The sequence below is a fragment of the Heterocephalus glaber genome, unplaced genomic scaffold (assembly GCF_053883595.1).
Source record: "Heterocephalus glaber isolate CG9 unplaced genomic scaffold, H.glaber_assembly_v1.0 deba00001457, whole genome shotgun sequence".
NCBI classification, from domain to species: domain Eukaryota; kingdom Metazoa; phylum Chordata; class Mammalia; order Rodentia; family Bathyergidae; genus Heterocephalus; species Heterocephalus glaber.
Window position 1 is genome coordinate 46,407,750 of NW_028258305.1, and position 284,171 is coordinate 46,691,920.

Consider the following 284,171-nt stretch of genomic DNA (forward strand, 5'->3'; position numbering starts at 1 on the left):
AGAAATGATTTCTTCTGAACATGGTGATATTCATGATTGAAATAGTGTTGCTAATGATAACAATGTGTAGAATTATTACATGGAAAGTACTAATAATGCAAATCATATGGCCCTTAGTTACAGTTCCTCTGTGGATTATTTTTTCCTGGGCACATTTGATTTCTCAGGGATTAGTCTACTAAAACTCAGATTTGTACTACCATAGACAGGACTCAGGATTATTAAAATAAATTTAGAAAATTAACCAAATTTTCACATATACCAGTTTTGCCATATAATATAACAATGTAATGTAGGTGGTATTAAACCAAATAACTATTTTTAAATGTTTTTAGCATCTGATGTATGTTTGCTTAGATCTAGCTATGAGACATATGTTAAACATAAAATTATATGAGTTCTTGACAAATCAAAAGCATAACTTTTTTTTTTTGGTACCAGAGATCAAACTCAGGACCTTGAGCTTGTGAGACAGGCGACAGAACCACTGAGCTAACTCCCCAGCCCAAAGGCATAACTTTTAATACATGGTGTCAAAATTTGATGCTCATTTTGGAATCTTTAAGTATTCCATAACTTTCTGGTTATACCTTCAATAAAAGGCTAGAATGATTTTTTTCTTATTTAAAAAAATTTTAAACAATTATCATCATATCTTATCCTGTTTGTATATCTGATAATTACTGGAAATAGACTTCATTTGTAAAGATACCTTATGACATACTATAGGTCATCTCCATTGGTTTTAAGGAGCAATAAAATCAGATTTTAAAATGGCAAACAAGAAGAGCAATGTCCTTCTTTCATATAATTGTATTTTTAGAACCACAACCCAAAGTTGATGGATATAGGACAAAAAAATGAAATTGGAATAAGGGAACATTTATTTTTTGGTACTGGGGAGTGAACTCAGCACCTTGCACTTGCCAGGCAGGCGGCAGAACCACTGAGCTAAACCCCCAGCCCAAGGTAACATTTTTGACCAAAGACTTAGCATCAAACACATCATAAATGTGCCATAAAAACTATATATTCAATACATGCTATATCAGACGGTTTTTCTACCTTCTGCTGCAGTCCCCAAATCTCATTAGTTTGCAACAACAAAGCCTGGTTTCCTGCCCCATTACATGTCCTTCAGTGATTGGCTGCACCTCTACTCCACATCTTCATTATAGGACCCAGGAAAAAGGAACAACCCTGTCTGGAACAGAAAGAAAGAAAGGATGCTGATTTTGGGACTGCAAGAAGCATGGCATTATCTCACAATAGTAGAAGCCCACAGTGGACTGTCTGTTAACATTTCATTGTCCAAACAGGCCTTATTGCCAAACTTGATGTCAGTGCCATAAGAAAGATAACCTCTCATTGGAAAGGGCAGAAAGTCATTGGTAATAACTTTACTGTTAAAGAGACTCCCTGAAAACATGTCCACTCAAAGACTACATCCCTCAATTATCTCCTTCACAGGATAGTGATGACTCATCTTGGCAAATCAACCTACTCACCAAACAATTGCTGACTCATCATTCCATCACAAACACAGAATATAAGTAAACCAAAACTGAAGGACGTTCATAGCAGGACAATTTATGTTTACAAATAAGAAACAAAATAACCCCTCAGATACAGAAGAAAATCATAAATAGAAAAGCATTCATAAAAAATTTCAAAAAGAGACACTTATAGAACTAATATACAAATATAAGCACTGCTTCTACTAAAGAAAATCCTTACAGATAAACAAATATAAACCATTAGGTCATCTGATCAAGTGGAGAAAGGGGAGACAGCATAAAATACAAAACTTGTAAATAATAATGGAATAACCACAAACTACAGAGGAAATTTAAGGATTCATAAGTGATTACTCTATCCAGCTCTAAGCAAACAAATCTGAGAACCTGAATTAAAACAGTGATCTTTAGGAAAACAAGTTATTGATAGTTTCAATACTACTTAAATTTTCCAAAGCATAGAAAATTTAAAAAGAAAAACATCTAAATTCTTTTAATGAATCTAACATAATTCTAGTAACAAAAACCCCGGAAGAAAGTCACCAATTAATCTGGCTTCAGAACATCAGTATAAAAATCATTTTCAAAATGGAGTGTAATTTTATGACTTTTTATGTCTTTGAGGAGACCTCCATCATAATATCCTTCACTTCCATCTGGGTTCTAGAAGAAAGTGAGAAATGAAACTAGGGATAAAGCACACAGACACCAAAATGTCATCTTCATTTCTGATCACGAGTCTACTAGGGTACAAAGCTAGTGCGACAGTCCAAAGGGCCTACAACGTGAACTGCAGGATTAGACAGACTTACCCACAATGGCACAAGAAGTGCTCTGCTCAGGAAAAGACTTGTCCAGGTTACCCTTACATCATAGAAAGACAAAGACTTCCCACTTCCTATCGGAAGCTGGCTCCAACAGGAAGAAAACAGATGACTTAAGCATTCATAGTTTATTCCGCCAAACTTTATATATCAGGCAACTTTCCACTATTTTCCCTGGGTCAGAGTGAGGAAGGGATTGAGAGAGTCCAGGAATGTTACAGCAATTAAGGTTCTTCGCCACACAAAGAAACACTGGAAGTGGAAAATGCATTCTAGTTTGTTGGAATTCACTTGGTTTAATTATTGATCTATGGTATATAATCCTGAAAAGATAAATCCATTAGGATAATTTTGCTTCTACCCCCAGGAGGCTATTATACCAATAACTGCTTTTGGGATGTCCTTTGGTGACCAATGATGGGTCAATGATTGTCACACCCAATGGGTAAGACCATTCCTGGTAAACACAACAGGAAACCTCAAAGAAGAACAAAGACAAGATACCATGTCCCATACTCCTTGGTTTCAGGAAGTTCAATTATATCTGTACCACCTGTTTCAAGAACTGCGACCACACTCTATCTGCCCCTCAAATTCCTCAAGACAGCAACTCCTCCCTGGATCAACCCCTGGCAACCCTCTCCCCTTTAAAGCCTTTGTTCTCCCCTTGCTGAGGGCTGACTCTCCTTTTGGACTCAGCCCACTTGCACCCAACTGAAATAAACAGCCTTGTTGCTCACACAAAGCCTTCCCAGGTGGTCTCTGCTTTTTGCAGCTTCAATACAGATATTGCCCCCAGAAAGCTACAGACTGACTCAAGTGCATTATTTAATAAATCCAAGGTCATGCATTGCTCATGGCTGAAATTTTCTTCTCCATTGCTACAGTTTGGATATGGTTTGTGCCTCCAAGGTTTCATGTGCCAGAGCCTTGATCTTCAACGTGGTGATGTTAAGTTATGGAACCTTTAAGAGGTAGGAGCTAGGGCAAAGTTATTAGATCATGGGATCACTTCCCTTGGAGGAGATTCATGTAGCTCTCAAAATACCCAGGTTAGTTGGCAAGAAACTGGGTTGTCATAAAGCAAGGTCATCCCCATTCATCTGTCCTTTATACCTGCAGCCATTTCCTTATCTCCTCCTCTACCATGTTGTGATGTAGCAGGGGGAAACAGGGCTTCACCAGAGGCTGAACAGCTGAGACTCAACTCATGAACAGACAGCCTCCAAAACTGTTTGCTAAATAACCTCTTTTGTTTATAAATTACCTAACCACGAGAATTTGTTATAGCAATAGAAGATGGCCTTATACATCCATTCTGTTTTAAATCTTGTCCTTACTATACTATCTAAATCCCAGTACCCATCAGAGATTCTGCAGTGAGCTTAAATGACAGCATCAAGATACTCCAATAGTAAAGCATAAAAATATGTTGTTTCCCAGATGGTCCAGATTAGAATTAGAAGGAGACAGGCAAATCCATTTTTGAGAAATTGAATATACACTGGCTATTAGAAGATATTAAAGAGCTATTGCAAATTTTGTGAGACTTGTAAATGGCATTATTTTAAAGCCTTTATCTGTTAGAGATTCATACTAAAGAATTTAAAATAATAGGTAATTTGTCTGCAATTTGTTTTTAAATTTTCCAACAAACAAACCAAGATCATCATATGAATGCAGTGGAGATGTATAGTGCTGTACTATAGACACATGCAAAGTTTTTCAAGAACCCAGAAGCCTAAGTCAGCTTGGAACACCAAGGAGAGTAATATTTGAGTGACTTTCAGGGAAGAGGATAATATTTCAAGCAGATCAAGCAGAGGGATTTGAAAAAATACACCAAAGTAGGTGTGAAGAACTCAGAGCAATTCTGCAGTAGAAACTGCACATGACCCTAGGAAAACATTTGAGGTGAACATAACCTTTGTCTTGATTGTACAGAGTTGAAATTAGTCAATCCTTCTTCACTGGTCACGGCCTTTCAGGAAATTTTATATAGTTTGTTGAATTAACCCCCTCATGCATAACACAGTTTTGTCACTTCTTTATGTGAAAATTATTTTTCACAGCAGAGCTCTGGAATTCCCTTCAGTTCAGGCCTTCCTCACCCAATTTATACTTCAATGAACTCCTCCCATCTCTTTAGAGCACACTATCTGTGCTCATAAATAGTACCAGAATAGCTTTATGTGGTACAATCTCATTTCCCTGGCTAGACAGAGTTATCCCAAACCAGGCCTAGCACAATGCTCGAGATACTATAGGACTCATCATGCAGGGCACTCTTTAAACACAGGCAGCAGGCCAGATGTAGGCTATTGTTATGGCTTGTGCTATATCTGGATCTCCCTCCAAAGCCTCATGCACTCATAGGTGGGGCTTTTGGGAGGTGGCTGGATCATGGGTTTGCAATACTGGAATAAATGATGTATGATAAATAAATTTGTTTAGCATAGATCTGAGTATGGATAATGTGAAGACACACCCTGGGTGTTGGTAGAACCACCCAAAAGGTTTGTAGCCCGGATAAGATAAAAGGGAGAAGGTGGCTTGCTGCTTGCTATCTTCATGCCTACCCTGCCGTGGACTGTCTCTCCCCTGCAATGTACCTCTACTGTGCTGCCCTGCCTTGGAGTCAGCTGACTATAGACTGAAATCTCTACAAACCATGAGCGAAAATACATCTTTTCTTCTTTAACTTTGGGTGCTGGGTATTTGACTCAGCAATGAGAGAAGTAACTAAGATAGCTTCCAAAAGGATTACACATCTAAATGAGAGTTGATGTGCCAATTTCACCACCTGGAGGAAATTTTTAAAGAGAGAATAGAAAATAAAAGAAAGAGATGTTCTCTGTTCTTCCCCAAATGTTTTTAAAAATGGATGACTCCAGAACTAAAAGTTGTAATGCTTTAAAATACTGGAACTCAGCCTGGTGTTGTGGTGTACACCTATATTTCCAGCTACTTGGGAGGCTAAGGCAAGAGGATCAGAAGTTTGAGGTCAGCCCGGATAACTCAGCAAGACCCTGTCTCAAGGGAAAATTTCAAGAGATCTGGGGATATAACTCAGTGGTAGTGCCTCACACAGGAGAGGGCCCAGGTTCAATCCCCAGTGGGGGGGGGGGGATAGAATTCAGCATTTCTTTTGAACTTTGGTTTCTGTCTTCAGTTTCAATTCAGAATTCTATAAATAACCATGAATGAAAACAGGATATAAGAATGGAATTGGAACCCACTTTCTGGTCCCCCTTCTGTCTCTCTTAGCAGCTTTCTTTCAATAAATTTTTCATACTCTTAAAAAAAAGAATGGAATTGAACTTTTGTGCTAAGTATATGACTACATTTCTATGATTAAGAGCTAAGAGAGGCTGTGAAAATACAGGCAAACAAAGACTTTTAAAGGCATTTAAGAAGCAAAAAGCAAAAGAAAGCAAAAGTGTAACAGAAAGTATAAAGCTATTTTGGCAACAGCTAGTACTCTCAAGGTTGAAATCTACTTGGAAAGTATTCAATCATTTTCAAAATAGATATATTGTGCACTTTCAATTAGTTAGTATGTTAGTTTTTTAAGCTGCTATAACAAATCATCACAAATTTAGTGGCTTAAAATAATACCACTGTTCTATCTTACTGTTTTGGCTGCTAGAACTTCAAAATCAGTTTCAATGGGCTACAATCAAGGTGTTGGCAGTCTTGTGATCTTTCTGGAAACTCTTGAGGAGAGTTCATCTGTCTTACTTTTCCCAGCAATGAACTATTTATGTTCCCTGGCTGGTGGTCCCTTGTTCCACCTTCAAGCCACAGCCCATGATCTTCCAATCCTGTTCTCTGACCATCAACCCTGCTTCCACCATTCTTCTCTGGCCTGCTTCTGCCCTGTGTGTTCTGTGAGTCTGACCTTTCTCCCTCTCATGTAGACGCTTGTGATTACATTGGTCCCATCTGAATAGTCCAAGATAATATCACCATCTCTAGATCCTGAACACATGTGGATCACATGTGCAATATCCTTATTGTCACATAATGTAGCATGTGGCAGGTTCCAGAAGTTGGGACAGGTACATCTTTGGAGAACCATCATTTAATCAACCACATCTGGACAGATGGATAGTATAGAAAGATATTTTGATCTATGAACAATGCTATTCTTATTTTACTGGAGAATATAAAGTCTCCATTAAAAATAAAAAGGAATGATTTGTAAAAGTCCTGTAGCAGCATTATTAGCTCACAAAATCTTGTAGAATGGAGCAATTAGTTTCCGAGGAATCCTATAAAATGGGAACATATTGTACTCTAAGGAGGTATTCATCTGTAGCTAGTCCCAATCTCTACTTTGTTTTTAATTTGCAGAGATAGTTCAGCTACATCTCCCATATTTTTCTTATCCTCACTCTACCCTGCCTTGCCACTAAAAGCTTCTTAATGGTGTGGTTTCACTGAGGGGACTAATGGATCATAGCATGCATTAAAAAATTTGGACTTGTTTATGGTGAATCATCTTGAGAGCCTTAAAAATATTTAGTTTCTGGTATATATGCACAACATATATATGCATAAATACACAATCATAAATATGTAGTATAGTTTTTGATGACAAAGACATGTAAAGGTTGATGTTTGCCAGATTTTCTTTTATTCATTTTTTTGTAAGCCAAATGCTTCAATGAAGGCTGTGCAATGCACCAACAGATGTTTAGAAAGCACCTTCCAGTCTCACATATCAAGTCTGCTGGCTTTTAGCCCATGTATCTGTCTGGATTGGTGCATTATTTAATGCAAGGAAGAACAACTTAACTGTAATGTGGAAGTTATATATGGTGTTGTCAATTTTCAGCTCTTTTTTGGTTTTGAGACAAATCTCTCTGTGCAATTCAGGCTCACCTTGAACTCACTATGTAGCCCAGGACTGCCTTGAACTTACAGCAATACTCCTGCTCAGCCTCCTAAGTGCTGGGATGACAGGCATGCAACACCATGCCTGGCAGTTTTAAGGCATCTTCTGTTTCTCTATAGATTTTGAAATATTAAAATAGTACAATTCTGTACATTAAAAAAGAAGACATATTGATTTTAAATTTTTGCTTAAGATAAAAATTATGTGAATTTGTTTTCTTGACCTAAAATGTTTTTTAAAATAATTAATGTGGATTTCAGGGAACTTCAATGACAATTTTGTGGAGCCTACATTAAAGAAGCATATATTTAAATGTATTTAGAATTATCTCTATAATATACATTGAACAGAAATCTTAGTTGTTACACATAAAAATTCTTAATTGTTTTATCTCTATTTATTTATTTTGGTACTGAGAATTGAACTCAGGACCTTGCACTTGCCAGGTAGGTGTGGCGCCACTAAGCTAAATCCCCTGCCCTCTTTGATCTCTTTTTAATTCTTTCCCTTTTGTTCCTTTTTCATATGCTCACCAGTCTGCATATCCTAATTTAAGGGATGTCTACCTCAACAGTTTCTACTTTCCCCATAATGGAATAATAAGGAAGAGGAAAACACCTTTTATTAATAAGCACAGGTCCTTCTAATGGTTTCATAACATCCACCAGAATTACACTTTTTTTAATCACAAAGTCTCAGGTATTATCTATTTCTGTGTCTCATTCTCATTTCTATTATAAGACCTTCAGTCTTTTTTTAAAGTATCCCCACTACTCCTTCACCTCCACTAAAGGGATTCCCAACAACTATGGCAGTTCCTGTTATTTTCAATGGCCCTACATAATTGACCTTGGCCATATCACACATGTAACCTTTTTCCTCTCTTCCTCTTCAATGATGCTGCTTATGAAATTCCAGAAAGTTCCGTGCAATTTGCTACAGTTTGCTTCCTGTAAGTGCTACACATGGCTGACAGTCCTCTGAAATCCTTTCATGTCCAGGGACACTGCTGGGTTTCTCCACTCTAGGACTGGTCATTCCCCTCCCCTTCTGCTGTGTTCCTGTTGAAACCTGTCGCCTGTCACAGTGGGTCCTAAGGAGCACTGCCTTGGGGTCTCCAAATAGCTCATAGTTAGACTCCTCCTGGTTTCCTGACCCTTAGAAACTGTGTGAGGTGATAAATGTCTACTGTCTTAGGTTGCTAAGTTTTTGGTAACTTCCTAGGCAATAGAAAATGAATTAATTTCTCGCTATCACTAACTTTGCCTTTTAGTTCCCCTTACACTGACATTACATATTTATATATTTTATTTTTTTAGTGTATGTCTGTGAGAGCAATGACTTTTTTCTTTGGATTGTCTTTGTATCCCCAGCCTGGAAGAATGTTTGGAATGTAATGGGTAGTCAATAAAAAATAAGCAATGAGAGTCAAATATTTTTATGTAAAAGATAAGTGTGTCATTTAAAACCAGTATACATGGAGAACTATTCCGCCATAAAGAACAATAAAATCATGTAGTATCCATGAAAATGGGTGGAACTGGAGATCATAGTGTTTTGTGAAGTAAGGCAGCCTCCAAAAGGCAAAATATTCCATTTTTTGTTATATGTTGAAACTACAAAAAGAAAAGGATGACAGGAAAGTAGGAGGAAATGTAGTAGAGAAGAGGAAGGAATAAGGGAGAGGAGGGAGGAAAGGATAGGGGACGACGGGGTGGAACTTATCATGGTATATCACAGGCAAAGTAAACTCGCCCTTATGAGTGATTGTTGTGCACTAAGAAAAACCAGCACACAATGGCCTAATGTGGCAGCCATTTGTGCTTCTGACGGGCACTTTTGTGGGACATTCGCCTCACTCACCATGGTCTCCCTACCCTCTTGACAGAGTGGCCCTAGGACCATTAACACTTGTCATTGGTAATTGAACACCTGCTCGATGCTAGACCCAGCTGAGCCAGAAAGAAGTTTTCTGGATATTTGGAATTAAAATTAAAAGAGTGAGAAAAAGGAGTCACTGTGTGACTGTCCTTCTATGTCAACCGAGACAGGCTATGTGTCAACACATAGCAGCAAACAAAGTTGCTAACAAAGCTCACTTCTTTCAAGGTATGTGTTCAGCGCAGGGTGGTGAGGAGACGCTAAGCAGCAGCAGCGACACAAGGACGCAGGCTATTGCCACAGACACCATCTTGAATGTCATCATCACCCTGCCAAAGGAAAATGTGAAGTTTCAACAGCTCAGCTTCAAAATGACCCACCATTTTCCCACATGATTCACTGGCCAGAACTTCTTGATACCCCTTCACTTCTCTCTGTCTCCCAGCCACCCAACCATAAGGCCAGTCCAATCCTACCATGGATCTAGAAGGAAGAAAGTAGAAACTATCTGTCATGTAGCCTATGGATCAAATAATGATGAAACAGAGACCCAGGGAGAAGAGAAGGCAAGGGATGGGAGAGAATTTGGCTTCAATTCCAGAGTGTTTTTCAGATCCTGGTTCCATTTGGTACTGAGATCTGGGTACACTCCTGCTTTGGACTGGGAGAGCAAAAGCTCTGAGGGGAGTCACTTAGGCATAGATTTAAACACAGGGAGCACAAAGAGTTTTCCAGGGTCTCACAATCTCGTGCTGAAAACAGAAACATAAATATTCTAATAGAAGAATGCAAATGGTGATACAGGAGTATAAAGAAAGAAGCCGCACTGTGTGCACCTTGGGGCATTAAGGAAAGCATTTGAACCTTGCATCATGTGTTGAAGTTAATGAAAGGGAGAGCGCACAGCAACCTGGATGGAGGGAAAAGTATATGCAAAAGCAATGAATTTATTAGAAAGAGTATAAGCATTCCAGAAATAACAAAGAAGGACATAAAGAACCATTCAGGGGCTGCTTGAAATAGTTTCTCAGTTAGACAGACAGTTGTAGAGCCTGGCTCCGCCAAGTGACCTTAACCAAGTTACTTAATTTGTGACTCACTTTACACTGTGGTTAAATGGACACATACAGTGTGACCATAAGGTCTGGACAGATACTTATTGTTTTTAAAGACTGAACCTCTGGTTTATTCTCTCTGGCACAGGCTTGTTACTGGACAGAGGGTTCCATGTTCCTTGTTGTCTTGAACAAGGAATTGAACAAGACACAGAGAAAAGGCCATGGAAGTGTACATTTACTGAAGGCAGAAAAGCTGTGCACTCTACAGGGTGGGAGTGGGCTGGTGAACAGGCTCACAGCATCCCCAGAATAAGGGAAAGGGGTTTTTGGTATCCAAAATTCCTGGATTGGCTTCTCCTCCATGCAGACAAGGCACTGGAACAGTTGTCCTATCAAAAACTCACTTAGATGGGTGCCAGACTTAAACTGCACCCATGGAAAGACTCACTTGACTTCCCACCAAATATAAATGAAGAATTGAAAAGAGCACTTTTCTGATTGGTCCTGCAAACAGCACCAAATTCAAATGAAGGATTAAAAATACTGTTTTCTGATTACTTCCATGTACATTACAGTCCTCAGGAGCCTTGGAGTCACTTTTAGTCCTGTGTTCTGCATGTCCTCTGAGTTTTTATGACCTTTGACACATTTCACCCAGTCGCTTGCCCTGTTTGCCACAGCCTTAATCTCCTATCTCAGGACTAAGGAAATCTGAGACACAAATCACTTGAAGCAATACACCACAGACGCCTACGCAAGGCTTGAAAGAAATGCTACATTAGTGAACTATGTTCATGGGAATTTTCCAAATGTTAATAAGGAGGAACAACACCTTAAACATACCATGCAATGTCATTGTGGTGTAATCAGTTGTTTAATGTATTTGCCTCTGTTTCCAGACTCTATGGTGACCTGTTGATCCTGACCTCATTTTCTATGAGGATTAAAAGTAAGTCCTGAAAAGCTCTTAACACAGAGTGGCTTTTTCTAAACTCATTAAACGTTACCTATAGTATTTAGGAGGTAGAACTGATCAAAGAGATGAAGCAATCCGGAGGTACTGGTCAACTTCGGACCACTGGCTGGGCGGTTGTGCCTGTCACGGAATCATCGAATACAAAAGGGGCAAAGCTTCTTTTCTATGTGTGGGGACAATCACTGATGATTTGTTGGTCTATTTGGCTGCTCCTCTCCCTGGCCATAACACTGTCATATTCACTACAGTGCAAGTTTGGTCAGATAAACGCTTACTAGCCACTGTGTCAGAGGTTAATCACCGAGTTTGGCCGTGGTGAGTTCAAAGCATCTCCGGAACCGATGGTCTTGGCCTCATCCTCAAGCGCAGGATACCTGAGGCTGTCAACTGAGAGTCAACTTTCCCATGCGTGTGAGGAAGGGAATGGATGCAGCGCGCGGCGGAGGCAGGGAAAACCCGGCAGAGGAGGGGAAGGTAGGAGTACAACGAAGATGACAGACAAGAAGAGGAGGATAAAATTCAAAGAAAGTGAAGGGAAAACCCCTGTCCCCTCCAGGCGTTCTCTGGGGACCCGGGTCGCTGGCCTCAGGTGGGATCACCAATCTCCCACCATCAGACCCCGCGCTCGCTCGCTTCCGGAAGTGGCGCGGCGCGATGTCGTCATGGGGCGGGACTTCCGGCCGTCGGATCACGACTTCCGGTTTGCGGGGCGCTCGGCGGCTCGGGACGGCGGGAGTCGACCTCCGTGCGGGCGAACAGGTGAGGGGCTGCGCCGTCGGGGTGACTGCCGAGGAAGGACGGGGTCAGCTCGCAGGGCCCGCGTCTTCACGGCCCCTCGCGGATACCAGCCCCTTCCAGACGGCCCGCAGTGCTGAAGTAACGGTGCCTCCTCGGCTCGGCTCGGCGCCGCTGGTCTCGGGAACTGCAGGTGCTGCCGGCCGCATCTGGGCCCCGACCAGGCGCCCGCGGCAGTGTCCCCGGAAGTCTGGGCGCGGCCGGACGCGGCGTTCGGAGTTCCGTGGATTCGTTTCCTCCTGCAAGTCCCGCAGTTACTGGACTCCTGCTTGTGACTCTGGCCAAACACCGGGAGAGTTTATATTCCGCCGTGCGAGGTCTCACCCTTTGAGTTCCTTTTTGGTTTTTTTCTGAGGCAGGGTCTTGGTATGCAAGTTCACGCTGACCTTGAACTTTGTGTAGCCCAGGCTGGCTCGAACTCGCAGCGATCCTCCTGCCTCAGCCTCCCAAGTGCAGGGATCACAGGCATCCGCCACCATATCTGCACCCTTTTAGTTTTGAGAACACAACTCTTGGGAAAAGAGTTGTAACAAAAGAGACCCAGAAAATTTAGGAGAATCTCCAATCTTTATTCACAAAGGTTTGTTTAAAAGGAAAACACAAAACAAGTACAAGTGTCTGATGTCACTATTGTTGGGTGTTTTCTCATTTTTCCACCTCACCTGAAAGGCCTCAAGGCCTTCTGTGTCCAGTTCTCCTGGCCAAGGCAACAAGCAGAAATGGTTCTAAAATTTCACATTTTAACATTTTGTATTTTTGCCTTCAGACTGAGTAGTTTTATTTTTTTCTGGTTAAAAGATTGATCTCCTTTCAGCTGTTTTCACTTGGAGTGTTGCTACAATATATTTAGGATTAAGTAATTCAGAGTCTTTAAGTGCACTTCAGGCAAAAGGAAATCAACATACTCTTTTTAAAGAGTGTTTAATACACAATAGACAACTTTGTGTAACTTGTGAAATGCTTGGCTTTGATGTCCTGAGGCTAAAAGCTGCGTCCTGGCACATTAAATACTTTTTTTTTTTTTGGTTTGGAAGTGCATTAAAATGTGATGCAATAATTGATTCCTTAAAGGCAGCAAAGGAGTTAAGGGTAAAGTTGTATTTTTCAAGTAAATTAATTTAGCAAGTTCATCATGATTGTAATGTGTGCTCTATTTTTTCTATTTCCTCAGCAGTAGTGATGAACTTTATATTCATCATGTATGTGAGCTTGATTTTCTCACCCAGTTCCACAGGCTGAGAAGAATCTCATGGGTTAGTTTGCATTCATAAAGCAGCATTAGGTGAAATGTAAAACTTGTAAAGAATTCTAAAAGTTAGGAAATTGTTGGTCTGTCAATTTACGCAGTAGAAGCTTAGAAGATTGTACATAATCTCAGTGTAACATACATCACACATGTACTTGGAATTTCTCCAACGTTATGCAATTTTTAAAGTTCAATTCTAATAAAATTTCTAAGTACTGTAATAGGTGAAGGGGAAATAATGGAATAGGAATCTGAAGACTATAGAATTGGGTTTTTTTCCATTTAAAGTCTATGACTTTGAACAAAGAGTGTAGAAAAACTTTGATCTTCAGTTTCATACTCTGTTCATTGTACTGCCTGCTTTCCTTGTTAAGGTCGGATGAGAATGTACTTTGCAAATGAAAAAAATGATCAAAAGAAGGTTTTGTTGCCAATGGTGACATCATCAAGGTACAGAAAACAGTTGTTTCCTCTGACATGTTGCTCTGGAGTAAGATGGGGTGGGTACAGATCATGGAGACTGGGAAAGACTGTTTAGGCGTCTACTGTACATGCTCACTTGCAGCTGCCTGTTTTGAAATTCACATGGTGCTGTATGGTATGATGACACATTTTTCCTCTTAGCACTTATACAAGTTGCAGTTAAATAAATGCATGTATAATTAGAGTTTTTGTTCATAAAAAAACTTTATTTTTGAAATTACTGTAGATTTATAGAAAGTTGAAAAAAAACCTACATGAAAGTCTCAGAGCACCTTTCAGCCAGCTTCCCCCAGTAGTAACGTCTTGACTAACTAGTACAGTATTAAAACCAGGGAAATACACTTATACAATCCAGAGATTATTGCGGTTTCAGTTTTACAAGCAGTCACCTGTGCGTGTACACAGGTTTGTGCAGCTCTGTCATATGCATAGCTTCTAGTACTCCAGTGTAGTCAAGATCCAGACGGTCCCATCGCCGTAAGACTTTATCGTGCTGCTTCTTTAGTGTCACGACTGTCTTGTCCCACCCCAGTGTCTGACTCGGGAAACATCCATCTGTCTGTCGCTATCATTCTGTCATTTCAAGAAAACTATGTGAGCCTAGGAAGGGCAGCTAAGCAACTTAGACAATGTCTGCAAAAATGGGCTCAGGTTACAGCTCAATACAAAGGCCCTAGGTTCCATCCTTAGTGTTGAAAAAAAAAAGCTGTATAAATAGAATCAAACAGTATGTAACTTTTTACATATTTTTTCCTTTTGTCACTCAATTCCTTTGAGATCCATCCAAGTTGTGTGTACTAGTCATCGATCATTTGTTCCTTTTTTCATTGCTGAGTGGTATTCCATAGAATGGGTACCCTGTGCTTGTTGAACCACTCAATGAAAGAGTTAAGTTGTGTTTGATTTGGGGCTATGTTGAATAGAGCTGCCATGAACCTTCCTATGAAAGTTTTTGAGTGAACCAAGATTTTATTTCTGTAGATTAAATTTGTTATATAGTGTGTGTTTACTCAATTGACAGGACTTTTTGTTTGTTTGTTTTTTGAGACAAGGTCTTGCTATGTAGTCCAGGCTGCCCTTGAACTCATGGCAATCCTACCTCAGCCTGCTGAGTGCCAGAATTTTACACATGTCAGCATGCCCAGCTGACAGGACCTCTTTTTTTTTATTGGTACATTTAATTTTTATTTTATTGGTACAGTATAATTACATTCATCATTGGAAATTTGCACCTTTACATAATCTCTCTTGGTTCTTATTTTTCCCCTTCCCCTGCCCTCCCTTCAACCCCTCCATCCCTCCCTATCTACAAAGACTTTGTTTCCATTTTTTCATTTTCTCATATTCCATTCCCTTTTTTCCTTTCCCCTACCCCTCCCACTTCCCCTTCCCCTTTGCCCCTTCTCTTCCTATTTTACATTATCTATTATACCTTTTAGTCCTTATTTACACTTTCAGTTTCTCACACTAGAGAAACTTTGGTATTTACACGTGTGTCCTATTTATTTCACTTAAGAGTATGGCCTCAATGTGCATCCATTTAGCTATAAATGCTTCTCATTTTGGGTGGCTGAGTAGTACTCCATTTTACCCAAAAAACCACATTTTCAGTCTCCAGTTGATGGGCATTTGGGCTGCTTCCAGGTTGTAGCTATTACAAACTGTGCTGCTGTGAACATGGGTGCACATATATCACTGCATTATGTTTATTTTAATTCTTTGGGGAAGATACCTAGCAAGGGAATAGCTGGGTCAAATGGGACTTCCAGTCCTAGTTCTTTGAGTTATCTCCACACTGATTTCCACAGTGGTTGCACCAGTCTACACTCCCACCAGCAGTGGAGCAGGGTTCCTCTTTCCCCACAGCCCCAGCTAGCATTTGTTATTGGTAGATTTCATGATAGCAGCCATTCTTTCTGGAGTGAAGTGGAATCTCAGCGTTGTTTTCATTTGCATCTCTCGAATGACCAGTGATGTTGAACATTTTTTCATGTATTTATTTGCTGTTTCTACTTCTTTGTGTGAGAAATGTCTGTTCATTTCAGATGCCCATTTTTGGATTGGGTCTTTAAATTTGGGAGGTCTGATTTTTTTAAGTTCTTTATGGATTCTAGATAGTAGACCTTTGTCTGAGGAAGAGCAGGTGAAGATTTTTTCCCACATTGTGGGTTGTCTCTTCACACTGCTGGTGGTTTCTCTTGCTGTGCAGAAGCTTTTTAATAAGAAGACATCCCACTTGTTGATTGTTTTTGCTAGTTCACAGGCAACTTGTCTTCAAGAGTTCTACCTAAACTCTCTTCCAGCCAATTCAGCATTTCTATTTTAATATTTAGATCTTTAATCCATTTCGATTTTAGTTTAGTGCATGGCAAGAGATGACAGGACTTCAGTTTGTTGATATGGTGAATTATATTGATTGGTTTCTATTGCTGAAAATACCTAGAATACATTTCACTTAATTGTGGCATATGATTCTTTTTATACATTGCTGGATTCTGTTTAGAAGTATTTTGCTAAGGTATAGATAGCTATGAGAAGTGTATAGTTTTTTTCACTGTCTGTCTGATTTTGGTATCAACAGTATTCTACAGGGTCGTTAGTGATAATCCCTACTTCATTTTTGATATTAGTAATTTGTGTCTGCTCTCATCTTTTTGGGGGGGCATGGTAGTCAGGTTTATTGATACAAAGAGCCAGGTTTTTGTTTCATTGATTTTTCTCTATTTTTCTATTTTCAGTTTCACTGGCTTTTACTCTTATTTTCTTTCTTCTGCTTGCTTTATTTCGCGCTTTTTTTTTTTCTAATTCTGTGTTATCAGTCAACCTTTCCTCATTTCTAACATAAGCAGCTAGTGGTGTAATTTCCTTCTTCACATTGCATTAGTTGCACCCCATACATTTTGGTATCTTTTATTTTCATTTTCATTCACATAAGTTCCATGCACTTCTCAAATTTACTTCGAAACTTCCTTTTTGGCCCAGAAAATGTGTAGGAATGTGTTCTTTGGTTTCCAAGAATTTGGAAATTATTTTTCTGTTACTGGTTTCTTGTTTCGTTCCACAATTATCAGAACACATTGAGTTGTACGCTTTTAATTCTTAATTCATTTGTTTTTTGATTGAGGGTGTGATGTAGGTTAACAAGTATTCCATGGAAGCTTAAAATGCATCTGTGTTCTGCTTTAGTTGGACACAGTGTTCTTTACATGTCAATTATACCCTGCTAGCTGACAATACTGTTCTATTCTTTCATAATTTGTTGGTTATGCGTCTAGTAGTTCTTTTTGTTGCCAAGAGTTCCAGCTGTAATTATTCATTTTTGTTTGACCTTTTAGTTCTTTTGGTTTTAGTTTCATGTATTTTGAGTCTCTGTTATTTGATGCATATACATTTAGTGTATTTTCTTAGTAACTAATCCTTTTGTTGCTATAAAGTATCCCTCTTTGTTCAGTAATTATCTTTATTCTGTTCACTTTATCTGATAGTAACATAGCCATCCTTACTTTTAAAAAATAGTGTTATTGGGCTGGGGATTTAGCTCAGTGGTTCCATCGCCTGCCTCGCAAGCACAAGGTCCCAAGTTCAATCCCCGGTACCAAGAAAAAAAACATAAATAGTGTTATCAGGCCAGGAATTTAGCACAGTGGTTCCAGCGCCTGCCTCGCAAGCGCAGGGTCCCGAGTTTGATCCCCGGTACCCCTCCCCGGGGGTACAAATAGTGTTAGCATGACATTTCCATCCCTGTATTTTAGCCAACCAATATCATCATGTTTGAAGTGAATTTTTTGTAGATAGTATGTAGTTTAATCTTTCATATTTGATCTATTCTGCCAATCTTTTTTGACCAGTATATTTAGATCACTTCTGTTTAATATTGATAAATTAGGGTTTATATTCACCGTTTTATTCTATTTCCTCCATTTTTGTTTCTCTTTTCTTGCCTTCCTGTAGGTTATATGAATATTTTTTACCAAATTTGAAAATTTTGCAGCCATTATTTCTTTAAATATCCTTTTAAGTCCATTACCTTTTCTTCTTCCTTGGGAAGTCTGATTGGATGTGTGTTAGATCATTTGTTATCTTCCAAGTCCCTCACATGCTATTTTCTAGTCTGTTTTCCAGTGTGCAAATTGAGTAAAACTCTTTTGATATGCCTTCAAGTTCACTTATCCTACCTTGTCATTTCCACTCTACTGTTGAGCCCAACCAGCAAAGGGCTCAAAATAAAAACTTTATTTTAATTATTTTACTAATAAAATGTTTTATTTAACTTATTATTTTTTCAGTCTGACTCTTGCCCTCATTTCTTGGTTAGATTTTTCTGACAGGTTTCAAATTCTAGTACAGCCTTGTGTTTTTCTGGGGTTTTTCCCAGTCTTGTTAAAAGAACTACTGTAATCACATCCTTTCCCCTTTTAAAAACTGTCATATAGGGCTGGGGATTTAGCTCAGTGGTGCTACCGCCTACCTTGCAAGCACAAGGTCCTGAGTTCGATCCCCGGTACCAAAAAAACCCCCAAACCATCATATATCCTATACCTTTAACATTTTCCTAAACTCCAGCCATAGCCTCTATATACAAGTATATCCAGCAAATTAGTCTCCTCTCTGACTAAAAGTTTCGTTACAGTTTCCATGTTAATATTCTTTGGCTCTTCTAGAAAGCCCTTATGTGTTGTGGCCATCTGATAGTCTCCTGTGAAGTGCCTGTTCAGATATTTTGCCTATTTTTCTATTGGGTTCTTCCTCACTGATTTGCAGAAGTACTTTGTATATTCTAGAAATGTGCCTGTTGGATACAATCTATATATAGATAGACATTATATATAATATATAAAGACAGATATTATATAGCTATATCTTAGATTATATGGAAAAATTAGAGTGAGAAGGTAAGTCCCAGAGTGGAAGAACTGCTCCCCACACACAAATGTATTCTGGATATGAGCCTGCTGGGAAATAGACATGTGTATTCGTGTGTGTGTGTGTGTGTGTGTGTGTGTGTGTGTGTGTGTATTTGGATTTGTTTCTGGATTATCTGTTCTTTTCTGTTATTTTGTCTGTTTGTCTTTGTGCTTATTAATTTGTATAATTTGAGTAAGTCTGTATAGAAAATAAAATCCTCCAGCTTTGTGGTGTTTCTTCAGCATTGTCTTGGCTAAGTTTTGACTCTGCACTTCCATATACACTTTTAAATTAGCTTTCAGATTTCCATGAATAAAGGGGAAAACTTGTCAAATTTGATTGAAATTTCACAGAATTTAGAATAAATTTGTAGTTTATATTGGTGTTTCAGTTCATGAATATAGTTTGTCCTCTCATTACTTAATTTCTTCCAGTAATATCTAGCAAACTACATGGCTTTCTGTGTAGAAGTCTGACAAATCATTTGTTAGATCTGTGTCTAAGTTTTTTATTTTTTTACTTTTGGAGCTGTAATAAGTTATCTTTATAAAATTTTCATTTTCCTATTGCTTGTTGCTAGTATATAGAAATATATTTGATTTTTAAATATATTAACCATTTAGCTAGTGACCATTTTGCATTCCCACTTATTAATTCAAATAGTATATATGTGGGTTCTTTTGGATTTTCTATCTGTGTCTTCATGTTGTTTGTGAATAATGACACTTTCTTCATAGCCAGTCCACATACATTTATTTCTTTTTTGTATCTTGTGGTACTGGGTTAGTACTTCATGGGGAGTGTAAGTAAATACAGGGGCTCATAGCAGATGCCTATATCTTGACCCCCAGACTCAGACAGGCTTTCCTCATTTTACCCTTAAACTTTTTGCTGTAGATATATGTATAGATAGAGATGATAAGAAAAGTGTATACCATACATTTCATGAAAGATACCAGTTTCTTCTTTTGAGTTTTTTCATGAATGTCAGACTTTATACATTTTCTAAATTAATTGAAGTGATTATATGAATTTTTACTTTTATTCTGTTAATGCGGTCAATTAAATTGATTCAGTTTTTAATATTTAAATAACCTTTTATTTCTGACATACACAATTTGATTGTTGTGTACTTTTATATATTACTAGATTTGATCTGCTAATATTCTAACTAGAGTTTTTGAATCTCTGTTCATGTTATACTTGTCAGGGGTTAATAAAAAGGTTCACTGGTTTCATAAAATGAGTTGGGAAACAGTCCGTCCCTCTTTTTCCCTTCACTGGACAACGCTGTGTATGACTTGTATTGTTTCTTAAATGTTGAGTCTTTCATCTGGATAAATTCCAAGTTTTAATAGATACAGGTCTTCTAAGAATCTTACCATTTTTGTAACTTTTTCTTAGAACTTTCCCATGTCAAATGTATTGGCATAAGGTTGTTCATACTGTTCTTTTATTGTCTCTTGTGCCTGTAGAATCTGGAGAGATACCATTTTTTTCACTTTTTACTTTGGTTATTCAGATCTTCTCTTTTTTCTTGATGAACCTTTACAGGGAGCTACTTATTTGTAGTTCTTTCTATAAAGCAAACTTTGGAGTTTGTTCATCCTCTCTAATATAAACTTGCCCCATCTGATAAATTTTTTATTCTTTTTTCTATTTTCTTAACTCAGATGTTTAGTTCCTTGATTTTCATCTTTTTTTCTAATATATACATCACAAGACCAAATTTTCCTGCCTTCATTCTCTTATTTCCATATTTTATGATATACCATATTTTTTATTCTCTATTGTTTGCTTTTATATTTTCTACTTCCTCTTTTATAAACTTGTTACAGATTCTTACACAGATTTTTCAGTGGCTACTCATTTTGTTTCCCCCAATACTGGGGACTGCAACCAGGGTCTTCACACTGAGCTAAATCCCAAACCCTTTTAAAATTTTTATTTATTTATTTATTTATTTTGTGTGTGTGTGTGGTGGTACCGGGAATCGAACTTGGGACCTTGCACTTTTGAGGCAGGCAGCGACACCACTGAGATAAATCCCTGGCCCTTTAAATTTTTATTTTGAGACAGGGTCTCACTGTGTTGCCTATGCTGGGCTTGAACATGCGATGTTCCTGCCTAAACCTCCTTGATTGCTGGCTTTACAGCTGAGCATATTAAAAATAGTTTCTCTGGCTTTTCTGATTGTTCTTAGTGGAAGATTATTTGAAAGCAAGCTAATCTCTTAAAACATATTCAAACTTAATTTTAATATATGTTTTAAACTAAGAAAAATCCTCTAATTCAAAGTAACTTCCAGAATACCTGCTACTTATGTGCTAAACATTTAATATATGTAGATAACTAGCATGTTCAAAAAAAAGCTTGAAATAGAGTTTCTGTTGGCTTTTTTGGTATATATACATATTTGTGTTTTGATATGTTACAGATATTGTATCTCTGCCACAAGCCATTACAATTTAATCTGTACTTGTTGGATTGCCAGATATTTGATAAAAAGCTGTGATACCTGTGCCCAGGAATAACAGTAATTAATTGCCTTTCAAGGCTCAGAACCATAAAAAGAGTTGCTCTACTGTGTCATGATATGACAGATAACACAATCCACAAAGTTATTTACTTTATACATGTGATAATACGGACTATTATTAGGTATTGTTCATCTTCATTTTTGAAAGAAAAGTATCTTACCACTTATTCAAGTTTAATGTAATTTAATTGAAGTCTTGACATTGCAAAACAAGCTTTTAAAACTTTTATCATCAACTGTTCCTACATGGATAAAGCAGAATTCTTACTGAGTAGATGCAATAAAATACAGACATTGTTTGGATGCTGAAACTGAATGAGATATAGTTATAACTCCACTTCAGATATTTTTATTCATTAGTTCATCCTTATTCTCATTGGCTGACTGTATTATAAAGACTTTATAATACATACAAATTTATATTATAAACATAAATAACAAATATAGATTTGAATCTCTAAGATGTATTCTGATGAAATGCTGGCTTACTCCCTTAAATATTGTTGAGATTTGATGGCTTTAACTGGAAAATATTACCTAAAATTAGAAAAGTAAATGAATTTGAATGAACACCTGTATTTAGGAAAACAGTCTTGCCTGAATTGCACAAATGAATGTACACTTGCTGTTTATCTGGCCTAGATCTTGACACATAAAACTCATTTCATTCAGTGTCACTTATAGCCTGAGGCCAAAGGTGGAGCTGTCACTCTTCAAATATATAATTGCGCCACACTGTCCTTTGTGCTGTGATACTGAACACTCGCTTGCAGTGCTGATTTGCCTTGGATTCTGAGGTAACGAAGGTTAGATTCTCACACTGAGTGTTTTCCTTCACTTCCTTTATTTGGATATGTGGGGTCAGAAACATGCTTAGAGGAGAATGAAAGCTGCTTTAGGAATAACCATATGTTTCTCAGTGTATTTTATTTGAGATGTTTTAGAACTGTGTTTACTTTTCAGTTTTTATAGACTGTGCTTGAGTTCCATATCTACTTGAATTTGCATTCATTTTTGTGGCTAATCAAAACTCCCAAGATGACATTTACTTGAAGTTCAGTATTTGTGAGTTGAGTGTATTTAATAACTTTGAATTCTTCTCTGTTGGAAGTGTTGAGCATGCCCAGCATCTTCAAAGTAAGCATTCTAAGTCTATTATATATACAACTTTGTCTGATACTGTTTCTAACATACTATAAATGTCTGAAGACCTTTATAAATATACTGTGTGATAGTTTTGGAGACCAGAGGCTTTAGTGAGATTTATTAGTGGACTAAAAATCCATCAAGTGGTGATAACTTATTAGTCAATATATTTTTGAGTCACGAGTGGTTGGTACTTTTTAAGTGAGAATTTTTCATTTAGGATTAAGCGTGGAGGTTAAAATATATTTCTTTTTCCTCCCTAATTACATTAAAATGACAGTAAAAGTAATAAAGGCATAAACACAGAGAAGCAACAGAAAATGAGACTAGAGAAATGATATCTTAGAAATGTTAGAAATCAAATGGATAAACTACAACTTAGAGCACCAATCTTGGTAGAACATAATATTTTATCATAATATTAACTACAATTTAATTATTCCTTAATATGGAGTCATGTAATTTTTAGTATGAATATGTTTTATCATAATTTATTCAACTATTTCTCCATTAATGATGATTTAGGTTCTTTAGTTTTTCAAGTGTTATAAATAGCATTCCGTGTATTAGTCTTACAAAACTATATTGGATTTTTAATCAGTTCCTCAAAAACTAATCAGATCAAAGTGTATGCCTTTTATGGATATTGACCCATGCTGCAGGATTGCTTCCCAAAGGCTGTCATCACTGTCAGCATCGAGGTGAGGAGTTTCCCATTTCACTGCATCCTAACCACCATTGCATTTACCTTAAGATGTTCACTCTGGGGGAAAAACAGGTGGTGCTTGCTTTAAATTTCTTGACAGCATGATATGAGTAACAGGTTTTACCAGGAGTAAATGAGCTGGCTTCCTTTACTACTGCTGACTTAAGATGAAGACAGATGCCGGAGATTTAGCTCAGTGGTTCCTGCACCTGCCGTATAAGCACAAGGGCCTGAGTTTGATCCTTGGTACCAAGAAAAAAAATAATAATACAAAATGAAAAAAAAAAGATAAAGACAGGTGCTTTATCTTCACTTGATATGCTCAAGGAAGGATTTATGAAGCAAGTAGAATTTAGCTGGGTCTAAAGTTGGAAAGATTTGTAGAAAAAATTTTGCATAGACACGAGGGTATGTCATTCTGGATCAAATCAGAAGATGAAAACCATACAATAATTTAAGTGATTCATATAAAGTGTAATTAAGGTATAATAGGAAAAAAGCTATAAAGTTACTATATAAGGAAAGCTCTAAAATGTACCCTAGGGCTGAGGGAAAGTACCTAGTGAAGGATAAAATTGAAATGAGAGCTCAACTTCTTTGAAGGCGCGATTGCAGCCCAGTACATGGCAGAAATAGGTGCTGAGGTACTTAAGATAAAACTGATGCACAATCACTGTGGCCAGACTGGTAAGAGTGTGCAGAGGGACTCAGGTTGCTGCTTCAGGTCCTAGCCTGGTGTGTCTGTTAGGCTGCCTTGGGATGCAGGTGAGCTGAAGCTGGTAGTTGAGTACAAAGGGAGCTGGAGTGCCACACTCAGTACTGCTGGAACAGCAAGTTAGAGAGGAGCCTCCCCATGCAGGCAACCTAGAACCTTAGGAAGGGCAGTTCAGGCTGCTGAGTGGGACAGAGGTCAGGTGCCCAGCTAGCAAGGCTTCTGGCGTGTGGATGAGAGCTGAGGGGAGAGAATGGGGAGAAACCACCTGGTTTGGGACTTTGGGCTATCGTGCTCTGCAGCCTGAGTAGAGAGCTGAAGAAAGAAAGCACGCAGATAGATGGCTGTGCCTTGGAGGGACCTAGGACCAGAGCAGTGCCCTTGGCATTATTGGCATTTCGTGGCAGATACTTATTTGTTGTTGGGGGGATGTTCTGTGTACGGTAGGATGTTTAGCAACATCCTTTATCGCTAATCATTCTGTGCCAGTACTTCTTCCAGTTGTAATAATGAGAGATACCTGCAGGTATTACTAGTATAGTCTGGCAGCAAAATCACCTCTACTTTACAAACTGCTAGGGTAGAGAAATTTCACAGCCTAAACATCAGAGGGGAAAAAAGTACAGGCTCTGCAGAAACCTTCAGAGAAAGCTCTTTCCTGCTGTAGCGTCTTCCTAGCCTACTCTAGTAATACCGTGTCTGCTGACAAAAAAAAGAAATAAAAGTTTTAAAGCCCCATATTCAGGTTCTAAAACAATCAAGGCAGTGAGAGAAAAATTTGATGCAGAGAGGTAATCGATTGATAACTGACAAAATGAGAAAGCACTGTGGGAGTGCCTGAGGAAATATAAGCCAAGTTACAAGTAAGAGCATGAGGGCACTAAGGAGATGTAAGAAAGAGGGCCAGGTTGGTGTAAAGTGATTTAGGAGGATATGTAAGAGTTTTGATTCAGGTTGGAGGGCTTTGAACGTATAGATGATAGTTGAACAGAAACTTAGACTGTTGAAGGCTTTAGACCTAATGCTACTGATAGACATAAGGACAGACTCAGACAAAGGATGTATGTAAGTAATTTGGGTATAGATTTTTGCATATCTATTATTCATTCAATTGTTCATGTTGTTATCTCCTGTTTAGTTTTTCTTTCCACCTACCCATTCCAAAATTTATTAATGTAGTATTTTAATATATAAAAAATGCTTATAGAATTTGGGGCTAGAGAGGATTAATAGAAATGAGAAATCATAAAGGAGTTTCTTTCTCTGTCTCTGTCTCTGTCTCTCCTGGGGACAATGAAAGGACAAGCCAAAACTTTACACTTTTCCACCAGCTTTCACCAGGTAAAGGTAAGGAGGAGACCTGGTCTCAGTGGTGAAGCACAGAGCTTTGAGAGAATTCTACCAAAGGGAAATGAAGGTTTTTCATGGTTATTACGGTGTATGTATAGATGTCCCCGAAGAGTCTCATGCACTCACAAGTGAGGGAAGGTGATTTAGATTATGGGGATATTATAGCTGATTTTCTATTAGGTGGTGGGTCTGATTGGATGAGGCAGGTCACTAGGGTGTGATCTAGGAGGGTATATCTCCCTGGCTCTTCCCTTCATTCACCCTGCTTCCTGGCCACCATGAGATGAGCAGCTTTCCTTTGCTCTTCCACCATGCTGCCAACCACACAAGTTCTGAAACTCACAAAACATAAGCTAAAATAAACCTATCCCCCTTAAAGTTGCTTTTGTGGGTATTTTGTCCCAGCATCAAGAAAATGACTAAGGTAGATTTGGGTGTCAGAGAAACAGGGTCATTGCTGTGACTGTTACCTAACCATGTGGTTCAAAGCATTTGGAACCAGTTCACAGGGAGTTAGGAAAGGTTTTGTGACACCAGCTAGGGAAGCTGTAGAATGCTATAAGCTGAGCTTGATGGAAGATTCTAGTTAGAGCTCAGAAGACCAGAATGTCAATAGAAATGCAGATGGTAAAAGCCAGGTTCAGGAGGGGTCAATTGCAAACAAGGACTCCAGTGGCAGTTGGACTCCAGGCCATGTCTTATGCTCTGGCAGAAAATTTGTCTGCATTTTGCTTGTGTCCTGAGACTTTATGGGAGCCTAAGGGTGGTGGGTGGTGGGCTAATTAATCTGTCAGGCAATCAAAAAATCAAATCAAAGCAGCCCATTATTCAGGCTGTGGCATGGGTATTGTTGGGCCAGGTTTATGCTGAAAATCAAGAGTAGATGACAAAGCTGAATGATTTAAAAGTTTTAAGTTTGGCCAGAAAGGAAGCCCTGGTAAAGTTGGGGCCTGCAAAATTGGAGCCAGAGGAGAGTTTAGTTGCTGAAAAAGGTAGCATTAAAAATAGGCCAAGTACTTTGGATCGGGACCATAGGAAATATTGCTTCAGGACATAAGAACCAGCAAGGTTCTACCCTTTGCAGGCTCAAAATTGTAAAAATAAGACTTTGCTTTAAGAAAACCCCTAGGGCACCCTGCTGGAGTAGGGTTGCCTAGGGAATTGTTTTTCAGGATTCAGTTCATAGTGCTCAGCCATCCAGGCACTCAGAAACCTCTGCAGCCACCATTCAAAGGGGCCTGGCTACTGCTTGAGCTGGTGGCAGATTTTGGCATTATTCACATAGTGCTGGTTTTATAGGCATACAGAATGCAGGAGTTGTGGGGTCAGAGAGACTTCCACTCAGATTTCAGAAGGCCTGGGTGGCCAGGCAGTGTGCCTCTGAGAAGGCTATGCATGAAGCTGTGAGAATGAAGCCAAAAGTGCAGTGGAGACCCAGGAAGTTGGAGAAGCCAGGAACATGGGAAGTTCAGGTAGTGAGAGGAGCTGCTTCAAAAGAGAAGCCCTATGGAGTGCAACCCACAATGTTGTAAGGGCAGAGCTGCCTGAGCCATTTGGAGCTCACGTCTCAGCACAACTTGGCCCAGGCACTGGACATGGAGTTACAGGATATGATGTTTGCCCTGGTGGATTTCAGTCTTGCTTTGGTCCCATTTCCTTACATCCCCCTATTTCTCCATTTTGGAATGGAAATGTTTACCCTTTGCTATTGTATGTTGGGAATGTTTAACTTTCTTTTTGATTGTTATAGAGGCTAAAGCTGAGAGTTTGCTTTGAGTCTCAGAGGAGACTTCAGACTTGGACTTTTCAGCAGTGCTGAAGCTTTTAAGACTTTGGCTACTTTTAGACATGGACTAAACGTGTTTTGTGTAAAGAGATGCATATGGGCCTTTGTGGGGGCCACGTCCCCCAAAAGCCTTGTGTGGGAAGGTGATTGGATTATGGGGGCATCATAGCTGGCTGTATATCAGGAGGGGGCTCTGTTTGGATCAGGCACATCACCAGATGTATGACCTGGAAGGGTTCATCTCCCTCCTCGTTCCTCCCTTGGCTCTCTGCTTCCTGGCCACCATGAGGTGAGCAGCTTTCCTCTGCCCAGGCCCTTCCAACATGCACTGATTGTGCAAGGACTAAAAAGCCAAAATAGACCTGTCCTCCTTTAAGCTGCAGGTACTTTATCCCAGCAATGAGGTAAATGGCTAAGACAATGATCATTGTCAATTTAGCCTGGAGAAGGGAGCTATGGGAAAAAGGCTAATACGATTTTGATTCAAACTCCTCTATGTTCTTTTATTTTCCAGAGCTGTGGCTCTGTTTCTAAGTAATACCCTTGTGATTTGTTTTGTCTTTCAATCCTATAATCCAGAACAGTTGAATAGTCTTATATCTTCTATATGTCCTGTGACATTTCCTTTTAGGAATTTTGAAATTTACCTTTTTTATTCTTCAATATTGTTTTTGATTCAAGGTTTTACATTTAATGACTCTTCATGTTGCTTTTCTCCCTTTAGAAATGGACTCAAAAATTGAGGAAGAAATTATTGTTCATGAGGAATTCTTGCAGTGTGGTGGAGTTGAAACACAGGTTGTAAAGTGTGGCCCCTGGACTGACCTTGTTAATGATCAAAATGTCAACAGGCCTAAGATGCTTATTTTCATCATTACTGGTAAGTATAAAAGTCTAGATGAGGAGACTATACAGACACTCTTTAACTGTTTCTGATTTTAAGATTATTCAACCCAAGGCTAGGGATTTAGCTCAGTGGTTCTACCACCTGCCCTGCAAGCTCAAGGCCCCGAGTTCAATCCCCAGTACCAAAAAATAAATAAATAAATAAATAAGATTGCTCAACCCATTGATAACAAGCACCTTTAAAACTTTTGTGCTTTTTGGTTTCCTTCTGTGATATATTATGTGATATATTATGTGATTATATTGTATGGGGTATCACAATTGGAATATAACCTATATAGTTTTATAATTTGCTTTCTAAATTTTTCTTTATATTTAAAACTGTATCGATATTTTTAACAATTTTTTAAAATGGTTTTCCGCCCCATTTTAAGATGATTATGTGATTATTATAGAATGTTAATTCTGGAAATTGCAGCTGAGTCACTTGTGGCTTTCATTAGATCATTGTCAGTAAAATGACAGAGGTAAATGTTTGACTGCATGTATTTGAAGTCCCTCTTACATTGTGAATTTGAATGTACATGTTTATAATCTTTTTAAGGCTCTTATTCGATGAACTCCCAGTTGAAACCTCTGCTGATTTTTCAGTTGTGTTATCAGTGGTTTTCTTTATTGGTTTGTAGTCATTGCGTTCTGTGTATCACACATGACAGGAATCTTTTCCAGTGTCTTTTGATTTTATTTACAGCATTCAGTTGCATAGAATGTTTCATTGTTTTGAAGCAGATGACACTTACTAGTCTCTTCCTTCAGAACTTCTGGGTTTTATGACATTCTTAGAAAAACCTTCCCTACTCTAAGATGATAAAATAATTCTGCCATGTCTTGTGTTTTTTCAGTTTTATTAGCAATCTTTATGTCTGATGAATCTAGAGTTCAAGGGTAGAAATTAAAACATCTAGCTTTTTCCCCCTTTCTTTAGATGGCTGACTAATTGGTCCATATCATTTACTAGCTAATTGGTCTTTCCTTACTGGTTTGCATGCCAGCTTTATCACAGCATAGATTGTCCTATGACTTGGAGTCTGTTTCTGTCTTCTCTGCCTCATCATATGCTTTTCACAGCTGTGGCTTTATGGTACCTTTATGTCTTTTAGAAGTCCTTGGTCTCTTTTATTCTTCCCCAAAGTACGTTTTGGCTTCTCTTCTTTCTTCATCAAAGTCTTATTTTTGTTTTGTATTGGTTTGTTTTTTGTTTTGGAGAGGATCTTCTTGGCTTCATTAGAAGAAAAAAATATATATGGTCTTTAAAATCAGCTTCTCTGGTTGCAGCAAATATCCTCAGAGGCAAAGACTTCCAGCACAGTGTATTCCTCTGGTATTTAGTCCATATTTCTAAATGAAATATTGGTATTGCTGGTCTTCATATTTCTAGATACTATGTGTTGACTTCCATGAAAGATGAGAGTTAGCTTTTGTACCCTTTGCCTTTCCCCATTTCCCTGCACACAGTCATGTACTTCTCCTTTCCAGACTTTCTTGGGGTTATTTTCCAGTTTTAGGTTAAATTGGTGTTCAGTATGTTCATTATTATGAATTTGTATTATAGCTAAGCCTTTAGAATATTATAATTGCATTTCTTTCTTTATAGGTGTTTGTTTACTTTCCCTGGGTTAGTGATGTTCTCTCCCTTTCCCTCTCACTGTCACTCTCTCCTTAGTTTTCTATACTTTAATCACCTATTTATCCTAAAACTATTCTCTAGAGCTGAAAAGAAATCCTCTCAGTGTATTGAGTAATCAGTCAGTTTCTTTATTCTTGGGAACTTGAAACGTTCCTTGTTTTATAGTCTTGTGCTTGTAGTGCTTCTACATTTTCAGATCCCATTTTGTTTCCCGTGTTCTTTTATGCTTGCTCTTCTATTTTCCTTGCTACCCTTGTCCTTTCCTTGGATTTCTGAGAGCTGTAGGCTGGTGCTCTTCATTGATGTGTGGGATTCAGAATTGTATTTTGTTGGGAGATCTAGTCTGTTTAAACTGTGAGGAAAATTAGGATGACAGTATGTGTGTGTAACTTTTTAAAATCTTTTTACATTTACCAGTTTATTGTGAAGGTTTATTGTTGCAGATTATAGAAACAAAGAGATGCATAGGGTGTGGGAGAATGACCTGGAGCTTTTGTGTACTCTCCTGTGTGCCACCCTCCAGGAACCTCCACCTGTTTGTCTTAGTTACTTTCTTGTTGCTGAGACACAAATGCCCAATACTCACAACTCTAAGAAGGAAAGGTTTATTTTGGCTCACAGTTTGTAGAAGTTCCCATCCATAGTCAGCTGGCTCCAGAGCAGGGCAGCAAGGCAAAACAAAGGAGGCTTGCTGAAGCAGAGAGAGGTCAGGGAGGAGGGAGGAAGGTAGACCCTTCCAGGCCACGTGCCCACCTGGTCCAGTGACTGGACCAGGCTTCTCTCCCAACATCACATGTCGGTATCACCTCATCGGTGGACTAACGCACTCAGAAGTATAACACCCTGTGATCTCCTCCCGAAAGCTCCACCTATGAGTACACGAGGCTTTAGAGGGACACCTGGATATAAGCTATAAGTATAGAACCTATGTAGACACAAGCTTCATCTCTCTGGAAGCTCTGAACACTGCACTTTGGTCTTTCTATGGAGCCTTCGTTGCAAATGCATGATTGCTGAATGACTGCATGGGAAAACCCAGCAAGGCCTGTTCAGATTCTTCTTGGCCTTTCTGTGTAGCGTTCCTTACTCCAGAGTGTGGGACAAGAATCCCCTGGAGTGAGCAGGGGTGTATGACCTACTGTCAGGGAAGGTAGGTTAGAGAGTATCTTTATGGACAGCTTTATGGACAGCTCCAAGACAGGCGAGGGAAGATAGAATTTCTATGACCCACCTTGAGGAGGAAGAGAAATTCTAGTTTCATAGATCCCTTACATCAAAGGAATATACCACCCAAAAGATACTGTCACATTTTTAGACTCCTATTTAGCCAATAATTAGTCCATCCATCATACTGAATGAATATGCAGATGGCAGTATTTCAAGGATTGTCAGAACATTGTGGACATCATGTTATATCCAACCCTGGTAGACTGACATAACATTTCATTTTAAATCATTTTGCTTTTGCAGCCAGCAAAATTCTTCACAATTAGTGATGATATTTAGGAGTGATTTATCTGAATCGGCAGACTGAATAACTTTTAATTTAGTTTCATCTTTTCTGATGAACTTAGGTCTAGAATTTCTGTTAAGTAACATTGTCCTTGGACTTTAAGTAGTGAAATGAGCAAAAGGAGGCAATTTGAGAACTTGTTATAGAACACCCTGAATCATTCTAATGAGGATGGTAGAATCATGTCTTGTGCTGTTGGGTACAGTGATTGGAGATCTGGCAGACAAATCTTTGTGGGTGACAACTTCCTGTGTAGCTGCTTTGTTATATTAATCGAATACATGGCACTTTTGTCCCCTATAAAATGAACTGAAAAGCGTAAGTCTACATTCAGTGTTAAATAGAGTTTATTAACTGTCCATGTCTAGAGAGGATCAAGATAACCTCTTTTACTTTGTGTGGGCATTTTACTAGTGTATGTTTATAGCACATTTATAAACCTTTGATAAAAGGTTTACATTTCTCAATTGGAATGTTTCCCAGCATCCCAAGACCTAAGCTAGATGGAGATACCTTTAGTTGTGTAACAAACACCCATAAATTTTCTTTGTAGTTAATCAGGAAGTTTAGTTTATGGTTTATAAGGTATAACATAAGCCATAACATTCAAATGGTTGGGAGGATGATAATATGAAGTCAGAGAGGCTGATGAAGTTTTGTTTTGTTTTGTTTTGTTTTGTATGTGGAACCCGAAGGAAGAGCGAGAAAGAGCCCACCATAATTTGGCATACCCACACGTGGGCCTGTAGTTTTCATTGCATTCCCCAAGCCGCCAAAGGAATAGGTGCTGTATGTTCCTCACTTGTAAAAGGGGACAATGGGACTGGACTGAAGGTTCTAGCCCTTGTGATCTCACATTCACTTAGACTCATTTCCAACTGTAGTGTTGCTTATTCCCTGTTCTGTGTATACATATATATTATAATTGACGAAATTTGTCTTATGATATACAATATGATGTTTTGATATATGTATACATTATGGCACAATGGAATCAAGCTAACTACTATATTCATTACCTCACATGCCTAGATTTTAATGTTGTTCTTACCAAATACTTGAGGAAAACAACTTAAAGGAGGAAAGGTTTATTTTGGCTCACAGTTTCAGAGGTTTCAGTCCATTGAAAGGTAGAAACATCATGGCAGCAGAGTTTGCAGAGCAAGACTGCTCACCTCCTAGCAGCCAGAAAGCAGAGAGATCGGGAAAGAGACAGAGAGGGAGGACCAGGGAAAATATACTAGGCCTACAGTCATATCCCCTCAGCTCATTGCAGTCAGTGAGGGCCTGCTGCCTATTTCCTTCTCCCAAAAAAGCCATGGAATTATGATCCATCAGTGGATTAGTCCACTGCTGAAGTTAGACCCCTCATGTTCCATCCTTTCAGGAGCCCATTAGCTCACAACCAAGACTTCAACACAGTGAGCCTCTGGGGAAACATTTTAGATAAAAACCATAACAGAAATACAGCATATTACTCTTAACTGCTGATACCAGAATGTCCAACAGATTTCTTGAATTTATTCATCCTTAATGAAATTTTGTAATTTTGACCCAACAACTTCTCTCTCTCTCTCTCTCTCCCTCCCCCCTCCCTCCCTCTCTCCCTCCCTCCCTCCCCCCTCCCTCCCCTCCCTCCCTCTCCCTCTCCCTCTCTCTCTCTCCTCTCCCTGCTCTGATAACCACCATTCTATTCTCTGCTTTTGTTTACCTTTTTATTATCCCACATATAAGTGAGATCATGCAGTATTTGTCTTCATGTGCCTGGCTTTTGTCCTCCAGGTTCACCCGAGTTGTCAAAAATGATCCGATGTCTTCTGTTTTGGAAGACTGAATAGTATTCCATTGTGTATATATGTCTTTATCCATTCAAGACTTGATAGACCCCTATGTTGTTTCTATGTCTTGACTATTGTGAATAGCCCTGCAGTGAGTACAGATGTCTCTGTAATACTGATTTTGTTTCCTTCACATATACATCCAGAAATTGGAGGCTAGACTGTCTAGTTTTTTAAGGGACCACCATACTGTTACTCATAATGTTCATGCTAAGTAGCATCCCCACCAGCAGTGTGCACGTTCTCTTTTTCCACATCCTCACCAACACTCATTTTTCATCTTTTTGATAATACCCTTCTTACAAGAGCTTGAGTTGCAGCTGCCTACTAAAAGCAGGGGCGGACCGGGGATTTAGCTCAGTGGTTCTGGTGCCTGCCTTGCAAGCGCAAGGTCCCGAGTTCTATCCCCGGTACCAAAAAAAAAAAAAGTAACAATAAGCATAGATATATACCATCTTAAAAGCAGGGGCCTAGGGCCGGGGATTTAGCTCAGTGGTTTCGCCGACTGCTGCGCAAGCGCAAGGACCCAAGTTTGATCCCCGGCACAAATAAATAAATAGATAGATAGATAGATAGATAGATAGATAGATAGATATAAATAAATAGATAGATAAATAAAAGCAGGGGCCTGGAATTAAACATTGTACCATACCCAGCACTCCTTCTGTCCCTGACCCATTAGTACCTGTCTAGCCTCTCTAGGTATTTTAGAGAAAATATTTTTAACTTTTTAGTCAACTGAATAATTAGTTGAATGAAAAATAAGCCATAACAAGTTAGAGATTAACCATTGACCAGTTTCCCCAGAGTATCACTTAGGCAGCACATTTGTTTACACGCTGACTATCCTGAGAGTTGCTCACGCAGGTGTCATTTCAACCAGTCAGTTCTTGTATTGAATAAATTTGATAAAGCTGTCATTTTAATATTTCCTGCTATATTATCTCATAAAAATTAATGAAAAAATATACAAATCTTTGTCATCCTGTATTTAAATAATTGGACTGGTAAGTGGTTAGAAAATGCTACAAGCATCACAAAATCCAGGAAGAAAGCAAATTTTCAATTAATTCTCTTACATACCTCTATGAATCTTTGTTCTTTTTTTGTTTTCTTTATTTTCACTTTTCTTTTTTGGTGCTGGGAATCAAACCCAGGGCCTCGCGCTTGCCAGGCAGGCGCTGTACCACTGAGCTATATCCCTGGCCCGATGAATCTTTGTTCTTGTATTTATTGGCTGCATACTCTGCATTTCATTACGAGAGTGCATTTTCATGTGACAGTGGTACTAATCAGCTTTCTGTCACTGTGACCAAATACCTGAGCTAATCAACCTAAAAGGAGGAAATGTTTATTTTGGTTAATAGTTCCAGAAGTTTCGTTCCTGGTAGGTTGGCTGTGTTGCTTTTAGGTCAGTCTTCACACTTTCTAAAGCTGTTCTGGAAGTCCTCTATGGAATGTCTTTAGTTATACCACGTGGCTGCCTTGATGTCTCAAATCAATCAAAACATTTAGTTTCCATGGTCATTTTGACTTTGGGGAAGAGCCGGAAGTTGCATGGTGCCTTATCAGTGAATAATGTTTTATTACCTTATCTTTCAACTGAATGGTACTGTATGTTTTAATCACGCCTCATAAAGACATGAAAGAAATGCTTCAGCAGAAACCATGGGCTACGTGTTTAAAGCTAGGAGGAGTATTCTGAGAGGGATTCATGGCAACATGTCTTTTACTGTAGTAAGTTTTTAAAATACTAAGCATATATTTTGATCACACCTTGCACATGGGTTTATTCTTCGGTTAATCTAAGATCTTTCTTCCTTTTCTTAGGTAACCCAGGTTTTTCTGTCTTTTATGTGCCATTTGCAAAGGCTTTGTACTCTTTGATGCACAGACGCTTTCCAGTTTGGGTTATCGCTCATGCTGGTCATGTCTTGGCTCCCAAAGACAAGAAGATTCTCACAACATCAGAGGGTATGTCCTTGTTAACATCTACTTTCCTTCACAGTAAATGGGTATTCTTGTTTCTAGAATGTCTACTAAGGTTAAGAGTTTTGCCGATGAAAACCTCTGATGGTGGCATTGGGCCCAGGATGCCACATTTTGGTAATCTGAGGAGTTTTAGAGATATTTGGTAATTTTAGGATTTGTAGAGGTATTTTAACTCTCTGGGTAACTTTGAGCAGATCAGTCTGTGTATTACTTGCCTTCTTTATTTACCAATTAGTAATCAACAATATATTTATTGATCACATATTTCCAAGGTGGTACTAGGAGGAAAAGTAGAGAGAAAAGTATAAGGCACGGTCTTTAAAGAAGTATACTGCCAGAGGCCGAGGATTTAGCTCAGTGGCACTGTGCCTCCCTCACAAGCACAAGGTTATGAGTTGGATCCCCGGTACAAAAAAAAGAAAGAAGCATACTGCCTTGTGTTTAGAGAATGATTACATGGCAAACTCTGGCCCATTGATCATGTAGCTACCTAGAGAGTAAACAGCGTAAACCCACAGTGTGGGCTGGAAGAGACTTTGTGCAGTAGTGCTGTGTCTTTGTCAGTTGGGCTGCTGAAGCGGGGTACCAGGGACTGGGGAGCTTATAAACAGCACAGATTCATTTTCCAGTTTCTGGGGGTGGAGAACAAGATCAAAGCACGGGGCAGTTCAGTTTCAGATGAGGACCTATTCCTGATTCATGACCCACAGATCACCTTTGCCTGTGTCCTCTCACAGTGGAGAGAGGAGGCAGACTCTCTTGGGACTCTTAAGGGCATTAGTCCTATTTATGAGGGCTCCACCCGCATGATCTTATCTCATTGTAATACTCCAGCTTCTTATTCCATCATGTTTGTGTGTAAGATTTTCAACATACGAATTTAGGGATATGGGATGCAAGCATTAGTAATGGTGGGTTTTGACAGTTGAATAGGATTTGGATTTGGAGGGGGTGGGTACAGAGGTTAACAGGCAGAAGGAAGTGAGAGTTAGTAGGTACATTGCTTCTGTGCAGGGCTGATTTGGGTGGCCTCTTGAAATCTGGGCAGAGAGCTAGGACTACATGGTAAACTACTGGAAAACTTTGAAGTGAAAGACGTATTACTATAGAGGTGCAAACTACTTGCTTTCAACTTAAAAGAATTCCAACATATTTACCCCTAAAATAAAAGTGAGAGGAAAAAGAGAAATATAACTTAAGTTCTCTGAGGACATCACATTCAAGGGCCTTGTGCCCTACTGGGTTCCTCGTGGTTACCCGAGGTGAGAGCAGTGCCTGTGGCCTCATTGCTTGCTTGGCTCCGCTTCTCCTAAGTCTCTTGTGTGGTATGGGTTTTGTTTTGTCTTACTGAGCTCCTGTTATAAGACGCGTTACTGTAAAGTTACATTTCCCATCTGTATTCTTTGTGATTATATATTCATGATTCCTTTAGACGTTGGTATACAAGTTTGAAAACACAAAGCCTGTACTGTATGAGTGATCTAAGTTAGTGATGGCAAACCTTTAGAGACTGAGTGCCCAAACTGCAACCCAAACCCACTTACCTGTTGCAGAGTGCCAGCATTGCAATTAAACCTGAATACTGAAGTTTTAGTTTAGAAAAAACAACTCATACATTAACATCTTTTGTCTTAAAAAGAAAAACACAACAGAGCTTGCAATCATACAAACAGCTTTTTACTGAAAGGTAAAAATTTGCATTTGGCGTGCTTTTGCACAGTTAATGCAATCTTTGCTGTTGTCTGCATGGTGATAATTTGTCAAACCTTGGCTCATACTTTGTTAGAGCAATACATGCAGCACTCAGGTCATCTGTTAGTCTGTTTCGTGTATGAGATTTGATAGAATTCAAAGCTGAAAACAGCTGCTCACAAGCATACAGTGATCCAAACAAAGTAAGAAGAGAAATCCCAAGTGCTTTCATTGACTTGAAATTATTTGGCAGAGAATTACACACTGTAAGGGTTTCATTTTCAGAACTACCCATTGTGCTGTCCTTTGTCATCCCTTTACACTGTCTTTTCTCTGTCTTCTCAAATGTTTCACGGAGGTCATAAAGTTTATCTTTCTTTTTTTTTGGTGCTGGAGATCAAACTCGGGTCCTTGCACTTGCACAGCAGGCGGCGAAACCACTAAGGTAAATCCCCGGCCCCAAGTTTATCTTTATAGATTGAGTTTTCTGGAAAGTCCAATAGCTCCGTATCCAAATTTCCAAAATCAATCCAGTGTAAACAGGAAAGATCAAGTTCTTCAAATTTGGCTTTGTCTGGAAAAGAAAGCTGAGGATTATCTCCATCTTACAGAACTGTAAAAACTATTACTAAAATTCTCCTTTGCAGCACCCACAATGCTCGAAAATTCCTTGTAGATTTCCTGATGCCCTGTAGGATTGTCTGTAAATGTTGTAGAATTTTCTAAGTGCATTTTTAGATTTGGAAAGTATTTCAGCTTCCCACTTTCAAGGTCTCTTTCAAAAACCTGCAGTTTTCTCTCAAATGTTTTGACATCACAAAACATCCTTTCTGCTCTTCTCCCCAAACATTGTAGATTTTTGTTCAGTATTTTGAAGTGTAGTGTAAAATCTGTAAAAAACATGAGGTTGTTAAGCCAGGCCATATCAGTGAGCTGTGGATACTCTTGCCCTTTTTCATTCATAAACAGCTTAATTTTATCCAAGCAGGCTACAAATTTCTCCAGGACCTGTCCTCTGCTCAGCCACCAGACATTATTGTGTATAAGTAAAGCATTATACCGTACCTAAACCTCATCAATAAGTGTTTGAAATTGTTGAAAGTTAAGAACCTGAGCCATGATGTAATTCACCGTTTTTGTGACATCTTTGAGGATATCACCTAATTTTTTGCTGCTTGCCTTGGCACAAAGAGCTTCTTGATGTATACTACAATAATACTGATTGGGCCAGGGATTTAGTTCAGTGGTTTCGCCGCCTGCTATGCAAGCGCAAGGACCCGAGTTCAGTCCCCGGTACCAAAAAATAAAAAAATAAAAAAAATTAATACTGAATGACTAGATGTTTTGCTTCTTTAACAAAGAACCGTATGAAACCCAATGTTGCCCCCACCATACAAGGTAGCAAAAAAGCCCCCCTAACAGTGCTGTCAATGTCTGTCCCTTGTGTTCTTCCAGGCAAAGACACCAGTTTCAGCAGCTCCTCTCTCATGATGTCATCAACAGCATAACGCAAAATCACTGCTAGCCTTGCATGATTATTTCTATCTGTGCTTTCTCCTAAGCACATGGAGCAACAGGCTGCCTTCTGTAAGTCAGTGGTGAGCTGCTCACTAGCATCACTTGCCACACATAGGACTCAGTCTTTAACAGTATTTCTGCTAAGAGGCATCTCAGAGATGTGTTGCATAATTTTATCTTTGAGAAATCATGAAAAAGGGAATTAGTCCCAGACAACATGGTCATTTTGATAAAGTCCCCATTGAGAGGGGCTTACCATGTTTTGCCATGCACAGAGAAATTTGAAAGCTGGCAGCTGGCAGGTGACTGTTTTGGAAAGATAGTTGGAACGCTTTTATGCCTGGAGGCAAAGTGCCATCTGACACTTGATGTGGGACACACAAAACTTTCACTGTACAGAATACATAACTCTTTCCCATCGCGTTCAAACACTCCAGTTGACTGGCTGAGCCTGTTGGAATGATCTTCCACTGTTTTCAGGGTTTTTTTGTTTTGTTTTGTTTTTTCCTTTAGTCATTTTTTGGTGTTCAAGACTTGTCGTCCAGAAAAACTTAAAATTTTTAAGAAACAAAGCACCCAATAGAAATCTATCCCTATACCAAAAGTAACTAGCACTATTAGTTAACACCAAAGAATTGGATATTCCCTAAATCAACGGCCTACAGTGCTGGTTCTCAGCCAGGGTTCCTCTTGGATTTGCTGACCACCAGTGCGATTGGCCTGCTCTGCAAAAGGCGTCTGAGTGTGCTTCCTGCATTGTGAGTGCTGCTGCTAAACTGACAGCCGTCCAAGCAAATACATGTGTCCCTGCTCCTGCTTCCATACATTCCTCTCAGATGGCTGAATATGGTGCTGCAGGTCCAGACATGCCAGGGGTCAGCACATTAACAGAATCTTGGTCTCCTGATTAGAATATATCTTTGCTAAATCTTGGATAGTAGATTTCGATTTTTCATAAGAAAACTCAGGTGAAATCTTGTGTAAATAAAAATGAGTGTCTTAAAACTCATAGCCAGTCCAAGCAAATATACATGCAGTAATACCTCTGTTCACAAATGCTTCTGTTCACAGACAGGTTCACAAACAGAAGCGTTTGGCAAAATTTTGCTTCCATTCTCAAACTCCACATTGGGTGTGCTTCTAAATCCCTGCACAAAAACAAACATGGCCATTGTCCTCAGAATCAAGGAACAAATTAAGTTTGTGAACCGAGGTGCCTGTGTATCCTTGGCAGTGCAGTGACTGGCCACGCACAGGCTCAGTTCAGTCAGCTAAGGAGTCACAGCTCACAGATCAGATGTCATCACCACCACACCTACTCTTTTCCCAGCCTGCCCATGTCCCCTAGGGGCGCTGTTATCTGATGCCCCGCTGCTGGGGGAATGCAGGGGTGACTTGGCTTGCAGGCAGACAGAGAGGGCTCTGCACGGCACTGTGACACACGTGTTGTGGGTTCACCACCACTGATCTAAGTGATATTTGAGGGTAGCTTTGTTTATGTTTATTTTTAACTGTACTCTGCCTTCAACTGCTGACCATCATATTTTTTGTTTCTGCTTTAAAATTGAATTTATTGAGAGCAAATATGAACACATATTGAACACTTAATATCCTCTAAAGATCAGTCTATGAATCTATTACGAATATGGGTAAGTGTTGCAGATCACATAAATAGGACTTAGCTTTTATCTAATTTTTTAATTGGTGCATATCAGTAATACAGTGGACCCTTACTCGAAAGGGCTGGTTGTAACTCGAGTTGATTGTAAGTCAAGACTATTTTTCCCATAATAAATAATGGAAATACCCACCATGCATCCCGAACCTCCCAAAGCACCTATTAACTAACCTTTTCATAATAAAAAAGGATTGTATAACATGCATAATTTACTAGAAACACCAATAATTTTCCTAATGTATTCACCAAAAAGTTATAAAATGTGCCTAGTTTACCAGAAACAACAATTTAATTCTGTACTCACCATTCAAGTTGACGTCTTTGGCTTACAGGAGGGGAGGATGAATGGAAGGTGGTTATTGTTAGGAAGAAGAGTCCCCTTCCACAGGAACATCAGGAATCCAGCTCTCTGGGGTCCTTTCTCTCCTTGGGCGAGTCTGTAGCCCACTAGGACCTGCTTCTGGCTCACTAGGTCTCAACCTTTTCAGAACTAAAAACCTATCTAAGGTTGTCTGTTTCTGTCTTTTGTTTAACACTCTTCTGTAGTATGATGTGACATTGTCATTAAGCAAATGAATGCAACGGTTGGCTTTTTCTCTGACTGCCTGGGTCTTTACAAATGTTTGTAGCTCTGTCCATTTTTTCAGGATTTCCTTTATTGCAGAAGAAGAACTTTGCTGCACTGATTGTTGATACTCCCCCTCCTTTACAGAAAGCTCCTTAGCTGCCATTCTCTGCTGCTCAGCCAAAAGTTGCTGAAGTTCCTCGTAGGCAGTTCCTCTGAGTGTTCCTCCACCAGTTCCTCAACATCACCACTGTCTACCTGCAAGCCTATGGGCTCTGCTATATGACAGTGTCATCAACCACAGGGTCAACTGAAGGCTCAAGTTCCTCTACACAGCCTTCAAATCCTCTCACCTGTATAACTTTAGGCCACACTTTCTTCTAGGCAGGTCTCAGTGCTCTTAGAGGGACACTGGCCCAGGATTTCTCAGTTAACCCCATTCAGGAAAGGATGTTGTAATGTTCCTTCCAGAACTCTTCAAGGGCTAAGTCTGTAGCTGAGACCATCTGGAAGCAAAAGCAACCAGCATTTAGGTTGTAACTCAAGACTTCGCTCGTAAGTTAAAACTAAAATTCCAGTTGTAACTCAAGTTGTTCATATGTTAGCCCGGTTGTAACTCAAGAGTCCACTGTAGAGAATAATGAAATCTATTTTGGTGTATTAGTAGATACATGTAACATACTTGGTTATCTTCATCCCTGTTACCCCTCTCTCTTCACCATCTCTAAAAATCTACCTTCTAAGCTGGGTCTGGCAATGCAGGCCTGTAATTGCAGTACTCCAGGAGGCTGAGGGCAGGAGGATACAAGTTCAAGCCCAACCTTGGCAACTTCAACTTAGTGAGACCCTGTCTCAAAAATTAAAAAATTTAAAAAGGGCTGGGGATATAGCTCAGTGTGAAAGCCCGGGTTTCAATACCCAGTGCTATAGTAAATAAGTGTGTGAATTAATGAATGAATGAAGTAAAATTCTACTTTCTACTTTTCTATCCTTTCTCTTTATTTATTTGCTTGCTTGCTTACAGATGACAAAACATGCAATATTTAACTTTCTGAGTCTGGCCAATTTCACTTTACATGATGTATTCTAGTTCTGTCTATTTTATTGCAAGTGACATCGTGTCCTTCCTCTTTATGGCTCAGTAGTATCTCACATTTCTTTATCCATCCTGTTGATAGCGTCTAGGCTATAAACATGAGTATGCATGTATCACTGTAATATGCTGTCTTTAATTCTTTTGAGAATATCAAGGAGCAGTGTAGCTGGCATTTTAACACATTCCCACCGGCTTGAACCACTGGTGGGTACATGCATGACTGTCCCATCAGGCAGCTTCTACCACTGATGGTACAAACAGATCTAATCACTTTTGTCAGTCTTTTTACTAATAAAATTAATAAAAGTCACCCAATGAGACTGTCATGTGTGTACCTCCAGTGGTCCAAGCTGGCCCAGCAGCAAGACATATGAATTACAGCCCCATTGTGAACAGATTAAAACCCTGTATTTTATAGCCAATCTTATAGTTCTCGTGACTATAGTGTGCAGTTTATTTTCAAAGTAGATTAGCTTTTTGATTGTATTTTTTTTACATTAAAAAGTTCTATGTTCTTCATATTAAAAAGTTAGACAATGCAGAAAATTGAGTAAGAGTAAAAATCAGAGTTCTATAATTTGAAGGTTGAAAAAGAATACTATTAAAACTTTTACCCTCAAATCAAATAAACATTACCACCTTGACACTAAGAGATAAGATTTCCCAATGTTTTTAACACTTCATACCATGGCTCAGAGGTCTTGTACAGCCTGAAATACGTATTTAATAACTAGCTAGTGTTTTTCCCCTGTGACAATGTTATGATGAAGTGTATATCTTAAACACTTAGTAAAATAATTAATTTTTATTCTAAGGTTATTTTTCCCAACATTTATTTGCTTCTTAATATCTGTTAAGAAATTTTAGTTGGCATATATTATGTACTAAGAAAACATTCAGCATAGAGCAGTTTAAAAAATGAGTAGTGGGCTTCCAGTTTCATCTCTGACATATAGAACTTGAAATTTTGTCACTTCCATCCTTATAAGAAAAAGAGCCAAACTGAAAAATCAAAGATTTTTCTTAGGTCTGTCAGATCATTGAGATCACAGGACAAACTACCAACTGAAATAAGGAGAGTCGGGAATATATAGTAAGGATCAGCTTACCTGAAGCAGAAGATAAAAAAACATAAGCTGATAAAAAACAAAATGAAAATTTTGATTAATTACTTGATACAGATTCTCACTGTCTGTTTTGAAAGTGAGAAACTCCTATAGGGCTAGTCTTAGAGAACCTTCCGCATTTTCCTGTATTCCACCAGATACCCTATTAGGTTCTTTTGTGAATATGAACATTCCCCAAGGATTTTGGTCAGGAGGAAAGGAGAAGTCATTTTTGTTGGGAAAAATGCAAGACTGTGTGGGTTGTGAAATTTCCATGAATTTGCAAAGAATGACAGAGATGAAAGTCAGAGAAGTGGTCCCTAAATCTACAGTTATTCAACAGAGAAGAGTATTTAGTAAAATTAGATGACACCTTTCAAGTGGGCTAAGTCCAAATCATATAGGGGAGAGAAAAGTGGCCCTGCTTGAAGTGGTCATTGGGGAAATAGTGACCTTACCAGAAAGTAGGTTTATGTGTGACCTTAAGCAACTCTTCTAACCATTCTGTTTCAGGTTTACTTGTTGTATATATTTGTCTAGTAAAACTTATAAGATTGTCATATTAAATATTGAAATACTTGCAAAATATTTAGCATGTAGAAATGGCTACAAAAAATAATTTCCTAGCATGGAATTAAAAGTACAATGGATTCTCAAAAAACAAAACAAAACAAAGAAGTCAATGACTTTCCTACTTAGCGGCATTGAAAAATTAGAACTTAAAATTAAAGCACTTTACATTAGAACCAGAGTGTATTTTGAAAGGTGAATGAATATTGATTACCTAACTCTAAAAGATTTTAGGAGTAGTGAAATGAAATGAATATATAAATTTCAGTCATGATTAAAAATATCTATTTCAACAACCATCATACTGAAAATGAATAAAATGTGTAGCAGATACTATTCTTTGAAATATATTTAAAGATACATCTTTACTGTTCTAAGTTATTTCTTCAAGTAGGAAAGTTGCAGGTTTAAGTCCATAGTATTTCCTTTATTAGGAAATTTGTATGACTGTTTAGAATGTGCTTTTGCAATCTAATGTTGTGTTTGGAAAATGGAGGTGTCAAAAGAATTCTTCCAGGTTATGGATGTAGTTCAATAGTAGAGCTCCTGCCTAGCGTGTATGAGGCCCTGACTTTGATCCCAGCACAAAAAGAATACTTCCTAGAAAAGTCTCCTTTAATATGTTAACCTTCCCAAAGCTGCCAGCTATCCTGGCCTGTTGTCTGAACTCTGGCAAAAAAAGAAATAACCCAAGGACAGAAGGGCTGGGGAGTCATGGGATATTGCATGGTACCCAGGGAAGTTTTTCGTTCTTCCTGGGCCATGTTCAGACCCTTCAGTGGTGAGTGCCTAGCATGTTTTATTCCTACATCCTTACCTTGAGGAGAAGGCTCCATTATGTATTGAATTACTTAATTAGATCAACATCCAGCTGTGACAGTAGCGATTTGAAATCATGCTAAAGATAGAAGCAAACATTTGAACAGAATCCGAATACCAACTTTGAATGTCAGAAACAGACTTGAAGCCTTCCATCAGAGATTCTTATTAGCAACCGAGTTGCTGATTCAGTAGGTCTAGAACAGGACCTGGGAATGTGTATGTCTGATGATTTCCCAGAGAGTATTCATTTTCAGAACCATTGCCCTAGACCTTCTTCATGAATAAAACCAGTAGAAAGTATCTGTTGTGTCTGAGGTTTAGGAAATGCCTTTAGTTCTTTTAAATTGATACCTTATTATTTATAATGTTGAGTATGCTCTTTGCTGTCTGGGCCACTTAGGTTCATAATATTGAGTTAATAACTTAGTAGTTAGAAGCTAAGCTCTTTCTACCTAATGAGTACAGTGCCATCTAGAGGTATTGGCCCAGAGGCCACCACAGGACCAGCGGAAGCTGTGGTATGTGGAGGGGTAAATTTCAACTTGTCATCAGCAAGGATTTATTGACAAACAGCTAGATTGTTATGTGTGGCACTGCAGGGGAATAAACAGAAATTGTAGTCTCCATCTTTTAAAATAGTAATTTTCCATTTGTATTCTCAGCAGCCCAAAAGTTCTGGGTAGGCTAGGTGGGGCCATGGAGTTTACCAGTCTCCATTCATGGAGAACAGTTCCGCCTTCATCTGCTTTCCATGTTGGAGGTTACATTTGCAAGTGTATGCTGAAGTAAATTGCTCAGCACAGGCAGGACAGATACATTATTCATCATCCAAGATTACTGTCAAGATATGGTGTGAAAAATACATAATTATTGAGACAAAGCTAAAACAAGACCTCAAATGTTAGCAGTGTGTTTTGCTCCATGCTGACACATTAAAATTATGAACAGTTGGAAATGATATTCTAGTTGTATCACAACCACAATTCAATATAAATTGAATGCAATTGAGAGAACAGATGTTCACCTGTGTCAGAAGAGGAACATTTAGTTTAAAAAGTGAAAAGAAAATTTGAGAAATTAGTATAAACTGTTTTGGCTTTGAATTACTAGAATCAGCTTAGTCGATGACAGATTCATTATCAGTTATTTCAAGTCATTTGTTCAAAAAGCTAGAAATTGTACTTGTTTGGTGGCAACATAAAATAAGACTTCAAAAATTACACAGTCTTACAGTTAATCATGCATCTGAGTCATGCTTCATCGAAAGAAACAAACCATTCCCACTGCAGCCCCCAGAGAGAGAGAGAGAGAGAGAGAGAGAGAGAGAAGAAATCGTGACAGTGTCGCTGTTGCCAGGACCGGGAGGAGCAGAGGAGCTCAGGAAAGACGCAGTGACTGGGTGAGCCCGAGGCGGGGACACTCAGGTGGCCGGTCTCCGACCACAGTCATTAGGGGTAAATCTAGTCTGTGGGTCAAGAGAAGAGTAGGGCCAGAGCCAGGGCTTGGGAGCCAGGCATCTTTCAGCATCCCAGGCAGGCGGAGTGTCAATATGGTAGCTCCTGCCTGACTGCAGCGCTTGGAAGTCTTCTCACTGTTCCCAGGAGTCCAGACTGCTGGGGGATGTTTCATGTTCTGTTTGATTAGTCACAGCCTTCCTTTTCACCTTTTGTGGCCCCTCTTTATAGCCACAAAGAGCCACAGAATTCGTGGCTTCTTCCAAAATAGCACCACACGTTTGTGCCTCGTGTGTTGGTTATTTGCTGAGTCTCTAGCATGTTGTTCTTACTGAATTTCTCCTGTTTGCCCTGTCTCTGCTGAAGTCCTCAGAAGATAAATCATTGATGTTAGTCAACTGGAAAGCATAGTTTGAGGACCTTGGATTTTACCATCTGTTTGGAGAATACTAATTTAAAATTCTTGTATAAGACGTGTTTGGGGTTGATAGTAAGATAGTAGCTTTGAATAGATTGCCTATCTGCTGTCTCAATGTGTTGCATACTTCAGAGCGTGCAGAGTTGCCTCAGTGTTTAGATACAGGAATCTTACAGAATACTGAGGGAGCTCAGAACAGATGAGCCCAAACTGTAACAGTGCACTTTCACCCCAGCTTCATAAACCCCCAGGGAGCAGTTGTGAAAGGAAAGCCTTTCAGACCCTTGAAGTGAGTGAGCACGAAGAACTCCTGACTGCCGTTCCCACCCAGCCACTTCACTCTTGTTCAGCATGAACCCAGATGCCCCCCGGGCTTCTGTACCCTTAGGGTAACACTGAGCTGCTCTTCCCTGTGATACGTGCAAGAGGGCTAGGGATGGCGCGTCAGAGCATGCTCAGTTTCTAGGAGTATTTATTTGGAGAACATTTTAAAATCATAGAAACATTTAAGGCTTATACAAACAGTTGTACAACACAAAATTGACAGTTAACCCTGCCGTAATTACTCAATATGTTTGTCAATAAAATGAATGAAATAATACATAAAAAGTTACATCTGTTTTTATCCTGTCTCCAGTTCTGTGTGAATTTAGAGTAAATGTTTCATGGCTCTTTTTGTATTGATATATGAATATTACTTTATGTGTTTTAAAAGATTTACCTGAGTAGTCAGATGTGGTGGTGCATTCCTGTAATCTTAGCACTCAGGAGGCTAAGGCAGGTATTGCTACAAGTTCGAGACCAGCCTGGGCTACATAGTGAGTCCCTGTTGGGGGAGGGGGTTGCCTGAGTAAAGTGTACTCCTGCTGATCAGAGTATTCTTTTAAATATAAAGTTCTGTTTAGCCTTTTCTTATACATGTAATTTTTTTATTAAAACTGTCATTAAGAAGGCTGGGAGCCAGGTGTGGTGGTACACACCAGTAATCCTAGCACTCTGAAAGGCAGAGACAGGAAAATTGCATGTTCAAGTCCAGCCTGGGCAACTTAGTAAGACTCTATCTCAAAATTTAAAAATAAATAAAGGGCTGGGGATGTAGCCCAGTGCAAAGACCCTAGGTTCAACCCCTAGTACCACAAATGAACAGCCAGGGCAGGAGGTGAAGAAGGAAGAAGGAAAACTGAGGATATATCTCAGTGGTAATGTGCACAGAGTCCTGAGTTCAATCCCCAGCACCAACCAAGAAAATTTTGTTCTTATCATACCCCAGGGCATCATGGCAAATTTTTTGAAAGATGCACTATGGAGGGTGTATAAGCCCATGTTTATTTTTTAGGAGTATTTCTGTTGATGAATCATTAATTTTAATTTTATGAGTTTTATTATATCAAACAATGTATACTTAACAGGAAAAGAAAATATTAATAAAATAAAATATTAAATTTTAATATGTAGTGAGTGTGTACAACAAACATAAACATTTTCAACATTAGCTGTTTACCTGCTTACAAGATCTAACAACAGCAGAAATGAATTTCTGTGTCAAGTACAGTGCAAATTCAAACAAAACTCTACCTCAGAAATAATCTTTGCTTCAGTTATGACACAGCACGTGCGTACACGAGTCGCACTGACACTGACAGCGCGTGGCGTGTGCGCTGCTTTCCCGTCTTCCCTGGCGGGACGCCCTTGACGTCTCGCTGCTCTTCCTGTTTCCTTAGGGGCCCTGGCCGTGTTCGCCTGTCTGTGCACCGGTCTCTCCAGAATTCTTTGCGGAGTTCTCTGGGCAGATACATACTGTTCTTCCTCTCTTGTAATTGATCATTTATCGATTCCAGACCCAATCCTTTGGGAAATTTCTCCGTGATAATTTGTGCTTGTTATTTTCTTTGTAATCTATGCAGCTATTTATGCCTGACGTTTAGGATCAAGTAAAACACAACCATTGCCTAACTCTTTGTGTTTCAAGCAACATCATAGTTACCGCATAACTTGCCAACAGCATCTACTCCGCCTTCTGTTTTGTTGTAGAATGTGACCATTTCTGACCTCATTTGTCTTGAGGATTCACTATCAATCTTTGTTTGGTTGGTTGGTTGGATGACTGATTTTTTTGAGACAGGGTCTCAGTATGTAGTCCAGGCTGGCCTTGAACTCACAGGATCCTCCTGCCTCAGCCTCAGCAGCTGTGGTTATAGGCCTGTGCCATCCATCCCCTGACTTCGCTATCAGTCTTATCATGATATCATGTTGCCAGTATCAATATCACTTGTTTTTCTTTGCCAGATAGGAGGCCCATGTTATGTACAATCCAAAGACTGTACTATACATTTCTCTACTGTGGACTTGAAACATTTTTTCAGGAATCTCCGCTTTGTTCTTGTGATCAGTTTCTGCGCTGGTCAACTGGTGTTCTTTTAGCAAATATAATATCAATGGGTAACCAGTAAACTGATTGTCGAATGTGACGTTTGGGCTACTTTTTGAAGTAGGTGCAACAGGGCTGTTCACAGCATCATACGGCTTATTACTGCACCAGTACAGACCTGGTGGCTGAGTTCCAGGATAAACCTCTAAATTCAAGGTGTAAAATGTCTTCGCATCTACCAGGGTGTATTTTTTATACCATATTTGGAAGGTTCATTTGACATATATTGCCAAAAAGTCCAACAACCATGAAATGATGCAAATTGTTCCATTGTCATGCATTCGGATGGTGCGTAAATTGCTTGACAGTTCGGGACAAAGAAAAAGATGAGCAAATAACAGCCAAACTGTCAGATTTTTTTCTTTCTTGGAGGGTCTTTCTGTCATCAAAATGTAGACGATTTTGAAAGAAACCAAATCTCGAGTGTCATTATTGTTCTAAAAATCTCAATGCTACATCTCTCACTTCTCCACACATAAATCCTTTAGATTCTGACGATTAGAATGATAAAGTCCTGCTATGAAAGCTTTTAGTTCAGATAGGGATGTGTCATGATAAATATATTTGAGTATTACTATTGGTGCATATAGAATGTTTTACTTGTATTTCATTATTAGTGTATTTCACAACATCTTGTAGCATATCGTCCATTAGAAACAACTGCCAACATTGCATTGCAGTGCTGGCATTCCGACCAATAGGTTTCACCCTGGCAAGAACCTAATAGCATTTTCCAACCTAGTTCTAATGTTGGATTGTTCAGGTGTACATGACCGATTTGTAGCATTTTGACCATTCAAATACTTTACATTACTGTTTTCTTCCTCATCTGAATCAAACTCTTCATCTTGTACTTGTCTGTCTGTCATATCTTGCTAACTTCTTTGGCTTACAGGATCCAAGTCATCCTTGGTAGCCAGGTCACCTGATGACTCATTTTCAACCTTCTCCCGAAGTTAGAAAAGCAGATTTCATCCAACATTATACTGAATTGGGCTGATTGTACAAGAAAAATCAAAAGAAACTGGTTAATAAATTATAAATGCACAAAAATGTAACACACCACATAACGTGAGTAAAAATCACCTGTCTGCACTTTGACACACATCGCACACCTTGCTGTTCGTCATATCAGGTGGATAAACACGGAGATTGCTTCTTGTATTCCCTTAGCACAGCTATTAGGACGCACATCTGACTACCATTCTACTAAAGTCCATATTTTCATTAGAAAAGTGTGGTGGGGTTGTCTTTCACCCCCATAACACTCCAGGGTAAGGCACAGCTTTGGAGTAATGGTAAGGAGAAGATGGGAAAATTCAGCAGTTGAGAAAATCTGATGTGAAATGTGAGGCATTTGCAGACTCAGTTCTAGCAGAAGTTTCCATTAGCACTAATCTCTGTTCTTACCAGGCCTGTGGTTGTAGAGTACTTGTAAATACCATTCATGTGAAAATATATAGTTGAAATCATGCATTTTTATTCAGTGTGTAACTAGACATGTGTGTATAATTATGTGATAAATTATATATACAGTAAATTACAATAAATTTAGACTTATCCTCACATTAAAATATGTAGTTAAATTACACACTTATAGTAATGTGCATGTAGTAAAGAGTATTTTCTAGTTATTTATCTTGGGTAACTTGAAGAAAAGTACAGTACTAGGGCCGGGGATTTAGCTCACTGGTTTCACTGTCTGCTGCACAAGCGCAAGGACCTGAGTTCGATCCCAGATACCAAAAAAAAGAAAAGAAAAGAAAAGTACAGTACTTTTTATGAGTCTGAAGGAGTATTTCCGTTCTGTCATGATCCAGTAGAACCCTCTTTTCTCACACAAATGCTTGGGATTTTGACTTCAGGGTTTTGTTCACTGTGGTTTTATATTTCCTCTTAGTAGACTGTAATCTCCTTTAAAACAAAGGTAGTTTATAATTAGATTTGGAAGAATCCAGAAAACAGTTCCTGGGTGACAGAAAGGAACGATATTTCAGATTGAGACTGTGCTAATTACAAGAGACACTTTACAACACTTCCACTAGGCTTTAAGTCTTAGTTCTTTTTTTTTTTCTTAAATTCTTTTATTGGTACATTTTAGGTATACAATACATTTACATTTGTCATTGGATGCTTGTACCTGTACATGATGCATCTTGATTCTTATATTTTCCCCATTCCCTGCCCTCCCTTCACTTCCACCCTTACCTCTTTACAAAGACTTTGTTTCCATTTTTTCCTTTTCTCATATTTTTTCCTTTCCCCTACCCCTCCCACTTCCCCTACCCCTTTAGACCCTTTCTTCCTGTTTCACATTATCTATTATACCTTTTAGTCCTTATTTACACTTTCACTTTCTCACAGCAGAGAAACTATTCAGTATTTACACGTGTGTCCTGTTTATTTCACTTAAGAGTATGTCCTCAATGTGCCTCCATTTAGGTATAAATGTCTTTAGTTTGTCATTCTTTATGGCTGAGTAGTATTCCATTTTATTACAAAAACCACATTTTCTTTATCCAATCTCCAGTGGATGGGTACTTGGGCTGTTTTCAAGCTTTGGCCATTGCAGACTGTGCCGCTGTAAACATAGGTGTGCATATATTGCTGTGGTATGATTGTTTTAATTCTTTTGGGAAGATACCCAGCAGAAGAATAGCTGGGTGAAATGGGACCTCTTGTCCTAGTTTTTTGAGGTATCCATACTGATTTCCACAGTGGTTGCACCAGTCTGCACTCCCAACAACAATGGAGAAGGGTTCCTTTTTCCCCACACCCCCGCCAACATTTGTTATTGGTTGATTTCTTGATAGCAGCCATTCTTTCTGGGGTGAGGTGGCATCTCAGCGTTGCTTTCATCTGCATCTCTCGAATGACCAGTGATGTTGCACATTTTTTCATATATTTATTTGCTGCTTTTACTTCTTTGTCTGGGAAATGTCTGTTCATTTCAGATGCCCATTTTTGAATTGGATCTTTAAATTTGGGAGGTCTGATTTTTTTAAGTTCTTTATATATTCTAGATAGCAGTCCTTTGTCTGAGGAACAGCTGGTAAAAATATTTTCCCACATTGTAGGTTGTCTCTTAGCTCTGTTGTTAGTTTCTCTTGCACTGCAAAAGCTTTTTAATAAGATGAGATCCCACTTGTTGATTCTTTGTGCTAGTTCCGGTGCTACTGAGGATTTATTCATAAAGTCTTTTCCTATGCCATTGTCTTCCAAGAGTTCTACCTAACTTATCTTCCAGCAAGTTTAGTGTTTCTGTTTTAATATTTAGATCTTTAATCTATTTTGATCTTAGTTTAGGGCATGGTGATAGGTATGGTTCTAGTTTTAATCTTTGCCAGGTTGTAATCCAGTTTTTCCAACACCATTTAGTAAAGAGGCTATCTTTCCTCCAGTGAGGATGGTTGGCTCCTTTGTCAAAGATGAGGTGGCTGAGTATGTCTGGAGTTTTTTCTGCATCTTTGAATCTATTCCACTGATCCTCAGGTCTGTTTCTTTTCCAGTACCATGCTGTTTTTATCACAGTGGCTTTGTGGTATAGTTTCAAGTTGGGGATTGTGATACCCCCTGCCATGTCTCTCTTGCCTAGAATTGCTTTGCTAGTCTAGGTCTCTTCTGGTTCCAAATGAATTTTTGGATTGTTTTCTCTAGCTCTATGAAATATATTGTTGGGATTTCAGTCGGCATTGCATTAAATCTATATAGCAGTTGTGGAAGTATAGCCATTTTTACTATATTGTTTCTTCTTACCCAGGAACAAGGGATGTCTTTCCATTTTCTTATATCCTCTAGGATCTTTTTTTTTCAGAGTGCTGTTGTTTTCAGTGTAGAAGCCTTTTGCTTCCTTCATTAGATCTATTCCTAGATATTTCATTTTTTTGGATGCTATTGTAAAAGGAATTTTTTCCCTAATTTCTCTCTCAGTGAGTCAGTTATTTGTGTATAAGAAGGCTATTGATTTTTGAGTGTTGACCTTGTATCCAGCTACTCTACTGAATTTGTCAATTAAGTCTAGAAGTCTTTTGGGTCTTCTATGTAGAGTATCATATCGTCAGCAAATAATGACAGTTTAACTTCTTCCTTTCCTATCTTTATTCCTTTTATTTCTTTCTCTTGTCTAATTGCTGTGGCTAATATTTCCAGAACAGTATTGAACAGGAGTGGTGATAGTGGACATCCTTGTCTTGTTCCTGATTTTAGCATGAAAGTTTTCTGTTTTTGACCATTTAGTATGATGTTGGCTGTTGGTTTTTCATAGATAGCCTTAATCAGGTTGAGATAAAGACCTTCTATTCCAATTTTCTGTAGGGTTTTTATCATGAATGGGTGCTGGATTTTGTTGAATGCTTTTTCTGTATCTATTGAGATGATCATATGGTTTTTGTCCTTGGCTCTGTTAATATAGTATATTATATTTATTGATTTACATATTTACATATGTTGAACCATCTTTGCATCCCTGGGATAAATCCCACTTCATCAGGATGTATGATCTTCTTGATGACCCTCTGTATTCTGTTTGCCAGTATCTTATTGAGAATTTTTGCATCTATGTTCATTAGGGAGATTGGCCTGTAGTTCTCTTTTTTTGGTTGGGTCTTTCCCCGGTTTTGGTACCAAAGTAACACTTGCTTCCAGGAATGAATTTGGAAGTATTGCTTTCCTTTCAATTTCACTGATGAGTTTAAAGACTAATGGCAATAGTTCTTCTCTAAATGTTTTGTAGAATTCAGCAGGGAAGCCCTCAGGACCTGGGCTTTTCTTTGTTGGTAAATTTTTAATTACATTTTCAATTTCACTCATTGTAATTGGGGTGTTTATAATTTTTATATCTTGTTCATTTAACTTTGGCAATTCATATGTATCTGGGAATCTGTCCATTTTTTTCTGTGTTTTCCAGTTTATTATAGTACAGGTTCTCGAAGTAGGTATAGAGGACCCTCTGGATTTCTGCTGGATCTATTGTGACTTCATCTCTTTTGTTCTTAATTGAATGGATTTTAGCCTTTTTTTTCCTTTTTTTGATAAGGTTGGTTGAAGGTTTATCTATTTGATTTATTCTTTCGAAAAACCAACTCTTTGATTCACTGATTTTTTTTTTTTTGTATCATTCTCTTAGTCTCCATTGCATTGATTTCCGCTCTGATCTTTCTAATTTCCTATCTTGTACGAGTTTTGGGTTTGTCATGCTCTTCTTTTTCTAGGAGCTTGAGGTTCTGCATTAGTTTGTTTATTTGAGCTTTCTCTGTTTTCCTAATACGGGCCTTCACTGCTATGAATTTCCCGCATAGAACTGCTTTCATTGTGTCCCATATGTTCCTGTATATTGTACTGGCATTATCATTTACTTGTAGAAACTGTCTAATTTCTACTTTAATTTCCTCTGTGACCCATTGGTTGTTCGGGAGGGTGTTACTCAATTTCCATGTGTTTGTGGGGTTTTGTGGTTTCTTATGCTATTGATCTCCAGTTTTATTGCACTATGGTCTGATAATATACAGGGGATAACTTCAATTCCTTTGCATTTTCTTAGACCATGTCCTGTGAGCTAGCATGTGGTGTATTTTGGAGAATGACCCATATGCAGTCATAGAGAATGTATATTCCGATTTTGTGAGGTGGAACTGTCCATTTGTTCAAAAGCTTGGTTCAGTTCTAGAATTTTGTTGTTAATTTTTTGTCTAGATGATCTGTCTATTTGTGACAGTGAGGTATTGAGGTTCCCCACTACAGTTGTATTAGTGCTTATTTGGTTTTTCATGTCCATTAATATTTGTTTTGTATAGTTGAGGGCATTCATATTTGGTGCATATATATTTATGATTGTCATCTCTTCCTCTTGGATTGTTTCCTTTACAAGGACCTTCTTCATCTCTCTTAATTTGTTATGGTTTGAAATCTACTTTGTCTGCAAATAAGATTGCTACCCTTGCTTTTTTTCCAGGTTCCTGTCGCCTGGAGAACTGTTTTCCATCCTTTTACTTTCAGTCTGTGAATTCCTTTTTGAATTAGGTGTGCTTCTTGTATACAGCATATTGTTGGGTTTTGCTTCTTAATTGATTCTGCCAGTCTGTTTCTTTTGATAGGTGAATTGAGGCCGTTAACATTTATGGTTATAATTGATAAATATTGACTCATCCTTGTCATGATGTTTTACTATTATGGGCTCTTTTATGTATTTTTCCCAATTTCCCTTTAGTTTCTTGCCTTGCCTGGTGGCTTTGCTCTGTTGGGCCTCTTGGAGTTGTGGCCTTTATTGTCTTTTTCTAGGATATTGCTTAGAATTGTTTGGAGTGCTGGTTTGGTGTTCATGAAATTTCTCAGGTGTTCTTTGTCATGGAAGTATCTAATTTCCCCATCAATCTACAGCAGTCTAGGTTGGAAGTTATTTTCTTTTAGGGCTTGAAATACTTCACTCCAGGCTCTCCTTGTCTTGAGGATTTGTGTTGAGAAGTCTGCTGTGATTCTGATGGGTTTTCCTTTGTATGTGATTTGTTTCTTTTCTCTGTTTGTAGGATTTTGTTCTGTTGGGCTTCTGGGATCTTGACTATTATATGTCTAGTTGTAGTTTTTTTTTATCATGGCTAGTTGGAGTTCTATATGCCTCACTTATCTGTACATCAAATTCTTTACCTCTGTTTGAGAAGTTTTCTAGTATTACTTCTGTGAACAGTTTTTTTGTTAATGTCGTTTGTACTTTCTCCTGCTTTTTCGTGGACTCCTATCAGTCTTCTGTTATTTTTCTTTGCATCATCTAGCAGCTGCTGGATTGATTTCTTGTGATCCCTTACTATTTTTAAGAAGTTTCTCTTTTCATGGTCACTAACTGCAATCCTATCTTCTATATCTGATATTCTAAATACACATTTGATCAGTCTGTTGTGAATACTTTCAGTGGAGTTTTTAATCTCCTGAATATCTGTTTGAATCTGTTTCATGGATTCCGTTTCTTTCCTTTGTTGGGCATTCATGATTTCCATTTCTTTCCTATGCTGGGCATTCATGGCTTCCAGCATCGTCCTGAGCTCATCTATTTTATCTGTTTCTGTTCTAGAGTCTCTAATCATATCTTTCATTCTGTTCACTATCTGTGTAGTTATCTGGGAAATTATTTCTGTTTTCAATTTTTCTGGAGCCTCATTCATCTGTTTTGTTACTTCCTGTGCTATCAGTTCAGGTTGTCCAGGTGGTTGATTATTATATTTTTCCACCTTGTTTCTCCCAGAATTTGCCCTTGGTGAGCTGTAAGTCTGGGTTTCTGTCTTGCTAAGGTGTCTTCTCATTTTTAATTTTGTTGTTGGTGCTGTTTTTTGCTTTACTTCCTCAGCTGATACTTCAGTATTTTTTACTGTGAGTATCTTTATTACTTTGGTTTAGAGCCCCTATGGAGTAATTGCTTCTTAGAGGTATCTTCCAGGTATAGGTGGACTTTTTAGGTTTTGAGTCTTTAATGACTCTTAGGCAAACTCGTTTTTCAGTATACCAGGGAGGACAACTGATTAGATCAATTATGGCACCTTAGCCCGGTTGACACAATCAGCATCAACAATAGCATCAAACACAGTTGAGAAAATGACAATTTGTGGTAGCAGCTAATCTGTCACCTTTGACCATGTGAGCTAGATCAAAATCTAGGGTCAGCCCAAAATATGTTTGTAGTAAATAAACCCTTCAATATGGCAAATTTACCCTTTGGGATAAGGATTTAGAAGGGGTTGGGGAGGAAGGGATAGAGAGATAGGAGAGGGAAAGGTTAGAGGTGAGCCTAGAAGACACAGGAAGACCACAGAAATTGTGGGGATCTGTTGAATACAGGAGGAAAAGACCAAGTGAAAGAACAGAGACAAGTACAGAACAAACTGAGCAATAGGGAAGCTAGAAATTGTCCTATAATAGTGACATTCGAGAGTGCAGAGAGAAACAATTCAAAATGGGACAGGAACAGGAACAAAGAGGGTGAGTAATACAGAGCCAGAAGGGAGAGAGAGGGAAAAAAAGAAAAGAAAAAAAGGTCTCCCTCAGGATATGTCTCTGCTATTCTGTTAGGCAATGTGGGCAGCAGTGTGCAGGTCTAAGTCAATTAGTCTCAGCAAGCCAGCTGTAGTCTACTGAGATTCATGCTGATTTCTGGCTCCAAGGGCCAAGTTGAGGTCCCTGACCTCCTGCAGGATTAAACTCTGCAAGGTTCTACTGCAGGTTCCAGCTGTCCTCCCCGCTAAGCAAGCCCAGGTTTCCATGGGCGGTACTGATCCCACCAACTTACCAATCATGGTGGTCCAAAGTGCCTTTATTGAAGATATTTTCTTCACTTTCCCAGTGGGCTTCAGTTTTCATTGAGGAGCGTCAGAGAGGCCATCTCTGTAGTTCACTTCTGCTCCATCTTCTGGGGCTCATAACCATGGCTTTATGGCCCTCACCGCGGCACCTCTGCTGTGTAGATTCAGGTGCCACCCGGCCCGTGCAACAGGTTCCAGGTCTGGCGGGGCCACTGCTCAAGTCTAAGTTCTTTAAACAGAGATCATTGAAAGTAATAAAGCAGTGTAACAGACTTAGTTGTGTGTTAATATAAATTAGCCTAAACCAGTGGTTCTCGGTGTGTCGTCCTAGGGTCTGCAGACTTAGAGATGCGAATTCCTGAGTCAGAAACTCAGGAGGTAGGTCCAGCACTTGAACAGGGCTTCCAAGAGATTCTATTCACACTTACTTCTGAGAACCACCAGCCTAAGCTAAAAGTGGTTTGTGGAATAGTTGAAAAGTCATGGGCTGAAGGACAGACAGACCTGGATTTGAATCTTACCTCTCTCATTTAAAAGGCCTATGAGGGGCTGGGGATTTAGCTTAGTGGTGCTGCTGCCTGCCTTGTAAGCACAAGGTCCCGAGTTTGATCCCCGGTACCCCCCAAAAAAAGAATTATTTGGGGCTGGGAATTTAGCTCAGTGGTTTCACCGCCTGCTGCACAAGTGCAAGAACCCAAGTTTGATCCCCGGTACCAATAAAAATAAAAATAAAAGACCTATGACTGCCAGTCTGTTAAATGTAAGTGTTGAGATTTTCACCTATAAAATGAAAATGACACTTTCCTGCATTGCTGTGAGGACTGACTGATATACTTTGAGTGCCTAGTACTCTAGTTAGTACACTGTAGGAAGTATGGTTACTACTGTCAGTATTTTTCCAGTATACTTATTACTTTTATTTAAGGAATGAAAGCATGCTTTTATTTTTGCTTTCAGATCCAAATGCTCAAGAAATTAAGGACATCTATGGACTGCGTGGTCAAATAGAACACAAAATAGCTTTTCTGAGAAGTCAGGTGCCAAAGGATGTGAAGCTTATCCTCATTGGCCATTCAGTAGGCAGCTACATGGTCCTTCAGATCTTGAAGCACGCCCCCGAGCTCCCAGTAAGTATGCCTGAGGAGGCAACTGTGGGTGCCTGATTATGCACGCGCACGAACACTCCTGGACTTTCCTCTGCTCTTTTGTCTCTTGTTTAACAGTTAAATAGAACAGAGTTCCCAGTGATGAATGTAAATGTGTTGTATACCTAAAATGTACCAATCAAGAATCTAAGAGGAAAAAAAGATAAATAGAACAGAGAAAGGGAGAGTTGGTGGCTGCCTTTATCCTTATCTATTTTAATGTGGCCTCTGTCAGTATATGTTCGTGGAATTCCCATAATGTTTCAAAGAGTAGAAGAGGAAGACAGAAATTTCTGAAATGAATGCCTTTGAATCTAGGATTATCTGTAGTTCTACTGTTACAATTTAACTTGCTGTCTTTCATAAGGCAATATTTAAGAGCAGTTACCAGCTAAGACATGGATAAGAATCTTATCTTTATTGGGAGAGCATTTTGAAAATATGCCTCCTCTCTGAAGCAAAAAAAAAATATCATCAACATTGTTAATAGGCCAGCGTTATAGAACACTAAATCTTCAGTCTTGAGTCTGGCTCCTTATGTATTCTTGACTTGCCAGCCTTTTTGAGACACATTTGTTCATTCACATATACTTCTCTTTTTTTGGTACCAGGGATCGAATTTGGGACCTTGCGCTTATGAGGCAGGCAGCAGAACCACTGAGCTAAATCCCCAACCCCATATATACTTCTTAAGTGCTACTATGTGCTAGATATTAAGTGAGGCACTAAAGTAATAAAGATATATTTGAAGTGAGCTGCAAGAGACTTAAAAAGTTACACCTTAACCAGCAGTATACCATTGAAATGACCCACTGTATGGATGTGATTGACAAGATAATTTATTCATTCAACAAATGCGTATTAAGGACTACCATGTTTCAGGCACTGAACTGTTTTGAGGACATCCAGTGAATAAGATGGTCTTTAAGGTGGAATGTGATGAAAAAGAAAGACTGACCAGTAGTCGTGACAGCTGTCACCTGTGTAAGGACTGGGCATGTGGAAGTACGAAGGGGTGCTGTTTAGCCTAGTAATCCAGAGGCAGGAGAGGAAGAGACCCTTTGCATTGCCTCTGTGCTGGGATCTTGAGTTTTTCATTCCGCATGATACAGCATTTCCCCAGTAGGGTCTTGGAGCTCCTTGGGCATTTGCTTCTTTTCCTGCCAGCTTGACTCAGCACTCACCACAGCCCTCAGAAAAAACAGCTGTGGTCTTCTAGGCTAGGGATCTTAATTCCAAATGGAGGCTTTTAATTTTCTCTTGTTGGATATTAGAAAATGCATTTTTCACTTCTAAGTGAATTCAATAAACTCAAGATTGTGTTCCAGTTTGTATTATTGCTTCTACTCTGTTGGGCTTTTTTTTTTCCTTAGATAAGATAATTAAAAACAGAGTAGGCTTTGTTTTTGCTTTGGGCCTTTTATGTGGCTTCCGATATCCACTGTGCCCGTGAAATCTCTAGTACTGTGTTATATGATTACCACCTTCCAGTTTGCAGCCCTGCCTTTTAGTAGTTCCAAGTGCACAGTTCCTATGAGCCTTGGCTGTAGAGCCAGGACACCTAGATTCAAATACTCTGGTGACCTTGGACAAGTTAGTGAGTATCTCAGTTTCCTCATATGTAAAATGGCAATAATAATATGTTTAACATGTTTTTGTGAGGAATTTTATCAGGTATTAAGAATGGTACCAAATAAAGGTTCCAAGTACTGTATTATCTATTATTGTTGTTATGGAAATGACACTAGAATCATTGGCTTAGTCATTAGATTAACTACCTTAGTGGTTATGTACTGCTGTGTATCAAGTTGCCCCATAGCTTAGTAGAATAAACTGATATATATGTATGAAATGTGATCAAAATATGCAGTGAATGCTTAAATTTTAATTTATTATAGTAAAAGACACATTTGCCACTAATTTCCCTCAAAATACTCCCCCTCTGTTATGGCTTATATCTAGATGTCCTCCCAAAGCCTCATGCACTCATAGGTGAGGCTTTTTGGAGGTAGTTGGATCTAGAGTGTGTGGTACTGGGATTGGGGCACGTGATAACTAAATTGGTTTGACGTAGTTCTCAGTGTGACTAATAGAAGCCCCACCATGGGTGTGGGTGACACCAATCACTAGGGTTGTAGCCTGAATGGAATATAAAGGGACAGAAAGAAGGCAGGCTGCTGCTTGCTGTCTCCTGCCTCCTGCCTGCTCTGCCATGGACTGTTTCTCCTCTCTGGTGCCGCTCTGCTCTGCCTCCCTGCTTTAGAACCAGCCAACAATGGACTGGAACCCCTGCAAACTCTGAGCCAAGATAAACCTTTCCTCCTTCGGCTGGCAATACTTGTGGCTGTCAAGTATTTTGTTTCAGCAACAAGAAAACTAAGACACCCTTGTTTCAAACACACTTAAGCCATCATTCTGGCAACTTTTTAAAGCAATTCTGGAAGTCCTCTTTTGTGTCTTAACAAAGCATGATCAAAAACCTGGTGAACACTGCTTCTTAGTGCCACCCAATAGAAAGGCAAGCTCCAAAAAACATAGCGGTGCGTCCTCATCCACCTGACTCTCCAAATGTGGTACAGTGAGACTCCTGGCTCCTCCGTAAAGTCAGAAGGACCAAGAAAGGTAAACACTTTGAATTGAGTCAGGACATTGTGACAGATGCAACAGTGCAACTGAAGACGCAAAAGAGGACTTCCAGAACTGTTTCAGAAAGTGGCAAGGATGATTGGATAATTGTGTTCAAAGTAATGGGGAATACTTTGAAAGGAATTAATGACAATGTGTCTTTTACTGTAAAAATGTAAAAAGAAAAAGATTTAAACATTCACCATATTTTTTGAACACACCTCGTATTCTCTCAGTTTCTAGTGAGAAATTTAGCCACAGCTTAGCCGAGTCTTCTGCTGAAAGGTTTCTCACAGAATTATAATCAGCTTGCCTTTGGGTTTTGGTCTTACATGAAGACGTGAACTGAAATGGTCTGCGTCCAGGTTCACTCACCTGGGTGTTGGCAGGATTCAGTTCCTGAGAGTTGTTGGGTCTTCATTCATTCTTGACATTTGGGTGGACATCACACTGCTTCACATGGCAGCCTCTTGCTGGCTTCATCAGAGCAAACTGGCAAAGAGCCAGGGAGAGAGTCCACTGGCAAGGTGGAAGTTGCAGGCTATAACCTAGTTACAGATGTGACAGCACAGCATTTTTGCTGTTTGTTCTTGTTAGGATCAAGTCACTAGGTCTAGCCCGCATTGAAGGGCGGCAGTCACACAAAGGCGTGAATGCTAGGAGGTAGGAGCACTGGGCACCGTGTCAAAAGCTGTCTGTCCCTCCGCTCCAGAGCTGGGATTTCATCAGCATGAGGTACAGTCAACATGTGGATAGGAAAATGTATGTAAAATATTGAATTCATTTCCTGGAATAGACATGACTTCATCCTGTCAAAAAAATTTTAGTAAATTGATATCAAATAACAAGTTTTTGTTACTAGTTATTATTTTGCTTAAGTCATTTAAACATTAAAAGGGAACCTTGGATATATGAAGTAATAATAGCATTACTCTTCACTAAACATAAGGGAAAAATATTCCTGAGGTTATCACGTCTTAACTTAGTCACAGGTCTGCCCTTTTAGTTTTTGTTTGTTTACTTGAGGTCTATTCTGCATCCAGTACATGGTTTCTCTTACATATATTTGAAAACAGTTGTGTACCGCATTTGCTTTGAACCATTCTCTCTCTTTTGGTCTTCCATTGACAATGTCTGTTGAGAGAGAAGTACAGCACATCTTAAGGTTAATGAACCTTCTAACAGCTTCTTAAGCTTCATTTGTCATTACTGCATTGCTTTCAGGTGTTCCTGCCCTTGCAGGAATCACGGTGGAAGGGACTAGGAGTACAGCTCAGTGGTAGAGCATGTGCAAAGCATGTGTAAAGCTCTGAGTTCAATCCCCAGCACCAAAAAAAGGAAAGAAATGGGGGAGGGAAAAAGGAAAGAAAGGAGGGAGCTATGAAAGAAGAGAAGCAGAGGCTGGCCAAGCTGCAGGTGCAACACGGGGATCCTAATGATGTAGCACAACAGGAAGCAAAGCACAAGGAAGCAGAAATGAGAAACAGTATCTTAGCGCAAGTTCTGGATCAATCAGCCCCAGCCGGGTTAAGTAACTTAGCACTTGTAAAGCCTGAAAAAACGAAAGCAGTAGAGAATTACCTTATACAGATGGCAAAGTATGGACAGCTAAGTGGGAAGGTCTCAGAACAAGGTTTAATCGAAATCCTTGAAAAAGGAAGCCAACAAATAGAAAAGAAAACAAGAGTTAAGTTCAACAGAAGAAAAGTAATGGACTGATGAAGATGACGATTACTGAACTAAAAATGTTTAGAGACTGACACTTAATGGAACAGTTTTAGGGCAGAAGTTAAAATCTGTTTAAATGTTTACTTTGTTTTGTCTATATGCCTTTAAAAAAATAAACTTGTTATGCAAAAAAAGAAAGAAGAGAAGCAAGGATGGGAAGAAGGGCAAAGAATAGCAATGAAAAAGATGGAACACGAACTTAGTTTGTGGAGCTGCAACTCCTACGGTGACTACAGCTTTCAGAGAGACATGTAAAACTGTTTTATCTTCATAAAGAGAGTTTGCTGGAAAATAATACGTGCAGTAAATTGTCCATAAATGGTACCCTTTTGGGGGACAGCAAGAGGATAGGGCAACTGTATGTTTTTTTATTATTCAAAGCTTTTTCTGGTTTCAATTAACTATACTGTTGAATTCCCCCCTCCTCCCGACCCCACTAAACACCTGGGCCTGTTCACATTAGTGGTGTGATCCCTGCTGAAGTGTTGAAATTTCAATGTCTCTGGGCTACTCTAAGACAACACAAGCCTGCATGTCTGAAGTTAGCAGGACACGCTCCATTTGAGATGCATTTGACAATCAAGCAAATTTGTGTAAGCCAGAGTGTTGCAATTCCTAATTATTTTGCCAAAAATAAGTTAACTGTTATGTTTTATAACATATGAAGTGTGATAATAAGAAACTTGTGTTTCCATCTATTCTGTTATTTTTACCAGAATTTTTGACTCCCATAAGGTTTTGAGACATATTTGTAGGTCAGTAGCAGGATTATTTGGTTTTATTTTGCTTCAGTTCTGTGTAATATTTTTGTGACTAATTACAGGCAGTTTTGGTCTTAATGTATTTTAAAAGACTTATTACATATGTCAGCTATGTTATCTGACCAACATTTGATATACTGTAAAAATGCCTCTTCAAAAACTTGCTATTTAATTTTTTGTTTTTAAGAAAGTTTGATACATAGAAGTATAGAAATTCTTCAGATATTTTGCCACTGGTGTCCAGAATAGAGACTTTAAGAAGCCAGAAGTTAATTGGAAGATTGCTGAGTAGTAGTTGTCATAACCTGCAGTAATCGCTCTTGTTTTTAGACTCAGAGGGTCTTAGACTTGAGATTTCCAGCCCCATCTTTCATTTTCAGGTGAGAAGTGAGAGGAAGGGCCTTGCCAGGAGGCGCTCTCGGCACCGTCTGAGCCCTGGTGTGAGCTGCTGCTACGGTTTGGAGAAGTGTTTTCCAGAGAGCCCTGTGCTGAGGCTTGGCCACAGCTCATTGAGTTTCCAGAGGCTGAAGAACCTGAAGGAGGAGGGCCCTGGTGGGAAGAAATCAGGTCACTGCCTGTGTGCCCTCAGTGGGCCTCTCCTCTCTGTCTTTGCAACAGCTGTCAAGTGAACAGGCCGCTCTGGGCTGTGCTTCCAGTGTGACATCTTGTGCTACCACAAGCCCAAAACACCAGAGCCAGTTGGTCACGGGCCAAAACCTCCAAAACTGTGAGCCGAATAAGCCTTTCCTCTTTAGAAGGTGATCATCTCAGATATTTTGTCACAGTGACAGAAAACTGACAAACACAGGTACACTTAATATTGGCTGTGGGTATGAGAAGAGAGTAAGAAGGGCCCTGAGGGCTTTTTCAGCCTTTGGGTGGTAGCGAACCCTGCCTGTTCGATGGCATGGCCCGGGAGTGCACAGTTAGGTTAATGTGACACCTTGTGTGGCACATCAAGGAGTAGGAAGCCCTGTGAACACTGTAACAGTTTGGAGGGGGCAAACAGATGACATAGAAGCAAAAGAGTAGTAGTCACATCTTGTCTTACTTATTTTTCTTGTTGCTGAGACAAAATATTGGACACCCACAAGTTAGAGGAGGTTTCAGTGCATAGTCAACTGACTCCAGGGCAGGTTGGCAAACAGAGGGGAATAAACAGGTCATGGCCAGGCGGGCAGGAGGTAGCAAGCAGCAGCAGTTTGCCTTCCCTCTCTCCCTCTATATTCCATCAGGCTATAAGCCTGTGTTGATTGGTGCCACTCACACCTAAGGTGGGACTTCCATTATCCACACCCAAAACTATGCTGAATCCATTTAGTAATCGCACACCCTAGATCCAGCCTCCTCCCAGAAGCCCGACCCATGAGCACCTGAGGCACTGGGGGACATCTAGATACAAGATACAATGTATCTCTCTGTGTGGAGCCTGCTTCTGTCAACAGCAGAGCTCTGTATGTTAACAGTGTGCCGTCTGATTATGCAATCTGATTGTACCTAATTAAGGTTGTGGTACTGAGTTCTGGGGCAGACTTAAGGTAATATGGAGGGAAGGAGGGAGGGAGGGAGACTGGGAGATCATTCGTATGTCATAGTAACACATTGAGGAGCAAAACAGTCCAGCTGAGGCCTGTTTGAGTTCCTGACCCATAGGAATTGTGAGAAAGAGTAGCCACTGTGCTTTAAACCATAAGCTTTGAATGGTATGTTATACAGCATTATAGAAGGGAAACAAGGCAGGAGAGTTGAGTGTAGTAAAGGCCAAACAGGATGAGAACATCTGACAGCTGCTATTAGTAACTGTAGGATCGTTGATGTGCTTGAAGAAAACACTCTAGTGAAGTAGTGGAAGAAAGTTGCAGGAGGTTAGGTGATGAATACATAGTGATCACGGAGTTTGGCCATAAAGGGGAGAGGACAAGGTAAGGTAAGGTCAGGGATGTGGGAAAAAATTTAACATGTACTGAGGGAGCAGCGATAGATGTTGAAAGTGAAAGAGAAATAGGACCATTTCTTGTATCAGGTTTCCTTCTATTTATCTGTTAAACCTTGCTTTATACTTGAAAACTAAGAAATTGAATTTTCCTTAATCTTTGTGTTCTTGTAAAAGTGTTTTTCTCTAGTGGGGGTTAGTGTATATGACTTACACTTGGTTCTCTTTCAGGTTAGAAGCCCAATCAACTTAAATTGTCATTACTAATAATTTTACGTAACATACATTTGAAATTTTAAAAGTATATTCACATGCAGTAAGGTCATTTAACAGTCTTAATGTTTCTCCTCTGATAATGAGACTGAAATGCCAAGGGTTCTGTGTCCAGCCTGTATGTCAGCTGTGAGGAAGTGGCGGAACTAGGGCTCTGCTGCTCTCTGACTTTCCCATTATTCGCTTTCCAGTTGAGATGATTAGAAAGGTTATGATTATAGATGCCTACAGTAAGTTATTTTCACAAGCCTCTAAAACTTACTTCGCCTTAATTTTAAAATTCTGTTGTTACTTCTTTCATACTTGAGTTCTTCAAACACACAAGGAAGGCTTTAGTGGAGGGCAGGTAAGTGCACTGCGGGGAGCGTGAGACTCAGGAGAAATGAGAGCACACATCAAGTGTGACGGCAGGGAGATAAAGGGGTGAGAGCAGAAACTGAACTGGAAGACAGTGGCTCCCACCCTAGAATTGAGCTGGGGCCGGGGGACAGTAACGTGTGCAGTGTAGTTCACTGTCATCAGTCACTTGTTTACTTGTGACCGTAATGAAGCCTGATGTGTGAAGACCCCAGGGACCAGGGAGTCAGCAACCAACTGCTCTGCTGTGTAAAACTCTTCCTTTCAGGAAGTGATATACCCGCTCTGAGGAAAGGTGTATCGAATGTGGTGAAGTACTTAGATCCCAGTGACTTACAAATATGTTTAGGAATATATGCACGTTTACCTGTGCACACATGTTGTCTAAAGTACCTTGCTGGAAACTAGACACATGGGAAGTTTCAACTTTTCAACTTTAGCCATTTTTCTAGTTATCTGCAATTTTTGAGAATCTTGAAATTGCTTTCAAAGTGGAAAAATTATGTGGGTTTTTCATCTTTTCATAGCTCAAAAACTATTTAATATATTTTGCTCAAACTTTGCAAAAAAAAAAATCACCTTTGGGCTGAAACGAAGCATGGAAAATTTCACCACAACGGGCTAATTTTTTTGGAGAGCTGCAAGAAAGTGAAAACAAGGTTTTATAATAGAACATTTTTCATGCATGTGAATACTTAGTACTTGAGAATTTCTGAATGCCTTTGAGATTTAAATATTAAGCTATTTAAATATTTGTGTATCCATGATATATACTTTTGGATGTAGAAAATGTCTCCTGTCTCCTCAACTCTTGGAAGTTGGTAAGATGCGGTTACAGGGAAAGGTAGGGGAACTGAAGCGAAGTGGCTACAGGCCAGAGAAGCCTCACACTTACTGCCTAACACATTTTATCATTACCTGTTCCTGGCCCAGCCGTAGTGAGTAGGATATAGTAGATGCCACTAGACACTGATTCCGATATCTAGACAGCAGTTACCGAAGCAGTGTGAACATGGCCTGGGATCTTTATTAGGAATGCACGTTTTGGGTCTCATGCTGAGATGCTGAATGGGAAGCTATGGAGTGCGGGGCAATCAGTGTTATAACCAATGCTGATGATTCTGTGCATGTTCAGGCTCGAGAATCATCCACCTAAGCTTTTTGAAAGATTAAACCATAGAATGAATGGAAACGCTTTGGACAATTAAACGTGTCCTTGGTCTTTCTGTGATGTACCAACTCTGTCTTCTCATATCCCTTGAAAGCAGGAGGAATACTAATCAAATTCTTTACAGGCTGTTTTCTATATTAATGTACTGTCTTTCCACTTAGGACCTTGTCCACATGCACAAGACTCCCTGCTTGTTCTGAGTAATAGCACTACCAATGTGTGTTTTCTCATTTCCTTGAGTTATCAGGGTCAAGCCTGGCATGGAATGGGACTAGGTAGTATTTCGTTTTCATCTCTTGGAAGTCCTAAAGTCCAAGATTTATTTATTCATTATTTATTTGTGGTGCTACGGGATGAACCCAGGGCTTCACACATGTTAGGCAATCACTGTACCCCTGAGCTATATTCCCAGCATCTTGAATCGAAGACTTAAGCAGCAGGATACCAGTTTTATCAGTGGAAGCTGATTTAAGCTCTGCTGTTTTGTGTGCAAGTTCTGTCTTAGGTTTTACAGTAGTCTTCCACATTCATGCAAACTCCAATGTCTGTGGCATTGTAACAGACTTGGCGACTGTTATTCTGGTGATGGAAGTCACCTATCTGTTCTGTGTAGGCCTTTAGCTAATGACTCATGCCTGGCTTGGTATAAGGATGAGAAATGTGGGCATAGCCCCATGCAGTGGTGGTGAACATGTTAGAGCTTTCAGTGCTACAGCCCACTGTGGCACACATGCCATAGGGTCACCACCCTTGGCCTGGGAAATTTAGGGAAGTTAAAGCACCAACCCATCTGAGTGAAGCATACAGCTATATAAACTATCATGAAAGGGAAGGGAAAAGATGTCTTTTTAAAATTGATAATGTAAAGTTTTATTGTGAAAATCTTCAAAAAGAAATAAAACAATTGTATAATCTCCAAATGCTCATTATCCAGAGTCATATAGCCACTAATATTTTGTTATCTTTATCCCATTTTTCTCTTAACTACTTTCAGGTAGATTATAGCCCTCTTGATATTTCATCCTGAAATACTTCATTGTATGTCTTGGTCAAAGGATATTTTCTTATATCACTACCTTATTATCACACCTGCCAGAGTGAATGGCCATTCTTTATCATCAGTTACAATTCATACTCAGGTTTTCTTTGTTCCCAAAATATCTTTTTATAGTTGGTTTGCAAGATCCTTCTTTAAAGGTTTCTTTCTGATACAAGTTAAAGTATTTGTGAACTCCAGAAAGGTAGAAAATAAAAGTAAAAAAACCAAAGGTACCATTGAAGTGTCGAGAGAGACTGTATACGCAAATTGCTTTTATAATGCAGCAAGTGGCTTCTTAAAACAGAATATGAAATTGGCTTATAGAAAAGTATAGATAAATTTTGGTACAGTTTGTTTTAGAGATACTTGGTGTAAGCGTCCATTGTTTTAAAGGGATCATTTTAAAGCTAACTTCCTTGAGTTGCTATGCTTAGATGTGGAGAGCAGTGTTAGCCATAGAGGCTCCATGTTAAATCTTACCCTCCATTGTATAGAGCAAGGAGACTATGTTACGAGGAAACGCGTCCTTGCCAAATTAGATGTTTACTTTCAGAAATTGTCCTGGAACATGATGAACGTTTTGTAAACCCGAGAAACAAGAAAGCCCATGAGGGTGGGGAATTTCCAAAGAACTAGAGAACAAGGAAGCAGGTGTCTTTGGATAAGGGTCATGATTAATAACCAAACTCACCTGTGATAAAAAGGGGAGGAGAATAAAAAAGCGCAGCGGCAGTCTCTCTGAGAGGCTCCCGACTCTTATCACTGCGTCTTTCTTTTTCTTCATCCTCACTCCCCCATTCAGGTGCTGTTCGACAAGTGACAGCTGGCTCCATCACTTAGACTTGAGAAAATAATGTAGCATCCCCTCTCAATTTCTTCAGTGAAAAAAGAAAGAAAAGAAAATTTTTATTAAGACATGTTTGCAGTATATAATGTTTATATTCTTTATGGGAAATATTAGCTGCTATAATCAAAAAGCAAAAAAATTATTATAAAATATACAGCTTCTGGACCACAATATGGAATTCGTTTGTTCTTTATTTGAAATAAGGGGGTTCAAAAAGACATTCACAATTTAGATTAGATCTAATAGACCATATTTGAAAAAATACAGGATGGCAAAATGCCAACCAGGACATCCATCATCATCTTCACCATTACGTTTAGTGGATAAACATTTCATTGAAATTGCGCCACCTACAGGAAAAAAGGAAAGGCCAACGCGACAGACTAGATAGTACTGTCCAGATTGTAACGTTGTATTGTGCATTGAATATTGTAGGATACACCATACACAGAAAAATTATTGCATAAATTTGATAAAATTGTTTTCATATTGCCTTTTACCTTAGAGACATTAACAAGAAATATGTATAACTTTGGTTATTTTGTATTTAAGTAATTGGACTGCTAAGTGGTTAATTCCTTCTTCACCTCCCCTTTCCCATGTCTTGATGTCCTTACTATCTGAGAAACATTTGAGTTATATTTACAGTTTTATTTATTAGGGTTATTTAGGGTATATAATCCCTTCTGGATACTTAAAGATCAAATTCATTTACCGTAATGGTGGTTAATCCTTCCAACACCACTTTGCGGGTGCTGTTAGAATTTTACTTTGTACATGAGGAAACTGAGACTTAGAAAGGAGGTGCGTAATTTGTTCCACTTTAGACACCTAGTAAGTGACATTGCTAGGATTTGAAACCACATCTTAACCCCAAGGTCCACGTTGTCATCGGGCTAAAAGGTTATCCTTTTACTATAAGGAATTTGTGAGATCCATAAGACAAGCATTAGGTTCTTAGATAAAGAGGCAAAGAACATGACAGATAATTCACTAAGGAAACTAGCTAATAAGATGTTCCAAAAATTATATACCTGGCATGGTGTATGACACAGCGATGATAAATTAGTACACAGTAGTACATAATGATGTCTGTTTACTGAGTATGTAGTGCTTACTAATGTGTATTTGACGAGTGAACCTCAACAGGTATCAAAATTAACTACCATTGCAGAGTTTAAAAGAACAGGTTGTGTGGGAGGGGGTTGCACTGTGGTAATATGGCTCTTCCTTAGCCGGCGGTGGCCAGCGCGGGGACAGAGCAGCCCTGCTCTCAGGTGGCCGGTGTCTAGGCTGCAGGGGCTCCTCGGGTCGTGGCTAGGAGGCGGTGGCGGATGCTGGAGGGACGTCCTCCCAGCTGCTGGGGGGCCGCTGCATCGAGATGAACGCCTCCGCTTTGGTCGGGGTCCGGCAGCCGCCCTACCGCCGTGTTCTGCCGCGCGGGCGGGCCCTACGTGTGGAGCTGCCTTCTCAGCAGCGACGTCTTCGACATCTTCGGAATATAGCTGCTCGGAACATTGTTAATAGAAATGGACATCAGCTCCTTGATACCTACACTTCACACTTCACTTGTGTAATGCTGAAAAGATATATAAAGAATTTTATAGAAGTGAAGTGGTTAAGAATTCTTTGAATCTAACGTGGCGGAGTCTTGATTTTGAAATAATGCCAGATCGACTTGATACATCTGTGTCTTGCTTTGTAGTGAAGATATGGGGTGGAAAGGAGGACATCTACCAGCTGCTGATTGAATGGAAAGTCTGTTTGGATGGGCTGAAATACTTGGGTCAGCAGATTCATGCCCGCAACCAAAATGAAATAATTTTTGGGCTTAATGATGGCTACTATGGTGCTCCATTTGAACACAAGGGTTATTCAAATGCTCAGAAGAAGATTCTTCAGGTGGATCAGAACTGTGTTCATAATTCTTATGATGTCTTCTCTTTGCTACAGCTTCATAGAGCCCAGTGTGCAATTAAACAGACTCAGGTAACTGTTCAGAAGATTGGAAAAGAAATTGAAGAAAAACTAAGACTCAAGTCTACAAGCAGTGAGCTGAAAAAAGAAAGTGAATGCCTACAATTAAAAATTTTGGTGCTTCGAAATGAACTGGAAAGACAGAAGAAAGCTTTGGGACGGGAGGTGGCATTACTGCATAAGCAATAAATTGCATTACAGGATAAAGGAAGCACATTTTCAACTGAGCACCTCAAGCTTCAGCTCCAGAAGGAAGCCCTAAATGAGTTGAGGAAGGAGTGTACTGCAAAAAGAGAACTCTTTCTGAAGACTAATGCCCAGTTGACAGTTCGTTGCAGGCAGTTACTCTCTGAGCTTTCCTACATTTACCCTGTTGATTTGAATGAGCATAAGGATTACTTTGTATGCAGTGTCAAACTGCCTAATTCTGAGGACTTCCAAGCAAAAGATGATGGAAGCATTCCTGTTGCCCTTGGTTACACTGCACATTTGGTCTCCATGATTTCCTTTTTCCTATAATTGCCCCTCAGATATCCTATAATTCATAAGGGGTCTAGATCAATAATCAAAGGTAATATCCATGACAAGCTTACTGAAAAGGAAAGAGTTCCCACTATATCCAAAAGGAGGAGAGAAGTTGCAGTTTGATTATGGTGTCTACCTTCTAAACAAAAATATAGCTCAGCTAAGATATCAACATGGACTAGGGACTCCAGACTTGAGGCAAACCCTTCCTAACCTGAAAAACTTCATGGAGCATGGACTAATGGTCAGGTGTGACAGACATCACACTTCCAGTGCAATCCCTGTTCCAAAGAGACAAAGCTCCATGTTTGGGGGTGCAGATGTAGGCTTCTCTGGGTGGATCCCATCACCAGACAAAGGACATCGAAAACAAGCCAGCTCAGAGAATGAGAGACTCCAGTATAAAACCCTTCCTCCCAGTTACAACTCCACATTAGTGCAGCCAGTGACCACCATCCCTTTTGTGGGAGAATCCAAGAGAAAGACAGCATTTCTGTCCTCCTCCTTGGACACCTCCTTGGACCTCTCCAAAGAAAACCAGAAAAAAAAAAGTGGATTTCAATGATAGCTTGAACAGCAGACATGTGAATGTAAACACTAGCCAAGAACCAGGAGAAGCCCTCTCTGGGCACCTGGCCACAGTCAGTGGCACTCTGCTGCCCGGTTAGCAGGCTGGCTCTGCCAGTGTCCAGCTCCCAGGTGAGTTACACCCAGCCTCAGGAGCGAAGCTCTTCTGTACTGTGGAGCAAGCAGAAGAAATCATCGGGCTGGAAGCCACAGGCCTTACCACAGGCAACCAGCTAGAAGCATTTAACTGCATTGCAGTGGACAGTGCCATAGCAGTGGAGTATGATGAACAAGTTCTGGGAGAATTTAAAGAGTTCTCCCAGAGGATCTATGCACTGAATGAAAATGTGTCCAGCTTCCACCAACCACGCAGGAGTTCTGATAAGTGAAGGGAGCAGACAGACAGGAAGACCAGGGCAGGATCACTGCCCAAAAGGAGAATAAAGCTGCACTTACTCTTTTTAATAATTATGACACAACATGAATATTAATGGAGGATATTCCTCAGAAAAACAGACTTTGGGACTAGAGGAGGGACTCGGGATCATTGTGATTCCGTGGGCCAGACAAAGATTGTGCTTTCAGGGTTTGCTTTTCAGGCCTGATCATTGTTTTAAGGCAAAAGTCACTCTCTAGTTGAAAGAGCTTATAGCTCCAGTCACCTTATAGGCATTTGTCTGCTTTTCATTTACACTTATATGTTATGCTCAGAGGGAAGATGATAATATATAAGTAATATAATGAACTCACCTTTAGTTTCTCATAAGCATTTGCCTTCATCATAGTTTATAAAACTTTGAGAAAATGGAATATTCAGAAATAGCTTTCCACCGTTTACTGAAGGGTCTGTGGCCATCTCTAAGGTTGATGAACAGACCATCATCCTTTCCTTATCCCTAAGTCTCTGTGCCCCTGCCCTGGCCCCCAGGAACTGCAGTGAATGAACCTGTAGCCCTCACTGTCTCCCATGTTCATAGTGGATGGACCATGCATCCTGATGACCAAGGACATCACATTCACTGGCCTAAAACCCTAGTCATGATGTTCCAGCTCTTCTGATCAGCTGTGACCTTTCACCTCTTCTGCCATACCCTTGATGTGGCCCTCAGAGTAGATGAAAACTTGGCTGTAGTGGATCCAGGAAACCCTCAAGGACCTAAGGTTCCTGCAGTCAGATGACATGCAGTTCCCTTTGAGAGCCAGAGTTTTTATCTGGGTAGGTGCTGTGGTCAAAAGCTAGGCATGCTTCTGGCAATACACTCACCAGACAAAAATTCCTACGTATAAATCCCATATTAATTTATTAAATTGCAGTCAAAGGAAGGCATTGAATATGACAATATTTAGAGTTGGGCAGTCCAATGTGCAAACTGCAAAGCAGTTGAGACAGTTGGGTTAAGAGACTAGATGGGGCATTGAATATTATTTGTATGTGTGCAATTTCATAAATATTAAATGATGTTTTTGAAGTCCAAAAAAAAAGAACAGGTTGTGTAGTGTATGTGTGCCCTGCATACACTGTGAGAAGTCTGAGCAGGGAGAGGAGAGCAGAAATAGAGTTCTGTGGAACTGCCTTTTGGGCTATTTTTTATTACAGCTGGAAACTTTTAGCTCTGTTTGTAGAGATGAGAAATAAGAATGTGATCTTTAAGGAAGAGAAAGGCTCTCCATTATGGTTTTCCTGTTGTGTGAAGTTGTTTTACACTCACTTCTTGCTTGTATGGAAAATCTGTGAACAATATGCAGTGTTGACCTCAAAAAATTCCCTGAAGTGGAAAAAGCCTAGCAGGCACTGAATGAAAGATGCTTCCCAAGAATGAAATGTGGTCGCTTTGAGATCTCACATTCCAGGCCAGCTCAGACTGTTTGTATTTGGTTGGGAAGAAGCAAGATTGTCAGGTACCAGGGAGGTATATTGATGAGAGAGTAAGACCCTAAAGCCAGCAGATTCATTGAAAGCCTGTGGCCCCTTCTCGTTAATGGGGCAAACTCTCAAGTTTTGTCCCTCGAGTCCAACAAGATTTCCAAAAACTTCTTCAGCTTCTTGGCCTCTTAGCTTCTCACAATTCAGAAGATAACTGAAGAAAGCTATTTCAGCACTCTTTGTGTTTCCTTTTCCCCTAGGATTTTGGCCCTATGAATTCCCTCTGCCTTTGGTGCTTTCAAGGGACTTTAAGCAACATTTTCCCAGTTTCTTAGTTGCTCTTGGCAGGGAGATTTCTTTGCAGCCAAGTAGTCCATTACCCCCATCCCTGCTGTGCACCATTTTACCACCTATTGCCTGTTTCAAGTTCTGCCAGGCCTGCTGTTGAGAAGCATATCGTTTGGTGTTTTGTTGTTGTTGTTGTTTGGGGTTGGGGGGGTTGCATAACAAAAGACAATTTATTTGGGGGGAAAGGATGGAAAGAAAAAGGACAGGCAGCTACCGTGAGGCAGTAGGGAGCTTGTTTCAGAGCAGGTGTTTTTAACTCTAGGATTTTAACTTTATCCCCAGTATTACACCTTACAATGATAGATGTTGGACTCCTTGTCCTTTTAATCTGGAAACCGGCATACTTCCATAGTGAGAACGCCTCTCTTCTCATTCCTCATGTGTGAAGCTTTCAGAAGTGATTCTCTGCATTGTTTCTGTTACCCATCTTTTGTCTTTCAGGTCTGTGCAGTGGGAAACATGAGGTACTTCCCCGGTATTATCTTCTAACTCACCTCATTAAACTCTTGATGTTAGCATTCATGCACATAGTTTCTAAGGAATTTCTTCTTCTTTGTTTCCTCTTTGTACTTTTATTTCATGGATCTCTTTCTCAGAGGAGCAGACTTTTAGCATTTTGCCTTGTGTTGTCTTCATTCCGAATTTCTCTTTCCACATTTTGTTTATGTTGCTCTGTCATAATTGAAACTTTGCTAGGCTATGTGATATCTCTTTATTATCTATGTACATTTAAGAATGAGCCATTAAAAATGCTAAGAGGTTTGATTTGTGAGTGGGTTTTGTCAGCTGGTCAGTTTTACTGAGGCTGACTGGGCAGGCACCCTGACATTTTGTGTTGGTATTACCAAGTTTCACTATCTGTATGTATGTTTTCTACAACTATTAAGTTTCTCCAAAACAAAAGTTGTCTTAGCCAGGTGTGATGGCACTCGCCTCTGGAGGCTGAGGCAGAGGGCCACAAGCTGGGACCCAGCCTGGGCTGGGCGGCCTAACTTGAGCAAGACCCTGAATCGAAGTACTAAATAAAAGTAAAAGGGCTGGTGACACAACCCAGAGTCCAGTCCCAAGTGGTAGGGGAGCCTCCAAAGCTCTTATCTTGAAACGAACACCCCAGGGGGTGGGTGTAGCATGGGAAAGACTCAGTAGGTGGTGTTTTGGCTTCCACTTTTACTTGCTTCTTGTAAAGCCTCTGCCCTACCTCTTCCTGTGCCCAGTAGACCCAGGTCTGGAACCTCTCCTTCAGTTTCTACATGGGGCAAACTTCCAGGCTGTGCGGGCTGTGGGAGAGTGGCCTGGGCGCTGGGTGAGGGCGTTGGGTGAGGGCCGGCCCTGGGGACTGGCGGCTGGACTGTCACTCGGTTAGTTTACCCGTGCTGGGACCACTACAGGGTGCCTGCCTGCGAGGACCTGGTGCATGTGGGAACCAAACAGGACAGCGCAGCCATCCTTTGGAGAGTTTACAGCCTGGGGGAGAGATGGAAATAAACGTAAAAATGAGGAAACCAACCTCCTCAGGGGTGGTAGTCTGGTGGCACACACCTGTAATCTCAGCACTTGGAGGCCGAGACAGGAAGATTGCCGAAAGTTTAAGCTCAGCCTGTGCTACATAGTGAGTCTGAGGCCAACCTGAACTACACAGTGAGAGCCTGTCTCAAAAAAGGTGATGATACCTTGATAAAAGAATGGCACAAGATAGATAAACTGGGGTGAAGTGCCTTGCCTGGGGGATAGAGGGCAGTGGTGCACTGCCAGTGATTTTTTTCAACATCTTACTTGGAAGTCATTTCAAACTCAGAGTTGCAAGAGTAAGAATAGAGCAAAGAACACAGTATATAACTTGCCCAGACATACTTCACCTCACTTGCCTTATTTTTTTATTAAGTTTATTGGTACATTTTAGGTATACAGTACAGTTACATTCATCATCGGAGATAGGCACCTTTACAGAATCTCTCTTGGTTCTTATTTTTTCCCCTTCCCCTGCCCTCCCTTCACCCCCTCCACCCTTCCCTATTTACAGCGACTTTGTTTCCATTTTTTCCTTTTCTCATATTTTTCCTTTCCCTTCTTTCCTTTCCCCTGCCCCTCCCACTTCCCCTACCCTACTACTCAGCCATAAAAAATGAGAAGTTAGAGACATTTGTAGCTAAATGAATGCACATCGAGGCCATACTCTTACGTGAAATAAATAGGACACATGTGTAAATACGAATAGTTTCTCTAGTGTGAGAAACTGAAAGTGTAAATAAGGATTAAAAGGTATAGTAGAAAGGGCCAAGGATTTAGCTCAGTGGTTTCGCCGCCTGCTATGCAAGCGTAAGGACCTGAGTTCGATCCCTGGTACCAAAAAAAAAAAGTTATAATAGATAATGTGAAATAGGAAGAGAAGGTCACTTGCCGTATTTGTTCTTCTCATTCTCACTCTCTCTCCCTCCTTTCTTCTCCCCCTCTTCACACTTTCTTTCTCTGTGTGTGTGTCTGTGTCCTGAACTGTTGGAGGCTGTGTTGAGTATATTTTTTTATCAAATACATCCTTAAATGTGTCATTTTTAAGAATAAGGATATTCAAAAAAATAATAAAAAAAGGATAAGGATATTCTCTTTCTTGACCATGGTATGCTTTCAGTGCTGGTAAATCTAGTGTTCATGTAATACTTTAGTCTGCTTTCCATTCTCCAATTTTTTTATTTGACCCATTGATGGCCTTTTTGATATTTCTGGAATCAGGTATTGCATTTAGTTCTCATTTCTGTTTATTCTTATCTTAACAGCACTCTATTTTTTTTTCATAAAACTGGCATTTTAAAGAATACAGTTACTGTTTAAAAAGAAGAAAGAGAAAACCTTAATCTTGTGTTTGTCTTACGTTTTCTTGCAATTGCATTGAAGTTGTGATTCTGGGCTGTAGAAGCCCATAGGTGGTGCTCTGGTCTCCATAAGGCCACACATCTGTGTGCACGTAATGTTGGGCAGCTCCCCGCTGATGACTCAGTCAAGGTGTTATCCAGTACTTCTCCACCACATACTTGTACTGTTTTCCTAACAATTAATAAGCAGTCTGTGAGGAGATACTTTTACAATTATGCCAGTGTCCTGCTCTTCACTCAAATGTTCCCCTAGGTTTAACATCCATTGTTTATCCTTGCCTAATCTTTACCGTGACAGCTGTAAAATGGACTTCCAGCTCTAGCACTCCCCCGTTTATATCAGTCAGCCTTCAGTCTTCTGTAAACAAGAGCCCTACTTTAGCATTTAGGTATGGGGTGGGGAGTAGTTAGTATCCTAGGGCCAGCTGAAGTAAGTGTATCTAGAAGAGAGTGATCCACTCTGTGGGGTACACTGTATAACTCTCCTTAGATGAGGCCAGAAAACTGACCATTGGATTTAGCAATGTGGATATCTTTGCTGAATTTGAGCAGTTTCAGTGGAATGAGAGAGATGAAAGATTTTCAGCCAGAAGTACCTCAGTGTACAGCCTCCACCTTGAAAGTTTCTGTGAATGAATTTTCCTTCTCTTTGTACCCCCTCTGGGATGTAAATCAAATACCCTGATGGTGTGGAAGGTGGAGAACCCTCTGGAGGCCCTGAGAACTCAGCTGCCATTCAGCTTGATCCTCTCTCTTCCCTCTTCTGAAAACCTACCATCAGTATTGTCTCTCTTCTGCTATCCACACTGTCTTTTATTTTTTCTTTTACATTTTAAAAAATTATTTTCATTTTACTTCAATTTTGAGAGAAAGCAGATAAATGAAAAGGTTCAGTCTGCTTTGTTAAGCACGAGTGCTAGTCTCTGAACAGTAGCAGTTACACTCTATAACTGGAATTCATTTAAAGGCTGTGGATAATTAGGCCTGGAAGCTTTCACTGCGTTATGTGAGATTTTTTTTGTGGCCTCTTTGCCCTTCCCACATCCTCCCTCTCCATTCTGTTGTCCAGCAGGAACATTTAAACACACTCTTCCACACCAAGCCAAGTAGTGAGACCTGTCATTAATCAAGCATTTTGCATTTACTTCATACATTGTAAAATCCAGATAGCTATCTAGAGATGTGTTGTTACTGAAACTTACCCTGTTAGTACTGATATTTTTATTTCTATGGAGGATATTCCAGTCACCTTTCTTTAGACAATTGTGCAGGATCTGACTCTCCATAGAAAAGGTATATAGTAACTAAGTCAGTCTAGTCCAAGTTTGATCTCACATTATAGACAGTTGGCAAAGAAGAATTTCTGAGTGTTTTCATAGTGGAAATGACATTTTTTAAAGATAAGAAAACAGAATTGGAGCTTTCATTAGTTTACACAATGCTCAGAAATCGTAGTCAAAGAGAAGTAATAGCCAGTGGCACGGAGAGTGTTAGCTCCTCACACTATTGCCTTGCCCTGGTGGAGAACCACACCAACCCAATGGATTCCTGAGAGCTTCACCTTTGAGGGCCAAAGGACATGGCTTAGAATGAGTAAGACAAGCTTGAAACATGTTCTCAAATTGCTGGATTTCTGCATTATCTGGAAGTGAGACTTCATGGCCACAATGAGGCCATAGGTTGAAGAATGTCAGCAGCCATTAGAAGGTAGAAAAGGAAAGAAATGGATTCTTTCCTGGACCTTCCTGGCAGAGCACAGCCCTGCTGATATCTTGACTTCAGCCCAGTGGATACTGACTTGGCTTCCAAAACTGTGGAGTAAGTTTCTTGAACTTGAAGCCTCCTAGGTTGTGCCTTGGAAATTAGTATGTTGGCCTTGACACTTGATGACTGTTTCAGTTTTAAGACCCAGGTATCTGTCTTCCTCAGCTGAGGAAAACTTCCATGCAGTAATTCTCATCTTCTTCTTTCTAGAACTCATTTAATGGGACGGTATTTTTCTCAGATGAGGTCTTTAATTTTCTTTCCATTTGCTCATCTCTGCTTTCTGTGCTTCAGTGGGGTTTCTCCCACTAAGTCTCTTAAACTTTTCGGTTATTTTTTTTAAATGAATAACTTTTTAATTTTTAAAGAATACCGTCTTGTGTTCTTTTTTTTTTTTTTTTTTTTTTTTTGCTTTACAATTTTGTAGAAGCTCAGAAAAAACAAATTCAGTGTGCAAACCACAAAATGCCAAACATGCCCGTTCTGAACAAGTGACTATTGCTTATGTACCAATTATAACATTAGTCTCCATCCATCTCGCCCTTCCTTTAGATGCAGTTTATTAAGATACTCAGGCATGGAACTGTCCCCACTCCTGACAGCACCTACTCTAGAGCAAACCTCCACTTCCTACTCAAACCTTCCTCTAACCCAAATCCAAATTAAGTGTTGTTTTTATATCCCACTCTTCATTAATATATTTTCCTATCTCTTAAGAAAATTACAATTTCTTCTAAGCCTTCATCATCTTTTCCTCTGAGTTCCTTTTATGTTTGTTTTGCTCTCTGCAGGCCTTACTCTAATGCCTGTCCCCTGTTGTTTCCTTTTTACGTGGCAGTGTGAAGTTTTTTACTTGGGGCTGGACAAGTCAGCTCTTCTGCTAAGGACCCCAAATGTGAGGCTTGTCAAAAGAAGATGATTACAGAGATGCTCAGCTGTGGAAGAGACAAAGTTCCATGTATAGTAACAGGGTGAATTCTTACATGCTGAAGTATTGCTGATGACCCCAAGGCACTCATAAAAAGGATGCAATCCAACTATGAGGATTGTTAATCTCTGAAATAATGGTGTCTGCTTTAGTAAGATTTGGTTTTTTTGGCAAACATACATATTAATTTGAGAGCCAAAGAAACATACTGTTTCCCCCCCTGAAATCAACCAACAAATGACAGTTTTTCAGATATACTAAGAGTATGCTCTGTACGGAGCCTTACAGGAGCATTTGTCCTCATAAGACTGAAGGAGTTTGTATTGCAGTCAGTTGTTACAGGTGACTCCTAGCTTCATTGAAAACGGAGGTTGTTTGTTTCATGGTCTTGCACTGGTGTGATATTTCAGAGGAGAAAAATAAGACATCTGTCCACCATAATAAAATCTAACGCCACATATTTTACAGTGATCTGTAGGAAGACTCACAAGGTATATTTCTTAACAGTGTTCATCTTTCGGACAGTAATAGTATTGTCAGTTCAAACTGTAGACCAAAGAACTTTTGTGTAAAAGTTACACGATGTTGAAAATAAAGGAAATACCTTTTACCTTTAAAAAGACAGGTGAGGCTTAACTGAGAATATCAGAATTACTTCAAAATCAATTTACATTGATTTAATGGTGTCAAATGTGCTTAATAACAATGCAAACTTTTGCTGTATGCATTTGACAAACCAATTAATTGGAAATATTAGCTGTATTTACTGAACCGCTACTAGGACTTTGGGGTTGAATTAATTTTTTAGTTGACTAGAAGTTAAAACTAGTAACAGTAGATAATTTCCAGCTCCATGATATACCCTCTACTGATAGCAGGGACATTTTGATTGAGAAACTAGTGGCCTGTCTTACCTGAAGACCAGATACTCTTCAGAGCTGGTAGCGGCGCCGAGACTGAGGAATGCTGCCGGGTCCTGTCCGAGAGGCGAGTGCTCTCTGGGCTCTGTGTTGGCTGAGACCTCAGGAGGGGAGTGAGGCAGTGTAAGCCAGCTTGTTACGGAGCTAGGAGGTGTGGCACCACCAGGAAGGGTGCTGGCTGTATGAAGGCAGGGAATCAGTCTGGGAATCAGTGGGAGGAGGAACGCGCCTTTCCAGACCTTTGAGGAGGAAATAATCAGACCGTACGTCTTTGATGCACCTTTATTTTTTCCTGAAACAAACAGGACAAATCATTACCTGTTTTGCAATCAAAGCTGTGACGTAACGGGGATTTGTGCATTTCCTTCAGTCACTTCGAGGGCCTCACCTTTGCCCAGGAGTTGACTGCTTGTGTTCCTGAGTTCAGCCTCTCTCTCATGGGGTCTTAGTTGCCCTGATTTGCCTTTTGGATTTGGATTTACTTCTTGCCAGGTAAGATGGAACTAAAAAACCCACACTGTGTGCCTTCCAGCTGGCTTCTGAGAAGCCAGCAGTGTGCTGAGACGGCTTCTGTGGCAGAAGAGTCCTGTGTATGGCTGTGTACTGAGCACTGCCTCTGGCCCTGGGCCGGGCTCATCACTCTCCCTTAGTCTGAAACCCTGTGAAAGACACTTCCACCTCCTCTTAGTGTAGCATAAAAATGGTATTTTGATTATAGAACTAAAATGTTCACGGTGTCTTTCAGCATTAAGTTAAATGGAAACTTTTGAGTGTGTGATTTCTCCAAATAACCCTGGGCTGTCTCATCAGCACTTTGTTCATGAAGGTATTCAGTGACTGTTTATTTAATATTTTTCTTTCTGAGGCCTTTCACCAGAGTGTTAGGCCATGACAAAAAAAGAGATTTCTAGTGCCCGTTTTCTTTGTTTCTGTTGTGCTCATTGTTTCCAGTAGCCTGGGACCTGTCATGCATTATTTTACATATAGCTCCCTCTCATTCCAAGTTCTCCACAAGCCAAGTGTCTCCAGCGGTCAGCACACACCTGGCGTGTTCCAGGTACTTAGTGTGTAGTAAGCGAATGAGCAAGCCAGTGAGCAAGCAGTAGCCCCAGTGCACAACTCTTCCTCCCAGCCACTTTGAGCCTGAGGTCTCCAGCACTAGGGCTTCTAGTTTAGAACAACCCCAGCACTGCTGGAGAACCCCTGGGGGCTTTTGGCTTCCTGGCCCATACGCAGTACTCCAGCTTCGAGTTCAGGGAACTGCCAGCAGCAGCTTTGTCTGCTAAACCTCCTTTCGTGTTGTTTAGCTTTGCCCCCAGGAGCCCTGCAAAAGGCTTGGTGGCTTGATGTGCTAAAGGCCGTGGTAGTCAGCTGAGAATTTTGTAATTGTAAACACGAGAGTGGATTTGATATTGTCACCATTCACTGAATTCCGAGGATATCTGAAGAATAATGTTAATTGAGTGTAACAGGTGTTTGGTGGGTGATTATTACACTGCAGAGCAGTGTGTAAAGAAAAATCTGCAATTATTATTTTCTGAATGAATTCTTAGAGAGTCTGAACCAGAATGACTAAAAAGAAAGTGGATCCGAAGAGGATTCAAGCTGAGGAGAAAAGCATTTGGCATTCAAAAAGAAAAAGAAAAAAAGAAATGAGAAGTATATAAAATGAACAGTGAAACTCAGTTTCAAATATTTGTGCAATCCTAGCTTATATAAAGATCTCTGTCTCCAAAAAATAGTGTGTGTGTATGTATATATATATATGCATATCTGCAAATATGCAAGCATTCCTTATAATTATCATCCCTAACATGTAGATTAAATAAATAAAAAAGGGGCTAGGGATTTAGCTCAGTGGTTCCTCCGCCTGCCTCACAAGAGCAAGGACCTGAGTGCGATCCCCAGTACCAAAAGTAATAAATAAATAAATAAATAAATGAAATAACTTTTTTACATTCAAGTAAAGTGTAGAAAAATCTCTACCCAGAGATCTAAGAATAATTCACATGAAAGGAAAATGGTAAACGTGGTCAGTTTCTTGAATACCATCCTAACTATATTGAAATGACATCATTTTGTTTTAGTAATCAGTAATGGTACTGACTGTAGGGAAATTGTGTCCCCAAACTAATGATTACAAAGATTTTTGTATTGTGCATTTAATGGTTAATGAAATGGCTCTGAGTCACTCTGCTTGTGTTCATATCTCATCTTTATCACATAGCCTGATCAGTTTGCTCATCTGTGAAAAAGAAATATAGGATTGTTGTATGTTAAATGAGATAGTGGGTATAAATTAGAGTGATGTAGTGTCTAGAAAATAGTAATAATTTCTACTGTTCTAAATACTTCTCTGGAACATATTCCTATACATAATGAAATTTTAAAGACAGAATATAGTATCTCAAAGAGCAAACATTGATGATTAAAATACAATAGCATTTGCAATTTAACTGCATACTTAACTACATACACTGAGTAGTGGTTCCAGTCACATGCTAAGGAAAGGAAAACATGACCTTATGGGGAGAAGAGATATCTAAACTGAGATTATTTCTAAATCTACACTTTTACTACTAAGAGCTTTACCTTTGAAGGCTACTGGTTTATATTGCATGTTTGCTAAGATGTGCCTTAACACTGTTGACAGTCAAATGCAATGAAGTACTGTGTGTTCCATTGTCTTGTTTCCAGCATGTAGAGTGGAGAAGCATTCCACCATGACTGTAACAGATGGGCTAACCTAATAAACAAATATCATAGATAGTGGTGAGGCTGTTCTTTTGGATATTATTTGTCATGGTTTCACCTAGTCGTAACATATAAGCATCATTGTTGGTCTCAGAAAAATGGACACATGTGTAATAAGCTATCTAAATGGTGGCATCAATGAACTTTTTAGACTTACTTCTTTTTGTTTTTCTTTTTAATCCTATTTAATGAAACACTGCCCACAAACCATACCCAAGCATTGTACTCTTTACCTTATCAGCAGACCTGAGATTGTTTCTTAACTTTCTTTCTGAAAATGATTAATAATAATAATAAATTCAAGAAAAATTAATGCCACAATACTGTCACTAATCCCCACAAGTGTATCCAATAGAAAAAGTCCCAGTGTGCATATTCACTTTCTTGTACTGTTCAAGAAAACATGACTGTTCTTTATTATTGTATTAGTTAGGGTTCTCTACAGTGACAGAATCAATAGAAAATATTTGTGTAATTATGCAAGGGGACTTACTAGGCTTGCAGGATAGAGGCAGGAGAGGCCACAGTGACTGTTTGTACCCCAGAGACCCAAAAAATCTAGCAGCTGCCCAGTCCAAGAAGCGGGAAGCCACAGAGCAGGCAGGGCCAAGATAGCAGTGCCAGTCCAAGGCCAGAGGCCTAGAAGCTCACTAGAAGGTTGCTGGTGCAGGTCTGCTTTGGAAGGCTGAAGAAACCGGAAACCTGTGTCCAAGGCAACTGCAAGACTAGAGCTCTTCAATAAAGAACACGCTTCCTTCTGTTTCCCCTTTGTTATTCTGTCCAGGCTACGAGCCTATTGATTGATGCCATCTACATCTGGAATGGGTCTTCCCCCACCTCAGTTTGCTGTCCTACATGTCAGTAATCCAGAGACTTGCCCAGACCTGTATTTTACTAATCTACGTGTTTCTTAGTCCATTCAAGTTGACATTTATTAGTCACTTTCCCATTCCTGAAACAAAACACCTGATACCTACCATTTAAAGGAGGAGAAGTTTATTTGGGCTCATAGTTTTCAGTGGGTTTAGTCCATGGTTGGCTAAGCTCTAAGGCACGATGGAAGAGCCACATAGTGGAAAGTTGCTTACCACATGGCTGCAGGAAGCAGTGAGAGAAGGGATGAGCTGGAAACAAAAATATACCCTTCCAAGTCATGCCGTCAGTGACTCTTTCTGACCAGACCCCAAATGAAAGACTTTTGGGGAACATTTTGGATCTAAACCGTTACATTCTGCCTCTGACTCCCAAAAGACTCATGTCCATCTCATTATGCAAAATGCGTTTAGTCCATCTCTAAGTGGTGCTCAAATCTTAATAGTTCCAGCGTTGCTGAAAAGTCCAAGTCCAGAGTCTCCTCTGAGACTCAAGGCATGTTCTTAGCTGTGAGCCCCTGTAAAAATTGAAAACACAGTTAAATACTTCCAACATGCAGTGGCACAGGGGAATATTCCTTTTCCAAATGGGAGAAATGGGAATAGAAAGAAATAGTGTCAAAGCAAGACCAAATGCAGAGGGCAAATATTAAATCCTGAAGCTCCCGGGGTGTGTTCAGCACCCAGGGCAGACTGTGGTACAATGTGAACTCTAAAGGAGTTGGGCAGCCCCACCCCTGTGACACTGCTGGTCGCCATCCACATGGCATCTCTCTTTTGGGCTGGCTCTATTCACTGCCTGCAGCTTTCCTCAGCAGATTTTCCACGTTCCTGGCATCTGCACCTTCATGGAGTCTCCCTGGCACCTTCACCTTCACTCTCACACCTTCACATGCTGCCCTCTCAGGCTCCTTGTCTGGCTTCCCAGGCTTCCCTTTGAAATCTGGGTGGCAGTCTCCATGGCCAAATAACTCTGCATTCTGCATGCCTGTAAAACCAGCACCACATGGTGTCAACGTTTGCTGCCAGCTCAAGCAGTATCTTGGCCCCCATGGACCATGGCTGCAGTAACCTCTGAATACCTGAGTGGCTGAGCACAGTAGAATGAATCCTGGAAAACCAATTAGGTGGCCCTTCTCAAGCAGGGCACACCGGGTATTTTCTCAAACGAAAGGTTTATTATACTTTTGCACCTTTCACCTGTGATGAGTGAAGCCTTATTGATGCTTGGGAGGACTTCAAGCCATTTTTCCTATCATCCTGATGCAAAGTACTTGGTTTCTTTTTAATGCTAAGTTTTTCAGCAGCTGAGCTTTCCTTAACCTCAACTTTACAAGTGGTTCCTTTCTGGCCACCAGCAAAATTTTCAGATTACTCAGCTCTGATTTTTGGTCCTGATTCTCACTGTAAATGGCTAAAGGAAGCCAGCAGTACCTCTGCCACAGCCTAAATGTTGACCTGACCTGAAGTTTCTTTGCCACGTAAATTACCCCACTGTCCTTAATCTTAGTATCCTGCAAAATCTCAGGACATGGGCAAAATGAAGACAAATTTTCGGCCAGTGTAACACTCATGGCCTCTAGTCCAGCTGCCGATGGGTCCTTGTTCCTAACTGAAACCTCCAGAGCCTAACCTTCACTGTCTGCATTCCAGGCAGATGCTCTACCACTGAGCTACATTCCCAGCCCCTTGTCTGCATTCCTATCAGTATTCTGGTCTTCTGACCTCCAACCAGAATCACCCACCAAGCTTGGCTGACAGCATTCTAAGTCTTCCCTGGCCGGCATCTCCTGACCACTTCTACAAGCCAATTCCAAAGGCTGCTAAACCAGTCAGATACAGTCACAGCAGTGACCCCACTCTCAGTATCAGTTTTCTGTATTAGTCACTATCACATTGCTGGGACAAAGTACTGATATCCACAACTTAAAAGAGGAGAGGTTTATTTGGGCTCACAGCATCCAGTGGGTATAGTTCATGGTTGCCGGGCTCCGAGACATGGTGGGAGGGCCTGTGGAAGATAACTGCTCACCTCATGAACGCAAGGTGGCACAGAAGAAGGGAAGAGCCAAGGAGGAGACACCCGCCCTTCTGTGTCCTGCCTGTAGCAGCCCAACCCACTGACCGGGCCCACTTCTGCATGTGAGACTTCAGAGCACACTTTAGATCTAAACTGTAAAACATACCATCATTAAGGAATTGGCCATCCTAGAAGTTCTTTCTTTAATGAGACAGTAACATAAGATGTTTTATATACACAGATTTGGAAACCTTCCCTGCACAGCTGTATTATTAAATTCAGTATACTTCACTGGCCTGGGTGTCGTGTTGTTTGGTTTGGTTTGGTTTTGGGGTTTTTTGTTTTGTTTTGCTAGTAGGTTTATGTATGAAGAATGAAAATTCTTATTAAGGTGACTTATCTAACCAAATTTGGACTATAAATTTCATGGAAATCAACATTATGATACTTAGAAAAAGTATAAGTTTCATCTAACAGATAACATACCTGTTGTTCTCTAATGGCAAAAGAGGAAAACCAGTTCTCACCAAGTATTGTGATAAACAGTCTTTGATCTTGTTATATTTTTGCAAGGCAGTGAGGCATTCTTATTTATAACTTCCTTCTTATTTTGGTCCATTCCCATGATTTCAGAGTGCACTTGAATTCTCAATTTGTTATTGATATAGATCAACCAAATATTACCCTGTGGTTGCTCATGTATGTTTAGTTTTCTTGTGTGCAATTTTGTTTAACATGGGTCACGGTAAAGGATCATTTATGAAAGTAATGGATTGTTTCCTGTTTCTACCAGCTGATTTGATCAGTCTAAAGTTCCTTATGTACTGTGGGTTATGTAAGTAATATGGACTCTGTGTACATTTTTTAGTTTGACAGTAACTGAATTAACCATTTATAGTCTCTAAATCTTTGAGAATTTTAATAAACATAGGAACTTGCTCATTTTGAAGAGGGTACATTTGAAAATCACTTGAGTAATTCCTGTACTGTATAAAAGTAAATGATCAGACTTCTCTGAAACAGATCATTTTCATTTATTGATTGCACTGTAGATTTGCCAGTGGGGGGGATAAGAACATTTACTTCTGGCTTTGTCACTTAAAATGTTTGTAGTATGTTTTAGCATATTTCTCTGTGTTCATAAACAGTGTACAATAGGATAGAATTTAGTTTTACTTTCCTAATAAAGAATTTGATTGTGTCTAAGAGTTCTAGTTTTGAATATTTTCTTGTGTATAAATGCAAACTGTTTTCTCTACATTCTAGGCAGCACTCAACATTCACCTTTTTGTTAAAAGCCATTCTAACAGGTGTGAAGTGATAGCTCATTGTGGTTTAATTTGTATTTCACTTATTAAGAATGCTGAGCATCTTATATACCTGTTGCCATTCATATGCCTATTTTGATCAATGACTATTCTTGTCCTTTGCCCATATTTTAGCCACCTTATTTGTTTTCTTGCTATTGAGTTGTTTGAATTCCTTATATATTTTGGATATTAACCCCTTACCAGTGTATGGTTTGCAGACATTTTCTCACATTCAGTAGGTTGTCTCTTCACACTGTTGTTACTTCCTTGGCTGTGCAGTCCTATTTGTCTATTTTGCTTTTGTTGCCTGTACTTTGGAATATATCAATTTCATGGAACTTTTCCGCTATCTTTTCTTGTAAGAGTTTAGGCTTTAAGTCCTACATTTGTGTCTTTAATCCATTTTATTTTTGTATATAAGGTAAAGCTTTAATTTTATTCTCCTACGTGTGGGTGTCCAGTTGTCCCAGTAGCACTGACTGAGGAGACTGCCCTTTACCCGTCGTGTGTTTGTGACACCCTTGACTATAACTATGTAGAAGATTTTCTACTTGGTTCTGTTGGTCTGTTTCTATGCTGGTGTCATGCTGTAATGATTATTGCAGCATCGTGGCGTTACTTTAGCTCTATTTTTTGTACTGCCAGGGATTGAACCCAGGACCTTGAGCACACTGGGCAAGCACTTTACCAGTGAGCTAAACCCCAGCTGTGGAGCATACTTTTGAGGTTGGGTAATATACCTCCAGCTTTGTTCTTTTTGTTCAAGATTGTTTGGGCTATGGGGCTGGGGATTTAGCTCAGTGGTTTCGCCCCTGCTGCGCAACCGCAAGGACCCGAGTTCGATCCCCGGTACCAAAAAAAAAAAAGATTGTTTTGGCTATTCGGTGTCTTTTGTGGTTCTATATGCATTGTATGGTTATTTTCTCTATCTGGGGAAAATGTCACTAGAATTTTTATAGGGTTTGTGTTGAATCTATAGATTGCTTTAGGAAGTATGACTATATTAATACTGTTCTTCCAATTCATGAACATCAACCATCTTTCCTCTTAATTGTGTCCTCTTTACTTTCTTTTCATGAATTTTATTTTTGTTCTTGATTTTGTTTTGTTTTGTTTTTTGTTTGAGAAAGGATCTCACTATGTAATTCAGGCTGGCCTTGAACTCACCTTGTAACCCAGGCTGGCTTCAAACTTGTGGTGAGCCTCCTGCCTCAGCCTCCCAAGTGCTGGTATTACAGGCGTGCTCCCAGTTAGCTTCATTGGTAATTTCTACCAAATATTCAGACAATAAATAATTCCGTTATCTTACTAAATCTAGGTCATTAGAAAGGCCATGCTTTCTAACTGGGTTTTTTTTTAACTTGCAAAATCTTTATATTCAAACCTAGAAAAACTAATACAGGTAAAGAAAGTATAAACTAGGTTTACTCATCAACATACAGAAATCTTACATAAAATATTAGGAAATCAAATGTAGTAACATCAGAAGATATGTGCTATAACCAAAGTATGTTTATCTCAAGAATGGAAGGTTAGTTTCACATAGAAAATCAATATGATAGTTTACCAAATTAATAAAGTAGGAAACCACATAATCATCCCTATATACGTAGAAAAGGCATTTGATAAAATGCCAGTGTCCATTTATGATTTCAGAAAACAATTACCAAACTGGGAATAGAGGAGTTTTTTCTCCTAATCTGATAAGATCCACCTCTAGAGAACCTTCACACATTTTATTTTACTAACTGATACAAGCAATGACAGTAAAAATTTTTCCTTTGAGGTTGGAAGCAAGAATTACTCCTTTTCAGCATCTTAAGAATTAGGCCAATTCATTAAGAAAATGAAATAAAAGATACAAGTATTTTTAAAGGAAGAAACAACACTGTTGTTATTTGTGGATGATATGAATGTGTACTTAAAAAATCCAGTGGCATCTACAGACATGTAATTAGAACTAGTAAGAGATTTACTGAGTGTACTGGGCACAAATTCACCATGCAAATATCATTTGTATATATCAGCAACGACCATTTAGAAATTAAGTTTTTAAAGTAGCCTTTACAATAATGTAAAAAATTGTAAATACCTAATAATCCAACTAAAGTAATGCAGGATGACTATAAAAATTATAAAATGTTTAGAGACATTAAAGATTTATAGTAAAGGGAGAACTACCCCATGATCCTAGACTAGAGAACTCAGTTTTGTAAGGATATTACTAATAAAGATATGCCATGTACAGGAACCTACTAACCTCAGTGAATGTAAACATTACATGCTGTAACATGAGCTAAGATTAATAATATCAATTAAAATGAAAATCAGGAAGTGCAAGGACCCGAGTTTGATCCCCGGTACCAAAAAAATGAAAATCAGGATAGGGGAATTAGAGAATAAGAAGGGAAAGAGGGTTAAAAAAAGAAACTCTCTGCAGTATGTACATGTATCCACTCCCCAAGATGATTGCAAACTGCATATACTGAAAACATGTACTAATAAAATTGTTTAAAATAAAAATAAAGATATTACTAAATTTAGTACAGTCTCTCAGAATTTCATCAAGATTTTTATGGAACTTGGATAGCCAATTCCAAACTGTTTACACAAATGCAGAGAGCCAAAAATAATCCAAGGTATTCTTGAAGAGCAAGAAGATGAGTTTAACTTACCCTACCAAACATCAAAATATATTATAAAGCTTTAGTAAATAAGATGTCATATCTTGGTATGGAGTAAGCCAGTGGGACAGAGTAGAAAGCCTTAACACTTCCTCAGGATTTACAACAGACAAAGTTTCACTTAAACGCAAAGGGCAGCCTTTGCATTTAGTTGTACTTGGGCCAATTGGATTTCTATATGGAAAAAAATTAAATTAGACCCATATTTTACACCATATATGGAAATCCATTTCAGGTAGATGATGGACCTAAATGTGAAAGAAGAAACTGCCTTAGTTACTTTTCTTGTTGCTGAGACAAAATATCCAACACCCAAAGTTAAAGGAGGAAAAGTTTATTTGGCTCACAGTTTCTAGAGGTTTCAGTCCATAGTCAGCTACAGGGTGGCATGGCTGACAGGCACTGCAGAGGAGAAACAGTCCATGGCAAAGCAGGATAGGCAAAATGGTAGCCAGCAAGTGACAAGTGATAAGCCACAGTCACAGCTCTTCCTGTCCCTTATATGTTTCCCAGGCTGCTGCCCTTAGGGTAGATAGCACTCGCACCCTGAGTCCCAGCATCGCACTGTGAATCAATGCCAGCATCATGTCTTTGATCCCAGCACCACAAACCCCAGATCCAGCCACCTCCAAAAATCACCACCTGTGACCACATGAGGCTTTAGGAGGACACCTACATACAAGCCATAGCAAAAACCATCCACCTTTTGAGATATTACTAAAGAATATTGACTGCCCAGGAGCCTGCAGCAACTGTGATCGGGCTGATCTGTCTGATCTGTCTGGCTTCCACATCACGTCTCGTTCCTACAGCTCTAAGGACTGACAAACTAGGACCCAGCCAAAGCTGAGAAATCAGCTTCTTCATCATTGTCTTTTTTGCCACCTTACTGCTACCAACAAACCTGCTCCTCAGTGTAGAGGGAGAACTCTTTCTTATGGGCTGGTGAGGTAGCTCTTTAGCCCTTCACCTGGGAGGCTTCGGCAGGGCAGGAGAAGCCCTTCCTTTCTCAGTACCAGCTGCTGCCTTGCATGACTCCACCTCTGCTTGAAATCTGTTTAGTCGTGTTAAGTCCAGCAGAACATGTGTAGCACTTTGAAGAATCAAAAGACTCATAATATCAGAATGACCTAAAAAGTAGAATTTGAAGTAGAACATTAATGATTGTGGTGCCACTCGAACTACAGAAAGATTTTTCATTATTTCTACCTTTTAGACTGTTGAAGCATGCTATTTGGCATCAGATCCCTAAATCCTACTGTTAACATTAGATAGTGAAATAAAAACTTACTTTCTCTGTGAACTCCAGATACCCACTAAGGTGACTGCACTTTCAGAAACAAATGAAGTATAATGCTTTATAAATGCTATATGACTTCCTCTTGGTCCATACCTTCTTCAGTGTCTGGTATTGTTAGACTTCCTCACTTTTACCCACCTAAAGGGCATGTGCTACATCTCTAAAAGTCATAACAATCACATTGGAATTTGAGCCATGAATACCAGTCCTTTAACAACCACAACAAAAATGTTTGGACAAAAGCTAAGAGGAAGTAGTGGCATACGCCCTGTACATTGACAGTAGAAAGGTATCTGTTCAGAGGTCTGGGGACATTGAAAAGCTATTAGGTTCATGCCCACGCTTCCTGCATCCAAAGATAACTGTAGTTATGATGATTGTGCCATGTACTCTGCTTGCCCTCTATATCATAGTGCCTACTGCTGGATTAGGAATGTTGTATTCCTTTGTATGCTAAGAGAAGAAAAAGATGACCAAACATCAGGATAGTGCTGGCATTCCAGAGCTGATCTCAATCCTTTTGTCTAAATGAACTGAGTTGGCGTTCACACTGAAAGAGGCATCCAGAGAAGGTGACTCCTTTGTTGATTTTTCTTGTCCAGACTCCACAGAGACCTGCATCTTCCTGTGGATCTTGGTATGTGATCTTTGCATAAGCCCATGGCAGTGCAGGTACCTGGCTCTGGCCTGAAGATTCTGGAACATATCACCCCTGACACTCTGGAGCCCGTGATAGCTGCATCACAAGTACCCATGAATGCAGCATACATTCTTCAGTAAGCATCGTCTAATCCATCCTGCACCACCTCCTCCCTTTGTTCTTGAGAAGAGGCCAGAGCAGAATCTCACATTCATATCCTGGCTGAAACTCGGCATTCATTTGAAAATCACAGAAGAAGCATTTGCAATGTATTATTACCAATCCAATATTATTAAGTTATTTGAAAAAGCTTTTGCTCCCTCCTCCCAAAGAAGGTTTTCTATTCACGATCAAGGTAATACATGCATGTATTAGAAAATATATTGTGTGACAGAAGAGGAGCTCCAGTGGAGGTCAGTTACTATGACCAAAAAAGAAATGGCTAAACTATTTCAGTTATTATTGAGAGAGAAGGAAGTCTAAAGGAAATGACTGAGCACTTGGCTGAGGTATATGGTGAAGGAAAACAAGAAGATATGACTGGAAAGAAAAAGTCCCCCACAGTTTTCACTCTCAGAGGAGTATTATAGGTGACAACTGGTCAACTTTGAAATACAGATAGTGCCATCAGACAGGTTATTATGAAACAGGTCTATCCATATAGTGGACAGAAAAGAGATAAAACCCACCTTTACTCTCAGGCCTGCCAGGAAAAGTGCATTTCATACATTCAGAAAGAGTAGTATAAGTGCACAAAAGAAAGGATAAAGCAAATCACTGATATCTGATGTCAAAAGAACAGACGTGCAGCTGAAGCTGAACCCAGCCAGAGGCTTAAACTTACATTGTAGAAAAGATAAGAGGTAGCATTATGTGATTTATAAAAAGACTTTTTCAGTGAAAAAATAACATCTTCATGATTTGGGGTTAAAGAAGAATTTCTTAGGACACAAAGAAACAATAACCATAAAAGACTGAAACCAGTTTAAAAATGGGCAAAGAATTTAAATAGTCATTTCTTCAAAGAAGACATAGAAATGGCCTACAGGTGTATGAAAAGATGCTCAACACCACTAATCATCAGGGACATACAAATCTAAACCACAATAATATGTCACCTAACTCACATCAGGGTGATTGTTTTAAAAAGCAAAAGGTGAATAAGTGTTGGAAGGATGTGGAGAAATTGAAATCTTTGTATATCTTGTACATCTGCTGTGGTGGAGGGTTAAATTGGTACAACTACTTGGGAAAACTGCTTGGAATTATCTAAGCTGAGCATTCTGAATACCACAGGACCCAATATTCTGCTTTGAGGTGATACACCCAGCAGAAGTAGATGTGCACACTCACCAGGAGACACATACGGAAATGCTAACAGGCCTTCTGGTTTCCAGTTCCACAGGTGAAGGAGCTTGGATGTTGCCACTTCATCCTCACAAGTAAAAAGCCAGGCTGGGAAAAAGAAATGGCAACTTTTCCTGGGTCAGTTAGAGATGAGAGGACTCAAGGCAAACCACTGTCCCCAGAGATTAGAGAGGTGGACAAGGAAATACAGGGCATCATGCCTACCAGAGGAAAAATTCTTGAGAAATCAGTGCCACGGCAGGAAAAGCTGAACTGAACTTGACAAATTGCTAGTGGCCAACTCTGAAAGTTAAGAATTCAAGAAGACTCAGCCATATAGGGGTTCCACAATTTGTGAGATTACCTTCAGACGCTCTCTTAGTTACTTTCTCATTGCTGGGACAAAATATCCAACCCACAAGTTAAAGGAGAAGAGATTTCTTTTAGCTCACAGTTTATAGAGGTTTCAATCCATAGTCTGGTTGCAAGGCAGGATGGCATGGCAGGCAGAAAGTAAAGTAGATTTCCTTCTTTCCCTTTTTATTCCATCCAGGCCACAAGCCCATTGGTTGGTGCTACCCACGTCTAGATTGGGTCTTCCCTTTTCAGTAAGTCCATCATCCACACCCAAACTGTGTTAAACCAATCAGTGGTCCAATCTAGAACTCTAATAAGAAATCTAATCACTATTTAGCACACCTAGGTGTTTGTTTTATAATTGTTATTTAATACATTTCTATTTTCTGTACTTTATGAGGTGTGATCAAAATATACAGTGAATATTTAAACTTTTTAAATATATTACACTAAAAGACACATTGCCATTAATCCCCTGTAAAATACTGCCCTTTGCCTCAAACACGCTTATCCTATCATTCTTGCCACTTTCTGAAGCAGTTTTGGAAGTTCTTTTCTAATATACAGTGAATGCCACTGCTGAGTGCTTCAACCGAAAGCCAAGGTCATAAAAACATGACAGTGTTTCCTCATCCATCTTGTTCACCAGGTCTGACGCCATGCAACTTCTGGCTCTTCCTCAAAGTCATAATGACCATGAAAGGGAAGCATTTTGAGTCATAGCAGCACAACTAAAGACACGAAAGAGGACTCCAGAGCTGCTTCAAAAAGTGGCAAAGATGATGAGATAAGAAGTGTGTTCAAAAAAGCAAATACACACACACACACACACACACACATATATATTTGGGGGGGGGGTGGTACTGGGGATCCAACTCATGACCTTGTGCTTTTGAGGCAGGTGGTGGCACCACTGAGCTAAATCCCCAGCCCTTCAAAAAAGTATATTAAAAGAGATTAACAACAAGGTGTTTTTTACTGTAATAAAAAAATTTTAAAATAAATATTCACTGTATTTTTTAATCATACTTCCTACCATATGTGTTATACTTAACAATTTAAGATACGGTTTTAGAAAAAAGTTCTGCGGTCTTGTAATAATTTGATCTGTTGCATTTATATTACTCTCTTAAAAGGGATTGTGTTTAGCTATTTTGACTTTTCTGATCCCCTTAGAAATTATTTATATATGTATGTATATATATATATTAATTTCAGAAAATAATTAGTAAATAATGGTAGACATAAAATAGCTTTTTACATGCTCTTCTTTCTTCTGCAGAGTTATTAAAATGTATTTCTTATTATTCTGATGGATCAAGGTGAGATGATATTCTTGTCCTTAAACATTTTCCCATATTAGTAGAGATACCCAGCCGCCCTGGTACCTGCCTTGTACTTTATTAAGGTTCAATCCATTATTATATATTATATATTTGTTTCTGTTAAAGATTATGCTTGGCTGATAACGTGAAGGAATGGAAGAGCTTTTCTAAAGAACACTCTCCAAGTATAATCAATAAAATTGCTGCGTAGAAATAGACTTTTATATGACTGTTTTCTTCAGATATCATCATTGGTCAATCAGGTTGACAGAACCGCTAAAATGGTATATTAGTTCCTAATTTCAGCAGTCCTTCAAGGGAATTATGAATTGCTAACACAGTCTAGGAGTTATCTAGAAATGTCATTCCTCCCCACCCTGAAAATTAACCCTAGTGTTTCAAGGGGTGTCATTATATCCCTCTATACATGGTTGGTAATTCTTCTCAGTCTGAGTAGGTCTCTAGACATATTCTGAAACCTAGTCATTTGTCACTACTGTATAGAAAAATAATAAAGCAATAGGCTATCCCTGAAGAAAAGTTCTCATCAGAATTTCTTCCTTTATTGTAGGTCATTCACACTTTTCTGTTGTTCCCGACAATTGAGCGAATGGCTGAGTCACCCACTGGCAGGATTGCCACTCCACTTTTGTGCTGGTTTCGATACGCTCTCTATGTTACTGACTACTTACTGCTTACACCGTGTCCTGACATTGTCAAGTCCTGGTTAATCAACATTGTCCTTCGAGTGATAAATCTTAAGACTGAGTTAACACTGATGAATGTGATACAGCCGTTCTGCCTCGGTAGGTACATTTTTAAAGGTATATATTTATTATATAAGGAAGTATAAATCTTAGACAATCAATGAATAGCAAAAAAGCAATTATATCAATTATTTGTTGAGTTTTTCTCCTCTCACAAGTTCAAAACTAGAAATAAATAAAATGAGTACTAGAAGAGGTGAGATGAGTTCTTAAAAGTAGGTAGAAAGCTGCCATGGAACTTTACATTTGCCACTGCTTCTGATTCTTCCCTGGCTACAGCTCGGTGAGGGGCCAATCTGCACGCAGGGTCAGGCATATGCAGGGCCCGGCACACGCAGGGCCCGGCACACGGGGCCCGGCACACACAGGGCCCTTGGAGGAGTCCAGGGGAGCCCTGTTCAGGGAGTGGCAAAACAAGCTGAGGAAACCAGGCCCATGTTCTAGTAGAGCTGTAACTTATTCCAGAAGTTATGTTTTTATCTTCTCCCTCTAAGTGCTTTTAGGGAAGTTTTAGTTATAAAAGGAATAAATAATCATCATGGTAATGTCTTTTAATACTGGGAAGTTTGCCAATTATATTTCCTGAATGTGACAGGGAGTGTTTTTGCTACTTGCCTCCAAAAGTTTAAAATATAATCTGTATTTTTATTTTTAATTACTTTTATTGGTACATTTTTGATATACATAATGATCATATTCATCATAGGGAATTTGTACCTATACATAGTATATGTTGATTCTTCTTTTTTTCCCCATTCCTCACCCCCCCCTTCAACCCTGATTCCCCTCCCATTTACAAAAGCTTTGTTTCCATGTTTTCTTTCTATTCTCTTCTTTTTTTCTTTTCCCTTCCTTCCCTTCCCCCTTCCCCTTCTCTTGTTCCCATTTGAACATGTTCTTCCTACTTCCTAATGTCTCTCATCCGTTTTGGTCCTTATTTACCCTTTGGGTTTCTCACACCAGAGAAACAATTTAAATGTGTATCTGATTTATTTCACTTTATGTTCTCAGGGTCCATCCATTTACCTAAAAATCTCTCGTTTATCCTTCTTTGTGGGAGTATAGTACTCCATTGTATATAAAGACCACATTTTCTTTATCCACTCATCTGCTTATGGGCATTTGGGCTGTTTCAAGAGTTAGCTATTACAAATATGCTGCTATAAACATGAGTGTGCATATATTGCTGTGGTTTCAAGGAAGTACTAAGAAGGGGAATTGCTGAGTAATTTGAGGAATCTCCACACTGATTTCCAGAGTGGTTGCACCAGTCTACACTCCCACCAACAGTGGAGAAGGGTTCCTTTTCCCCCATAGCTCCTCCAGCAATTGTTATTGGTTGTTTTCTTGAAAATAGCCATTCTTTCTGGAATGAGATGGAATCTGTGTTGTTTTAATTTGCATTTCTTGAGTGACCAGTGATGTTGAGCATTTTTTATATATTTATTTGCCATTTATACTTCTTCATCTGAGAAATGTCTATTCATTTCAGATGCCTATTTTTGGATTGGGTCTTTAAATTTGGGGGGCCTGATTTTTTTGAATTCTTTGTATATTCTAGACATTAGTCCTTTGAGGAATAGCTGGTAAAAAAATTTTCTCATTCTGTGGGCTGTCTCTTCACTCTGTTGGTGGTTTCTTTTGCTGTGCAAAAGCTTTTTAATTTGATGTGATCCCAGTTGTTGATTCTTTGTAATATTTCCTGTGTGATCAGGGTTTTGTTCATAAAGTCTTTGACTACACCTATGTCTTCAAGAGTTTTACCTATTCTCTCTTCCAGCAGATTGTTTCTATTTTAATATTTAGATCTTCGATCCATTTCAGTTTTAGTTTAGTGAGACATATGGGTCTAGGTTTAATCTTTGACATGTAGAAAACCAGTTTTCCCAGCATCATTTATTAAAGAGGCTGTCTTCCAGTGAAGGTGTTCGGGCCCTTTCTCAAAGATAAGTTGAATATGTTTGGAGTTGTTTCTGCATCTTCTATTCTGTCCCATTGTTCCTTGGGTCTGTTTCTTTTTATTGGCCAATACCATGCTATTTTTGTCACGATAGCTTTGTAGTGTATGTAATTTCAAATCCCAGATTGTGGTGCCTCCTGACTTGCCTTTGTTGCCCAGAATTGCTTTTGCTATTCTAAACGTCTCCTGGTTCCAAATAAATTTTAGGATACTTTTCTGTAGTTGTGTGAGGTATGCTATTGGTATTTTGATTGGGATTGCATTAAATCTGTATAACAGTTTTGGAAGTATGGCTATTTTCACTGTATTGGTTCTGCCTGCCCAAGAGCAAGGGATATCTTTCCGTTTTCTCATAATGTATTTGATCTCCTTTTTCAGAATAATGTAGTTTTCAGTATAAAGGTCTTTTGTTTCCTTTGTTAGGTTGATTCCTAAGTATTTCATTTAGTTGATTCTATTGTGAAAAGTGTTGTTTTCCTAATTTCTCTCTCGGTGAGTTTGTTATTTGTATACAGGAATGCTATTGATTTTTGAGTGTTGATTTTATATCCTACTACACCACTGAATTTGGTTATTAATTCTAGGAGTCTTTTGGTGGAGTTTTTCCACAAATAATGATAATTTGACTTCCTTTTTTATCCTTATTCCATTTCTTTCTCTTTTCGAATTGCTCTGGCTGTTTCCAGAGCTATATTGAATAGGAATGTAAATAGTGGGCATCTTTGTCTTGTTTCTAGTATTAGAGTGAAAGCTTTCTATTTTTGACCATTTACTATGATGTTAACTGTAGGTTTTCTCATAGATGACTTTTATCAGATTGAGATAAAGACCTTCTCTTCCAGTTTTCTTTAGAATTTTTACCATGAATGGTGTTGGACTTTGTCAAATGCTCTTTCTGCATCTGTTAAGATGATCATATGGTTTTTGTCCTTGGTTCTGTTAATGTGGTGTATTACATTTAGTGATTTGCATATGTTGAACCATCCCTTAATTCCTGGGATGAATCCTACTTGGTTATGGTGTATAATCTTCTTGATGATTTGCTGCATTCTATTTACCAGTATCTTACTGAGGATTTTTTTTTTTTTTTTGTACCAGGGATTGAACTTGGGACCTTGTGCTTGCAAGGAAAGCAGTGGCACCACTGAGCTAAATCCCCAGCCCACTCTAACTGAGGATTTTTGCATCTGTGTTCATTAGGCAGATTGTCTTGTAGTTTCTTTTTTGGTTGGTTCATTTCTTTGGTTTTGGTATCAGGGTAATGCTTGCTTCCAGGAATGAATTTGGGAGTATTATTTCCTTTTCAATTTCATTAAAGAGTTTGAGGAGTAGTAGTAGTATTAGATCTTCTCTAAATTTCTGTAGAATTATTCAGCAGTAAATTTATTGGGACTTGAGCTTTTCTTTGTTGTTAGTTTTTTGATTACTTCTTCAGTTTCATTGACTGATATTGGGTTATTTAGAATTTTTACATCTTCTTGATTCAGCTTTTGTCATATATATCTAGGAATCTGTCCATTTTGTCTGTGTTTTCCATCTTATTAGAGTAGAGGTTCTTGAACTAGGTATTGATGATCTGTGTTTCTACAAGATCTGTTAATATTTCATCCTTTTCATTCCTAATTGCTTGGATTTGAGTCTTTTCTCAATAAATTTGGCTAAGGGATTATCAATTTTATTTAATCTTTCAAAGAACCAACTCTTCAATTCATTGATTCTTTGTGTTGTTTTCTTAGACTAAATTGCATTAATTTTTGCTGTGATCTTAATTTCCTCCCTCAAAGGTGCTTTGAGTTTAACTTGCTCTTCTTTTTCAAGAAGCTTGAGGTTCAAAATTAGGTTCAGCTCACTCTATTTTTCTGATGTGGAAATTCACTGCTATAAATTTCCTTCATACAACTGCTTTTATTGCATTACATAAGTTCCATTGTGTTGTCTTGGCATTATCATTTAGTTGTAGAAACTGTATAATTTCATCTGTGACCCATTGGTTGTTCAGGAGGGTGTTATTTAATTTCCATGTATCCATGCAGTTTTTGTGGTTTCTTTTTTTGTTTTTTTTTGTTTTTGTGGTTTCTTTTGCCGTTGATTTCCAATTTCATTCACTATGATTTGATAATATGCATAGGATAATTTCACTTCCTTTGCATTTACTTAAGCATATTGTATGAGCTAGTATGTGGTCTGTTTTGAAGAAAGTTCCATGTGCAGCTGAGAAGAATGTGTATTCTCTTCCTGTGAGGTGGAAGACTGGTTTACTTCATCTCTATTTCTTTTTCTTTCTTTTTTTTTTTGGTACTGGGAATCAAACTCAGGACCTCTCACTTGCCAGGCAAGCGTAGTGTCAATAAGCTAAATCCCCAGCCCAGCTCTGATATTTTTTATTGATTTTTTTTTTTTTTTTTTTGTCTAGCTGACCTGACAGTGGGGTATTGAGGTCCTCCATTGCAATTGTTTTAGTGCTTATCTCATTTTTCATATCCATTAATATTTGTCTTATATAGTTGAATACATTAGTATTTGGTGCATATATATTTATGATTGTTATTTTTTCCTCTTGAATTGTTTCCTTGACACATATTTAGTGACCTTCTTTGTCTCCTCTGATCAGTCTTGGCTTGAAATCCACTTTGCTTGCAAATATAATAGTTACCCTAGCTTTTTTCCAGGTTCCAGTCGCATGGAGTATTGTTTTCCATCCTTTGACTTTTAGTCTGTAAATTTATTTTTGAGTTGAATGTGTTTCTTGTAGGCAGCATATTGTTGGATCTTGTTTCCTGATTCATTCTGCCAGTCTGTTTCTTTTGATTGGTGAATTGAGACCATTAACATTGATGGTTATAATTGATATGTATTGACTTATGCTTGTCATATTATTTTCCTACTGTTGGTTCCCTTTCTTTCCCCTCTGTTTAATTGCTTGCCTTGCCTGGTTGATTCATTCTATTGGGATTCATGAAATTGTCTTCATTGCCTTTTTCTAAATATCCTTCAGAACTTTTTGGAGTGCTTGTTTGGTAGTCATGAATTTCTTCAGGTGTTGTTTATTATAGAGGTATCTTATTATGTCTATCAGTTTTGAAAGATAATTTTGCAGGATTCACCAATGTGGATTGGAGGTTGTTTTCTTTTAGGGCTTAAAACACTTCATGCCAAGCTCTCCTAGGCTTAATGATTTGTGTTGAGCAGTCTGCTGTCATTCTGATGAGTTTTCCTTTATAGGTGAATTGTTTCTTTTCTCTAACAGCTTTTAATACTCTTTTCTTGTGTTGAATTTCTGGAATCTTCACTGTTATTTGCCTTGATGTAGTTCACTTATCTGTATGTCAAATTATTTTTCCATGCTTGGGAAGTTTCCTGGTATTACTTCTGTGAACAGGTTTTTTATGTCCTTTGTGCTATCTTCTGATTTTTCATTGATTCCAGCTAATCTTGTGTTATTCTTCTTTTTATCATCTACCAGCTGCTGGATTTATTTTTCATGATCTCTTGCTGTTATTAAGAAATCTTTTATTTGATGACCCCTAATGGTGATCCTGTCTTCTAGATGTGATATTCTATTTTCACATTGATTAATCCTGCTGTGAATACTTTCCATAAAATTTTTAACCGCCTAGATTTCTGTGTGAATCTGTTTTATGGAATCCAGTTCTTTCCTGTGTTGAGTTTCATGGTTTCCATCACTTTCCTAAGTTTCTCTTTATATATATATATATATATCTACTCTAGATTCACTAACCATGTCCTTCATTATGGTCATCACTTCTTTAGTTATCAAATTATTTAGAATTTGTTTTATTCTAGAGATTCACTCATCTGTTTTGTTATTTCCACTGCTACCATTTCAGAAAGTTCAGCTGGGTGACTTTTGATTTCTTCCACCTCCATGCCCCCTGGATTTGCCTTGGGCAAGCTGGAGGCCTGGAATTGGTTCTTGCTTTCATGTATTCTCATTTTCTTTTTTCTTTTATATTTGTTTTCTGCATTGATGCTTATAAATTGCTTATAGTAGATACCTTTATTACTAGTATCAAGACCTCTTTAGGAAATGACTACTTTTCAGAAATGTTTTGTAGATGTAGTTGGCTTTTGGTTTTTGATTCTATCCCAAGATCCTGCCTCTTCATTTTATTAGGGAAAAGAGTTTGCTGCCTGTTTGGCCTAGCTCCCAGTTCTTTGGTACTTGGACTATGGTATTGTTTATGACCCCCAGAGAATTTTGGTATTGGCACACAAGAAAGCACATCTGATCACAGCAACTATTTCACCTTGCCTAAAGTAGTACAGTCAGTAATGATGGTAACATCAAACACAGTCTAGAAAATGACAAACTGTGGTAACTGTTAATTTGCCACCTTTAATGATAGGTACAAGATTTTATAGCTATAACAAAATTAAAACATCAGAAAATTATATACAATAAATATCCCCTCGATAGAGTGATTTTACTCTCAGGGGAAAAAATTTAAAAGGGATAAGAGGAAAAAATAGAGAAATAAAGGAAGAGAAAGATCAGAAGCAAGGCTAAAGGGCATAGGATGATTACCCAAACTTTGGAAAACTGGTGAAGAAGACAGGAGGGAAAGAAAGAAGGAAAAAATAAGAACTAAACAAAACAAAAAAACTAAAAGCACAGTTTAGTGAATATATAATACATATGACATATAGTCAAATGATAATTTCACACAGCCATATTAGTTATATCATATGCAAAACCTGTAAGCCAGACTGAACTTTCTTCATCTTTGTTCCCAACAACCAACTTGCAAACTTGGAAAACAGCCCTCTGATTTCTAACATCCTTTTCTTCTCTGGTCTTCCAATCCCTTGCCTGTAGGTCCAGCCTCCTGATATCCCCAGTCACGTTTGCTTCAGTAGTCTCTGTTTTGCCAAATACCTGCCCAGTCTGTGTAACTCTGTGTAAAGAGAGAGAGGACCTGTCTGTCTTCTTTGGATTCTTGAGTCATTCTCTACTTGGATACTTAACTCAGTCTGCCAGTAGTGATCCTTAACCAAGCATCTCAAACCTCTGGCTCTTCCCACCTCCCCTCTGGATCTGCAGTCCCACCTAGCCTCCTCTGCAGCAACTGTCACAGAAGCAGCCTTTGCCCAGGTGCTCTGGCCATCCTTCAGGTGACTCCTCCTACCTTGCTTCCAAGTGGAAGAAGGTCCCTGTTGAGAGAGCAGTGCTGGTGGAGGAAGAGCTACCCTTTGCAGGGATTAGTGTGCTCTTCTGAGCCATGACCTTTACCTTCCCAGCTTGACTCGAAGGAGGCCTTGCGGTGTTTGGATATTATGTAATGTCTGTGCTTCAGTAGAAATCTTACAGAAACAAATGGAGGAAGTTCTCTAGTCCAAGAAGTGGATAATAAATCCTGCCCTATCTGGATAGAAACTGTTTCTCTGTATCCTTAGTTTATACACACATTTTTTTGTTGTTGTTGTTGCTGTAAGCTCTGAAAAATTCAAGGAATCAAAGCAGTCAAGTATTTCAAATGTTGCTGCGCCTGGTAGAAACGGTGTATCCCTGCCTGTAGGCCAGAGTTTGGTAGCATCAGTATTCTCCTCCACTGTGAAGGAGTAAGATACCATTTCCTGCTGAGCACTCAGAGAGGAGCAGCCCCACTCAATTAGCATATGTTATAAACATCACTGCAGTGTTTTTTAGTGTAATTTGTATAATTAGATTGTTCTAAGTATTATTTTTTTAAAATATACATGGATTTTCCCCCTAATTTTAATTCTGGAATGTTTGCTACTATATATTTTCTTTACAGTAGATGTTCTTCCATTTCATGAGAAAAAAACTTTCCACTGAGACAGCTAAATTGGATTTTCTGATCAAAGCTAAAAGAAAATATATTTTAGCTCAACAATATCATAGGTCAAGTAATTAACTTTTTAAAATATTCTAAGTTCTTTTCATTAGGCTAAATTGATGTTTTAGTTTCTTTCTGTTACATAACTACAAAAACACAACACAGAGACATAGGGAATTCCTGGCAGCTTACATTACTTTGTTGAATACATTCCTGTAAGAGAAAGTTTCATAGTCTTTCCTTAAACAATATGGAAATAGCTTTTTATACATCTACAGTGATATAAAATGCACTGAACCATTTAATGTGCTCACAATACAAGCTTCAATAAGGAATCACAAATTCCTCTTCATTTATTTTTAACTCAACCCCAGAATAATTTTTTGGAGAGAAGAAACCAGATTCTCGAGTTACCTATTCTCCCCTTTATATGAGAAGCTTGAAAAAATCCATTTATAAAACCCAGCTGCAGCTCTTAATGATCAAAGTTCAGCCAAAAGTTTAAGAATAGAGGAAAAAATTTTTGTGGTCAGTATTTTTATGGTAAGGGATTAGGTATGGTACTAGGATAACTACTTTTTGGTTTAGAATTGAAAGGTCCTATGAATATCTATTTTTTTCTAAGGAAGTGTAAACTAGTACCACCACTATAGAAATCAGTATGGAGAGTCCTCAGAATACTAGAAATTCTCCTCAACCTAGCTCTTCCCTTTCTCAGTATCTCTCTGAAAGAGTTAAAGACGTATTACAGTGATACCTGCATACCTATGTTTATAGCAGCACCACTACAAAGGCTAAGTCTTGGAAGTAGCCTGCATCTCCATCAACAGATAAATGGATAAAAATATATATATTTATACACAATAGAGGAGTACTCTGCTATAAAGAAGGATAAATTTGAGTCATTTGTAGGAAAATGGATGTACCTTGAGACCATAATGTTAAGTGAAATAAATCAGACTCATGGCTTAAATACTTCATGGTTTCTCTTTTATGAGAAATCCAAAATATAAATAGCAAAAAAAGATAATAGGGAGATAATGTTTTGCAAAAGGAAAAGGAGCTCAAAAGATGGAGAGAGGGGTGGGGAAGGGCATATAAAAAGAATTGAGATGTGTTATGTACTTACACAAACTCCCTGCAGTGAATGCGATCATTATGTATTATAAACTTGCACTCATAAAATTTGTAATAATTTTATAACGAAAGCTATTCATGGATCTTCTTTAATCCTTGATAGTTAGTTGTATGTAGTTTTACTTGCATCCTGGATGCAATAGCTAGTGCTCGTGTAGCCCTGTGTCTGGCTGGTCTCAGTTAATTCATCCCACTTTTTGTCAGCACCTGCCATCTTGGCTTAACAGTGTCATTGTGCCTCATCCCCTTCCGTCCTCCATGTGATGTCAGCTCCTGGACTGCTTTAAATGAGGTGGCATGCTTTTCCTCCCCACCCCTCCGGAAACGTTAGCCAAGCATCCCCCTTCCTCAGTTCCTTCTCATTTATTTCATTTAGCAACCCTTTCTTATAAACACATGCTATGAACCGAGCAGTCACTAGAGAGAACAGTGAATGAAATATAGCTCCTTCCCTTTATTTGTAGTGCACTAGGAGAGAGAGATGTGAAGACTTTCAATATACCACAGTAAGGACTGTCATAACAGTGGACACCGGGCACTATGGCACTTAGGAGGAGAGATCAGTTCTAACTAGGGAAGTAATGGAGGAGAAGGTAAATGAGCTTGGACCTGAAGATGACTTGGGGATTTTCCAGACTGACAAAATGGCATTGAGATAGGCAACAGGCTTGAGCAGAAGGCAGTCTCCGTTGTAGATGATGTACACTTGGAGAACTCAGTGGTAACATTTGAACTGTAAGATTAATTCTCTCACAGTTAGTCCTCCCTCATTCAGCCATTTCAAACCTTTTAGCCCTTCTGTAAGTTGAAGTTCCACAGTAACATTTGAACATTGAGCTGATTTCAGTGATGGTGGTAGCAAGAGTATTAGGCTGTTGGTTGAGTTCTTTTTTTTCCCCCACTACATTTTATTTGTAATGAAGCAAAAGTAAACAATTAGCATTCTTCTAAATCATTTCTCTTTGCTTCATGTTTTTGTTTCCATTACTCCTGGTACTAGACATTTCCTTGACTTTGGTGCTTAAAACTCTGAATTCTGCTTGGTTTCCAGGAATGCTCTTGACAGTCATTGCCAAGAGAAATGTGTTTTCCACTTAGGAAATTACACTTCTATTTGGTATTATTATTTCTTACCACTGTATTGCGTTTTGAGCATTTCTGAGGAATGACACTGATGGCTTCCTCAGAATAATTACTAGAAAAGAATCTGTATTCTAGTTTAAAAATAAAGTATACTTAGATGGGAAATTATCAGGAAAAAATAGGTAAGAGTAGGAAGGTGGAATGGGGTACATTCCCTGATGAATGTTTTATTCTTAGAAATATAAGACTCCTTAAAAACTATTTGAATTTTTAAATGTTTTCTAATTTAAGAATCACAGAAAAATGCTTAAAGCATAGATGTGTAGATCCATGAATTGTCACAGTGCAGATTTCCATTAGCCACCCACACAGGAGTCACCATAGAAGCCGCCTTCAGACCCCTGCCAGTGCCTCCTGTGCCGTCCCTCATGTACCTCGGTGTTGACACCTAGCCATGTTACTTAGTGTTGTCTGGTTTTGAATTTTACACCACTGGAGTTATCTAGTGTAGTTCATTGGATTTGCAGTGTTCTTCCATGCTGCTGCATGCCGCTTTAATTCTGTTCATCACTGTAACTCTGTACCAGTGGCAGTGACATTTGTGCCCCAACGGACTGTGTCATGGAAGCCCTAAAGGGTTCACCATCGCTGTGCTCCACTTTGTCACTAGATGAACATACTTCTGTATATTCATTCTACTCTTGATGGTATTTGACTTGTTTCCAACTTGGAACTATTAAAATTAATACTGTCAAAGCTCAATGGTAGAGTGCTTGCCTGGTATGCCTGAGGCCCTGGATTTGGTCTGTAGTACCACCTGATGATGATGATCATGATCATGATCATGATCATGATCGTCTGTAGTACCACCTGATGATGATGATGATGATCATCATCATCATCATCATCATCATCACCATCATCATCATCAGGTGGTACTACAGACCGATGATGATGACGACGATGATGACGATGATAAAAATTTTAAAAAACAAAAGATCCTGTTGAGAACATTTTTGTGTTTGCCTGTCAGTAAACTGATGTGTGAATTTCTGCTGGGATTTTATCTAAAAGAGGAAGTGTGAGGTTCCTGTGTTCAACCTCACAAAATAGTTCCAAATTGTTTCCAAAGTGATTATACCAATTTGCACTCCCACCATCAGTGTATGAGGTTATGTCACTCCACTTTCCCAGCACTTGGGATTCTCTGTTTGTAGTACCGGTCGGTGAAGCTATAGCCTCCATGCTGAACGATGCCCACAGCTCTTCTTTTATTTTCATTCTGAGCCAGGGTCTTGCTCAGTCATTAAATTGCCCAGGCTGGCCTCAGACTTGTGCCCTTTCTGCCTCAGCTTCAGGCATGTGCCACCAGGCCGGGCTTCTTGTTTTGTTTTTCAGTTTTGTTCAGTCTGGTATTTACATAGTGGTAGTGTGTGTGTGTGTGTGTGTGCGTGTGTGCGTGTGTGTGTGTGTGTGTTAAATATATTTTAGTGTATTAAGATCATTTGTTCTTAAATTTTACATTTTATTTTTTTACTTTGATAATGCTTTTCCTCTATAAAGGGAAAAAGCACATAAATAATTGACCATTTCTGTTCTTGTGTTCTTTTTTTTTTGGTACCGGGGATCGAACTCAGATCCTTGCGCTTGTGAGGAATAATTGACTATTTCTTATGGCTGTCAATCTATCTGTGATCCCATTTGGCACTCTAGCACATATCATATTGGGAAAGTTTCAGACACTTAAATTTACATGTTCATGATAATAAATGAGGTTGAGTACCTTTTCATAAGGATTTGACTAACTTCTGAAATTCCTGCTCAAGTCTATTATCTATTTTAAGGTTTGGCTATGTGACTTTTTCTTACTGATTTGTAGAAGTTTTAAAATATTCTCTGGATACCACTCTCTGTCCTATGCATTGCACATGTCTTCTTCCACATGGTGGACTGTCTCTACTCTCTCCATGCAGTCCAAGTGGCCACCTTCTGTCCTGCTGCAGCAGGTCCTGATGGGAAGCCATCCACTCCTCACCTCTCCAGTGCAGTATGGCTGTTACTGAATTTCCTGAATCTTGTAGCTCTTATGTTTTCGGGGGGGTGCCGGTAGGATACGGAAGTCCAGGTGGTCAAAAACAAAACAAAAGCCTATCCAAGTAGGAAAACATGGTGTTTCCCTGACAAATATCTTAAATGAACCCTTTTCAAATCAGTAGGACAGATTTTCTTCATGAGTTTACAGCTAACAAATACAGGTAAAGGATATCAGGTGTTGCTTTTAGAGTACATTGCTTCATGTAATGCAAGTAAATCAGACATTTCCCCTGATAAGAGAGTCTAAATCAGAAATGTAGGCCAGGTGAAGAGGAAGACTCATGGGAAATGAATAATGCAATGAACAGGAAAAAACAGGATGAGGGAACCACCTTATCTGAAAACAGAAGCCCTCTAATTTCAGGAATCTTACACAGTGTCTGTAACACAAGGAACAGAATACTATGAAAAAGGAAAGGGAGTAAGAATGTGTTTCCTGAAACTCAAATTTTGACAGCCAAAATAAAAACGTCATAGAAGGCTAAAAGGCAGTTGAAGCAGTCTGCTAGAAAGTATACAAGTAGAAAAAGAAAAGGACTATAGAAAAAATATGACTTAAAGGATCAGTCCAAGAGGTCTAATTTCTAGCAGAAAGAAAAGTTAGAAAACAGAAGAAATTATCAAAGACATAATAAAAGAAAAACATCCAAAAATGAAGTTGATGAGTTCAGGCAGTGAAAGAGCCTCCTGGGTGTACTGCCCAATCAATTACAAAAAAATTATTCTAGGTCACATCCTTATAGAACATGAGACTTCTGGAGTGAAAGTGAAGGTACTAAGAGTTGCTGGGTTTGAGGGTAAGCGGACGGGGTAGGATAGGATAGGGTTGAAAGTAGTTACATGCCAAAAAACTAGGACTGGAGTCACTAACTTTAGATACTGGCAGATACTCCATTTGGAGGGTTGGCCATTTTCAGCTTAAAATTCTGTATACTTCCTAAGTGGAATCCATGTGAAAAAAGAAAAACTAGATGTGTAAATATGCATAATATCTAACTTCCACATACCTTTTTATTAGTTACTGGAAAATGTGCTTCAGTAAAAGGAATAAACTGAGAAAGAGAGTCATGGCTAGAATCCATAAAACAGGAAATGCAGTCCAGAGAAGTGGCAAAGGGAAGTCCAAGGATGACAGCTATTCAGCGGCCTGGAGAGCAACCATTCCAAGACTGGACCGGGAGAGTGGAAGACTCCGCCGGTGGAGGGAAGGAAGGGACGAGTTGTTGGGTGTGTTTGGATATATGGGGATAAAGTGATAGAATAAGGAAAATCTGATGGACCGCTGCAGAGAGCAGCGAATTGTTATTGTACAAGACAAGAAACACTGTCAGCCACTTGGAAAGGAAAGGAATGGGAGAAGAGAAGACAGGACCAGCAAATGAGCTGGGATCCCACCCACCAGAGTTCATCGCTGCTGCTATTTTATTGTTCGTCTTTTCATGTCTATCTGTACCACATACTCACCTGTTTTTATAACAGTGGGCCATGCTGCATTGTTTTGTAGGTACTATTATTCTTATATATGTAATGGGCATTTTATAGTCTCAGTAGGTTATATGTTGAGTTCATTGAATGGATAGGCCATAATTTATTAGCCCAATCCCTGTTGCTGTAATCATAATTGCTGTGGTGATAATAAATGCCTTGGGTTCTATTATAGTGAAACAAAAATAGCTCTCACTGTGGACCAACAATGTAGAAGCTTCTGCTTCACATTCTTAATGTACAGGTGTGACCAAATGTCCTGTCTTGATTTAGGAGATTAAGCCAAGAAAGTAGCACATATAGAAGAATATTTACTCCTTGTCTACATTTATGCTAGTATCAGAAATGAATGATAAAAATCTCACCTCTTGTGTAATAGCTATAGTTAAGCTATTTGAATGGAAGAGGCTGCTTGTTATGATGTACGTAGTATAAAATACACTAAAAACCACTGGGCTGTGAGTTCTGTGCAGGTAGGGATCATCGCTTTTGTTCACTTTGTGCCTGGGTCATAGTAAGCGCTCCTCTATGAACAAAGAAACCAGTTAAACTAGTAAAGGCATTTTTTTAGACTTATGAAATTGAAGAAATTAGTAAAAAGTATTGCTAAAAAAAAGGTAGAGACACTTTACTTTGTAAAGGGCTAAATTAATCACAAATACCTGCCTTCATTTCATTCTAGTATCTGGTAAGAGATATCACAGGGAGCATTTAGGGTCATGAGAGGATGAGAGCCCCTTAGCTGACAGGAAGCCCCGGTGAAATGGCAGGAAAGACTGGCAGGGCTGGGCAGCTGGTGAGCAGTCAGAGCTCCGGTCCTCACTGCCTCACGCAGCGCCACCAGTCACATGCTGCAGTTGGGACTCACTCGCGCTTCCATCAAAAGTCAGTCCCTCGGTCACAGTGACTGCACAGTGATAGCACGTGTGGCTAGTGGCAACTGTGTGGGGCGGGGCAGGCGCCGAAGCTCCTGGGCACCAATCACACTGGTTTGGAAGATGGCACCTGTCTCCCCCGAGGAGCCCTGAGCCCTTGAGGCTCACGCTCCAGCCTGAGAAGGAAGGGCGAGATTGAGAAGGCGTCCGCGAACACGGGAGCGCCCACTGCTCACTGGCTCTCGGCCCTTCTCACCTCCCACATGGTGGTGCCGCTGGCTCCCCTCAGAGCTTTCCCTGCGTTCATGTAAAAGTGAATGAACAGCCGAGGCGCAGCAGATACGTAGGGAAAGCCTCCACGGTGAAGGGGTTTGAGAGAAGTACAGAAGCAACGAGCTCAGAGTAAATGGAGGCAGTCAGAGAAGAGAACCTCTGCACTGCGTACTGCCCTCCCAGATCAGAAAGCGTGCTGGTAAATCCAAGAGCAGTGTGCTGCGGAAGAGGCGTGTTCAGAGGCCGGAACAGCCCCAGGCAAGTTACACATGTGACCAAAATGAAGACTTTACTAGAAGGGGTGAGAGGCAAAGCTGAGGTGACCAGAGAAGAAGTAAGACAGTGCCTCTGAAAAGGTAAATTTTAGAACAAGAAAGGTAAAACCAAGTAACTGAGAACAATGAAAACCAAGAAGAAGCTGTTTTCAACACGACCGGAAGAGCTCCCAGAACTAAAGAATACAATAAACTGGACAAGACCCACATCAAGGCGCTTCATCAGAAGATATCTAAATCATCAGAAATGGCAGATGTGTAAAGTTTCCAGAGTTGCATACACACACGTGCCCTACAAAGAGGGAAACTCAAGTCGAAACAGAGCTTCTTATCATTAAAGCAGATACTGTATTTCACGTCAGGAGAGCACTGTCTTCTACATTCTTAGGGAAAATGATTTTCAAATTGCAGTTCTCTGGCCAGCCAAATATTGGTCATGTCTAAAGGTTAAAAGAAATCTTTCTCGTACATGCAAAGACTCCAGAAAATCTTGCTCTAGTGCAGTTTTCCTTAATCATCAAGACCGGTGCCCAAAGCCTCACAGGGCACCATGTGCCAGCCACTGCAAAGGACTCACCGACCAGCCTCTCCTTCACCCTGTTTCCCTTCCCGCTTCATCCTCCATGCCACAAGGCTTTTCCTGAGTCCTCAGACAGCAGGTGCCTGCCCTGTGTTCTCCGCTGCACTGCTTCTGACCCGGGTGTCTGCATGGCCCCTCCCCTCCCTTTATCAGAGAAGTCTTTCCGTGCATTTACATGAAATCGGCCACCACTGCACTGCGCCATCTACCTGCTTAGCTTAGCTTTCTTCACAGCACTCTCTTACCATAAATTCCATCATAGCAGGTAGTTTTTCTATCCTGTCCATTGCCATATCTCCAGTGCCTTGAGCAATGTCTGGCGTAATAGTAGCTGCTCAGTAATCTTAATTTTGAATGAATAAATGTGAAAGAGCTAATTAGTTTGACTTAAAAAGCAGAGGGGGTCTGGGGATTTAGCTCAGTGGTTCCGCTGCCTGCCTCGCAAGTGCAAGGTCCTGAGTTCAATCCCCGGTACCAAAAAAACCCAACAAAACAAACACTAGTAGGGCCGGGGATTTAACTCACTGGTTCCAGCACCTGCCTCGCAAGCGCGAAGTCCAGAGTTCGATCCCTGGTACCAAAAAAAGCAGTGGGAACGACCCAAAAAGCCAACCAAGAGAAACTAAATTGCCTGTAGTCTAGGACAGAGCAGAAGGTCTCAGGATCCTAGAAAGGAGATTGCCAAGAAAAAAAATAGCTCAGAAGAGTACCTGATGTGGATGTGTGATGGAGAAGCCAGCGAGATAGAAGGTTCCTTCAGGACATGCTCTTGTCCCACAGAGTGTGCGTATGAACATGGCTCTCCAGGGTCCTGTGTCAGACAGCACTGGCACAGAGGAAAGGGAAGTATGTGAGCACCAACATGAATGTGACGTTCATGTCTGTTCAGTATTCTGAATGGTTGCCTTCTTTGTTTTTTAAATATAGCTAATGCTGCCTACCTTGGGGCCCAAGAAATGATGACCATTGTGAAGAGAGATGATGACATTATAAAGGAACATTTATCTAAGGTAATCTCTAGGGCTGCAAGCAGTGAAGGAGGTGGACAGAAATTGGTTAAAGCCTGTAAGATCTCATGGGTTTATAGATTTACCGTCTAGTTCCACTTCAAATTAATGTTACCCTCGAAAGTTGCATAGAGTAAGAAAAGCTGATTACATTGTTAGGTGTATTTTGCTGTTTCATTGAATTTATTTTTTAGAATTAATACTTTTCTATTTTGACAGTATATTGTACTGAGAAGTCTCAATAATATGTACAGAGCAAAGGAGTTATATTGAACCATAAATAAAACAGTCAAAAGTAACTAACATTACATATGACCCGATGACTCATGGGCCTCTTACTTGCTGTCAGTTGGAGCAGGACTGTTTTGCTGACACAGAGTAGTTTTCTGAAATATTCAGCATTTGAGTTACGCCTATAAATACTTAATACACCTAAGTGTGATAAAATAATCCCTGCCTGGCAGCCTTCTCTTACAGGGCGCAAAGAGCCCACAGTCTGCAGGTGCGCTCTTAGTTTACCTGCTGAGTTAGAATCTCTTCGTCACTTCCAGTCACTGGACTCCGACTTACCTGCACTGCTACTTTACATTTCTATGACCTCTCAATATAATTTCTTAAAGCAAGAAATGTATAACTTCTTTTAAAAATATTTTCAGAATACAGTATTGAAAACATTCCCTCAGAGAGGACTTTGGAAATGCCCGTCTGTGTTTGTCTTCTGGCCACAGTAGTCATTGTGTTTCTTAAACGGCAGTTGTCTGTAGATAGGAGATCTGAGCCAGAAGGAAGCCCTCCCTTGCTGGAGAAGGCTGGGGCCTCCAGAGAACTCTTTCCCAAGGACTCTCAACTACTTCCAGACACTGGGGGGTGTGAAAATACAATTTTCTTTTTCAGTAAAATTATGTGAGTCTGCCTCAGAATGCCTTTAAGTTCTCCAGCTTGGAAGTTCATAAAAACAATTCCACTCCCAGTTAATAATAAGACTGGAAGATGGTCGCTTCCAGAATTCACACTTGCTGAGTGACCAGACCCGTCAAGCGTTAGAGCCCCTCTTAGCGCCTGGGGAAGCCAGTGCAGTAAAATGCTCGTCACTTCTGGATTCTGTTTGTATGTTGTACTCAACAAGAGGTCAAAGCACTCCTGTGCTAAGTTAGATCCATATGCAAGTGTAATCATCGCCTGTGAAGGTCTGTTCCTAGTAACTCTGTCAGGTCTGTAAGTTTACTGAAACTTTTATGGGCAAAATACAAGGTATAATGGTAGATGGCAGGCATTTCAAGGTTAATATTAACACACAGTCCCAGGAATAAACTTTTCCAATTCTGGGAATAGTTTTGTTCCTAAGAGCATTAAATGTACTTAGAGAATTTGGAGAAACAAACCACTGTTGAATTTAATGGTACACAGCTACCTTGCAGTGCATTGATTATGCTTTCTACCAGCCAGATTGGATCGCTCCACTCAAATAATACAATTCCAGTTTCTCAGTGAAACAAGATACAGAGAGAAAGGAAGTTTATTGCAACTTTTTGTTTCCATAATAAAAAAAGGAAACATGCTGTAATTTAATATTGATAAAAGTTGAATCAACATAATATGTCCCAGTCAGCTTAAGAAAATAAGGAAAGTTAGCAAGGCACGTAGCTCAAGGAAGAGTGTGGGCATTGCCTGCTGCCTTCAAAAATCCCTGATAATTAGTCAAGCTTGAAAAACAGTTCCTGAGATTAGAAATGTTCCTATTTTAGATATTCTGGTCATAGCTACTCTATGACGTTTCCCACCAAACAAAGCCATTCAGAAACATCATACCTACCCAGGGCTATCCAGAATGAGGAATTTTGGAAACACGCATTCTTACAAATGTCATTACACCTGTCTCAGTTACTCAACATAAAACAGTTATGAAAATGTATGTTTGTCTCATCTAGCCAGGAACCCACAGGAAAGTTAGTCTAAAAATAGTCTTTCTACTGCATCATGAAAAGGCCTTCTGATTCTCTCTTCCCTTTGGAAAACTGACTTACTATAATCAGCAGGCTTTGGTTCTACATTCTAATTCTAATTCTAATTTTTTTGGTTTCTACATTCTAATTCTAATTCTAAATTCTAATTCTTTTGGTTCTAAATTCTAATTATAATTCTAATTTCCAAATTCTGAATTTTAATTTTTCCACTGTCACATGAAAAGAGATTTTTGTTATATTATTGAGGAAAATTACCCTTTTGAATTCTGAAAGAGTCTACTAGGCTGACCCTCTTCTTCCTGAGGCTGGGAGCCTGCACCCCATACCTGACAGACACTTGTGTCTCTTCGCGGTGCTCCAGCACCGGGCAGTTACTGCTCTTTCCTGGAGGAAACGTGTGAGACCCACATATTTTTCCAAAAGAGTCTCCGTGGCTTGTGGTACCATAGGTCATGGCATTTCTTCACCTGACTCAGTTCTGCTGACCCCTGAACTCGGCTCCAGGTGTCTCCAGAGAGGCCTTTGCCAGCCCCAGGGCTTGGGAAAGGTGCCACCCCTCTTGGCCGACATGGTTCCTGGGTAAAGTCCCAGTGCTGCATATGTCACTGTGTTAAATCCTCCACCTTCCCTCTGCTCTACTGTGAGGTGAGGGGCTGTGTCGCTCTGCCCTGGGATTCTCGGAGACATAGTTCACAGAACCTGATGAGCAGGCGATAGATAGATGTACAGCAGATGGGTGGGCACAGAGCCGGATGGTGAAGCCTGCAGAGTATTGATTCCAGAACTCCTGTGCATGGATCTCTTTGGGTCTCCTGTAAAGTGTATGAACCCTTTCTCAGGAAAATGGTTAGTACATTAATACACAAGATTACAAAAGAAGTCAAAACTGTTGAAATACAATTATCTAAATATTTTTTAAAATAATTCATGATACAATAATATGTACATCCTTATTAATACATTAAATAATAATTAACAGTCAGAATTATTGTAAATTTATAGTGATGAGTATAATTAAATTTTAGTTATTCACAACAAATTTACTATTTTTCCAAAATTCCATAATTTTATAGATGATAAAACATAAGCATTACTAATTACATGGCTTGTTGTTGCCTGTATTGATGACTGAAGGAAATATTAAATTATATTATAGTTTAGGATTAACAAAAATAAAGGTGTAATTTCCCCCAAGTTTATGTAGCCCTCACTCCCACCCGTGGACCTGCACAGGTATGCAGACCCGAGGTTAGGGAGCTGGTGCAGCAGCTTAGGCACTGGCCTCAGAGCAAGCCATGATAAACTGCACTAAGAAATTCAGTTGTTCAAGAGCCACTGAAGAGTTTTAAGCAAAGGGATAACAACCAGGGTGATACTCAGAATGTTTGGCAGCCTTACAGTACAGTTACTGGCTAATCAGAACAGCCAGTTCAGAGGTACCCACTCAGGTTAGCCCTGAGAATGTGGTGAAGTTAACAAAAGAGAGAGGCATTATTTGGGGGGAAATGTGTGGCAGAATATTGGGAAATAGTGAAATTTTAGGTGAAGACTATTGATAAAACCTTTATAAGAATGAAAGGAGTGGAATTGGAAATGGAATGATTTAAGAGGTAGAATCAAAGGCCTTGTACAAACAAGATATGAGAAAATGGAGATGGAGAAATCTAAGGTTGTTTCTCTGTGTTTGGGTTTGGTGATCAGGAAAAGTGCAGGAAGAGAAGCATCGCTACGTTGTGGGGGTTTAGAGAAAGTAGTTTCATTGCGACACAGTACTTGTGTTAGGGTACCTGTGGGATGTCTAAATGGGTATGCATTTGGAAGGTAGCTGGGTGGATGGAGTGCAGCTTAAAAGAGAAGTCCGGGCTCAGTTTGGATTTGAATGTGACAGGCAGGCAGATGCAGCCACGAGCATGGATAGTGGCAAACTACAAATTGTAAGGAGAGATGTCAAAGGAGTGATCCTTGGAGAATCCAGCTTAAAGGTTTGGGAGGAAAAGAAGAGCCAATGAAAAGATGAGAATGGAGGGGATCCATATAGATGAGAACCAGGGTAGAATAAAGCAAAGGAAGAGATTCCACTGTACATTTTTGACACTCCGGTCCCAACATGTATGGGGGCTTCTGGGGGCTGCTGTGCTTATCAGGCATTCAGTGTGTCCAAGGCCACCCAGAGGTCAGCACCCTTTGTGCTGCCATTGTTGGAGACTACAAGGAGATGCATGTCTCACTCACAGAAAAATGAGTTCGTGTCTGGTTGTGAGCTTGAAGTTTTAATGTGAAGCTCACTTAGGAGAGAAATTCTAAACTCCCATGACCATCTTTGGCTCGCGCTTATGGAAACAGCTGGTGTGTGCTACTTCCAGACTGAATCCAAGCATCCCTGTCAACCCATAGGAGGCTGAGACTGTTCACAAAGAGAACAAGTGAGGTGCAGCTTTCAGAGGAAGGTGGGCCACCGTGGAAGGGCTGCCTGCAAGGTGATGCCTCGTCTTCCCTGGCCTTCCCCCGTCCTCCTTGGCATGCCTTAGCCAGAGGTGCTTGCTGCCTTTGCAGACAGCTCTCATGCCACCCTTTGCAGAATGGGCATGCAAATCCTGACATGCACACATCCCGCGTGCCGGAGCGAAGGAAGTGCTCCATGGACCGGCTGACCAGAACTGCCTTTCCCCCAAGCCTCGGTCTGAATGGATGGTGTTAGTTCTGCCAGTTGAATTGAAGCCTATCTAGAGTATCATAATCATCCTGGAAACAGATAGGTTTGTTTTTATCTTGACCATTTTGACCTTGTGAGCTTGACTTGAGGCAATTGTGTTAACACACCCTGGCGTTCTTCAGGGGGCCTGATTGAAAGGTGAATGTGTTGGAGAGCAGAGTCCTCAGTGTCGCAGCCTAGGCTCAGACTCCAGCTCTGGCACTTGCTTCGTGATATGACCTGAGGCTCCTACACCTCACTGTGCCTCCTTCTCCATCAGTAAAATTCGTTTAATACTAGAATCTATTCTATAGTCATTCCAGAAGTATAATCCTATGACTCAGACTGCACATCAGTGTCAGACATTGAGTCTTCGTTATTGCTGTTATAAAGTTAACTGGAGCCTAGATGCGCCTCGGTGCTTTCTAAAAAGACCATTTGGCTAACTTTTCCACCCCATGCACACTCCCTTCCCAGATTATTTCCATCACGCAACGAGTGATGTTAGGGATACCAAGTATGAGGGACCCTGGAATGGCCAGTCCTGCCTGAGATCACAGCCACCATTCCCCCTAAGATGAGCTGTCTTACGGAACCAGGGTGAGCGAAGGCACGGCTGCACTTAACTTTTACCAGAACTCGGGCCTGGTACCCAAGTGGGAGAAGTCTGATGAGTTGGACTTGGCTGTTTCACAGTTAGTGAAGTACAGCTATTTCATCTGCCACTTTCTTCCGATACATAATCAGAGAGGAACAGAAATAAAGCTGATAAATTGGCTCCCAATGCCTCCCTTGGCTTCCTCATCAGAGGAAAGTCACTGCTGTGGGTCAGCAGAGAGGAAACCAGTCACTGGGTGGCTTGGTGACTTCACATGGGAGGAGGGGTTGTGGCCCTGTGTGCACCAGCGTCCCGGAAGGAGAGAGCCCCACTGTGTGTGCACCGCCGCTCAGCCTCCAGAGGGTGGGCCGGGCGGGCCCCTGGGATCAACTCCTGCTCCTTTGGCACCTCCATTTCTTTTTTTGGTTTTTTAACTGTACCAGGGATCAAGCTCAGGACCTTGCTCTTCCCTGGCAGGTTTGGGGCCCCTGAGCTACATCCCTGGCGGGCACCTCCATTTCAGCTGCCCCCCAGATGCCGGCAGAAGGTCACATGGGCAGGAAGTATTGTGTTTTCAGCTCCATTTTCTTTTAATTCTCATTTTCTCAAGAATGATAATTGAGGGCCGGGGATTTAGCTCAGTGGTTTTGCTGCCTGCTGTGCAAGCACAAGGACCCAAGTTCGATCCCCGGTACCAAAAATAAATAAATAAATAAATAAATAAATAAATAAATAAATAAAGGAATGATAACTGAGTCGGAAAGAGATAGAAGAAAAGAAACAAGATAAATTGAAAATTAAATGTCCTAAACATCTCCATTTCTTTAAGTTGCTTAGTTTGCTCAGAAAGACCGTAGTGAAATTATAAAGCTTTTGTAGCTACCTGAGTAACTGAAAGGAGATGTTCATGTTACAGAACAGGTCACCTTTAACACTGCAGGGTCAGGCCTAAGCGTGTAGGGCTCCAGCAGGAGGGGAGAAGCAGGAACCTGATGCTGTCATCCAGCCTGTTCCGGGTTGTCCCGGCAATGGAGATGCACTGGAGGACCTAAGAGTTTGTATCCTGAGCCCTAGAAAGCTGGGAGGGGATGAACACAGGGAGATGAAGGCAGGCTAGGAAACCCAGCTGGGAGATGGGGCGGGGCGTGCCTTAGCTTGGGTCTAGAATGTCTCTGAGAGGCCCATGTGTGAAAGGCATGGTCCCCAGCTTGGTGCTGTTAGGGCTGAGACGGGGCCTGTCATTCAAGGTGTGCCCTCAAAAGGGGAACGGGAGTCCCGGCCCATCCTGTCTCTCCTTTCACTTTCTGCCCACTATGAGCTGAACAGCTTCCTCTGCCACACACTCCCTGCCATGTGTGCTGCCTCACCACAGGCCCAGAGCAGCAGGGCCGATCAGCCATGGACTGGAACCTCTGAAACTGGGAGCCTCTGAGCCTTGCCTCTGTGTAGGTTGACTGTCACAGGCATTTGTTACAAGAATGAAAAGCTGACCAGAGGCTTCCGTGTGGGATACTGAGTGATCCCTTGGTAAGCAACAGGCTGTTTTGTGTCAGACCTTTTGCGTCTTTCACACACACACACACACACACACACACACACACACTCCCTCATCTGGTTGGAGGCGCATGGCATCCTTTTCCTTGACCTCTCAAGGTCAGGCAGAGGAGACAGAGCTCCTCCCAGAGCACGTGCATCGTGCTCTTCAGCAGCTCTTGCCAGTGCGGGCCTGCTGTTTGCCTTGCCTCACAGCACAACAGCCCCAGGCACCCTTTTTGCAGAAGTACCTACCTCAGCGCTGCGGAGCTCAGATGTCACAGCTGTGAGTGCACTGAGCAAAAAGCCGTAACTCCCCGGATGCAGCTGCCTCCCTTCACTCCGGGCAGTACAGCTCACCAGGGATACCCGAGTGGCCTGGGGCTTGGCACCAGCTCACTCACTGCTCGAACTTAGCCAGTCAGTTTCACTAAACCAGTTTTCTTTTCTGTAAAATAGGAGTGAGATACCTCAGAGCATTGTTGCCCGAGTGCACCGAGCTGATGTGTGAGAGGTGTGTTGCACAGAGCTCTGCACCTCATCCCCAGTTTCTGACAGTTCACGGTGAGGCGTCGCCATTCGTGTCTCCGTGCCAGGATAGTCGTGCTTCCCTCTCGACCACTGTGCTTTGGTGTCCAGTTAGTTCTCGCTCTCTGCTTCCCTTGCCCTGTTCCCCACCACTCCCTCCACACACACCATACTTTTTCATTTTCCTGTTTAGGGTTCCAGGTGCAGAGTCCTCTGGTCGATCAGATGTGTGACCTGTCATTTATAATCTATAGGGACCAAGAAATACTTCAAGCCAGTGTTCATAAACGTATTAGATAACCACATGGCACACTTATAAGCCAAGATTTTCATAGAGAGGCCTTCCGTGAATACAGCCTGAAGAACTTTGAAAGCTAAGCAAAGCAAAGTTTTTAAAAGACTTGATGTAACTTGTCAGTCATAGAGAACTGAAAAATAAACTCAGATGAACGTAAGGGAAATGTGGAATCCTCACTGTTACCCTGTCTTGAACACTACTTTTGGGTGAGGTTGCTGGTATATCCATGGGTGCTGTGTGCCCATCATTACCTGGACATGAACTGTCTCTTCACACTGCGGTGGGTACAGGGGCCCTGTGTGGTTCACCCTGCTCAGCTTCCTGTCAGAATCTTCCTGCATGAGGGAAGCAGTGACTTTTCTGATACTGAGGACTCACCAGGCTGGCTTCTGATTGGAGACATTCCAAGCTTTAATTGCCTCACTCAGGAAGTGCTAGGTTCTTCATAGAAATAGTCCTTGAAACGTCAGGCAGAAAGGAGCAGCAAGTGTAACGGTGACACTGTTGTCAAGGAGACTGTAAGGCGGGTCCTCTTCTGCCTGCTGTCCTCTGGCTGACTCTCCCACATCAGTTTTCCCTAGACTTGCCACTGTAGTGTGTACTGGTGGGAGTGTCCCAGCGAGGTTCCTCCGTGCCCGGGGGGCTCTGGGCTAGAGCCCTGGAGCAGAGGAACAGACCTGGGCCACCTTCCAAGCCTGGGTTTCTGGGTTTCTCAGCCCCGTTTCCTGCCCTGGGGAAATGCTGAACAACATGCATAGTGACTGCCCGTGACACTTCCTGAATGTCACTTCACCAATTTCCTGTGGTCAAGTGTAGGAAGTGGTTCAGGGAGAACCGAAGTTAGTAACCCTCTCGCTAGGTAATGAATATTAATACTTGCAGGTGGCTTGTACTTAGAGCAGGTTTTCTAGGGGGAGCTGAAGCAGGGTTGTTGCTGACAGGGCCTGGGAAAAGCTCGTTTCCATGACTGGCTGAAGTGACCAACTCTGGCAGAGAGGTCACAGCGCGAAAGAACCAGCAACTGCTGGGCAGAACAAATGCATACCCATCTAAGACCAGGCCAAAGTAAATTTTGGTCTTAGGGGCTTTCGAGTCCTTAGAAGTGGCTGGAATGAGCAAAACTGGAGAGATGGGAAGAATAAAATAAGTGACATCTGTGAGCCACAGCTCCCTGCAACATTCAAAACAGACCCAGGACAATCTCTGCGAAGTGATTCAGAATGAAATCAGCAGATTTGGGTTGTTAATGACCTACTCTCTGGAATACCACATTGTTTTTCTCTTTAAGGGTTTATTTTAAGGTGGGCGTGGTGGCACTCCCGGCAGCTGAGGCAGAAGAACCTGGAGTTCAAGGCCAGCCTTGAACAAAGTGAGACCCTGTCTCCAAAAAAAAATATTTTTAACTGTCTCTCTATAAATCTTGGTTAAGTGGTACTGTTATTTTAGTGAAGGCCAGTTTTTTTATAAGGGCAGTTTCACCTGTCTCGTATCCAGAGCATGGATTTAACGATGGATGTAGTAACACATCCAGAGAGCACCCGACACCATTTCCCAAGCTGCCTTGCCTCGCCGCCTGACCCCTCTGGGCTGTCTGGTCCACGTCCCTGACACGGAGACCTGATGGTGCCACTCTGTTGTATGAGCTCCTCCGTTAGCTCCCGAGCCTCAGAAGACAGTGCCTCCTCCTCAGAGTGCTCGGTGCACTCTCCCTCTGCTGCCCACTCTGACCTCACCCGACCTGCCAGCTCCCCCAGGTGCCACGCTCTTTCGTGCCGGTGACTTTGCTGGGTGTGCTCCCTACAGTGTCCTCCCCCAGCTCGCAGGCTCCACTGGGGCTCGGCTCTCTCTGAGGGACCGTCCTCCGCTGTCTCCCCTCACCTGGCTTTGGGTGGCCCTGGGCAGTGATCCCATCTCATTTACCCTCTTTGCCAGGTCCCACCACAGGAGAAATGTCCCTGGACAGACTGACGCCTAGGTGGTGAAGGGTTTGGGGGAGAAAGCGAGGCCAGTGTGTCACAGACGCTCCGAGTCCCCTGCTTCCAGCTGAGGCCGGGCATGACTTCTGCAGTGATGACAGATGGCATAGGGTCCTTAAAACCCAGGCCTTAGGTGCTGTGGGATTAACACTGTCTGCCCTTCTGAATATAAGCTTTCACTTTTGTTGCCTTTTAAAAAAAAATGCAGAACTACAGCATAGAAATTTTTCAGTGAAGCACAGCAGCCTACAACTACATGTATATGATACCTATCCTATATATAGCCATACGACCTATATAGGCAATATTCCTATGGATCATATTCAGATATAGGAAGATAAAGGTCATAATAATGTGACAAAGAATGCTCTGTCTCCGTTCAGCCTTCCTGTTGTCACCTGAAGTGTGATTACAGTACCTCCTACTGAATTCAATATACTCTCCTGTTGTGTGGAACATTTTCTTAGAAATGTCATTAACTCTCTTGGAATACTGATCACATTTTATCAGCTACATTGAAAATCCTGAGTCGGATTTACCATTCATTCAACAAACATGTTCCATATGCCTGCCATGTGTCTGTGCAAAAACATTAACTTTATTAAATGTTCACCATGGCTGTGCTGTATTAACTCTTCCTCATCCTCACCTGTCCCTCTCAGCCCTAGCACACATGACTTTGCTGGAGATCTGCTACACAAGGGCCTCCCTACACGGGTTTCTTTCCATCCGATCCTTGTACTGCAGCTCCATGAGCTGTGATCCTGCAGCCTCCGTGAGGAAGCCCCGAGACAGGTGGGTCCAGGTAAAGTGCTGCATCGAAGAACTGTAGCCACCGGGATCATACCTGTGTGTGAAGGAGGAAGTGTTTCCTAATGGGACATTCTGTCTTGTCTTTCAGCTTACGTTTTACTATGGAACTTCAGACTCTTGGTGTCCAACAAAGTACTATGAGGACATAAAGAAAGATTTTCCAGAAGGAGATATTCGACTCTGCGAGAAAAATATACCTCATGCCTTTGTCTTCCGTTTTAGCCAAGACATCGCTGACATGATTGCTACCTGGGTAAAGGATAACCTGTCTAAAATATAAATACCGATGCAAGAAACAAGCACCTGCAGCCAGTCCCTGGGTCAGTAGGTGTACTGTGTTTAGTAGGTAACTTTAGTTTTGATATTAGAAAAGAAAAGTTAAAAACCTCTTGCCTTAAGAGCTACCAGCTCCCCATGCTACAGGCTGCAGTGAACAGTTGGTGAACAATTGCATCTGTGATCTGAATGAAGACTTCTCTGCACAAGAAGCCCAGTGACACCCTACAGTGTGAGTTAGTCAGCAGGATCCTTGCCGACGAAAGAAAACCAAAGTGATTTGAATCGAGGCTCCCTGGGGGAAATGATGCTGTACTGACTAAAACAAGTGAAAGAGATCAGTGAGTGTGAGGCGTGTGAGATGGCAGCAAGGACACGCTCATCTCCGGGAGCAGGAAGTGATGAGCAGTGGCGACTGGTGGTGGACCTGGGTTTCCTTCGAGGGTGAAAGATCAAAATCCTCCCAGAGCAGCGCTGCACAGGCCGTGGCTGAGACCCTCAATGTGACTCGTGACCTGCCTGCATTAGACCAGAAGTAAAGTTCCCCAGACGGCACTCACCGACCCGCAGGGAGAGCCACTGAGGGCCCCGCTCTGCCCCTTGCTGCGGGGCAGCAGCAGGCCGTGTGCAGACTGTAGCCTGCGGGCAGTGGGCTCCCTGCAAGTGTCTCTCCTCCAGAGCCAGCAAGAGGAGGCCCCAGCTGTCCCTGCTCAGACGGGACACCTGCAGTTGCTCCTTCTAACTCGCAGTGAACTCCTGAAGGGTGGCTGTGAGCTAAGTACTACGCCAGCCGTTGATGACAGTAATATTCTTAGCTACTTGTGATTCTTCTGAAAGTCTCTAGTACATAATTTTTGGAAAGGTGTTTTAAGTTGCCAAGTAGAATATGAACACAGTTTTTTTCTCCACTTGCCTTAACTTTATTTGTTGGAAAGAAATTGTTTTGCCAGTGCACCCAAGTGAGCCATGAGGTGGCGTGCATTTTCCTTCCCTGGACACACTGAGCCCTGTGGAGAGGCAGCATCTTCTCTGGCGGAGAGTGGGCTGCCAGTGCGGCTGCCTTCCCGGAACTGACTCAATCTTGAAATCGTAGGGGCCGGTAAGTCCCACCAGCTGCAGAGACAGTTGAGGATGCGTTGAAGCATTCCATTTTCTCCTTCACAAGCACCCCCGGACATTATCATTCCTCAGGGACAGTGCAGTGCTGCCCTTCCTCTCGACCTAAAGCCCCTGATGGAAGACTCACCTCTGGTATGCTGTCCTTTGGTGATGACCTCTCAAAGGCGAAAGGCTGAGCCCCAGAGGAGGAGTGCTGTCCACAGGGAAGGACCAGGCCAGAGGGACGGGGCTGCATGTGGTCCCATGGACATCTGCATGGCGAGGCCTTCTGGAGAGCTGGCATTCGAACGAAGCCAGACTCGCGCTCTTCTGCTCGCAGGGAGGAGCTGCCACCAGCACACAATTAGGCACAGGAGCAAGTACTGGTAAAATCACACCTACTGGAAGGAAATAACACCCACAGCTGGCTTTCTAGATGCTATTTTATAACATTCCTCTGTATTTAAAAAATCTGCACATGGGAAGTTTTGTTTTTTAGAGTTTAAAAATGATACTCGCTCTTAGTTCCTGTTTGTCATCTAAACACCAAGTGAATTTTTGAAATAAATGCTTTAGCAGCACTTAGGATTCTGTCTGGCCTGATCCGTGTGTTGGGGACGGGAGCGGGATGGTCTGAGCAGGTGGCTGAGTTAGGCTCTGGTTAATGTGGAAGGCTGCTTTCATGTTGCTTCTTTTAGAGAGGGAAGGGGCCGATTTCAGGAGGCCTAAGCTCCCTTTGCTTGGAATGACACAGAAGACAAAAGCTGATAGACAGTGGATGAGACCCTCTTTCCAGAAGCAGCTCTGCCTGTGTGTTCGTCAGCACATGATGGGCTTTGTCGAACATGGAACTCCTCCTAGAACCAGCTAGTGCTGAGCGAAAAGCATCGAGGGCCGCCCTTGGCTTGAGCCACGCTTGCTCCCCGTCCGCACTGGGGCCCAAGAGACACCCCAGAGGGTCCCCCGCAGCCACCACGGCCTGGTGTGCAGGACTGCAGGGCCCTCTTGCCATCTTCGCTCCACTCCACCATGGCATGGTCTTTCTTCAGCATACGCTGTATTACACTAAGACAGTCCTGGATTGTGGGACTAAAGAAATACGGCAACTTAACACAACAGCTGGGTCTGAAACCGATGTTTTTGTTATCAAATAAATTTGCACAGTTTGGGTGGAGCCTGAGGATCAGCTGGGCATAGGATCCCAATGTTAATTTTCTGACTTCAGCAGTTGCACGGAGGAGAAGGAGGAGGAGGAGGAGGGCCTCTAGGGGCCGTGCCAGTTTACTCTCCAGTGCTTCAGGAGAAGATAATGTTCTGTGTTCTTGGAAACTTTTTGGAATTGCAAGATGGTTTTGGAATTTATACAGATAATTCTTTTTTTTAAAAAAACACCATGCTTTCTCTTGCATCTGCCTCTCAGTGTTTCTTTTCCAGAAAATAAATTCCTTCTAGACAGTAAATGGACACCTGAGTCCATATCCCAGACCTGCCATTTAGTAGGTTTGTGATGCTGCATAAAGACCACACCTCCCCGAGCTCAGCCCCTCAGATGGAAAACTGGGAGAACATCTTTACTTACCTTAGGTTTTTGTTTGTGGGGAGGATTTTTTGTCTTGTTTTTAATGGAGAAACAATGAGGTCACACAGGTAGCATTTAGCGTCTCTGCAGCAGCCGTGGAGAGGTTCAGTGGTGAGGTACGTGCCGTGGGTTCTCCACACTGCCCGGTACGATGGCTCCTGTAAGACCCCACACCAGCTGGCACTGTCTCACCCAGCTGTGCTTGATTCCTTTCGCTGTAGCATTTCTGTTTCTCTCGAAAGGTGACAGGGCGACCCTGCTCACTTGGTGCAGCTTCCCGGCCTCGAGCCATTCAGCTTCCCACAGATGCCTGGTGCTTTCGCATTTGACTTAGAAATGATGCCGGAAGCTTGGGGCATCCTTGTTCCTGCCTTCTCTTGCAGGCAGAAGAGGTGGGGACATACGGGTTGCTCCTTCCCTGAGAAGAGGAACTAGAGGAAGGGTCAGGCTAGAGCTAAGTGCACTTTGTGAACAAGTACATCTCTGAGGCCTTGAGCCGAGCCCTCCTGAGCAGGGGGCAGAAAAGCTTGAGTGTCGTCGTTGCTTTGCAAGGGGACTGTGAGTCCTGCCTGTGCCCCATACATGTGTGCAAGTGGTCACTTTAGTCTGGGGAAACAGCTGTGGGACTTGGTCTGGCCACTCCCACCAGCCCAAAGCTGTCTCCAAGCAAGAGTGGTGTGTCGCTTAGTGTGACTGGGCACTGGTTGGCACAGTTATGAAGAGCAAGCTCCGGGGGACAAAGCAGGAGGTGGCTGCGCCTAGGCCCAGAAGGACAGGTGGAACTTGGATGGTTTGGAATAGAGGAGTCAGATACAAATCCCCTGCATTGTCACTGTCGCCCACTCCTGGGGGTTCTGACTGCCCAGTGGACAGCCTGCTGCTAGGTGCAAAGGACGCGCTGCGCTCAGGGTCCTGCAGCTATTAGGTGACACAGTGAGACTCCCGCTCCAGCTTCCACTCCAGAGTCCTGGCTTCCTCTCCTTTTTCCTCTGCATCCTGCTGCCTCCTGGAGGCTGCAGCAGGCAAACCTAACAGTGGGGGCTGAGAAAGTCACATGAAGGCCAGTGAGGGGTGACTGACAGGAAGTGAAGAGCAGATGATGAGTAACAGGAGTTGTTCTGAAAGAAGCAGAGCTTTCTGAGGCAAGAGCTTCACCCGTGTGCTGGGCATCCGTGCCGTGGCTGCAACCACAGGCTGGCACTTTTGCCACCCTGCGTGGCCTCCTGGGGCTTCTCCAGACATCATGTGAGCAGTGAGCGGACTCACTGCTCAGCTGTGAGAGTGCCCGCCTTACCCCACCCGAGGCTGGGCCCAGGACGCCAGCTGCTCCTGCTTCCCAGAGAAGCGCCTCCCTCCCAGCTCCCACGAAGCCTATGGGAGCTCTCAGCGCATGCCCGGCGATACACCCTTGGCAGCCTGTGCATCCTTGTGCCCACCAACACTCCTTCCTGTCCCGAAGGAGAGTTCCTGGAAGATGGACTTGTCCCTGTCCCTGTGTTGCCTCTGCACTCACAAGGCTCAGAGAACAGGGCCTGCCACAGGAGTATTGTATAAATGCAGATCCTCGCTTGGTCAGACCAGCAGGAGATCTGAGGGCCTCATCTCTACGCCGGCTGTGTCTGGGGAAGCAGGCATGGGCACTTGCTGTTTGGCCCTGTGGTATTCTCCCAGCAGCGCATAGCACAGGAGGTCAGACAGACTCAAGGGCATCAACTGGTCCGTGACACCAGGGGATAACAAAAGAGCAGGCTGCCACACCCTGGGGCCACTCCTCGCCTCCGGTATGGCTGCGACTGCCCCTTCCGCTCTCCTGCGATCAGAGCCTCGGTGTCAGCAACTGCGGGGCACGTAGCTTACTAAGTGTCGGGTGCTAACTGTGCAGCACCTGAAATGGGGATCCAGCAACAATGCACGCGATCGCCCCAGGGTGGCAGAGCATTCTCATTCTGTGTGGCATCCCTCACACATTCTGGCAAAGGGGCCCGCGCTCACCACCTCATATGGGGACAGATTTCCTTGCTGGGTTAGTCTATGGGAAAATTCCTCTTCCCTGCCATGGGAATGTGACCCTGTGACTGGGCGTCCTTGACAGCTACGGGTGTGCGCGCACCTGCAGGGTCTCCCTCCCTCACAGAGTAACCAGAGTCCCGCCTCTGCAAATCCACCCAGCTCTGGCTCTGCAGCACATCTGGGCTTTCTCCTAGTGGCCACTGCCGAAGGCCTGTGCACCTGCATGTGATTAGGGCTCAGCAGACGCCTACAGCCTCACAGTTGACGGCTGAGCAGTGGTGACGTGTCCCAGGGGACGAGTTCCTCCCCAGCAGATGAATGTAGGTCCGGGGACACGGGCCCCATGGAGCCAGAACCCCACTGGGAACCACCCTCAGCTGCATTTTCACCTTGGCCTGCATGAAGATGAGCAGACTTCAGGGGCAGCCTGGGGACTAGCAGGGCCAGAGAGGAAGAAGAGAACCGTAGACGCCCCTGGCATCAGTCACTGCACTGCATGCCCTTAGTCTTGATCTCACCAGTGTTTGGAAAACAGGATAAAATGTTAAATGCTGCTGCTGAGTTTCCTTTCTCCCTGTAGCTGCCCTTTCTTTACTGAACATGGAGATCACTAGCTACAGAAGGCCGGGACAGGCCAATCACAGACTGAAAAAAGGAAAAACTGCCCTACAACTGTAATAAAGCATGACAAGACTACACTTTTCCATGGCAGGGTCACAGCTCGTGCATTTATTGTACCTGCCAAATGACTCAGTTAAAAGGGAAGCACAACTCTTCTTCCAGTAAAACATTCTTCATTTAGTAGTAATGAAATTCAGGAGCAGAACAAGAACATCATTTACCAGAGAGAAATCCACATGACCGCGGGGACTTGGGTTAACACCGCAGGAACACAGGATTCGGAGTGGACGCGTGCGCCATCACTGACGAGGCAGCGGTCACATGACAGCCTCATTAACCCAAGAAAGAAACCCTCAGGATGTCCTTAGTGAGGACAGGGCTGCCAGCTCCCCACAACTGCAGCTGTCACTAACCCCTGCCCAGAAACCCTGAAGGGGCAACGCACCAGCTTTCTCCTCCCCCTGCTGGGGAGTCGGGTGTTAGCGTGGGGACAACCAGGGGCTCTGTGTGCGAGAGATGCCGAGGGGTCCCCGCGGCATCACGTCCTTGTCTCAGGCAGGGCTACACAGAAGTGGCCCATCAAGCTCAGCATCAGACTGAGCTGGTTTCTCGGAAACCTGTCACTCGTCCTGCCCAGGAAGCTGCTCCAGCTGACTTCACACCTTGGGAGTCCAGGGGAGGGCCCACACTTCCTAGAGCAAGTCGGTCCTACCGCGGTGGGGAGCATAGAGAGACCGGAAGCCTTCCCCTTCCTCCCGGGTCGGCAGTGAACGCTCGCTCTACAGCTGTGACGCTCACCTCCCAGAGACTATGTCTCTGCATTTTGGCCCTCTTCTCCCCTGAACCCAGGTTGGTTTTTTACCTTCCTGTGCCATGTGGGGCCGCACAGGGTGTCCTTTGCCATCTCACAGCATCGAGACCCAGGGGGCAGCAGCTCCCTGCGGGGCCTCCGCCCCCCGACTGAGACACTGAGGTGGTCGGCATACAGACCAGCAGGGCCAGGCCTGTGTGGCTGCCCCTGCTTCACTGCAGCCATTCCTGGTCCCCAAAAGCTTGGCTGCTGTTCTCAACTGCAGGGCAGGACGGCACTGAAACAGAAAGGCCAGATCACAAAGGCAGAAAGACCAGTCAGGAGCAGCTTTCTGAATAAAATATTTAATCAGCGCTTCTGTACAAAACATTAGAATGGTTAATGATGAGGATACAGCATGTTTAACAAAAATATATACTGCTATGTAACAGACAGGAAAAATAGAGTCTGCTGTTTTACAAGCCATTTACATTTCAGTATGTACAATCTGTTTAAACTTGAAATACATATGCACACGGATTTATACCTGCCCTCGAAGGCTCCCCTGTGGGGTGGCCTGGTCAGGGACAGCACTTCAGGATGTCAGCCACGGTGGCCCCAAAGGCCAGGCTGGACAGCAGGCGACAGCCAACCTGCAGCTTGCAAGCCTCAGAGTTCTGCTCTGGCCAAATCAGAGTGGAAAGATGGCAACAAGGAGATTCCATTGCATCAAGTGAGTCTGTAAATCCTCCCCATCCTCCCTCTGTCTTCTCCTTACTCCCAAGCCAAGCTGAGAAAGTTGGTGTCGCTGCAGAATGAAAGGAACTTCCCCCTAAAAATAATTAATTTTGTCTTTAGCTGCTGAGGAACAGTGTGTAATTGAGACTTGATGGCATTACTGTCACTTTGAGTTCTGCCATGCCCTTAAAATCATAGTCCTGGAGTCATTACGTTTGCTTTTTAAGCTGCAGGGCACTCAGCACGTGCAGAATTTTGCTGCCCACCCAGGGCCTGCTTCAACAGCATCACTTCGTAAGCAGTGCCGGAGTTTGACATCAAACTTCACAGTGAAAGAACCTGCTTCTTTATTTATAAACATTCCCAAACTTAGCAGAATCCCCTGTGGTCACCTGCGGAAAGGGCAGGCCACAGACTGCACATGAATCCTTGCACAGCTTTTCATCTGGGGTGAAAAATTTCCAGCTAAAAACCTAAAATGACTTGATCACAATTCTTGTCAAAACACAAACGCTGTCTGCACTACAGTATAACGTGAAATACAAAAGTAAAAATTACCCGGAGGGTGCTCGTGTTTAACCTGTGATTTCTGAGGTGGAGAATGCCAGAGAAATTCCCCTCTCAAGTGTGTCCGTTCCTGGCTTTAGATACTTGCTGTTTCCCAGCCAGGAAACGTGTTTCCATGTTTCGTCCTGAGCTTGCTTTCTCACGGAACTGGATCATCATTTTCTAAACAGAACGCTAAATGGCTGACTTTCTCTGATTCTGATAAGCCCCAACCAAAAATGTAAGTTGCAAGGAAATAAGCAATGCTTTCTCAAGCCAGGGTGCTCAGCTCAAGCCCTCAAGGGGAACCCAGAATAGGGTATCATCTCCTGGCCTTGGCAGCCTTCAGCCTCTGAGAGATGAAAAGATCCAGCGAAGAACGAGGAATGCACTGTGCCATTCGCTGCTTTACAGACTCGCCCCCCACCCGCCCTTGGAGCCGGCCAGGGCTGCCCACAACCCCAAGAGCAGGCTGAGACTGGCCGGGCTCCTGGAAGGGCCTGCAGAGACCTCCGAGCAGCAGTGAGCAGGCTGTACTTGCTCAGAGCCACCAGCGCCCCAGCTGCAGCGAGGATGTCTTGGAAGGGACTAACCCGCCAGCTTCTGGTCAGCTTGTGTCTGCCTCTAACTCAGCAGCACTCTGGGGACAAGCCGCAGGAGAAGTCTCGTGTTGGCCTGCCACAAGCCTCTCAGCCCCTGGGGGCAGCCATGCCTCTCGATTCTGCTGGCCAAGTGTCAGATGGGCCTGGACAAAAAACAAGGCATCTCGCTCGTCCTGTAGTACACACAGGAGCTGGCACGTCACCGGCCACCACTGCGCCTGCTTCTGTTTGCCAACAACTCAAGAGGGAGTAAAGCAGAAACTCAAAAGCGAAAGGCCGGCTTCACCCTGAGGTGTGTACCACCCCTCCTACAAGTGCCTGGTCTGCCGGGAAGCTAGATGACTATTTCAGCACGCCTTAAAAAGGGTAAAAGATTCTGCACTCTATCTGCTCTCAAAGGCCCTCTCCAGAGGAGTTCCCAATCCTGTCTGCCGGGGGTGAAGGGTGCTTCTCACACCCCTACCAAGCCACCTGCCTGCAAACTGCCCTGCCTGTGAGAAACACGCCTCGAAGGAGATGCTGACGCCTCCTTGGCCCCGGAGAGGATGTGTGTGAGAGACACCAGTCCTGTGTGTGTCAGATGCTGGGGGAGGCCTGGACGCTCCTCCTGGACAGGAGGAATGGCCCGTGGCAGACAGCTGTGCCACCCTGCGGTGAGGCTGGTCAGCAACAGCGAGCAAGCCTTGCAACACAGGCAGTTTTCAGGGACTCATACCCTAGACCACCGTCGTGACTGCTGTGCAGCAGCTGCCACCGCCAGGAAGCACCAGCCCACGCCGAGTCTGGTGCTGTCAGGCCAGGCGCAGGCAGAGCATGGGCAGAAGAGGAAGCCGAGCTGGGGTACGCAGCCTCTCTGGAAGCCTGCATCCACGCAGGTGACGGGCGCCTGGGGCCTGCGGGGCGCCCCAGAGCCTCACGCTGGGCGCCCCAGAGCCTCACGCTGGGCCGGCCGCCCACGTGAGCAGTTCCCAGCTCTGGGCACAGACTAAAGACCAGAACTGCAACCAAGGGAGGAAGAAAAGTGGGCTCCAGCCTGAACAGTCGGAAGGCTACAGGCACAAAAGGCCAAGCTGTCTGAAAAACTCGAAGTAAACCTCTTTGCCTCCTCCTTCTGGAGCATCTGAATGTTAAACTCGGAGAGAAGGTCCGGTGTCCGCCCCTGGAGTGGGCTTCACCCAGGCTGGCACTGGGGGCAGGGTGCTGGGGACCCGGGGCTGCCTGACTGCCCTCCAGGGCCTCCGGGCCCACCCCGAGCCCCTGGGCCTGGCTGCCAACAAGGCACAGGCGTCCCGCCTGCCTCTTCCCAGCAGCGGCTCCTCATGCCGCCGGGCACACAGGTGAGCAGGGTAAGAGACGCCCCTCAGCCCGGCGCGTGCGCGGAGCTAGCCCCAGCCTGCAGTGGCCTCCCCGCACCCCTCACGCACGGCGTGGCTCTGTGGCCAGGTGGGGCCCTTTCCCAGGAGCAGCCACATCTGCTCCGCCTTGGAGCCATCTGAATGCGCTCTGGAGGCGGAACCCCGGGAACGCCGGGGCCTCCCTCGCAGAAGCAGAAGCAGAAGCGCAGGCACGGAGGTGACTTCCGAGGCCGGCCCGACCTCTCTCAGGAGGGCCCTCCGAGCCCTGGCGCCAGCTGGCTCCCTCCAGGCCGCCGCCGGCGCGGGCCACACTGCTCCGCCCCTCAGCGTGCAGAAGTCACCGTGGACCCCAGCGGTAGTGCCCCTCAGAACCGCCAGCCCCACGGGATCGGCCGCTTCCCATCCCAAAGTGGTGTAACGGGCTCACTTGTCTGCAGCCTCCCTTCCCCTCCCAGCCCACCTGCGGAGGCCCCAGGAGGGCCCTGCTTCCCGGCCAGGCGGCAGAACCCCAGAGGACACACTCTGAGGCCAGCAAGACCCCATGGCAGCTGCGTGCCTTCTCCTCCCACCGCATCGTGGGGAGACCAGACTGAGGCGCCGGAAGAGCTGGGCTTTGTGCACAAGCTGCTCTTGGACAGCATTCCGCTGTGCCTGGAGCTTTCAGAAAAGTCAGCCCCAGCCCCGGGGTTACTTTCCGCCCAGTGAGCCTGCTGCCGGGATAAGGACTCCGGGGTCCGGATCACTCTGCGGTGCCCTCTGCAGGGTTCCCCGGGGCCTGGCCCCTCGGGACCCGGCCCCTCAGGACCCATGGCCACGCCCACCCGCCCACAGCCCGCGTGCTGCAGGGGGACACGGTCTGTCTGCACGGGTGTCCGGGGATTCTGACCCTGCCCCACACCTCCCGCCCTCCCTGGGCCGCTTGGGCACACAAAGGAGCACAGCCAGGATGGCGAGGCCACCTCTGCCGACAGCCTGGCCCAGCTGCAGGGGAAGCTAGGACTCCCAAAGGCCAGCCTCCGGGGATCATGGACGTGCCCATCTGACAGTGCGGCTCTCCCTGAGACCCAGGTCTGGACATGGAGGAAGGCTCGAGTACCAGGGCCTGGCTGGTGTCTGGCAGCCCCGCAGCAGCCTGGGGCCCCAGCTGGCCTCCCCGCCCTCCCTGAGCAGGGACATCAGACCCTACGCCCTCCCTCACAGGAAAGCGTGGTCCAAAGCACAGTTCTCCCCATCAGAGTGGAAACTTCTCTCTGTTTTAACAGGGACAATTTGGTGAGCCACAGGGGTAGAAAGTGGGTGACACACAGGGTCCTGACACTCTGGTGGGGAATTGGGCAGGACTGCAGCTGGGGATTCCGAGGAGCAGATGGGCTCCTGCTGCTCACCCCAGCCTGCTCAGCACCACCAGAAGGGCAGACGGAGCATGAGCGGGGTGCTCTCCGCTGTGCCCAGGAGCATTTCCTCCTCATCTTGGCAGAGCTAATGTAGCCATGCCCTTGCAGCAGAACCTGCCTGTCCCATACATGGTGGCCTTTGTGGTCATTTGTACAAGGAGAGACGCCCTCTGGGAAATGCGCTTCCAGAAGACCCGGCCCCGGGTGCACACAGCTCCGGGGAAACCCCAGACCCCACCTTCCTGCTCTACAGAGCATGCAGAGGTGCAGCCTGGGGAGACGCAGAGCCCCGGCCCCTGCAGCGAGGCAGCACAGAAAACCCAACGCACACTTTACTACGGTAAATCAAGACATTCCCTGCCTGGAAGTTGTTTTCCCTACGTCACTAGAAATATCAAAATATGTGCTTCTGTCCAAAGATATTAAATACTCTAAAATTTCCTCAAAAAGTGTAACCATGATGTTTCATTACCTTCCTTTCTGAGCCTTGTACTGTGACAGCTTCTTAACACTGTGGTGCCATCTTCACTCTCTTCATGACAGCACAGCAATCCCTGCACAACTGTCCTTAAAATTACTGTTTACAAGAGGGAGGCGTCCCTGGCCAAGTCCACAAATCTGGGCTCCATCTTTGCCCAGCCACTAAAATAAGGCAGAATTATACCAAAATGGCCACTTTTGGGGGGTTTTTTATCTTAAGAGAAATAGTTGCATTTTCTGGTTACTTGAAACTACACACACAGCCACGGCATAATAAATTCACATTATAAAAACAAAATGTTAAATTTTGTTTTGTTTTTTGAGACAGGGTCTCGCTATGCAGCCCAGGCTGGCATCAAACTCAAGGAGATCCTCCTGCCTCAGCCCCCTGAGTGCTGGGACTACAGGCACGTCCCACCACACCCAGTGAAAATCTTAATTTTAAGAAGCAGCTACAGTCAGTATATGTGAGCGTTTTTACTCTTGGAGGAATTTTTGCAGAATGAAAATGACTCCAGTAGGACCTTAAATAAATTAGCTGTATCTAAATGTTTAGTCTTTCCTGTCTCCCGAGAGTGCACAGTGTAACCTCTGAGAATTAAAATAGGCATGAACTGTCCTGGACCTCAGCATGCAAAGGAGGGGTAGAATTAAGGCCTCTCTGGGGCCCTAAGGGGAAAGTGTAGCACAGATCTAAGCAGCACCTGGGAGCCCTTGGTGGGATCCTGCTCCTCTCCCAACCGCGGACCAAAGGACTCCGAGGTGTCCCAGACTCGAAGGAAGGAATCGAGCACATATGGAGCTCGCCTTTAGGTCGGCAGACAGCCCTGCCATCAGTAAGACCTCGGGCACACTTTAGGGCCCCAGAGCCAGGCCTGCGCGCCTGCTCCCCCCACACCAAGGCCCTGCCCTTCCGAATTGGCCCCAGGAGCTGCCAGCCCGGAGGGGGGCGCCTCCTCCTGCTCAGAAAGGTCTGGGTAGCGAGCGAAGTCCAGCGAAATCACTTCGGTGTGGCCTCACCTCCCGTTACTATCGCACTGCCAGAAGGCCCAGAACGCGCGGCAGACCCACTAGCTAAGTGCTCTCCTGCCGCGCGAGGGACTGCGCCTACCTGGCGGGCGCCCGAGTCCGCCGGAGCCGGGCCCAGGACGCGCGAGCCCGCTGGGCAGGGCCCTAGGAAACGGGGCGGCCGCGCCCCTTTCCCGCGCCAGCCCGAGCGCTGGTTCCCCGCAACCCTAGGCGCTGCGCCTGCCCCTCTCGCCGGCCCAGGTCCTGCCCGCTCCACCTCGCCCCACGTCTCCGCACACTCGCTGTCCTTCCCACTTTCTAGAGCGTCCCAGCCAGCATGACAAAGGCGGCGCTGGCCTGGGAAGACAGCAGGGAAGGTCGGAGATGCGTGCTTGAGGCAAAACTTCCCCTTCAAGGGGAAGCAGCACCACAGCCAAATGGTACAGCCGCGGAGAAGGCCGTCCGCCCGGTCCGGGTGCACGCAAAGCCCAGCAGGGCTTCCCCGCCTCGGGGCCCAGTGCGCCGCCGGGCCGGGCCGGGCCCAGCCCTCTCCGCCGGGCCCAGCCCTCTCCGTCCTGGCTCGGTCAGTGCCGGCTACCAAGCCTCGGAGACGCACCCTCCCCGAGCGGTGGCCGGCCGGCCGAGGCGGGATGTGTGCAGACCCCACCCACGGGCTTGGGGCTGGGGTCCACGGCAGGCGCGTGCGCGCGTGCGCTCCGGGGCAGCAGGGCCAGATCCAAGCGCGTCGCGCTCGGCGCCCACCGGCCGGCCGCGGAAGTCCCGGCGCGCTACCTGCAGCCGCAGGCCTCCACCACCATGTCCTCGTACTGCTTGTAGACCACGTTGTTGGCGGCGTCGATGTAGAGAATGCTGATGGGGCTGAGGCGCGCGGGCACGCAGCAGGAGGCGGGCGCCGCGTCCGGCGCCATGGAGTTGAGCAGCGTCTGGATGATGGCGTGGTTGGTGGGCTCCAGGTGCGAGCGCAGCGGGAAGTCGCACGCGCCCTCGCAGTGGTAGGCCTCGTACTCCAGAGGCGCAATGATCCAGTCGTCCCAGCCCAGCTCCTTGAAGTCCACGTGCAGCGGCCTGCGGCTGCAGCGGCTCCGGCCCCTGCGCGCGTGGCCCCGGCCCGCGCCCCCGCCACTGCCCTGCGCCGCGCGCGTCCCTCCCAGAGCCGTCCGCCGCCGCCTGCGGCCGCCCGGGACTACCCTGGCAAAGCTGGCTCCGGGCCCCGGGTCGCGCGGTGGCTCCGCGGCCAGAGCTGTCCCGAGCGCGCGGGCCTGAGCGCGGATCTCCCGGAACAGGCTGTCTTTCCTCTGAGTGCGGGAGGAGACGACCAGCAGCGCGCGCTCCTCCGCCGCCGCCCCGCCGCCGCCCGGCCGGCCGAAGCCCAGCAGCCGCGGCGCCAGCGGGCTCCACGCGGGCCCGGCCACAGCGCGCAGCAGGAGGCAGAAGGCGCGGGCGGCGCGCGGCCCGCGTTGGTGGCTCCGCACTGCGTCCGCCACGTCGAACACCTCCCAGCGCCCGCCGTCCAGGGCCTCGGCCGCCCGCGAGTGCAGAAGGCGCGGCGCGCGCGCAGCTCCCGGACACGTGGACAGCAGCAGCAGCGGCGGCGCGGCGGTGGCGCGGCCAGTCCCGTCCGGCTCCCGGCGCAGCACACGCAGCTCGGCGCCCACCACCTCGTCGGCATCTGCAAGGCTGGACACGTCGAACAAGAACCGCTGGCCCGTCTCGGCCGCCGATTCGTCTGCAGGAGAGCGACAGAAAGAGAGAGAGAGGGCTTAGTGAGCGCGAAAGCCGCGGGATCCCCTCGTCCAGCGCCGTCCTCAGAGCCAGATCCAGGACCCTGCAGCCCGCGTCCCCTGCAGCTGGGCCCCAGCGGAAGTGCTGCCAGCCAGGCCGAGAGTGAAGGGGGCCTCGGTCCCGCCAGGGATTTAGTTTACGGAGCCACCGCCACCACCTCCCACACCCGCGTCACCCCTGAGGCAAGACCGGAGCCCACAGGCGGAGCCAGGACGAAGGCCACCTGGTTCTGCTGCCCGGAGCCACAAGCACAGGCGCGGGGCTGGACTCTAGGGCAGGGGCGCACAGGCCAGACGGCGAGGGGGGCGCCTGTTTCTGAGCTCCTACCGCTGCGCCCCGCACTTTACTCCCAGGCGGGCGGTGCCCCAGAGCCGCGGTTCCGGAGTCCTGCCGTGTGGAAGCGGAGTGTTCTCCCCTGGAAACTTTCTCCTCTTCTGATCTTTCTTTTCCCCCAACCTAGCCTGGACTTCGCCGCCGACCTGACCGCGGTCTCTCTAGAAGGCTGGGCACAATCGTCCTGGAGGGGAGCGGCGCTCGCTGACAGACCCCAGAGTGCAACCTGGCTTGGCCCAGGGGACCCCAAGCCCAAAAGGTCTCAGCAATGCGAGCTGCTGGTCGCCACTGGGAAGCTCGGGCGTGCCTCCGGCCTCGGAAGGAGAGGAGAAGGCGGCAAAGGAATGGAGGAACCTTCTCCCTCCTCAGAAAACTTGGGCCCGGGATGGCCCTGCAGTGAGGGCAGCGCCCCGGGTCTGCGTTTCACTTGGGCTGCATGCGGCGTATCTCAGCCTTGGGTTTTATTTCTGGTCGTGGGCACTTTTTCCCTTTGGGGTTTAGGAAAAAGTTTGAATTCCACGAAGCGGCAGATAAGGCGCTCCCTTTGAAGGCTCATATGGTTTCGTTTTGTCCCAAAGTCAGAGAGACCGTGCAGGCCTCCCTCACCAGCCACGGAGCCAGGCCCTGAGCCTGAGGTCTATATTGGTGTGGCTGTAGGCCCCCAGGGACCTCAGCAGCCCTGCTCCTAGGGAGGGAGGCAGGCAAGCACTTCCCGCCCTGCCTTCCCCCAGGGCTGGCCCAGTGCTTCCTCCAGCCTTACCCTGGCTTCACAGGCCCAGGGCCAGCCACCACCCTCCCCCTGGGGACAGGAAAGGTGGCCTCTCTGCCGTGCAGCCACGCGCCTCCCCGGGAGTGCATTCAGCTGGTCTGTAACAGCGGCCGACCTGCTGGGGCCCAAGAAAGCCTGGCGCCTTTGCCCAGGCCCCTCTCTGGCAACCGGGAGCCCAACAGGGAGAGGTCTGGCTCCGGCCGGCCATGCCAGGTGCAGGACGACTGGGCTTCCTGGGCCAGTCCAGCGTCCCTGCAGGGCCGCGGCCGAGGCAGGCCTCAGCGTTGGTTCTAACAGACCCAGGGAGACGTCTGGGCCCAGGTTTCCTTGTACCCCGAGGAAAGCGACCCAGGCCACAACGTGCTCCAGCCTGAGCCCTCCGCACCCCAGGTGTGCAGAGTGCGGTGGCTCCCAAGCCTCACACCAGCAGCCCCATCTGTTTCTTTCCCTCCTGCTTTCCATGCTAGGTCTCTAGCTGCACAGAATGAAGATCAAAATTACGTGCATTTCCGCCTGAAATGAGTTAAAATTTCCCTATCTGTCTGCTTTCACGGCTTCAATGGAGATTAATAAAATCCAGGTGGCACCCGGCACCACGCACAGCCTCACGCACGCACGCACGCCCTGCTGTGGGAGAGGCCGGGGCACCGTGCGCGGTGAGGTGGGCGCTCCTTCCCGCGCAGCCCTGAGGATGGGGCGTCCGCTCCCCTCCCGCCATCAGAGCCCTGGACCTGCGCCCTCACAGGGCCGGGCAGCTTCCCCCACACAAGTCACTGCCACCGGACAGTCCCCTGAGGAGGGACCGCCACCCCGTCTGCATCCGGATTCCCCCGGGGCTCCCCCAAATTCGTGCAACCCTCAGCAGACTGGAACCGCAGAAGCTGCAAGAACGCAGCCACCACCTCCCCACTGCCCAAAGCCCCCGTTCCTGCCGTCTTTCCCCTCCTAAAGCTGGGGGCCAGCAGCCGCTCCGGACCCTTCCCCGAGAAGCGGATCGCGCGCGGCCTCAGACTCCCTCCTCGAGGGAGCCTGCCGGGCAGCCAGGGCAGTGCCCCTCGGCGGGCCAGGGACTGCGAGCTCGGGCTCGCTGACCCCAGCCGCCTTCGGTTCGCCCTCACCCCGAGGCGGGGCCTTGCGAGGCCGGCTCGGACGGGACGGCCGGGCGCGGAGAGGCCGCCTACCTGGGGTCGCCTGGTCTGCGAAGCCGGTGATGGTGTCGGCCCGGCCGTGGCCCGAGGCAGCGGCCGCCCCCGTCGGAGCCCTGCCGGACAGGCCGCGGTACAGCGCCGTCATGAAGTGGTGCGGCACCACCGAGCCGTTCCTGAAGTCGGGGCCGGCGGCGCGGGCCCCCGACTCCGCGGTGGGCTGCACAGGCGACGCGCCGGGCGCCGGGACCGGGACGAGGGTCCGCCCGCCGCCGCCCCCCGCGCCCCAGGCCGGCCCTGCCCCCGCCGCCCGGGGCACCGCGGCCGCCTCCAGCCCGAAGCGGGGGCGACAGGCGCTCAGCAGCCAGAGGCAAAGCGCGGCGGCGGCGCTCGGGTCCATGGGCTCCGCGGCTCCGGGAAGTCCCGGCGCCTTTGAACATAGTGTTTAATAACGGGCAGTGTGGCCGCGAGCCGCCGCCCCTCCTCGCCCACCCTCCTGGCCCGCAGCGCCCCCTGCCGCACGCTCCGGCCGCGCGCTCTCGCCCCGCGGGTGTCCCGGCCCCGGGCTCCCGCCTCCCGTCCCGGCGCGCGCCCCTCGGCTCGGGACCCGCCGTCGCGCGGCCGCCAGCCTCTGGCCCCCTCCTCCGCGCCCGGTTCCCCAGGGCCACAGACGCCTCCGTGGGGCGGCGGGAGAGCTCGGCCACCAGGGGAGAGAGCTCGCGCGCACGGGGAGGCCGCCAGGGCACGGCGCGCGAGCACAAAGGCGCGTCCTCAAACACGGCCCCGGGCACCCCTGTCCCACCGCAGCCCTAACGATTGGAGCGGGCGGCCGAGACGACAAACCATTGGAAGGAAAGGGTCCAAGCCCTTTAAGGAGTTCGAGAAGTGCAAGGGCAGCTAGAGCCGAGTCCTCTCGTCCTGCATGTGGCAACCTTCCGCCTCCTGCTCTTCAGGGTGGCGCCGTCTAACTGAAACCAGCTACTGGTGTGTCCTGGTGGCCAGAAGCCAGGAGGGCGACCACGTGGAGCCCCCGGGTGGCGCCCAGGTGCATGTCGGGAGGAGGGTGGAGAGGGGACCCAACCATAGCTGGGAGGGGAGGATCCTGCAGAGGGGACCCTCGGAGAAGTGAGGCTGCTGGCGAGTGTCCGCTCAGCCTCAGCCAGCCAACTCCCAGCGTCTGGGCAGTCCGAGTGCCTGGGCCTGCGGATCCCCAAAGAAGGTTCCTTTCCTTTAAAATCGCATCTGCTAGGGAGCTTGAGATCCAGGCTAGGGCGGGCGTTGTGACCACTTGGAGCTGGTGACCAGCGTAAGCATGGGTCCCAGAGCTCACTGGGCTGCCCCCACTCTGACCCACGGAAGAGGCCCGGACAGGCTCCTGAATCCACTGAGTGGCCATTTCGTCCCCAGCAACCTCTCCAGCACTGCTACCGGCCAGCGCTGGCTCGCCTGGGGCTTCGAGCCACCAAACGCTCAGGTTGTTTGGGGTTGGAAGAAGAGCCTTGCAGTCAGTTTGGAAGAGGAGAAAGCCCCAGGATAGTGAGAGAGGCTGGGCTGGGCAGGAAGGTGGTCCTGGGCCGATGTCTGGCTGCCTACAGTCAGAGTCTTCCAGGGACCAGAACTGGTGCCCAGGGGCAGATGGGCTGGCTGGGGTGACCGGCAAGGCCCTTGGTCACAGGCTGCCCAACACATGGGCCAGCGCCGTCCTTCCAAGGCAGCCCCTCCAGCATGGTGTGGGGCACGCTCCAGGTCAGCTGCACCACAGTCTGAGCCAACGCCGGCCCTGCACTAGGCCTGACTTGGCCGTGACCTCCGCCAGCGAGTCCCTTGCCTGTCTTGGCTTCTGTCTCCCCAGCTGTAAAGGAGAGCGGAGGCCTGGCAGGTCTTGGCACGGTGGCTGACAAGTGCTTTCTGATTACACCAGGACACCCCTGGCCTGAGGCCGCGCTGGGGCTGAGGAAGAGGGATGGACTCTTGTCCTTTCTGTCCTCCGTGGCAGCAGGCCACATCACGTTCCTGAGACTGAGTTTCCTCACCTCGCCCTAGGCAGTGTTTGTGTGCCTGGCATCCAGCAGGTGCAGAGCAGGCCCAGTCCCAGTATGTTCTGAGGTCCAGGGTGACAGTGGACACTGGCAGGCTCTGGAGGACACTGCCTGAGGCGGCTGGTGCTGCTGCCCGGGACCCAACCTCCCCGACCTATTTCTTTGCGCCATGAAGGCAATCAATGATCCTTCCCTCCTTCTCTTCATGTCTTCTTTCAGGTAAATCTTATCACCAGGTTCCCTTAGGAGATGCAGCCTCAGTAATGCGCAGGACAGATGCAGAGTCTCGGTGGACAGGAGAGACAGTAACCGTGAGAGCCCAGAGGGCTCAGGGGGCAGCCCCAGGACTGATGGGAGCCACCCAGAGGGAGGGCAGAGGTCAGAGAGGAGGCAGCTGGAGGGTGTGGGGCCGTGCCAGGCTCCCTCCCCGCCATAACCAGCGATTTAGCCTTCTGTTATCCACCCACTGCTCTACACAGCCCATGGCACTTCAGCAGCACAACTGCCCTACCCTGTGAGGTAGACATTATAGCTCTCATTGTGCAGGAAAATTGAGTCAAGAGAAGTTCAGTGCCTTTCTTGAGGTCACTTGAGACGGACAGAGCCTGGAGTGGCCACAGTCTTTGCCCGGGATGGGACGGTGAGGGGCCTTGGCCCCCCAACTCCCTCCCCAGCCCCAGCGGAAGCACAGTGCTCCCGCATTCCCTCCTGGGCCCCCTGGAAGGTTCTCGGCAGAGAAAGGAACCCTGGGGTTCCTCAGAAGATCATGGAAGTGTCCCAGGGGACACCTTCCGGCCACTGCTTTCGGCTGGGAGCTCACAGCACGGGCCGTGGGAAAATCTGTCCTATCTGCAACAGGGCCCGCCTGTGACTGGGATCCTGCAGCCCAGGATGAGCACCCTCTGCAGTGGAGACGAACTGCACACTCCCTGTCTGTCTGACATCCAGCCCTCCGGCTCCAGCAGCGTCCTGGGTCCTGGACTGCAGAAGCGAGCCTGGCTCCAACAGCCCTGGGCCAAGGCAGGTTAGGGCCCACCTCCCCACCTCCAGGTCCTTCTGTTGGGGACTCTGGCGTGCATCCTCGCCTGCGGAAGCTGGCGGCTTTCTCTGAACACCAAGTCCAGATTCCACCACGGAAACCAGGATGTGAAAGAACCCGCAGGGTTATGTAGACTCCCATGCCATGCCAGGGTCCTGACACAGTGTTTGCTCTCTTGCCCTGGGTTCATTTGCATCCCAGTTTTCCGCAGCCTGGATTTGAGGCAGCTCTGCGCTCTGTACCTGTGAGAGTCACGCCTCTCAAAGGCAGCCTGCACCCTGGGGGGAAGCGTGTCACCTGGCTCGCGTACTTACAAGTTAGATCTGCATCCTTCAAGCTAGACAGAACTGAGGCACGGAGTTCACCCCCTTGCCATGGTCACCTGCTGAGTGGCAGAGAGCCCACTTAGGCAGAGAGCCCGCCACTTAGAAGGGGTCTTGGATCGTGCCAGCTGCAGCCCCATTGATGACCTGCAGATACTGGGCCTTGGAGTGGCCCAGTGGCAGCCTGCTCTGCCCCGCCCGAGTATCCTGCCGCACCCAGGCAGCCAGGCAGCCTGCTCTGTGGCCCACACTGTCTACAGGGGGAGGTGGAGTCTCCAGCACCCATCTCTGACAGTACAGCCATGCAGGGCCTGGGCCCCTCCAGTGAGCCTAGGTCTCGGCTCAGCACCATGCATGGCCTGCAGGTGAGGGGTGCTGGGTCAGCCTGTGCCATCTGTCTCCTGCTGGGAGTGCTGGGCCCTGCCAGGCACCAACTCAGCCTCTGACCGTGGGCTGTGAGACTGCCCTTCCCGGCCTTCCCCCCAGGTGATGACATGTCACCCAGGGCCTGCCCGTGCCAGGTAGACAGAGGAAGGAGGCCCGAGTCTATCCTATGTGGACCCAGCACGGCCTGACTGCTGCTGAGAGAGCCGGTGGGGCCTGGGTGGGTCTGGCTGGGAGGAGGAGTGGGGAGACGTCACACAGACATCTACGGGTTATCTCTGGGTCCGGCTGTGCCGGTTCCTCTCAGCCCGAGATGGGCTGCAAGCAGAAAGACCAGGAGTAGCAGAGAGGCAAGAAGCGTCCAGCAGGCTCAGCTCAGCCCCCTGTAATGCCCAGGACCAGGCTTCCTCAAGCTCAGGCCACAGCTAGGGCTGCCCTGGTTACCCCCAGCAACAGCTCTGGCGTCCAGACCCTCGTCTCAGAGCCCTTGGCTTTGGGACAGACAGCAGAGGGCTGGCAGACACTGCCACCTGCTGGTCGCAGGCTATAGCAGCACCGTCGTGTGGCTGAGCTCCCTGCCGCCCGCGTACCAGGACCAGGCCAGTCTGGGACTCAGGAGCAAGGGCCAGGCCCCTGCTGTGACTGAGCTCACCGGCCTGTAAGGCGGACTGGAAGATGAAGTGGCTGCGTGCCAGAGGAGGACCACAGGGCAGGTCATGGAGGGTCTGCTTCCTGGCCACCTGTCTGCTGGCTTTGTGACCTCCGTGAACGTGGCTAACTCCAGTGGGACGGCGACACCCCTGATCTCACGTGCCACAGAGCAAGTGGCAGGAAGCAGGGACAGTCCTCCTGGCCCGGCTTGGTAACGGCGGCTTTCACTGTTTTCTGGGGAGTCCCGGCGTGACGACTAGGAGGCTGGTCCCTGCCCTGGCCTGCCCTGCCCTGCCCTCTGACCTCCTCGGCGGCCGCAGTGCTCTGGCTCCCCTCTGTGATGTGGCCATCACAGCTGAAGTGCTCTGAATGTTCTGGATTAGGTCCCCGTCAGATGTTCTTGGGGACGTTTGTGGGCACATGAGGTTAAAGAAAATCGGGAATAAGCGCTGTGACGCTCTCCACGTTAATGTGGAGTGTCCGGGCCTCAGACTTGGTCTAAAGATCTGGGTTTGTGTTTCAGGCAGCACAGCGATTAAAGGAAGGAGACAAACTTCAGCCTGGAGGACCAGGACCAGGGCGGCAGGTCGGGAGAGAGTGGGAGAGGCCCGAAGCCGGTGCTCCCGTCCGGTCCAGGATGAGGCCTCGGGGCAGCTGGCAGCAGAAGCCCCCCTGGGTGCGGCAGCAGAGTCTAGGGGAGCGTCACGCGGCCAGTGGCCTGGGCATCAGTTTCGGGGACCGTCTCTGGCCTCTGGCCCACGCAGCAAAGACGTCCATGAACTTCACCGCAGGAAGTGACCTCTGCAGCTGCCCTGAAGAGGAGGGGCACTGACAACCGGAACTTGTGCCTGGGTCCTGCGGCCCCACCACCTCCCGGTTCCTAGGTGGCTGGCCCACCCCAGGGATGCACTCAGCAGGGCGAGACCTTCCGCTCCTGCTCCTGCCCTCCCAGACGCCTGGGGGCTTCTCCTGATGGCCACAGACAGGATCCGGATGCTAGTAAAAATGTTGGGTAACAGACCCACAATCCAAAAAGGCCTCTGTAAATGGCACACTAACAGGGAGCAAGCACTCTAAATCTCGGGGTAGCCAAGCTGAGAAAGGTAAACTCCTCTGTGGAGGACTGGGCCACGGCACTCCTGTACACTCTGGGCAGGAGCGTAAACTGACAGAGATTTTCCAGGAGCGATTCGACCGCATCGGGGTTTTAAAGAAGGGACTCTTGTCCCGGCACTTTGACTTGCAGAAATGTAATTTAGTCTGTAGCTGTGCTTGTATACATGATGATAAGTATACAAGGATTAAGACAAAACCTGAGGTCAGAGTAAACACTGGAAATGATGTAACGGCAGTGAATACGGAAGGGCAGATAAAGCATGGTCCCGGGTCACTGCAGTCGCCATTGTCCTGCCGTAAGAGGACTCAGATTTTGTGCAGGGTGTGGAAAGGTACCACGATGTGTCGCATCCAGGTACAGGGTGCCTGAGAGAGGGCAGCAAAGACAGATGCCCTGTGGTCCACCCAGAGGAGAGCCACACTGCTGGATGCGTGTCTGTCACTGGCACCATGACCCAGGCACATCTGTCCCCGTCTGCCACCCCAGGAAGCCCTCTCTCCTCTCTGCTTGCATTTCACATGATAAAACAGCTCTCTGTGGAGCGCTTCATTGTCAGTATCAACACAAACCCATTCTGCCCATGGTATACTACTGGAAAGAGGAATGGTGGATCCTGAGAATGAAACAGAGATTCCAGAAGCGAATAACCATGCTTGAAATATGTCGACTATAACCATGCGGACAGCCTCGGGGAAGGGAGAGATGACTTGCTGGGCAGAAATTACCAGTGAATAGCACTGACCCCCGTCTCATGAGATAGGCCAAATTAATGTCTGCTGAATGGAATGATGATAGAGAACAGAGCCTTGAGGGGGCTATCTGGAGGGAATATGAATATAGAGCCCGGACAGGAATACTGTTCTAAGTATACTTTCATTGTCTAAACCACCAGGAATAATGTCCACACTTGAAACGTCATAAAAGTCTTCAAACATACATGTAAGAAATTCTAAGCTCCGAACTGAGCTTGGCCGAACCTTCAAACTTGGCATCATCTGTGGCAGAGGGCCCTGGTGTCAGGTGCCCGGATGTGAGCCCCAGGATGGCACACCTGCCAACGGTCCAGCCACTCCAGGCTGACCTGGAGGAGCACTTGAGACTCATCCAAGCCACTTCCACAGCATCGGCTTGGGCTCTTCCAAGATGTCAATGTCATGAAAGGCAAAAAAGCCTGGGAAACAGCTTTAAAAGAAAGGAGACTCAGAGGACAGGGCTACCGACGCAGGCAGGGCCTGCAGTCCAATTTCTGAGGGAGGGAGGGACGCAGTTGTGAATAAAAGCCCTTTGCTGGGACACGGGAGAAACCGGGGTGCGGGCTGCCATTGGTCAGGGCCACATCCCAGCCTGCTGGCTGCTTTGGAGTCATGCAGGAGCGCACTCTTGTTCTAGTAGCTACCTGGAGCAGGCTGCCTCAGACAGCAGGACCTGGGGAGAAGCCTGGCCCTGGACCCAGTGCAGTGCCAGCTGGAAGGAAAGGGCCATCCCAGACCCCCAGCGCCCGCCACTGGGACTGCAGGAGCCAGGTGAGCGGAGCCAGGCAGCCACCCATGAGCTCCTGACTGGCCCGAGCTTCAGACCGTTCCAGGATAAAGGCTGCAGAGGGACATGGCTCTTCCTACTGTCCCTACTCCCATGTTCCTGTGAGGTGAAACCCTCTGCCTGCCGCCCTCCAGAAGCAGCTCCTATGGCCGGTGCCCGCCTCCGGTCCCCCCGCTAGGCCGGGAAGGCGCCTCCTGACCTGTTCCTCGGTGCTGCCGCCCTTCCGGGCCCGTCTCCATGCTTTCTTGTGCCACTGTTCTAACAGAACCCTGCTACTGAGTCTGCCCAGAACCCACCTCTGCACCCACCACTCCACACCCAGCCAGGCCTCGCTGCCCACAGCCCCGAGTGGTGGGTGACGGTGGCCTGTGTCCAGCAGGCACCTGCTAGGCTGCCTTAGCTGCAATCCCCAGCTCCTGGTGTTTCTCCTCAGCCGTCTCCCACCCTGGGCCCGGCCGGCGGACCTTGGCAGGCACTGCCCACTTGTCTGAGCCGTTCTCTCCTGTGGTCTCTGCCCCGACTGCAGTCGTCCTGGTGACCACGCTACCTGCTGGCAGCTCCGGTGCTGCTTCGGCACGCCCGACCGCCCCCTCAGACGGCTTCCGAAAGCCCGCCTTTGCTGTTGCTCCCAAGCGCCAGCCCTTCCTTCAAGGTGAAGTGTGCGCCCCCGGGCAGCTCTGGATGGCTGCGCTGCCTTCAAGCGACCCCGTGCCCTCTCCAGCTCCCCAAGCAGGCCGCGGCTCTCTCAAGACACCTGGCTTTGCCCCTCGGCACAGAACACGCTGTACCCCTCCGCGTCCTCCACAGTGGTCCCCACCCACAGGGAGCAGTGTTAACCTCAGGCAGCGCTGTCATTCACAGCTAAACCAACAGAGAGTCCAATGCCACCGAGGGCCTGGGGAGCGAGTGCAGGCGGGGAATGGGAGTTCACGCGCCCTTCTGTTCTTCACACCACAGAGCCCCACACTCAAATTTGTGCCTTGTGTTTGCAAGATGGCTGTTGTGTCTCCAGCATTAAGAAAACAGGGAAGGGACAAAAAGTCTTCTCCTAGCAAGTAGACCCTACACAAGAAAACACACACACATATTTATCTATATATACGCACGCTACCTAGAACTGCGTCCCATGGCCCCTGTAACCATAAGAGAACACGAGTGTTCCGCCGTCCGGCCTCTGGAGCCTTAAAGGCAGGAGGAAAGGGGCTTTTGGGTAGCTGGTCCACAGTGCCTGCCATCCATTTCGTCTTGTTTCAGTCACACTGGATCTCATTTAATTTACCCATTTCCCCAATCAGAAAGCCATGGGTCCAAGGTAACAGCCACTCCCCTGTGGCCCAGGTATGGCACAGCCTCTTCCTGGGGGTCCCTCGTACGTCCCAGACCCAGTGCCCCTGGGCCTGCATCCCTGTCCCAACCTCCAGCCGCCCGGACACATCCATGCCTCCTTCGTCAGCCCCGGGGCTGGCCAGGTTTCAGGCCGGAGCTGTGTTCCTTGGTGTTAGCCGACTGACAAGCGGGCGGTGGCCTCGTCCATGTGCAGTGCATAAACCTGGAGCTCCCGAGAGTCACATCGGAGGATGGGGCTAAATCATCAGGTCCCCGAGACGGTGGGGCAGGTCACCCTGTGCAGGCTGTGGCCTGGACGTCTCTAAGTGACCACACTGCCTGAGGCCAACGGCTTCCCCCATGGAGACAAGCCTGGGCGCCCCTCCCAGGGCAGCAGGGAAGGAGGAGACAGAATCTTTTGCAATCTGGTTTTTGTTACCACATCTTCAACCATGGAAGGGGCTGCTTGAGTCAAGCAGGAAGCAGAAAATATCAGACTCAGAGCCCACATTCCACACTTGGTGTACGGTGTGTGGGAGTCCCATGGGACAGAGTCCGTGGGGGCACGGGAGGCTGGCTGTGTTCTCCGTGGGCCCAGGTGTTCCGGGGCCCCTGGGCTCCACGCCGGGTCACCGGCTCCAGCATGAGGCAGCCTCGCCTGCTCCCTACCCCACGCTGTCTCTCTGGGGGCTCACCCAGGAGTCCCCACCTCTCTGCCCCAGGACCTCACCACGCAGCCTTGGCCGGCTGCCTCCGGGGTCCAGAGCCTGGGACCCGATGGCCTCCACAACCCCGGCCCTCGGCCCTCGAACAACACTTGTTCAAGCAGATTCATCATTCCACCAAAGCCCTGCTCTGTCACTGAAAGGACGTGTCTGACTGTCGTGGCCGGGACACAGTGCCCGACACCCACAAGTTCAGGCGAGGTTTACTGGGCTCACGGTTTGCAGAGGCTCAGTCCATAGTCGGCAGCCCCAGGCAGGGCGGCAGGGCAGAGGGCACCGGGCGCCGTGCCCTGCTGCTGCCTCTCTGCTGCCTCCCAGAGACCCCCTCCCGTCTTCAGGGCTTGGCAGATTCTCCTACTCTTCTAGCCGGGCCTGTTTCTTCAGGGCCTTGCTCCTTTCCTGACGATCCCTTAGGAAGCTCCGCAAAAGGGGACAGGGCGCGTTTCTCCTCCGCCCGGCCGGTGTGGGCGGCCTGTCCCCTTCTCCGGGGCTCCCGCTCAGCTGCCCTGGGGACACGGGCGGGAGGGCGCGCCCAGCGCCAGCCCAAGTGGGGACCAGAGGCGAAAGGCGAGAGGGCAGGGGTCGGCGGGATCGCTGCAGGCAGCCGGGGAGCCCGCCAGTCGGTGAGGGCTCGGAGCTTCGCACAGGCCCCGCAGCGGGGAGAGCGGAGTCGGAGCTGGAGCCGTCCGTCGGCTGGATAAGCCTTCGCCCCGATAAGCCTTCGCCCCAAGGGCGGGGAGGGCCCCGCCGCGCCGCAGGGAGAGCCGCGCTCGCCGCCAGGGGGCGCTCCAGGCCAGGCCGGGCGGGCGGGTGGGCGGAGCAAGGGTCCCGTGACCGAGGCCGCCCGCGCCTCCTCCGCCATGCAGGCCCCGGCGGCGCTCGTCACCTCCAGGTGAGCCGGGCCAGGGCGCGGGGCGGGCGCGGAGGGGAAACTGAGGAGGGCGCCCGGAGAGCGGAAGTGACGGGCAGTGCGCGTCTGTGAGCCCCGCACGCCGGAGGCCGAGGCGGGAGCATCCGAAGTTTGGCCCCGACCTGGGCGCCTTTGGAGACTTTGTCCCAGAAGGTCAGGGAGGGTGGGCGGGGCGGAGTTACGGACGGAGTCGGAGCGGCAGGGGAGGAAGCCGCGCCCGGCCAGGCCCTGGACCGGGCCCCGCCCGCCTAGCTGGGCCTGGAGGTGCTGGGAGGGACGCGGCGGGCCTGCTCTTCCACCCTTCCTACCCTCTTCGGGCGCGTCCTGTACCCCACCCTGCCCCGTGCATGCAGCCTGGGGCTCCAGGGCCAGGTCAGCGGGCGGGCAGACCGCTGCCCAGCGCAAACGCGTCTCCCGACTGTAACCTGACTTCCTGCTAGCTCTGTAGACCGTGCAGGCAGAGGGAGGATGCGGGCCGATCTGCATCCCTGGTGGAGGTGCCTCACCGCCACACCAGTGTCCCCGCAGAGGCTGCCTGCTTCTCTGCCGAGTGGAGCCCGAGTTGGCAGACGTGAGCACCGTGGCAGCGGACACCCCGGCCACCCTGCAGACCCCGGGCGTGACCTCTGACCTCGAGGCGTGTGGCTGCTGCCCGACCCGCACGTGGCGTTAGCAGGCATGGGGCGCTGCTGAGCGGGCCGTGGCCTCCTCCTTCCGCCCTGCTGACCAGCACACAGGCCCCAGCCCCTGGGCTGCAGGTGACATTCCCACCAGCCGCCCTCTCCACCTGTGTCCAGCATCCATTCGTCCAGCTCACGTTCAACCGGGGTTCTGGGCCAGGGCCCAGTCCAGTTCTGGGTGCAAAACAAGGTACCAGGCAGAAGCTTCATGGGGACAGTAGGTGAGCTGAGAAGATGCCAGCGTTGACACGTGCCAGGGAAGGCACCTAAACGTAGGGGCCCGGACGGAGGGAGTGGACGCTGCTTTACCCGGTGTGGCCAACGAGCATCGTGCTGATAGGCTGGCCGGGCCAGTCCCCCGTAATCTCCCCAAAGGAGAGAGCCAGGGAAAAGCAATTTGGAAAACTGTACCGGGCAGAGACAGCAGGAGCCGGTGTCCTGAGGCCAGCGTGGAGGGAAGGACAGAAGAGTGTTAGATGGCCCCAGGCAGGGAACGGGAGGCACTGGACTCTGAGGCGGTGTGGCTTCCTGCTGAGTGCGTGACCCAGGGCCGTGGTGGCCTCGAGGGCTGACCAGTGTCTCCCAGCTCCCTGGCTGCGGGAGGGCTCCGCAGCTCCAGCGGGCATCCACGGCCCGGGCCGCAGGCCATGGTCAGCCCGAGGGGTGTGTGGGTTCTGGGCGAGTCTTGGAGACTGGACTCGCGCGTTTGCTGGTGCTGAGGTGTGGGTGTGAGAGAGGGCGGGCGCGGGGAGCAGCCAGGCTTTCCCGGAGGACAGGCTCGGAGGGGGCGTCGGCTTTGCCAGCTGAGATCCCCACGAGGGGACGCTGGGGACTGCTCTGCACCAGTGGTCCTCAGGCCCTCTGTCCTGAGCTTGGTGCTCGGGGAGGGACCAGCAGAGCGAACGGCTCTAAGGCAGGCGCAGTGGGCCCGGGGCGGGGCCATCCCGAGGGGGCCAGCGCTGGCCTTTGGATGTCAGCGCGGAGTGGCCGGGCTCGGAGGGGGCCTCAGGTGCCCTCCTGTATGTCACCTGCATGATGACCCTACAAAACAGGTGCCTCGGCTGGAGGTGTCACAGGCCTGTGATCCCAGCACTCTGGGAGGCTGAGCCAAGAGGAAGCTCTGCGTGGGTAATGTAGTAACTTAGCAAGACTCTGTATAGAATGATGTAGCTCAGTGTGCAGGGCCTGGGTTCAGTCCTCAGTATGAAGGAAGGAAGGGGGAAGAAAGGGAGAGAAAACCCAAAAAGAAAAGAGGGAGAGAAAGAAAGAACGGAAAGGAGAAAAGGTGCCTTGTGTCTTTGCCCCCTGGGGCAGCCGGGGCTCTGTGGGCTGGTCTGGGACTGAACCCCCTGGGGCCCTGGGTGAGCACTCCCCTGGGACTGCTCCCAAGTGTTGTGGGCGGCTCTGGGCAGGGGATCCCTTGTAGGGCCGGAGGAGAAGCTGGAAGTGTCGGGCTCACCTGCCAGCCTGGCGCTTCCCTCCTGTCCTCGTGACAGCAGCAGTGTGTGTGACTCCAGATCTCTGCTGTCCCTGCCCAGCCTCTGGCTGAGGGTGCCAGCAGAGAGGAAGGCAGCTCTTCACTCAGCATCTGCCCTCACTGCCCTCCCAGCCCTCCCTGCTGCCGACCAGCCCCAGCTTCCTGAGGGCTCTCCCCGTGCAGGTGTTGCCTGTAGGTGTGCATCTGCTCGGTTGGCGCCTCGTGGCCGGCCGCCCCTGTGTGGACAGAGCGTGCTGCTGGTGGAAGGGGCAGCAAGCTTGGGGCGGGGATGTGCGCAACCTTGCAGGAGTCCTGGGGCCACCCAGACAGCCTGGGCTGTGGGGCAGAGAGGGCAAGGCCAGCCAAAGTTTGCACCCCTGAGCCCGGCCTGGGCTGCAGAGCCCCTGCACCAAGTCCCCTGGAGGTGAGGAGAGCCGGGTCCGTGTGCAGTGCTGCGTGGCACTGTCTGCACAGCCCCGAGGGGACACTGACTCCCCTCTTCCTGCCGCCTCACTGGCCCCTGCCCTGCCCTCACTCTGCCCGGCTGTGCTCCCCGAGCTCCCCTGCACCTGGCTGGCTGAAGAGCCGAGTGTCTGTCCGGCTCCAGGAAGGTCTCGGTCCCGTGTCTGTGCAGACCCGAACCCTCCTTGATCTCCGTGGAGCCTGCAGGACACAGTGCTGCCCTGGAGTTCTGCAGCGCTCACACACCAGGCTGGTGTAGAACCCTTGGCTGGTGTGATTTCCGACAAGCCCATCCTCCTGTTTCCTGCTCTGACCTCACTTTTGTGCCCGAGCAGCCGCAGGCGGGAAACCAGGCTCTGTGGGGGGAGCCGGTATGTGGAGGGGAGCTGCCCTCGCAGTGGCCCCTAGGCCGCACCAGGTCCTGCCTGATTCCCTCAGCAGGAGCTGCGACTTGAAGTGGACTTTGCCTTCTTCACCTCGCAGGCAGCTCCAGAATGTCCACACCGGCCTTGACCTGTCGGTGCCCCAGCACCAGGAAGTGCGGGGCAAGATGCTGTCCGGCCACGTTGAGTACCAGATCCTGGTGGTGACCCGGCTGGCTGCGTTCAAATCAGCCAAGCACAAGCCCGAGGATGCTGTGCAGTTCTTGGTGAGTGGGTGCCCCAGCTGGAGTGCTCCAAGGGCGCCGAGGACCCAGGTGGGCAGACACGCCCGCTTCCCAGGGCGCAGGCACGACTGCCCAGGGCCACACTATGGCGGGTGATGGAGACATGAGAGCCAGTCCAATCCGCACAGCCTGCAGGGAAACAGACGTGTGGAGGCGCAGAGGGAGGTCCAGGCAGTGACCGCAGCCACGGGGCCTGGGGCATGTGGGGAGCCCACCCCCCCGGGAAAAGCCCTCATGAGACCCCTCGGCAGAGCGAGGGCGCAGCAGTGTTAAAGGGGTGTCTGGGGCTTGCGTGACAGCCATGTGGGGACAGCAGTGAGCGTGGTCCTGAGGAGCAGGACAGGGAGCAGGCAGGCAGGGCAGGTGTGTGCTCTAAGCAGGGGCCACCCCGGACCCACTTGCTGCAAGCCGAGGGACTGGGGCCGTGGGCTGGGTGGAAGGAGGAAGCCAGGGTGCCGGAGCCTGGGTGCCAGGCAGGTGCGGCCTCCCAGGGTGACACTTGGAGCGGGTGGCTGCGGTCAGGAAGGAAGGCGGGCCGGGGTCGGACACGTTGTCGAGGGCACTGCACACGCTGGCAGCACTCTGTTGGCACAGGGGCAGGGCAGATCCACGAGGTGTGCCCAGGGGCAAGCGTCTGCCCGGTGGGTGAGCACAGCAGGCCCAGACTTGGGACTGGTCAGGCCTAACATGCAGGCTTTGGAGACCTCAGCCTGGGGGTGATGTTAAGACCTGGGGGTGAACGAAGTTGTCTAGAGAACAGACGTGGAGGCAGAGAAAGGCCGGTGGGCAGTCAGGGGCACCCGTGGGCAGAGCCGGCAGGCGGGACCCTGCAGCAAAGCAGAAGGAAGAGAACTGGCCCCTCGGAGTCACAGGAGCCGAGCCGGGGGCGGCCCGGGTCCGAGATCAGGCAGGCAGGCGTTCACGCTCAGCCTCTTGCGGAGAGGGCCTGGGCCTGGGAACCGGGAAGACAGCTCGGGACTTCAGGCCAAGGGGAGATGAGCTGGGGCCCTGTGGCCAGCCGGGAGTAGCTGCTGCGGGCTCACGCACAGGTTGGTTCTGAGCCTCCCTCCCAGCAGCCACAGAAAGGGGGAAAATGAATTGCAGTTTTGATGGCCTATTAAATGAGTCACAGTTCTCAGGCGCAGCCTTCCTTGGAGGAGCACTGGGCAGTGAACGGAGAAGGGCCTGAGATAGCAGTGATGTTTTCTCGTCGGACTGTGCCTCGGTGACTCTTGACGAGAACTAGGTGGGGTGTGAGCTGCTGTTTCCCGGGTTGCCTGGGCCAGCTGCCCTCACCTCCTAATGAACTCGTCTGAGCCAGGATAGGCTCAGTGGTTTAGACCTAGGTGTCCCCCGAGAGCCTGGGTGCTCAGAGGCGGGGCTTTTGCCCCCGGTGACCAAATCTCGGGTGTTACAGCAGACTGGCTGTTAGGAGGTGGAGCCTGGCCACAAGAGTAGCCCTCCCTCCCTGGTTCCTCCTCTCGCCTTTTCCTGGCTGCCTCGAGCTGAGCAGCTTTCCTCTGCCTGCGCCCTTCCACCGTGCCGCCCACCATGCAAGGACCGAAACAAGAGCCAAAATAAGCCTCTCCTCCTTTAAGCTGCAGGTGCCGGGTATTTTGTCCCAGCAAAGAGGAACGCAACTAAGATGTTGGAAAAGGACAGGCAGAAGAGGAGGCGATCTGGGGTTGATGCTACTGGGCCCAAGGCAGGGCGGCCATCTGGGAGCGCTAGGCCAGCTTGTCCTGGCTCGGGCCAGCTTCACGCGCGGTGCGCATGTGAGGACACCTGTAACAGCTCCACCGCCACACCAGTGCTGCTCTGGCCTCACTGGCGATGCGCATGCCCTGTGGTGTGCGGGGCACCACGTGCGTGTGTTTGTGTGTGTGTGTGTGTGTGTGTGTGTGTGTGTGCACGTGTGGGTGCTTCACAGACAACGGAAGCACCTGTAAGGGCAAAAGAGAATGTGTTTAGTCTGTGAGATCTGGAGGTGTGGCCCGCAGTTGTGTACTCCAAACCTGAAGTCTCTTTGGAGTTTCATGATTTAGCTAAAAGAATGAACATTTTGCATCTTCTCCTTAAACGGACACTTGAAAGAAAGTCAGGAGCGTGTGTTTCACTGCTCTATCAGTGAGTTTCGTGGTGCTGGGACCAGCACCTGATGGCAGCCGAGAGAGAAGCGCTTTGCCTGGGCTCACAGTGGCAGAGGGCTCAGTCCAGGACCAGCTGGCTTGGAGGCAGGCGCATCGTGGTGGAAGGGGCTGGCAGAGGAAAGGCGCCCACATGTGGCAGCGAGGAGGCAGAGCACAGGGGAAGAGCCTGAGAGGAAGGGCCGGGGCCAGTCACAGCCCCAAGGTCAGGCCTATGACCACCCAGGCACACCAGGAGTGTGCCTTCACACACGCTGACAGCCAGGAGCCACAGGACAGTGCCGACCGTGCAGCAAAGCCAGCCCAGGAGGCCTCCGTGTTCATGGGTGCCAGGTGCCCCGTGTACCGGGCTGCAGGCATGAGCACGTTAGAGGAGCAGGGCAGCAGTGATATCTGCCCGCTGCCGGGCACATGGGGGCCACAGCTGAGTGTGAGTTCTCCCCCTGGCGCTGCGGTGCTCAGTCTCTCCTCAGTCCCCTCTCACTGCTGGTGCAGGTGGGAAGCTGCCTGAGACGCCCTGGCCCGAGCTGAGGGGTGCAGGGCCTCAGGCCAAACTCTGGAGCCCTCTGTTCCCTTGTCCACGGGTCTGTGGGCTGGGCCTGTGTGGGACAGTCCTGCCAGCAGGGGGCGCTCGGCCTCCACCGCAGTCTGCTCTGCCTGCCTGGCCAGAGTGGGGTCCTCCCGAGCCCCTGTCCAGGCCTTCCCCGGAGGCCATTCTCAGCTGAGCTCTGGAATCGGGTTGGGCATGACAGCTTCAGACAGCAGCTCCATCCCAGGTGCCTCCCTATCCAGAGGGGCTCGGAAGGCCCCCGACCTTCTGGTACTGAAAGTCTTCCAGCCAGGGGTGCTGGTGATCCGACGCCACACGGGTCACCAGGCCTCCGGAGCCTGTGCGCGGGAGCTGCAGTCCAGCCGAACCCTGCGTGCCCAGGGCTGAGTGTGAGTCGGCCACACCTCCTCCCCACGCCCCACAGTCAGGGAGACCCTCGGGGAGCCGAGCAGCCGGGCGACTGACTGTACAGACCACAGCGATGGCCCCGCACCCTGCGCACGGTGAACGCCTCGGGGGCCTGGGAGCCCGGCAGAGCCCACGGCAGAGCAGTCCTGAGCGCTGCTGTGAGGAGCCAGTGTGCAGCCTGAGCCCAGCAGGAAGCCGCCCCCGCCCCAGGGACTCGGGGTGCTCAGCACACCTGGGCTGGCGCAGGAGCCCTGGCTGGCTCACCCAGATCTCAGCGTGCCGCAGGGTGCTGGCAGCAGCTGTGGCAGTGTCCGGCCCCACCGGAAGGCTGCCACCGGCTCCCGGGAGAGGGGACAGCCGGGCCTGTGCCGATACTCTGACTCGCGGAGTCACCTGACGGTGGCCTGACCGTCGCGGGCGCTGCGAGCACCCTGCTGACCCCAGGAAAGCCGGGGCAGACTGGCATCGGGGCCTCTGCAGGCCAGGCGGGTCCCCCACTGGCCGTCCTCCCCATGCCCCAACACACTGGCTGGGCCTCGGGCCGCCTGAGGCCCGGAGACCCCTGGAGGCAGCAGGCGCCTTGCCCGGGCCACTCCCGAGAGCAGAACACTGCACCTGCCACTCTGCTCCTCTCATTCCAGGTCTCCAAAAAGTACAGCGACATTGAGGAGTTTTACCAGAAACTGAGCAGGCGTTACGCAGCGGCCAGCCTGCCCCCGCTGCCCAGGAAGGTCCTGTTTGTTGGAGAGTCTGACATCCGGGAGAGGAGAGCCATGTTCAGTGAGATTCTGCACTGTGTCGCCAAGGACGTCCAGCTGGCAGGCAGCCCTGAGCTGCTGGAGTTCCTAGGTACCCGAGGCTCTGGCCCTTGTCCCTGAAGCCCCCCAGCCCAGAACCAGGCCTGACTGCCCTGGCTTGCCGAGAATAGGCCCACAGCTGCCCCCGCCGCCGAAGTTCCACCCAGGCTGCTCAGGCATTAGGGCCTCTGGACACCGGGGCTGGGTGTGAGCGAGACGCAGCGCCTGAGCGGTGGTCCAGACCCCAAAGGGCTGCCTTGTCGGGACGCCAGATGGGCTCACACAGGGCTTTCTGGGCCAGCCCCTGGAGCCCTCTGTTCGTCTCTCCCTCCCTCCCTCCCTCCCTCCCACACACCCACACACATGCACACGCACCCCTTCTCCACTTAGCCCTGGTGTCCTGGACTTCGGGAATAGCTCTGCTTCCACACCAGGCTGGTGACCCTGGCTCTGGGGCACCTCCTTCTTGGCCTTATTCCCCACAGGACCATGGGGGCGTTGCAGCACGCACCTCTCGTAGCGGGGACCCTCCTCCTGGCCTCCCAGGCAGTGTCCAGCCCCTCTGTCTTCTCCCTGGCGATGTGAAAGTTCCTGAAGTGGCCCGTGAGCGGCCACACCGGAAACAGTGCTAACAGCGGCCCCGCTGTCCGCCCCCACCCCACCCTGCCCCAGCAGGCCGCGTCCCCGTGTCCCCACGGGTGGTGCCAGTCCCTCGCCTGCCGTCTTCCCTCTTCAGGGCCGTCGCTGAACTCTTTTCTGACTACTGTGGATCCCCTGGTTCCATGGGAGAGAAGGGAATTTTCCAGAAGAATGTCGACAGCAAATAACCGGCTTTCAAACAGTGAGGTTGGCAGCGAGGCGCGGCCAGAAGCTCAGAGGGGCTGGGACAGGATGAAGCCACACAGCCAGGGCTTCCCGTGTCCGCTCTTGTCTCCCCGCGTGGTCTGCTGCCCCTGTACTCATGCCCACGACCCTGGCTGCCCTGCTGTCCCTGCGGCTGCACAGATGAGGGGTCGGTCGATGGTCGCAGCTGCAGAAGGCTCAGGGGCCCTGCCCGGCCTGCAGGGCAGAGGTGCGGCAGGGTGGTCCAGCTTCCCAGCCCTCCTGGGCCCATTCGCTCTCCTGAAAAGCAGAGGCACGGTTCCCTTCTCACAGGGTTTTGCAGTAGGTGTGGGGTGCTTGTCACATGAGACCAGTGGTCCTGAGATTTTGAATGGTATTTTCTCCTGTGAATAAAAGAACAGAACGTAATACACAGTCAGTCATTATCACTCGGAGCATCTTGTGAGAGTTATAAACAGTCTTCTTTTTTACCTACTGAGTGATATTTTTAAAGAGTGGATGCTTTAAAAGATAAACTACCCAGTCTGCATCTGGAGAGATGAACAAGCAGTCCCAGCCCACGCTCCTCAGACTGCCTGTGGGGAGAGCCGTGCGGGCTGCAGCCGTGGCCGGCTGGTGCTTCGGCAGATCCTGCAGCTCGCTGGCTGACGACACCAGGCGCTGCGGAGGCTTCCAGACGCTCGCGCTCTGTCTGCCGCCTCGTCCCGGCGCCTGTCCAGGGCTGCATTTGCCAGTGGGCGAGTGGAGCTTGTTCCAGAGTCTTCCACGCGGCCAGGCCCTCGCTGCAGCCTCTGCTCAGGGTCTGGAGCAGGGCTCTGACTGTCGCTGGCTCGGCAGAGCCCCTCACTGGCCCCACGGTGTGAGATGCCTCTGGGGCCCCTGCCGCTCCAGTTGGGCCGCTGCTGGCAGCCTGGTGGCTGTGGGCCGGGACCGCGGCCTCTCTGAAGCTTCCTCCGTGACCCCTGTGTAGGCGTCCTCAGCACACTGCACGCTGCCACCCATGCCGCCCGGACCCGCTGGTCTGGCTCCAGCAGAGGCTGGTCCCGGGCAGCTGCAGGGAGCCTCAGCCACAGGTCTTGGCACCCAGGTGCGGGAGGTGGCTGCTCCGCCAAGGGGGGTTGACGCCCTCTTTCCTGTCTTCCACAGGCACCAGATCCCCTGGGGCCGCAGGTGTCACCAGCAGGGACACAGGAGGCCAGGCGGGGCACAGTGAGGAGGCTTTCGACTTCTTCGAGCAGCAGGACCGAGAGGCCAGTGTGGGTCTGCCCGTCCTGGGCCAGAAGAGTGAGTCTGAAGAGCAGCCCCTGGAGGAGGAGGAGGAGGCCCTGGACCCCCTGGGCATTCTTCGGTAAGGCTCCCGTTCTCGGGGTCGCTTCTGGGGATGGCGACAGCCCCTGCCCTCCCCTTGGGAGCCAAGAAGACCTCTGCTTCCGCGACCGTGAGCCAGGCCTCCCTCCACTGTGCCCCAGCCCTGGACAGGGCCCCGCGGACCGTGAGGGTGGAGGGACGCGCTGACAGGAGGAGGGAGGGAGTGGGGTGCCGGCCGCTGCACAGAGTCAGCCGCTCCCATCACATGCGGGCGCACACCCTGGTGGAGCTGAGGGCCAGCGCTGTCTCCCTGTTCCAGACTGAGCGGTTTGGCCAGGACATCCCAGCCGGAAGGCGGGGGTTTTGGGGAGCCAGCTCCTCAGCCACACCCAGGGCCCTCCCGTTTTCTTCTTGGCCCCAACAAAGTGAAACTGACGTTTTCGAGCACCTACTGTGTGCTGCCACTGCACTCTGCGGTTCACGTTCCGTGTCTCATGGGTTCCCTGCCTGACAGCAGCTGTTGCTGTCCCATTGTGCAGACTGAAGAAACAAACCTGCGAAGACCGGGCCCTGCCTGAGGCCAGGCAGCTGGGAGGAATGGTACTGGGGCTGGAGATCCCTACCCCTGTCCCTCTTGGGCCCTGGGTTGACCTCTTTGCTTCAGTTTTCCTCAGTGAGTAGGGGCTTCTGATTGCATCCACCTCCTAGCACTCTGGTGAAGATTAAATGAGTTACGTAGACGGCAACAGTACCTGTCATGGCCCCTCCGTCTATAGAATCAGACTCAGACCACGGCGCCTTCCCCTGCCAACATGAGTGGGTCTTGGGTTTGCAGAGGACCTCCCTGTGCAGAGGAGGGAGGCCTTCCTGGTGGGTCTGGCTCCAGAAAGGAGCTGGGGCCCAGGAGAACCAGACAGGCAGGGCCAGGACCAGTGACCTGTGGAATGAGCCGCTCTGGTGGGGGCTGCAGGGCCAGTGAGACCAGCGCAGGGGGACGAGGATTCACATCCGGGGCCAGAGCAACACAAGAGTCACGGTCCCACTGGCCTCTGCCCGAGGGACAGGCGGTGGGGCTGGTGGGGGATGAAAAACTCCTCCCCAGGCTGGCCCCTCTGGCCCTGCTGGGCTCAGTCTTGGTAAGGGCAAGGCCTTGTTTGAACTCTGTTCACTGTTGTCTTGAGCAAGCACAAGTAGTGCCAAGCTGAGCTGGACGTGGGTGGCTTGTGCCAGCCTTTGGCTGAAGGACATGCCTAGCAAAGCGGCTCCTTTTTTGGGTAGGAAAATGCTCGCTGGGTTGGCAGAGGCTGCCTTGAATGCCCTCCTTCCTCCAGTGTAGCAGTGTTGGGGACGCGTCAGCAGGCCTGGCTTCCTGTGGCCCGGCTCCGCACTCCAGGGTGTGTGACTTGGAACCACCCCCCACCCCCCCAGGAAAGCTCCGCGGCTCTCTCTCTCTCGCCGGTGTCTTTTAGGGACCCTTGTGACACCAGTTGTCTTAGCGCCTTTGTCTGTAATAATAAGTAACGTTTTTTTGAGCTTGTTAAATGCCGACAACTGAGCTAGTTAGCATTTGCTGGCATTAGCTCCTTTTACTCTTGAGATCGCTTTTCTGAAACTTTGTTGCCATGACTCAGAGTAAAAATAATATTGCAGCTGGTGACCAGGATTTCTGTGTGTACATGTTGCAAGTTGAACTGAAACAGAAGCTTTAAGGAACCTTAATTAAGGATATTTCTCGCTGGTATTTCCTGCTCTTGTTCACTGTGTGCAAAGGTCCCGACGCACTGCCTTCAGGGTCGGTGGGCCACAGTGGGACGTGCTGCTGTCTCGGCATCAGCTTCCTTTTCTCTGAACTTTGGGCAGCTGAAGTTGAGAGTCAGGTTGTGTGCTCACGTTCATGCAGCCCACAGATGGCTGAGCCAGGACCTGAGGCCACTGGGAGCCTGGTGTTTGATAGTGTGGTGGTGGTCAAGGTCCAAGCTGGGTTTCGCGGCATTTTGTGGACCCTGTGTTCTGCACAGGCAGCTGGTGAGTTCTGCGTGTCTCTCCCCGCTGTGGCCATGGGGGGGCGCTGTGGCTCTATTGCCGGGCCGCCGCGGGGGGGCGGGGGCGGGCGTCGCTGGCACCAAGCTGGAGCCCTACTGGCCTGGCTTTTCTTTGTGTTTTCAACCTGCCTCCAGTTGAGGGAAGGGCATTATTATACCATTAGAGAACAGAGAAAGACCGTGGAGGCCCCTGCCGCTGGCCCCAGTCCCAGCGCGACCCACACAGCTGCATGCACCGCCTTCCACTCGCCCTCTCCGTGCTGTACAGGTTTCATCTGTAACACTGTTTGTGTCTTCATGGTTCTGAGAATATTGAAGTTCTACCGTGACTTCCAGCCTTCTGCTAGAAATACTGTGCTACAGTTTCATGGTGATGCAAATAATACACAGCAAGTAGAGAGAGACTGAAATCCCGGAGAAAGTCCTCCCCCGGACGTGTGCACGTGGAATGCCCGTGTCTGTTCCCCAGCGGGTCTGTGGTTCCGCGCTGCCCTGCGACTGGCCTTGCCGCCATGTGGGCTGTCTTTGCAGATCAGCAAACACTTTGCCAGCCTCACTCTACTGGCCCCTCGGGCCGACACACTGTCCGTAGCACTGTTCATAGCAGTGCCCCGGTTTGCAGACATGCAGTGTCTTCCGGGGGCTTCCTATCAAAGGTGGTAACCTGAGGGACTTTTATACATACAGCTTTCAATCGCTTGACCCCAGAGCTGCTCCCGGGTGCCAGTGGGGTCCTTGGGGCTCCCCCCGCCCCCCCGGCGAGGGGAGCCCACCTGCTCTGGCGCACGCCTGCCTGCTGTCAGACCTCCAGGACTCGGGGGTCCTGTGCTGTGGCCGTGGCCTCATGCAGGGCAGCTGTGTTTCTTTCCTGTAATTTCTTACATAGATTTTGCTTCATTTTCTGTAAAGTAAAAGTATAAAATAGTAGTTTGCTCACCATATCTGGAAGCCCTTCCTGCGCTGGGGTGTCCCTGTGGCTTTAGTGCCCTGGCCCTCTGCAGGTGTCCCCACATGTGTGCCCAGCTTGTAGAACTGGGTCATCCCCAGCGCAGACCAGATGGGCGCTCTGGGGACAGCACAGCCACAGCTGCCTCCCTCAATGCCACTCGCAGAACCCCTGGCTTCACTCCCGGGCCCCCTGGATGCCGGCAGGGAGAGCAGCAGACACCAGCTAGGGACTCTGTGCCAGCCTTACGCTGGCGAGATGCAGGTTTCTAGGCCCCGCAGACCTGGGTGAGCCCAGACTGCCTCGGCAGGCCCTTGAGGGGAGTCCGCAGCCGCATGCTGAAGAAGCCCAGAAGCCCTCTGCTGACAACTGGGAGCTCCCGGTCGTCCCAGAGTGCCTAGGAGCGAGCGCGCACAGGGCAGCCCCTCCTACCTGCCCCTCACCTCCTCCTCCCTTTCTGAGGTTTTCCCTTCCACCTGACGCCACTGCGAGGCTGTCCGCAGCCCGTCCCCCGCCTGTGTGCTGCCCAGGTACACTGGTCTGGCCTGAGGGAAGGGCTCCTGGGGAACATGATGCCTCAGTGCTTTCTGCTCTTTTACTGCAGTAGCAAAATACTTGGTTCAAGAGAAATCTCACCTGGAACTCTGAGGTGTAAGACAGACAGAGTCTGGTTGCCTCCTCAGAGACAGCAGCAGGGTGCGCTCCTGCTCCAGCCACCCCCACGGCATGGCGCAGCAGGCCAGGCCCCTCTGAGCATGGCTGAGGCCCCCGGGTGTTCCCAGGATGTGTGGTCACCTCACCCCAGAGCAGGCTGGGGGCAGATGGTGGCAGGTCCAGCCAGTGGAGGGTTGGAGGTCATCAGCACTGGCTCAGAACTAGTCTCTTCCCTTGTGGAGCAGCTATGAAGTTAAAAGGGTGGGTGTTCTCGGTGCAGTGTTGTGCTGTTCTACAGAGGGCTGCGTGTCTGCACAGCAGTCGAAGCGTGGAGGCAGCGTTCCTGCGTCCCGTGTTGTTAGGCAGACAGCACACCTTTGCTACGTGCTGGTTTTCCCTCCTGCGGCTGTACCTGTAAGCCAGAGGCAGCAGGTCACCTCCTCCGCCTCTGTCCTGGGAAGAATGACCTCACCAAGCCGAGCCCTGGACGGGTTAATGGTGCTCAGGCTGCTTGGCGATTGTATCTTGGGCGGCCTGGGCCACCCCATGTCCACAGCTCGACAGTGTCCTTAACCTGTGAGGTCAAACCCAGTCTTCAGTTCACCACCAAGGGCCTTCCGGCGTCACCAAGAGCAGCAGCAGCTGGGCACCTTTGTCCTGAGACCCTCCTTGTGTGGGGACGGAGCTCCCAGCCCTTGGGTAAGTGCTGTCCTTTCTGGTAATGCAGGTGCTGGCCCCTCAGTGAGGACAGCCAGGAGCTGGGCCAGTGTGCGCCTCGTGCAGCGTTGGGGTGCGCTGGGTGATGGACATGTTAGTGGAGACCACCCAGACAAGAACAGGCGAGGCAGTTTGTCCTGAGCCTGCCATGGCCAGGCAGGCATCAGCCACCGTGCCATGCGTGTGCCAAAGACTCTGGCGGGCAGGGCCATGAGGAGCTTCACAGCGGCAGAGGGAAGGCTTGGTGCCTGCGCTGGCATGAATGGGGTAGTGGACAGCAGTGTGTGCTGCATCCGCGTGCTCGGCTAAGGGCCGTGTTTGGCTTCCCTGGAAATGGAGCACCTGGGAAACTGGCAGTTACTGATCCAGGCCTGGCCGTCTGGGGCTGACCCCTGCAAGCCTGGTTTGGCCCCCCGAGCTGCCTGCTGCAGGCTGGGCGCCAGGGTTCCGCCTTACCGTTGGCCTGACCCTGGCCCTTTGCATACTGAGTCTTTGGGTGGCAGGTGCACAGCCACTGTAGGCGAGACGGCCCGGATTCCAGGGCCATGGTAGGTGAGGACTCAGTCTGCCCCTGCTGAAGTCCTGGCCCCAGGGTGGGGCCCGGGCATGGAGGGGCCCCAGAGAGTCTGCCTGGCTACTGGGAGGATGAACTGGCAATGGCAGCAGTGATGGGTGTCCGCGGGGGTCCGGGCAGCTCCCCACATGGGCCCTTGCCTTGCTGAGGCCCGCCCTGAGCTCACTTGCACCCGCAATTCCAAATGGCTGTGTGCCCCACCTCTGCCGCTCGCCAGGTGGGGAGGGGCCTGCCCGCGTGCCGGTCTTCTGCCTTCTCTGCTGCTGGGCCCTTGGCAAAGCCAGAGCCCAGCCCCTCAGGGATGCCAGCTTCCCCTCGCTCCAGCTGCCTCCTCCCTCCAGGCGCCTGCCACCCAGCCGTTGGGCACCTGCCCTATGCCAGGTCGGGGCCCGTGGCGTCTGCACAGGGCCCTCGTCTGCCTGGAGCCCCACTTTCGTGGCTCTGCTCCCCTCTCTTCTCCGAGCCCCCCCTGCCCTCCAGGGAAGCCCCCCATGGGCACCGCTGCGAGCTGCCCATCCCGGAGTGACTCCTTTAGTTCATTTTCTCACACACTGAAACTCATCTGATTAGAAAAACAAACAGCTGAATGGAAGATAAAAACATGAAAAGTGCTTTATTTCAAAGCAGGAAGGTTTCATCATGGGCAACAAGGTTGATTTCCACATTCGGCTGAGCTTCACCTGGCCTGGAAGGTGGCAGTCAGGGTCTCCTGGCCATGGGAAGACCCGCTGCCCCCTGTTTGGACCCAGGCAAGCATCTGGGAGTCAGCTCTGCCAGCCCTCGCATTCCCGGCCTGGGCGCTGGTGCCCACTGCTGGAGCTGTGCTGGACAGGTGGATCCCGGGCGCCCAGGGCTGATGTGCTCATGTGTCAGTCACTGTCGCCAGAGGGCTGAGCCGCAGGAAGCAGATGCTTCTTGGCTGGTCAGAGCGGGAACTATCAGCCCTGGCAGCTGCCGCCTCTCCCCGGAGCGTGCTGCACAGCCGCCTGCAGAAAGCAGCGGGGTCTGCGCATCTGTCTCCTGTCAGGCCCGCAGCAGGAGCTCGGTTTGCGTCAGGCGCGACCACGCTCACACGGCCATGCTGCCCGGAGTCCTGCCTGGCTGCTGCAGCCTGCGTGGGGCCCCTCGCCTCTCGGCCTGGCGACCTGCACAGGCTCCCCATGCGCCCCATTGCCTCCTCGGTGGCCCTCATTGGTCCCAGCTTCCTTCTCAGTGGCAGGAGAGGAGGGCTCCTGGTCATAGCCTGGAGGAGCTTGGCAGACAGCGGAAAGGGAGGCTGAGGGGATGTGGTGAAGGAGCGGAGGAGGAGGAGCGGGGTGCAGAACGGTCAGCGCAGCACAGACGGGCAGCCTGGACAGCTCCTCCTGAGGCCCTCCTGCCCCGGCCCGTGCACTTCTGCTCCCCAGGCCAGGCCTGGCCCATCCTGCAGGTCCATGAGGAGCTGGGGTCCCCGCCCCAGCCCACCCCTGCCGGGAGCCTGAGGGTCCTTGTCACCCGTGGCCCTTGGGCTCTGGTCGTGCCAGTGCAGGTGGCTTGGGTTCCTCTGCCTGAGATGCCCCTCCCGAAGCCCCTCTGGGTTGCCTCCCTCCGGGAACCTCTCCCAGCCCTCAGGCTGGGTTGGCTCCTCCCTCTGCTGGGGCAGTGAGGACGGTCGGCCTGTGGTGATGACTGTGCCCTGCAAAAGGTGACCGATGTCTCCAGTGAAAAAGGCATGGTCATAATGCAGTTCTGAGAGGAAACAGCTAGAAGGAGCATCTGGCATCGTCTGTGTTAAGAACAGAAGCAAGCATGAGAGGGGAAATTGCTGAAATCCTGAACAAGTGCTTCGTTGTTCTCTGGCACTTCCCTTCCTTCCGCTGTCCCCTCTCTGCTGCTTCCTGTGGTGGCCCTCGCTCCCTCGCCCCACGGGCCCGCTGGCTGATAGGACACAGGTTCAGTTCCCAGGAGCCTCCTTGTTCTAAGTGAGGTAGTGCAGACTTTGGAGGGCAGTGGGCAGCTTTGGGCCTAGAGCTGCCCGCCCGATGTGCAGGCAGGGGTGGGTGGCTCCTCCCCTCTCACTGCGCAGTTCCTGCTGGGGCCAGGGGCCTCGCCGAGGCGGCTGCAGTGGTGATTGAGGGCAGAGAGGCGGTGGGGCAGAGCTGGAGCTGCCGGGCTGCCCACCACATTCCACTGGAGACACTCGCCCCAGGGCTGCCTGGAGTTTGGGCTGGGGTCTTGGCCGCTTACAGGGGTTCTCAGGGCTGAGGCCAGAGGGGAGGGTCACTGTCCGGGTGACAGCAGCTGAGCCCCAGCCGTGGGGGTGTGGGAGGGCCAGGCTGAGTCTTCTGGAAAGCACTTACCGTCTGCACCAGCCCCAGGCGGCCCTGAGGACAGTGAGGGCACAGCGAGCGCGGCCTGCTGGCCTGACCCCCGTGCAGAAAGCTCGGGGATGCGAAGGGGCTCCCCGGCTGTGCGGCCGGGTCTCTGCCGCCTGTCACCACCTTTGAAACTGCCACTTTCTCCCAACGCCCACACCCTCTTCCTGCTCATAGGATGGGCAGAGGGGCCGGGGCAGCGGACCCTGTGCAGTGACCACACTCACTGCGTCCCAGCACCCCTCCTGCCTTGAGGCCCGGCAGATACTCACCTCCCAGTCGATTCCTGGGGTGTCACACAAGCCCAGCCCCATGAAACCCCACCAGGACCTGGCCCCTGAGCACCCGAACTGCTGTGTCCCGTGGCGCCCTGCCTCTGTCGCCGGTCCCTGTTCCAGCTGCAGCTGCAGGCCAGGCTGGACTTCTCCCACGCAGCTGGCACGAGACCAAGGGGATGTGGCCTCGCTGCACTCCGCTGCTGCTGGTCAGCCTGTGGCCCTGTTCAGGGCAGTACCAGCCTCGGTGCAGTGTGGCCAGCGTCACCAGGGTGAGCTTGGATGGTGACATCGGTCCAGTGGAGCAGCCTGCCGGGCAGACGGGCCCATGCCATTCCAGCCTCCAGGGAGGAGAAGGCTGGAGTACCCTAAGAAGGCCGCTGTGGGCTGCAGCTCCAGGGAGTAGGCCAGCTTGTCAACCTGAAGCCCAGTCTGTCTGGTTAGCGGCAGTGTCGCTTACAGTGACTTGGAAGGATCCATCCCATGTCTGGGTTGCAGGTCACCCTGATGGGGAGATAAGCCAGGCACGCCCCTCCTCATTTCCTGCTGCAGGCGGGCCCTGGGCAGGGCCTCCTCTGCCTGTCAGCGCACAGGGGTAGCAGGACTGAAGGGTGACAGAGCCAGCTGGGGTCCTGAGCCCCAGAAGGAGTGGGCTGCCCTGGGGGCCCAGGAAGGGCAGTGGTCCCACCACTCAAAGGAGGTGACGCGGCTGGTTTCTGCTCTCTCCTGCCCCCCCGCACTCGGGGCTGCAGAGCGGGCTGTGTTCTCTGGCCTGCGTGGGCCTGGAGGCTGGGAGCGCTCTGGCCTTCGGGTCTGGGCCAGATGGCCGCTTCTCCCCGTCTTCGCCCAGGCACACTGCTTGGCTGCTTCAATGGTGGGGCTTCCCGCTCCACTGTCAGATCTGGGAAAGCTCCTTTCGGCCCAGGCTCCACCTGCCTCCTCAGTTCGCCCCAGGCCTACCTGTCTCCCTGGGCCGGGAGGACCTGCCTGCCAGAGAGCTGAGGCCTCTTCTGTTGCTCTCCTGCCAGGCCTCCACGTGGCCCTCTCTGGCCCTCGGTGCCCAGTGAAGCCCAGCATCTGGCTGTGCCCAGTGGGTCACCTGGCCTTTGGAGAGAAATCTTTACCTCATGTTTTTGTGTTTTATCTCCAGCTCCAAGAAGCCCAAGAAATGCCCTAAGGTGGCTGTGAAGGCCAAGCCCGTGCCCCGCCTCACCATCTTTGATGAGGAGGAGGAGGATGGCCCCGATGTGGAGCTCTTCGGCCCAGGCGGGAAGTTGTCCTGGAGGGGTCCCCGCCAGGGTGCGCCCCCCATAGACTGTAAGTGGAGCCCCGTGAGTGCCTTTGCTCCGTCTCTGCTCTGTGGCACGTGCGTGACTGCAGTGCAGGTGTCCCCGCCCCGTTCAGCTGGGACAGACTCAGCTGGAGAAGCCCAGCCTGGCCCGATAGCCCTGTAGCCTGGAACATTCCGGGGCTGTGTGCTTATTCTAAGCATCCCACGGAGGAGGGGGCGGTCCTGTTGCATCCACACCAGAAGTCGCTGGCCTGCGTTGAGCATGCGTGGACTCCTTAGGGTTTTAACGCCAATTCTTCGTGCTGCCCTGTGGGTGCCCCTGGGGGCTCTGCAGAGTTGGCGGAGGAAACGGGAGAGCCTCAGGAATCGCCTTCCTCACACCTGCTCCTCCAGGGCTGGGAGGTCGTGAGCTCCCACCTGGGCCGGGCCCAGGGACCCACAGACAGGGACCGTGAGGGACAAGATGGCGCCTGATGATGCAGAGCAGGAATGCTGCTTCCCGGGCTGGGGGCCGAGGTCCGGGGTGTCATGATGGGGTGGAGCTGTGCCGGGCTGAGTGTGGGAGGGAGGCCAGGCCCCTGCTCCCCAGTGTCCTCAGCAGCTCAGGGGAGAAGACTGCCACCGAGGGCTGCAGCGGCAGTGTCCCCGCCCTGCACCGGCAGGGGGAGCCCTGCGGGAGGACGGCACTCAGCACCTGGGCGCGGAAGGTGCTGCAGCAGCAGGGGCCAGCTGGGGCATCGGGCACAGTGAGCAAAGAGGCCGTTGCCCTGTGAAGCAGCAAGGAGCCTGGAGAGCAGAACTGGAGCGAGCTGAGGCAGACAGGGGCCCCGGCTCCCCTCCTGCCCCAGTCCCATGTCTGAGTGCACCAGGAGGCGAGGCCTCGAATCTGCCCCGCACCCTGGCAGCTGAGCACCTTCTCCCTCCCTTCCTTCCTGCAGCCCTGAAGCTCTTTGATGACCCTGACCTCGGCGGGCCCGTCCCCCTGGGTGACCCCTTGCTGCTGCCGGCTGCCTGTGGACGTGCAGGGCTCACGACCAGCCTGGATGGCAGGGGCGGCTCTGCTGAGCTGTTCAGGTACCCCGTCCCCAGGGGCGCGCCGGTCCCCGTCCGAGGTCCCCAGAGGGATCAAGGCCTGTGGCTGCCATGGCCAGAGGCAGTGATGGGGGCTCGGGAGGGGCTGCAGCCAGGACAGCTCAGGGGGTCCCTAAAGACGCACATGGCTAGGCCCGTTCTTTCCATGCTCAAGTTTTAATAATTTCTGTAAAGAATGGCAAGTGACATAGTTCAAGAGCAAGCATAACCGGCACACATGGTTTTAGGAGCAAACAGAACTAACAGTAGGTAGCGAGCCACTCAGGTGGAAGGGCAGAGCGCGGATGTGGCAGGCTGTGGTGAATGCCAGCCTCTCCTGAGTGCTGTCCAGTGGTGCGGGAGCCTTCATGTCGTCTTGCTTCTCCCTGCTGTCCGCAGGGCAGAGCGCATTCTCTTCATGTTATGGAAAGCTGGGAGAGGCTGGGATGTAGCTCAGGGGCCCGGTGCCATTCCTGGTTGTGCTTAGCAGTTTTCGGAAGCGGACTGCCTGTTCCAGGAAGCGTGCGGGGCCCCAGGACGCTGTCGTCCCTCTTGTTAGCAGCCCGGGCTGTCAAACAGACTCTAAGTGCCTGTGAGGCCAACATCTCCCAGAGGGCCCTGGCATCTGCTCCTTCTGATCCTGTTTCCTGGCTGACGGCAATCATTCCAATAGAGCCGAAACTGAGGCACAGGGAGGCAGATTCTAGGGTCAGCCCTGGGGAGCAGCAGGGCCAGGCCGAGCGTGTCCACCTCTGGCATCTTTCTTCTTGGTCACTGCTGACCAGCCCACGTGTGCAGAGCCTGGTCCCCGGATGTACACGGCTCCTCCAGGGCTCTGTGGCCAGCGAGTTGGGGAATACTTCTGTCAGGCAGGCCCTCCGCAGGCCCGGCTGGGGAGCTCATTTCCTGCTCTCAGCAGTCCCCGGGACCCCACCTTGAACACCTCCTAGCGCACTGGTGGACCTCACGCCAGCTGGCCTGCAAGGGCAGGGAGCTGGGCCTGTGATGACTTCGGGAGCCCAGACAAAGGCAGGGAGCTTGGGAAGGGAGAGCCGAGCAGCCACCCATGTCCAGCCAGAGCACCTCCACCATGGCCGCACCCAGTGAACACCTCCCGCCCAGAGCGCGTCCCCTGCTGCCTGGCTCCAGTGATGGAAGCTGGAAGTTGGCTACAGGTTTTCAGCTGCTGCTTTATTTTCCTACGGGGCCCCATTTGAGCATGATTCTGTCCCGTTGAGCTTTTCCGGGACACCCTCCCTCGGCCCTCTGGAGGATGCATGGGGAGCCAGTGGTGCCCTAGGGGACTTGTAGAAGGACTGCTGCTCACAGGGAGCCCGGGCTGCCAGCGCGGCCTGTCCATGAGTGACACCCCCAAGTCTCCCTGGATCGGGGCCACCACCCTCTGGAGACTGGCTTGGGCAGGGCCCCCTGGCCTGGCCTGGAAGGGCAACTTTTGCTCCCTGCCATCCAGTGGGCACTCAGTCTGTCCTGGGGATCCGTGCCACATGCAGGAGCTGGCTCCAGGAAGCAGGCAGGCCGGGCCGGCGCCGTCAGCAGCTGGTCCTGGCAGGCAGCACCTTCACCCCCACAGGCCTCTGCCAGGTGCTCAAACGGTGTCCTGGCGTCTACTCTCACCCCCCATGGCCCGGCTGCCCCTTAGTTCCAGACCTTCCCAATCCCCTCCCTCCCTCCACCGTCCACGCGGGGCCTCCCTGCCTCCCTTCCTAGGCCGTCCCAGCCTGCCCACCCCTGCCCTTCTCCACCCTAGGTGCCCTCTCTGACCCTGGCCAGTGTGTGCTCTGAGGAACCAGAGGGCCAGCTGCTCCTCAGTACCTTCCACGAGAGCCGCTCGGCCCCTGGCATCAGCCTGGGTGGCATTCCCTCAGGCCCACACAGCAAGAGCGGGCAGGAGAGAGTGGGGAGCAGAGCAGCGCCCTGTACGCAGCCTGTGCAGCACTGTCCCGCTTCGCAGGCCAGGCAAGGAGCGAAGCTTGGCAAGGCTGAGCGCCCCTCCCACCCTTCTGCCTGCCCCGCCTCTCCCCACCCAGCGGGGCTGAAGGAGGCGCAGAGTAAGCCTGCCTGAGGCTGGACAGGGCCTGCACACAGGGCCCCCGCAGTGCCGAGACCCAAAGAGCCCACCGCACCTGGCCCCGGTGCTGCTTCCCCAGCATCTGCTGCCCCTGTCCCGGGTTATGAAGATGAATGTGGAATGCCTGGCCCTGACTGCACTCGGAGGTGGGGAGTGGGCTGAAGGAGTGTTCTGCACGTCTCGTCCGGGTAGTTCCTCCGCCAGACTAGCCGCAGGAGTGCCCACAGGCCCAGGGCAGGCACAGCAGCGGCCTCGCACTCCGCCGTGCAGTGCCAGGGCGCCCTCTGACCGCCCCTCCCCTGCAGCATAGTTCACTGCTGGGGCAGTCTGAGGGCCAGGCCCTGCTGAGGCCACTGCATCCTCGGGCTCCGTGCTGCCCACGGGCGGGGGCCCACCCATGGCCGCTCAGAACACCACCCCACCCCGCCTCGTCTCTGGGTGAGCTTGGTCAGGCCACGCCAGCCTCCTGGGCTCCAGCTCCCCTCTGCAGGGTGGCAGCGGGGTGCACCAGCCCAGAGTGGGGTCCCAGGGAGACCCCGTGCCCGGTGCAGAGCGGGAGCTTGGAGCAGGGCAGCGGCTGCTATTCCCACAGGCTGGCGAGGCACAGGTTGCAGTGGAGCTCCCCGAAGAGCAGCGCTCAGCAGCCTCCGAGGGCCTGGCGTGCTGTGGCAGTAGAGGGACAGCGAGCCCTGCCCTCCGATTGTCCAGGGTGGGGTGGGGCGAGGCGCAGCTGGGGTCTTGCTGCTGCTGGAGGGTTTGGTTCCATTCAGGGCTGTTCCCTTTGGTTCCCTAGAGTTGAAGAGGACTTGGACCAGATTCTGAACCTAGGGGCCGAGCCCACGCCTAAGCCCAAGCCACCCGTGGCGGAGAAGCCAGCACTGCCCAGAAAGCCAGCTGTGCCCCCCAGGGCAGCCCCGCCAGAAGCCTCGCTCACACAGCAGAGGCGACAGCAGCAGGTCCAGGCGATGGACGAGGTGGGCATCTTGCAGTACATCCAGGACCACGAGGCACAAGCCCAGGCCCCTCCCAGCCTCTTCTGACCTGAGCTGCGCACCCTCCCGTGGGGCCTGCTGCGTCCCTGAGGACCTCCAGTCCCGGGCGCATGGGGGAGTCGGGGCCTGGCCACGCCATCGTCCTTCTGTCTCCAGCCTGCTTGACTGGAGCCTGGAATAGAGGGGTCAGCACGGGAATTGACCCCCGCGCCCTCCCTTCCGGCCAGTGTGGAGGGGAGTGGTAGGGGCCTTGCTCACCTGCTCCCCGGTGCCTGGCTCCGAGCTCGGGCGGAGCCGTTAGGGCCCAGGGAGGCACCAGCCGGCACAGAAAGGAAGGCCTGGGGGCTGCCGGGGGCTGCTCTGCTCGGCTGCCAGCCTGGAGGAGGACCCGAGGAGCAGCCTACGCGTCCTGGACCTGCAAGCCCAGGTCTCCCCTGCACATCCTCCCCGGTCCTGGCCACAGCCAGCGTCCGCCAGAACAGCTGTCAGCAGCGTGGGCCGGCGCATCCCCGATCTCGGCTCCTCACGTGGGTCCTGGTGCTCTAGGCCCCATCCAGGGCTCTAGGCCTTCTTGGTGGCCTTTACCGGGGTACTGTATGCGGGGCAGGCCGGCGCCTCACATGGTGCCTGGGCACCACGCAGCTTGAACCCGGCCACGGATGCTGTTTCGGGGAGCAGAGGATGTCGGGCCATGTCTCCTGGACGTGTTCCTCATACTCAGAGCCGGTTTTCAATGAAACGCAAGTGTTGTTCACAAAAGCAACCTCTGTGGTGCTTGGCCCTGTCCTTCAGGGGGCCCGTGAGTGGGAACAGGAGCCAACCCTGGGGAGCCCTTGGTGCTGGGCCAGGTGCTGGGCTCTCGGGGTCTGGTGTCCCCACTTGCGTGCAGGCCAGGCCGGGCCAGGACCCTGAGACCCATCAGTCACGTGCCCAGCTCCCTTGCTCCGGGCAGGCCACCCGCCAGAGTGGCGCTTGGTGGCAGCCAGCTGGGGCCCTCCTTCCGCCCTGCGGCCTGAAGCGCAAGTCCCCGCCCAGGACCAGCCCTGCTCGGGACAGCTCCCTCTGGCTCCTCCTCCCTTTCTCGGCCAGGTTGTGGCGCCAGCCCCGTTCACAGGCTCTGCCAGCCACGAGGCCGGCCCCTCCCTGGGAGCCACTCACCCTTGCTGGCCCCTTCCCCTGCTTTGGGGGCTGGTGAGACAGGAGCAGGGGTGTGGCAGCAGGGTAGCCGTAGAGGGGACCTGCCCTTCTGGTGTGCTTCTCCACTGCAGCCTGGCCTCGGTGGCTCGGTGCTCTGAGTGGCCCAGCTGTGCCCATGCTCGCTGCAGGTCTGTGACCCAAGCCAGTCCTGACACCCAGACGCCAGTGGAGTCTGCCGAAGTCGTCCAGCACTCCTTAAGGCTGTTTTCATGCCTAGGCTCACCGGAGACAGCTGCATGTGTGTGGTCGGGGCGGATCCTCACGACCAAGAACTGCCCCACCCGTGCCCGGCCTCCGGCTGCTCCTGTAGGGAGGGTGCCTGGAAGGGGAGCAGTCGGTCCTTCCCCACCATGTAAACTGAGGCAAAACCCATGTGGGAGGGGACCGCTTCCCCCTCCCCATGGGCTGGACCAGGGTGATGTCACACAGCTCCGCCGGTCTGCAGACCCACCTGTTCTGTCCTCAGCATTCCTGCCCCAGCTCGGCTCCACAGTGCTGCCAGATCGGGCCACCCAGAGGTCCTGGTGCTCACCGCACTGCAGGCTGCACCCCGGGGAGCGAGAGGCAGGACTGGGAACCGGGAGGCTGCGCGAGGGACTGTGAGCAGACTGCCCTGGGCGGCCAGAGTGGAGCAGGGCCAGAGCCCAGCCCCTCCCCCAGGGCCGCCTCTCCTCCCCAGGCCGTGGGTTCAGATCTGGCAGCCAAGATGGAATGGGCTCTTGGTTCCCAAGGGCAGACCATGGGCCCATCAGTGGAGGCGCACTCAGCCCCAGGGGTGCGGCCGAGGCCCTGTGGGAAGAGACGGGCTGTGCTCAGGACCTCTGCGTGTAAGCCGGGGGACAGGGAGTACTGTCTGTGGCTGGAGTCCGTCTGTTCCCTTCTTGGCACTGCCCCGCAGGAAGCTGTGCCTCGGGCCAGCTCTGCAAGGTCCCGGTCCTGGCGTGGCCAGTGTCCAGGGCTCCACCTGAGACCCCTGTTCACCTCCGACCTGTGACCGTGCCAGCACACGTCCAGACCCGAGCTGCCCCACGTCCTTGTGGACTGCCCTGGCCCCCTGGCCCTCGTGCTTGGTGCAGATGAGACAGCAAAATCTAGCCGCTCCCAGGGTCCCGTGGCCTTCATATCTGGCTGTCACCTGGGCGTTGTGGCAAGAGACTGTGCAGGGGAGCTGACCCCCCGGGGCCAGGCTGACAGGGAAGGCTGCATCCTGAGAAAGGCCTACAGAGCTGCCAGTCACACCAGCTAGTGGCCATACTCCTCGCTGGCACATTCAGCTGCCAGAGCCACTTTAATCACCAAAGTTCTTGGTTCTGGTTCTGGATGTGGATGGCCTCACTCCCTGCACTCTGGTTGGCCCAAACTGTCCCGCTTTGTGGCCGGTTCCCTGCAGCCCAGGAAGCTGTCCTGTCCAGGGCAGGTGAGGAGGGGAAGCACAGGGCATCCTGGCGAAGCAGCAGCCCGGCCCTGTGGCCTTGGAAGGGTCTAGGTCCAGGCCGGCAGGGCTGTGTGGAGCCCCTCACCCCATGATCCGGAGCAGAGCGAGACACCCTGGGCTCCAGGCACCAGGCGCTCTGGGACCTCATGGGGACCCTGCCCAAGGCTAGCTGGCTACTGAGCGGAAGTGGCAGTGCTAGGTGGGCAGTCGTAGACCCGCCCCCTCCAGCTGAGCCTGGGCTCTCGGCTGCTCGCTGGACATCGATTCGCACACTAGGCACTGCTGTGACAATGGGTGCTGCATGTGTGCAGACACCGTCCCTGCCCTGCACAGCTGCCCTCGGGCTCGTTTCCTGTGGCTTGGCCACTGCCAGCAGCTGAAGGGTTACGTTTTTCAGGTCACACTCAGGGCAGAGCCATTGCTTCTGGCTCAGGGGTTATGAGCTCAGCGCGACAGCATTCTCGCCGGTTCCCAGGCCTGGTGCTCCTCTGCCGGCTCAGCAAACAGTACAGCCTCTGACTCAAGTGTTTAGTGACCTGGTTGGTCATGTAGTTCCTCGTCCCCAAGATTCAGTGGGCACCTGCTGAGTTCAGGAGCTGGGCCCTGTCAGACATGGGGAGTCGCCGGGGTGGCCCAGGAGGGAACACAGAAGTGTGCGTCATGCTGGGTGGCTGTCACAGCTTGGCAAGTGAGCACAAGCTGCTAGGGGCAAAACGCAGGGACAAGCAGGGCAGAGGGACAAGGAGCTGGGTGGGTGTCCACGCTGCTGTGTGCCTGCTGCCTGAGGGCCGTGCCAGGCAGAGCAGAAGCCTGGGCTGATAAAGCCCGTCCCGCCCGGGCCACACTGGGCCCAGTTCCCGATTCTGCTCGATTCTGCTCTTTGGTTCTCCCGTGCAGACATCAGACATGCGCCTCGGCCGCCTCCCAGCCCTGCAGTCTGAGCCCAGCTTGTGGTCCTGAAGTAAAGGGCTCTCAGCACCAGCGTGGCTCCCTCCCGTCCTGGAGGTGAGCGTCTGAGAGCAGGGTGTGCCCCGGGCTGTGGAGGGAGAGCCCCTCGTTGGTGCCTCCTGGCTTCCGGTCTTCACACGAGAGACACCCTCTTATGTCTGTCTGCCGTGTGTCCACATGGCCTGCCTGTTAGACCACCAGCCATGGATTAGTGCCCACCCTAATCTCATGAACCTCAGGCTGCCTTTGTCCCATCTACAGCGACCCTGTTTCCAAATAAGACCATCCTCACCGGTTTCAGGTGGATATGCATGTGGTGTTTGGAAGTAGACTGAGGCAGGAGCATCATCCCCTTCTGATCTGCAGAGCTGTGGCCTCTGCCAGGCCCTGTGCTGAGCTCTGATTTCGGGCTCTGTCCACATGGCCTCGGGCCCCACTGGAGCATCAGCGCAGCTCCGAGCTGTCCACTGGAGTGGGCAGCCGCCTTCCGGAGCAGCGCGCTCAGGGATGCCTTGCAGAGTGGGGCCCTTTCCCGGGCAGCAGGCTCCCCATCATCTTTGCTGGGCCTCTGGGCTCAAAGCCACACTGCTGGGCAGCTCCAGCTTCCAGAGCAAGGGCCCTGGCGATTCCTGCCCCCCTGCGTGCTGCAACTGGTTCCCCTGCCGGGCGGGGCAGCATCTCCAGGCTTCTGCTCCCGCTTCCTCTGCTGTTTCCCGGCCGCCTGGCCGACCCGGCCAGTTTGCTCAGACTGGGAAGTAAACACAGGGCTCTGCTCCACCTGCTTCCCGGACATCAGAGGCCACCCGGGGGCCAGGCTGGACTCCGGCCACCCATGACGGGTCGCTGCTCTCCCACGTGGTTCCGGGGCCTGAGGGAGGCTTCCCGGGGACAGGACCCAGCATGGGCGCGGGACATGGTGCAGCAGCTTGGGAAGACATTCAGTAATTTTAAAGAGTTCGCAGCACAGCAGGTCCGCTCAGGTCCACTCAGGTGTGTGCAGAGAGCAAGGGACTATGCGTGTCCACACAAAGGCTTACCACAGGTGCCCACTGGCTGTCACCGCAGCCAGGGCCCACCAGCTGGTGACCCGGTAAGGAAGACGGTCACGGTCATGCGGTGGGATATCACCTGGCCATAAAAAGGAAAGGCTGCTACTTGCTACCACGTGGAAACATCATGCTGAGCGAAAGAAGCCAGACTATAAGGATCCCAAGTTACACAAGTCTGCTTCCATGCAATATGCGGGCAAACCTGCAGAGACAGAAAGTAGGTTAGTGGCTGCTGCAGGGTGGCCTGGGCCCAACAGCGACTGCAAATGGGCACGGAGGACCTTTCTTGAGGTGGTGGGACCTCACACAGTGCCACAAATCTGCCAGTCACTCAGAGGGGCAGGTGGTGTGGTATATAAGTTACACCTCTATAAAACCATTAGGAAAACAAACAGGCGGGCCTCAGGGTGCAGCACCTGAAGGTGGGAGCCCGACCCTGGCCGTTCCTTCCTGCTCTTCCTTCCTAGGGGCAGCACCGCACTTGCCTGACGGGTGTCCCGGGCTGGGGCCAGCCGGTGTCTGGAAAGTGCTCCCATCAGTGCCTGGTGCCTGGTGTGTGAGGCGAATGACAAATCACGGCGCGCGTGCTGCCTGGGAGCCGCAGGGTTGGAACGGCCTCCTGTCCCCGAGAGGGAGGGCTGGCGGTGGGAGGAGAGGCTGCTCCCGGAGGGGTCCCGAGTGCCAGCCACGTCTTCTGTGAGCTGCTCTCGCTCTGCCGCCTCTGTGAGGGGATCTGGGCAGGCGCGTGGGGCCTGGGCCCGGGCCTGGGGTGGACGGTGTGGGCGGAGGAGGGATAGCCTGGGAAGGAGGCCTTTGACTGGAGCACCATCGCATCGGCCGGGTCCCTTGATGCTCCTCCCAGCTCACCCTCAGCACCACGGACACAGGAAATGAAGGCCATGTGCTCTCTCGGGCCCTGACCTTTTGTTCAGAGCAGCTCACGGGCAGGGAGCGGCCCTGGAGAGGCCTTGCGGTCCTGCAACCCAGGCCCCGCTGGGCCCTCTCCCAGGCCTGCCCCAGCGTCACATCCTGGGGTGCAGCCAGCATCCCCTCCCTTCCGGAACCCCACGCAGACCTGCACGGTGGTCAGCGAGGCGTCACTCCAGGGAGCCCCCACCCCACCCCAGGAAGCACCCAGGTATCCGTCCTGGGTCCGAGGATAAACTCGAGGTGCTCACTGTGTGTGGTGCCAACCCTCCGTGGGGAAAGGGAGCTTCCGGCTAGAATGTGGAGGAATGGGCTTCAACACCGTGCTACGTGAAACAAGCCAACCGAACCCCAGGCCGAGGGTTTCTGTGGCGTTCTGGTGCTGAGCAGACCGGGTGGCAGCGCCGGCCTGGGGCCCAGGAAGCCTGCTGTGGTGACAGAGGCCTGGGGCTGGGTATGACACAAACGCTCACCAAATGCGCCGCACTGTGCACCCGACGGGGGTCTTGTGCACTTCCGTTACACCTCAGTAGAGCTGGCAAAGGACGCAGCGCCCCCAGATGGAACACGCACTGGACAACCCAGCAATCGAGGTCCTTGGCATTTGCCCGGCGGGGCTGAAAGCCGGCCCACACAAACCCTGCACAGATGTGGACAGCAGCTTTATTCCTCATCGCCAAAGCCCGGGAGCCGCTGAGTTGTGCTCCAGACGAGTGTCCCTGTACTGCAGTATTTCCGCAGGACGGAAGGACTCGGCACTGTGAGAAACGAGCTGCCGGCCCCCAATGGTTGTGAGGAACCAGAAGTCCGTATTCCTGAGTGAAAGGCGGTATGATTCCCATTCTATAACATTCGGGGGAAAACTATAGACAGCAGGAAGCCCAAAGGGTGCCGAGGATTAGAGGGAAGGAGAGATTCGGGGCAGAGGCCGGGGCCTGTGGGATGTGACAGGGCGCTGTCATTGCACACCATCGCTTTACACTGTCCAGACCCCAGGAGCCCTGTGAGCTGCGTGTGGACTTCAGATGCTGGGGAGGCATCCGGGTCAGCTGTGATGTCCGGGAAACATCAGATGTGTGGGTCAGGAGTAAACAGACTCTGCTTTCTGCTCGGTTTTGTGGTGAACCTAAAACTGCTCTTAAAAAGTAAATCTATGTAAAAACAGAACAAGAAGCAGAAGGAGCCTCCTGGCCCCAGAGGATGTCAGCACTGTGAAGACAAGGAGACCCCGAGACCCCTGGGAAGTGAGGCCCAAGGCCCCGTGTCCTGGAAGCTCTGGGCACCCGCTGGCTGGCCTCAGTTCCTCGAGTGCGTCTTTCTGTCCTGACGCCCTCTTCCCTGCGCTGTCCGAGCGGGCAGTGGGGACGACACTGACGGAAGCCCCAGGCCGCGCACCTTCCAGGGTGAAGCTGAGAGCAGCCTGGGGGGCAGGCAGGCACCCCAGGGCTCCAGCAAGCTTCAGGACTGGGCTTGTGGCCCCCAGGAGACAAGGGGAGATGCTGGGCCTCTGGGGTGGCTTTGAAGCTCACCGAAGTCTCCCAGGCCCGGGATGACAGGGCGCCCGCCCGCCTGCCCGCCTGCCTGCTCCTGGGCAGTGAGGGCTGCTGGTGCTGGCCCCCTCCAGGGGCGGGGCTGACAGTGCCTCAGGGCAGGGTCCTGGGGGCCCAGACATGCTCCCCGCTGCCGGCAGTGTCCCCAGGAGACACCGGGCTCCTGGGCTATGCTTGTCTTGTAGTTGCAGGCCAGGAATGTCACACACGCCTGTGCCTTGCTTTAAACCCTGGACGCTGTTGCTGCTCCTGAGCAAGAGGCGGCCTCCTGCTGGTGCTTCTGCTTTCTTCCTGTTGCGCTGGGGCTCTGGGCTCAGCCTGAGGAGACCCCATACGCCTGGGTCTCCAGGGCCCTCCGTGAAGGGGGAGCCATCGAGGCCACGGCCAGGGTCCCCGCAGGGCAACTGCAGTCTGTCACTCAGCTGTACCCTGCCCGACCTGTCTTCTGAGGGACTTAGTCCACGGAGAATTGTCTCTCTTCTCTTTGCGTATCAGGCTCACATTCGTGAAGTTTCATTTAGATTCATTTCGGTTTCCAAGAATATGTTAAAGTTCATTTACGTTTTCAAGAATATTGTCCATTTACCTAGATTTCAGATATCATTCATTCTCTTACAACTTTAAAAACTGTCTTTATATTTATGGCATTAGTTCAGAAAATAATTGAAGACAGGCGCTCAAAACTTGTACAAATACATTCATAGCGGCACCATTCACAGCAGCTAAAAGGTGGAAATAAGCCAAGCATTTATGGCTGATGAGTGAATAGAAAGAACGTGGCACTGGAATACAGATATAATGGAATATTATCCAGTCATAAATTACATGAAGTACGGCAGTAAAATATCATTACACGAAGTACTAAAACACACGGTGATGTGGAGGGACCCTGAAAACGAAGCTGAGCGGAGGAAGCCGATCCCAAAGGCCGCGTGCTGTTCAGCTCCCTCTGCATTTACTGCTCCAAACCGGCAAGTTCTCGGGCACAGAGGACGGGACAAGTGGTTGCCAGGCCGAGGGGCAGGATTCGTGGGAGTGACTGCTTGATGGATGAGTTTTCCTTTCAGGCTGAGGGTTGCAGGACAGTGTGAACGTCGTGAGTCACCACGGAGCTGCTCACTCTCGAGTGGTTCAAAGATAAATCTTAGGGCATGTGTGTTTATCAACTCCCGGCCCCCGGAGTGTCTCGGGTACGATGGGAACAAGCCCAGGAGGAAGGTGGCCTGGCTGCTGGGCCAGAGGACATGGAGTGATGCTGGCAGTGTACCACGGTGACCTCAGAAATCTAGGGGTGCGGAGCAGGCAGGTGGGGAGCAGCATGTTTCTACAGCTGATGTTGACATGCTGGGAGAAGAAGCTGCTGCCAGCTGCAGGCCGCCCGAGTTAGAGAGAGCACGTTCGTGTGCGTGCGTGCCTGCGTGCGCGCATTCCTGTGGCTAAAATGGGCTGGGACTTACCCTCCTTGGCCACGCCCAGGCTGAAGACAACCTCTCCTCTGCCCTGGCAGGAAGCGTCCGGAGCGCCGCCAGGACATCTGCTTCATCTTCCTTGGCAACAAAAGGCGCCCTGAGAGGGACTCTAGGCTGGGGACTGGGAGCAACCCTAACCCTCCTCCTTTTCTCCTGCAGGAGTGGACAGGAGCTCCAGCCTGGAGTCTCAGAGAGCGCCCCATGCAGGAAGGCAGGTTTCACACCCAGGGAGGCCCAAGGACCCCTGAGCACCTGGGCCGGGAGCAGAGTCCCTTGCGTGGGGCAGCTCCTCCGCTGGGACCTGTTTGGCTTCGGACCCCGGTGAGCTGTCCAGGAGAAAGACGGGGCCTTTGGCTCAGACAGGTGGGTGCGAATCTCCACTTCCTCCATCAGTGACCATGGGCAAGTCTCCACATCCTCAACTGGAAAAAGGGACAAACAGCCAAGCGTGGTGGCGCCTGCCTGTGATCCCAACACTCTGGGCGACGTAGCGACTTAGCAAGGACCTGTCTTAATAGACAGAGTTGAAAAAGGCTAGGGATGTAGCTCAGTGGAAGGCCCTGGGCTCAATCCTCAGTGGTCATTAATTAATTAATTAATTGGCAAGGAAATAGCACCAATTTCCGGTTTGGTGTGGGACTCAGTGAGTGAGTGCAGTGCGGGGAACACCTGAGTGGAGCTGAGCTGCCTGCAGGGCTCCGAGTGCTCCCCAGGTCCCATGTCCTGGTCTTCCATTCTCTACCAGAGCCCTGGCGCTGACATGCTGCAAGTTCAGTACTGAGAACTCTGTCCCAGGGCTGTGCCTGGGCAGACTCAGGAGCCCAGAGAAGCGAGGTGCAGGGTGCAGACTAAAACCTACTGATCCTGGACAGGCTCAGCAGGCTCATGACCACTGGCCTGGGCCAGCCACCTCTCAGAGCTCTCCCCCCGGAGGCTCCCTGGGGCACGGGGGACCGGAAGGCGCCCTTGGCTGGACAGCAGCCCCTGGCCTCTAGGCCTGCACTGGGTCTCCGGCCCATGGGGTCCAATGGACTGTTATTTAAATACTGAACTGGGGCATGGTCCCTCCCGGCTCTGCCCTTCCCCTGCTTCCTGGCTGCGTGAGGTGAGGCGCGTTCCTCGGCCAGACCCCCACTTGCCTTCCTGGCAGCTGTGGACCACCCTCTCCTCCTTGCAGCGGTGGGTGTCAGAACTGCCTCCCGCTGGCGATTGCTCTCGGGCCTGGCTCTTGCTCCCAGGCCACTCAGTGGGCGGAGCAGGGTGATGACTTTTTGCCCATTTCCTAAGCAGCTTTATTGAGATACAATTCATGTATCTCATAATTCACCCAGTTAAATTGTACATTAATGGCTTTTATTATATTCAAGTATTGCCCAACTACCACCAAAACCAGTTTTACAGCATTTTCACCACCTCAAAGAGGAGCTGCATTCTCCTTAGCTGCCACATTCTTGTCACCCAACCCTTCCAGGCTTGAATAGAAACTTCCTGTCCCTTTTTATTTGCCCCTCTGGACATCTCATACAGATGGAATGATATAATATGTTTTTGGTAATCCCAACTTCTTTCTCCTAGAGTAATATTTTCAGGGTTCATCCTTGCTGTGGGATGTGTTGGTCCTGGATTCCTTTTTATGGCCAAATAATATTCCCTCGGGTGGATAGACCATATTCTGTTTGCCCATTTATCAGTTGATGGTTATTGTGAATAATGTTGCTGTGAATATTCATGTATAAATTTCTGAACAAATCTATGTTCTCAGGGTTTTTTAGGTTATTCCCAGGAGTGGAATTGCTGGGACATAGGGTAATTCTGTGTTTAACTTTTTGAGGAACTACTAGATCATTTTCCAAAGTGACTGTACTGTTTCACATTTCCCCCAGCAGAGCATGAAGTTCCGGTTTCTCCCCATCCTCCCTGACACTTGCCAGTGTGTTTAGTTACAGCTATGCTAACTGCAGAAGCATCTTGTCTTGGCGGGCATCTCCCTGATAACTAATGACTTTGAGCATCTTTTCATGTGCTTAGTAGGCATTTGCATATCTCTGGAGATGTCTATACCTTTTGCCTATTTTACAATTGGGTTATGTGTCTTTTTATCACTGAGTTGTAGAAGTTCCTTATGCATGTAGATGTAAGTGCCTTATAAGACATGTGATGTCCAAATCTTTTCTCCCATCCTCTGGGCCATCGTTTCCCTTTCTTCATGATATCCACTGAAGCACTAAAGTTTTCAATTTTGATGAAGTCCAGTTTTTCTGGACTTCACAGTGGTTGTGCTTTGGGGACCCTAGACTTCCCAGTGTTTAAAGTGATACTTAACATAGAGAAATATGCCCAGACCCAAATAGTTTTAAAAGGAATCTACTGAAGAAGCAATCATAAAGATTGAAAATTGTTCAAGAGCTGTTGATTTTTTTTGTTTTTGCTTTTCATACCCGTATTTTTTTTAATTCTTTCATTATATTCCACTTCATACCACAAATAATTTGATGTCACTTTTGAAAATTCAAATAAGATAAAATGCCATAAATAAAGAATTCTGGGCAAATTGTAAGTATGCAACTAAGATGAATCCAAGACTAAGGTAGAATGTAGAATTACATACACAGAGCTTTTCAGGGTCCAAGGCAAAGAGGGAAATGCAATTATTTATAATAATCACAGTCCTGAGATATAAAAAATCAATAATTTAATTGAGACATCTCTTCTTCTGGCACAGAGGCCAGAAATAAATTTCCTGCATGGATTGCCTTAAAGGGAGAATACAGCTGGACTTACGGGTGGAGGAGAGCACACATATAATGTCCCTTGTCGCTTATGTTTTCACAGCTCACCTTTCTTTGTGTTTCTGGACCTGTATCTCTGTCTTCCTGCCCCACACAAAACTGTCTTTGAAGTAAGCTTCTGAAAACATAAATAAGGGCCGGGGGAATAACTCAGTGGCAGAGCACAGGCCCAGCACGAGCAAGCCCCTGGGTTCCATCCTCCGACACCAAAAGTAAATATAAATCAAAAATAAAAATAGGAAACACAGATATGGGCACCTCACTTCCTTTAGTCTTCAGCAGCTCCCAGCAGCTGTCAGGATAAAATGTAGCATGACTTACCTGTCTTTAACTTCGCTTACGAGCTATGTCGTGCTTTAACTCCTGCCCATGGGACCGTCAGTTCTGGACCCACTGCTAACCAGGACCCAGCCTGCCATTGAGGTCAGATCTAGGTCGTCCTACTCTTCTCACACTCCTAACACGTGTGTGTGTGTGTGTGTGTGTGTGTGTGTGTGTGTGTGTGCGCGCTTTCCAAGGTGGGAGCAAATTAGAGCCACCGCCTTAAAAGAGTTGAGAGTTGGACAGGTGGAATGCAGGCACTGACAGGGTAGCCTGAAAAACTTAAACACCAACCTAGGAATTCAGTGAGTGCAGACACGGACACCAGCACTTCTGCTCCCCCAGGAGCCCCGAAGATCCAAATGTTAGTATCGGATGTGGAAGAATTTGGCCTCTTGTTCACGATGAAAATTATGCTTATTTTTATCATCCTCTATTCTAGGAAGGCACGAGAATATGAGTGCTGCTTAGAGAAATTGTCTTATGCAGTCATTGCTCAGTACTGGTGGGGGTTCAGTTCCCTCTTGGACCCCAGAGTTCCTAGAAGTTCAAGTCCCTTGTATAAAAGGGCAGAGCATCACACACCCTCCTGTGTCCTTTAAGTGATCTCTGGGTCACCTGTAATACAAGGACAATGGAAATACGTTGCTATTCCATATTTTTTAGGAAATAATGACAAGAAAAAAGTCTGTAAGTGTTTATTACAGACACAATTTCCCCCACATGTACTCAGTTAAAGGTTGGTTGAATGTGTGGATGCAGGCCAACCATACACTGGTTAATAACAAGACAGTTTGGTAAGTATTAGCATTTAAATTAATAAAATATTAATTCCAAAGAAACTTGATTCTTTAAAATAGTACCTTTTCATGAGGGAAAGAATGACACTAATTTTTTAGTACGTGTGTACCGAAACGAGCACAGTCTACACTAATTTTTAAGGAAATAGAAAGTTTTTAGAGATACAAGAGAAATTCATATTCATTACAGAAAATACAGGTAAACCAAAATTTAAAATCCCACATACTTTCACTTCTCAACGCTAACTACTGCTAAAATTTGAAATATTTTCTTCTGTATCTTTACTGTATGTACATATGTACACATTTTTTTTTTGGTACCGGGGATCGAACTCGGGTCCTTGTGCTTGCGGGCAGGCAGTAGAACCACTGAGCTAAATCCCCAGCCCAATGTACACATTTTTAAACAAAATGTCATCTTACTGACAGATTTTGTGGACTTGCTTCCTCGGGGTCATGCAGATTTCCATTTCATGCACATAATCACCGTCATCTCCGAGTGGCCGGGGCCTGTGCTGCCCCACTGTGCCATGCATCGGGTAAGGAGCCATTTTGGGTTACTTCTACTGCTCCTCCTCCTCCTCTAGTTCCGGGTGGCTTTCTGGACTGTGCTGGAACTGCTCTCTTTAGTTTTCTAGGTTGGCTGTGACTTGAAAGCCCGCTGTGTCTCCTGGCAGGGCCCCTGCTGTTTGTAATAGTGGCTCTTTGTGGCTTGCTGAGAACAGAGCTCTATTAATCTCTTTTTGTCTGACCTCAGCCAACCTCGACCTCGGTGGGGGCAGGATTCTTAGGTCCTTGGGACTCTTTGGAGCTGTTGTCATAGTGACCGTGGGGGTAGGGTCCCTCGGCCAGTGTCGCTAACCAGACCATCTCTGTCTTAATGATACCCACAGGCCATAGCTGTCCAGTTCTGAGTGAGCAGAGAGAAGAGACTGGCCAGGCAGCAAAGCCAGACTTTGGTTGGACTGCACTGAGGCCAGGGCACCCAGGAGATTTCTAGGGCCTGGCTGGCCTGCCCAGAAAGGCCCGATGGGTGAGACTGCTGTCTCCCAGTGCAGAGCCACTCCCAAACCCAGGGCCCCAGCCCCTGCAGACATCTCTGAAGAAGCCCTCTCGAGCATCCTGAGGCTCTGGAGGTAAGCAGCATGCAGGGCAAGCCCCTTGTCGCCTGAGGCCAGGGCTGGAAGGCCTGGGTGGCTCTCAGGCCCAGCTCCCCGCTTCAGATGGGGAATCAGCGATGGAGCTGTGCCTAATTGGAAACCATTTGGCAATTCCGGAGCCGCTCAGTCCTTCCCACCTCCCACCTCTGACAAGGAGCTCATTTGGAGTCTTTTTAAAGCAGCTGGTATTTTTACAGTAAGTTCTTTAAGTCTGATCTTTTTTTCTAAGTGCTTTTTTTTTTTTAATTACACAAATAGTCCATGAGTACATTTTCCTTGGGAAAAAAATAGAACATTGCAGATAAGACTCCAACTCCTCTGGCCTCTGCCCACAATCCCAGGGCCCTCCGCATACAGAGTCCTACTTTGGTTTGTGTCCGACTGTGATTTCAAATCATCTAAATCTCGCTTGCTAGACTCGAGTGGCCTGGACAGTTGGGGTGACATAGTTCCATGTCCCCAGATGGACATGAGCCCAGGCACCTGGCTGAGGCTGGGGCGCCCCTTTGGCTTCGTGGCAGGATTTGCCCCCTGGCTCTGGGAGTGCCAGTGAGACAGGACATGTCGGGTTCCTGTGCTTTGCCCCACTCAACCTGGGCTATGACAGCTCCTCCATCTTCTTGCCCGCTTCCTGTTCCAGAGTCCCAGCAGCCCCTGCTGCAGGCCTGGCTTGAATGCCAGGATCTGGACAGAGGAAGACACTCACCCAGGCCTAGCAGTCTCTGCAGCCAGCCGGCGGACCCCAGGGACAGTGCTGAGGCTGTAGGCCGCATGCCAATGCACCTTGCCCCGTTCCTGCCGTTCTCCCCTCACTTTCCTTTCCTAGTGTCCGCCCCTTCTCTTCTGGCTCCTAGGATCCCTTCCAGAGAGAAACTCAGCTGGCTTCTCACCCTAGAGAAGAAAGAGGGAGCTTGAAAAGAAGAACTCAAAAAGCACAGTGATCGAACCAAAGAAAGAAATCTCAAATGATAGAAATTCAGACCTTGAAGACCAGTCACGGGGAGGAAGGAGGCCTTCCTGGCACGCAGAGCGGGTGCCACGTTCCTGACTTCCTGTGTCTGACCTCCCCTGCTGGGGCCATCTCTCCTGACGGAGGCTGGGCCTGGCTCCAAGCGCTGAGCTTAGGAGGCAGCCTGCTCCCCTCCAGGCCCTCTGACCGCAGAGCAGCCGAGGAAGGATAACAAGTTCTGAAAAGAACAACAAAGGCTTGTGGGCTGGGAAACAGGAAGTGGGGCTTCTGCACTTGCAGTCTTCCAGTCCCACCACAATCTCAGGGCACGCTCTCCATTGCTAAGTACAGAGAAATCACAGCCAGCCGGCTTCTGGTTTGCTTCCTTGTTTTGGTTAAAATCAGTGGAATTTCTTTTCCTCAAGCAAAAAATCTTACCCAGAGCTCTAAAAAACATGACATGAAATCAGTAAGAAGGCTTCCCCAGTGAAGTATTTTCTTGGCCCAAGTGAGAGGACACCACGCCTCCCTGTGGAATTGGACAACTGGGTTAACTGGGTAACTATGCTCTTTGTAGAATGCACCTGAGTAACCTTGACAGCTTCTGGAATCTGTCACGAAAGGAGCAGAACAGACTCACAAAGTCCTGCCAGAGCTCTTGGCCCACCCCCTCCCCGTGCTTTGTGTAAATCCTGCTTGCCATATTCCCAGGGAAACTCCAATGAAAATAAGCCTCGTAGATGTAAAAGAGGTACAGAAAGAAGAGCGAACTTCTCTTCAGGCTCTCGAGACTGACAGGAGCCACTGGCTGAGCCACCGGCCATAAAGCCAGTTTGCTCCTTCTTTGTGTGTCAGAGTGCTCTGTCCAGGTGTCCCCACAGTTTCCTGCTTCAGACGAACGCTAATGGTCATGGAATCTCTAAGTTCCTACAGCTCCGTTTTGATCCTCTGTCCTCAAAGTCAGCTTCTTCTGCACCTGGGAAAACCAACGGCAGAGACTGTTGGCCTGCTGAAACTCTCAGGACAGCAAAGGTGGCACCAGGTTCCCCAGAAATCCTTCCAGGGCTCTAAAACCAGCATAAGCCCTTCCTTAGTCCAAAATGGTAACTTTGAACAGAAGCAGAGCTGCTGAGGGTGAGTTGAGTGAGGTGCAGAGCTGCCTAAAGCGGGTTGCTTTGGCTCCTACGGCCCAGGAAGTGACCTTGGCTCGAGTTGTGAGAGAGATGACTGTTTCCTGCTGGGCTGTGACATGTTCTAGGGCCACATCATACACATGAAGGAGCCGTGCTAGGGCCTGGGATGGGAACGAGGCGCCTTTGGGCTGCAGGTCTCATGGCCCAAGTCTGCCCTTGGCCTCCCCCTTGAGTAGAGCTCAGAGAGCACCCCAGCTGAGCCACTGCATGGGTGCTTGACAGGGCCTGGCCTGGGTCCTAAACACTCTCAAGGGTCCAGATCCCACCAGCAGTTGCTACAGGGGCACCTCTGGGCACCCAGCCCAGCAGGCGTGGGAGTAAACAGAAAGGGTCATTGGAGAGGAAGGCCCGGGGAAGGGGGAACAGCGCACTGGCAAAAGAAGGTCACTTTGGCCGAGCATGGGAAGGAGGGAGGGCTTGAGATGAATGTCGTTTCTGTTTGGGGCTATGCTTTGGCTGCCAGGAAACATACCATGAGTCACCTGCAGTGGCACGCACCTGTCACCCCAGCACTCTGAGGCTGAAGCAGGAGGATCGCAAGTTGATCCTGGCCTGGGGCACTTAGTGACTTAGCAAGACCCCGCCTCAAAATTTAGAAAAAGGGCAGGGCGGGTTGGTGCTGGGAATGCAGCTCAGTGCAGAGGCTGGGTTCAGTCCCCAGTAACAGACACACGCGCGCACGCACGGAGGATCAGGTGGTTTATAAACAACAGAAATTTATTTCTTGCAGCTCTGGCAGTTAGAGGTCCAGCATCGAAGTCCTTGCTGACTAGACATCCGGTAAGGACACAGACAGTGTCGTCTCGCTGTCTTCCTGCATGGAAAGGCAAGATAGGTCTCCGGACCTTTTTTTAAGAGCACCTGGTCACTGCGTAATGACCCCAGCGCTAACACTGTTACAGAGCCGATTGCATTTGGGCGTGAGTTCTGGGGTTCTTCTGGGGGACCGGCTCTGCCTGGCAGCCCAGCCTTTCTGCAGGGCACAGCCACACCTGCCCAGCCTGCATGGGCACGCTGCCGTCAGCTCCACACACAGGTGGAAAATGAGGTCCAACCCTGCCAGAGCAGCCTCCTGGATGGGCGTGGCAGTCTCCCCAGCCCATCGCTCCAGGTGCAAGGGTGCCCCCTGTGTGGGGAGGGTGCGCTGGGCTGTCTCTGACCCGAGGAGGTGCTGAGGTCGGAATGCTCGTGGCCCTCAGTGTCGAACCCCGCCCGTGATGAGGCGTCCGGAGGGAGGGCGGAAGGGGTTGGGAGGGCTTGGGAGGTCGGAGTCCTGCCTGGGGTCCTGGCCTTCCAGAAGAGCCCTTCCACTGCGCGGGCACACAGGAAGACGCTGCCGCCAGCAGCCGGCGAGCGGCCCCACCACACGAGGAATCTGCAGGCCCTTGGTCTTGGGCCTCCTGCCTCTAGAACTCAGATCATTTCTGTTGTTGTTAGGCCTCTCGGCGTGTGGCGTTTTGTTTTATAGCCTGACAGGATGAGGACAGGAGGCCTCACTTCCAACCATCCCTGGTGAGCGTGGCCTTCTCATCCAGACCCTGCCGGGGACCAGCCTCCGCTGCCAAGGGCCACAGCCTTGCAGGATGCAGAGTAGCGACCTGGGCCTCAGCCCGGGGGACCCCCTTTCCGCTGGGCCGGCACGGCCTTCCTAGCCTACAGCCCACACTGGCCTCAGAGTGCTCCAAACACAGCCGCTCACTTGGGCCTCCTGCCCCAGGGCCTTTTCTCTGCCTCCCAAACCCACAGACTCACCTAGCTCTGTGGCCAAAGCACTCTCCCGAGCAGCTCACCCAGCCTCAGCCCCCGGGGCCTCAGTCACCTGCACACCCACAGCAGACCTCACTCGGGGGCACAGGGCCCTGCTTTCCCAGAAGCCTGGCTCAAGCATCAGACACCGTCTGACCAGTGCTCCGCTGCCGCAGCACAGCTGTCTTCATGGTCAGATGCCCGGGTGTAGAGGGGAGGAAGCGGGATTCCAGCACTTGGAGCCAGCCATCAGCAGAGGTGTGACACATCCTAGGGGAGTTGGTCAGGGAGCGTGTCGGGTCTCCTCACGGTTAGGGCTGTGTGCAGCCCTCCATGCCTACCTGGGAGGTGGCCACTGTAGGACTGAGCTCCCCCCAAGGCCCCTGACCCCACCTCACCCCCCAGCCATGTAGCTCTGGAGGCCCCCGGGGCACAGGGCCAGCACAGCCTGCCCTGTCCACACCTGGGCCGGGCCAGGAAGGAGGGGCGCCGAAGGGTCAAGGCCCCCAGCTGCTTTGTGCTGTGCGTGAGGAAGCATCTTCTAGACCCACATGGCCCCTCTCCGGACTCGTGCACTTGAAAAGGCGGCCACGCCGGGATTGGAGCCCCCAGAGAGTCCAAGGGTAGCGGAGGCCTGCAGGGAGCTGTGGTGATCTTCAGGTGGCCGTGGACTCCTGGCAGCTGAGAGCTCAGCTCTGGCAAAGGCTTGCTTATTCATCCACTCAGCCACAGCCAGCCAGTGCCAGGCATTATACTGGCTGCTGGGACACAGCAGTGGGATTTAGCCGGGTGAGGCGGCGCACACCTGCCATCCCAGCTACTCAGGAGGCTGCAGTCAGAGGCCAGCGTGGGCGACTTAGCAAGACCCCATCTCAAAGTAAAAACTTAACCAAAGAGCTGGGGCTGTAGCTCAGTGCTCCCTGGGTTCAATCCCCAGCACCACAGGAACAAGGCAGAACTTACAAACTTCCCTGGCTTCTGCTGCAGGGGGAGGAGAACAAGATGAAGCGGTGACGCGCTCCGCGGTGGTGATCAGGGGCAGATGGAGCATGGAGAGGAGTGTTTGAGGTGCACTCTGACGCGGTGGGAGGAGGCCTCCCTGGTGCCAGACCGGTGACTGGCCCTGAAGAGTGTCAGGGAAGCCCCGGGGCTGGAGCACCCCGGTGAGCCAGAGGGACGGTGGGGGAGGCAGGATGGCGGCACAGCCGTGCCGTGACCTGGGAGTGTCTCAGGAGATGCTGTCGGGGTCGAGTGGTGGCCCCAAGAGCCTGTGCTGGAGTCCTATCTGAGGAGCCTACCAGTGTGTGAAATCTTGCGAGTGCAGTCACCCCAGGGAGCCTCGAGATGCGCTCAGCCGATCATCCAACACAAGGGCTTTTGCAGTGACATGCAGAGGACAGACGTGGGGAAAGAGGGGAGACCAGGAAAGCCAGAGGCAAAGACTGCAGTGGCCAGGGGTCAGGGGCTGGGGAAGGCAGGGGGGGTCGGGACGGGGCCCTGCCGCCACTCCATTTCAGCCTTGCCTTGCAGAACTGTGAGAGAAGACAGCTCTGCTGTCATCTGTGACCACCACCCTGGGAAACTGACACAGATGGGCCTCCGGGAGGCCTGGGCTGGGAGGGACACGGCCCCTGGTCAGAGGGTCCCTCCTCCTGCTGTGTGCGGAAGTCCAGGGATATCAGGCACAGACAGCAGCTGGGAATGAGCTGCTGGGTCCCAGGCTGCGGCTGGATGGTGCCAGGTCTGGTGACCCCAGGCTCTTCCTGTCCTGCCCAAAGAATTGGCAGGGACAGCAGATGAATGGGTGGACACAACTTTCATTTAAGGTAGAGAAAGAAAGGGAAAGTGCAGAAGAGAACAGCAAGAAGAGATACGGACCGGGTGCAGGAGTGGCCACTGCAAAAACAGGAAGCATCGGACAGCAGGGTCTCAGAGGCAGCGGTCAGTGGCCACTGTCTTTCGTATCCGCCCAGACTCTGACTGGGAGGAAGCTGCTCTGCCCACGCAGCCTGGCTGTGATGCACACATCACATCCTGTTGATCGGTCTCCAGTCAGGCTTGGGTTACATCCGAAACCTATTTTCAGCCAGCCTGCAGTGCCCTAGTCTCCTGCCTCAGGGCACAGGCCCCAAAGTCCTGAAAGCAGGGACGGGTAGGCGGATGGCTGGCTGGGGAAGGAAGCCCTGGACAGTGGGGCCCAGGCCTTTGGACTTGGTGAGCCAAGCGGGGAAGGGCCCTGCGCCCCAGGGCCAGGGGAGTCCGCTCTTGTGAGGGCCCAAGAGATGGTGTCATCGTAGGACGGGAGCAGGCCCTGAAAACCCGCACAGCCTTCAGAAAGCAGAGGAGAGAGGCCTGAGCCAGGTGGGTTGGGGCCGGCGCATGGCGTGTGGAGCCAACCAAGCGCCTGGCCCCTGCGGTGGCTCACTGCCTTTGAAACTGGTGTGGGTCCCCTGCCTTCCCTCTTCGCTCTCTCCCACCCCCACCCGTGCTTTGTCAGCAGCAGCTCAGCACCTGAAGTCCCTCGAACCGCCTTCTGGTCATTTCAGTAATGAGTGACGGACTCCAGGCCCGCCTTCCCGGCCTCCATGCTGGGCTGGGCTGTCTTCATCCACCTGTGGAACACAATTGAAAACAGACTCCCTCCCACTGCTTGGAAATTCCCAGAGAGGACACCCCGGGGCCCCAAAGGGACAGAGGGCAGCAGGCAGGATATACATGGCGTGATGGGACAATGAGATGGATGTTTACCTTTTTAAAATACATTACAATAAAAGACACATTGCTGGTAATCTCCCTCAAAATCTCCCTCAAAATCTCCCTCTTGCTCCAAACACACTGCCCCGTTGTTCCTGCCACTTTCTGAAGCAGATCTGGAAGTCCTCTTTCGTGAGTGTTTACAGGGTGTGACAAAAACTCGCGGACTGCTGCTGCTGAGCACCATCCAAGGAAGGGCAGGCTTGTAAAAGCATCACAGCGCGTCTCATCCACCCTGCTCGCTGGATCTGTCACCGTGCAACTTCTGGCTCTTCCCCAAAGTCAAAATGCCCAGTACAGGTTAACATTTTAAATCAAATCAGGACATTAAGGCAGTGACAGTAATGCCACTAAAGACACTCAGGAAAGAGGACTCCCAGCACTGCTTCGGAAGATGGCAAGCAGGACGGGATGAGCGTGTTGGGGGGCTCTTCAGGGGGTCAGTGTCAGAGCAGTACTTTTGGGAGGGCGTGCTGCAGGCAAGGCAGGCCCGCTGAAGCTACTGAGTCCGTTTGATTTGCTTGGCCCCAGCTTAGGACGACTAAGCAACGAACCCAAGCCTGGACCCTGGTGATGGTCCTGGTACACGGTGCCGGCCTCCTGTCAAGGGGAGTCAGGGCTGTGTGTGTTCTGGGGGAGCAGCCTAGACTTCTCAAGGTCGGGGTACTCCGTCCTGGAACTTGATGTTTTTAGATCTTGGAGTTAACTCTGCCCACCCTGGCTCTGGGAAGTTGTCCGGCCTCAGCTGCTAGCTGCTCCCTGTCCCTCCTAAGGGACCCATCCCTCAGCGGACTTCCAGGGTGCCAGGCCCAATTTCAGCTCCAACCGAGGCCCTGGGCCGCACCCACCCCACCTGCAGGGGGAGCCAGAGCAGAGCGACCACGTGATTGGATGGGACACAGCCCCAGCACCTCCCAGGGGAGAACTCAGACCCTCCTCTTACCCAGAAGGGCTGTCTCTGAAACACTCCCTGACTTGCGCTGAGGGACACTGTCCCCAAGCAGAGCGCAGTTAGTTCGGCAGAGCCAGGAGTTGTAACCAACTCCGATTGGTACGCCATGGGAAAGATGAACCCTTGGCACATTAAACCCCATGGATCCCGCAGCTGACTTTGGGGTTGTGTGGCAGGGGTCAGTGCTGGAAAGGTTAGACTGCTGGGCCCTGGGCGGGGAAGGGAGGTTTCTGAGAAGAAGCTGGTCTACATGTGGAGTGTCCCCTGGTACAGATCCGGCTTTCACCCTCAGAAAAGCCCTGGGAGTCCACAGGCCCCAGAGCATGTTTCCACACCACCTTCGTGAGGTCCTCCCCACACAGTCCCTATGCCAGGCATGAGTAGCTGGAGCCCAGAGAAACTGAGTCACGGCCGGCCCGCACGGGAACTCAGAGGCAGAGCTTGGTTCTCCTGACCCCTGTGATTTTTCACACTGTGTCCCTCCTGAAGAGCTGGAGCCCACCCAGAACAGGTCTGAGGCCTAATTTAGGGGCAGTGCTTGGTGTGGCTATCAGAACTGGGAGTTTGATGGGTGGCAAGCTCCGTGGGACAGGTGTGACACAGTCCAGCAGGGGTTTAGCACCCCGAGGGAGGACAGCTGGAGTTCCCAGCAGCCGGCAGCAGGGCCCCGGAAGGCACAGTTTCAGAGACACTGTGCCCATGGTGTGCCCAGGTGAGGGCATGCAGGACCATGCAGGTCTCACAGTGACCCCGAGGAATGGCTGAAGAAACTGAGGACAGGCCATCTGGAGAAGCGAGGCCACTGACGGCAGACAAGCTGCCAAATCCACGAACTTATCCGTGACAGGAGGAACAGCAGTCTCCTTGTGTGGCCCAGGACAGAGTTAGGCCACAGAGGGGCAGGAGGGAGAGAGAAGGAGAGAGAACTTGGAGCCCGGTGGGGGCAGAAGGAGAGACCAGGGCTGGTTGCTGGCTTTGGTCCCGGCTCCCCCCTCCATGCACAGCATCTGGTCCCTGCAGGCAGCCACAAGAGAACTGTAGCCCCCGGCATCCCTCCTGGAGAAGCCACATTCTCCAAAGGCAGGGCCTGCCTGGCCGAGACCTTGGGGACCGAGGAAGGACTGGCCCTGACATCAAAGCCCCTACGCAAGGCCTCCCAGGAGAGATGTCCTCTGTCTCCACCCCGGGAGTGCTGTTGCTTGGTAGCTTGCTTCCAGGTCACGTGGACAGGCCAGCGAGGGACCAGCTGTGAGCTCCCAGCTGGACAGCAGTTCTCGGGCAGGAGCGGGTGGCTCTTCCTAAGAGCCTCGTGCGTGAGCCGCCAGCAGGACCTGGGCAGACCCTCCTGTCAGTGACAGACAAGAGACATCTATTATTCTCAAATTCCCCGTTAGTTTCTTACAGTAATATATACGTGATACAGAAAATTTTGAAAATACACAAAAACGTACAAAAATTAATGCCATTTTTAATCCTACCACATATTATAATCTACACTTTAGTCTTTTTCTAACATCTTGAAGAGACCTGTCCACATGCCTTGGTGACCCAGAAGGGCCCCTAGTGTGCACAGCGAGGCCCCCAGGCCCGGACCCGAGAGCACCTCCCTGCCTCACCCCCAGAGTCCCACGTCTTGGGGCACTGAGGGGAAGTCACGGGACGGACGGAGTCCTCCCAAGGCGCTGGCCCCTGCAGCCTTGGCCTCTTGAGCCCAGGGCCACTGTCCTGGGGACCCAAACATCCTGCTCTCTGGCTGTTGCCCTCCGCCTTTCTTTGTTTGTTCCCCATTCCCAGCCTCCCCTCCACCCTCTGAAGCACCAACAGCTCTGCTGACATCTCTCAGGTGGCTGGGGATGGGGTCAGCAGGAGGACACTGTCCCTGTGATAGACAGACATGGCTGTTACACCGCGTTTACACACGGCGGTGTCTGTGTACACACACGCACGCACACACACACGCACACATATGTACATTTTCCATTGAGGACTAAATTGCTTTGTAGCCTACTTTTTACCTATATTTTAGAAGGTTTTCTTGTGCCTGAATATTCTTCAAAAATACCATTTTAAATGGCTGTGTAATTGTGCAGATATATCAAAATATATGTAACTGTTCACCTATTCCAGAGCTACTGGACTTCCTTTCTTTGCCATTCAACATTTTCTTTGTTGAAAATCTTTGTTTTTGTTTGAGACTGGGCCTCTCTAAGTGGCTGGACTCAGACCCGGTCTCCTGCCTCAGCCTCCGGAGTACCTGGGACTGCGTGCAGCTGCCACCACACTCGGCTAGTGATCATCTTTGCACGTGCTTCGTGTTTCGGTTTCTAAAATCACCTCCCCCGAGGACCTTCGCGACGCTTTGAGCTGAGTACCCCGATCTGCCCTGGCCGTGTGCTCCTCGCTCAGACAGGGATGGTGCCAGGGTCTGTCCGGTGCGACACCAGTGAGCCCCGTCGTATTATTTGAAATCAAACACAGGTATTTCAAAGCTGCAACTTATATGCTCGCCAACAAATATTAATAATTATGAAGTCATTCTAAGAGATTATTTTGTCAGTTGTTTGCCTTCCTCTCCTGTTTTCCTAATAAGATTTTGGTGGATTGATGGAAAAACCACTTTATGTGCTTTCTGTATGTTACCATTCTGAGATGTGTAGCATGTGTTTCACTAGCGTGCTGTTAGCTTTGGCCAAAGCTTTATATTTGCACTGTTGAAGCTATTGGCCTTTCCTCTGGTGACATATCTGTGAAATAGGAAGTCCTTCTGAGGGAATGGCTGTTTCAGTAGGTTAAGACGTTGGCTCCTCCTCTCCTTGGGTTCTCTGTTGTGGTGAATTGTGAACAAGCATCCTTTCCTCCGAAGGGCATTTTCCTGGAAACACCTGGGATGTGCTTACTCTATTCTGCTTCCCTGGAGGCTGGCGTCAGGTGGGAGGGGCAGGCCACTCCCTGGGATGGCCTCCAGAGGGACATGGACGGGGCACTGGAGGTGCAGAAATGGCTTTCTGCAGCTCCTGGGACCCATGCTGTGTCCCAAGGGACACCTGGTGCCTAGCTTTCCCGCTGGAGAAATGAAGATACCAGCCCAAGCCTCTTCCCTATACCTGGTGGACACCAGTCCTCGGGAATGAATTCAGTTCGTAAGTCAAGGGTCCACTGTATTTGGAGATACTGCCTTCTGGGTCCTTCAGATCACCAAGCAACGGATCTTAGATCAGGACATTTGGTGGTGTGGCTAACAAAGGATCTCTGAAGTCAGGGGATGAGTCCCTGGTGGTTCCCAAAGCTGCCGCTAGAACTGTGTGAGCTTGGGCCACTCACTTCTTTGAGCCTTGATTTCTTCTTGATAATATGGGAATATTAGAAGTGCCCCAGCTAGGGCATTGTGGGGCTTAAGTGAGAAATAATTTATATCGCGCAAAACGTTAAGGCGAGTGTGTAATTACCTCTGAGGCACTATGAAGAGTCCTCCCAGCAGTCTTGCATTGTCTTAGGAAGGGGCCAGGTGGCCACCCTGCCTGAGGCCGGTGTCTCAGTACCTCCCGTGCTGACCACTGCGGGCTCTTTCCTCACAGCAGTGACTGTGGACAGAGAAGAGCTGTGGACTGGTCTGGCCAAGCGATGCTTTGAGGGAGGCCAGGGCCGCCAGACTGTCACCAGCTGCGTCTTCCGGCAGGCTGTCCTGAGTGGGAAAGTGTGGAGGGGCAGCCCTTCCCAGGGTCCTCTTGGGCTGGCCCCGAGCCTGTCTTGTCCCGCGGAAGAGTCAGGCCAGCTCCCCGTGAAAAGGAGGCTCGGCCCTAGGTGGGCCCCTCCCTCACTGTGCTGCGGCTCCACGTAGCAGCACCTCACTGGCTGCAGGGGTCAACAGCCTGGGGCTTCTGCTCCTCCAGGGGACCCCTCATCCCTGGCCGAGGCCAGGCCTGAGGCAGAGGAAGCAGATGTGGTGGGTGAGCTCCCCCCTCAGCCCTCGCCTGCTCCATCCTGTAACATAAACACATTCTGGAGCCAGGCATGACTCAGGCCTCAGGAATGTAAGATCAGACCTCCTCTCCTGGGGCAAATTTCCCATCTGAAGGTGAGCAGGGGCTGGCGGGCCAGCCAGCCAGAGGTCCTGTGCTTCTGGAGGAGCAGACCAGGCAGCTGGCTGGGCGCCCACTGCAGACCCCCAGAGCCCTAGGGGGGGTGTGTGTGTGCGTGTGCGTGTGTGCATTTGCGGGAGCCGGGCAGAGGGGCTGGGCTGGGACTCCAGTCCCCTCCAGGTTCATGGACTTGGAGCAGCAGGCTGAGAGGGCGGGGCAGAGGCCAGGGCAGGATGGCACCTGGCTCTGTGCACCCGCCCTCCCTACTCAACCCTGAGCATGGGCAGACTGTCCAGCCGCCTGCCTGGGCCCAGCGCTCCTGGTACCCTGGCCCCCCTAGTGCAACCTCTGGGATGCTGGCAGCTCCTGGAGGCTGGGGCTCCCAGATACCCACTCCACCTGGCACGCCCTAGGCCAGGGTCACTCTGGGGACCCAGCTGTGTCCTTGCTTAGTGCCACCAAACAAGTTAGTAAGCGTTCTCTCCAATCTCAGAAAGAACATCCCATTGCTGGCTCTGCAGGTAGCTGTGCTGCTGGGAGGTCAGCACACTAGGCCTGAGTCTGTGTGCCAGGTGCCAGACACAGGCCGAATCGAAGCCACCCCTGGATGGGGCAGGAAATGCTGGCCCCGGGCAGAGACCTCTCTTGGCTTGGTGGAAGGGCCCAGTTCTGGGACCAGAGAAAGCACAGTCTTGCGCTGTCAACATTCACCGGACAGTGTGCAGATAGCGCGGGCCAGGTGACCTAGCCAGACCTGAAGAGTGCGGATCGGCGTATACCCAGGCCTGGGCAAGGAAGCAGGCTCAGGTCAACTCGGGAGGCCTGTGGAGTCAGGGCCGCTGCTGCTGGTTGTGCCAGCCCTGGAAGCACTGCTTGCTCGGGGCTGGGCAGAGGCTGGGGTGACTGAGACCCTGACCTGGTATGCTCGGGCGAGCCTGGAGTGGCAAGTATGCCCTGCGAGGGGCTGAGGGCCAGGCAGGGGTCAGGGGCTGCTCCCCAGCCTGGTCAGAGCTGGCCCGGCTTGCAGGTCCCTGCGGATCTGAGTCCCACGGTGGGAGGGGGTCCCGTGCAGTGGGTGTTTGTTCCCAGTTAGCGGAGTTTCTCTCCAGAGCGCAGCAAACTGAGCCCAGCCCCCAGGTCACGCCTGCCCGTGACAGTCCTCCGGCTCTCCCTCCGTGGGACAAAGATGCTGTTCAGCTGCCCTCACTGGTCCTCAGGTACCTGTGAGACCACGTGCCGGGGGCTGATGGCAAGGAAGAGGGTCCAGGGAGGGAGAGGGCCCGGAAGTGAGGACGTTCAGTGCCTCCCGGGGCCTGCTGCCCTGTGCCCTCAGAAGTGCTGGGGAGTCCACCCTGCCCAGGAGCCACCCCCCATTGCGCTCGTCTAGCCCCGCACACGTGGGCTAGCATCCAGTGACACCTGCACCGGCCTCCTTGCAGGGGTCCCGAGCCCTGGCGGGGAGGGCTGGGTCTCCAGGGCCGTCCCACTGCGGGGTGGGTCCGTTCCTTCTGAGGCCGTCGGGCAGCTCCATGGCTCCCCACCCGGTGTTCACTCCCTGAATAAATCTCTTTCTGAGTGGGAGGACCCTGGACGTGTTTCTAGCCAATAGATGGACAAAGCCAAGAAGATTTTGCAAATCAGTTAAGAACCCAGTCATTCGATGGTTGAGTTGATCAAAGCTAACTGCTGTCTGTGGGAGTGGCTCAGACAGGTGACAGCCCTTGCTCTACGAGGGTTTGGGCCTTCTCTGCAAGGTGAGATGGGAAAAGCAGCCGCCTGAAGTCCCCCTGGCAAGGAGCCGCAGGCAGCCCCTGGGGCCCGCAGGTGACCTGTGGCTGGGAGCAGAATGGCAAGTGTCCTCCACGTGTCAGTGCCAGCAGATGCACCCCACAGCGGGACACGCTGATCCACCTCACCGGGGCCTTCACATGAGATCCCAGACCCCGGACAGCTTGACAGTTTCGTGAGACCCTGAGAGGGCCCAGGTAAGACATGCCTGGGCTCCTGGCCCGTGGATCCGGGACTCGACTGCTAAGTTGGTGGGGATTTGCAGGGGACAGAGCACCATACAGGTGGGGAGCTAGAAGGCTTCAGGTGTCAGGCTGGGGGGGAGGGGTGTTCTGCCCCCCCCAGGGTCTCAGGCCAGAGGCAGCAGCTGGACAGAGGGAGGCTCCCGTCCAGGCCCAGAGCTGTGTGTGCAGGCGGTACACCCCTTCCTAGAATTACAGACCGCTGAGTGCGGTAGAAATATTCTAGCCAGGCAGGCAGGCAGGGGCGAGGCCCTCGAGGGAGGCAGTGCGGAGGATGAGAACACATCACAGCTGTGGCTGGAGGCGCACCCATGCGAGGCCAGGCCTCAGGATAAAGACGGAATGATCAGGCCTGCGCGCCTCCCCAGGGCATTATTGATGTCACCTGGTCCAATGAAGTCTAAATAGGCATCAGTTGCCCGAGTGGGTGACCAGGACCCCTGATCCATCCCTTCCTAAGAAGGCCTCTGGTCTTTCTGTGTACACTTGCTATGTGGCCTGCTTCCCATCACATCAGTATCACTTAAGCGGCTGTACTTGCAATCTTGTTGGTTGATCATAGATTGGGCCCATGTTGCGCCCACCTTGTGATTTTGTTCAGTAAAACTTCCTTTGTAAGTGGGGTCCCGGGCAACCCACTTTCAGATCCCCTCATGTCTCTCAGGAGCTCTCTCTCTGAATAAATTTTTCCTACTCTTAAACCCCATTCTTTAGAATTCATTCTTCGATTTTGGGGAACTCGAATTTGGTGTGTCCGACATCTAGCAGGTTGGGAGTTATGTTACTTCCCTGATGTCCCTAGGGTCGGGTTTCTAGGGTAGGCTCAGTGGACCGGAAGCTGGGGCCAGGATCACATACCTGCGCAGGGTGGCAGCCGTGTGAGACACTTACGTGGGCAGAGGCATCCTGGGGTGAGCACGGCAGGCCAGGATTCCTGCTCATCTGCCCGACTGCTGGGAGTGCTACTCACTTTCAAGTTGACTTTCAATAAGAACGGTTCGTCTCTTCCGGCCTGGGTATCTACGTCTGCCCTCGGCCCTCAGGGTTCCCTTTAACCTACAGAGTTGTCAGCTTGTTGTGATCTGACTTTGTAACCTCTGCCAGAGTCGCGGTCAATTTCTATTTCTCCAACCACAGCTGAGACTGGCAACTTGTTCCCAGCCTTGTTAGGACTTTGGAGTTCCCTTCTGTGAATTCTTCTTTCATAAACTAACTTTTTGGGGGATAATTTTATTAATTTGGGTTTTTGTGTGTGTGTGCTATTTTTCCCCACGGGAGCCTGCTAAGGGCTGTTTTGAAACCCAGGGTGGCCCCTCCAGCCCTCAGCAGGCTGCAGGCACGGGGCTGCTCTGGAGCCCTGGGTCTGTACCCCAGGGTTGGTCCAATGCTGGGGTGGGTGGTGGGTGTGACTTCGGTATATTTCTGCCCTGGTCGGGGACGTGTGCGCTATGCTAGAAGGAGACCCGTAGCGAACTGTTCTGTTGGGCCAGAGCCTTTCTCCCTGTTGTCTTAAAGCCAGAAGGGGTGGGGGGCCGAGGCAGGAGGACTGCAAGGTGGAGCCCAGCCTGGCCAATTCAGAGACTCAGCGAGACCCTGTCCTAAATAAAATAAAGAAGGGCTGCAGACGGAGCTCAGTTCAAAGGCCTGGGTTAAAACCTCAGCACCACACAAAGCAAAGAGGGCGAGAGGCGGTGGAGGGAGCATGTGCAGAGCCCGGTGCATGCAGGGCTGAGCTGGGCACTCCATGGCTGGCCTGGGTCTACTCTTGGTGCCTCATCTTCCCCGAGCTCCTTCTCCGCTGGAAAGACACAGGAATCCGAATCTTGGACATTTACAACATGGCCCACAACCCGGGTTTCTGCCTCCCAGGCCAGACCCTTGTCCTGCATTGGCACAACAAAGCTGGCCAGGAGAAGCCGGCAGGGTGGTCAGCAGGCCCCACACGGGGCATCAGCGAGGGGACAGTGGCTGAGGGCTGACACTGACTCCCAGGCAGCCCGCGGACCCCACCTTCCAGGAGGAGCTCAGGGGCAGAGCACCAGGGAGGAGAGGTGAGTGACCCCACCTTGAGCTGTGAGCAGGACTCTCGGAGCTAACAGTGGCTCTGTGTCTGGTGTCGCCAGGGCCGGAAGCCCCCAGCATGGGCCCTCGGTGAGTCATGCAGGGCTTCTCCTGGGCCGGCTCTGTTGTGCCTGTTGACCTTTCAGCCCTGGCTGGAACAGCAGATGATCTCATCAGCAGGAGTCGGGGAAGCCCTGTCACTTCAGCCCAGGAAGTTCACCGCCCACAGACAGCCTGACGCTGGTCCTGGCCTTGAGAGGCTCCCGGAGGAGGGGTGGACATGGGCAGCAACAGCCCCGGCCCATGCAGAGCCTGCTGGGAGGAAAAGACCCGTGCACGTGGGGTCCAGGGAAAGTCCCACTTTGTTCTCTCGGGACACAGCCGGGGTCTGGCCACCCAGCTCAGCTGTATCCTGTGGATTTCCCGGACTCAAGAGAAGCCTCCAAGGAGTGGATTGGGAATGTCCCAGAAAGGGCAGGGAGGAGACTGGCAGGGAGTCAAGGGCTGAGGGCTGCAAGCCTGGCCTGTGTGGGAAGCGTGGGAGGGGGCATGGACAGGCTCTCCATGCAGCTGGCTCAGAGGAGTTCAGATCACCAAGCTGGAACTGGGACATGGACCTCGCTGGTCAGGACAGAGCCGGGCTCTGGGGTCCAGCCAGACACCCGCTAACTGCAGCCGGAGAGAATCACTTTCCCTCCCTGAGCCTCAGCTTCCTGCCCAGCAAAGTGGCGGTCCTGTTCAGGCTGTGACAGGGCGGCCCCAGGGGTGGAGTCAGGACCAGCCTCAGGGATGAGGTCTCTGCTCGACCCTCCCTGGAGCTTAGAGGAGGCTATGGATGGACATCTGTTGTCCCTCACCTCCTAGAGAGCCCGGCCTGACCCGTGTGTCATGAACGGCCCCTTCCTCAGGACACAGGTGGAGGTGGGGACGTCTGCCAGAGCCTGGGGCCCCTGCTGTCCAGAGCCAAGGACAGTGCCATCCCAGTCTCAGTCTGCTGGTTACCATGGTGAGCGATGGCACAGTCAGTCAGAGAGACGCACGGGGATGGAAAGTTCAGACCCTTGGGCCCGACTACAGTCTGGGGCTCTGCCCTGGAGGCCACAGAGACCCACGCCCTCCTGAGCGGGCTGTGTCCCCATCTGCCTCTCAGAGGAGCTCAGGGATGAGCTGCCGTAGGATGCAGGCACCGGTCAAGGGCAGGTCGTCCCTCACCCCTGCACTGCCCTCCTGCACCCCGAGTCCGGAGCACACAGCAGGAGCCTCCTTCCTGCACCTGTGCCGGAGAACAGAAAGTTACCTGAGGGGGAGCGGCGTGGCCCTGCATGTCCCAGGACACGTTTCTGGGGCTTCTGCAAGCCCACGCTCACCCCTGGCCACAGTGCTACCCCCGCTCTGAAGGGAGCTGGGGAGTCGCACTGGGAAAGTTTGGGGCAGGCCTGGCTCTGATACCCACAGGCCCTGGGAGCCCTGCCCCAGGCCCACAGCTGGGAGTGCAGCTTGGACAATAGCCCTCTGACTGTCGTCACCTACCTGGAGAAGTCACTCCAGGAACGCCGGCCAGCATGACGTTCAAGCGCGGTCGTTTTGGCTCAGGCAAAGGCCTTAGTTGATGGCCTCTGTTTCCTTCTTCTGCCAGTCTCTACCTCCTAGTCTGCTCTGTCCATGGAGAAGCACTATCGTGTGCGTGTGTGTGTGTGCGCCTGCCTGTGTGTGTGTTTTTAGTACTGGAGACAGAACCCAGGGCCTTTGCACTGAAGTACATCACCAGCCCATTTTATTTTTTATTTTGAGACACTTTGGCTAGGTTGCATATACTGGGTTGGAACTTGGGATTCTCCTGCCCCAGTCATGGGCTGCAGGCATGTGCCACCAGGCCCAGCCTCAAAGAAGCGCTGCTGTACTCCCCATGGGTCATGCTACGCCTCCTAGACTTGGGAGGAGTTTTCTTTCCATGCCAGCCTGAGAGCTGTATCGAAGGCCTTTCAAGCCACTGAGGCACCAGGGCAATGCAGGGAGACCAGAGGATCATATGGGCCAGACCTCTTGAGAAGCACCTGGCACACACTTAGGGAAGCCTTGGGCAAGCCCCTCGGGCCAGCAGGAGATTCTGGGAAGAGTTGGGTGGCGTCCCAGGCCGCAAGACCTAGGCTGACCTGCAAGAGGCTGGGCATGGAGCTAGGGAGGGGTCTTCCTCTGCCTCCCCCTCAGCAGCTGGGGCCCCACTCATGAGCAGTCGGCAGTGACAGAATAGCGACTTCTCCGTCCCCGTTCCGAACCTGGCTGCAGCCCAGGCCCTCAGCCGGGCTCCCTGCACTCCAGCTCCAGGCTTTTCCTTCGGGAGTCTGTCTACAAAGTGGGGGCGACGCACACTCTGCCTCCTGGCTTTCCTTCTCCCTGCCCTGGGAGCGCCCGCCCTGTGGGTGTGGAGTGTTTACCGAATGCAGGTGGGGCCGCTGCTCCCAGGTGGCTGTGGACACCAGATCACTCCCTCGAAAGCTGAACGTGCAGGAACACACGCGTGTGCGAAGAGGAAGTGTGTGTGACTGCTCCAAGCCTCTGGCACCAGTCTTGGGCCCTCCTGCCCAGACATGCTTGTCCTCTGACATCCCTGTCCTGACCGCAGGGCCCTCTCAGCCGCCTCTGAGCCCATCCCTTGCCACCATGGTCAGCAGCGGATCTGCACACCGCGGCCAGTGGCCTCCCAGGCCCACGGCCACCTTCACATCCTCTCTGCCCCAGGGGAAGACCCTCTGCTCCCTCTGCTTCCTCAGGACACAGCCCGGCTTCAGACGCAAGGCAGGCCTGCTCCTACCTGCGGCCTGCCGTGGCGGGCCCTGAGGTCTGGCTTCAGCTGGCCTCCCTGTCACCCCCCCCCCCTCCACTGGCGCCTACTGGCCTCCAGCTGGCCCTGGGTGGCCCCTGCTCTTCTGCCGGTCTGGGGCCCACCCGGACTCTTCCTGCCTGTGGCGTCCCCTCCCCACAGCCCTCCAAGCCTGCAGCGTCCAAGCCAGCTCTGTGCTCAGTGCCCCCAGTTTCCCTCGTGGGCCCTCACAGCCTTCCTGCTCAGGCCCTCTTCCACACCCCCGTGGGCTGACGACTCCACGGAGCGAGGCCCTGAAGAGCTGCAGTCTACTCCGCGTGCATCCCCCTGGATGCAGGACCCTCGTCCCAACCGGCCCGAGTCAGGCGGCCTGCGGCAGAAGCCTCAGGTGTGAAGCACCCACACGGCGTGCTGGGAACAGGCTCACTCCAGAGGCCCCAGGCAGACTCCCGGGGAATTCCCAGCCCGTCCACCCTGGACATTTAACTGGAAAAGCTCCGCTGGGGGGATTCTCTACCCTGTCATTTCTTTACCACTGCTCCAGAAGGCCATCCCTGGTTGGCCTCTGATTCCTAGAAAGCAACTGCTTCTTGAGTAACAGAAAACCAAAACTCTAGACTGAGTTCTCCCTCTGATGATGAGCTCTGCTTCCGGAAGACAGGCAGGACCCAAGGAACTGAGACTGCGTGTGATGCATCTGCTTCCATCTCTTTTTTGGTTTTTTGGTTTTGTTTGGATTTTTCAGACAGGGTGTCGCTATGTAGTTCAGGCTGGCCTTGAGCTCACTATGTAGCCCAGGCTTGAACTTGCATGATCTGCTTGCCTCAGCCTCCTGAGTGCTGGGATTACAGGCATGTGCCACCAGGCCCGGCCTGCTCCCATTTCTGTCGTGAAATGAAAGACCTGGATGGTGTGGTACACTCTACCCACACTGAAGGCATCGTTCAAGGTCTCTCGCAAGGCAGGACTTCTTGGGCTGGCAACGTTTGCAGGCACTGCTGTGTGGCAGGCGCTTACAACAGGAGGAGGTGACTGGTGCCCAACACAGAAAGTTCATGGAGCTACAGCACAGCAGACCTGGGTCTCCAAGGCAGTCCTACCCTGGTGTGCACGCACCGGAGAAGTCTCAGGCCAGCGAGGACATAAGACTGCCCAGCCAGAAAGAGGGATGTCAGCAGTAGGAAGGGTTCTCAGAGAAGGTTGACACTGACATTGCAGGGGGTCCTCTGAGGACGAAAAACGGGGAGGAGCTTCCGGGATGAAGAGCTCCACAGAGGCAGTAACCAAGCACGGACAGTGGAGGAGGCAGGCGGTGGTGGCTGGGACAGAGGCAGGTCCTCTCCCCCCTTCCATGCCATGGCTGCTGGGGCCGCTTGAGCATCCTTCTCCCCAAATGGTTGTCTTCCAGAAATCATCCTCCACGTGTGCGTATCAGGGCTCATCACTCGCACCTCCAGTTGATTTCTCAGCTACTCCTGTCCTTGGCTGCAGAGAACTGCGGGTGGGGAGAAGGTGCCGCCCAGGCCCTGTGGCGGGCAGCCCAGCTCCGAGGCCAGCCGTGAGCAGCACCGAGCGGCAGCCTGGGGGCAGAGGAAGAGGAGGCACGGCCAGCTTCCCCTCACTTGGCGCTTCAGCAGGGGCTTGGCCTGTGGGAGCCTGCAGGGTGGGGGCAGAGCGTGGCCAGGGAACCAGGACCCAGGGCGCACGTTGAGGCCAAACAGCCTCTGGAAGAGGAGGCACTGAGGCATTTCCTGACTTTCAGGGTTTGGACTGGGACTCCCTGCTCAGGGTGGACAGTGGGGTCTGCGGGCTCCCAGCCCCAGCACAGCTCCGGGTAGACGCCTGCTGGGCCCCTCATCCCCAGAATGTGGCCTCCAGTTTAGGAAATGCTTCCCTCAAGACTGAAGAGTGGCAGAAGCAGCCCCAGAACCCAGGGTTCTGACATTCCACGGAAACCAAAGCAAGGTGGCATGAGAGCACTGGGGAGGGCAGGAAGGACCCGGCTTGGTCTGAGGCTCCCAGACGTTTATGTTCTCCCCATTTATTTGCCAGGAAATGGCTGTTTTTAGGCCAATAATAACAACCACCACCTCCTGTGTGTTCTCATTTAACCCTGGCGAAAACTAAGCAAGGCAGCAGCACTTGGCCTCTGTTGTGGAGAGGAGAGAATGGAGGTTCAGGAGGACTCAGGGTCCCTGAAGTCCCAGGGCTGCTGACATCTGAGCTGTGACACGAGCCCAAGGCAGGAGCCTTCCCAGCTCTCAGGGTGGAGGAAGCTTGTGCATGCGTCCAGAGAGGCGGGCAGACACTTGAGAGTGGCCGGGAGGCTGTGTGCAGCTAGGTGAGGCCAGGTGCCAGCCGGGGGTCCAGTGAGGTCATTGGTCGCCACTGACCTCGGCCATCTTCCCGGCCACGCAGCACTGCGTTGTTCCCGTGGAGCCCTGGCTCCAGGGTCTGGCAGTGAGGCCCCCACTCCCTCTCCAAGGCCAGTTCAGCCGTGCTGACCACGGTCAGGGCCATCTGCGATGGAGGGAAGGAGGAGGCAGCCATGGAGAACCTGCTTGCGGGAGGTTAGCGCTGGCTGCCTCTCCTGGACCTTTGTGAGGTGTCCACACACTGCTCGCTTCAGCAGGAAGAGAGCGCTGAGCTTGCGAACTGTGATTTGGCTGAGCCATTAATTCCGTGAATTTTTAGGACTTGATGACCGAATTCAAAACCACTCAGGATTCATTCTGCAATATGCTGGACAGGGTCCTCTGAGGCATCATATTTCCCAAATTGCAGCTACGCTGTCTTTCAGGATGATCCCGCATGGAAATTGGAATAAATTTGGAGTTTTCCATTTAAAAGTCAATGTGTTGTGGTTTTGCGAATGCCTCTCTTTCCCAAGCTCACTGCCAGGTCCCTGAGAGCTGACCCTCTGGTTACGGCCATTTAGTGTGGGAACTGCACCAGGCTCTCCGGAGCTTCGGAGTCCTGCAGTTTGCATCTGGGAGCCGTGTTTCGGTGCTTCCACCTGGCAGGCAGCCTCGCCACCGTGACACACTCAGCAGTCGGGAGCTGCAGGACAGTGGTAGATACTCGATTCATCAGTGCACCTGTTCTCCTGCCGTGAAAACGATGCTGCCTGGGTTTCCAGGGCAGCACTAGGCCGGACCTGGCTTCGCACCTCTGTGGTGTTCACCACCACCTCAAGTGTGCAGCGTGGGTTCTAACGCTGGTCTCCTGCAAACAGCTGCAGCCACAGGCAGACCACTGTGCGGCACTGCAGCACCCTTGGCCGGCCCGGTGGGCTGGTGCTGTGCTCCCTGAGATACCAAAACGTACCTCCAAGTCCACACAACGGAGACTTCTGACTGGAGGCTGGCTGGAATCAGGCTTGGTGAACTGTTACTCTTTTTTAAAAAAAATTTAAATGTGTAACTTTATTATCATTTACTAAACACACATATACAAAAATTAAGATTATTCAAAGAAAACCAATGCAAGGGAAAAAACTGTAATAATATTCAAATATAATAGAACTCAACCAAAGCAAAACTGAAAAGTACTTAAACATTTTTCCATATGATTTCTTAAAAAATCTCAAGCATTAACAAGACATCAAAGGATGTGATTTGTTTTAGAAAGATTTTCAAAACTAATATTGAACACATAGTGGTCTGGAAAAAAATTCTAATTAGCTAGTAGACTCCACATAGGCCAAATTTTTTTAAATGTAAATTTCAATACAGTCATATGACACATGATGGAAATATAATCTGAGAAATATGTTATTAGGCAATTTCATCCATGTGTATCGCAAAGTACCACACAGAGTGCCAACTTCTAAGTGCAAACTGAGAAGGTATACGTCAGTCATCTGTGATGGCCCCTTGATATTATCCAAATGTGCAGTTAAACATGAGATACCTGAGTCTATCACTGGCATAGCAGCACACTGCTTTACAGTAAACTCTTTTATACAAGTAGGATTGTGCTCTAAAGGATGAAAAGTGCAGCATGTTATGGTAAGTACCTAAAACAGTAACAGTCATTTATCACACTATCGAGTGCTGTGTACTGTACATAGCTGCATGTGCTTCTTCTGGAAACACACCCTCCTCTCCTTTGATCTCAGTGACTCTTCCTTCCCAGCACACTGATGAGCTCCAGCCTAGTCTCTATCCACATCTCTTCCTGTAGTTTTAAACACAATCTACATATGGATTCTTTCCAGATTCCAGCCTGTAACTCTGATCTCTCCCCTTCCTGTCCTGCCATTCCTACCCCTTTGAACCTTTTCTTCGTATTTCAGATTATCGATTATTCATTTTATTCATTTTAATCCTTATTTACATTTTCAGTTTCTCACACTAGAGAAACTATTCAGTATTTACACATATATGTCCTATTTATTTCACTTAAGAGTATGGTCTCAAGCATCCATTTAAGCTATAAATGTCTCTAGTTTCTTCCCCTTTATGGCTGAGTAGTACTCCATTTTATTAAAAAACCACATCTTCTTTATCCAGTTTGCAGTTGACGGGCACTTGGGTTGTTTTCAAGCTTTAGCTATTACAAACTGCCGCTACAAACATGGGTGCACATATATTGCTGTGGTATGATGCTTTTAGTTCTTTTGGGAAGATACCCAGCAGGGGGATAGCTGGGTCAAATGGGACCTCCAGCCCTAGTTCTTTGAGGTATCTCCACACTGAATTCCACAGTGGTTGCACCAGTCTGCACTCCCACCAGCAATGGAGAAGGGTTCCTTTCTCTCCCCACAGCCCCGCCAGCATTTGTTATTGGTTGATTTCTTGATAGCAGCCATTCTTTCTGGGGTGAGGTGGAATCTCGGCGTTGCTTTCATCTGCATCTCTTGAATGACCAGTGATGTTGCACATTTTTTCATATATTTATTTGCTGCTTTTACTTCTTTGTCTGAGAAATGTCTGTTCATTCCAGATACCCATTTTTGAATTGGGTCTTTGAATTTGGGGGGGTCTGATTTTTTTCAGTTCTTTATATATTCTAGATAGTAGTCCTTTGAGTGAGGTACAGCTGCTGAAAATTTTTCCCCACATTGTAGGTTGTCTCTTAGCTCTGTGGGTGGTTTCTCTTGCAGTGCAGAAGCTTTTTAATAAGATGAGATCCCAGTTGTTGATTCTTTGTGCAAGTTCCCATGCCGCTGAGGTTTTGTTCATAGAGTCTTTTCCTATGCCAATATTTTCAAGAGTTCTACCTAATTTATCTTCCAACAAATTTAGTGTTCCTGTCTTAATATTTAGATCTTTAATCCACTTCAATCTTAGTTTAGTGCATGGTGATAGGTATGGGTCTAGGGGTTTTTTTTTTTGGTACTGGGGATCAAACTTGGGTCCTTGTGCTTGCCCAGCAGGCAGTGAAACCACTGAGCTAAATCCCTGACCCAGTATGGGTCTAGTTTTAATCTCTGGCAGATGGAAATCCAGTTTTTCCAACACCATTTACTAAATAGGCTATCTTTCCTCCAATGATGGTGGTTGGCTCCTTTGTCAAAGATGAGGTGGCTGAGTATGTCTGTAGTTGTTTCTGCATCTTCTAATCTATTCCACTGATCCTTGGGTCTGTTTCTTTGCCAGTACCATGCTGTTTTTATCACAATAGCTTTGTAGTATAGTTTCAAGTTGGGGATTGTAATACCCCCAGCCATGTCTCTGTTGCCTAGAATTGCTTTGCTATTCTAGGTCTCTTCTGGTTCCAAATGAATTTTTGGATTATTTCCTCTAGTTCTGTGAAGTATATTGTTGGAATTTCAATCGGCATTGCATTAAATCTATATAGTAGTTTTGGAAGTATGGCCATTTTCACTATATTGGTTTTCCTACCCAGGAACAAGGGATGTCTCCATTTTCTTATATCCTCCTCAATCTCCTTTTTCAGAGTGCTGTGGTTTTCAGTGTAAAGGTCTTTTGTTTCCTTTGTTAGATTGACTCCTAGATATTTCATTTTTTTGGATGCTATTGTAAAAGGCATTGTTTCCCTAATTTCTCTCTCAGGGAGTCTATTATTTGTGTATAAAAAGGCTATTGTTTTTTGACTGTTGACCTTATATCCACCTACTCTACTGAATCTGTCAATTAAGTCTAGAAGTCTTTTGGCAGAGTATTTTGGGTCTTCTATGTAAAGTATCATATCATCAGCAAATAATGACAGTTTAACTTCTTCCTTTCCTATCTTTATTCCTTTTATTTCTCTTTTCTAGTTGCTGTGGCTAATGTTTCCAGAACAGTATTGAACAGGAGTGGTAATAGTGGGCAAGGAATCCTTGTCTTGTTCCTGATTTTAGCATGAAAGTTTTCAGTTTTTGACCATTTAGTATGATGTTGGCTTTTGGCTTTTCATAGATAGCCTTAATCAAGTTGAGATAAAGGCCTTCTATTCCAATTTTCTGTAGGGTTTTTACCATGAATGGGTGTTGGATTTTGTTGAATGCCTTTTCTGCATCTGTTGAGATGATCATGTGGTTTTTGTCCTTGGCTCTGTTAATATGGTGTATTACATTTATTGATTTATGAATGTTGAACCATCCTTGCATCCCTGGCATAAATCCCACTTGGTCAGGGTGTATGATCTTCTTGATGACGCTCTGTATTCTGTATGCCAGTATCTTGTTGAGGATTTTTGCATCTATGTTCATTAGGGAGATTGGTCTGTAGTTCTCTTTTTGGGTTGGGTCTTTCCCTGGTTTGGGAATCAAAGTCACACTTGCTTCCAGGAATGAATTTGAAAGCCTTGCTTTCCTTTCAATTTCCTTGGTGAGTTTAAAGAGTAATGGCGATAGTTTTTTAAATGTCTTGTAGTATTCAGCAGTGAACCCATCAGGACCTGGGCTTTTCTTTGTTGATAAATTTTTTATTACATTTTCAATTTCACTCATTGTAATTGGGGTGTTTAGAATTTCTATATCTTCTTCATTTAACTTTGGCAATTTGTATGTATCTAGGAATTTGTCCATTTCTTCTGTGCTTTCCATTTTATTAAAGTACAGGCTCTCGAAGTAAGTATTGATGATCCTCTGGATTTCTGCTGGGTCTGTTGTGACTTCACCTTTTTCATTCTTAATTGTATGTATTTGAGCCTTTTCTTTCCTTTTTCTGATAAGCTTGGCTAAAGGTTTACCTATTTGATTTATTCTTTTGAAAAACCAACTCTTTGATACATTGATTTTTTTGTATCATTCTATTAGTCTCCATTACATTGATTTCTCCTCAGATCTTTATAATTTCCTTTCTTGTGTGAGCTTTGGGTTTGTTATGCTCTTCTTTTTCTAGGAGCTTGAGGTTCTGCATTAGGTTATTTATCTGAGCTCTCTCGGTTTTCCTAATATGAGCATTCACTGCTATGAATTTTCTGCGTAGAACTGCTTTCATTGTGTCCCATAGATTCCTGTATGTTGTACTGGCATTATCATTTACTTGTAGAAACTATCTAATTTCTTCTTTAATTTCCTCTCTGACTAATTGGTTGTTCAGGAGAGTGTTACTCAACTTCCATGTGTTTGTGGGGGTTTTGCCATTTCTTATGTTATTGATCTCCAATTTTATTGCACTATGGTCTTATAATATACAGGGGGTAACTTCAATTCTTTTACATTTACTTAGACATGTCCTATGAGCTAGCATGTGGTCTATTTTGGAGAATGACCCATGTGCAGCTGAAAAGAATGTGTATTCTGATTTTGTGGGGTGGAACACTCTGTAAACATCTGTTAAGTCCATTTGTTCAGTAGCTTGGTTCAGTTCTAGAATTTAGTTGTTAATGTTTTGTCTAGATGATCTGTCTGTTTGTGATAATGGGATATTGAGGTCCCCCACTACAATTGTGTTAGTGCTTATTTGGTTTTTCATGTCCATTAATATTTGTTTCGTACAGTTGGGGACATTCATATTTGGTGCATATATATTTATGACTGTCATCTCTTCCTCTTGGATTGTTCCCTTCACAAGGATGTAGTGACCATCTTTGTCTTTCTTAATTAGTTTTGGTTTGAAATCTACTTTGTCTGCAAATAAAATTGCTACCCCTGCTTTTTTGGGGGTTTCTGTTGCATGGAGAACTGTTTTCCATCCTTTAACTTTCAGTCTATGTATTTCTTTTTGAGTTAGGTGTGTTTCCTGTATACAGCATATTGTTGGGTTTTGCTTTGTAATCCATTCTGTCAGTCTATTTCTTTTGATTGGTGAATTGAGACCATTAACATTGATGGTTATAATTGATAGATATTGACTCATCCTTGTCATGATGTTTTACTATTGTTGGCTCATTTATTTCTTATTTTTCCCCCTTTCTCTTTAGTTTCTTACCTTGCCTGGTGGTTCCCTCTGCTGGGCCTCATGGAGTTGTGACCTTCATTGTCTTTTTCTAGGGTATTGCCTAGAATTGTTTAGAGTGCTGGTTTGATGTTCATGAAATTTCTTAGGTGTTCTTTGTCGTGGAAGTATCTAATTTCCCCATCGATTTTGAAAGATAATTTTGTAGGATATAACAGTCTAGGTTGGGAGTTATTTTCTTTTAGGGCTTGAAATACTTCACTAGAGGCTCTCCTTGATTTAAGGGTTTGTGTTGAAAACTCTGCCATGATTCCGATGGGCTTTCCTTTGTAGGTGATTTGTTTCTTTTCTCTAACTGCCTGTAGGATTTTGTTCTTCTGTTGGGTTTCTGGGATCTTGACTATTATATGTCTAGTTTTAGATTTTTTTTGATTGTGCCTAGTTGGAGTTCTATATGCCTCACTTATCTGTATGTCCAATTCTCCACCTCTGTCTGGGAAGTTTTCTACTATTACTTCTGTGAACAGTTTTTTTATGTCAATTGTACTTTCTCCTGTTTTTTTGTAGACTCCTATCAGTCTTATGTTATTCTTCTTTGCAACATCTAGCAGCTGCTGGATTGATTTCTCATGATCCCTTACTATTTTTAAGAAATCTCTGTTTTCATGGTCCTTAACCACAACCCTGTCTTCTGTATCTGATATTCTATCTTCAGATTCCCTTAATCTGCTATGCATGCTTTCAGTGGAGTCTTTAATCTCCTGAATATCTGTTTGAATCTGTTTCATGGATTCCATTTCTTTCTAATGTTGGGCAATCATGGTTTCCATTTCTTTCTTATGCTGGGCATTCATGGCTTCCAGCATGGTTCTGAGCTCATCTATTTTTTTTATCTGTTTCTGTTGTAGAGCCTCCAATCATGTCTTTCACTCTGCTCATCATCCCTGCAGTTATCTGGGAGATTATTTCTGTTTTGATTTTTTCTAGAGCCTCATTCATCTCATTCATCTTTTGTTACTTCCTGTGCTATCAGTTCAGGGTGCCCAGGTGGTTGATTATCATACTTTTCCACCTCATTTCCCCCAGAATTTGCCTTTTGTGGGGTGGAAGTCTGAGTTTGTGACTTGCTTAAATGTCTTCTCATTTCTGTTTTTGGTACTGTCCTTGGTTTAGTTCCTGGGTTGATACTTTGAAGTTGCTTATTGTATTTTTGTTGATATATTAAAACCCTTATGGAATGATCGCTTCTCAGCGGTATCTTCCAGGTATAGCTGGTCTTTAGGTTTTGAGTCTCTAATGTCTCTGAGGCCGTCTCATTTTCATTATACCAGGAAGGACAACTGATTAAATCAGTCAGAACGCCTTAGCCCAAGTGATACAATCAGCAACACAATAGCATCAAGTACCTTTCAGAAAATCATAATTTGTGGTGGTTATTAACCTATCACCTTTAACTGTGTGAATTAAATCAAGATCAAGACATATGTTTATAGTGAATAAACTCTTCAATATAGCAACTTTACCCTACGGGATGGGAGTTAGAAGGAGTTGGGGAGGGAGGAATAGGTAGGTAGAGGGATAGGGGAAGGTTAGCAGTGAGGCCAGAGGGCACAGGCAAGAGAAGGAAAGAGAAGAAAAGAATAATAAAGAAGAAATATGAATTGGGGCCAGAATAGGAACACAAAGGGAGATGAAAAACAATGTGGGATAACAAAGGAGTGAGGGAGAGAGAAAGCAAGAAAGAAAAGAGAAAAAAGTTTTAAGAGTGGAAAAAGAAGGAAAAAAATTAAAAATAAGAGCAAAAAAATAGTGGTAATTTTGGAAATAACAAAAGATAAAAATGAAGGCCCTCCTTCAGGATATGTCTCTGCTGTCACAATAGACAACGTGGGTTGCAGTGTGCATATATAAATCAGTGAGTCTCAGTAAGCCAGTCGCAGACCCATGAGATTCAGACAGATTTCTGGCTGCAAGGCCCAAGCTGAGCTCCCTGTCCTACTGTAGGGTTGAACTCTGCAAGGTTCTACTGCAGGTTCCAGCTGCCCTTCCCCTGAAGATAGTTCAGGTTCCGATGGAAAGTGATCTCTCCAACTTACCAAGCACGGTGGTCTGGTGTGCCTTTATTGCAGAGATTCTCTTCACTTTTCCAGTGGGCTTCAGTTTTCATCAGGGAGCTGAGAGAGGCCCTCTCTTTGTTGTTCACTTCTGCAGCTCAGGACAATGGTCTTTATGTCCTCCTGTGCCTCTGTAGTGTGGAACTAGGTAGCTGCACAGCTACGAGGCCCAAGGCTGGGGTGAGGGGGGGGGCTGTTGTTGCAGGCGCCCGCGGGACTAAGCTGCTGGCTGGTGGGGAGGGTCCTCACAGTCTCCTGGTTGCAAGTGGGCTGGGTGAGGCAGACGGAGCAGGGCGCGGCCACCCGCTACTGCTCTGACCACACACCCAAGCTCAGCCAATTGCTACTCTTATGGGAAAGTGACTTGTTTTTGTTCCTTGCAGACCAGAAGGAAAACAACTTCGCCTGGCTGCGGCTATCTGCTGAGATTATCAACTGAGTGGGGATCCGGCGGGCCTGCAAAGCCAAGGCCCAGGGGCAGCGGCTCATTCCTGGTTCAGGACCCCTGAGCACTGGGCTTTCACTCTGCACAACACTGCATCGGGAGTTCGTGTCTCAGATGGCAGTGATGGGCATGGGTTCAGGGGCAGAGGGGGGTTGGCCCCAACCCAGAAATCTTGCTGGTCTGAGCGGGATGGAGACTGCCGAGACGAGAGAGCGCGCATGACAGAAGCAGCGTCTGGAGTTGTCGGCTGAGCTGGGCCACAGCCTGCTTCCCAGGCCCCTCCCCGGGCTGCACTGCCCTTCAAGGACGGGCCTCGGGCCGAGTGCTGTAGGCACAGGCAGAGAGCATGGGGCACGAAACCAGACCCCCAGGCCTCAGTCCCAGTCCTGGCTGTCAGCAGCTCTGTGACTTTAGAAAACAGCTCATCCCCTCTGAGCCTGGAGTCCTAGGAAATAACATGAAGCAGGAGGGAGTTAGGCACGAGGGCTGTCAAATGATTGGAGTCTCTGATCCTTTCTCCTCTGCAGCTCAGTCTGCCGGAGGAAAGGCTTTGTGAGACCCGATTAGCACTCTGCTCCTGCTCCAGTCTCCTGGGCGCGGTGCCAGGGAGGCAGCCTGCTCCATTTCACACATGGCACCTCGTGTTGGTGCAGGGGTTGGGGACGTCCAGCATTCGCTGCTTGGTGGCTCCAGAGGGAGACACCTGCAGAGGTCCCAGCGTATGTGGGGCTTATGGGGAAGAAGCACAGAGGCCTTCAGGCCAGCCAGGGCTCTGCCAGGTCCAGGGGGCGGGGCCTGGGGGCCACTAGACTTTTTCTAATCCAAGTCACCAGGCCCAGTGTGGCAAATGACCTTTGGGGAATGAGAGCAATAAAATGGGAATGGCTCAGACTCAGACTGGACTCAGAGAAAGGACACAGAGGCAAACAATGTGGGAAGTACTTGGCAGGAAGAGAAGGAGCAGCCTCCAGGAGTCTGGACGTGCACTGTGACCCCTGAGTTTCGCCGCCAAGGGTGGGGACTGCTTGGGCAGACTCTCAAGCACAGAGCCTGCCCCCAAGCCTGCCCAGGGAGAGGAAGGCCCGGCGAAGGCTAGGAAGGAGGTGCTGCGGTAGCACCACACCTGGGGTGGGAAGGGCGGAGGACAGCTGTCCCCAGAGCCAGGCCTTAGCTTTGTCTTGTTCTTCACCAAGGCCAAAGTCGGTTTAGCTGGGCTCTTGCTGCTGGTGGGAGGCCTGGGCCATATTTTGAAGGAGGAAGAAAAGGGGAGCCCGACCCCTGGCAGCTGGACCCTTTCTAGCGTCCTCTCTGTTCCCGCCTCTGTTCAGGCCTCCCTCGTCCTTTGCCTTGAATTCTGCCAGGCCCAGGGCTTGGTGGTAGGAGCCCAGCTCCCCTGTGCCTCTGAGCCTTAATGCCTCATTGCCTCCAGTGCCGAGCATGACTTGTTCCAAGCCTGGGCCTTGCCTGTTTTGCCCCACTTCCTGAAACACAGTTGCTGCTCCTTCCCTAGCACAACCCCACCCATCCTGGGGTCTTAGCTCAGACACTGCCCGGCCCACCAAGCCCGGGTAGCTCCCATGCCCTCCACAGCCATCCTGATGACTCTAAGATGCGGGCATCCCCACTGGTCTCCCGCCACCCCAAGCCTCTTCGGAGCCTCTGTGACATCCTCACACAGCCAGCACCGGCGGAGGACAACTCTTTGGAGCATTTGCCAGCATGCGCTCCACCCAGCCCTGCAGGTGACCCGCCTGAGGCTACGGAATGGAAGGGCTGGAAAGCATGGTGGTACGATGCCCTGAAATGAAGCAGGACTCAAGATGCTGGCGTCTCAGGCTAAGAGGGAGGAAAGTCCTTTCCACCCCTCCATGTAAGCAAGTGCGGGCGAGAAGATGCAGCTCGGAGCCCTGAGCAGAAGAGTGACAGCTTCTGGCTTTACCTGGATCCTCTGCCCCGGCTGGTGGGGTGAATGTGGCCAGGGAACAGGGCCAGGGGACTCACGCAGGTGGAGTCCATGGGCTGCTCCCCTCCAGAGAGACCGCTCGGAAGCTTGGCTGCAGCCCGGGCTGGGATGGAGGGCTCCGGAGCCCAGCTCCAGCGGCATGGGCAGAGCCAGGCCAGTGGCTGTGGCTGGGATCAGTGGAGTCGGAGGAGGGGACAGCAGAGCCCATGGGGCTGGCAGCCAGGCCTGGAGTACGCAGTGGGACTGTCACTGCCAAGAACAGTGCAGGCTAACTGAATTTCAGATCAATCTATTGTTTTAGTCTAATCTTGTCCCCATTGCATTGCATATACTTAGGCTAAAAAGGAGCATCCACTGTTTATCTTGAAATTCAAATTTCGCTGGAGACTGTGCTTTGATCTGCCTGGTCTGCCCACCCTCCTGCAGGGCTCAGCGTGGCTGCAGACCCAGTTCCAGTGAGGCGGCTTGGGCTCCAAAACAAACAACCCAGCGGCTCGAACTGAAAAACAGCACGGAACTTCCTGAGAACATGTTGTTGTCTAAAGGTGGAAGTCTGTGATTTTGAAGGAAAAAACAATTTTCTTCTGCGGAAGAGTGAGTCACGGACGGGCGAGCCACATTCGCCTGGCTGTCGGGTTGTTTGGGGCTCGAGGCCCCATGTCCCCTCTGGCCGCACATCCTGACCACCGCCCACTCCCACAGGCCTGCTGTCTACCTGGTGCTCTAGACCCGGGGAGCCTCAGGCAGAAGGGGGTAACTGTAGAGCAGGCGGCCTCTAAGGTCCCCAGGGAGGGACAGGGTCCTGTGCAAATCCCAGCCCTGGCAGTGGGGCTGTTCTGTGGGACTGCATAACCTTTGTTCCTTTTCTCCAGCCCCATTGTGATTAAATGTGAGTTAATGGATAAAGATGCTTGTTAGTTTTGGGACACTAGATAAAAATCTGTAACAGACCTAAAGTCCCAAAGTAAACTACTCAACTCCTTGTTTGCCCGGAACTGATGTTCCGGACACCACAATCTATAGAACAAGCTGCAAATGTCTGCTGACCATCAATACGTGACAGTCGACCAGTAACCTTTGTCCCTTTTCTTCAATTCTATTTGTTAACTTCCCCGTCAACCCCCTATAAGAACAGCCTCGGACTCTGAGCCAGTGGCCTCTCTAAGCTACTTTGCTTTGGGAGTGCCGTCTGGCCAGACTAATAAAGGTCTGTTTCACTTTCCAACTTGTCCGGTGTGTTCCCTCCCGGGTGTTCTTCGCTGCAGTCAGCTCCTCGGAGCGTTTGGTAAGGCCCTAGGTCTTATAGTTCGAACCCGTGTCTGTGGCTCTCCATCGGCCCCAGCACAGGGCCGTTCTGCCCTAGGAGGCTCCTTCTGAGGAGCTGCTGTGGGGCAGAGGCGCGGGGGCTGCACTGTGGAGTGGCCCCCCTTGGACCCTGCCTCCCTCCACCTGCCTCCACCCCACGTGGTGGCCACCTCTCCAACGCCTCTTGCCCCAGCCCCAGCTGAAGGTTGGCCCTGCAGCCTGGCACTACCTGCCGCTCTTCTGAGCGGTCCACGGCCCCTCTGGCCTCCTGGGGCTCGGCTGCCTCCCATCTCCTCATAGAGAGGATTTGCATGTGCTATGCCAGAGCCCCCAGCTCCTAGCCCTGCAGCTGCTGCCGGGATGGAGGCCTGGTGCCAGTCCTCAGGGCAGAGCCCACCTCCAGGGCTGTCTGACCACTCTCCCTTTCCTGAAGCTGCTGCAGACAGGCGGGTCCTGCTGGCATGTAAGGGACACTGGGGCCCCAGCCACCCCCGGACTGCAGTGAGAGGGCAGGGTCACGGGCCAGGGGTGACCTTTCTAGGCTGGGGTCACTCTTAGTCTGAGGACAAAGGCAGCCACTGCTCTGTCTGCGGAGCCCAGGGCTGTCTGGCCTCACGACATTCCAGGCATTCTTCGGGGTTCTGGACGCTGAGGGCTGTGTCTGGGGGGCAGGGGGAGGAGCAGGACTTTGCGCTGGAGAGGAAGTATCCGCAGACACTTTTGTCCGGCTGCCAGCATCATGGGCTTCCTCCTGTCTGGCCTGGCTGGCTGGGGCCGGGCTGGGGTGGGGAGAAGCCCACGCCACTCCCCCTTCCACCCAGTGGGGCCCTGTGGAGCCAGGCCTCAGGTGATCCTCCTCCAGGCCATGCGTCTGCCTCTCCTTCCACACAGCACCTTCAGTGGGCTGTGACTAGCCCGCAGGAAGAACTTGAACCCTCCAGTCATGCATAGAATCAGCTAATGGCGCTCACTAGATCGTATTATTGAGAGATTAAATGAGTATGGGCAGTGGGGCCAGGCACATGCAGACCCCAACACCTGTCAGTTACTCCAGTGTCTGGAGATCCTGCGGTGGGACAGAGTGGGGCAGACTCAATCCCTGTCCTGGGAGGGAGCACGGAGACCACTAGGAAGGGAAGGAAAGCCAGGACAAGACTCACAACTGGCCTCACAGCTGCATGTGGCAGCAGCCAAGGGACAGGGGCCCCAGCCAGGGTGCCGGCACGTCGGAGCAACCAAGTGATGCTCATCCTTCCTTTCTCAGACAGAGCACGGCGGGGGGGCGTGAGACCAGTGTGGCTCAGAGGCTCTAGGACCCGGCAGCTTGGGTATTGGAGCAGAAGTGCAGCACCTCGGGCTCAGTGCCCTGCTCTGGTCCATGTGGCTCAGAGGCCGGGCTGGAAGGAGGCAGGCCCAAGCGCTGTCTGTGACCCTCTCAGGACTGCAGCAGGCACTGCAGAGGGCCCGGAGGGCAGGGACACTCGGGCTGCTGTCAGGAAGCAGCTCCAACTCGGCTCCCAGAGAGAGTCAGTTGGCGTGGTCAGCAGCCGCCAGGGACGGTGAGAGCAGCCGGGTGCTGCAGGGGGTCCCCGTGCTGTTCAGTCTTGGTTGCTGGCTTGATTGGCGTGCGAGAGGCCTAGGAGCTCAGTAAAGCTCACTTCTGAGTGTGTCTGGGTGGTCACAGGCTGTGACCTCCAGCACTTCCCTCTGGAGTTCTTCCCTGCTCTGCTTCCCAGAGAGGTGAGATGAGCTGCTTTCTTCCACTCACCCTCCTGCCATGATGTTTCTGCCTTGGAGCCAGCTGTCCATGGACTGAACCCTCTGAAACCATGAGCCAAAAACACTTTTCTCCTGTAAGTTATGTATGTTGGGTATTTTGTCCCAGCAACAGAAAGTAGACTAAAACAGTCCCTGTCCTGGGAAACAGGCTATGTCCAACCCTATGAGCTGAGCACCTAGAAGGGGCCATGAGTGCTTCCTCAAGCTTGTGCTCCTGGGCTAGTTCTGCAAGCTCTTTCTTCTTATGGGACACACATAACCACCGTGCCGAGTGGCAATGCATGTCAAGCAGCTGGCATGGAGCTCTCATCCATGATAGCTACTCCTCCTTCCACAGGAGCTTCAGAGCATTATGGATCCAGCCTGGCTCTTCATCCAACTCCCCGTAGGCCCTCAGCAGGCCTCTGTCTGTCTCTCTCCTATCCTCTCTCCCTTTATATCCCGAAAGGAGTGGCAAACTCTCTCCTATTCTGACTCTGGCTTGTCCTGGGGCAGTTTGCTCCATGCCAGTCAGGTAGGGTCAGAGACTCCGCATTGCTCTCCCAGTGGGGAGTGCAGCTGGTAGATGCACCACAGTGGCAGGGCATGCTGGACTGTGCCCTGGGCATGGCTGGGCTGCCTGGGAGGGGCTGGTGCCCACTCCAAGTGAATTAGTTACTTTACTCTTGTTGCAGACACAAATCACCGGACACCCAGAGTTAAAGGCAGGGAAAGGTTTATTTAGCTTACAGTTCATAGCGGTTTCAGTCCATAATCAGCTGGCTTCAAGGCAGGATGGGTGGCAGACAGGCATTGTAGAAGAGAAATAGTTCATGTCACCCAGAAGGTAGCAAAGCAAGCAAAGGGATGACCAAAACTTTCTCTATCCCTTATGTCTTATCCAGGCTCTTTAGGGCAGGCAGCACTCACACCCTTAATCCTATGCCCTTGATCCTAGCACTGCACCATGAATCAATCCCAGCATCATCTCTGAAAAAGCCCCGCCTGTGACTGCAGGAAAATTTCACGAGACAACTAGACACAAACCATAACATCCTGCCCTTGACCCCCTAAAGACTCATGTACATTCCTTTACCTGAAAGGCCTTTAGTCCATCTCTATGAGTTGTCAAATTCCTAAGTTTCAGCACTGCTGAAAAGTGCACGTCCAAGGTCTCCCCTGAGATTGAAGGCAAAGTCTTAGCTGCGAGCCCCTGAACAAATGAAAAGAAAGTGAAACACATCCAACATTCACAGCAAACAATGGCACAAGATGAACATTATATTCCAAAGTTACAAATAAGGGGACACAAAGGAATGGCATCAAAGCAAGTCCAAAATCCAGCAGGGCAAACAGTAATTCCTGCAATCTGTGACAAGATGTGAACTCCAAAGGGCTTGGGTGGCTCCACCCCTATGCACTGCTGGGGTTGTAGCTCCCATGGCTTCTCTCTGAGGCAGGCTCTGCTCCTTCCTTACAGTTTTCCTCAGGCAATCCATGTTCCTGGTTTCTCCAACCTTCTGGGGTCTCCACTGCACCTTTGGCTTCACACTCACAGCTGCACACACTGCCCTCTCGGGGGCACGCTGCCTGGCCTCCCAGACCTCTTCTGAAATCTGGGTGGAAGCCTTCCTGACTCCACAACTCTTGCATTCTGTATGCACCTAAAACCAGCACCACGTGGATCTGCAGCCAGCTGGAGCAGTAGCCAGGCTTCCCTCTCTCTTGGCTGTAGGGGTCCAGTGCCTATGAACCCAAAGCTAAGGAAAACTTCCCTAGGGCACCAGCATTCTGGAACATGGTGCTCTGGGCCTCTCTTCTCAAAAGAGTCTTTCACTTTTGCAATTTTGAGGCTTCAAAGGGTGGAGTCCTGCTGCTTCCTGTGATACCCTCAGGCCATCTTTTCTATTTGTCTGTTCCTTCTCAGCAATCAGTATCTCCTCTGCTCTATCTTTACAGTCCATGGCTTTACTGGAGCTTTCTTTCTGGAAAAATTCAAAACATTTTAAATCTGCTGGGCTCTTTGCTCCTGATTCTCAACATAAATCTGGCTAAAAGCCCCCAACAGTAGCCATGCTACCACCTCAATATTAGACTGACTTGAAATTTTTTCTGCCAAATTAATTAGTCCACCGCCTTTAATCTCAGTCTCAGGCAAAGTCTCTGGACAGGAGCAAAATGCAGACAAACTTTCTGCCAAGGAATAACACATTGTTTGGAGTCCAGCAGCCAATGCAGTCCTTCTTCCCAGCAGGAACCTCCTGAGCCTGCTCTTTACCGGCAGCATTTCTGTCAGCCTTCTGCTCTTCTGAGCTCTAGCCAGAATCTCCCATCAAGGACAGCCTCAGGAATTCCAGCTCTCCTTTTCAGGCGGTGCCTCCAAACCTTTCCTTACTCTTCCCCTTCTCACAAGCCAGCTCCACAGGCTCCTAAACCACATGGTCAGATACAGTGATAGCAACGACCCCACTTCTCTGGAGCAAATTCTATATTAGTTACTTTTCTCATCACTGAGACAAAATACCCAATACCCACAAATTAAGGGAGGAAAGGTATATTTGGCTTACAGTTCGTAGAGGTTTCAGTCCATAGTTCACTGGCTCCAAGGCAGGGTGGCACACGGCAGAGGGGCATCGTGGAGGAGAAACAGTTCATTGCAGGCAAGGACAACCAAAGCAACAAGGGACCTTGACAGTATCTTTCTGCCCCTTTTATTCAGGCTACTTAGGGCAGGTAGCACTCACATCCTTAATCCTTGTGTCCTTGATCCTAGCACTGCACCATGGATTAATCCCAGCATCACACCCTCTAAGAGATCCAACCACCTCTGAAAAAGCCCCACCTATGACCACACAAGGCTTTGGAGGGACATCCAGACACAGCCACAATACCAAGTGTGTCCCTGGTACTGCTGCCTGCCAGGGTCAAGAGAGACAGGTGGCCTCCCGGGTGCCCTTGTGTGACGAGCAGTGGGGAGGTCTTCAGGATCATTCCATCAGGATCAGTAGCCATGGGGAGGGCCCGGCAGGGGCCAAGGGATGGTGTTCCATGAGGCCTAGACCATGTGGCTTGCGAACAGGAGTGGAGGAAGCAGAGGCCTTGGGACACCTGACCTGTCTGGTGGAGGAGCTGTTGCTACAGGGGTGAGAGCAGGCTGCAGGCCAGGGCCATAGCCAGACAGGAAAGGGCCCAGGGGAGTGTGCAGTATTGGTGGTCAATGGTGTTGGGAATCCTGGGTGTGGCCTCCCTCCCATTTTGATCCCCACACAAAGCTCAGCACTGAGCCACAGGCCCTGGGCCTCACATTTAGCTCTCTGTTGCTACTGACCCAGCCACCTGGAAGTGAGCTCAAGGCAGGTTCAGGCCGAGGCTGGGCTGCTGCTAATGCCCCTCCTCTTCCTGTGCCCTCAAAGAGCACGATGGAGCCCAGTGGAAGTAGCACAAGGCTCCACCTCTTCCTTGAGGACTGCAAGTTTGGACATAGTAGGACATCTTCCAGAAAGGTAATTATGATCATGGAGACTCACGTCTCAAAAATCTTTTGATTAAGGTCCAAGGGTCTGGCATAAAATCCAGTCTCTTTAGTAGGGCAGCAAGGCTCTCAAGAAACATGTTGGTGAAGGGAGGAAACAGAACAGGCTTGGGGTCAGAACTGCTTGGGTCCAAACCTTAACCTAAACACCTACCTGGGCCTCAGATCCCCCTGCTAAAGCACCTGGGAGCATCTCTGTGGGAGTCCACTGGCACTGCGGATGCAGGGAGGAAGAACGAGCAGAATTCCCAAAGTGGAGGGTCGCCATGGGGCATGGAAGAGAGACGGGCGGGGAGTGGGAGGTCACAGCTGAAGGTGACCTGTGCCTGTGCTTTAGACAGCTGGCTAACAATGGCTCTGCTCAGTAAGGACAGCAGCAGTGGGAAAGAGGAAGAGGCGTCCAAGCTTGAGGTCTGTGGGATGTGCAGATGAAGTTGTCCAGAGGCCACTGCCGTCCTGGCCTGGGGCCCTCAGAGGGGTGGGGAGGCCAAAGTTGGGACTCTCTGTGCTCTGCATGTACCCTGGCCCCAGCAGGACCCCTCCATTCCCTGAGGCTCCCCTGGGAACAAGTTTCTGGATTTCCAAGTCCCAGGGACAGCGCCTTGCAGCCTAGGAAAAGCTGCAGTGCAGCTTTGACCCAGCGAGCCTGAGTAGCACCGCTCATCCGGGATCCGGGAGGAGGGGATAGCTAGAGGCCTGTGCCACCCCCGAGCCTTGACAGTGAGGGTTCTGCCTCGTGGGAGCCTCTTCAGCATTGGGCAGCTCCTCCGCCCAAGTGAAGAAAGACCTGCGAAAGTGTCGTAGACAGCTAAGTGAGGTAGAAATATTCTAGGTAGCAGACAGGTGAGGCCCTCAAAGGACTCAGTGCAGAGGATGAGAACACATTGCAGCTGTGCCTGGAGATGCATCTGTTGGAGGCCAGGCCTCAAGATACAGGTGGAAGGGCCAGGGATTTAGCTCAGTAGTTCTGCCGCCTGCCTTGCAAGCACAGGGTCCCGAGTTTGATCCCTGGTACCAAAAAAAACCCATACAGATAGAATGACCAAGCCTACATAAAGTGGACCCTTGAGTTATGACTGGCCTGACATATGAACAACTTGGGTTACAACCAGAACTTTAGTTTTAACTTACAAAGTCTTGAGTTACAACCCAAATGCCAGCCACTTGTGCTTCCAGATGGTCTCAGATACAGATTTAACTCTTAGAGAGTTCTGGAAGGAACATGACAGCATCCTTCCCTGTGTGGGGTTCACTGAGAAATCCTGGGCCAATGTCTCTCTAAGGACACTGAGATCTGTCTGTATATGGGAAAGACTTTGAAGGCTGTGTAGAGGAGACTGGGCCTTCAATTCATGAACTTGAGTTATAACCAGCCCTCAGGAACGAATTGAGTTTGCAAGTCAAGGGTCCACTATACCTCCCCAGGAGATAAGATCATTGGTCTCACCTGGTCCAAAAAAAGTCTAAATAGGCATCAGCCACTTAGGTGAGTGACCAGCACCTCCTGACCCATCTCTTCCTAAAGAGGGTCTTTGTTCTCTCCGTGTACCCTTGCTATGTGACCTGCTTCCCCCATTGGATCAATACTATCTAAACAAATATACTTGTGATCTTATTGGTCGATCATAGTTTTGACCCATGTTGTACCCATATCCTGATTTTGCTCCATAAAACTTCCTTTGTAAGTGGGTCCATGGCAACACACTTTTGAATCCCCTCCTGTCTCAGGAGCTCTCTCTCTCTCAGTAAACTTTTTCCTACGCCTAACCTCTATTGTTCCTTAGAATTCATTTTTTGATTTTGGGGAACATGAACTCAATGTATCTGAGATCTAGCAGGTTAGGAGTTATATTACTTCCCCTACATCAAAGGGAACACCACACACAGCTGGAAAGAGTATTTCTGCAAGGAGAGAAAGAAAGAAGAGCTGGAGTGAAGGGCAGGAGGAGCTGGGTGGAGATGCCCAGCACCAGAGAGCAGGCAGCTGGGCCCACTGAGGGGGCTGCTCCCTCTGAAGGCTCCATTAGTCACAGTCATCCACCCCTCAGGAGGCTTCCTGACAGGTTCTGAGCTTCCTGTCAGGAAGGGAACCCAAGCCAGGACTAGAAAGTAGGGAGATGGGAGGAGTCCCACCTTGCCCTCTGTGGTGAGGGAAAAATAACTCCCAACCTGCTAGACGTCAGATGTACTGAACTTGTGTTCCCCAAATATCAAAGAATGAACTCCAAAGGCCAAAGGAGGTTAAGTAGAAGGAGGAGAGGTTTATTAAGAGAAAACTCCTAAGAGACAGGAGGGGTCCTGGAAGGGGCTGCTGTGGAGGCTATTTCTCCAAGAACGTTTTATAGAGCAGAATCACAAGGCTGGTACAGTATGGGTCAAACTACAATCAACCAGTGGGATTACACATATAGGCACCTAGCTAATAGCAATCCAATAGGGAACTGAGGCACATGGCAAGGGTGTATGGCAAGCATAGCTTTAGCTTATCTATAACTTCTAACATAGAAAGAACAAAGGCATTTTTTGGAAAGAGACAGGAAGAGATGGGAGTATGGATCTGGATGTTCTGGTCATCTACCTAGGCAGCTGATCTCTATCTAGATTTACTGGACCAGGTGGTGCTAATTACAGTATAACCTCAAGTTGCTGCTTATCTCTTCAGGAGGCTCACAAGTCTGGCCATTGTATCTCCATCTTGAGGCCTGGCCTTCTTGAGAATTGCCTCCAGCCACAGTTTTGATGTGTTTTCATCTTCTGTACTAGTCCTCTTGAGGGCCCGTTCTTGTCTGACTGCCTATTAATTTCTATCTAACTTAGTCACCTATAATATTCCCCCCTCTGAAGAGTTGTTCCTAACTGCCATTATGGGAGTGGAGGGGGTCATAGTCATAGTTGGCAGTCAGAGATACTCCTCAGAGAGTCTATCTAGAGGCCCCTAATAGACACCAGGCATTCTCATCTTGGGTAGGTGTATAGCTTTGAGTCTGGAGGAGACAAAGCCTAAGAAACCGTTAAGTACACATGATCTAAATAACAAGATCAACACAACTCCTACTAATATGGCCAACAAATGTTTCCACCTGGAAGACCCAGCAATGGCCTCTCACAAAGAGGGTAAAGGGAAAAAAAGAGGGTAAGGAGAAGGTCCAGGGTGCTCTGGTGTCTGAATGGCATTAACCTGCTATCTAAGATCCTGACTGGCCATGGAGAGGTTAGCAGGAGGATCAGGTATTTACATACAACATCCAGCTTTTATAATCACACAGGTTTCCCCCTGTGCTGTTGTTAAGAGGTCTAAGGCCATCTGGTTCTGTCTGAAACATATTTTTGCATGGGAGTCTTTTTTTTTTTTTGGTACTGGGGATCGAATTCCTGACCTTGTGCTTGCAAGGCAGGCAGTGGCACCACTGAGCTAAATCCTTGGATGGCCATCTTGTTCCAGAGGAGAGCTTGCCTTACTAATCTGACTCCTTCATTTGTAAGACAGATCCTAGTTAAGGTGTCATCAAGGCCCACTGAGTGTAGCCAGTCAATGCCTTGATGTGGTGCATGACATCTTTTAATCTCAGGACAAAGATAGTAGTCAAATGATCATACCAGGGAAACACCCTCCTAGAGCAGTGATGGGGAACCTTTGAGAGACTGAGGGCTGAACTGCAACCCAAAACCCACTTATTTATTGAAAAGTGCCAACACTACAACTAAAAGTGAATACTGAGTTTCTAGTTTAAAAAACCTAATTCATACATGAACATCTTTTGTCTTAAAAGAAAAACACAATAACATGCATGCCATAGGTTTGCCACCAACGTGCCCTAGATCATCAATATTGTAAATGGGGTAAGTTTGTGGGTTGATTGGTATTTTTGAGACTCCTGTCTTGTAGCCATGCAAATCCCAGTGTGCATCTCCCTATCCACTCAGGGAGCAGCCAGGGCCACAGATTGCTTCTGCCAGAACTATAAGTGCCACTGGGGGCTCCCTGTCCAACCCCAGAGTGATTAAACCAGTGTGTTGCACACCAGTCTTCAGCCTGCAAAGTTATGGTGTGTATACATTGATGGGGGGTTTCCACCCCAAGTATTTAGTAGAGTGAGGCCAATGAGAGCAGGATGAATTTCTTCACACCCAACATAAGCAGATCTTTCTACAAAGGTGCCCTGCAGTGGGAGTCAACCATTTATAATCACTCTGTATCTGAGGGTAGCCATCTTGATATCTGTGATTGTTGGCTCTTATGATAGGTCCTTACTCTTAGTTAATAGAGTTCTAGTAGAGCTCGTAGAGAGGCTTCAGTGGTATTTTCAGAAAAATATCCAACTACGTCCAGGTTCATGAATGGTGGAGTTTATAGGCCACTCAGTTACCTTGTAACAATGAGCTATACTATGAACTGCTGAGCTTTCTCATGTCTCATCAATGTATTCTTGTAACTTATTCCACTTGTCTCCTTGAACTGGGGACACCCACCAAGGGAGTCCTGTTGTGCTCGACAAGGGAAGTAGGCTTCATACTCAGCAACATGTTTGTTGTAATGATTCTGTATATTCCTGTGCCCACACTAGAAAGGAACTGCACTCACTTCCAAGTGGTAGAAAATTAGTACAAGGCTAGGGTAACATCTTAGACTACTTATCTGAAGACTTTGTTTTCCTCTTGAAAAAGAACTGTAAGTCTCCTGTGGGTTCACAGGAGTATTCAGGTGGTTGCTCACATTCAGCGACAGTCTCTGGTTCTCAGGGCTTGAGTCAAGTATGGTGTGCCCAGGAGTCCAGGCCTGCTACCTTGACAGCTGAGGGGGTTGACAGGATCATGGTGTATGGTCCTTCCCAAGTTGGCCCTAGGGAAGATGATGAGGAAAGAGACTTTACTAGTACTAAATCTCTGGGCTGGAATATGGTACTTCGTTTTCTTTAGGCTGAGCTTTGGTTAGCTGTTTGGTTAGCTGTTTGGTTAGAGGCTGAAATTTGGCCAGTAAGGTGGCATCTTTAACAAGATGTTAAAATCTGTTTCCTTGTCAAAGAGAAAAGGGCATCCATAAAGCATCACAAAGGGACCGAGGCCTAGAGTTGAGCTGTATTTCTTTCTTTCTTTTTTTCTTTTTTGTACCAAGGATTGAACTCAGGACTTTGCACTTGCAAGGCAGGCAACAGAACCACTGAGCTAAATCCCTGGCAGGGCTGTATTTCTTATTTTAACAAGAGGTAAAGGTAGTAGTAAATGGGGACACTGTAGGTGGGTTTTTGGGCCATTTTGTGAAGGTGTCTCTTTGGGGTCTCTCTCACCTTTTTAGCCTTTCCTGATGAGTGTGGCCTCCAAGCACAATGAAGCAGACGGGGGATGCCCAGAGCCTGAGAGACACCCTGTGTGGCTGGTGCTTTAAAAGAAGGCCCATTATCACTCTGCAAGCTCTTAGGGAGTCCAAATCTGGAGGTGATTTCTGAAACCAAAACCTTTATCATCTCTTATGCTTTTTCTGTTCTGCAAGGGAGGGCCTCAACCCAATTAGTAAAAGTGTCTATTGGATTCCTTTACTTTTGTCATGTGGGTGAAATCAAGCTGCCAATCTTCTCCAGAGTGTTTGCAATGTCTCTGCAAACCTGAAGGAACTATGGTCCAGTTAAGAGGATTGTGTTTTGTGAGGGTTTCTTTGGCAGAGTTCACGTCTCAACTATCTGTTGTATTGTCTGAGAGAGTCCCTTTCCTCTGAATAACTTTGAGGCCATCTGGTGAGTCTTGTCTTGCCCCAAGTGAAAGTTCTGATGTAAAGACTTAATAATTTTCCATTGATTAGCACCAGGAAAGAACAATTTGCCATCATCTGATTGTAACCATCCTAATGGGAGGAACGTCTGACATCCATGAAAGAGCCCATTCGATTTCTGACTGATCCTGTTTGGGTCAAATCTGATAGAGGAAACCTTCCCAAATCAGGGGGACCTGGAGGGAGGAGCCTCAAGCAGCATGTTTTGCAGCTGCACCAGCAGTTGGTTACCCTGGGATACTTTATTAACTCCTTTCTGGTGCACACGGCAGTGAAATACTGCCACCTTGGAGGACAGAAAGATGGATGACATTTTATGGGTAATCCATTGGCTGTGAGGTAATTTCTCTTTTTTTCCTTTCTTCCCACACACCTGCATGGGTTTGCAGCATTAGGAAAGCACATCTTGAATCAGCATAGATATTGACTTTCTGTCTTTCACTGAGTTGTAAAGCTCATGTCAGGGCTGTGAGATCTGCTAGCTGGGAACTCATGCAGAGACACTACTGCATACCCTGCCTTGCTTGTCCCATTTTCCATGAAGGAACTGCTGTCACGAAGAGGAGACCTCTCAGGTACGATGGCAGGGGTGGGAGATGGCTCAAGATAAGGGCCCCTGCCCAGGAAGGTTACCCCCAGCCTCCATCTTGGGGTTCATTCCTGTCCCCCGGGTTGAGAAGCATAACCTGCCCTTGGAAGGCCACCCCACCATGGCCTAGGGGCCTGTGTGACCCCTCTCACCCTATCCCCACTCAGGGGGCTGCTTCTGCATTCATGGGGTGGGTAGCCCCATCAGAGCAGGGCCCGTTCCTGAGCTGTCTCCAACCCCCGGGGCATTGGACTAAGCCCCCACCCATCAGGATGCTGACCACGGAGGAGCGCTCTGCAGAGGGGCTAGAGGGGCCTCAGCCTGTGGTCCTTTCCTCTCCCAACCTTGGCCTCACCACCTGTGATGTGCAGGTGAACAGGAACTCTCTAAGGCATTTGCCTTGTGCCCATGGATTCGGGCTCAGGTTCAGAGCAGTGTAGCGTGGGGCCGGCAGGGCAGGCTGCCTCCCTGAGGACACACAGCAGCTTCACAGCCTCTCTCAGGCCTCTCTGCACTCTGCACAGATTCTCGGGTATTTTTAGGAAGGTTGGCGCCTCCTGGGCTGTGATTCACTAATGCAGCTGACAAAGATCAGCATCCTCTGAAATCACAGTGGGAAGCTGAGGACTTCCCAGGTGTTGCTGAGCAAGCATGGGGTGGGGGCCGGGGGCAGAGGTCAAAGGGGAAGGGGTCGGAAGGACACTGCTAAGGGGTGGGTTGGAGGGAGAGGCAGCAAAGCAGGGGGTGTGGCTAGGTTGGCTGGGACAGAAAAGCCCAAAGTGGTCCCCACACTCTGCGTCACAGCTCCACATTGGACACCAGAGGGGCGCGGGGTGCTCCCCCAACCACAGTGCTGCTCTGGATAGCTGAGCTCGGACCCACTAGATTCTGACGCGGTGCCTCTGGGGGCAGCAGCCCACCCCGCAGGTGGAGGGTTCCACCCCACAAGACTGCTCCCGTGCCAAGTGCCGATCACAGTCCTACCTTGTGACCTGCACCTCGGCCAACTGGCGACACACAGGGGCCTGGGACTCCTCTCCCAGCCAGTTAGCCTGGTAGAACGGCCCATGGAACTCGGGAGACACTTCATCCCACTTACCCATTTATCAGAAAGGATGTTACAAAGGACTTGGAAGAGTAGCAGGGAGAACAGCAGGGCCCGTGTGGAGGGGCAGAGCTTCCATGCCCTTCGGGCAGCACATCACCCTCCTGGTGCCTGCAGTGGAACTTTCCAAACCTGGCTGGTGGGCTTTGTGGGCTTCATCATGGGGGCTTGATCGGTTACATTTTGGCCACTGGTGATCACCTCAGCCTTCAGGGGTTAGGGGTCCTTGCTGGAGGCTGGGGTCCACCTTCTAACTGTCAAGGTCTTTCTGGTGTTCAGTCCCCACACTGAAGCTCCCTGCGGGGTGGGAAAGGGGGCAACACGTGTGTCATTCATAGCGGATTGCAGTGTCACATCAGGGCCCTGGAGCCAGCCACGTGTGCACTTGGAGTGGGGACTGCTTGTCCATGACAGACAGCGGTGTTCTGGGAGGACGCCGGGGTGGGCGGGATTGCACTGTAGCATCCCAGACAGCCCTGCGGGCCTCTTGTGCCCATCTCCGTACACACCCAGGGGCCCACTCTCAGGCCCTGTGTCTCGAGGCCCATTTGTTGCTGCTCTTTCGGTCCCCCACCCGCTTATCCCTCGAGCTCCGTGCGGCCCTCAGCCAAGCACCAGGGACAGAGACCAGCCAGATGCAGCGCCTGCCCTCAGGGTGCAGTGAGAGGGAGAGGCTAGGACATCCTGGGGCAGTCACGCAGCAGGACCTGGGCCTGCAGCCAAACCGAGGGACCGCGGGGCAGAGCACAGATGTGAGCAGGGACGGGCGAGGTCAGAGAGGCGGCCCAGGGTGCAGAGCGCCCGACCCCAGTCCCCAGCTCACCGGGATTCGGGGCCTGCACTCTGAGCCCACTGCTGCCCTGCCCATCCCAGCTCGCCCTCTCTAGGGGCTCTGGAGAAGCCCCCGGCCCGACGCCCTTCCCCGGCCACGCGCCAGCCCTCGCCACAGCTGCAGCCCCCAGGAAACGTCAGTCTTCAAGGACTGAGCAGCACCCTGTGCTTCCCGCCCAGCTCCTCCACACCGGGACCTCGGCAGGAGGCTGGGGTGAGGGAGGGGCTGGGCTGGCTCTGCTTGGGACTCCAGGGCTTCCTGCTGTGACCATGGGCAAGAGCCTCCTGCTCCCTCAGGTGAGAGGTGGACAGCACTCTTCCCCGCCGGACTCACTGTGCGGTAACAGAGGTCACGGCATCTGGTAAACACCAAACGCCGCCCCCGCGCGCGCTTCAGGAGAACAGTGCCCCGTCGGGTCCCCCGATGCCACCCCCAGGCCACGCAGGGTAACCGTGGGGTGGTGGAGAAGGCGGGCTCGGTGGGGAGGACTGGTCCCCGGCCCAGGTGTGGTCTCAGGTCCTGCCAGCTGCCTGCCACAGCACACAGGGCAGGGGCCTGTCTGGAGCCCGGGACACTCGCCCACTGTGGGACCTGCAGGCACCTCCCGTCTCCTTGCTCTGGGCCGTGCCCAGGTGCAGAAGCTGCCAAGCCTGTGTGGGTCTGGGGCTCCCCCAGGCCCAACTGTCCTCGCCAGGAGGCCGGGTAGAGCTGTTCTGTGCCACGCCCACTGCCCAGGTGCAGCTGACTCCACCAGGGTTACCTGAGGGTTCCGAGACTGCGGGTGACTCCTTCCTTCAACAGCTTCGGAGACGCCATGCAGCTTCCCAGGAGCCAAGCGCAGTGTAAAACAGCCCCGGTGCGCAGCAGAGTGGGGTCGGGGCGCCTCCCCACAGGGAAGCCAGGCTGCCGTGGAGAGGCGGGCAGTGCAGGGCCTGCGGACAGCGGACAGCGCTCACTCACACGCCCCGGAGGGGTCCCCTGCTGGCCTCGAGGGCGCTGTGACCTTGAGTGTGTGGAGAGAGATACAGGGTCGGGTGTTGGCGCAGACCCCGTGGGCCTGCGGAAGGAGAAGGCCCTGAGCGCCCGGCAGGGGCCGTGGGTGTCGGGGTGGTTCCCTCAGCCTCCTTCTCTGGCCTCAGCTCCTCCATCAACGAAGAGGTCAGGCCGGCCAGCCTTGGCGCCCCGGGTTTGGGTGTGGTAGTGGTGCCTCACTGCACACTCTGCTCCCCAGCCCTGCTGCTCCGGGCCTGGCTGGCGAATGGCTGAGCGCTGCAGCCCGCCTCGGCTCTGGGGAGCAGCCTGCTTCGAGCTCAGTTGCTAAAGAGGCGGTGGGCCCGGCAGGGCAGCCCTGGGGCGGGCACAGGTCTCAGGTGCCAGTGACCTCACCGCTGTTTTCCGGTCCCTACGGCAGAGTCGGCAACCTGCGCTGTCCTGCCGGCCCTGTTCCCGGGTCTCCCAGGCTCCGTGGGTTTGCGCCTCCTAGCAGGTGGGATTCCAGGCTCACTGTTACCCCGGGGAGCCACCCCAGTGCCCACATGTCCCCTCACCCTTTTGCCACCTGCTGCCTCAGTTTCCTTGTTTCTCACCCACTTGCACCTCCCTGGGAAGCCTCTCTGAGGTTGGTGGGCTCCTCTCAGGCTCAGCCCTGCAGGCAGCCAGGCCACCAAGGCCCCACAGAGACCCCCCGCCCCGGGCTCCTCCTCCGAGCTCCCTGCCCCTTTCCCTCGGGTGCCTCCTTTCTTCCTAAGCCCCACCCTCTGGCAACACTGGGACTGCACCGAGGCCCTGCCCCGGGCCTCCCCGGGCCTCCCCAGAAGACCCCAGACTTCCAGAGGACCCTTGTGATCCTGTTCCGCCCAGCATCTGCAGAAAACCCCAGGCACAGAAACCCCTTCAGTAGACAGAGCACGTCCCAGACTTGCGCTGCCTCGAAAGTGGGAAGAAGGGTGAAGCAGTCTTTTCTGGGATTCACTTTTGGACGTTTCAGTCACCACGGTCAACCACGATCTGAAAATACTAAACAAGAAATTCCAGGAACACCTTCTCAGTTTTGAATAAGATTTTTTTCAGCACAGGGGATTGAACCCGAGGCTTTGCCCTGAGCTACATCCCCGGGCCATTTTGTTTTTTATTTCTAAGTCATTAAAACTGCCCAGGGTAGGCTTTGAATTTGGAATCCTCCTGCCTCAGCCTCTCAAAGAGCTGGAATTACAGGCTTACACCATCACATCCAGCTCTTAAATAACTTTCATTATGATATATTTAACATAATGTTCAAATAGAGCATTACAGTATATTATTTTAATATATTTGATTATTATTGCTGTTAGTCTCTTAACGGACCCACTTCAGAAATCAAGCCTTATCGCAGACATGTACAGCTAGAAAAAACAGAGCCTCTAGAGGGACTGAAACTATGTGTGGTTTTGGGAATGTGGATCACAGCTTCATCAGGGAGGGCCAGGGCTGCAGTGAAAGCAGAGCAAAGGGATACACAACCCAGAAGGGGCCCAGGAGGGATCGGAGCAGGAGCTTCCTGGGCCCAGACTTCCTCACTCAGAGTTCCAGAAAGAGGAAACCAGGAACACTGGGCAAAGGCCTCCGTGGGAACACTGAGTCTGCATCTGAAGGCGGGGACCTGAAATAGGCACTGAAACTTCGGAAGCCAGTGATAGAAAGGTCTTGGCCTTCAAAGTGTACAAATCAGGCCACCTGTGAGGAGCAGGGATCCAAAATTTGTACCCACTGGTGGGTTCTGAAAGGGATTTTGAGCTTTCAGTTCTGCTTCTAGACCACCCGCCCTAATCCCTTGCCTTTTGCAAATGAGGACAACCTGGGAGACAAAGAAACAGTGGGACTGAGCCAGGTGGGGTCCTGAGAGGAAATCCAGCCAGGGGCTGCGGACTTTGGGTCTTTGCATAATGATAACAAACTCAGTGACTTTAAAGATATGGAGGAGAGTGTGTTTCTTCTTCAAAGGAGGAAAAAGGCAAAAGAGGGGGCAGCTAGGAAGGAGAAAACACTGGACAAGTCATTGCCCGAATATGCACCAGACAAAGAGAAGGGCAGCAAGCTTGGAGAAAATGAGGGCATGCTGGGTACAAAGTACAGAAGACCAATGGATAAGACTGAAAGCCGAAATGAAGGCACTCGCACTTCATTCTACATCACGATGCTGCCTTCTGAGAAACCCAGATTAGACAGATAGCAGCCAAATCTTTCCGAAGAGGCTAGTTTCGGTCAGCACGATAATGAAGTTCCCTCTCCCCTCACCCTTACAAGGAGAAGAAAGAACTTGAAATAACCAGATAGCTGATTAGTTGGTATTGAGGTACTTGCCTATTGTTCTGGAGCCCTGTGCCCGCCTTACGAGGAAAGTAGCTTGGAGAGGGCCAGTCTGCTTTCCAGCCTTTGTTTCTGCCTTCTTCGGCCTCTCTCTGTTTATAAAGCCAACTCTTCTTCTCAGGCCGTCGGAATACTCATTCCATTTGGTGGAACGAAGCGCTGCAAGACTCTACAATGGAAGATAAACTTGGAACCGAAATGCTGTGATTTTGTCCTAGGACAGCCAGAAGGAGACTCTCTTGGACCCCAGAGCTCCCGTCTTCCTTCTTTCGTGGTCCGGGTCTAATGTCCTGGAAGCACATTTCCTTCGCGTGGACCCATGTGGCTATGCCTATGTCATCACAGTGTTACCACAGCTGTGCTGACTTCAACTGTGGGCAAAGCCTAGAAGTCGCGGCCTACAGATGCCATCACCTTGATAAATAAGAGAGCTTGGAAAGGTGCCTGACAAAGTTAAAGAACCTTGTCCTGTAAAATAAGACAGAATGTGAACTCCGGCTGAGGAGAATTGGAGGCAGAAACCATTTCCTTTTACAAAGCAGGCAGCAGGGAGACCCCACGAAGCTGACGAAGCAGCATGGAGTGGGGTCTGCACAAACCAGTAAAAACAGACCAAACCAGGGGAGCGGAGAGCAATGCACACTGAAGGTATCATTTTTCATAGCAGGAAGTGAATAGATATGGCCCAAAGTCAGCACACCCTGAAATGAAGGTCTCAGCATTTTTATAACTGGGGTAAACACTAGAACCACAAATAGAAACAGTTGGTTTCCTCCTGGCAGCGGGGCCAGTGTAAGCAAACAACTGACTTCAGCTTCCATACCGTTCCCTGCTCCTGGCGTCCTCAATCCACAGCTGCTACCATGCTTTAACCATGGACCCAGTCCCAGTGTCTTTTAAAGCCTTACAGGGAAGAACTGAGGGAGGGAGGGGTCTGGATGGGCGGATAGGGGTGGGGAAGGGAGAGACTTGGGGTTCTGCCACCTCTGGGTCTGTGTGGAGGTTCCTTGGGAGCAGGGAACCCTGGCCTGACCCCCGGCTCTGAGCTCCCAGCCAGAGCCGAAGGGTTTTCATAGTCAGATAAAAGGGAAGAAACCAGATAATGTCAGTGCTGGGCTCCTCCTCTACCCAGAGGGAGGGAGAGAGGAGGGAAGGAAGGGAAAAGGAAAAGAAAAAAGAAAGGAAGGGAATGAAAGAGGAAGAGAGAAGAAGGAAGAGAAGGAAGGAAGGAGACAGGGAGGGACCAAAGAAGGGAAGCAGAAAGCTTGCCACGGGCAAACCCAGGGCTTCTCAAAGGCTCCATGGGGCTGGTTGCTCCCCTCTCTGGGAATTTTGCCTTCCTAGGTCCTTAGGGCTGTGAAGTTGCCTGAAGTTACAGCCTGGCCACACGGTCTCCCGCTTGGAAGAGCCACTGCCTTCTAATTCTTAATGGCCATACCAGGGATCCCACGTGTTCATTTTCACTGAGCCCCGCAAATTAGGCAGTAGGTCGTGTCTGCAGTCCTGTAACTGGTCAGGCCACAGTCCTCTCTGTCAAGCTCTGGCCCCTGTCCCGGCCTCTGGCTCACTCCGCAGAGGGGCAAAACAAGTCAAACAGGCTTGTTTCCGAGGTGCTCCCGGCCTGGGCTGGGGAGAAGGGCCAGAAAACCTGGGGCAACCTTTATATCCCAACTCAAGAAACAGAGCAGACACAAACTGCGGAGGAAGGGAACATAGGGCCAGAGGACAGCTCTCTCCTCTGGCCACACTGCTTCCCGAAACATCTCAGGCGGGGACAGGGTTGCATGTGATGGAGGCACGTGTGGAGCCGAGAGACAGGACCACGCCCAGCCTTCGCGCAGCTGGGGAGCTGAGCGCTGGGCTGGGAGAAGTGGAGGGGCTGCAGGCGGCCAGAGCCTTGCCAAAAAGATGAAGCTTTGTCCTGAGAGCAGAGGCTGTGAGCACAGGAGCACAGGGATCTGATTTTTGGACTCAAAGGGTCACCATGCGGTCAATGTGCAGTGCGGCTGGAGGCAGGGATTCGAGCTAGGCAGAACCAGTTCCCACAGGGAGGACAAAGCACTGTCCCTGTCCCTGTCCGAATGCACGGCCGTGAACCTAAATGTCAGCAGGTAGTTCTCCATGGGTCTCCTGTGTTTCCTCACAGCGTGCAAAGTGTGGTGTGCCTGCCCGTGCTCTGGACTATCTTTCCAAGGATGTTGTACAAGGACACAGTGAGTGTCTCCCTCCCGAAACAGCAAGCTGTACGAGCACGATGTGTGGCAGGAGCCCAGGGCTTAAGCTCAGTTTCTTCCCTGTCATGGCACTGAGGTGTCAGCTAGGCCTCTTGCCAGCACCCTGTGCGCACTGTGGCTGAGAGATTTGGCACCAAAATGCCGATACTCTCCCTGGTTACTGTCTTGCTGTGAATACTAAACTGTCCTTTATTTCTGCCCCAAGAACCTCATGTCCTCTACAGCATTTTCGAAACTAAGGCATGCTTATTTGCCATGCTAGGGTAAAATCTCTGCCTATTCAGAGTTCTTGATAGCGTGTTTGTGGAAATGTGTGTTTCGTGAATCCGGGCTTGGCAGCATTTGTAAGTGTCTGTGAGGGTCAGAGGCTGAGGTATCTGGAGGAAAGAGGGTGTGTGCTTTGGAAAACCAGCCCTGGAGTCTGTATGAGAAACTAATGGACAGGAATTTAATGTGAGACTGAACCAACTCTGATCATTAAAGGGCAGGAATTAGACAGGAGCTACGAGACAGAGAGAGAGAGAGAGGGGCCTCCCCAGCCACCCACCCACCAGCTAGGCCTACAGGAGCCCTGGATTTGGTTGGAATGACTGAGAGGTGCGGAGGAGATCAGCAGAGGCAGAATAGATAGGACTCACAGAGGGCTCTGCTTTGTGAGATAAAACCTTCCTCCGGGTTCCGTATTAAGCTCACTGACTTCTACCACATTCCCAGCCCATTCTACAACAATGAAGTCATACTCTGGGAAGCAAGCACCGACTCTGGCCTTTGTAATTCGCTCTGCTGTTTTGCTCTAGGAACTAATCTTGACAACCACTCCTCTGACGTACGTTGTCCCTTTCCTAAGAAAAATGGACAGAGCGTCTGTAATTTGTGTCTCATCCTGAGGCCAGACCAGGTTCCGGGCCCCTCCCTGCAGGGCACCCTGCCGACCTCCCACTGCCTGTCATTTTTCTGGCATTTCTGGATCTGGTCGACTCGGATGGGAGCTGGGTGAAAAGAGACGATATACCAAGTGTTCACTGCTGTAAATACTGTGCTGGGGGCTTCACCGGCTTTGTCTTTCCTGACTCTTGCGAATAAGCCAGGAGGACGGAGAACTCTGAAGACCAGAGAAGCTGGGCCATTGGTCTCGGGCCGGAGGGTGGTGAGGAGCGATGAGCAGGGCATGAGGGGAGCCCTGGCTGTCAGAGGGGCTGGCCGCGCCCCAGCGGCTTTTCAGAGGAAGGTGAAGCCCAGGGGAAGGGGATGGGCTATGGGAGGGTGGCTGAGCACGGAGAAGCAGGCTGCTCGGGCGAGTAGCCCCAAAGACCCATAGACCAAGACCCAACAGGTAGAGGCCTGTTCCCAGCGGATCCTGCGGGCCAGCAGTGGGAGCAGTTGGTGGTGGGGCCCATGGAAGGTCCTCAGGACAGTGGGGCATGCCTTCCCAGGGATTGTGGGCGGCCGGTCTTGCCCCACATGCCAACTCCTAATAGAACTGGTTTGCTCTGCTGTGATGCGCAACCTTCACCAGAGGCCCAAAGAATGGGACCACCCAGCCCGGGACTGCAACCTCTGGGGTGGTCAGCCAAAGTCAGCCTTTTCTACATGAACTGCCTCACGTAGTTTGTTATGGTAACATAAAGCTAATGCTAATCCAAAACCTGGCAACGGACGAGGGTCCTCCAGGCCATGATCACAGTTACACATCCATGTCCCTCTGTACCAGCCCCTCAGACTAGAGGTGACAGGAACCCAGTCCCACGCCCACGCCACCCTGAAGGCCGTGCACAGGCTCAGGATGGCAGGCAGCCCAAGGCCCAGCGAGGTGTCCCAAGCAGACTTGGCCTCCGGGCCACTCTGGCCTCCCCCAGCCAGCCCCTCATTGACATTCACACTGCTTCTCCTACTGCTCACGGAAGGCCACAGGGGAGCTGAGATCTGATCGAGCCTGGCTGAGCTGCATTAAAATCAATTAAAAATGAGAGATAGGCCTCTTCTTTGTGACTGGGAAATCCACAGCAGCAAGAGGAAGAGCACACAGTCCCATCAGTCACGGGGCTCTGCTTCCCTCGCTTTCTGCTAGACAGCCGCGGCGAGCGGAGAGGCATATTCCTGGGAGTGCCTAGGCAGGCAGCGCCCAGCCTGCTCTCAGCTGCCAACGGAGCACACCTGCTGTCCTGGCCACAGCCGGGGACGGGGTGCCAGAGGGAAGCCAGAGCCTGGCGTTGGCTCCCCTTTCACTCCTGGGCTCAGAATTTAGACTTCAGGGAAACTATGCATTCTAGGCTTACCCCAGCTGTCCCCAGAGCGCTGGGCAGAATTAGTCTTCTCTCATTATTACACGGAGAAGTCTGACTGCTATGACAATTCTGGTGAAGCTGCATTCCTAGTGTTGCCAGGCAGAAATGAGTGTGTGTGTGTGTGTGTGTGTGTGTGTGTGTGTGTGCGCTTTACATGTTGGGCCTGCACCACCCAGAGCCTTCCACATTTGTCAAATAAGTAGAAACAGTGTGGCTAAAATGCCTCTGTCGTTCAACCAGCCATGACCTAGCAAGCAGACAGCGTTTGGTACCAGTAGTGTAGTCTCAGCCTGACTCGGGGCAGCTTCCTTACGCCTGTAACTGGTGGGCATCTTTGGCAGGCCTCTCGACACACTGCAGGTGCACAGCCCAATGCTGTGTCCCCTCTGGGATGCAGGCTTCCTGGAGGAGGGGCTTAAACCAGCCTCGAGGAGTGAGAGGCCAGGGCTGGAGGGAGAACAAAGCAGACCCTGACTGCCAGGGAAAGGAGCTCGGACTTGCTCCGTGAGGCCCACTCCACCAGCTGGCCCACGCATTCCACCCCCAGATGACTATTTCATCCCTCGATGGAGTCTGGGTGACCCTGGAGAGCAGGCTTAATCCACGACTAGGACCATACGGGCTTTATTGAGCATTCCACTATGGAGGCAGTGGTTGGACTGGGTTTAGGATACAATTCTTCCCAGTAATTGATGAAGGAGATTGACTCAAAGGCATAATTGCTTCAAGTCATCAGGGCACTTTGCGATTCATTCAGGTAGGAGCTCAACCTGTAATGTGGATTGATAAACTGCAATTGCAAAGACTGAGCTCTCAGGTGTGCTCCCTCTGGACAAGGGATGTGTGGAGACCTAAGTCCTGCGGGATGCACTTTCTTGTGTGGCAGGTGGGTTCCTGGCTTTGTACAGGGCAGGTGTGTGAAGAGCTGGCAGGTTGGAAGAAGACGTCTGTGAAGGCATCCAGGCCCTGAGTGTTGCTACAGTGTGGTCCGGTTGCTACTGTTACTATGCTGCAGTGCTCCGCGCTCAGGGCAGTGCAGGCTGCTTCCAACGCCAGGCCTTCAGTGAAGAGGACTGAGCTAGAGGGATCGCTGTGGGAGACAGCACATGTTTAGCATGTTACAGGCCCTAGGCTCGATCCCCAGCACTGGGCTTGGGGGTGACACTCGGCAGCCCTGAGATCTGGGGTTCTGAAAGCAACCCACTTGGTGACATTGGAGCCAAGAGCACTTTGCACACTGATTCATTCAGCAAATATTTATTGAGTGCCTTCTTTCAAGGCCTTTGGAAAGCGAGACTTAAAAACATTTAACAGCCAGGGCACTGAGCACTGTCAGAATGCATGGTGCCGCTGGACCTGCACTCGCATGATCTCAGCCTTGGAGTGGACGTGACAGAGCGGCCTTGAACACAACGAACAGCTCCCATTCCAGGAACCTTGGTGGACAGAGGCTTCCCAGGAGAGATGGCTCTGAGCTGGGTCCCAAGCCTCAAGGGGAGAAGAGAGGAAAATTGACACCTCGGGCCCACTGGGGTGCAAGACAAACACCACACACACAAAGCCCCACAGGAAGGGAGCCCCAGGCTCCGGGGACCCGCGGGTAGCTGTGAGACTGCTGGTCAGAAGTTGCAATGCAGGGCACCAGGCACGGCTTAGCAGTCCCTGGGACTCGATACGGAGAGTTCCCTGGAAGCAGCTGAAGATTCTTCATCGGGGAGCGATGGAATCAAACTATATCTCAGAATACATATCTTTGGAAAGATCAGTGTCTAAACTTTAGTCTACAGGTGAGTGTAAAGGAGTAGGGCTGGGACTTTCCTCAGGAGAGAGCAGGCAGCCTGGCGTTCAGAACACGGCTGCTTTGAGGTTGGGTTGTGAGCATGGAGAAAGCATCCTCTGAAGTTTGCCTTTAATGGGACACTTTTCTGGGCACAAACGAGCATGATGTTTCTGTCCGGTTATCCCCACGCCAAGGGCTGTGAGGGGCTCTTCCTGACTCCTCCACAGTTGAGCCGAGGGTGCCCAGGGCTGAGCCACGCAAGCCAGGATGGAGGAAGGGACCAGAGAGACCTGGAATCTGTTCCACATCAGCAGGCCTCCAACGCTCCTCGGTCTGCTCCTTGGTCTGCGTACTCGCCTGACAGTTAAGACCCCTAAGATGCCCTGTTTAAGTGGGTCACACCCATCAGTATTTACTGCTCAAAATTAAAGCTGAGAACATTTCAGATTATTCATTAATTTATTTATAGCAACAGCAATAAACCTGTTACATGGTAACGAGTGATCTGTTTTTACTAAAATTTAGCTATTTTCCAGAACAAAAGTAACCAGTGAGAAAGGCAGCATTGCTCACAGTCCTGCAGATCTCGCTAACGTGTGGCTCAGCTGAAGACTGCTGGGTCCTCCTGTCCACTTCTGCCCTCCAACTGCCGCCCTAGCGTGGCGGTCGCTTCCAAAGGACACCACCTCGTCGCACAGCAGAACGGGAGGGAGAAGCGCAAATCAGGTCTTAGTGTTGTTCTGAACTAGTTTCGGCCTCACGAATGCTCTGCAGTTTTCAGGGCCCCACCGTGATCTTTGGTCTGCGGCCCATGTTTTTTGCCCTCCCCATTTCTCTTTGAGTGGAGAATTGTCTTGGGCCGCATGATAATTAATGTCACGTATGGCTGGGCACCGGTCCTGATGCACTTGCCCTTAGAAAGGACTGGAGTCTGCCTGCTCTCCAGCTTCCGTCCCTGTGGTGCTCTGGGATTCTGGAACAAACTTCAGCGCCTGGGCAGCTCCGGCAACAGAAAGTGCATTTCTCGTGGTTCTGGAGGCCAGAAGTCCCATGCCCTGAGCCCCCAGTACAGTTCCTGGTGAGCCCCTTTCCGGGCTCACAGATGGCTACCTTGTCATTGTAGCCCTCACAGACATGCAGGGACAGGCAGTGAGCTGCAAGCTCTCCCATCCCTTCTCACCAGAGCACAGTGCTGGCATGAGGTTGTGGCCTCAGGATTGCATCTGAGCCTACAGACCCCTCTCCAAACACCATCCCCTTGGCCCCTACAGCTTCAACATACACACTGTGCAGGGTCACAAGTTGGTCCACAGGCAAGTATGTTTTCCGACAGGACAGAGCCAAGCCCAGAGGCAGGGTGGGCGCTTCCTGGACTGCTGTGCCATTCTGCATGCTACATTAAGTGCGTTTCTCTGGGGTTACTCCGACTGGCACAGCCCCAGACCAGGCCTGGCCATGTGACCAAATCTTCTTGGGCTCCCGCTGCAGCCCCTTTGACCTGTACATCTCCAGCTGTGCTTGGCAGGATCTGGGTGGTGCAGAACGCCCAGACCCAAGTATCCTCTGCACCAGCTCCCACTGCACTCGGGCTGAATCGCAGTGGCTTGGGCTCTGGACACTCTGGCTCCCGGGGGCCTCTCGTGCATCTGCTGCTCCCCACCCAGGGCCCTGCATCCAGCTGCTCCTCCACCCCAGTGCACTCCCAGCACTTATAGTGCTGTGCTGTCAGGGTTTGAGGGCAGGGAGCAGGGTCTGGGGCCGGACCCCTCAGGAGGTTCCAGCCATGACTTCTGAGAGGGCTTGGCTGGGCTCGGGACCCATGTCCGAGGGGCTGTGTGGGCCTCTCCACGGGGCTGTGCCCTTGCAGCATGGCAGCCACTCCTCTGAGAGCCAGGATGGAGCAAGGCAAAAGCAGCCCACTCCGACCCTCGGCGCTCTGTGATTGGAAGGTCAGCCCTCCTCAGCACAGGCGCGCTATGTAAGTACAGGTCTGCAGGGAGCCAGGGGTGATTAGGGTTGGACAGCACAGAGCCCCGCCGGTCAGATCTTCAGTGTTGCACTGCTCTGCACCTAGCACATTGCAGATACCCAGACACTGCTTTTTTTAGTTTTTTATTTTTTGGTTTTTTGACACAAGGTCTCACTTTGTGATCCAGGCTGGCTTTGAATGCACTATGGAGCCCAGGGTGGTCTCAAACTCTCAGTGATCCTCCTGCCTCAGCCTCCCTCTCAAATGCTGGGATTACAGGCGTGCACCACCAGGCCCGGCTTTCAAATACTAGATTTTTGAGTGAAGGAAAAGTGTTTGATTCGTTCACCCAGTTCAAGCAGGAGGTGAGACTGCACAAAGCAAGTCTGGCCGTCTTCTTCACACTTCCAGCGAATTCTCAGAATAGTTAAGTCCCAGCCCTTACCTTGCTCCTCATGATTCAAAGCCTACATGGTCAGAATGCTACTGAGAGGGCTAAGAAAACACCATCAGGCTGGGCATAGTGTGGTAAATGCCTGCAATACTAGCACTCGAGGAGGCTGAAGCAGAAAGGTAGAAACACAAGCTCAGCCTGGCCACCTTGGGGAGAGCCTGTCTCAAAATAAAACAAAAAGCTCAGCGTGAGGTCCTGGGTTCAATCCTCAGTACCTGAAAGCAGCAAAAACACTGTCGGTTGCCAGCCCCAGCCACAGGCAGCCGAGCGGGGCCTCTGGTGAAGATCTTGTGCTGAGTACCCCAGCCCACCCTGACGAGGCTCCCGCCTGGGGAGCCCTTCACCCTCCACCTTTGGGTCAGAGGAACCGAGAGCAGAGAATTGGGCAGTGCATGTCCTCCTTATTTGCCGGCTGCTCTCCAGTGAGAGCAGTGAGCTGCACAGACCTCTCCACCAGGAGCCCGATCCCAGAGCTCCATCTCGAGGAGCGAGAGGAGCAGCTGACACGGAGCTGCAGGCCCCCCGAGTCTTCCTGGTGTGTCTGCCCTGGAAACGTGGCTCCTCAATAATGCATGGAGCCATTAGCACCAGGCCAAGGACCACCAGCTCCCGCCCAGCGATCAAAGCCTCGGCTTGGGAGCCAAGCTGGTGATCAGATTTCAGGGGTTCTCCTAACCACTGCCCCTCCCTGCGAGATTGGAATGGGCTGTTTCACGTCCAGGGATGAAAGCAGCAAGGCTTTGGGAGAAAATCCCGCTTCCCAGAGAAATCAAAATGTTTCCATTCCATTACAAATGGATGCATGACACAGCTAATCGCTCCTGGGGGAGGCGGCGCTGCTGGGCCAGCTGCTGTGTCGGCAGCGCAGCGCCTCTCAGACGGTGCGTGATGTGTGGTAGGCAGGGTCAGGCAGCGCGGCTTCCCTGGGTCCAGGGCCTCCCCCGGACTGTAGGGCCTGCCAGGACCCCTGGGAGACCCACCTGTCCTGCAGCATTAGCAAAGGTGGCACAGCCCCTGGAGGTGAGGCAGATGAAAGCCTGGACCTTGGAGGGGGCGGCTGCAGCCAGCTGCTGCCATACACTAATGGCCCCTTGTTACTGACCTCCTGTGTCCAGCGCTTTGCATGTAGGACTGCTGATCCTGCAGCAACTGGCAGTGTATTATTAGGTCTTCCGTGGTGAAGAAACTGAGGACCAGGAGCTTAAGTGAGCTTCTCAGAGACGCCTAGTTACCATGTGTTGGAGCCCAGAGTGAAACCTGGAGCTGTGCTCATGCCGGGACCAGCTGCCCCCTCGAGGCCCTCAGAAGGCAAGGCCGCGTCCGCAGCAAAGGGAGAGGCCCTGGGGGAGAAGGCCTGTCCGGTGCTCGAGAACGTGGGGTGTTCACCGTCGCCCCCATAAGAACTCCCTGGTCTGACTTCGCAGCCGGGTCTCGGTGTCTCCCCCGGGGAGCCCTCCTCGGGCCGGGAAGGTGCAGGCCGAGACACGGATGCCTTTTGGCTGCGGGCTCGGCCCCCGTGGGTCAGCACCCTCTCTGGCCTTGCCTCTTCAACCCAGCACCGGGGGCGAAGGTGCCGCCTTCTGCTAAGAGCGCAGCAGATGCCTGGCAGAGTGGCGGGTGGGGCTCTCTTGGCCTGCAGCCCATGTGCCCTCGCCTTTCCTCCCCCCACAGCTGCTGTTTTCCTGCTCCGTCTGTGCCTCAGACTCTGGGAAGCTCGGTCGAGCCTCCCACTCCTTCCAGCAGACCTTGTCCGTGTTGGCGTTCCCAGCATCCAGCCTCAGCGGGGACGGGGCCTCGGGTGGCTGCTGCTCATCCCGGCTTGGTGAGGTGAGGCCCTGTTTCACCAGCTCAGCCTGGAGAGACACGGGCCAGGCTGGCACCTCCACCTCCTGTCTGCCTTCCCCTACCACTACCAGGCACGCAGCCTGAGACAGGCCCAGCAGGCCATGGCCCTGGTGTGGACCTGACCTCAGCGAGGTACGCAAGTTTCAGGTAGCAGGGCCTGGACTCTGGCAGTGCTCCTGCCCTGTGGACCAAAGGGATCCCCTGCACCCTAGCAGAAGGGCCCTCCAGGCTGCCTCTCCTGCCCAGATTGAGCATGTCGGTGTCCCCGACAGACCAGGGACAAAGACGCCACCTGGGAGGCTCGCCCAGCCCAGCCTCACGCCAGACAGGGCCCCTCCGAGGGTGGACTGGGTGCTTCCAGCCTGTGCCCGGGGCCTGCACGGTGCAGGGACGGCCGGGTTTCGAGAGGGTCAGATTCTCCGGGGGGCTGACAAGGGACCAGGACCGAGGTCCGGCCACGTGGGAGGCTATCCAAGAAAACTGGAAACTTCGGCAAAGCGGGGCGGCCAGGACAGGGCAGCACAGCCGTTGGCCCGTGCCTGGGACCCTCAGGGCACACCCAGTGCTGCTGAGGGGCTTCCTGGGAAACTCAGCAGGGCAGCCAGGGCACGCACTCTCCCCCTGTGCCTGGGAGCTAGCATGGACAGCCCCGCAGCCTCTGTAGCGCCTCCCAAAGGCCACTGCAATTCTCTGCTCTGAGTGCTCCATGCGGGTGGCCAAGCCAGCTGCAACCACTGCGCTCTGTCAGCCTGAAGACAGCAGGCTTCGTCCACCAGAATTCGCTTCCTGGGTTCCGTGCTCAGGTCCAGGCACCAACATCCCTGGGGCTGTCATCTGCCGCTGGGCGCGTCCAGACAGGCCTGCATGGGCCAACGTGATGGAGCCACGTATTTCACTCAAGCTTGCTTCTGTTTGTTCTGCTTCTGCAGCTACTTGGGTGTTCTTTGTTAGGGTTGTTTATTTAATTATTTTTGGTTTTTTGAGACAGGGTCTCGCCATGTAGCTCAGGCTGGCCTCAAACTCACAGTGATCCTCCTGCCTCAGCCTCCCAAGTGCTGTAATCACAGGTGTGTACGTACCACTGTGCCCAGCTTAGTAGCTACTTGTGAACTGAAGCAAAGTCTTGGCTCTGTTATGGCCTGTAAACAGCTCTGTGCCCTCTCATGCTGCCTATGTAGGAACTGGCACCCCAGGGTTCTTTACTATTTCCTTTGGATGGGTAGGAGGCTGTGACAGCAGTTAGCTCTGACCACTGTCAGGAGTGTAAATTGTTCCTTCCCATGGACCTGTGGGCCGGGTTTGCCTGTGGCGATGCCCAGGGGATTCTTCCATCGGAAAGGAGGCTGGAGTGGATGCCGATCTCAAACACAGCCCCCTCTTCCTTTCTGCTCAGCTTGGGGTTCACCTGGGAGCGCTCAGGGGTCTGGCCGAGAGCTGCCTTTGCTGCCACACCCGGGCACGGCGGGTCACCTGCCATGCAGAAGGGCTTGTCACCTGCTGCCACGCTCTGATGCCTCCCTGATTCCCTTCAAGCCAGAGACCCGGAGCTCCAGACCACACAGCTGGTCACCTCGTGGCCCAGACTCTGGCATTACTCGGCCACGGCCCAGAGCCCCGCAACAGGCTGGGTACTTCCATATGCGTTGTTCCACAACGGCCCTACAGTCCTCGAGTCCCGAGAAGCTGGGTCCTTCTCCACCCAGCACAGGACCCACCTCTGCATCTCTGTGGCTGCTCCTTCTGCCAGGGGTGCTGCTCGCCCGACAGCTCCTTCTTCACATTACAGTGTTATTTTGCAATGCCCAGGAAGGAACCCAGGGCCTCTGGCATGCTAGGCAAACACTCTGCCACTGAGCCATGCCCCAATGCTTCCTTTTTTCCACACTCAAGATAGAGCATGGACCCCAGGGTGGCGGGCTTATCAGCCCTTCAGTGCCAGCTGGCCCTTCCTCTGGAAACCTCTCTGTTCCAGTCGCAGAGCCCTGCAGTTGTTTCACTGCTGACCTTGCCACCTTGAGCTCCTCAGGCAGTGACAGAGCTGATTCTCAGAGCACCTGGCTCCCACCCTCCGAGCTCTCCTCAGAGGGAGCACAGGGGAAAATCACCCAAGGCGGGCGCTCTGGAGCAGGTGGGGACGCAGCGTGGCAGGGAGGTCCACGGGTCACTGAGTGCTCCGTGCTGCCAGTCCCCATGATGGGCTCCCAGCTGCTTTGGGCCACCTGCAAACTGGTCCTGGTCCAGGGACCCCCTCGTGTCCTGCTAGGGCCCCACTTCCCAGAGCAAGCCGGCCCGCAGCTCTGGGATTTCTCAGAAGGTTGGCAGGGTGGTTATTGCTTTCTAGGTCGCTCTGTTTTACTGGGAACACACTGGTCATTTTTGCACAACCACAGACACAGCCTCTAGTCCCAGTGTTCTGGGCGCACCATCCTCTTGGCCTGCAGGAGTGGGGCCAGCACCGAGGCCGACCCACAGGGGCACAATGGGCCTGTGCCGCTCACAGAACCGGCTCAGCAATGAGTAGGTGCGTCTTCGGTGGCCTGGGCTCCAGCCAGAGCATCCCAGCTGCAGCTTCTTTCTGGAGGGCCAGGGCTCCTGTCCAAGCATGGCCCTGCACTGTTCCATGCTCAGCCTTGAGCTCACACACACCGCCTTGGTGGGGACCACGGATGCAGAGACTGCCCAGATCCCTGGGCTCGCTGCCGGCAAGGCACCCACTGACCTGGCCCAAGGAGACGGGCTCCTGGGGCTTCGGGGTGGGCTGCCTGGGGGTGAGAAGTGTCCTCAGGATGGGGTGGGGGTGTGCACTGGGAGAGTCCGCTGAGGGATGGAGGTGGCAGAGCACAGGACAGGGCAGGTGCAGAGAGGGACAGAGAAGAGTCCACCTCCAGGCTCCTCCCAGGTGTGTGTGGCCTCTCCAAGGACAAGGCAAGGGACCCACAGCCAGGCAGTGGGCCTGGGGGGCGAGGCTTGGCAGTGCTCCAGGGCCTGTGTCCCCAGGTCCAAGCACCAAGCAGGACGTGCTGTTCACCTCCTCCTGACCAAGCCCTGCCCTCGGTCCATAAGAACTTTGACCTCGAAAACACATGCCCCAAATGACATCACCAAATATGCCCTTTGTCCACCCTCATGCAACTGCTGGGAGCTCTGAATGTCCCTCGGCTTGGATACTGACCCTATCCTGGGAGTTAGATTCATCCCACCCCAGCCCAAAGGAAGGAGACAGATTCTGGAGGCCAAGACACAGGAGAGTGCTGCCTGGCAGCTCCTTCCTTAGCTGCTCTCATCTCCTAGTCGGTAAAGCGAGTGCCACACTCACCTGGCAGCTGGCAGCGAGACTCAGGGCCACTCACATTCCGGGGATCTGGCACCAGGCCTGGAACGCAGTTGGCGCTCACTAAGCATGCGCTTCCCACGTCCTCCTCCCTGTCCCTGTCCACATCGCTCTGCAGTGACCAGTGTTGACTGTGGGACTGCTTTGGGCTGCAAGAGCATCTCAGACACTGACCTCCCCGTGTGCAGGCCCACGGTGCTGGTAGAAAGACCGTGGATGGAGCCGTAGCAGAAGTGGAAGCCAGCGTGTCCAGGGTGGGGAGGGCCTGGGATGAGGAGCACCAAGGGTCCTGACTGCTTCTTGTTCTGCCCAATCCCTGGCCCAGTGGGAGAGGTCACGTCACCTCCACCCTCCACCCTCCACCCCTGAGACAGGCTGACCAGGCCAGGCTGGCTGCCGTAGCAGACTGGTCTCTGTGCCCAGGGTCCCTACAGCCATGGCCAGGAAAGCCCTTCCCTGGAGGACTCTCTTCCCTCTCGAGCACAGGAACCTGCTCCGGGTCCAGAGTGAGCAGGTGCCACTAGGCCAGGCCATGGCTCCTTCCCGCTCCCGGGGAAGGAAGGCTCAGGCTCAGCCCATACTCAGGCAGGAGGACAGGACACTCTGGTTGCCTGCTGGGCTGGGCTGGGAGCATCTCCTGACTGTCCACGCACTGCTCAATTTTCATCCCTCCTTCACAAGGTCTTCCTCATGCCAGGCCCTGAGGCGGCTCTGCTGACCCCACGTGGAGAGGCGCATGGAAGCAGGTGGCCCACTCCAGAGAGCTCCGTGGGTGAGTTGGTCTGGACCTTGAAAAATGGAACCCAGGTGACTTAGTTACTTTTCTCATTGCTGAAACAAAATACCCAGCACCCGGAGCTAAAGAAGGAAAGGTTTATTTCGATTCACAGTTTGCAGAGGTTTCAGTCTACACTTGGCTAGTGCCAAGACTGGGTGGCGTGGCAGAGGGCTTCGCAGAGGGGAAACAGTCCATGGCAGGCAGAAGACAGCAAAGCAAGTAAGCAAGTAAGGGACCTCTTTCTGCCCCTTTTAGGCTCTATCCAGGCTTGCAGGATTAGGGCAGTGCCAAGGCAATCATGGACTGGTTTAGTGATCACACGCCTTTGTCTCAGCTTCACTCACTGTAGATCCAGCCACCTCTGGAAAGCCCCGCCTATGACTGCATGGGGGATGGGGGGACAGCTAGACACAGCCATGACAGCAAGTATAGTGAAAATAACCCTGCATGAGGCTGCACTGGGGCTGGTGGGGAGGCAGGGGGTAGGGAGAAGCCAGGCAGGACCTCCGGGAGGCTGGAGGCAGCCAGGAAGCCCTGTCACCAGGGGACACACCCAGAGCCCTCTGGTCAGGGAATGTCTTCAGGCAGGGCCCTGCGGTGGGGGTCCGCATGGCCAGAGCGGCTCTTGGAGGGACCCCAGAGCCCCGCCCTGGGATCCACTGCTGGCTGGGAGCTGCTCCCCAAGTGACCCCACTTCCGACGTCTGTCTTCCTGCCAACTGAGCGCCACCCCCAGGCCACCCAGCCTTCCCCGGCCGGAGCCGAGGGCCGATGCCAAGGCTGTCCCAGGTTCTCCTTGGCAGTCCTGCCGCCTCTCTGTCTTAGATTTGCACAAACAGGACAAAGAACACAGCGTTCGCGTGGCTCCCTCACCCGCCTCCTGCTAATGTGAGCATCTTACATAACCGAGGCACATTTGTGGGAGGGAAGAAATGAATACTGGAAAGACACTCTGAACACAATGACAGATGCTCCTCAGATTTCACCAGCTTTTCCTCTGGACATTAAACGGTCCTCCTCAGCCCCAGGCCCCAGTCCCACCACCACATCTCCTTTGTCTGCAAGCTTTCCTTGGTCTTCATGGCTATCATTTTCCTACATATGTACAAATACATGTTTTATGTCAATGTTATATGTAAATAGGTCTCTCTTTTACATATATGTAAAACAATTTGCTGTCCGAACTATTTTAAGTGCACAATTTGATGGCGTTCATTGCATGCACAATGCTGTATACCACTTTTCCAAATTGTTTTTATTCTCCTAGAAGAAATTCTGTCCCCGTGGGAAATGCCTGCTGTCCCCTTCTCCCAGGTTCCTCCCACGAGGCTCAGACAGCCCCAGGCCTGTCCACGGCCAGCACAGAGCTCCTGTGTTCCTCCCAGGCCCCACAGCTGCACAGAGAGGTGTGGGCTCGCCCCGTGTGGCCCTCAAGCCAGGCGCTTGTGCTTGGAAAACCTTGTCCTTGCTGAGAGAGAAGCAGGAAGTCCCACCCAGCCCGTCCCTCCAGCAAGTGTCCAGCTTCAGCTTTTTCACAGTGGCTGAGTATCACCTGCAACATCCCCACCCACAGCCCCTGGCTGAGGCCCGACACTGGCCCAGGATTCTGCCACCTGAGGCCACAGCGGGCTCTTGGGCAGCTTCTCCAGGCAGACCACCAGGACAGAGGCCCCCTGCTCACCAGCCCCAGCCCTGGCCCCTGTCCTTTCAGCGACGTGGCGGAGTGTGTCGCTGCCACAGACCTGACCTTGGGGTGCCCTCCTCGGTGGCAGCCCGACCGTCAAGGGCATGCTGAGCACAGGGTTGCCTAAAAGCAGGTAGATGTGCCATCCTTGCATCCCCTGACCCACCTCTGAGCGTGCCAGGATCTCACTGTGCCTGGCTTCCTGCTCCCATGGCAGCGGGCTTCTGGCCACCATCTGCAGGCCCAGCCTTGCCACGGATTCGGGCACAAGGATCTGGCTTCCCTCCCAGACTCCTGTCATCAGCCTGAGCCACCTGTCCAGACGCTTGTGCCCTCTGACCAGACGTGTGTGCTGCCTGCCACACTGGCTGCCAGGCCCTCAAGCCCTGGCTGCACCTGCCCGGCTGGCCTTCCTCCCGCTGCCTGGTCCTCCCCACCTGCCATGTCTGGGCCTGTGTCCGCCCATGAACACTTCTGCGCCTGGGCTGCCTGGGCTGGTCAGGGGTGAGCCAGACCCAGGCCCCCTCTTGCTGTCCTCGAAGTGCATGTTGCCTGCTTGGTGAGGGGCGGCCTCCCTGCTGGCCTCCTCCACTGATGGCCTGGGCAGGGTCACCCTCCACTGGGAAGGACTGCTGTGTGGCCAGGTCATGGCCCTGTCATCCGCACGATGCTCACTGCAGCCTGCTCTGGCCCGAGCCTGGCACAAGGGGCCAAGGCAGGAGCTGTCCGCTGCCACAGCCAGAGAAAGCAGGGCTCACGTGGCAGGCCCGTCGTCCCGGAGCCCCTGAGGCCCGACCCTGGCGAGATCCTGGCAGCCCTGCTTTGGGGCCACAGCTCCCCACTGGCCCGCCAAAGCCTCACCCTCAGACAGGTGCCTGCATGGTTCAGAGAGCTCGCTCTGAAGCCAGACACTCCGCCACCTCGAAGAGCCAGGCCCGCCACCTATGCGATGAGTGACTTAGAACAGGTGTGTCCCTTCTCTGGCCTTCACCTTCCTCACTGCAAAACGGAGCTGTTTCCATCCGGAGGGAACAGGTGGCTCATCTGCAGAACCCACTTTTTCTTCTTCCCCCCACAAAACACTTCCATGACCCGTGACAGCAAACTCGCCCGATTCGCCTGCGCTTGCTTTCCTGGTTTCCTCACCAGCTATCTGGGAAGCCCTCCCGCAGCGAGCCAGGGTGGTAGAGAACCCCACTTAGCAGCCTGCCCTTGCACCTGTCTGCTCTGCCAGCCTGGGTCCCACACCCCAGCAGGCCCAGCCCCCCTCAACGCTGCCCTTCCTCTGAAGGCCCCTCCTGGGCTCACTGTCAGCTCCAGCGCCCCTCGCTGAGTGCTTCCTGGTCCCACCTGGACTCCAGCCTCCCTGGCCGTCCTTAGGGCTCCCTGAGCTCAGCCCAGCCAGCCACTCCCCTGCTCCCCACAGTAAGTAGCACCCGACGTGGCAGCACTCACCTGCAGCCGCCATTGCAGGCCTGGCCCACACCTCTGTTCTGGTGGTCGGCTCAGTGGGCCAGCCTCCTCCAGATGGCTCAGAGGGTGGCACCGCAAGCTCAGGCACAGGCTCCCTGGTGGCGCCTGCTCTGCTCTGACCCCACCGAGCCAAGGGCAACAGCACTCGATGGGGCCCTGCCCTGCAGCCTGACAGCCCACAGACCACCTGCCTGACCTCCCCCTCAGGCACTCAGCTCTTGGTGAATAAAAGCCACGGACCAGTGCTGTCCTGGCAGCTGGCAAAGAGCTATGCCAAAGCTGCAGCGGGTGATGGAAATCTAACCTTTGTGCTCAAATCACAGAGTGGGCTGGCAGCAAAGCCCTCCATCCACAGTGGCCCCTAGGGGAGGGTGGAGAGGGTACAAGGGAGGACGGAGAGAGGACCACAGAGGGGCCTCCTGGCCCGAGCCTTCTGTGCCATCAGGACCGGGCGGAAGGCAGACTGGCACTTCGGGAAGCTGCACCAGGCAGCAGTGAGGTGCCCCACCCCGGGGCAGGCACTGCACAAAGCAGGGCGGGCTGATGGGGCCCCTCGCAGACGCCCAGAGCCCCCTCCTCCTGTGAGGAGACAGCGCGCAGAGCTCGCCTCCGAGTCTGGTCAGCGAACAGTGGAGAGAACAGGTGCAGTGACTCAGGCGGTTCGGCCCTCTGCACAGCTGCACTGGAAGGGCCAGGGCCAGGTGGCTCGGATTCCTGAGTGTAAAAGAGCACTGTTGGAAGCCGGCCCGGGGCAGCAGGCGCGCAGAGCTGGGCAGGCCTGCGGGCACGCAGGGCACCCACTGCTGAGCTCTGATTCTGTGTCCATTGCTGCGCTGAGCACTTCACTTACTGACTCACCCAGCACAGGCTAGGCACCAGGGACGTGTGCAGTAACGAACAACACCCCCTCTGTCCTCCACTTGCTCCTCCCAGCTCTTCATGGGGGCCGCCATTACCATTCCCGTCTCCCAAATGAAGGAACTGACGGGCTGGGGGCAGAGAGGGCTCTACCCCGATGCCAGACAGTCCTTCCCTCCAGGGCCTGTCCACCCGCTTCGGGGTCCCGAGGGCCCAGGGACCCTCCCCTGAAATCCCGAGCCCATCAAGGCATGGATGGCTGCTTCCTGCAGCTCCGGGAAGATGTGAATTGCAGGAGGCCTGGGGCCCTGCTGCCGACACGTCCCTGCCTGCCGTGGCCTCCCCTGCCCTCAGCCTGGGGATGCATTTCACTTGCGTGTGTGGGGGAGCTGTATTGGGCTCCTTGCCAGGGCATTGCTGAAGGAGGGAGACCCACCATACAGAGGAGGAAACTGGAGCCAAGCAGGCAAAGGCATCAGCTCAGCCTCAGGTGAGCAGGCATCTGGGTGCCCGAGCCCGGGGCTCCCTGCATGGCTGCCCTGGGCCGGGTCCCTTGGCTCTTCCTCTTCCAACCTCTCCAAGACCACCGAGGCCTGAGCTGCTGTCACCTCTGCCCAGCCAGGGTTAGCTCTGTCCCCTCCCAGGGCCATTCCCTTGTTCCAGAGAGGTAAGGGAGAGGGAGGCCTTCTTCCCCCAGAGCAAAGACTACCAGGATCAGGGCTAGGCCGGTCCTCGGGCTCTCGTCCCCTAGGTGGGCTCCCCAACCCGGGCACTTCCCTGAGGGCGACGGCTCCACCCTCAGCAGCCCCAGACAAAGGCCTATGTCGCCTCCTCCTCGCCCCCACCCAGTTCAGCAGTGAAAGGAAAACACCCTCCAGTTGGCATCTGTCCTGAACACAGTTCTATTTTCTGCTCTTTTGCTGTTCAGAATCAACAGCGACTAAAATGTGAGCAGCAGGGGTGAGTTCCAGGCAGCCTGCCCCGTGGGGACAGGAGTAACCGCTCCAGGCAGGGAGGGGCCCTTGGAGGCCCCCAGCACCTGCCCAGTGCGCACTGTCCTCCTGGCCAACAGATTTGCGCTGGCTGGAGGGCGGGGCCCATGGCCTGCTCAGAGGTCTCCCGAAATCCAGGCCCTGGCCTTCCGTCCACAGGTCTCCAGCTCTACCGGGCTGGTCAGCTGGGAACAAGGAAAGACATGCACTAATGACACGCACTTTATTGAGTCCTCTCTCTGCTAAAAGCCCTCGGTATGCAGTTCAGACTCTGACACCACCGAGGTGGCACTTCCTGGCCTGAGCTGGGGTAGCTTCAGATGCAGCTGCCAGCTCTCCATGGTGGCCAAGGGTGCTGGCTGTGGGTGGTGCCTCGCTTTGGGACAGGCTGGGCCTCTGCTGAGCTGCTCGTCCCCCCTTACATTCATATTCACCTTCTCCCTGGAAGCTTCCCAGCAGGGCTCTGCTGGAGACCTTCTCCCTCCCGTGGCACTTGGTCACTCTTGGTTACGTGCCAAGAAGCACAACTTCCCACTGGGATACACAGCCTGTTCACTACATCCAGAAGCCCCAAGGCTGTGACAGAGCAGCCCCTTCCTGAGGCCCCTGTGTGGGCACCTTAGGAAAAGAACAAGTTTGATGCCACCCTGGGTGGGACCTAGCACAGCAACTAGAACAGGGCAGGTGATCGGTCAGTGTTTGTTGATTGGGAAAATAAAAAAACACAAGCCTTCAACTCCTAGAGGTTTGGCCCTTTACCTTCTTCCCCATCAGTGCTAAATCAGAAATGGTATGAGCTCCATTTCTAAGAAGCACCAGGAGCAGGCATGGTGGCGCACGCCTGTGATCCTAGCACGTGGGAGGAAGGAGGATCCCCGCAAGTTCGAGCCCAGCCTGGGCCATCCATGTAGTAAGTTCAAGGCCAGGTTGAACTACATAGTAAGACCCTGTCCCAAACAAACAGCACAATAACATCACTAAAGCATCTGATGAGAGAGAAGAGGATGTTCTCATTAAGGACACAGTGCAAGTGGGCGCAGGGAACACTGCGTCGAACTGCTGGGGTGAATCACGCCAAGAATAGCAGCTCCGACAGAGCCGAGTAGGGTGCCTCCGCTGTTCCTCGCCCCCTTCGAGGCTGTCTTTAACGGGAAAGCTCTGGCCTCGCTGTGCGGAGTGCGTACCAGGGCTGGAGTCAGGTCGCTGTCCTTCCCTCACCATCTCCAGGCTGCCGGAGCAGGATGTCCACGTCCAGTCCTGACCCCAGCAAGGCCCCACTCACAGGCCTGCTCCTCCGGGAAGCTCCCCGAGAGCTGGCTGGAAAATCCAGTCTCCCTCCCGCCAGCTGCGGGTGCTCAGGCCTCCGACACACCTCCAGATGTTGGAGGACACAGCTGCCCTCCACTGCTCTGCCAGAGGATCGGACACCAGAGGGACTCGGGGACCAGGGACCTGTGCTCGGCTTGGAGGTGTGGCGGGACCACAGTGTGGGAAGCAAGGACTGGCACCGAGGGGAGGCGCCTCCCCCAGGGGGGCGCAGTGACTGGGTTTGGGCCCGGCTCCAGGTCTTAGCGGATGTGGCCTTAAGTGACCAGGCTAAGTCAGGAGAGCTTCTGCAGCACCTGTGGGCATGCGCGGTGGCCTCTAGGGAGTGCGGGGGGTTGCAGCGCTCCCCACTTATCTGACTGTGGAACTGGGATCAGCAACACCTTGTCCCCTGAAACACACTTCGGGAGAACGCCAGGGAATTGGGATCTGTTTGCACTGACTTCTCCTTTTGTGGTGGAGGAGACAGATCTAGATGCCCCATACAATCAGGGCAGAGCCCAGGGCACTTCCTGTCTGGCCTTGTCCTCAGAGCCATTTCGGCAGATCAGAGTCCTGGGCATGAGGCCCAAGGGCACGAGGCAGCACCAAGACGGCCTTGGAGACATCTCTGCTCAACCTCCTCAGCCCTCCATGTTCTCCAGGCCAGCTGGAGTCCTAGACCCAGCTCGGCGCCTATTTAGGGGCTATAGGGGTTGGCATGGAGCCTGACATGGTGGTTAAGCATACCAGCTCTCACTGACGTGTCTCTGCAGCGTGGCTGCGGGCAGATATTAAACCCTCTGGTGCCTCAGTTTCCCCATGGGTACAACGAGGCGTGCTCAGAACCAAGCTGTGGGGTCACCAACACGAAAGCGTGTTAGCTCGTTATTTTATCAGGGACCCTGGGAAACGGGGACATAACCAACAGCAAGTGAAGAAACATCAGAATACAAAATGAACCACGCTCTGTTTCCCGGGCCCTGCAAGCCAACTCCAGAAACCCAGAGCTGACCTGGGGCAGGGCAGATACAGGTGCACAGAGCCATCCGCCGCCCAGGCCTCAGGAAGGCGCTCCCGGAGGAGTCGAGACCAAAGCCCCAGGGCCCTGAAGCTCGCCCCCTTCCCCGGCACTGCCCTGGCTGCCAAGGCCTCCCTTGGCTTCCTGCCTGGGTGTCTCGGTGTCCTGGAAGAGCCCCTCTACTTCCCTCCACTCTTCTGGCAGGGGATCGTGCCGAGGACCGGAAGTCAGAACAGAGTGATGTCATCAGTCTCCTTTTCATTTGCTCTTCCTTTTCCCGCAAGCATCCCACACACACTTTAAGTTTCTACACCCTGTGCCCTGCTGGGGAATTTGTCACTTAGCAGGGGCTTTTCTCGGCGCGTTTATTATCGTCCTTAACAGTGACCACGTAGGGTGCGTCAGGGCTTCTCCTGCCCGCACGCAGACGGGCAGAGCACCACGAGCTGCCGATCTGGTTCAGGCGCATTGACACCCTCACACACATGCAGATGCAGCTGCACCGGACGTTCCCAATTCGCAGGCCGGGAGAAAGGTATTCTCAGAGCAAGAGCTAAGTTTTCAGAAAACTTGCCAAGTTCCAGAGATGATTCCAATTATTTTATAAGCACACTTTGTGTAAATCTCAAGGTAACTACAGGAGGGGATATTATCCGTATTTATTTTTGACCAGTGGAGAAACCCGACCTCGGGAAAGCGGGCAGGCGTCCTCCAGTGCGTTGTCTGCCCCATCACAAAACAGGATCCGCGTGGAACCTCAGAGCTGTCTGTTAGCCGCTTCCTGGCTGGCTTGGTGTCAGGCTGAGGAGCAGTGGGGAGCCCTTGGTGTCAGACACCTCCTCTACAGGTACCCGTAATAATTCTTCCATGGAAGAAGAGTGGACCCTGGAGCTGGGCGGGTCTGGATCTGAACTCCAGCCCCTCGCCCCGCGGTCTCTGAGGCCTGCCCTGGCCCTGGTCTCAGCAAAGTGTGTTCTCACAGAGGTCAGGGTCAAATCTGCTGGTGACACTGCCCCTGGCTGTGCCCTACAGAGGCTGCCCTGCCTATGCCTCCCACACCTCCTTTGAGAAGAGCAGCTTACAGCTGTTAGCTCAGAGAAGCCTGTTGGCTTTGAGGGGCCCGGTGAGAAGCAGACCGAAGTTGGGAGTGTGAGAGGAGACTCGGTCACTGAGGGCAGCCCAAGCCTGCTGGGCCACAGCCCTCCCCTGAAATGCTGGTGCCGCCAGGGACCGAGCCCTGAACCAGGTGCTGGTCCACACAGCTGCTGCGTCTGCAGCTCTCCTCACCACTGAGTGGGGGGTGCCCTCCAACCCTCGGGCCCACACCTCAGACCCATCCAGGCCACACGCTGGCAGGGCAGCGGGAGCACAAGTTTCCCTCCGTCTGAAGAACACTTTGTCTTGTGGAAAGTCCCCACGTGGATGGGCTGACAACTAATTTCAGCCGTTAACTCTGCCCACGTTTCCGATACTTCCTGTGATCCAGCTCCTGTTCCCCCTCGGCCGAAGGTGACCTCCCAGGCCTCCTGGGGATGCCATTGTCCTCCTGGCCATTGGACCTGGGGCCGCTCCTTCCTGCAGAGCTGTTCGGTCCTGCCATCCCCTGAGCCCTCCTGTCTCGGCCTGCCTTCCTGTCCCAGCAGGGAGCCTCCCTGGGGGTCCATTTAAACTGAGGACAGTGGCCCCAGATAAAGAACCCGGGCCTCCTCCGGAGAAACAGATATGGAAGCAAAGCCACCCTGCTGACCTCTGGCCCCAGTGAGTGAACAGCTCCTGCTCGGGGATGGACAAAGAACCGAGGTAAAGAAAGCCACCCCACCCTCACTGAGGCCTGCCCAGGGCTGTGCGCCAGGCACCCGGGTTCTGGGGCCCGGGAGTGATGACAAACCACACTGCCCTTGTCCCAGCCACGGCCTCCCACACCCCTCGGGAGCCGCCTGCCACCCTCGCTGCCTCCACACTTCCTCCCCGTCCTTCAAGTCTCCCAGTCACTCTCCCTGCTGCTGTGATTCCATGGCATCCAGAGCGTGGGGCGCATCACGGAGGGGGAGGCAAAGGCCCTTTCGCCCTCTGGGAGAGCTGCGCTCAGCACAGGCACGCGGCAGGCGATGCCGGCAAGCACCTGGGTGGGGGACCTGGCAGGGCCTCCTCAGGTCACACCTCCTGCAGACGTTCAAGGGCGCACCTGGTGCAGACAGGGAGCTGGAGCGGCGGCGAGTCCCACATGGCACCAAACGCCTCGCACGCACGCGCGCGCCACCCCCAGGAGCCTCCCAAGGCAGGCAGGGCAGGGTTGTGGCCAGCTGACCGGGCTGGGGGACTCAGGCGCAGCACACTGGCAGCGCCAGGTAGCGGTGGGGCACAGGGAGCTCTGTGATCCAGCTAAGGAAGCCCCGCTCACCCCAGGCCGTGGGAATCACTCCGTTTCCGCTGAGCGTGGCTTCCCAAGGGAGGGGGCATGCAGGACGGGCTACCAGGGCCACTGTCAGAGAGGACTAAGGGTCCTGCTGGCCCTTCCACTGCGGTTTGCTCCGGCATTTAGGGCTGTTAGGACCATTTTGCAGCAGTAAAGCGCAGCTGATACTTTGCGCAGTATGTTAGTGTCTGAGGGCCACTGTAACGAGCACCCACAACTGCAGGGTCTCGAAACAGCACGCGTTTGTCCTTGGGCAGTTCTGGAGGCCAGAAGCCAGACGTGAGGGGCCTCACCCCTCTGCAGGCTCCAGAGGAGATTCCTTCCTTGCCTCGTCCAGCTGCTGGTGGCTCCGGGTGCTCTTCGGTTTGTGGCTGTGTGAGCCCAGTCTCTCCTCCGTCTTCACACAACCGTCCCTCTGTCTTCTCTCCTCCTATCTTTTATGAGGATGCGTGTGGTTGGATTTAGGGCCCACCTAGGTAATCTTAGGCAAGCTCTTCTCAAGCTCCGTGCCTTCAGGATACCTGCAAAAGCCCTTTTCCTAGATAGGATCATCCAAATTGTGGGGCTTAGGGCAGGGGATGCAGCTTCTGGGAGCCTCCATTCAGCTGGCCACACGTGCTTAGTCTTGAGACAGAGCCAGGCTGAAATCTTAGCTGCTGTGCATGTTGGCTGGTCTTGGGCAAGTCTGGTGCTCCTCGGACCTGATTTCTTTGCCCTCACACTAGGAATAGGAATCCCCACCTGTAGGGCTGCTGCAGGAGTTGAAGGGCTTACTGGCTGCGTGGTACGCAGTGCAGTGAATAGCATCGATGACAATGACGATAAAGATGTGATGAAGAATGGGCTCAGAAGTGAAGGGATTTGCCAAGTGACTCAGCTCCTCCAGCGGCAGTCGGACCTGGACTCAAAGCTGCCCCACACCAAAGGCTGTCCTCTTTCCACACACCCCGTCCTCTTTCCTCGTCTGCTGCAGCTCCAGCGCTGCTACTCCAGCTTGTTCCTCCCCAGCATCCCCTGCTCCTCTGAGCCAGGCTCTGCGACCCTCGGCAGGAGAGTGGACGGCACCATCCGGGGAGTACACAGCTGACTCTTGGTCCCAGGAAGTGATACCAGGACCAGAACTGGGCCTCAAGTCACTCCAAAGGCAACAGGGAAACCCCGCTCTGGCCCCCTGGGCTGAAAAGCAGCTGGTCACAGCCTCTGGTGGTTGCTAGCCATGGGAGCAGGCGTGGGATGGGGTCTTCCAGAGTGCTGTCTAGCCAGCCATCCTTCCTCGGTGGTAGAACTTTCCCACTGGTTATAGCTAAGAACACCCGCCAGGGGTTTAGAGAGAAAACTCAGGCTTTCCCTGCACTGAGCAGCCTCATGGAGGCGGACAGAGGACAAAGGCCTGGTGTCAGCAAAGCAGGGCAGGACTCCTTCCTCCCTCTCCAAGTTCTTTTGAAACTTGATCTATCCCTTTCCCCAAAAAAGACGGGGCTGACTTTGATCTTGAAAGCGCTGTCTGCCTCCGGAAGTGCCCTGGCTGGCTTGACCGAGGGCAGCCTTGTTCATGCAATTGCTACTGACTGGGACCCGAGGCTTGGCGCTGCACCCCGGAGAGGCTGGTGCTGCTGGTCCCTGGGGAAGGGGTTCTGGCTCCCCAAGGATGGAATGAAGCGCAGAGGCAAGGTCAGCCTTGATGGCCAGGTCCTCAGGACCACCAAGGAGGATAAATTTAATCATCAGAAAAGGAAGCTGGTGTAGCAGCAGGGAGGGGAAAGAACAGGAATGGCTACCTTCTGCCAAACCGCGACAGGGTCTGGCTGCAGGGAAAGGGCGAGAACACAAGGCAAGTGGGGGCATCACGGGGCGGGGGCGGCAGGCCTGAGGAGGGAAGGCGGAGGTGGCTCTCGGCCAAGGCAACTCATAGGTGCAAAGCCCTCCAAGCTCAGGAGCAGCCCGAGCTGGGTCCTGTGGCCCAGGCGGAGCAGGGAGTCTGTTCCCATCCAGCTGACCACCAGCCTCACCAGACGCCCTATCTGTGGTCTGCCCTGAGCCGGGCCCCGGAGACAGGAATCGGCTCAGCCCCAGCCCCTGGCCTGACAGATGGGGGCGATCATGTGGGGTGAGGGCTAATAAGGGAGAACAGCTCTGGCAAGGGGAGGCTTTCTCTTGGGGCTCTGGCGACCTTCCGACTCTTACCAGGTTTAGGGTACGGCAGTCTCCTTCTGGGGGTGGTTTCGAGGTTCTTTCTGTCCTTAGCAAAGAGTTGGTCAAGACAAGCTCAGACAGTAGCAAAGTTTTATTAAAGGTGGGAAAAGAGACAGGCTCTGCTGTGTGCGTGAAAGGAGGAAAAGAAGCACACTCAACAGGCCGAGGGCAGCCACCCTGCAGGAGCGCGCACAGCGGTCAGAAGCTCAGTGTGGACGGCCCCCCACTGTCACCCACTCCTCGGCCTGGCGTCAGGGCTAGGCCATCCTGCCAAGTCCTGGGCAAGATCTCGAGAGAAGTCCTCGTGCAGACTCTGGGGCCTGTGCTGTGCGGGGTCCTGGGATTTTGTAATGCACAGGTCAGGCCCGCTCCCCTCGCTGCTGTGCCGTGTCTCACAGGGAAAGCCCCCAGCTCGGGGACACCAGGGTGAGGCTGGGGAGGGTCGCAGGCACCAACGCTGCACTCCACACTATGCCCAGAGCCACTTTTCTCCTCCCCTTTCTTTTCTGTCCTGTCCAAGTCCAAACTAAGCCCAACTCCTCGGCCAACCAAACCCCTGGCTCACAACTGGGGATAGCTCCTTCTCCCCGTGCCTGCCCATCCAAGGTCACCCGAGGACCCTCTGCTGAGAGGTACACTTGCCAACAATGATCTTGGCAGGGTCCCTTCTCTGCAGTGTCCACATAGACCGCCAGGGGCTTGGGCCGGGGCACGGACGATTCCCCACGGGGATCACTACGGCGGCAGTGCCACCCGAACACTCCCCGCCAGCCCAGTTTGTGAAGTCCCAGAAGAAAGGGTGTCATGGCAGATGCGCCCTAAGAAGCCCATCTCAGGAACTCACTTCGCCCTGAGATAGTGCCAAGAGCCAGGGTAAAGTGGTTTCTCGGTGGGGCTCACAAGCCCTCAGAGCCTGTCCTTTGCGAGTCCGTCCAGCCTCTACCGCCCGCCTGCTCCCTGTCCCCGGATGTGGTTACCGGCTGGATCCTGAGCAGACCAAGCCTGCCTCTCACACATACCTTTGCCCAACAGTGCCCTTGCCTAGGACATTCGCCTCCTTCCGCGTCGAAAACGTCCTCTCATCTTCACACAACCAAAGGGAACTTTGGCTTTTCAACAATCGAAGGAGACGATGCTCGATGGATGCTGGACGGAAAGGAGGGCCCTCTTGGAGCTACGTGGGTTCATTCTGCAGATGAGAGAGGCACTATCTGGTCTTAGGGTGCTCTGTCTTCCAAGTCCAAAGAAAGCATTCCCAACATTTCCCAAGTCCCTCCAAGCATATCGGACCACTGCAGGGCGCCGTGCACAGCACAGGCATTCGAGTGTCTTCATCCAAAGAAACAAAAATCACTGGGACAATTGACGAGGCCATGGCTAGGATGTCCAAAAACCTGGCCCCACAGGGTCGGAAGGGACACCCAAAGGTCCCTCCAGGTTCCGGGACCATTCCAGAGTCTCTGGCCACGATGCTCCTAGAAGAACAGCTTCTCCAGTCTCCCACATCACACCCACGGTGAGGGGGTCGCAGATGGCGGGAGGGGGTCACAGACGGCAGAGCCCCCTCCTGCGGAGGCAGAGGGTCTCTCTAGCTTCCCCGTCCACACAGCTGCCCCACCCTGCTCCTCCCACCAGGCCTGCGGGGGGGAGCCGCTTCCTTCTCTGGTCCTAAGAGCCAAGGAGGTGGGTCAGGAATGCAGCTGAGGGAAACGAGCTGTTTTCACGAAGGATGCCATGGATTTCATTTTTAAAAGGAGGAAGCCCCACTTCTGAAGTGAGTCATGTGGGCAGGCTGTGAAATGTGACATTTTTCTCTTCGTCTCTCCTTTTCCTTCTAGAATTTCAGAGTTGAGGCTGGCAGTGGAAATAGATAAGGATTTTACAAAGTCTATAGAACATTCCTGCCTACTTCCCCGGTGTTCACTTATTAATTCCAAAGAAGCACGCTGGGCACAGATGGGTGCATGGGCCCTGAGTGCCAGAAGACAGATGGAGACCTGGTCAGTGTCACGTGGAGGGATCTGCAGCCACCCTGGGGTCCCTACTCTAGCTGGCATCTGACTCTGACCAGGGCAGGGTCAGGCCTAGCCCCAAAGAGGCTGGGCCTTGGCGTAGGTGCAGGCCAGGATGCTGGGGGAGAGGAGCCTCCCTCCAGCTGTGTCTGCGGGGCTGGTGGATATTTCCTTAAATAAGATCAGATTGAACCTTCTGAAAGGTTCCACCTTATGTAAGTGCTACCTTCTAAAATAGAAACCCCACTTCATATTATTTTCAACTTTCTAAGACGCGAGCCCTAGATTCTTCCACAAGTCTTTGTCCAAGGCAGATGGGGGAAGGTCGGATGTCAGAGGCCCAGAGGTGTGGAGGTGACCTGTCTTTTAGAGGCACAGGCTCCCTGGGGCAGGAGGCCTTGTGGTCACTTCCCACTGCTCTGCCTGCAGGCAGGTCCCTCTCAGCACCTGAGCAGCAGGAGGGCCTGGCCACTTGGCAGGGCCTCAATCAGTTCCTGTGACCTGGGGCTGCCCCGGCCTCTGCACAGAAACAACCAGAGCAGCTTCCCGGGCTGCGCTCAGAGTGGTTGGCTGCTCAAGCCATTCCTTCCTGTGTTGGGTTCAGATCTTCCAGCCTCTCTTTTGCCACCTCCTCATCCCTCTCAGGGACAAGTGGCTTCCACTGGCCTGTCCCCACACAACCTGCAAACTGAGAGGCCAGGCAGATGGGAGGGGCCTAACCAGTACTTGCTGGGCTGAGTCAGCTGGTGCCCCAGCCCAGTGCCTGCCAGCTGTGATGCATCTCCTTGGTGACCCCAGCTCACTGCTGCCTGCCCCACCCAGTCAGCACATCCGCTTCAGAGCCTTGTTCCACCGTCAAGCCATGGGCAGTCGCAGGAGAAGCTCCAGGGCCACCTGGTCAATTCGAGAAGGGGAGGATCCACGGGTCCTTTTCTGAGGATGTATGGCTTCTCACCTCTCTCCTTGGTCCAGGGAGAGGAGACCTGGGCCACCCTCACCTGCGTGACTTCGTGGACCCCAGCCCATGTCCGTGACCAAGCACTGGCCAGGCAGCGTGCATCTGAGACCCACCCGCCCCGAGTCCTCCCTGGCATCAGGTGACGAAAGGCATGAGCCTCTCCCCCAACCTTGCATCCCTGGGTTCAGCCCGTGCGCACCGTGCTGCTGTGGGAACCCAGGGCAGGGTCCTGGGGGTCACATCATGCCAGGGATCAGCAGGGAGCATCTCAGCCTCTGGAGCCAGGAGCCCCACAGCAGCCTTTACCTACACTGCGGCAGGGTGAGGCCCGGCAGCTGCCTCCCTTACCAAAAAGTCCCTAAGGGAAATGTTAGGGCCACCCTCAGGGGCTCCTCCCATGGCAGGAAACCAGAGTCATGGGGAGAAGCAGTAGGAGATGCTCATGTGATCCCAACCGTAGCTCCACCTTGCTGAGATACCCTGAGTAAGGCTCTTGCATTTCCCTGCCTCGGTTTCTCTGTCTGCAGCCCGAAGCAGTTTCCAGGATGGCCAAGGCATGGCTTATGCTGTCCCCCGCCCCCAGGAGGAGACCACTGGCCCGTGAAGGGGAGGTCTGTGTGCCGACCTTTCCCTTGCAATGGGGACTGCACCCTCCATGGACTATCCATGCCCTTGGGCTGCTCTTCCGGGCCACTCTGCCACTGCTGTGAGACAACTCAGTCCACCCTTCCTTGATGGAGCGCGTGCCCGTGAGGCCCGGGAGTACGTGGCCTCAGCGTGAGAGCTGCCCACGAATATTTGCTGAATGGTGAGGTTCTCCCTGCCAGAACACGCTCCGTGCTGCTGGGGACCGGGGGCTGTCCTGGTCGGCCTATCACCCGCGTTACCACAGAGGGAACCGGAGCCAAAGCCAGCCCGGGGAATTCCATTCTCCAACAGTCGCCAGACAGACAGGTGGAGAGCTGGAAACCAAGAACTGCACTGAAGGACCGAAGAAACGACCCCAGACTCCCTGGGAACCAGGAGAGTGTGGAGCAGAGCATGGAAAGGGCAGGGCCAGAGGAAGGTCAGGCAATGGTGGCGCCTGCATTTGTCCTGTGGCTGCCACAGATCACCACACTCTTGACGGAAGTCCCAAAGCAAGGTGCCATCAGAGTCTGGTCCTCCTGCCCCAGGCCTCTCTCTGAGCGCCTGCAGATGCTGGTGATGCTGGGCCAGCCCCAGCCCTGCCCATGCCTGCCCACAACATGCCCAATACCAGGTGCAACCCTCCCGGCAGCCCACTGTCTGGGGCACAGGCCCTGCAGGGAGATGCGCATGCGGTGGGCAAGCCCCGAAATGCCCGGGAGCCCAGGGCAGCAGGCCTGCGTGGGTCCCCAGAGGGAGTTGGTCTCCGCTGCTCTTTAACTGGGTTAGTGCAGTCTCAGCTGTCTGAAGACAGGCTGACCCGGCAGGCCTGGTCTCGGGCAGGGCCAGGCACAGGAGGCGAGGCTGCTGCCTGGGGAGGCCCATGCCTGTGACCCGCGGTTCCAGCTTCTCACACATGGTCCTCCTTGGCTGCCCCGGCTCCACCTGCTGTCCTGGCCACACAGAGCCAGGTGCTCGGAGGCCATGGGCCACGGGAGGGACTCCCGCTCTGCGCAAGGCTCCAGGAGGAAAATGCTCCCTCTCGGGCACTGGAAGCTTTCTCACCTCAGCCTGCAGCCCCGCCTGGCCAGCAAGGACTTTTCTGCCTATGAACAAGACAGGATTGGCCAGGTGCAGTGGTGCATGCCTGTCATCCCACCTGCTCAGGAGGCCGAGGCAGGAGAATTGCCATTTTGAAACCAGCTTGCACAACAGGGCAAGACCCTGTCTCAAAATAAAGAAGAAACAATTTTTAAATTTTCTTAAAGATACAGAGGATAGAGGGACTTCAGCCATGTTCTCTATCTGCTGGGGCATGGTGCTCTGCCTGGCATCTTGTAGAGCCCGGCTGCTCTGCGCCCTGATCAGATTCGATGTGCACTGGTGAGAAAGAGCACAGCAGTGGGGGCAGGCCTGGCTGAGACCCTCCTACGCATTGACCGGTGGGTTTACTGGACACGAGGTGCAACCACATTTCCCACCTCCTTGTGGGGCCCTAAGTGAAGGGCACAGGGTTCAGCCAGGGCCACCCAGCTGCACCCTGTGCTGGGAGGCAGCACAGGAAGGGGGCTTTGGATTAAGCTGTGGCTGGGCTCAGTTCCAGGTATGCTGCTCGCTCGCTGCCTGTCCGACCTCAGGCAGGTCACTAGGAACCCGGCCGCACTGTGAAAAAGGAACAACCTGACATTCAGGGTGGGAGGGAAAATTCAAACAGGAAAGACACAAAAATCACCCACACTGCAGCAAGTATCAACAGTAACGTTGCTATTTTCTCCAGCTGAAAGTAGTTTGAGATTACTTATTTTAAGACTTTTATCTATCTGTTTAAAACCGTGTGATTTATTTTATGAATAGAATGAATGGAAACCAAGCAGAAAGAAGGAAAGCAGCCACTTGGAGCCCTTAAAACCTTGGACTAAGTTAGCGGACTGGATGTTCAGAATAAAGTGATCTCAGAAACACTTTGTCCTGAGCTGCGCGGAGGCGAATGGGAGGCCGGGCTGTGCCTGGATGGAGGACAGCCTGACCTGCCAGCTCCGCGCAGTGGGTGGCCTGGTGGAGGGGAGTGACTCCTCCATGTGCGTGCGTGTGTCAGGGCCTTCACACTGTGCCGGGTGCCCAGCCCAATTTTTATTGTGAGACAGGCTCTCCCTCCGCTGCCCAGGCTGGACTAGAACTTCTGATCTTCCTGCCCCAGCCTCCCAGAGTTCTGAGATTGCAGGTGTGTGTCACACAGCTGGTTTCCTCCCAGTCCTGACTGAGGAACAGCTCTGACGAGGCACCAGACTCCCCTTTCTAGTGGGGGACTGGGCTGTCCTGTTGCTGTCACCTTAACCATTCTGAGGGGCATGAAGTGGTCTCGTTGTGGTTTCAATTTCTATTTCCGGAGGGGCCAAGGGTGGCTTTTCGTGTGCTTATTTCCCATCTCTATCTCTTCTCTCAAATGCCTTTCACCCGTTTTGCAGTTGGATTGTTAGCGCTGTATGCGTGCTGATGGTGGTCCTTGGTTGCCCATAAGGGTTATGAATACTCTGGCTGGAGTCTGTCTCCCCCACACTCCTCAGTGCTCCCTGGCTGCGCCGGCCCTGGCTGGGTGCCACCGACTGTGCTTCACGCGCCCTTCCCGGTGTCACTGCGCACTGCGCACTGCACCTCGCTCACGGCTGGCGCCGGTCCCGTTTCCTCTCCAGGGCTGCCCAGAGAGGGCTAAGGGACATGAGGTGGCCAGGCAGCCTCCCCCCGAACCCCGGACCCCCGACCCCAGAAGCTGCCGGGCCAGGCCGGTTCCAGACCAGGGCCTGCCAGCTCAGCTCTGGGTGCTGTGCAGGGAAGCACTGCGCATGCTCGCTGTCAGCCGGGGCTCGGCCGTGGCGGCCGACCAGCGACCAGCGACCAGCGACCAGCGACCAGCGACCAGCGACCAGCGACCAGCGACCAGCGACCAGCGGGCCTCTGCACCTGGGTGGTCCCGCTGCCCGGCAGCCCGGCCGCCCCCCTGGAGGCCTCCGCAGAGGTCCCGAGAGAAGCGCGCGAACACTGTTTTAAAAGTTTAATCAACCCTCGCGCAGACGCAGACTGCGAGGAGGAGGAGATTAAACCTCACGGAAGGGAGCTGTTCTGGCTCTGTGGCCTGACACAGGCAGTCAGGCTCCACCTACGCGAGGCTTAATTAGTTTCCACTTACCAAGAATTAATGTCTAAGTATTCATTAACCCCTGCTGCTTATTTTATTGTCAAGTCCCAAGTCCCCTAGATTCTGGAGCGGTAATTTGGAGATGACTTCCCTCCCCAGGTCCTGGCCTGAGCGTCTGGCGACACTGGTGGCTAACCTGGAGAGACCTTTCCCCACACGAAGCCCACAGGTCTCCTGGGGTGACAGGGAGGGATCCCCCCAAGTGCAGCCTGGGAGGCTCAGCAGGCAGGGCCTGGGCGGGTTCAGGTCTGCAGAGCCCCAGGTCCGAGTTCAGAGGCCTTCAGAGCTCGGGGCGCAATCCCCCCAGCAGTGGGAAAACTGAGGTCTGGGACAGGGTGGGGGAACGTGCCAAAGCTTAGGAGCAGGACCCACAGATTCTGAGGACCTAAACATAAACTCCACTGGTGAGACTCTTTGAAAACTTTTTCTGTAAAACATACTGGGAAAATTTACTCAAAAACTTGCATAAGGGACAGGGAATGAAATTCCTGAAATTCATCTTTCCAATCTAGGTCATGAAACCGAAAGTTTAACCAAAATTTTTTTTAAAACATTTAAATGGCAAGATATTGATGAAAAGATATTAATTAAATAACGCAAAAAAATGAAAAACTGGGGAATATACTTGCAAGTTATATAAAAGACAAAAGTTAATATCCTTTATAAAAAAGGAGCATCTAAAAATTAAAGGAGAATGGGGGAAACAACTCTATTTAAAAATGATTAAAATGACTTTTTTTGAGACAGGGTCTCCCTGTGTAGCTCAGGCTGGCCTTGAACTCAAATCCTTCTGCCTCAGTGCCCAGAGTGCTAGAATTACAGGCATGCACCACCATGCCCAGTTTCTCAGAATGGTTCCTAAGCATGCAAAAAAACCTACTCAAATTTGCTCAGAATAAGAGCGATGCTAATTAAAACCACTCTGAAATATCATTTTCACCTACTAATTCACTGACAAGAATCTTTTTTAAAAGTTTGACAATGTATATTTTTGCAGAGATCTTGGTATTTCCAAACTTGGGATGAGCAATGTCACAGCCCTATGGAGACCAGTGTCTGGAAAAATACATGTGCGCTCACTTTTGTCCCAGTAAGCTTACTTTCAGGGACCTGTCCCAAAGACACACTGACAATGATGTGAAAACACACGTGCACGAAGCTACTGTAGCCATAGCCACAGGTTGGCCTTGACTCAGGTATTCGTCAGGTGGTACCTCATGTACCCTGAAAAATGGAGTGATGTGCAGCTAGAACAGAAAATGAAGACCGCTACCAAGTGACCCACCAGCTGTGCAGTTAAGTGAAAACGCTAAGTACTATGCCACGTTCATATTCTGAAAGGATAAAAATACAGTATTATAGATTAAACATCGATTAGGGATTAAAATTTGTATGCTAAACTCCTACCCCTGATAAGATGGTGTTTAGAAATAGGACCTCTGAAGGCAATTAGATTAAAATGGGGTTCAGAGGGTGGGGCCCTCAGGAGGGGATTAGTGTCCTTATAAGAACAAACACCAGAGAGCTCCCTCTCTCTCCACAAAAACAGGACCAGGTGAGCACACAGCAAAAGGTGGCTCCCTACGAGCCAAGCAGAAGGCCTCAGAATGAGCCCTACCTTGCTGGCACCTTGATTCTGGACTTTCCATATTGTCAAAAGGGCCCAACAGTCGTCTGAGCTCCCACTCACTCACAAGGGGACAATTTGATTCCAAGTAGAAAACGAGCACTGTGGACTGAAGCAAACCAAACCACCGAAATCCACGCATTCGTGGTGGCACCAAAACAGAGAAGCAAAACCACTCTGGCCACCTTTGGAAGACTCCAATGAACCAAACTCATTATTTTGAAAACTGGAAAGAAGCATTGTTAAGCAAATGCAATAATCAAGCATTTTCCATTTCTCCCGCCAGAGTTGGGCCTCAGCATAATCACCTCACCAGAGAAAATGCTTTTTCTTTTCAGAAATATTCTAACTGATGCATGAAGAAGGGGCAGTAGACCCTGAGCCTCTCCACTCACAGCCCGTCAACGAGAGGATGAAGACCCTGAGCGTGAGGCTGCCTCCACCCCGCACTGGACAGAAAGGCTCCAGTGCTATCTCATTGACAGCGCACCGCCACCTGAGAACCAGTCTTGTCAAGACATAGCGCTCAGGTCTGAGTAAGCCCTAATCTTACTGCTAGTCTCCAAGGATCACAGGGCAGAGCGTGGGCAAAGGATGCCAGGAGACAGCATTCAAAAGCCAGACTTCAAAGATACAACACGGATGTCTTTACATAGCTAGATACAGAGATGCTGGCAAGAGAAAGAGAGGAATATTTAAGAGATAGCAACTAACTAATCTTGGTGACCACAAGGTTCTTCGGTCTCCGTTCTAACAAGCAAGCTGTAATTACGACATCAACAAAAACCTACGACAACTGGGAAAAGAGGGGTCCAGTCCGTGCTGGTGTGATGCAACCTCGTGTTCCTAAAAATCCTCCCCTCCGGTTGCAAAATCACAATGTAGGAACCACTGGGCTTACGGAAAAATAGAGAAAGGGGAGCAATCCTCAAAAGCTTCACTGGTGACGCATTATTTTTTTTTTAAAGGAAGACCTTAATAGAAAGGATAGCGCAGTTTTACCCACCTTCAATGGTCACAGACGGCAAAGATTCCACAATGAATACGACTCTTTACCCTCGGCCGAGACTGGAAGAGCTTTAAGGGGAGTCTGGACTTGCAGCCTGCGTCACTGAGACGCCGTGGAAGGAGGGTCATCCCGGAGTTGCTGGGAAACTGTGCCTTCACTCGTGGAGGCCTGTGGCTCGCGACACACACTGAGCTTGGGTGGCTGCTGGGTGTTGCGGGTGTGCGGGCTGCTTGGGACCACACTGTGAGGGGGCAGTCCCTCCCGAGGCACCCTCCCTACTGCGTCAGAGCCCCGCAGAGCACGGGGGCCTTCCTCGGAACCTCGGAAACCGCAAGGGGGCTCTTCCTGTCCAGAATGTCCACCCCGGAGAAAGGGGCTCACCCTCCTGGGAGGTGGTCACCAAGTCCATCGCCCTTCGGATGAGTGCAGCCCGCTGGCCGCAGGCGGCACGCCAGCGCCCGGACGCAGCTGACACCCACACGCGCGCATCTCCCCCAATCCTGCCTGCTCCTGGGCTCCCTGGCTTCCCTCCTGCCTCCTTCAGCTTCCTCTGCCTTCCCGCAGACCAGGCTGAGTGCGCGCGCACACATGGACAAGGGAATCCCACCGCATCCCCCAGAGCTGTTCTGTTCCTTCTCTTCACCCTCTGTCCTTCAGCTGAAGTCATCGTTTCACCGGGAATCATTTCAGTTGCCTTTATTCCCGTTTCCCCTGTGCTCCATCCACTCGCCCGCTGCAGGCAGCAGGATTAAACTCAGGGCCTCACATACCAGGCAGTGCTGTGTCACTGAGATGCATCCCAGCACCCCGTGGGATTTTAAATGCAAATCCAACAGTGGCTCCCATGTTTAAAGCCCCCTGGGTTTTCTTCCCCGTGTCCTGGGGAAAAGATCTACCACAGTCCCAGCTTCTTAGATGCTCGGCCTCCCCCTTCATTCCCGCCCCTGGGGCCTTTGCTGCCTGTGCCCTCTGCTACGGGGCCCTTTGCTACACTAGGCCAGTGGGACAGAGTACCCTCCACCTGCCTACTACAGTCCTTCCTGTCCTCCAAGGCCTCTTTCCAATGCTACCTTCACCAGCAAGCATTCCTTCTTTCTCTCCCCATCCTCAACCAAATCTGCCCCTCTGCCCCTCAGCCCCATGGTGCTCTTCGTAGGGAGGCCACTTGTGCCCTCTCTTCCCACCCCACAGCCCTTTACTTTATGAAGGCAAATCAAGGTGCATGCCGGTCCTCCAGCCCACACATCGCCCCTCTGCTTCCTTTCTCTTCCTGATCCCAGGGGGTCCTCGTACCCTGACCCCTCTGGACAAGGTTTCCAATGGTGCTTCAGAGATTTCCAGGAGAGCAGCCCTGCTGCACAAGACAAGGGGGCCGCAGGTGCCGGGCAGGGCTGGGGAAAGGGCCCACTGAGCCACAGGCCTCAGAGAGCCCCATTGGTAAGGGCTGGGACAGACGCTCCGGGCCCGGGGGACCTCGGTGCCACTTCCTGCCCACCTAGCTCTCCTGGTCCCTGAGCTCTCACACTGCAGGGAGGCCGCAGCCTGAGGGGGTGGAGGGGCGGCTCTCTGCTGCCTCCCTGCGCTCCTGCTTTCCCGGAGTGCAGGCCGCCTAGCAATCCTGCACGGCCTGCGGCCCCAGCCCAGCTTCAGCCCGTCAAGGACCAGCCCAGAACACCCCCGCCCCTCAGCATAGACTCAGAGACCTGAAGGCACCAGAGCGGGAGGCCTGGCTGGGCTGAGAGCTGGGCGACGGGAGGGAGGGGCACCTGGCCCATCGGCTCCCTCGTCTGGAGTTGGCAAGGTGGTAACTGTGCAACCTCAGACGGATTATCCCTTTCTCTTTTCTTCCCTGTTACGAGGATAATAATAGCATTTTCTTCACAAGGTGGTAATAAAGATTAAATGTCATTTCATACTTGCTAGGATGGCTATAATTTAAAAAAAGGAAAGTCACAAAGGTTGGTGAAGTGGTAGAGAAATCAGAGCCCTGGTGCATTGCCAGCCGACGTGCAAAATGGTTCGGGCACTGCGGAAGCGTCTGGAAGCTCCTCTGCCAAGTCAGGCCCAGAGCTATCTCGGGATCCAGCACCCCACCCTCACGGACGCATGTAAGAGCACCGAGCCTCCGCTCACACAAAATCAGAGATGCTCATAGCAGCGTCACGGATAACAGTCCCTAGGCAGAAATAATCCAAATGTGTTCCATGTGAGAAGGGGTTAACAAGTGTGCATCCAGTAGCAGAATACTTTCCAGCCATAAAGAGAAGCGGAGTATGATGCCTGCTACAAAGGGGCTGCATCCTGAAAACATTTTGCTAGCTAAGTTTTAATCATGTGGAACCCTAAGGGCCACATATCACATGACACCATTTATATGAAGAGTCCAGAACAGGCGAATCCAGAGTTAGTGCTCGCAGAGTCGGGAGGGGAGGACAGGGAGGGACTGTCGTGGGTATGGGTTTCCTAGGCAGGGATGGAAACGCACTGGGTTAGCTCTCCAAAGGGTGGCTTTTAGGGCCTGTGAGTTGTATCTTAATAATAATTTCTAAAAGGCACAAACCTTCACAGACATTCACAGATTAAACGTGCCAGTGCCTTCCCTGCCGTCGTAAGTGCTCAGTGAGCAGCAGTTGGGAGGAGAATGCTGAGAAGGCTCACACACTGTGTTCCGCTTTTTCTTTGAAGCGTGGCCATCAGCATCAGCCATTCAAGCTTAGCTTGTGCTTTGCAACCTCAGCAAAGAAGAAGTACATTTAGAAGTACATATTCAGCCTTGAGAACACATGGTCACTTACCAGGGAAGAGTGACAAGGGTTTCCGCCCTTTGGCGTCTGCTCCTCCACCCCACCTCTGTCTGCTGTGGTGGTCAAGACCTAAATACAGAATCGGTGGGGCCCTGGCGAGGTGGGGCGAGGGACAGGGGAAAAGGTTCTGGGCCCCAGGGCTCTTGCACCTGAGCCAGTGACTGCCCGAGCTACCACAGCTGGCTGCCTTGGGAAGGCCACTGGGCTGTCTGGGGACCTGGGGTAGGCTGAGCTCACGCCATGGCCCAGAAGCTCTCTCCCAAGCCGATGCCCCACCAACCCCCGTCTCCGGGGCCTTTCAGGGAGTCCTCACTCTTCCTGTACCCAGGGGACATCTACCCTCCGCTGTGGCTCCTGTGGCAGAATGTAACCCAGAAAATTGCAGGCCCCAAGGGGGCCTCTGAGCTCCTCACAGGGGAGGAGCGGCCCTGAGCACACGGCGCGGCTGTGGGCTTTGTCCGAGCCCTGGCTTGCCACTGTCCTGGCTCTTGGCCAGCCCCCGGTGGCCTCCTCCTGGCCTCTGGCAGCCCGGGGTGCGCTGCGCTGGGCTTTCCTGCCCCTGCAGTGTCTGTTCTGCCTCACCAGCTCAGCACCACCCGTGGTCCCTGGGCATCCACTTGCCGTGGCTCGCTGCACCCAGCCCCTACTCAGGGACACCTATTTCAGTGAGGAGCTCGGCTTAGCTTACGAATACATCAAGAACATCAAAATAACAACGTGTCCTCCTTTCGCTGCCCTGCAAACACCAGGCGCAAGGCCACCTGTGCATTTGTCCCTTATTCTTCGCACCCTGAGTCACCTTCCCTCTCTCGCCCTGCTCAAACCTGTCACAGCGCAGGACTGAGCGCCCAGCCCCTGCCAACCACAGCCAGTGACACCGCTGGGGCAGAGGGCAGTTGTCTCCCAGCCAAGCCGGGAGAGGCCACACAGCCCGACCCGGTCTGCAGCTGCTGCCCTCACAGCTGTGCCAGTGCCCGCCGAGGCCCGTGCTCAGGAGCCTGCCTGGCAGCAGCCGCTCCTCAGCCAGCCACTGCGGGAGGCCCCCTGGAGCCTCAGGCACACACAGGTGCCAGGCGCGGTCAGCATCCCTGCCAGGACGCAAGGGGAGCGGGAGGCGCCACTTCTGTGACGTTTGGGGCATTGCTCTGGTCCTTTCCTCCTGATGAGGTGCAGGGAGTGGGAAATAAGAGAAAGACCAGCTCCGTATAGCCTGTCCCCAGGAGCCCCAGCCCCAGAACACTCCCCCGGGAGCACAGCCTTGCCCTGGAGGGGGCCCGATGCGGTCACCGCGAACACTGGCCCAAGAGTAAAGGGCAACACGGACAGCTGCCGGGCAGTGACATGGAGGACCCGTCTCGCTGCAGCGAACGTCACAACGTCCCTGGGCTCCTCGGGACTCTGTCCAGAACTGGAAAACGCAGGCCGAAAGCAGCGAGGTCTCGGGCCTGACGACTGACACACTGCGAGGTCCAAGAGCAGACTCCAGGGTCAGAGCTGCGGGCTCAAGCGCTTCCTCCGCCGCTTACACGCTTTGGGCCTCGCATAGGTGACTTGACTTCTCTCTCCTCAGTCTCCTTACGTGCAAAAATGAACATCAATTGTGTCTACCTCTGAAAGTTGCCCGGAACAGTTAACGTTTAATATATGAACATATGCAAAGGACCGACAGCAATGCCTGCTATCTAGGAAGCAGCACTAACTGCTGGTTACCTAGCTCTGGCCGAGTCCATGTACAAAACACGGGAACACAGGCTCTGAGGTTTCTGAGACATGGATCCTGCCTCTGGCCCTTGCGAGCTGTGTGACTGCCTGACAGTTGGGTATTTGTGCCTCCGTTTTCTCGTCTGTAAGAGGGTGACCCTAGCGCAACACTGACTAATGAATCAGACTCACCAGTACTTGCACAGAGCCTAGAGCAATGCCTGGCACTGTTGTGCTTCTTACTATTATCAGGCCACCTTTGCTCAGCTGGAAATGCGATTTCGACTGCAGGAGAGAAGCCACCCCAGGGCTCTCCTTTTCCAGACCAGCAGCTGCCCAGCTGAGGCTCAGGAACCAGGGCTGGGGCCTAGGTCAGGCCACCTCCAGTTCTGCTCCAGCACCCTCACTTTCCCTCTGACCAGAGCGAGGACCTGCCAGCCTTCCGTTGCAGGCCGGCGCCCATGAAGAGGGTGGCTCAGACCCTCGCCATCCTCACGGAAGATGGGCCTGTGAGCCCGGCCTGGCGCTCCGGGCCTGTGACCTCGGCACATTGCAGCGCTGTGGCTCCTGCGATTCTGCCCAGTGCCTGCAGGACGACCCCTGCAGCGGCCCAGCCCAGTGCCCACTCAGGAATGTCAGGTCCCTTTGGCCCTCCCCAGCCCAGCCTCTTTCACCCTGGAACCCCCAGGGCTGCTGAGAGCCCTGGGATGGAAGGCTCATTTCCTCTCCTCCTCCCTCAGCACCGCAAGCGCAGCTGAGCGCTCACGGGACCAACCCGTGTGCAACCTCACTGTCTCTATGGGGCCCAAATTTGAGGCGGCCCGTGCCATGATTCAGAGCATCTGCTCGTGATGTTGTGGGTTCGCGTTTCCGTTTTTGTTTAACCCATGAATGCATACATACGTGCTAATAAGAATTGCAACAGCACGGGAGTATTTGAGCTAAAAGTCTTCTTTTGCAACCTTTTCTCTATTCCTTTTCCTCAGAGAGAGCACCACCATCAGTCTCTTATTGCTGTCTTTCTAACCCTTTCTTCAAGCATCTATAAACATATCTAGATATTATTTTACTTCTATAGATCCTACCGTAGATATCGTTCTAAGACATCTTACTTCTGCTTAACATGTACACAAGATCTTTCTTCCCCTGTGGTACTGGGGATTAAACCCAGAGCCTGACTGCTAAGTAGATTCTCAGCATTTTACATTTTACTTTGAGACAAGGTTTTCACTAAGTCACTAAATTGTGCCTAGGCTGAAATGTGTGACCCTCCTGCCTCGGCCTCCCAGAGTGCTGGGATTACAGGCGTGTGCCACCAGGCCCGGCAAAGACCTCTCCTCATTGATAGGCGTCAAGCTGCCCCATTCTCTTTGGTGACAACGGATTATGCTTTTGTACAGACGGACAACTCATTGCTACCTCCTCTGTTATTGGGCAATTAGGGTGTCTACAATCTTTGCTCTTATGAATACTTCTGTATGTATCTATGCCCGTGTGAATATTTTCTGTGAAAGAATGGAATTTCTGGGCCAAAGAATTGAAAGAATCACAATGTACCCTACATTCTCTCTCCTTACCCTGTTTTATTTTCATTTACAGCACTTGTTACACATTATAGCATCTATTTGTTTACTGTCTAAAATATAATGGTTATAAGAGCAGATACTTTATGTGTCTGATTCCGTCTCTCTCATAGTGTCTGGGACAGAGTAGAGTCAGTCAGTACTTGTTGAATGAACGAATGGTTGAAAAATATGTACATTTTTAATGATAGGTGTTTGCAATGTATTCTCCTAAAGTGCAACCAGTTTGCACTCTTCCAAGAGAGTAAGTCAGTCTCCTGTCACCTTGAAAACAAGGACATCATCAACTCCTAAATTAATTTCCCACCAACAGGGAAATGCCATCTCCCATTCACACCACTGCCTGGTCCGTTCTCTCAGAGCCACGTTTGAGTCTGACTTGAGCAGCTCAGTCTGCCTTCAGACAGCGTGTCCAGAGCCCTAGGCCTGAAAACTGGGCAGGAAGGGCAAGCAGACAGGGATCAAGGCACAGCCACAGCCAGAGGTGCAGCCCCACAGGGAGTCAGGGGGTCTGGACAACGTCACCGCTGCTGCTGCAGCTGCTGCACGAGTGAAGGCAGAGCAGAAGCTGCTGCCAGGCTGGGACCCTCGGGCAGTGGAAGGCGGGCCCAGCTGCCATCAGAGGGCAGTGTATGGGCAGGAGGCCCCGGCCACGGCCAGGCCCAGCTACAGAGGGACGAGGGCTCCCGGGAAAGACCCAGCAGAGCACCCAGGCCTGACAACTTTTGGGACACAAACCTTCCCCTCCATTCTTCACAGAGCCATACGTGGTCCCCTCCCTCATGCAGGCCTAGCTGCTCTGTACCCCATCCCCCAGGGCGCTGGCTTGCAGCCGAACCCCGAGTGACCTGGCACCTCTTCAGTGCGAGATCTGCAGGAGACACCGCGGCCTGGGAGAAGGGGCTCCCTCCCAGCTCCCCTGCTGGAGACCCTGGGCGGGGACTAGGTATGGCCTGCCAACTGGCCTGGTCTCTCCCCCTAGTCCGTACTCGGAGAAGTTAGTGGAACTTTCTAGTATGAAAAAGACCGAAGAGTCGAAACAGCCTGACACAATGTGGAGGCCCGTTTGGATTCTGGTTTGAGAAAAGCCAATCACAAAGACATTTTGGTGAGAACGGCAGAAACATAAATATGGACAATTAAGTGATATTAAGGAATTAGTGTTGATTTTTTGCAATGTGACAGTAAGATTATATTCATGTAGAAAACTCCTCTTGAGAGATTCATCCTGAAGTATTTAGGGTAAAAACGTCTGTCAGTAATTTGCTTTAAATTGTGTGCTTAAGTTAAAAAAAAAAATGAAGCAAGCATAGGAAAATGTTAAAATTGTTAAATCCAGATAATGGCTGTATGGAGTTATGCTGTTCTCTCAAGTTTTCTGTATGTCAACCCTTTGCATAATAAAATTCATAAACAAACCAACAAACAGAAGCAGAAGACGGGGGCCAGGGACAGGGCAGGACTCTCCTCCTGACACCCAGCTGGTCGCCTTCGGCCGGGCTCTGTGCACCAGAGCCCAGCGGGGACGAAACCATTACGCGCAGTGTGGGGCTCCGCGTCTGTGCTACAGGAGGCGGCCCCCGGAGATGGGATGCGCCATCTCAGGCAGCAAAGCCGGCAAAAGCTGAGGCTGGCCCAGCGGACCCCCCAGGAAGCCGAGCCGCGCCATCTGCAGTGCTGCCAAACATGAGCCGGCCTGTCTGCGTCTGCAGGCTCCAGACAGCACAGCCCTTCCCGGGAGGCAGAGCCGGCCTGTGTGAAGCCATCGGAGAAGATACAGCTCCCATGCGGAGCGGCTCCCAAGCTGGTCCTTGAGGGAACAGCCGGGCTCGGCCCCAGCTCAAGCCCCTGGAGGGAGAATTCCACAGCCCCCCCTCAGGCTCCTGGGCTGCCACCCCCTGAAGCCTGCAGAGGGCCAGTGGGGCCTTTCCCGGGCTCTACAGGAAGATTATTGAGAGATTTCAGAGGTAATGATAAGGCGTTCCTCTTGTCCCAGACATCCATACACTAACATTGATTGAGCACCTGCTTACTGCTGCAGCCAGCCTGGTGCCAGGCCCAGGACCCTGCATGTAGCGGCTCACAGTCCATGGAGGGAGCAGAGCCAGACCCAGCTTCACTCAGCTTTACCAGGCAAGGTGGAGTCAGCACAACAGGGTGCTCCTGAACTTATCAGGGTGGCCGACCTCTGCAGGTCCAGGTCCTGCTCCAAACCTATGGTCTCGTCTTTGTTTTTGCTGCTGTAACAAAGCACCACAGATGGCTCATAAACAACTGAAATTTATTTCTGACAGTTCTGGAAACTGGAAGTCTGAGATCAGGGTGCCAGAATGGTTGGTTCTGGGGAGCACCCTCTTCCTTTTTGCAGACTGCTACTTCTCATTGTGTGCGCACTGGCAGGAGGTGGAGAGAGCTCTCTGGAGCTCCTGCTGGGAGGGCTGTGGCAGAGGAGAAACAGTTCATGGCATGGCAGGCAGGAAGCAGAGAGAGATCAAGGGAGGAGGAGGGACACATGCACTGTCCCGGGCCACACCTATGGCAACGCACCTCTTCCCACCAGGGTTCATCACCCAACATCACACCCAGCTATAAACTCCTCAGAGGACTGATGCAGTGATGGATATCACACAAACACACACACACACACACACACACACACACACGATCCAGGCACCTCCCCAGAGCCCCACGTATGAGGGCTCCACCCTCGTCATGAATCACCTCAGAAGCCCGTATACCTCCTAATAATATCAGGATGTGAGGATTTGGGGTGTGAGGATTTGAACGTAGAAATTTGAGGGGAGACATTTAGCATCTACTGAGTCAGAAGCTGGCCCGAGCCCTGTACTGCGCACAGCCTTCCAGGTCGGACAAGGATGGACATTGTCAGCCCAGAGTTACGTCCCGGGATGAACTTCACCCCCTGAGTGGGAAGCAGGGAGTCTGAGGAAGCAGATTTCAGCTATAGGTAGGGAAAATGAACTTGCCTCTGACAGCTGCTCAGTAAGCAGCCCCGTAGGCCCAGTCTTGGGGAACCACAGTCCCTACAGGTCTGAAACCAGGCTTGGGAACATTCTCCAGGTCAGAGCAGGTTATGTTGTGATGACAAACCCACAAGTCCTTACACATTGATCCTGGCCTGGGGAAGCTTCCGAAGTCTAGGGCACTTCCCTCTCCAGTGTCCTGGGACCAGGGCTCAGCCATCCCGACAGACTCGCTGGTGGTGGACTTCAGGGGATGAGGAACCTGGGGAAGGACACAGGGTCTTCACCACCTCCACTCAGATGTGTGACACGCGTAACTCTGCTCATAGTTCACAGGCCAGAAATGCTCCTCATCGTCTCCTAACTGCAAGGACTTTGAGCTCACCACATGAGGACAGGAGAAGCCCTGGGGATGTCTGCCACATGACTATGCTTCCTTTCGAGGTGCTGCACTAGGAAGGAGGCAGATGACTTTGCATTCATTTCCAAATGTGAGATATTATTTTTCTATAATTTTCTAGTTCTGGGACTGCTGTAAATTGCCAAGTGATTTCACATTTCCAGGGTGCTCCATGGTTCCAGTCACCACTACTGCTGCCTCCCGGACAGGGTCCTGGCCTCTGGGCTCTAGCAGGCAGGGCCCAAGGCAGAGCAGAGGTCTGTGGGCTGCCATGGGCTGGTGACAAAAGGCCATGGCTCACAAGGGGCTGACAACCAGTCTGGGCCCAACCAAGGACTGGGGCTGCAAGAATCCGGACAAGTCTAGCAAAGGAATCAGCCCTTCTCCAAGCTGGGCTGAAGAGAATATAGCCATTTCCACAGGAAAGAAAAGGAAAAGTGGGTTCAAGTCCGCATTCCTGGCAGTGTTCTGCCCCCGAGTCATTTCTGTAGGGCAGCAGTCGCTGTAGGGCCAGGTGCTAAACCCAGGAATACGACCCCCACCCCATCTTGGACAGCCTTGGCAAACTAGGGGAGCCCCTGAGCTTAGGGCATCCTCTTCCTTGCAGTGCCTGGAACGACTCTGGGAACAAGTGACAAGAAGGAGGATGAAGAGGCAGGCAACTCTCCACAGCCCAAGGCTGTCAGCCCTGCTGTTTCCAAGACAGGAGAGGTCACTGTGGGCCCCCTCCCTGCTCCATTTCAGTTAAGACGTCACCCCGGAGCTCCAGAGGAGAAGGCTGTAATGGGGTCAGAGCCCAGGGCACTAACATGGAATGCTTCTTCCTTCTCCGGGGACAGAGGAGACTAATGGCCATTGTTCTTAGCTCCTTGTATCAATGAGCTGTGCCCTTTGCTGAAGGATAAATTGCATATCTGCCCTGAGGGAGGATGAATCACATTGGTGATTCCCTTGATTAAAGCCCATTTATTAAGGATCCTGTTGGAGGTTGTTTTTAAATAGATAGATTAGGGAGTAATTCAAAAAAAGAAAAACAAAGGGCACAGTAATTGGGTTTCCCTTTGGCCTACAAGTTTTATCCCCAGAGAAAGGAGTAAAAAGGACACAGTTTGCTCAAATTCTCCCTGCGAGTTCTACAGTGGAGAGAGAGAGAGAGAGAGAGAGAGACAAAAACAGAAAGTCAGAGACGGAAAGGTGCTGCCCTGAAGGCTTTAAGCGTCCATTCAACCCCTTCACCAGGCAGATGGGACATGGGGGCGCAGGACGGACCCCAGGCCGCAGGACAGAAAGCAGGAAGAGCCCATTTTCCACACTTTCACACTTCCGCAAGCTCCCCCATCTACATTTCACAGAGGTATTTCGCAGGCTGTTTGAACCCCCAGGATGTGGGCGGACTCACAACCCCTGCTCAGGGCTGACTGTCCAGGGATGTAGTGTCCATGCTCCCTCCATAGTAGCTTGAGGCCTTCACCAAGCAAAGTCCGGCTTTGAGGAGCAGCTGGAAGTAGTGGCCTCTGTCCCGGCCGCCCAAATTGCTAGACCAGCCGGGCACTGCGGGGATCCCTCATTGCAAAGTGCCCCGAACTCATAGCCACAAGTCTGCACCCTGCTCAGGGACCTCAGGACCACAGCACTCTTACCCTGGTGTGGGGCCTGGGGTGAGAGGCTTCACCTTCACAGGCCTCAGTCTCCCCGCCAGTACAAAGCACTGGCGAGGCACAGTGAGGACAGTCTCCGGGGACACTGCGCCAAGCATCTTAAAATGCCCCCGAATCTGCCAGTGTCCATGAGCTCAAGGAGCGGCTCTCAGATCTGACTGGACTCACGCTCACACCTGGACCTCTCTGGCCGGACTGGGGACCTCCGCCGGGCGCGCTTCAGGGAGGCTGGCCGCGAACAGGGCCACGCAGAGACCGCCTGGCCTAAATGCCTGGATTCTCAAATGTCTTTCGTGTCCCAGGGCGTCCACGCTACCACCTTGAGGACACAGCCCTGGGGCATCAGGTGTCCAGAGCCCTGGGGTTGGGGCAGATCCCTGTCAGGCGCCACCATCCTAGTGCCACATAATCCACGTCCTCCACTGCCCCTTCCTGCCCCTCTCCTCAGTTCTCTGCCCTACGCCCCATTCAGCTTTGAGCAGGCTGTTCAGACTTCCACAGGCCGCAGAGAAGCCGGGAGTTGTGCACAGCTCCTTAGAAAAGGAGGCTCAGACAACACAGGGGCCGCGGGGCTGTGAGGAATGTCTGTACTGGGTCAGAAAGCCCTGCGTGGCCTCCCCAGCATATTCCCTACCCCAGCCCAGGCTCCGCTGCCCACCCAGGCACCTTGCTGGGTGGCCCTGCCGCAAAATGCTTCCCTCTATGACCCCACGTTGGAGGCCGAGTCGAAACTTCGATGCCACCTGAGCCAAACCTGTTTCGGTCGGGAGGCCCTGGCACAGAGCCCTTCAGCTGCTAGGACTCGTCAGCCAGAAATTCAGCTGACTAGCAAGGGAGCGTGCTGGCTCCCAGGCAAGGCCGGGAGGGCCTGACCCCTGCGTGCACCCAGCAGGCTGGGACATTTCTCCCACAGCTCCATTCCGTGGGAATGAAACTATGAGAGCATCCACTCTTCACAAGGGAGAGGCCATTGCATCCCAGACCCGCCAGACCAGGCGGCCCTCACCACAGACAGGGCCCAGCATGCACGCTGTAATCACACAGCAGGGTGCTAGGCGCACGTCTGCTCCAGAAATCCCTGTCTTCCCAGGCAGGTGGTCTGCAGAAGTTACCTGTTCCCTGGCCCAGGCGGAGGACGGGCCGAGTTGGCACAGCCGGGCCAGAGTCAGAGTGCCGGCGTGGCTGGGTCCTAGCAGATGACCATCTTCTCACGTGGTAGAGGGCAAGCTCTGGTCCCTTCCTCTTATCCGGATACTAATCCCCTCATGGGGGGATTATCCCCATCACAGCTGACCCTGGTTACTTCCTAAAGGCCCATTCCCGGTGTCACTGCATTGGGAGTTAGTCCCTTCCTTCACCTTCATGGGGGATTCACCTGTGGATTCTGAGGGAATACCACCTCTGCTCTGTAACAGCCATCAGTTGTGGCTCTCTCTTCCCAAACTCACTTTATCCTGGAGCCCTCTCCACAGTGCTTGTGATGAGTCAGCTTTTCTCTTGCTGGGACAAAATCTCTGCCATACACAATTTAAAGGAGAAAAGGTTCATTTTGGCTCATGGTTTCAAAGGTTTCAGTCCATGGTAGGCTGACTTCAAGACAGGAACATCATGGCCGGGGAAAGGTGCCAGGAAACAGAGACAGGGAAAAGGCCAAAGAGGAAGGGGTCAGGGATTATAGTCCCCAAAGTCACACCCACCCAGACATATCCAGAACTGTGGTCTACTAATCTACGCATCTCTCAAGCCAGTCAAGTTGACCATCAAGATCAGCCACCACAGCCAGGCCCTCTACCTGGAGTGACTACAGATCATGCCTAGTGCAAGGGCCAGCTCCTGTCCTGACCTGTGCGGAACTGGTAATTCGCTGCAGGCCCACCTGGGTCCCTTCCCACCAGTCCCAGCCTCTAGCCAGCTCTCAACACCAAGTGTTCACGCGGTTTTTTTATCTTCCTGTCACCAGTGGAGGCACGAGCCACACAGATGCCACTGTCACAGATGCCACTGTGTGTTCATACCTGAGCAGAGGCCTCTCTGGCCCCTTGGGCATTTAGCTCAGCATCCTGACCGTGTCCGCTACAGAAGGAATCTCGTGCCCTGCGCCTGGCTCGACTATTCAACAGTCCGACAAGATCGTGTTTGTTTGAGCACAGAGCACAGGCCTGGCTTTTAGCAGGCTACTCGGGTGCTACCTGTGGAACCCAGGGCACTTGGGAGAAATCCTAGGAGAGCCCTGCCCTCCACTCTGCCTGCCTTTCCCTATGTGGCTCATCTCTGCAGGCCCTGGGACGGGCACAGGAAAAGGGCATTTTCCTCAGCCTGAGCTGAGCCCTCAGGACCCCTGTCAGCCTCTTCCTGTATGAAGCCCGGGCTCCACGGCTAGCAGGGCTGGGGCCAACAACAGCACAGCTCGGCCAGGCTCTTCCTGTCTGAGCCCTGCATCCTCA

At 49.9% G+C, this 284,171-nt stretch overlaps 3 protein-coding genes, 3 long non-coding RNA genes and 1 pseudogene across 15 annotated transcripts; 4 read left to right on the top strand and 3 right to left on the bottom strand.

Moving 5' to 3' along the window:
- The first annotated feature begins 11,807 nt into the window (after positions 1–11,807).
- Positions 11,808–124,296, top strand: Ldah (lipid droplet associated hydrolase). Of its 2 annotated transcripts, XM_004839068.4 has the most exons (7): positions 11,809–11,915; positions 27,549–27,704; positions 34,539–34,682; positions 57,287–57,456; positions 95,149–95,383; positions 111,853–111,935; positions 122,423–124,296. In XM_004839068.4, the coding sequence occupies exons 1-7, from the start codon at positions 11,819–11,821 to the stop codon at positions 122,612–122,614; spliced, it is 1,077 nt and encodes a 358-aa protein (XP_004839125.3). In that variant the 5' UTR covers positions 11,809–11,818; the 3' UTR covers positions 122,615–124,296. The 2 variants fall into 2 exon arrangements, with proteins under 2 accessions (XP_004839126.3, XP_004839125.3); XM_004839069.4 differs by lacking the exon at positions 34,539–34,682 and having other exon boundaries at positions 11,808–11,915.
- Positions 63,403–82,737, top strand: LOC110347899 (UV radiation resistance-associated gene protein pseudogene; annotated as a pseudogene). Its single transcript, XR_015453248.1, has one exon. The product of XR_015453248.1 is annotated as a UV radiation resistance-associated gene protein pseudogene (transcript).
- An 11,054-nt stretch (positions 124,297–135,350) lies between the features above and the next one.
- Gdf7 (growth differentiation factor 7) lies at positions 135,351–139,284 on the bottom strand. The gene is made up of 2 exons (XM_087216252.1): positions 138,918–139,284; positions 135,351–136,578 (listed from the first exon to the last, which is right to left on the bottom strand). Exons 1-2 carry the CDS (start codon positions 139,279–139,281, stop codon positions 135,620–135,622), a joined length of 1,323 nt encoding a protein of 440 aa, XP_087072378.1. The 5' UTR covers positions 139,282–139,284; the 3' UTR covers positions 135,351–135,619.
- A 9,548-nt stretch (positions 139,285–148,832) lies between these two features.
- Hs1bp3 (HCLS1 binding protein 3) lies at positions 148,833–172,041 on the top strand. 7 transcript variants are annotated; one of them, XR_002392776.2, is made up of 9 exons: positions 148,833–148,916; positions 152,037–152,202; positions 155,967–156,174; positions 156,859–156,963; positions 158,112–158,313; positions 166,986–167,152; positions 168,065–168,200; positions 169,148–169,372; positions 171,080–171,267. XR_002392776.2 is itself a non-coding variant. In XM_004839063.4 (8 exons), exons 1-8 carry the CDS (start codon positions 148,885–148,887, stop codon positions 171,324–171,326), a joined length of 1,263 nt encoding a protein of 420 aa, XP_004839120.1. In that variant the 5' UTR covers positions 148,833–148,884; the 3' UTR covers positions 171,327–172,041. The 7 variants fall into 7 exon arrangements, 4 of the variants coding, with proteins under 4 accessions (XP_004839120.1, XP_004839124.1, XP_004839123.1 ...); XR_002392778.2 differs by lacking the exon at positions 171,080–171,267 and adding an exon at positions 169,966–170,138; XR_002392777.2 differs by lacking the exon at positions 171,080–171,267 and adding an exon at positions 169,669–169,848.
- Positions 163,794–166,665, bottom strand: LOC147827084 (uncharacterized). The gene is made up of 2 exons (XR_015453249.1): positions 165,833–166,665; positions 163,794–164,971 (listed from the first exon to the last, which is right to left on the bottom strand). It is a non-coding gene; the product is annotated as an uncharacterized LOC147827084 (long non-coding RNA).
- Positions 172,042–178,323: 6,282 nt separating the features above from the next.
- Positions 178,324–217,549, top strand: LOC101699047 (uncharacterized). Its single transcript, XR_204946.3, has 5 exons — positions 178,324–180,216; positions 184,193–184,302; positions 184,657–184,899; positions 185,778–187,006; positions 187,796–217,549. It is a non-coding gene; the product is annotated as an uncharacterized LOC101699047 (long non-coding RNA).
- Positions 217,550–220,117: 2,568 nt separating this feature from the next.
- On the bottom strand, positions 220,118–233,341 carry LOC147827085 (uncharacterized). 2 transcript variants are annotated; one of them, XR_015453250.1, is made up of 3 exons: positions 231,970–233,341; positions 228,205–230,674; positions 220,118–227,759 (listed from the first exon to the last, which is right to left on the bottom strand). It is a non-coding gene; the product is annotated as an uncharacterized LOC147827085 (long non-coding RNA). The 2 variants fall into 2 exon arrangements; XR_015453251.1 differs by having other exon boundaries at positions 230,372–230,674; positions 231,970–233,323.
- Positions 233,342–284,171: the final 50,830 nt, after the last annotated feature.

Bases quoted from the DNA above. Each gene is read 5' to 3' on its own strand.
- Ldah (XM_004839068.4), top strand. From the start codon at position 11,819: ATGGGGCGGGACTTCCGGCCGTCGGATCACGACTTCCGGTTTGCGGGG. The intron at 34,683-57,286 runs GTATGTCCTTGT...TTTTGCTTTCAG, and splicing joins GATTCTCACAACATCAGAGG to ATCCAAATGCTCAAGAAATT. The intron at 95,384-111,852 runs GTAGGTACATTT...TTTTAAATATAG, and splicing joins GATACAGCCGTTCTGCCTCG to CTAATGCTGCCTACCTTGGG.
- Gdf7 (XM_087216252.1), bottom strand. From the start codon at position 139,281: ATGGACCCGAGCGCCGCCGCCGCGCTTTGCCTCTGGCTGCTGAGCGCC. The intron at 136,579-138,917 runs GTAGGCGGCCTC...GCTCTCCTGCAG, and splicing joins CGCAGACCAGGCGACCCCAG to ACGAATCGGCGGCCGAGACG.
- Hs1bp3 (XM_004839063.4), top strand. From the start codon at position 148,885: ATGCAGGCCCCGGCGGCGCTCGTCACCTCCAG. The intron at 148,917-152,036 runs GTGAGCCGGGCC...TTCACCTCGCAG, and splicing joins GCGGCGCTCGTCACCTCCAG to GCAGCTCCAGAATGTCCACA. The intron at 156,175-156,858 runs GTACCCGAGGCT...TTCCCTCTTCAG, and splicing joins TGAGCTGCTGGAGTTCCTAG to GGCCGTCGCTGAACTCTTTT.